We start from the raw sequence: 283,405 nt of genomic DNA on the forward strand, positions 1-283,405 counted from the left end.
GATTTCAACTAAAGAGAAACAAATATTAAACCATTTTGCCTAGACTTATTGTTCTTGATCTTTGGGAAATAATTGTCACACGTACTAGCCTTTCCCATATCTAGGATTACAGCAACCTCTAGGGGAACTAATTGTAACTAATTTTTTGTGCAGATCTATAAAAACATTCTGGTGATATTTAACTTGGTTCTTGTTTGTTTAATGGGGTTAGGCACATAAGTAAATCACACCCTGTGATATACAAAGTAGAGCCCTTTTTTATTCTTTCTCTTTTGAAAGGTAGGACATTACTAGACTGGGATGATTAAGGGCTCTTCTTAGTCAAAATAAATCTTTCAAAATATGTTAAAGATTTCATCAGAAGCACCTGGTAACTGTTTTGACTGCTCTTATTGATTCATAAAATAGTATAAATCCATTCAAATGTAAATGAATGGGCACTATCAACAATACTGTGAATATATGTATTCTTGTTAAACAGTTGTGTAATGGGGGTATTGGCATTAGTAACATCCACCTGCCTTTATGATCTGGAGTTAGCATTGTTGAGTTCAAAATATGAGGTATAGCTATTGCCTTACTTGTCTGAAGTAGATTATTTAAGAGTTAGACACTGGCATTGTCAGAAACTTCAAATTGTGTACATATACTTTAATTACAACCAATTTTGTATGTTCTGTTATTCCCTTCTCTTACCCCAGAAGTACATCTTAGCAATTAAGGGAGTCTGAGTCTGAAATTTTGGTATAGTAACTTGCATTTTGAACATAAAAGTTTTGTTGTTCTGTAGATGAGTTACCACGAGCACAGGTGAAAGTGCTCAATTGCTTTATGCCTATTTTCTTTCATTGTCAAATACTTCTGCAAGGTAACCAGCACCAGAAGAGCAAATCTACCTTACTGTGTATACGGTATCTAATGCCCTAGTTAAGGAGAGGTATATACTGCTGTAAGTACCCTGTTGGCAGACCCTCGCATGGTGTATGTGAAGTAACACTACATGGGGGGCACCGTTTTAAAGAGCTTGACTGCATAGGGGTGGGGATGGAGTGGGGGACACTTCAAAAGGGCATCCCCTCTCTGACAACAGGCAAAATCCTGTTCTGGTTTGTTCTAGTACTGGGCAGGGACCAAGCCAGCCCCGTGGCCGCCTTCCTCTCCACCTCTCCGGGGGGAGGGGGCGCGTGGTGGCGTTTCCTCCGGCACAAAGGGTTTTCACCGCCTGCAGCCACGCGGCTGCGTGGACCCGATGCCGGGGTGTAGCCCGGGCCTGCGGCGGTGCCGGGGGGGGGGGAGGGGAAGGGAGGGGCGGACTGGGAGCTTCCCCCTCCCCCCCCAGAAGGGGCAGCGCGGGCGAAAGGCTGGAGGGGCCTGTGGGCGAGGAAAGCGGCGCTGGGCCGCCCTTGCGCTGCCGCCGGGGGCCAGGCGGGGCGAGGAGACAGGAGCCGGGAGCGGGCAATGGAGCAGCCAGGCAGCGCCAGCGGCAGAGACACGCCAGCCCCAGGGGGGCCCAGCGTTCGCGCGCCGCAGTCGCGAGCCGGTTTCCGCAGCAACCGCGCTTCCGCGTTCCCATGGGGCTCAGCGGCGTCAGCCTTATTGGACATTCCAGGAGGCTGACGGGTCCCGAGCGGGGTCACAGCCAGGAGGTATGGGGAGGGGCGGGGCGGACGGCTACAGCGGGAGGCGAGGCGCCATTTTTAAACCCTCTTGGCGGCTGCCTGCAACTGCTCCCGGGTGAGTGGTGGGGCGGCTCGGGCCCTCGCGTGGCGGTGTCCTGGTTGCCCCGCGCTCGGCGGCTGGTTCGAGGCTCGCGGTTCCCGTTCTCTCCTCGGCCGGGCCCCGCCCCGCCCGCGCTTGGCGGCTGCTGCTTCTTCCCCCCGTGCCTGGCGCTGCACAGGGCCTGGCTCCCGGCCTGAACGGGCGGCGACTTGCCCGGGGCGAGCTCAGTGGCGGGGCACAGAAACAGGCTGCGCTGCGCTCTGGCCGTCGGGGCATGGGGGCCGGGGGGACGTCTCCTTCCACTGCCGGCGCCTCGCCCGCCGCGGGCTCCTGCTCCCACCGCTTGGGTCAGGGTGCGAGCCGCACGGGAAAGGCCCCGGGCCTGTGCATCAGTGCAGAGAGGCTGTGAAGGCGCTGATGACCAACGACTTAGCAACCGGCGAGAGAAAACCCTGTCAATTGTGACTTGCCTGCAGGAGTGTGCGTGGTCGGGAGCGACCCGCGGGTCTCCCTGGGTGTCGAGTCAGCTCATCGGTCTGGGAGGGGTGGATAAAAATCTCATGGATCTTTGTGAAAATGGCTTAGCTCCTGTAATGAGTCCGAGAGGTTACATACACACAACTTCGTTGGTTGCTGTAACAGGGACACTTATTTTTCTAGTGTAAAATAACCAGGAAGTTCTCTCGTGTATATCACCTTATCAGCACTGCTGTAATTATCTACTGCTTCTGTGGTGGCTTTAAATAGCCCATTACTGTCTGAGAACCATACTTCACACATTGTGAGGAAAGAAGTGGTGACTACTGAATTGAGATTGGTGTCTCTCTTGCAATATATGTAAGAGCTTTAGGAATATTTTCCAGAAGGGGTGAGGTAATATCTACCTTGTCTCTCTAATATCCTGGGAGGACAGGGCTACAACTACACTGCATGCAACAAAGTATTGATCTGTGTCAGAGTTCCAAAGTTAACTGCACTTCCAACCTACTTGTCCTCTCAAGACACCCCACTTAGGTCACAGGCCTCCAGCATTCATCTTTCTCTGAGTGAAATCCCATGATTCTCTTCCTGCACGTTATGGCCTTAGGTTGCAGACCTCTGCTAGTTTTGGTGATCACCTCATTAGGTCTGACTTCAATTGAACACCCTCAGTTCTGTTCTCTCAGGCCAATGACAGGGTTATCCAGTAACCAGCCAGCTTTCATAAAGTGAAGTACTATTTATTTAGAACAAAAGCTTTTCACATAAAATATATCTTAAAGTAATAAACAGCTTACAAAGACCTTTCTGCTAAGGTCTTTGAACCAGGTCAAACCAGGCCATGTGCTTTTTCCCTAGGAGGGTGAAACTTTAAAAAGACTTGTTACCTGGATTGTTTCAGTATTGGAGATTTGCATTAATTATTTCCCATTGTCTTTAATTCTTGTATGAAGCATTCTTTGTCATACCCATTTAGCCAGGAATACAGTCGCTAAGTAGCCCATACAGATACATATTGCATTTATAAAGTTAATACAATAGCATTTGAATATTCCACAATTCCACAGCATTATGTCTGTTCCATCTCAATATAATAGGTGTTGGATATTCAAATATTCCCTAGCATCTGTTATAAAAATATTTGTGTAGGTATTTCTACTGCATTCCTCACTGTGGTATGTAAGAAAGTTACAGATTTTAAAAGTAAATACAGAATATTGAAGAATCTTCTATTTATCTCTCCATTCACTGTTCCTTGTTGGGGTGTGTGTGTGTCCTTGTTTTTTTATGGGACGGGTAGGTCAAATCAATGGCTTTCATGGTGATTTTAATTTCTCCCAGTAGCGAGTTCCTCAGTCATTAGTATGTTGCCAAAAGAGCTGTGTTTCCTGCAGCAGAGAGAGTTATTCTTTTAGGCTGATGGTAGTATTAATTCATAGTAACATGATTGTCCTGACAGATCGTGGTAGGTGATCACAGGGAGGTGGTATTGGCTTTGCATTCTAGAACACTGAAATAAGTAGGTAAACAGCTTATTCTGTACATTATATGAAACTATTAAACTTTACACTTACAATAATAACTGAAGGAAGTTTTTTTTTTTAATGTCTGATACAATTAGCTGACACAAGGCAGAATATTACTTGTCCTGTTCTGCACTGGCCAAAAAATTATGTTCAGCCTTGTTATTTAACTTCATTGATCATAAGTGTGTTCAAATACGGTAACATTTTGTAGGTTAGACCAGGTTATAGTGATGGAAGCAGAGCCTTGAATGAGTTATGCACGTAATCCTAAACAATTGCCGGTGAACGTGGAAATCACCATTGTGTAACTTGGTTATGCCACTTAAATTAGAGCGATGCTTTAGAGTTTTCAAAATTTAAATTAGTATGATTACATAATTTTCTCTAAATGTAGGTTGATTTAGTTACCATTTACAACTGTTAGTAAGAAATTCTATTATTACATTTTTAAAAAAATGTTTTAAATTTTTTTTTTAAATGAATGGTGATATGGTGACTTAAAGGACTAATATCTCTGAATTTGCCAGGACTTAAAGTAAAGGTTGTAGTCCATATTAAAAAACAAAAAACAAACAAACAAAAAAACCCAGACACATTCTAACTCTATTTAAGTGAGTGAAACAATGAGGGACATAATTAAGGTGGTTGGAAGTTTAGCAGATAACATTCACATAGCATTTTATTCTCCTCTCTAACATTATTTTAAAGTTATTTAGCTTTTTAAAGGGGCAAACACACACACACACACCCTTGATCCGAAGAATTAACACCCATTCCTATGGGTGTACATATGCAGGATGTTGTGATAAAAGGTTTTACAGGCTTGAATTTGGGATGGCTATTTTGATCAATCACAGCATGCCATCATATACACTATATGCCTGATATTTTACAGAAAAAAATATTTAGAGATGTTTGAGTTTTAATTTGAACTATATAAATATTTCATATTCCTCTTTCTAAAGTTAGATGACCTTAGTTATAATTAAACTGTACAGTCCTCAGAGGGAGAGAGAATTATAACTAATTTTAGAACTCTCTTTAAAAAAAAATCCAAAACTCTGAATGTATTATCTAATCATGTTGTGGATTTAATGTATGATATATGGCTATAAGCAAGTGTCTTATTCCATTAGCTGGAAGTGATGCTGGCCTTATTAATGAATAATGCTCCTGTTCGTAGCCCTAACAAGGCAATTAAATATTTTCTGCTTATCCAAGAATGTATATTGCCTGTCCTGGAGCATGCACTAATGTAATTTGGTGAAAGAAATATCATGTTGGAGTGGAAAAGGAAGCAAACATTTGGCATATTTTTTGTTTTTAAAATGGTGATTTTGGATGTGGACAAATTGGAGGGAGTCCAGCGGAGGGCAACGAAAATGATCAGGGGGCTGGGGCACATGACTTATGAGGAGAGGCTGAAGGAACTGGGCTTTAGTCTGCAGAAGAGAAGTGTTGGGGGGGAGGGATTTGATAGCAGCCTTCAACTACCTCAAGGGGGGGTCCAAAGAAGATGGAGCTCGGCTGTTCTCAGTGGTGGCAGATGACAGAACCAGGAGCAGTGGTCTCAAATTGCAGTGGGGGAGGTCTAGGTTGGATATTAGGAAATACTTTTTCACTAGGAGGGTGGTGAAGCACTGGAATGGGTTACCTGGGAAGGTGGTAGAAGCTCCATTTTTAGAGGTTTTTAAGGCCTGACTTGACAAAGCCCTGGCTGGGATGATTTAGTTGGTGTTGGTCCTGCTTTGAGCAGGGGGTTGGACTAGATGACCTCCTGAGGTCTCTTCCAACCCTAAATCTTCTATGATTCTATGATTAGATGGAATATTAGAAGTCACTGACCATGGATTAATCAGCAGTGTTGATTAAATGGTCAGAGGTGCATGTTATATGCAATTTAGTACTTGGATGGCAACTATGTGTACTTATGCAAGTCAGTAACTTTAATGGGACAATGTAAAAGTGCTTTTAAAAACTGGTTTCAGAGTAGCAGCCGTGTTAGTCTGTATCCGCAAAAAGAACAGGAATACTTGTGGCACCTTAGAGATTAAGAAATTTATTTGAGCGGAAGCTTTTGTGGGCTACAGCCCACTTTATCAGATGCATAGAATGGAACATATAGTAAGAAGGTATATACATACAGAGAACGTGAAAAAGTGGAAATTGCCATACCAACTCTAAGAGGCTAATTAATTAAGATGAGCTATTATCAGCAAGATCAAAAAAAATTTGTAGTGGTAATCAAGATGGCCCATTTCAGACAGCTCACAAGAAGGTGTGAGGATACTTAACATGGGGAAATAGATTCAATTTGTGTAATGACCCAGACACTCCAAGTTTTTTTTTCTCCTGCTGATAACAGCTCATCTTAATTAGCCTCTTAGAGTTGGTATGGCAGCTTCCACCTTTTCATACTCTGTATGTATATATATCTTCTTTCTATATGTTCTATTTTATGCATCCGATGAAGTGAGCTGTAGCCCACGAAAGCTTATGCTCAAATAAATTTGTTAGTCTAAGGTGCCACAAGTACTCCTGTTCTTTTTTAAAAAACTGACAGCTTCAGACTTTTATGCAGGTTTTAAAATCTACCAGAAGATGTCACTGTAATCTAAAACAGGGTTATTTTGTTAAATAGGTACCACTTACTGTTTTGACATTTAAAAAACCTGTTTGTAAACTATGGTTCTCTTTCCTGTTCTCCAAATCGGATCTTCTCAATTTCCAGTTCTTCCTTATGAAGTGTCATTGCAGGTGAACACTTTAGGTGCTGTGCGCCTGGCTTCTCAAGCCATGCAGCATGAATAGCAAGAGCCATTAGAAGGACTCTGGTATTCTGGAACTGAGAGTATAAAACTTTCCATTTCCCAACTGTCCCTCAGTTTCTCTTTCTGATGGCTGGTGTGTTCACAGAACCTCCACCTTGTCTTCTTTGCATCCGTTTTAGGCTCAGTCTGCTTGTTTGTGTGTGGTTTTTCTGCTCAAGCAAGGTACTCCTCTTGCCCAAATCTTTTGGGAGAGTCAGATCTATTTTTTGGAACACAGAATCTCCCCAATTAAGAGTGTTTTGCTTATTTGCTTGTTCCTTATCTCTGAAAATTACTTTCTCAATTCTGAAGCCTTTACGGCTTGGGACTTGGAATTTAGTTTCATGACAGTACAGATCTGAGCCACGTTTTAGTGGTGGCCACCATAGTCCTTTTCAGATGGCAACTCCTGGCTTGAAAATTCCTGTGTGTGTTGCCTTGGCTTTCTTCATCTGGAAGAATCCTGGATTGTGCTTGTAGTCGCTGTGTGGTTCTTGTTCTTGCTCTTGAAAAGCGTGGGTTGAAAAGTAGATTGCTTATTCAGAAGGTTCTTCAGAATTTGTTTTACTGAAGGATTAGTGCTCAGAATTGGAAAAGCAGAGGCAGGGAGAACAGACACTGGAAGAATAGTCAGTCTTTTTTCTTCACTGGATGGCTCAATTCTAATTTCTTCTTCCTCTGGGCAAGTTTGGACAAGACAAGTCAAAAGAAAATCCAGTCAGTTCTGGCACTTTGCTTACATTAGCACTTCAACTGTTACCAACAGGAAGTTATATATATACAGTACTGCAACTATATTTGAAAACAAGTTAAAGTATTTGCTGCAATGATACCTAAAGTTTAGGGAATAGAATCGGAGTGGGGGGAAATAAAAATATTAAAAGATAGAATAGCAGATAAAATTGTCTTTGTTCAGACTCGCACATTGTCAACACTGGGATTTTACTCACCACTGTAGCTGTGCCAATAGCTAAAATCAGCGTGGTTAAGGAAGTTATGAAGCTTCGTAAAATGAAAGCATAAAAATAGTGTGTGAAGCCTTTTGAACCATGAATGAGTATAACTAATTAGTTGCACTTGTGTTTGTTACAGGTAATTTGGCCTCCTGGGATGCCATCAAAAGAAAAGGTGGAGGGAATCCTTCTGAAAGTGGTAGATTTGGACTGAATTCATTTTTACCTGGTTGTCAACTCAATAATATTAGCCAGGATGGATACTTTCACCAGTATACTTCCTCCAATAAGTGGAAATACTGATCTTGCTGGTTCACAAGCAGAAATACAAAAACTTTTAATCGATGAAAGAATGCGGTGTGAAAATCATAAAACAAATTATCAAACTCTAAAGGCAGAGCATACAAGGTACAGTACTTTAAATGTCTGTTTTCCTTATTTTGTTTGAGCTGTTAAAAGGTAAAATTAAATATTGGAAGAAAGGGGTTTTTTTGGTTGTTTTTTTTAAGCTAGTTACCTGTCTGACTTTAATTTGTAGGAGTAGCAGTACAAGTGTTTACTGGATTCAGTCATGAGTTCTGTAAATTGCTCCATTGAGGAAGGGCTTTGATTGTTAAAATACTCAGTGTCTAATAGAAATGTACATTACTACTCGAATTTATGCTTCAGGACAAGTTTGACAGTTTTCTAAAATAATACTTTGTTATTTACACAACAACAATTTAAAGGTCTCAACATATGCGAGGTGAGGGTTCTGAAATATTCAGTGTATCTGTAAATATGCAGTAATTTCAAGAATTTAGCACAGTAACCATGTCAAATGTATTTTGGGGGGAGGGCGGAAATGACACCTAGTAGATATTTTGTCAGATTTGATGTCTTTTTCTTCTGTACTTCTGTTATTACTGTGACTTCAGAATTTTCCGCATAAGAAAGATCTGTTTTTAGAGGATAAATGGGCATTCTTAGTATAAAATAAAAATACTTTATATTTTGCAGGTTACAGGATGAGTATACAAAATCACAAAATGAGCTCAAACGGTTGTTAGTTGAAAAGCAAACCATGCATGACAAATTTCAATTTCTTCTTGCTGAGCTCCGAGGGGAATTATTAGATAAAACTAGGGAACTAGAGGAACTGAAGATGCAGGTGAGAAAATGGTTCCCAGAACTTAATATGAATTTCAGTCCTTCTGTAGAAACATTTCTCTAATATGTCTTTATCAATGTATTGTGTGTTTTAGCTGTAGTTTTTCTTTCTATTTGTCAAATTGGATCTGTTACAGCCATGTCCTCAAATTACAAATCTTGACTGAGTTGCACTCCTCTTGTAATTTGACTGCAGGAGCACAAATGAAATGACAATTAAAACTTCTGGTACCATTTAGATCTTCTAAACTTATCATGCATTCCATGAATAGTAGTCTCTTGAAAAGGTGCCATTGATGGCACGCTCCTTCTTTACTATGTTCTAGTATTACTAATGTGAAGTTCTCTCCTTCAGGGATCAAAAATTAGTTAGACTGGTTATGAAGAAGGATGAAGAAAATTAAGGAGAAGCATATCTCTTCCCTGTGTCAACACTGCAGCTGGGATTCTGCTATCCCCACTGGGATTTCAGTCAGCTTACGCAATGCATTAGGCCCTCTTGCTCTGTGAGATGGTGACACAGAAAGAAAAGTGTCTTTCACCCTGTAAATGAAGATGTACTGAAGGGAGAAAATTAAGCTTCCATTTTCCTTCAGCCGCTTTTCTTCCTCTGCCATCTGTATTTTTATGAACTTACATCAGCAGTGCTTGTTTTCAGCCAAAGATCCCACTTGTGCAATTTGTTGACTGAGAACATATTTTCCCTATTGCTAACCTGTTTAGTCAGATCGGTGCCTCATAAAGAAAGCTTTTTCACCTGTGGCACTCAAGGTCTGAACAGGTTCTGGGAAGAAGCTTAAGATGCCACTATTCATCATTTTTCTTTTAACTATTCCAACCTTGCTTCAGCACATACATTGTACCTGGTACAGTGGGGTTAGCTAAAATTCAAATTGTGCAAATCACATGTTGACTATCAGTCTTTTCTACTTTGGAGGTCAATAAAATTTTCAGGAATCTATTTACAGTAACTATCATTTCCCCACAGCTTGGAAAGACTAGAGTTGACTTTCCAATGACTAGTCCATTTTGTGACCAGTGTTGATCTGAAGGTATTTCGGCAGTCAGCTGCAGGGGTTCATGTTAGCTATTCAGCTGCCAGTGAAATAACTTTCTAGCATTCTTTCTGAGCAAACCTTTATCTCCTGTATTGATCCTTCTTCTGCAAGTCAATATTTGCCTCAGGTTCTTCACTTCAGGAAGGGTGATACCAGCGCCAAAATGTAAGTGCGAGGGGTTTGTAGTGATCCTGTTTGTGTCCGATATACTCAAATGAGTTCTTCCATAGTTTCTTTTACAACCGCAATCTGCTTGTCAGGCTCTGAGGGTTTGTGTGATCCAACATGACACATGAATCACAAGAGCTTTCTAGGGTTCAGAGTAGCAGCCGTGTTAGTCTGTATCCACAAAAAGAAAAGGAGTACTTGTGGCACCTTAGAGATTAACAAATTTATTTGAGCATAAGCTTTTGTGAGCTACAGCTCACTTCGTAGGATGCATTCAGTGGGGAAACAAAAAACCCCATAAAAACAAATTCCTAGGAATTTAACAGAATTTGGTCAGGGAAAGGCAATACTGTCTGATTGAAAATTCTAAAGATCTTCTGTCTACCCACAGTTTAGTATACTCTGAATGAGGGAGAGAATTCTCTCAATGCTGCTTCCAGAGCTGGTCTTCAGTGTCTGAAGTGCTTCTGGGGCCCAGAATGGCAGAAGAAAAGTGGAATTTGTCAGAGGCTTTGTTCTTATGGGAGGCAATTGAGGGTATGTCTGCGCTGCAAAGTTGTAGACAAAACTTTTGTCTTTCATGAGTACTTAAAGCCCCCCCCCCCCCCCCCGCACGCGAAAGACAAAAGTTTTGCCGACACAAGTGGCAGTGTGAATGCAGCTTTGTCGGCACGAGCGCTCTCCTGCTGACAAAGCTAACTGTGCTCGCGGGGCTGGAAGTATTTTGTCAGCAAAAGTGCCAACAAAGAGCAATTACACACGCTGACTTTTAGAGGCAAGGCTGTGTGAACACAGTGTTCTCGCTAAAAGCTGCGTGGTGTAGACAAGCCCAGGAGAGTAGGTGCAGGGAGTTCCTTGGCCATCCAGCATCTTGCCATGTTGGATTTAAGCCATTATGTTCTACTTTTCTATAAGAATTCAAGGGGCATTTGTGCTTTTGTTTGTAGGAGTCACTTTTTTTTTTTTCATGTCAAGGTAGAGAGTTCTTAAAGGCAGGCTATTAGTTTAAAAACAAAACAAATCTCTTAGTGAATTGGCCTTTATCTGTTGAGACATTCTACTAAAATCAAAATGGAGATGTTCTAAACACTCTTCCCACCTCTTTTTCCAAAATTGTTTGTTTTAAGTAGTAATGCCACATATCTCTGGTTTTGCAGTTACCACTGAAATCCAGTCGAAATTCAGTGAAGGATGCAACCTGTTGCCAATCTGTTTTGATATATGCAAAAGCTAGACACAGAGGTTAAAAAAATTGTTGCAATTTAAGAAATACTGTATCTCAGAGCAGGACGATCGGTATGCTTTAAAAACAAACAAAACTCTTTTTGGGCCCTACTGTAAGAACTGTAACCAGAAATCTTACACTCTTCATCAAGAAAATGAGAATGCAGTAAGACCATGCCCACTGCACTTTTCTGAGGGCTTTTTCTTTTCTGCCCTCGTCTGTGCTTATCGATGATATCTACATTGTTTTCCTCAATCTGTTCATAATTTTTTAATCTAGTAACAAAAGGGAGCAAATCACTGAAAAAGCAGAATGAGAGTGGGAAGAAAACAAGTCCTTCACTGTTTGAGCATTAGACTTGAATTATAGCAATTAAGGAAGAAGGCAAAAAAAAAGGTAGTGAATGTACCTTATCTGAAGAACTTCAAAGATGATGCAGTGGCTGGATTTATTTCACATATATTTAATATTGTTAACCTTTGCAATGTTAAATTTTTTCCTCAGAAAGCACATCAATTATAGCTAGATTGATTAGCTTTTTATGAAAACAGGAAAAAATTAAAAATTTTATAAATGGCATATGTTCATAAAAACTTTTTAAAAATTGTATATGAAATGTTTCATTGCCCAACGTTTGTTTTCCAATATAAATTACTTAATATGACTGTGTGGTTATTCTACAGTACATTTGTTTTCTGTACATGTCAGGTACTAACTCCTCAAAAGCTGGAGTTGCTAAAAGCACAAATACAACATGAATTGGAAACCCCTATGAGAGAACGCTTTCGGAAACTAGATGAAGTAAGTAGTAAGACACATTTAACTTCACTTTGTCTAGATTGAGGGAGGGTTTGTTTGATATTTTGCTTGGTATTAAAATGACTTATGAAAAGATGACGGGGAAATTCAATGGATGACTCGTGAAATAAAAGTATTAAGTATCTACTTTTGTGCTTGAGTGAATCTGTGTTCTACTTCCTAATTTAGGAGGTAGAAAAATACAGAACAGAATATAACAAACTTCGTTATGAACATACCTTCCTCAAATCAGAATTTGAACACCAGAAGGAAGAACATGCACGTATTTTAGAAGAGAAAAAAATAAAGTATGACACTGAGGTAGGTAGAGAATATGTAATATAAGTTAAACTATAAAAGTGAAATATTTTAGGTATTTATAAAATTTTAATAAGGATTTTGTCATTTTAGTGTAACTTTAACTATTATAATTTTGTCTTTTTCGTACTCTTGTAATATGTTGGTTATCAGAGTACTGTCAGCTCAAATTTTTGTCATGGTCTGGTCCATAACAATTTACCTCAATTTGTTCAAGATATCCTGTAGAAATATCAGTTGTCCTATTGCAAATAATAGGCTTGTCTTTAAATGACAGCCAATAACAATGCTTGCAAACCTTTTTTATTAGCTTTGAGAGATTTAGATGGATCAATACATTATCTCCCAGTCCTAAATTAGTAGCTCAAATAGCCTAAATAAATGTAAATAAATATAGAATTTAGATTCTATATAGAATCCTAGAATATCAGGGTTGGAAGGGACCTCAGGAGGTCATCTAGTCCAACCCTCTGTTCAAAGCAGGACCAATCCCCAACTAAATCATCCCAGCCAGGGCTTTGTCAAGCCTGACCTTAAAAACCTCAAAGGAAGGAGATTCCACCACCTCCTTAGGTAACGCATTCCAGTGTTTCACACCCTCCTAGTGAAAAAGTTTTTCCTAATAGCCAACCTAAACCTCCCCCACTGCAACTTGAGACCATTACTCCTTGTTCTGTCATCTGCTACCACTGAGAACAGTCTAGATCCATCCTTTTTGGAACCCCCTTTCAGGTAGTTGAAAGCAGCTATCAAATCCCCCCCGTTCTTCTCTTCCGCAGACTAAACAATCCCAGTTCCCTCAGCCTCTCCTCGTAAGTCATGTGTTCCAGTCCCCTAATCATTTTTGTTGCCCTCCGCTGGACATTTTCCAATTTTTCCACATCCTTCTTGTAGTGTGGGGCCCAAAACTGGACACGCTACTCCAGATGAGGCCTCACCAATGTCAAATAGAGGGGAATGATCACGTCCCTCAATCTGCTGGCAATGCCCCTACTTATACATCCCAAAATGCCATTGGCCTTCTTGGCAACAGCGGCACACCGTTCACTCATATCCAGCTTCTCGTCCACTACAACCCCTAGGTCCTTTTCTGCAGAACTGCTGCCTAGCCATTCGGTCCCTAGTCTGTAGCGGTGCATGGGATTCTTCCGTTCTATTGTCCTTGTTGAACCTCATCAGATTTCTTTTGGCCCAATTCTCTAATTTGTCTAGGGCCCTCTGTATCCTATCCCTACCCTCCAGCGTATCTACCTCTCCTTCCAGTTTAGTGTCATCTGCAAACTTGCTGAGGGTGCAGTACATGCCATCCTCCAGATCATTTATGAAGATATTGAACAAACCCGGCCCCAGGACCAACCCTTGGGGCACTCCACTTGATACTGGCTGCCAACTGGACATGGAGCTATTGATCACTATCCGTTGAGCCCAACGATTTAACCAGCTTTCTATCCAGCTTTTGTCCATTCATCCAGCCCATACTACTTTAACTTGCCGGCAAGAATACTGTGGGAGATCGTATCAAAAGCTTTGCTAAAGTCTGATTATATTATGCTAAAGTCCAGTAATATCTGATTACTAACCCAAGAAAGGGGCAGCAGAAAATACTGAGGTGAGCAGGAAAACTTGTCCATTTTCAAACTTCTCAATATTCCTTTGTCTGCCATTTCTGAAAATTTTTCATGATCTCTCTACTATTGACCCTCTAAATGTTTCAAAATTTGTCCTCACCTATGATTTAGCTCTTGGGTAAACTATTCAATGATCTGTTTTGTTTGGGGCCAAGTTTTCAAGAAAGAGTCTAAATTGCAAATATACGCACAAGTATATAATTACCAGTTGCACTCCAGCATGTATCTCTAGCATATTATATTTAGGTGCTTACCTGAAAATTTAGCCAAAACTGATATTTATTCTGAGACGTCAATATGTAAATCAGCTATGGTGTGCACAATCAAGTCTTGAGACTCAAAGTAATTCAGGTCTTCTGTTTTATCAGCTCTTTAAGATTCAAGAATTGCTGGTTAGCTTTTGAAGCTCTCTAGTTTTAAACCTCCATGACTGTTAGAATTATAGGTGAAATTATTCCCATACTCTCCTGTTGCAGAGACTGCTTTGCTTTGCTTTGTTTTGTTTTCCATCATATAGCTAAAGCAGGATAACTTCACCCAACTTTCCAAAATCAGAAACTGAGGCTTGGTCTACACTACAGAGTTAGGTCGATGTAAGGCAGCTTACGTCGATCTAATTATGTCAGTGTACATGCTACAGCCTTGCTCCCTCCGATGTATGTGCCCTAGTACATAGACATCATAACTCCACCTCCACAAGAGGCGTAAGGTTTATGTCAGTGTAGTTAGGGTGACAGTGTCCATATAGACTCTGTGTTACTTACTTCTGCTGTTGGCTGTCATTCTTGTAAATTTCACGGATCCATGCTGGAGCTGTGAAATTGACAAGAAAGCTGCGGGGGGTGTGGGGGGCTCCTGCTGCCTGGGCTTCCTGCTCAGAGCCAGGCTGCACCCACCTCACACAGAGCCTGGCTGCCCCCTGGCGGCAGGGAGCAGAAAACGGAGAGACCGGGGGGCAGCAAGGCTTTCAGCCTGTTCCCCCCGCTCCCCACACTCTGCCCCTCTTCAGCGTGTCAGGTGAGGACGCACACCACTGACAGAAGGAGGTTAGTGTGACATGAACCACTGTAGTAATTGTTGCAGTGGTTCAAGTCGACTTACCTTTCTATTGTAGACATGCCCTCGGGGAAGTTGTCTCAACTGGCAGGCTCTTGAGGGAGGGACAGTCCTTCCTGCTGTTGACTGAGGGCATGTCTACATTGCAGTGAGACCCTGCAGGGCTCCTGGGGCTCAGGTTAAGGGGCTGTTTAATTGCGTTGTAGACGTTTGGGCTACAGCCTGAGCTCTGGGCTCCTTCCACCTCACAGGGTCCTATAGCCCTCGCTCCAGTCTGATCCTGAACACCTACACTGCAGTTAAACAGCCCCTTAGCCTGAGCCCTGCAAGCCCAAGTCAGCTGGCTCAGGCCAGCCCTGGGTTTTTAATTGCAGGCGCCAACAAGCCTACTTTTGTCCCCTGCACAGTCAGCAGGCTGAAATCAGATTGTTGTGGTTCTGTGGATCTTATTACTCGAAGAAAATAAATTAACATTTAAATGCAGATAGATTTCCCTGTTTAATGCAAATTGGTGACTTTTTCTTAATCATCAACTTGTGTATTATTTTGGTGACTGACAGCTAAATAATGTAACGGTTGTATATTTTTCTTATAACTATTAGATAGCAAGACTGGATAGAGATAAAGAAGAACTGCATAATCAGCTGCTTAGTGTTGATCCCACAAGAGACAATAAGCGAGTGGAGGTACTCCTAAGAGAAAAGGCTCAACTACATCAAAAATTAAAAGGTTTAGAAGCTGAGGTAGCAGAACTAAGAGCAGAGAGAGAAAATAGTGGCGTGCAGGCAGATAATGTCCAAAGAATACAAGTACGGCAGTTGGCAGAGATGCAGACTACAATGAGATCTCTGGAGGTAAGAAGTTTAACTGTCTCCCAGGGGAACACAGCAAATAAATTTGGAAGTTTTGGGACCAGTCGACTCTGGTTCCATGTACATGTTAAAGAATTAAAAATTTTGCATTTTCCGAACTTACTCTGTACTTCTGATTTTATTTTTAAGTCATCACTTCTCAAATTCTGTCATAGCATGGGCTACATCTTAACTGAAAAATTCTTACAGACCATGTCCATTCTCACCCACAGTTCTATTTGCAGTCACTTAAGATGCATGTGTGAATTTCAGTTGCTTAACTGGAATTTAATATTGGGATAGTGTGTGTTTTGATTGTCTTTAATACAATAAAAGTTTTGTCCTTTTAAAAAATGTTAATTATATGATCTACTTTTGTTAGCCCCACTCACTTCTGTTCATGTGTTTCCTTCTTGCTTACCTACCACGTGATACTCATGTCTCCTGAACATGTTGCCGCAACTTCCTACCTTCCTTTTCTTGTCCCCTTGCACATACTTCCCTACTGTAAGGTCCCATCTATCCTACTTCTCTTCTGTACATGCTTTTCAGGTTTCACTTCTCCACTGAACATTCCTCACTGGCTTGAGGGCTTCAGACCCATTAATGGTTCCTGTTTTTTTGTCTGTTGGCAGCTCCAGTCTGTGGTGGCTTTTCTTCCTACTGTGTAGCTGCAGCCCATAGTTAGACTGGCTTCCTTTCCATCTTACTTTTACAGGTGCCTAAGCTCTTCACTGCAATAGTTTGTTCAGCCATCCCAATTTTATAGGGACAGTCCTGATATTTGGGGCTTTCTTATATAAGCACCTATGACCCTTTGTCCCAATCTTTCACACTTGCTATCTGGTCACCCTACACTGCTGTGAGCTGTATTTCTGTAAAAGCAGTTAGAAACAAGGAAGAGCCAGCACTATATGCCTGCCATATTGCTGTGGATTACCATCAAGTGGTCTGAAGACCACAACTTGACAAACACTGCTGTTAGATTTTTTTTTTTTTAAACGGGCAAGGCATCTTAAAGACCTATCAAAATGCACTTCATAATGCTTAGATCTACTCTAATCTTAATTTAGTAATTTTTAAAATCTTATTGGAGAAAAATAAATTGATTGAAGTCAATGTCCTGGGTTAAGCATCTACCTGAAATTTTACTAAAGTGCTGTCTCCCAACACCGCAAAATGCAGAGTACTGAGACTGTTGTTTATCCTTTATGATGTTGACTTTACAGAGGTACACTCTAGGTGTTTTGTGCTGGGGTGTGTCTACAGAAGCCTTTTTGGAGCACTGCTTGCAGGCACACACATCCTGACAGCCTAACAGTTTACTGGATGAGGGTGTAAATATCTGACCTCTCTAACCAAGCCTCCGTTCCTCTTGCCTCCAGAAGGCTTTGGGGATGTGGGGGGTGCATGAGTCTGTGGGGGTATGTAGTTACAAGTGTTACTCTGAGTAAATTAGAGACAGAACATAGTGAACTGCAAACCTCTACTAAATATAAATTAAGGCTGTTTTAATCACTGGTATTTTTAGTAAAAGTCATGGACAGGTCATGGGTAATAAACAAAAATTCATGGCCTGTGACCTGTCCATGACTTTTACTATATACCCTTAACTAAAACTTGGGCTGCGGGCGCTCTGGGGGTGGTCCGGTGGTGTCGCAGATGCTGGGTGGGGGATGGCCCGGGACCCGTGCTGGTGCTGGGAAGAGGGGCTGGGCAGCAGCTCGTGGCCTGGGACCCCCACTGGTGCTGGGGCGCGGGGGAGGTTTGGCAGGGATGGCAGGCTACCTACCTGGCTCCGATCAGCATGTCGCTGCAACTCCTACAGGGAGGGGCTGCCAGGGGGGCACCACATGCTGCTTCCGCCACAAGTGTCAACTCTGCAGCTCCCATTAGCTGGGAACTGCAGCCAGTGGGAGCTGCGGGCGTGGCACCTGCGGGCATGGGCAGCACGCGGACCCCCTGGGCCTTCTGCCTAGGACAGGGGTGGGCAAACTTTTTGGCCTGAGGGCTGCATCTGGGTATGGAAATTGTATGGCGGACCATGAATGCCCGGTGGGGGAGAGGGACTCTGTGGGGTGTAGCATGGGAGGGCTCTATAAGGGATGTTACAGAGGTGGGGGAATGGGGTGCTCATCGGGTGGGGGGTGCTCTATAGGGGTGGTGCCTGGGACTCCTAGGGGCCCTGCCAGCCAACAGTGACACCACTGCTGCGGGAGGAGGCACCCTAGCTGGGATGGGTGCGGCCCCTGGGCAGTTTCTAGGCTCTCGAGGGTGGGGCTGTAGGAGACCGGGAGGGGATTGGTCTTGCTGCTGCGTGGTGGGGGCTGCTGTTTAGGGACGAGGTTCCAATCCTGGAAACAACGCAGTAAAGTTGTGCCTGTGCAGTGTGGTTCTGGGTGAAGCTGGTGCTCATCAAGGGAATTGTGAGTCGGGGGCTGGGGAGCACATGTGGCCTAGGAGCTGCAGGGACATATCGGTGGGAGCCAGAGAGCGCCCCCCCCCACCTCCAACCGTGCTCCAACTGTGAGCCCCCTCCCACACACCCAAACTGCTGCTGCTGGCCCTGAGCCATCATTGGCCGCTGCAGAAGTCACTAAATCCATGGTTTCTGTGACACATGTGCAGCCTTAATATAAATATGTAAGCCAGTAGTGTCCAAAAAGCCCTAATCAAGATTGGGACCCTATTGTTCTACACAATGTACAAATGCATATCAAGAGATAGTTGCTGCTCCAAAGAGCTTATAAATACTTTTTTTATTCAAGGCAGAAAAGCAGTCAGCTAAGCTCCAAATTGATCGCATTGAAAAAGAACTACAGATGAGTAATGAGCAGAATACTCTCTTAACCAGCAAACTGCACAAAGCCGAACGAGAAATCAGTGCCTTGGCCACTAAAGTAAGTGCTTTTGTGGTATCAGCAATATATTTTCACATCTGGTTTCAACCTGAAGAAAAGGTGGTTTCAGCTGACTTTTTAAAACCATATTTCACTTGGTTTTTAATGTAAAACTATTTTCTGCCCTTTGAGTCTATGGTACCTGTAATAAATGTTCTTTAATTACAGATGGCAAGATAGATAAGGAGATTTTATCCTTCTCATTCTCTGGATTTTTGTTTGTTTTTTTTTTTTAATGATGTGGTGCTTGAAGAGCCATATTTAGTACCACACTAGGTTTTTCCAACCCTTAATAAAATATGTCTGGTGCTATCAAATAAGGGTTGTGATTTCTTACTTTAATAAAAATTTATTAGACTATAGAGACAAATCTAAACAAAAGTGCTAGAGCTTGAAACTAAAAAAAAATTGGATCATCAATATTTGGTTTCTGGTTATTAAAATAATTCTAGCTAAGAACAAAAACAAAGTTACTTGTCTAATGAATCGTTCATTAGACTAGACTGAAGTAAAGAACTCTGTGTTTTGTATTTTCCTTTCCTTGTGGAACTGCTCTAAAAAGTGCCCATCTGGTGACTTTCCTCTAACAGTCAAAACAGAACTTAATTTTCCAGAAACATTATTTGACTTAATGTTAGCTTTACTTCTCATTTGTATATCAGAAAATATACTCAGAATTCTAGTCCCAGAGAAGAGAATGCTTGGACAGACATTATTTTAACAATCCTCAATGCTTCTTCCCAGTACATCTTGGAGAGAATTCCAATGAAAATAATAAACCAAAGTAAACCTTAATACCTTCAGTCTCTACTGAAGAGACTGTGGTTAGATTGCCTACACCATTTCTGAGACTGCCCACAGTTCCACAAGTTCTGGTCTCACATATACAATACTATGCAAAATACCTTCAACACAGTTTTGTTTTTGTTTTTTTAAATCAACAAACAAACTGAAACACTAATCTACTGCCTTTTGGAACATACCCCCCAAAATAATAGACACATCCATTCAAAATATTACCTTTAGCAGCTATTAGCACCATAATATGGCTCAAAAAGACACCTAACACAAGAAATGTGAAAGATGGAACAAATCACAGTCCAAATTTAACAATCCAAGAACTTGTTCAAGATGAGCTTAAGCACACCCAGTACTTGCAAAATAAATCAGGCAAAAAGACAATCTCAGCCCTGAACTACATTTTCCCCATGCACTAAGATTCTAACCTTCTGTAGGAAGAGGACAAAACACCAAACTACCCACATGCCTAATCATGTAATGTGACACACCTAGTTCTTATTTATCTAATTATTTGGTCTATCTAATTATTTATATTATATTAGCACCTGGGCATCAGGGCTCCATCAAGCTAGGCATTGTATGAACAAATAAGAAGAAAGCCCCTGTCCTGGAAAGTGAACGCCAGGTAACTTTAAAAAAGGAAAAAAATGAGCTAAAACACCAGCCTGGCTCTTCCCTACCTTTTGTGTCTTGTTTGCTCCCCATCAAAAGCTGTACAAGGGGTATGGAGCCTTGAGGTTGTGTGAATTGCTGTTCTCTATAAAACCGCAGGAGTGCTGAGGAATTTGACTAGATAGTAGTGTTATTGGAGGGTAGAAACTTCCACCTAAGCAGGTCTACTCCAAGAATGTGTGCAGTAGGTCCCTCCAGCACTGCGCTCCCCTCCCACTGTGTATCCAGACAAGCTTATTTCAGAACCCAGGTCCTTTAAGTGCACAAGTGATTTATGTATCTTCCTCAGGTTTGTGCCTCAGAAAGCTCCTTATATTAACTTCATATTTAAGCATCCAAATCCACAATGTAGTTACTTAATAAGCTACTGTGTCATTCTTAACCTTTTACAACTTGTAAGTGCCAGCAGGTTGTAAGTACATTTGTCACTGCAAATGGATTTTCATTGTAAGTGCTTTCCTCTAGATATTTAATTCTCACTGACCATGTAATTACTGTGCAGTAAGAGCCTAAACTATAGAAAGTTTCATGTAGGCAGTAATTGCCTTTAGTGATTTGATGTCCTATTTAAAACCACTGTTTTTATGGGGCAGTTTTTATGCATTACAGTTTCAGAAAAGATGCATCTGGTTTCAAATTATTTTAAAACTATGAACAATTGGATTTTTAAAAAAATTGTGTAGCAATCTATGATTCTAGATGCTGTAAATTGCTGTCAGAGAGAACTGAATAAGGACGTCTTCAGTGGAATTTTTATTTTTCCTGTCTTTTTGTGTCACTTCATGTTGTTAGAATCTCTGTAGCTTCATTTTGGCTAGAAATTGAGGAGGTTTAAGCCAGGAGGGAAAAACATGAAAGCTAGAGTGCTGGCAGATTGACATAAAATGGAGAAAGCATCAAGGTCCATAATACTGGATCAAAGTCTTAATGAGGCACTTCAAGTGAGCAGCCTTCTAAGCATAAGCTGCACAATTTTGGGACATCTGCTTGTAGGAGGTGTATGCTTGAAAGTCTCAAGATACCACATTTTGTTTAGAGATACAATCTGTCTCATTGGGTGTGCAAAATCACAGTAAATAAAGAGCACAAGCCTTTTCTAAAAAGTAAGCTCTCCAATCTGGTGCTTATAGCTGGCTGGTTCAACATGACTTACTACAACTCTAGTATATGACACTTTGGTAAATTGTTGAGTGTCTGCTCTGAGTACATCTTTCCTATGGAGACGTATAGTGCAGAAGTATATTATACATGGATATTAAGCATGTACAGTAACTCGTATTAAGTTACTTGTACAGTAATTTATCCAAGAATTTCCAGTGTCTTCAATTTGAAGGATTTATGGAAAGAAAGTGGCAATGGAGTATAATTTGTGGAGTCACAGTGTATTAATAGCCTTATTGTTGCTATGTGGATATGGGATATATAGCATCCTTAACCTGGACGCTTGGTAACTCTGAAGTGGCTGTATGAAAAACATTGTTTAAAGTAATTTCTTGTAAGGATGATGCCACCTGAAAAGCTTGGATCAAAATAATTGCTAGGGTATAATATTAGTGATTCGGTTTTATTTTCTAATTAACAGGTAGATGAACTTAAGCATTCACACAAATTAGAAGTAACTAATGTCAGACTGGAGGCAGCAAGAGCCAAGAGTGAGGTAGAAAGAGAGAGAAACAAGATTCAAAGTGAAATGGATGGTAATGTGCAATTAGTTTCTAATGGTTTCTGTTGTAACCTGCAGCTCCTACCACACTACAATAAAAATTAACTGCAGAAGAAACACATTATCTATTCTAGTGAAGATAGTCAATCTGAAAATGAATTTGCTGTCTAAAAACATTGCCGTATCCCCTAATCCACCAGGTGTAGAAGCTGTGTATGAATGACTCCCAGTTTATATAAATTAATGAACCCAGGAAACATTTTAGCATAATCTGTGCTAATTCACATATTTAGATAACTTGCCTTGTTAATTTTATTGACTATTGCCAAATTGTATAGTCAGTTTCTTTTTCTCTCTGTTATAATTAGTGCTTGAACTAAGGTTTTAATGTCTACAGAAGATTACCAACGGGACCTCCTGTATTCCATGAGTCTACAGCAATGGAATTTGCCACAGAGTTAGGCCAAGGATCTAGGCTTTCATTTGAAGAAAAACGATTGTTTCTAGCCTTCATGGTTTTGAAGAAAATCTTCCAAAAACGGTTGGAATGTAATCAGTGCATTTGTTGTCTGCCTGAATAGATTGACAGTCTGAAATAACAGCTTATAGGGGTGTGTAGCAGGGCGAGACTCACCAGTGCGGCGCCCCCTGCTGGCTGTCCAGGGAATTAGGTCTTCACCAGCACTGGAGCACCCCCGCACACCGGTGTCTCACCTGCCACTGGCCCCAGGTCTCTCTCAGACCCCGGTGCCTTTTTCCCTGGGGTTCTGCCCCAGCAGGACCCCCACTCTGGACCCCTAACCCTCTAGACCCACTGTGCCTTAGTGGCTACTGCCAGTCATCAGCTAGCCCCCATTCACTGGAGCAGACTGCAGTGTAATGGCCACTCATCATTGGCAAGGGGGTAGGACCTGCTGCCTTTGTCTATCCTCAGGCTGCCCTTCTGCAGCCCCAGTGCCTCTGTAGGCCTTCATCAAGGCCTACGGGTTTATCAGGCTGGAGCTCCCCAGCTCCCTTTGCCCTTCCCCAGCGCTGCTCTGTGCTGCTCAGACACCCTATTCCCAGGCAGCTAGCCCTTCCCACTCCAGGGCTAGAGTGGGACTCCTCAGCTTCTGGCCTATAGCCCTCTTATAAGGACCAGCTGGGCCCTAACTGAGCTGGCCACAGCTGTGGCTGCTTCCCCACAGCTTCCCCCAGCTGTTCTCACTCCATTTCCCAGTCGCAGCCCTCTGCAGGGCTGCTTTTAACCCCTTCTGCGGGAGTGTGACCACCCACCTCCCGGATTTCCAATATGACTATAGGGTGTGAATGCCAAAGTTTCCTGGGGGCAATTTAAATATCAACACAGTTAGCTGTTTCACAGCTGATCATTTTAGCGGAACATTCACTTTATCCAAAAATCCCAAAATATATCCCTCATTTTCCTGGATGAAAAAAAGAAGCTGTCAAAACCTCTAGCTTTCCCCCAAAAGTTCTAGAAATATAGTTGTTTGCTGTCAATACAAAAATGTGTAGTCCACTGAAAATGTCAGAACAAAAGAAAATTAATTTAATATTAAAATAAATAATGTACATACTTCATTATTTATTTTGATATTTCATTCCACAAACCCCTTCACTTTTAAACTTACCTGAAACTGTTGCAAAATTTTCAGTTTCTTCCTGGATTGCCTATAAATGCCCTAACAAATCAAGGGTCAGGTCCATCTTGCCATTGAGTACATGGGCCCTGAATATCACACAAGAGTTTCACTCTTCTTCTTACAGCCATAGTATTTAATTATTCAGAATCACACGGGGCAGTAACTTTTCCACTACTGTTGATGTTTCCACAAATCTGTTTTCCACTATTACTGGTCTCTGGTACATTAGAGTTTTAGGTTTTCAATATAGTCCGTATTCTTCCCAATTCCACTCCATCTTGTTTTAGTGAATTAAAACAGGGGATATGCTCTAACTAGATCATTAAAGTTCCATTAGTGATTTATTATTAGTTTCCCATCAACTTCAGCTTGTACTCTAGAAGCATATAATGCATTTGTTCATTTAACCCTTCCATATTCACAATGGAATGTTTTATCCAGGGGCATCTGTTTAGCTAATATGGCTGTTTGCTAAATCTAAATTGCAGACTCAGTTCTTAATCGAAGTCTGTGCTGCTTATTTTAGTATTTTTAGAAAAATGTTTAATCATGATTACATAAGAATTGGTCTCTAAATAATGTGTTTTCTATTTTAAAGTATTTTTAATTAACAGTAGTAAAAGTCTTGCACATTTTATCTCTTTAAAGTGGTTGAATATTATGTATGAGTGAACAGTGGATTCACAGTTCCATTTTATCAATGTTTGTAAAATGTTTTAAATACTTTAAATATTTCATCATGCTGATGTGTATATTGTATAAAACAGGATTGCATTCAGACAATGAAATTCTCAAGGCAGCAGTTGAACGCCACAAAGTGCTTTTAGTAGAAAAGGATCGTGAGCTCATTCGTAAAGTACAAGCTGCCAGAGAAGAAGGCTTTCAAAAACTTGCAGCATTACAGGAAGAAAAGTATGTTCACTTGTTTACTGCTCTGTTTTAAAAACGGTTAGGGGGCAGCATAGGGTGACCAGATGTCACGATTTTATAGGGACAGTCCTGATATTTGGAACTTTGTCATATATGGGCGTCCATTACTCCCCACTCCATCCCGATTTTTTGCACTTGCTGTCTGGTCACCCTAGGACAGCATGCTTTACTTGTTTAATGTTATATTCAACTGAACGTTTTTGCTGTCACTTTGTCCTTGTAATAGTTCTTGTGTAAATATTGAGCATTGTTTCAGGTTAGAACTTGAGAACAGATTAGGTGAGTTAGAGAAAATTAAAGTGGAACAAGATGCTTGGAGGCAATCTGAAAAGGATGAGTATGAAGAGAAATTGCGTGTTATGCACCTGGCAGAAGAGTCTAACAGAAGGGAGCTTCAGAATGTTAGGTAATGTATGTGTGGTTTTTTTTAAAAAAAACAACCTGGTTTAAAAATATACAAAGTATTTTAAAATAAAAAAATAGTAGCTTCATATAAAAAGGCAAATAAAGAATGTATAGTTTAAAAAACAAAACTCAGAGGAGTCATGGGTTACAGAATTTTAAGCAGAATATCTTTTCCCCCTCCCAATAAATGCTGTTTAAAGTCATTTTTAATTAGTTAAATGTTAAAAACTGATCTCTTGGTGGCTGCTGGTTCAGGCCCACAGCAGCAGAAACCACTCTTTCCCCAGAATTGAGGTTTTAGGAACATGTGGCAAATCAAGAGGCCTAATTTGATTGCTCCTACTCCGTAAGCCTCCAGTTCTGTACAAGTTTTAACTTAGCAGTTGTCAAAGTTCTCAGTGGAGTTCTACAACTGTTTATCACATCCACATATCCACATTTATAAACCCCAGTGTCAAATCAAGGATATATAAAATCAGGCAAATCATTGGAATCCATGACATTAGTGCAGTCTAATCATATAGTAGAAACATGACTTCTTATTTTATAATTGACGCAAGTGTATTGTTCAGAGTCATCAGCCTTTCAAAGGGTTAAACAGACTGATCTGTTTAACTACTAACAAGCTGAATAGTTATGTTTTAGAATAGTTACGTTTTAATTAGACAAAAATAATGATACCTATGTTAAATTTTAGGTTAAAACTTCAACAGCAAATTATTCAGTCTGAGGAGTTAGAAAAAGAGAAAAGTGAAAATGCTGATCTTAAACAGGTAAGAGTTTTTGTATCATACTGTGATATTTTACTGTGAATGGTCTTCATCCCTTTATTCATTTAAATCAAAGAAGTCTTATGTTCATAGTGAAACTTTTTTTTCAATGCTCTTTAAAACTCAAATGGCAAAATTGTATAGAGGGCCGGTATTTTCTGGGCCCTTATAAATGGATTTATCAGAGTCTTTTGCTTTAGGTACTTTTTACTCTTTATGTATTCTAAGGATTTCAGAACTCAGAATGTTGCTGGTCCTTTGGCCTAATAAATGCTGTTAACTGGAGAGCCAGGTTCTATACACTTATAAACTGTTTCTCGGTAATACTTTGTATTTACATTGCACCTTTCACCCAAGGTTCTTCAAGTGCTTTACAGACATTTTATACATGAATAAACTCAGGTGAAGTGGCTTGCCAAAATTGCACCGTGAATTGGTAACAGAGTTGAAAATACAATCTTAAGTCTCCTAACTCCTGATAGGCCATGTTGTCTCCTGTGTAACTAATGAACCTAACAGATCCTTAAAGAAAGGGAGACTGCAGTACATATCTCATGCTTCCCTAGAATGCAGTTATGGAGCTATGTCTTTGAAAAAGCTGGCTACTTATTTAGCCAGAGTGAATTTACCAATCACAGTTTCAGCTGATTGGGAAAATAGGTAGATGTCTACAGTGAAAAAGAGCAGTTAAGAGTGAAGACATTAGTAATTGTCTTAAAAAAGCCCACATCTCATACCAAAGACCGTTTGGGTGGAATTATCAAAAATGTTCAAGTGTTGGCCAAACTGTTACTGGTGAAATCTGGTAAAATTCTTATTTACTTCAATGGGAGCAGAGTCAGACCAACACTTAACACTCCTGAAAATCCCACCCATTAACTTCATGAGTGAGTGAGTGCTGTGCCCTGTTGGCAAATGCTCTCTTCCAGATAAGCATGGAGGGGAAATAAAGCTCAAGTTCGGTTACCCAGGGATCTTCTAAAAGACAATACGTAATATTTTTCACTGTTGCCACTATGAAACAGAGTTAAATTTAGAATTCTGGCACTTACCTGAGCTCCAATTAGCTACCAAATGTAAGTGTTGTCTAATACTCCAAAACTCCTGCAACTTACTCTGCTCTTCTAAAATTTCATAACAGCTTTGTAGTTATGGTGAAGAGGTGCACATATTATGTACTCTTGTCTTCAGGCACATGTAACTTTCCCCCAGAAAAAAAATCTGAAATTTCTGATACTTGTTTACAGTCAGGAGATGAATCTGCTTTTTGTTCGTTTTTTAGAATTTGAGGAAAATCCATTTAGTGATTTTTTGAGTTAAATGTGTGTTCACATTAAAGAAAACTGTTCATATGTTCTTTTGCACTTGCAGCTGGCATGCAGGGAGGCTATGCAGGGGAGTGCAGAGATCATACTCCCCTTCACAGTCATGTAAGGTTGGGCCCTTTGTTTTTTGGATAATTGACTGACTGACTTCTGTTAAATTTGTCTGTGATGCTTCAATATTTTATGAGTGTCAATGTCTCACTGCTGGGCACTGTAATTTCTGCAAGAGTGCTAGTAAGGGGTACTAAAGAGTAATGACTTTTGCTTTATGCTATCTCTCCCTCCTTGTAACCTCAGAAGAAACCTCTTGCCTTATCCACAGAAAATGTATTGTAAAAGTTCCAGAGAGCGGACAAAAAAGACATCCATATTACGAAGACATAATGGGACAAATGGCCAGATATCATGGCAACTACCTCCTTCTCCCTCCCATTATCCCAAACTACTTGTCACTTGTTCATATTTTTCCCCTAAATAAAAACTTATATATTTCTTTGGTAGCAAATTCATGATTTGGAACTCCAAGTGGCCTCACTTTCTCAGTGTGAAAATGACTTGCTCGATTATAATCAAAAGCTGAAGGAAATGGTGGAGAGATTAAAACAAGAATGTCGAAATGCAAGAAGTCAAGCAGAAAAAGCTCAGCTAGAAGCAGAGAAGTATGATTTGCTTTTTTTGTCTGTTTAATTCATTTTTTTCCTCCATGCTTGCATGTAATTCTTTAATAGTATTTCTCACCATTGCCATGACTCACCGATAATATAATGAAGCCCCTCTTTGTCCAGATCTTGACTGTATCTTGAGAAAAATAAGAATTCTTAGTGTGCTTTTAATTTCAACTTCCTGGTGTAAAAATGTATTTCTGTCTTGTGATAACTTTAACAATATGGATATGCGTCCATTTTCTTTTCACTTACCAGTTACAATTAACCCTTCTTGAAATAAGAAATATGTATGGGATTAAATTCTGGTCCCATTGATGTCGATGGCAAAACTCCCACTGACTTCAGTGGGACCAGGATTTCCCCTATGGCTTCTGTTGTAGCAATATTTGCAGTGGATAAAGGCAAAAATGTCTTGTTTCAATATTTGAAAGGGGTTTGGCACTGCTCTGGTCACTCTCCACTACACTCTAATGTGGTTCCCACAGGTAAAGGCACATAATTTATGGACTATCAAAAGGCTAATCCAAAGAAAAAGCCTGTACAGCCATCTATTTTATTGGAATCAGTTTACAAAATTAGCCATTTTATTTGAATTAAGTCAATAATGAAATTATAAATTTAAAAGTCCAAATTTGCTGAACTTTTTAAAGTTAGATACTAGAAACATATGGTTCAAGAAGAAAAGAGTGGGTGAAATAAAGTGTATATGTCAGGGATTCTAGATGCTGATATTTATTAAAAAGAATCCAGCGTTTGGTTTACTACATCACCACTCTTTAATGTTGTTCTCCTAGGATGTTAGAAGACAGATGTGTAGAGTGGTTGGAAGAAAAGCATAAATTTATTCACCGCATCACAGAAAGAGAAGAGAAGTATGACCAGGTGAAAGAGAAATTACACCGGGCTGCTGTTGCTCAAAAAAAGGCATGTTGACTCTTATTTACTTCAGTGCTTATGAAGAGGGAGAAAGCACAGCTTTCAATTTGGGCGTGCAGAATTATTTTTTTATATTGACATTTTATGGCAGCATCTATGTACGTAAGAATGGCCCTACTAGGTCAGACCAAAGGTCCATCTAGCCCAGTATCCTGTCTTCCGACAGTGGCCAGTGCCAGGTGCCCCAGAGAGAATGAACAGAACAGGCAATCATCAAGTGATCGATCTCTTGTCACTCATTCCCAGCTTCTGGCAAACAGAGGCTAGGGACATCATTCCTGCCCATCCTGGCTAATAGCCATTGATGGACCTATCGTCCATGAATTTATCTAGTTCTTTTTTGAATCCCGTTATGGACTTGGCCTTCACAACATCCTCTGGCAAGGAGTTCTGCAGGTTGACTGTGTGTTGTGTGAAGAAATACTTCCTTTTATTTGTTTTAAACCTTCTGCCTATTAATTTCATTTGGTGACCCCAAGTTTTTGTGTTATGAGAAGTAGTAAACAACATTTCCTTATCTACTTTCTCTACACCAGTCATGATTTTATAGACCTCAATCATATCTCCCCTTAGCAGTCTCTTTTCCAAGCTGAAAAGTCCAGGTCTTATTAATCTCTCATATGGAAGCCATTCCATACCCCTAATCATTTTTGTTGCCCTTTTCTGAACCTTTTCCAATTCCAATATATCTTTTTTGAGATGGGGCGACCACATCTGCACATAGTATTCAAGATGTGGACATGCCATGGATTTATATAGAGGCAACATGATAATAGGACAGAAAATATCTATCCCTTTCTTAATTAGTCCCAGCATTCTGTTCACTTTTTTGACTGCCACTGCACATTGAGTGGATATTTTCAGAGAACTATCCCCAATGACTCCAAGAGCTCTTTCTTAAGTGGTAACATCTAATTTAGACCCCATCATTTTATATGTATAGTTGGGATTATACTTTCCAATGTGCATTACTTTGCATTTATCAACATAGAATTTCATCTGCCATTTTATTGCCCAGTCACCCAGGTTTGAGAGATTCTTTTGTATCTCTTCGCAGTCTGCCTGGGTCTTAACTATCTTTAGTAATTTTGTATCATCTGCAAATTTTATCACCTCACTGTTTACCCCTTTTTCCAGATCATTTATGAATATGTTGAATAGGATTGGTCCGAGAACAAACCCCTGGGGGACACCACTATTTACCTCTCTCCATTCTGAACACTGACCATTTATACCTACCCTTTGTTTCGTATCTTTTAACCAGTTACCAATCCATGAGAACGCCTTCCCTCTTATTCCGTGGCAACTTACTTTGCATAAGAGCCTTTGGTGAGGGACCTTATCAAAGGTTTTCTGAAAATCTAAGTACACTATATCCATTGGATCCCCTTGGTCCACATGCTTGTTGACCCCCTCCAAGAATTCTAGTAGATTGGTGGGGCATGATTTCCCTTTACTAAAACCATGTTGAGTCTTCCTCAACAAATTACGTACATCTATATGTCTGATAACATTGTTCTTTATTATAGTTTCAACCAGTTTGCCAGGTACTGAAGTCAGGCTTACAGGCCTGTAATTGCCTTCAGAACTCTTGGGTGAATGCCATCTGGTCCTGGTGACTTACTGCTGTTTAATTTATCAATTTGTTCCAAAACCTCCTCTGTGGTTTTTTCCTGCCACAGGGATATTAAATTTAATTATATTATGGTTACTATTACCAAGCGGTCCAGCTATATTCACCTCTTGGACCAAATCCTGTGCTCCACTTAGGACTAAATCAAGAATCACCTCTCCTCTGGTGGGTTCCAGGATCAGCTGCTCCAAGAAGCAGTCATTTAAGGTGTTAAGAAACTTTATCTCTGCATCCTGTCCTGAGGTGACATGTACCCAGTCAATATGGGGATAATTGAAATCCCCCATTATTATTATTATTGAGTTTTTTATTTTAATAGCCTCTCTAATCTCCCTGAGCATTTCACAGTCCTATCACGCTCCTGGTCAGGTGTTCAGCAGTATATCCCTGTCGCTATATTCTTATTATTAGAGCATGGAATTTCTATCCATAGAGATTCTATGGTACAGTTTGATTCATTTACGATTTTTACTTCATTTGATTCTACGCCTTCTTTCATATATAATGCCACTCCCCCACCAGCACGACCTGTTCTGTCCTTCCGATATATTTTGTACCCTGGTATTACTATATCCCATTGATTATCCTCATTCCACCAAGTTTCTGTGATGCCTATTATATCAATATCCTTATTTAATACGAGGCACTCAAGTTCACCCATTTTATTATTTTGTAATTAATACGCATAAATTCATGTATTTGAGATTACAGTAGTTGTAATATGCTTTATAGGAGCCAACCATGTTGTTCAATTAAATACTTTTTTGTTATTGGTGAGCTTGGAGATGGACCAAGAATTAACCAATAGGATGCTGTGTTAGATACCAATAGGATGACATTTCCCTTTTTAGTAACATCTATATGGTACATTGTTCCTACCCAAGCAACTATCTGTTACACACCCACGGGTTGGTAATACTGTTAATGGAAATATTTAATTTTATATTTTTGTTTCCCCCTAAAATTGCATGTTATGGAACAGCTAGCACAAAAGGAGAAACTGGTTATTAATTTTTCCAAGTCCATACGTTTTAGACCTTAATAAAGCCCAGGATTAGTTAGTAATTTTATGCACCATAAATACATATACAGGGTGCCTGCCTCTACTTTATAAAACAGAAAATGGATGTTAGTAGTTTAACATTGATGTCACCATCAGCAAGTGATGTCAGGGAGGAAATAAAATTTGCAGTTTCTAAGGTATTGTTTATATTTATAAACAGTCAGTACATGATGAGCTTATCTAATTTGCCTGTCAATTTGTCATTGTCTAACAAGACTTAGTAGTTGTTTCAATTTCCCAACAGGTGGTTTAGAATTGTCTATAACCTGCCCATACAACTGGATACTTTGTGTGTTGCTGCTTTACCTTCCTTTTCGGCATGTTTCCTTTAGACACGGGGCATGTGGGGATTCCAAGCCTCTTTTTTGGTACATTACTTTTCTAAATCAAAGAGAGGATGGAAAGCAAATATATGCTTATGTTTTCTTTCCACCATTTTCAACAAAATTACATCTCTTCATAAGGAAATGCTAAAAATTATGGAATCTTGTGACTGAAATGCAAGTGCAAAGTAGATGTAACTTGATCAAAATGATCAAAACAGGTGACACAACTTCTAAGTGTTCAAAATGTGTGTGTTTGACAGAGAAAGGCTCTCAATGACAATAAACAAAAGAGGCTGCAGGAGAAAATAGAACTCTTGGAAGCAAAGAGAGAAGAACTAGAAACAGAAAACCAGGTGTTAAATAGGTAATAAAATATTAGATTTTCTTTGAATTGGTCCTTAGAATTATAAACCAGTTGTTTTGAGGTATTTCGTTTCTAGATTGATTGATGTAATAATTCTGTAAATGAATAACTATCTCCTAAATTATTTGATTTACCATTACAAAATATTTGAGATGTGTGCAATTTACAGCATAGTCACTGGGGCCCAGTCCAACTGCATCCTTGTGGGCAGACCTCTGCTCCTGCATGGAGACCCACTGAAGCCAGTGTGCTGTTGCAGAATCAGGGCTGTTAGAGCTATTTTATACTATGAGGCCACCATGCTCTTCAGAATTAACATACAAAATCCTCTTGTTAAACACCCCCAATTCAAATAAGTTATTTCCTTGTTGTGGCTTTAACAGTTTAAAACTTGACTGTAGTAGATTGTTAGAATATCAATGAAAAGTTGAATTAATACTGCAGGACAATTAATTACATTTTCCAGTATTCCAAATATATTTAAAGTACAGTGGTTTAAATGTGAGATATTTTCCTTTTGAATGGAATTACTGCACATGAAAGTGAAGAAGCTTAAGGTCAGCCTAAAATGGCAAGTGGAGTGTTCAAAAGGCTAGAAATAAGTTTTCTAAGGTGACTTTAAGGGCAAACTAAATTGCAACTGTGGTGACCAACAGGAAATATGGTTGTCTCAATTTGGTTTGTAGACATCCAAGTTATGTTTTTTAAAGTGTAATGAATTAAAATAAAGGTTTGTTGTAGATCCTTCCTGCAAGGACACACTGCTGATCTGGCTTTCACTTAAACAAACCCGTGGTGTATCACCTGCCTGACATGTCCATCCAACCAAGGTTGGAAATGAAACACTGATCTCCAACCTCCCTTTCCTTCAGTGCTGAATTTGTAAAAAAGGGTGCCGGGGCTCAAGCGATAAGGAGGGTGTCCCCTGCACAGCATGATCTCGTGCACCACTGACAGAAGAGGTGCTGGGACTGCACCTCAGCATGAAAAGAAGTGCTGCGGTTGAGCCCCAGCGCAAATTGAGCTCTGCTTTCCTTGTAAATTTCACTGAGCTGCAGCTACGCCCTGTACCACGCTTCACAGAGAGGAGATACACCATTAGCTATGTACATTCTTGAGCTGTAGATTATAGGGAGCAACTGCCTGAGTGGAACAAAAGGATGATTCTATCAAGCCAGTGGGCCACGAAGGCAAATTATCTGTTTCTTGTCCTGCTCAGTGACATTTATAAATAAACCGACGGGAGAGGCTGACTTTCATTCTGTAGTTCAATGCACTGATCAGTTAATAGATAATTAGGGTGTACGCGTCATTTTTCTTTTGCTAGTCAGACAGTGAGCAGAAGGCAGCAGGCTTGCATCAGAAGGTTCCATCGCAATCATATTTTGGACATTTGGGGAAAGAGGAGAAAAAGATAGCATGACTGCACCAGGAGGAGGGTTGTTAGACTGGGAAGAACAGTGCTGAGGGAAGGTTAAAACAGATAGCAAGGGGACAGTGTGTGAGACTAGCAGTACCCCAGACATGCAGGTAAGCGGACGTAAAGAAAAGGAAAAATAACCCAGAAGGATATAAGAGAACCAGACTAAAATCTGCATGGAAAGATACAACAGTTCCTGGTTCTTCTAATGCCTTTAAAGCATATGGAGGGTCTGACTCATCTTTGATTTAAATATTTTAAAAAGCAGTCTTAACTATAGTGCTTCTTGCTACTGTGAACCTTACATTAAAATCTGAATTTATTTCCCTGCTGTTGAGTAAATTCTAGTCTGTGAAACTGTAGTTTATATCATTTGAGGTGTAAAAGGGATCTCCCAAACATTTAAACACAAAGTGCTTCTGCTTGTTCTATATGGGCTATATGCATCCATCCTGAAGCAGCACTTTACTGGGAGTGTGTCCAGCAACATGTTGGAGAGAGAGAGACATGTTTCTGTGATCCGGTACTCTAAGCATTTTGAGCAATACAAAAATCTTATTTCATAGACAGAACGTTCCCTATGAAGAATACACTCGCCTTCAGAAAAGACTAAAGGATTTACAGCGCAGACACAATGAATTCCGGAGTTTAATTCTGGTTCCTAACATACCATCACTCAATCCAGTCAGTGGGATGTTGTCTACCTTAGTTCCTGGGCCTGAAATATCTTTTCCCCATCTGCAGGTGATGTATTAAATATTACTCAGATCCACATTTATTATTTCATATACCTTAGCAAAGGATGGAGTTTGTTGCTAACCTGGGACATAAACAGTGGTTAAAACTTCTGCATTAATAGTTTAGGCGATTTAAGCTAGTCACCAGACATACTGTTTAAAAGCATAAAGGAAGGAGTAATGAATGCTGTCATACTGTGGCCTAATATATAGAGAAGTGATTATATAAAATACATCTCACTGTACCCACTTCAGATGTGAATCCCTTGCTTCATTTTTGTTATGCAATTGCCATGTGGTGGTGGTGGTTTGTGGGTAACAGTTAGAGCTCTCTGGGCAGTCTGTTGTGTTGTATTGAGAACTGTTTTACTTTTTGTGAAAGTGCTCCTAGCCCTGGAGGAGTTATAGTGGTTACAAAATCAACATTTGTAACAGGAAATGAAAACACCAGTAGCACAGTTAGAATTCTGTTGCACCCTGCTAGCAACTGCTTCCCTTCTGATTCCTCAGATTTATAAAACATCTGCACTTGCCGCACCCCAGGCTCCAGCCTGTTGTTTGTCCTTTCTCTTATGTTTACACCCCCAGTCTTGAGCAATTCACTGGCTTCGTTATTTGGAAGAGTGGCATAGAAATAAGAGCCTCATCTGTGCACGGGAGCAAACTTAGGGCATGTCTATACGCTGCAAAGGAAACCCTATGGTGCCTGGGTCAGTTGACTCGGGCTCAGGGCTAAAAGCACAATGTAGACATTTGGGCTCAGGCTGAAGCCTGGGTTTGAGCCCCTCTCCCGTGGCTGGGTTTCAGAGCCTGGGCTCCAGGCTGAGCCCGAATGTCCACACTGCTATTTTTACTCTGCAGTGTGAGTCCTCCAAGCCTGAGTCAGTTGACCCAGGCTCTGAGACTTGGTGCCATGAGTTATTCTTTGCAGTGTAGATGTACCCACAGAAGGGAGATTCCAGTGGCACGTCCCTGCTTCCAGGATCAAAGAGGAGTTTGGTGAAGGTGGATACTCCCCTTCAAAAAACAGCACAAAGTGTAATAGGGAGAAGAGGCAGCTCCCTCTACCTCCCTGCGACCATGTAGTTTGCTCTTCCCCTGAGAGGTTGCTGTAGTGTTGGCTCCTGCCTCCCCACCTGTGTCCATTTGTTAGGCTCTGAAGTGCACTGCCCCGGGAGCACCTGTCATTCCCGTGCACATTCCTCACTGCTGTTGATATCATGAACGTCAGGGGCAATGCTTGAAAGCAAATAGAATAAAGACCTTTTAAAAAATCTTGTTTTCACATAAGGTAACTTTAAAAGCACTTTTATTTAAAACAAGTAAGTAAAGGGGACAGAGAAAAGGGGACAATGTCTCTGCAAATGTTACAAAATGTAATGTGGCTTTTTGTTGTTGTTTTTTTTTGCCGTGTCCCTAACTCCTAGGAGGAACAGCATCAAAGGGAGCTCTCCCTACTTCGTAAGCGGCTAGAAGATCTAGAAACCACACAGAGAAAACAGCTGCAAGAGCTCGGGCCACGTGGAGAGCGAGTTAGGCTGGGAGCGCACAGTGACTCTGGTAGAAGCAGGATGGTTGAAGAGGACGATATACAAATCGAGGACTCCAAATAAAACCTGCAAGTTTCAATTACCAACTGACTTCACTACTTTTTTCTTGTGTAGGTTTTTATTGAGTGCTTTGCCAAAAACATATTTGTATGTGCCTCATATTAGAAGAAAGGAAGAAATATCTGCGTCATTTTGTATTTTTGATGGAATGCACTGAGTTTAGTCAAACATCATAATTCAAGGGAAAAGAATGACTACACTTGGTCTATCTAAGCATATACAATGATCGTGTTGCACAAAAAACAATTCTTTAAAAAGAATGGTCAAGCTTTGGGTTTCATTTTAAGCCATTTAGGAAAAAAAAACTTGTCTGGAAAAATCCCTTGGAGTATCTGTTTCTTCAGGGATGTTCCCTGCCCCTCCACCCACCCACCCTCCCTTTCTGTGAAATTGTGCTGTGTTGCTAGCACATTTTTTCTTTAAAAACAAAAAAACCCCAAAACACATGATACAGGATCTGCAAAGAGATGGAGGAGGAGGAAAACAGATCACATTTTGGACAAAACCGGCACCATAACAATGTACCTTTTGTACTTTTTTATATTGCAATGACTTAAAACAAAGTTATGGGAGGACATAGCTAAGTAACAATCAAGGTTTTTATCAAATGCTGCATTATAGATGAAGTATGAATATTTGCCTTTTATATCTTTTAGAGACGTCTCAATTTGTATTTAATATATTGTGTGCTTTGTTTACTTAAACCTGATCACATCTATTTATTCAAGGTTTAATATATATATTTTAATTCTCTGCCTTTTTGTATTTGTTTTTCATTTAACAGAGCATTGGTTTGAAATGAGGAAACTTATAGGGACTGAGTCTTTTTCTCTGACCCGAAGAGAATTGAAATCTTTCTGGTAGTGCAGCAATGGTTCTCTTTCCTATTTCATGTGCCCACAGCCACTGCCTGGAAGTGAAGCTACAGCATGAACAAGCACATAATCTATTTCTTTAATAGTTAATACTATTCGTTAAAACATATCCCTTTATGTAAAGTACTACGATGGTATGCAAAAGAGTGGCTCAATCACAGGAGTTGACACCTTCCAGTTAGCATCTGTCCAAACTCCTCTCTTCTCCCTGCCCCCTGCATTTCAGATTCTTCTAGGAGTGCACACATTTGAACACTACCTCTTTTGGGGAAAAAAAATCTAGAATTTCACATATTTTCTAAAGAAAATTAATAAGCAATGACTGATCTGCTTGGCATATGAATACAGCTTAACATAGTGGAAGTACTCCTTTTCTTATAGTGGAAGTTGTTTCTAAAATCTTTAGAAGTGATCTGGAAGAATTTAATCCTTGTTTGCATTTCAGCTAGGTTTCCCAAATTTAATGCACATTACCATGCATGTATATTAGTGCACAGTGATAAATATTCAGATACAAAATGTAATGGGCAGAAATAAAAACTTACACTTTAACCTCTCTCCCCAGCTACATGCTATTCAGTAAGAAAAGACTTCCTTGTGGCAGCAACCATTGCATTGTCAGAGGGAATTTACACAGTCTGGGTGCCTCTGTGGAGCCTGGCTCCTGTATGGGAGAAGAGAGGGCCATAGCAGGAGTAAGGACAAACAGTCTCTCCCCAGGTTTAGGGGGCCCTTCCCCACAGATCCTGGCAATCTAGGGGTTTGGAAAGCCATACCCATGTTCCTGCACTGGCCCTTTATGCCCTCCTCTTGACAAGACTCGATGGAAACCCTGCAAGGTAAACCTTCAGTTTCTTAGAACACTGTCATCCTCCATCCCCTTCTGTGATCTCGCACTTCTGACAACGTGCCGTGGCTAGCTGAATGCATGTCTTAAATTGCCGTGCTAACACTAGCATTTAAATGGCCTTTCTGGGCATTGACCTCAAGCCTTAGGACACTGAAAACATAGTGCTGCTGCTCAGAACTGCATTGCTGAACTCAGGATAAATCGACTTGTCCTGCAGTCTTCCCAGTGCAAGCGTGGTAGCAGCTGCTGGGAACACACACAGGGGATTCCCCCACCTCCCACTTCCTATACATCTGCAGAAAGTCAGTAGGTCAGAGTTTCACACCAGTAACTTTCCACCGCACTCTCAGCTGATGCTGCATGGCACATGCCTTTTTTGTGTTTCCAAGCCTCCTCTTTTTTGCTTCCAGGAAGGAAGGAAGACTTGTCATTTAGGTGGTTGACAGAGCTCACTTTCGAGTCACTCCAGATAAGAGGTCTAACAGAGTTCCTAGGTGACATCCACTTTGATTGACTGGCTAATTCCTAAGTGCTAAACTTAGATGAACGGGAGGAGAGGGGTTAGAGAGACTTTTGCAAAACTGGAATAAGCATGGTAGCCCTGTTGGAATGATTAATAGTATGTTTCACACCAGTCACTTAACCCAGGTATCACTAGAAGCCAAGGTTGCTCTGACATAGTTACTTACTGTAATAACAGGAGCCATGTTTCAATCGGAACACTAGTCATTTAAAAAAAAAAAAGACACTAAAGTTGGTCAACTAAATTTCAAATACATTTTATTATTCTGAAAAACCTATACACACATCAAGCTGCATCTCTGCAATTACTTGAAACATCTATTTTGAACAGCATAAATTCTGTACAAGAGGGACTACTTTACATGTTAGTAGGATTTAACATTATATTATACTAACTGCAAAATAATGCTTTATAAGCTAGTGTTAGAAAAACAAATCCTGTTTACAAATAGTTAATTTGCCTGTAAACAAAGTTCAAGACAGGGTGGTTGTTTCCCTTATAGCCAATACTGTTACAATTACCAGTTATCTGTAATAGGGCTTGCTTTAATCCACAGACTTTCCAAAACAGGTATGTGATTTGACTGTCAATATTCTCTGGGTGATGAAATGTCAGTGGAGTGCAAATACTAAATGTGCATTCCATAATGGTTTACAATCTCACCCAAGGTTCTCAAACAATCTACAAACATTTGATTATACATTTAATTACGCTATAGGAGACCCACTTCACAGGTTGGTAAGCCCCGGTATAAATGATTTTACCAAAGATTGGAGTGAAGCTACTGTCAAGACTTAAATAAAATGCAGTAATCCTGTTCTCTGTAAGTGCATTACACTTGCTTCTCCGTTTTACCTACTAGCTGGTAAGATTATAGCAAACAAGCAGAGGCCCAAAAACAAAACAGGACTGACTTTAATGTCTCCTTCCCTCTAAACACATGCTGGTTATGTGTCTAAAGAGGGCTATTTCCAAATGGCAGGGAGCCTCAAGCAGCACTGTTTCTAAGCCTGCTAACAGAGGCGCTCTTGGAAGGCAGGCTCCACTAGAGGTTATGCTTGTACAAGATGATTGCATTTCCTGAACTTTAACTGACCTTTTACTCTTTCCTGCTAGGCACGCCTCTGCACTGCTCCACTCCTATAAGATTCACTTTAAGCGTGTTGGCTACAGCAGGACCACTAACAGTCCTAAAACAATTAAACAGAGCAGCTAAGGTGAATGAGTGGTGGTTGTACCCACAGGCACTGACTTTTGCCAGTTGGTTTCCCCCCACACTGCACCCCCCAAGGGGCAGTGGTGGTGGGGGGTGCAGAGAGTGGCAGGGCAGCCCTGCCCAACAGCTGATTGGCACCCAGCTCCTGAATAACTGATGGGGGCATGCGGCCAGCCCCATGGGTGGGAAGCACTCCCTAGTTTTTCTCTGTGTGTCCTTGAGCACCCACAGAGTCAGTGCCTATAGGTGTACCGGTGGGGGGGTATGCCACCCTGAAACTATTTTTGACTACTGGGCCACATTGAGCTTCATAAAACCCAATTTGTGAGATAATGTTTAAAGTGGACCTAGCCAAAAGCAAATAAGCCTTTTCTAGTTACAAAATAGTTCAGGATAAAGTGTTACTGAAACTGGTGTCCCTGCTTCTGCAAAAGAAAGTACTGTAAGTCCAGTTATACAAAACTGGCATGGTAAAAGGTAGAGAAAACACTAAAATTAAACATGTGACAGTCTGTACCCCTATGGTCTCTCCCCCCCCCGCCCTTTTACAAGTAACGGTGCCATCTATCTGGGTTTTACCCAGGCTGGTTTCTGTGTCTGGGTGCCATTTAGGGTTGCCAGATGCCTGGTTTTCCACCAGCAAGTTTGGTCGAAAAGGGGACCTGGCAGAGTCTGGTCAGATGTATTCACTCAACACCAAAAGTCTGGTTACTATGGGGTGGGGGGTGGCGCAGAGGCATTAATCCTGCAGGCACCTTGTCAGACTGCAGCAGCTCCTGTCCCAACCCCAGAGCAGAGGGAGCCCAGCTGTGTGTTGTGGAGGCATGGGCGGGGGGTGAAGCTTCCCTTGGGGGTGGCTAGCTCCCCATCCCACCTCTTCTGCCCGCGGCCCACCCACACGCCACCCCCTCCCTGTGTGCTTCTCGCCTCTCCTCCACCGCTGGCTGTGTGTGCACCCCCCCGGCAGCCAAATCCCAAGCAAATGACATTTGAAAAAAAATCCTCCACGGGGGGGGGGCTAAAGAACTGGATGCGAGGAGGAGAGAGGAGGAACCAGCAGGTGTCAGCAGGGCCCCCTGGCGAGGGGGTTGGAGTGCTGGAGACTGGAGCAGGCAGCCGCAGCAGCGAGTGCTGGGCTTTCATATGCTCCATGCAGCTTCCGGGATGGCTGAGGCAGCAGTACCTGCGACGTAGCTTCCCGGGTTCTTCAGTAATCTCTCTGGGGAGGCCAAGGGATCTGGGCAACTCAACCGCAGATACCGCCTCCTTAGCTGCCCCGGAATCTGCATGGCAGAGAAATAAGAAAAAACTTCCCGTGAAAGGAACACACAGGCCCACTCCCGGCAGGGAGGGGAAGAGGTGGGGGCCACCAGGCTTCCTGCAGCAGCTGCTGCACTAGGGAGGGCTGAGCATCCCCTGGCCTATTATACCCACTGCCTGTGTGGGGGGAAGGGAGCGGGAGTGGAGAAGGGACGAGGCCTTGGGAGGAAGAGGAAGGGCAGGGCCCGCGGGGTGGAGGGGAGGGGAGTAGTTCCTAGCAATGAGAAAGGTGGCAATGCTATTTTCCAAACTATGTTCATAAGAACGGCCATACCAGGTCAGCCCAGAGGTCCAGCCAGCCCAGTAAACTGTCTTCTGACAGTGGCCGGTGCCAGGTGCCCCAGAGGGAATGAACAGAACAGGTTATCAAGTGATCTGGCACTCATTTCCAGCTTCTAGCACGCATACTGTGTAAGGTAGCATTTGAAAACTCCTAATTTGCTGCTTATTACTGCCCGGGTAAAATGTGTGGCAATACTGCACATCCAGAGATAAGATTCCACAGTACATTAACCAGGCCATGTTCCAAGATGTTCTGAAGGGTAGTCATAAAAAAGTTCCCCAGAGACAAAAGGCTGGCCAGCAGCTCAGCCAGGTGTCAATGAGATCAAACGGATCAGCACCTGATTAAGTGGCCATGCTTCAGCAGAAGACATGGTGTGGGCAGAAAATCTAAATTCTGACACAGAAGCATCTTAAGGTTTCTGGCCCCACAAACTCTGTCTTGTGAACATCAGTGGGAGATTATTCTTGCGCAAGAGAAAGGGCTTGAAGGGGAGAGGGTAGACAGCCCAAATCATCTCTTCCTTACTCGCTACCCACAGCATCATCAATGCCTGAACAACAAAGGAAGCAGCATTGGACTGGGAGGGAGATCCTGACTGAAAGAGGTTCAGCCAGGAACTGCTGGAACATGGGGTGAGAGAGACCTTTGCTTTATATTCATTTAGCTTTAATTGTGTTTTACCTTTTATTTCCTTGTAACCAAGTCTGATAGATGTGGCTCATTATGTGTAGTCCACTAAAAATCTTCAAATTTGTTTTATTTAAACCTGAGAGAATAAGATTTGTGCAGATCATTTTCTATTAATAAATGACATACTTTATATGAGCTTATATAGTGCAGGAGGGTGCTGGGCAGTACAAGATGCACATTTCTGTGGGAAAGATTGGGACTGGGAGTTTGGAGGTGGTGCCCTGCAGTGTAATTCAGGGGTGGCTGGCTAGAGCACCTATCCTGTATAGCTGGGAGTGATTTACAGGAGCGAGGCAGTGAGTGCGCAGATCAGGAGAGGTAGTTCTCACAGCAAAGAAGTGTAAAAGGCACCCCAGATTGATGGGACATAGCTGTCCATTAGTCCAGATTGTACCCTGGGTATGTCACACAATATTTTTACAGTGGATACAGACCATGAAATATAAACATCATATAAAAGGTTAAATTACTGATGCTTACTAAATCAAAGTGTGACTTAAGGGCTCCCCTTTTGGGTAAAAGAGAGGGACGTGTGCATATGCCAGACAAAGTCTGGGAGAGGAGAGAGGGAAGGACGCAGAGCTGCAGCCAACCTCCCCCTTTCCCCAAGTTAACAGCTGGGCCCTTCTGCCCTCTGGGGGTGGTTAGCATGCCTTAGATTTGACCAGGCACAGTCGTGGCACTGTGCCTGACCAACCCCTAGCATTTCCTGCAGAGATAACAGCTCGTATTAACGCCTGCTGTGGGCCTTCTCCCTCTCAGTGAGGCAGAGGCACTAGTAGCACAACTCCTAACTAAGCTGTTCTGTCTGGGGTGCAATGCAGAGGCGCTAACTAAGCTGTACTGTCTGGGGTGCAATGCAGAGGCGCTAACTAAGCTGTACTGTCTGGGGTGCAATGCAGAGGCGCTAACTAAGCTGTTCTGTCTGGGGTGCAATGCAGAGGCGCTAACTAAGCTGTACTGTCTGGGGTGCAATGCAGAGGCGCTAACTAAGCTGTACTGTCTGGGGTGCAATGCAGAGGGGCTAACTAAGCTGTACTGTCTGGGGTGCAATGCAGAGGCGCTAACTAAGCTATACTGTCTGGGGTGCAATGCAGAGGGGCTAACTAAGCTATACTGTCTGGGGTGCAATGCAGAGGCGCTAACTAAGCTGTACTGTCTGGGGTGCAATGCAGAGGCGCTAACTAAGCTGTACTGTCTGGGGTGCAATGCAGAGGCGCTAACTAAGCTGTACTGTCTGGGGTGCAATGCAGAGGGGCTAACTAAGCTGTACTGTCTGGGGTGCAATGCAGAGGCGCTAACTAAGCTGTACTGTCTGGGGTGCAATGCAGAGGCGCTAACTAAGCTGTACTGTCTGGGGTGCAATGCAGAGGCGCTAACTAAGCTGTACTGTCTGGGGTGCAATGCAGAGGCGCTTGCTGTTCATGTGCATGACTGTTCCGAGCCCCAGTAGTTCGAAGCAGCTCGAGGACCATGCTTCCTCATTCAGGAAGATGCTGCACCATTCTTTCCCCCTTATCTACACCTCCTCCTGCAAGCGGTTAATGACTCAAACTCAGTGCAGGGCTTCCTAAGTAACTGTTTCCCTTTTGTGTTTTGCTGTGCAAGGAGATCTATCCTTTACCCTCACACCAAACAGAGTAGAAGGCTTTATGCTTAGAGAGCCCAGCTGTACAGCAGCTGCAACTGGGTCAGAGAATGTAGCTACAAAACCGTTCCAACGTACAGCATAGACAGGACCTTACTCGTGTGCCATAGGCTAAAGCCCTGCATGCTCCAAAAGGGCATTGTATTTGGGATTCCTGACTCAGTTATTACTATAATATACATGAGTCCTGAGCTAAATCTGGAGGCCTGTAGGAGTTTAAGGCAGTCGGGCAAGGATCTCTCTAGTAAAGCCCAGGTGTACTGTATGTATCAAAAAGTAGCACCATATACACAGCAGTAAAAACATCAGAAACTATGACTGACTTTTGCTTTTTTTGCCATTTCTTAGCATAACCCTAAACTTCCAACAGAACACTTCATTTGTGCTCTCAGGCGAACTACTAGCTTTATACATTGGAGAAACTAGTAGCCACAGTGAAAACTATCATATGGAGTCCCCTCATCCATTCTAATCTAAACTGCAACTAAGTAAACCTTTTATCACCCAAAAAGCCCCATTTGATTTAGTGAAATAATTGGAATGTTCTGATGCAGTGTATTTATATACCATCATCAAAACATAAATGTGCTCAGGAGTGTCTCGATATTCTCAAATCTTATTGAAAAATTATGTAAACTATGGACAATGTCCTTGGAACAGTTGATTGCACCAGCAACCTAATGCTCTGCACACGTTTGGGTTCTTTCCCAATACCAATGTCTAAAACAAGACTCAGTATACCTTGAGTTAAAAAAAATGACTCATCACATGTAGCCCTGGAGCTTCTCTGCAACCTTTTTGCTAATACTGAATTACCTGCTCATAAGTGCGACTCTTCTATTGTTTTCAAACAAAGCCAGCACATTCTTGTGTTTAAGCGGGAACAAGGGAGGGGGGTTGTACTTTAAGGCCACACTCTTCATCCACAGCCCATTGAGATGTCAGGGTGTGTGACCAATTAGCACTATTCTCTGTTAATAAGGTGGCAGTGACCTACAAAAAACATCCTTATGTGAAAGTTTCTCTAACTTACAGTGAGTACATTCATTTCTGCATGTTCGTTTAATTTTAAAATACGTGGGGCAGACTTTCAAATCAGAGGTCTCTGGGCACACAAATGCATGTATAATACTAAGCAGGCTCAATGCATGAGTACCAAGCTCACATGCACTTTTACTTGCCCATATTTGAAAGTCTAGTCCTGTATGCGTGCCTGTTGTTTATGCCCTACACTTAAAATAATACTTTAAATGGTCATAATGGAGAGCAATATCCAAATGTTAAAAAAAAAAATACACATAACCAGCCAAAACACTCGTTTGATACCAGCACCTCTAGTTTAAAAATTCACCAGATCATAGTCTTGGGCCCATGTGCGCTATTCACATCCACTTGCATTTTTTCTTTTCATCAAATAAGGCTTTTATATGCAGGAGATCTTTCTGGGCATCTTCTAGTCCCCATTCTCTGTCTAATTTACTTAGAATCTGTTGACAATTAGAAAAAAGATTTACTTTTTTTGCTACTTGTTTTAAACACACACTTTCTTCTCATCTGAAGATATCAGTGGTAAGATCTGTCTGAACTTGTGCCTATAACATGTTCTTCAAACATTAACACACTATTTCTGGCTTGCTTCACAAGTCATTACAATCACAGGATCTAGAACACTTCTGCTGAAAATAGCACCCCCAGTTTAAACCTTCCACCTTGCGTCCCCCCAACAAAAACCCCGCTTGGCTTATTTACTAAATGTAAGGTCAGCGCACTACCCTGGGGCAGAGAGACGGATTTAGAATTGCTCTTGTATATCACCCCCCCGCACTCCCATGTAAGCCGGCGGTATAAATTATACACTTTGGCCTTGGGCCAGAGGATGTGAAGCAGAGCAGCGCTGCACTTTGAACACCCTTTGCGGGCATTTAAATCCAGAGGGTTGGCAAAGGAAGGGCCAATAAGCTTGTAGTTGCTATTGGTCAAAAGCTACATGGGGGAGCAGGGGGCCCAGAATGGATGGGGTAGGTTTAGATACCACATACTAACAAAACATCATTACTAGGTTAGAGGGGATTGTAATGAAAGGCTCTGGAGGCAACAGTTTAAGTACTCTAAGAAAGACAGATGAGAGACACTTTAAAAACCACTACCAGAGTCGTTTAGCAAAGAGCTTACATGGCAAAGGACATGCTTTGATGCAGAATCCAGGTACGTTGAGTTGGAAACTGACCAGCAGACTAATAAATTTTGGGAAACCTGCTGGTGCTGTGCTGCATAGGAGAGTCTGGGCTGCTAGGAATGAGGCCCAAGCTGCTAGAAATTGGCTTGATGAGGATGAGACTCTTCCCCGCAGTAAATCTCAACTGCCCCCCACACCATATTCCTGCTCCTCTTCCCCACCCAGCCCTCCGGCTGTGTCCCACATCACTCTAGGACCAGGCTCTGATCAGCACCCTTACTTCACCCGGAGCAGGGGGAGCCCAGTCATAGCAGGGTACAGGGATTTTTCTGGCATGGACATCTGAGTGGTCACTTGCTGAAGAGGTGGCTGGGAGCTGAGAGCAGATGCACAGGGAGGTACCCCACTTGACAGTCACAGCTAGGATTGGGGAGGTCTAGCAAGATGGGAGGTTATTTTCATGAGGACAGGATGTGGACCAAAAATGGGGCTAGGCAAGAGGTCAGTGACGGCCAAGAGACTGAGCAGGAATTTGCTCTGCTGTAGTGTTAAATTTACCTATTGGTTTTCATAAAGTGATATCCATACCAATGACAATAAACTCTGCCCAGCTCCTCAATGGCATATAGGCTCTTAACTCCCATTGTTTTCAATGGAAGGTAGGTGACTAAATAACTTTGTGGCTCTGGGCCTCTGATTCTATGTTATCTAGCACACTGAATTCCAAACAGTTCCAGAATCTCCAGGGAAATGGGTTGGTTGTGACAGCTGTTTAACAGTCACTTAACAACATTTCCAAACACTTTGGGACAGGAAGCATAGAACACAGTATCCTTCTGCAACTGCAGGGAGAATTTAAATTCACTTTTATGAAAAGTGGTGGCAGGGAACAAGGTGTGTTTAGAATCTTAACTCTATGGCTGAGTTCAAAGATACTATAAATATATGACATTTATCCCCACGTGAGGTATTGGTTCTATACTGACTCAGACAATCTCTGAATTACCAGTAGCCACTCTCTCTGACATTTTCGTGGAGGTCTCCCAATCAAGCACTGACAAAACTAGACCGTGCTTAGCTTGAAAAGTCAAACATCAGTGCCTGATGTGGTTAGTTTACATTAACTGCATAAACAGGAATAACAGGAGGTCTTACTTCATCATAATATTTTGCTATGTATTTGTAGATTTCAGTCAAGGCCACTTCCTCATTAAATTCATTTTCATGTTTCTAAAAAAGAAGAGAGATCTGATGAGACAGTTTTGCTTTTTAAAAAGTAACAAAAAGTTAGTAAAGTGTCTGCTTATTAATGATACCTTAGATTCCTGAGTTAAAAATTCTTCTACCTCTGAGGGCAATAGAGGCAAATCCCTGATTGCTTTATAGTAAGCTTTCACCTCCTCCTTGTAGAGTGGAATATCCTTAGCATAGAGAAGTTTATTTGTTGGTGCGTCCTTAAAAAGAAAACATATTATGAAGACTAGTAAATTTTAACAGCACAAATTTGCCCAAACTTCTGCATCCACGGAGTGGATTTACTGTATTTTCTGTTAGCACGTGATGACCACTTCTGGTTGCAGGGTGGTCGCGTGCTAAGAGAGTCAAGCAAAATTGAATTTCATGACAGTCACTGTAGAACTATTTCTACTGGGCTCAGGAGTACTAATTACTATATTTTCCCCCGCTTGTGAGAGCTGAACCAACTCTCTTGAGACTGAAATTCTATTTATGTATAGAATGTGGGCAGCCGCTGTGTGAGTTTCCCTTACATTAACCTGCCAGTGGACCTAGCCCTGCCTTGCAGTGGGCTCCTCTCTAAGGATGAGAGGACAGTTTAATATTACTGAAAGAGCAGGGAGATTATGTGAATCTGGTGCTTAGAAGAATGAGTTAATACATGGGTGAGATTCAGGCAGAGGCAAATGGATTGTCACCTTGGCTTTAAGAGTCTAAAGCGATACTGACCTACAAGCCAGCCCAGCTATTCCAATTCTAATCTTCTGTGAGGAATGACCCTCAAAATATAAGAGATTTTTGATAAGAGCTAAAGCCCCTCTTTGAACCTAAGATTTCAGAAGCTACGAGCTAGTGCCCTCAGATTTCAGAAATAGTTTACTTATTTTAAATTATGGGGAGTAAACTATGTGTATGCTTATAATTAACTTTTTAAATATCCTGGCACTCCTATTAGTGTCTTAAAATAAAAATAAATAAATATGTTTATTTGACAAGTGACTGAAGAATATTTTAATCTAAAGCTTAGAAAAGTCGTGCAAAATCATGAAATAATATTTGTTGTCTTTTTAAGAACTAAAAAACTCTTAAATGCACAGATATTACGTATAGCAAGTTTCAGCTTGATTTTTTTTAAATGGCTAATATAAGCCATTGTATCAGCAATGGTTTCTAATGATGGTTAGACCAGGGAGCATAAATCTAACAATAGGAGGGTTTTAACATGCAGGCCACAGCGGTTTGGAGTTTTCCATCCAGTTATTAGTCAATTTAGCTTGAGTTTCAAGAACTCTAAAATCCTATTATCAAATAACTGGGTTTTTTTTTTTTAAATCTTGCTTTCTTCAATATCCACCTATTTAGGATGAGCAAACTGGTACAGATCAAACAGGAAATAACTCAATTTTTGTCTGAAACTTTTTTGAGGCTCAAAATTGTATAGTTAACATTTTAAAAAATCATTTTGTTTAACCCTGTATTTCTGGTTTAAGCCAGAAGGGGAAATAGCAGAAAAAATGTCTACTGAAGTTTTTTTGAGCAGGTCAACCAAAAAGTTCTGAAAATTTTGTAAGAAAGGCTCTACTTGTGAGATTTCCAAACTGATTTCTCCATCAAAGAAGTTTGGATATGTTCAGATAAGCAGCCAACATTGTGCAAAAGGAACTGCATCACATCTCCAATGTTTTTCAAGTTTACCTATTATTATTCTGGATAGCAGCTTATCAGCAGTCTTTGCTGCATGCCTCATTAATGTATGGCAGAAAAATCTGGAGTTCTGGTTTAATAATTTTAACATCTCTAAAAACGTTTGATTAATCACAGATGCAACTTTGACCAAATAATGTGGAACTTTTCCCCCTCTTCATCATACTCTTTTAGAATGGCAGGATGGAAAAGAACATAGAAAATGCATGAGGAAATTTAGACTAGATATGACAATTCCTAGTTAAATTCTCTCTTAGCTTCATCTCTGGATCATTCAATTTCTTATTTTCCTATGAGATAGAGTAACAAAGGATGAAATAGGAGTTTTATCACTGACTTTCACTTTAGCCAGGATTTCATCCAAAAAGCATTACATAATTAAAAGTAACCTTATTCAGTCTTGAAACAGCAAAAAAATATGAAGGCCAAGCATTACCTTTCCCAGCTGCTGTTCTGTTAGAGAAAAGGCATCCATGAAAGCTTGTGCAATTACTGACAAACAGCCATCTATATGTGGTGTCTTCTTAATATCAAAGACAAACTGAGGGTTCTTCAATATATTCACCCAGAAGCGAAGAGGAAGACTAATCAGAGAAAGGACAAGCACTTTAAATTCAGCAGCTCAAGTCAGATGACTTATTCAGTATTGGAATTCATTACACCATGCAGACAGGCACAATTCTGAGTTGCTCATTCATGCAGTAATGAACATTAGTGAATTCCACAAAGCTACCAGACCAGTCAAATCCATGCTCGAGCTTCAGCCAGCACCATTTAATGTTCAAATCACTCTGTGGATTTGTAAAGACTTCCTTTGGGTGAGAAAATCAGTGTAAATCAGAGAAAATCAAATTTCTAGACGCTATCATGCCGTATATCAGAATCTAACTGATATATTAGAGCTCCAGACAGATAACTTGGATCCAGGTAGCCACACCACAAAAGTTAGTGGGCAATGCTCAATTTTAAGTGATACATTTTTCACAAACAGAAACAAGGCAAGATTGTTTCCGAGTCTTGAGTACTTAGTCACAGCAGAACACCTACACACGTTATATAACAAGGTATGGTTACAAGTACCCTGTTCCAATTTCACATAAGTATTCTGAGAAAGCACACACACACACACACATATATACAAACAAACCTGTTGGTTTTCCATATATGGACCACATCAGGATCTGTAATTTTTTTACTTTCAGCCTGAGCATCCAAAAAGTCAAAAAAGTATTTGATGGCAACTGGGGCTTTATTGTTGGGTAAACTCCAAATGCTTTTAAAGAGGTTTTCAACAACTAAATGAATTGCAACCTGAAAAGCAAGAAAATGAGCAGTCCTGTTATTACAGGTGAAAAGCATAAACTTTCTCAAGATGGACGGGGAAGGGGAGTTGAAACACAATCCAAGTGAAACATACACAGAAATGAAGGCCAGGGGTTGATGTGTGCGCTTGCATGCATGCTCATGCACACTATATAGGGTATGAGTAAAATTGACTCAACAGGTGTGGACAGAATCACAAATAAAAAAGAAACTGGAGACCTATCACCATCAGCTGTCATAACAGCTCACCAGCTAAGCTACATTGTTTTGTCAACAGGGAGAATTGTGGTAAATGTAAAGATGAACTCTGTATGGGAGGAGGAACTGTCTTGAGCCATTTCCTGCTTCTTTAGATAACATCACGCAATCTTAACTAAAAGTATATTTTTTCTACCTTTTTCAAAGAAGATCAGGAATACAACAGGTGCTCACTTTATTCTTTTTTGGGAGGGGAGGATCATATCAAGATTTCTAGAGGACCTGATTAATGATGTCACATGAGAATGTAAGCCAAGCTGCTGTTCTTCCTCCCTGGTGCACAACTGAGAGAAGAGGTGTTGCTGAGTCTTAAGATTCAGCTTTGGGCGATAATCAGAGACCTTGAAAAGGTCCTCCATTAAAGAGAGGAATTGAGGATTAGCTATTTTTAATGCAAAACAAACAAAACAAAAAACAAAAGCCAGAGGTGGTAGAAGGGCAAGGCAGGTTAACAAAAAACACATGGACACTATTCATACAATATTATTAAGAAGGAGGAAATGGAAAAAAACCAAACAACATTATGAAAGCCAAAAGTATAACTGGTTTCAGAGTAACAGCCATGTTACTCTGTATTCGCAAAAAGAATACATCTCATGAAGTGAGCTGTAGCTCACGAAAGCTTATGCTCAAATGAATTGGTTAGTCTCTAAGGTGCCAAAAGTATAACTGGGTTAAAAAAAGAATTAGACAAGTTCAGAGGATGGGTCTATCAATGACTATAAGCCAAGATGGTCAGGGACACAATCCCATGGTCTGGTACCATGCTCAGAAGCTGGGACCAGAGCTTATCTAAACATGTCCAACACAATGACATTTCCTGTAGCCCATGGCACATATAGATAGGGTTTGAGTGTGATATTTTCAAAGCACTGTCTTATTCTAATGCTGACACTGGATGCAGTACACTATTATAAAGTAGGAGATGATTAATTTACTTAAAAGACTACTTCTGTTTTGTTGTTTCTCAGCCTCTAAACTGATCTTTTCCACAGCAGCCAGATTCTAGGTCAGTTTGCTAGCACTGGATGTTACTAGGCAGCTGGGGAATTGCAGAGGCAGGATTAATTTTTGTGGATCTTGGTCTTCATTCTCTTTGAAAAGCACCCTGGAACATTCTGGGAGCTTCCATGACAATAATCTTAGATTGCTAGATTTAAGGCCACGCGGGCCTTAAGGATCATCTAGTCTGACGACCTGAATAACACAGAATTTTATCCAGTAAGGGAATTGGTAATAATATTTTTAAACGATATGCTGTTGCTAAGAGCTTTTACATTTATATTCTTGGCTTCATTAGAAATAACTCACTCGAATTTAGTGAGGGTATTTTTTTTTTTTGGTAGTGATGGTGGAGATTGTTTCTAAAACTGTGCACTATATGAATTAGATCCCTAAATTATAAAAGTTATGACCTAAGTTTTCAACAGTAACATGTATTTTCAAAAATAATAGTGGGTGCTCAGCATTTTCTGAAAAGTAGGCCCTGTCAGGGTATCTCAAGTTGGGCACCCAAAGTCTCTAATCATTCTGGAACATAGTCTATCCATCCAAAAGGTGAAATCCTGGCTCTATGGACGTCAACAGTAAAGCTCACATTAACTCCAACAGGGCCAGGTTTCACCCAGAATGTTTATAAACACTAACCTCTCCTTTGCCTGTACAACAAGTAGGAAACCCCATCTCCCCCAGTAACTACAATCTTATCCTCAAAAGGCAAGGAGGTAACAATTGTGCTGAGACGGGAGAATTCATTACTAGATCCCTAACTTAGGGCTCCACTTTGCCAATCTGTAACATACAGTTATTTTTGTGAAAGATAAAAATCTGTAACTAGTAGTGATTTTACAGTTTAATGTTGTGTCATACACATACATCAGGTTTGCATAATTTCCACACCAATTTCTGCTAAGTCAAACATACCGCCCAACCTACCCCAAAATGAATCCTGAACTATTACCTTGGTAGACAGCAGCTTTGTCAGATACATTTCTTTCACTTCAAATTTTTGCTTTCCTTTGTGCATTGCTCCCTGTGGCTCTTCAGAGTCAGGTAAAATCTACAGGCAGTGGAGGATAGATGTCATCCTGATATAATCATTCAATGTTAAATAAATGAACAATTAAATGGCTGGTTTATTTAACTCACCAAATGACAGTGTTCGTTCGAGTATTCCACATCTAAGCCATAGGAGAAAGGAGAAAGAGTGTGAACTGGTGTCAGTTAAATGCACCGCAGCAATGGGCACCTTTATTTCGGACTAGACTGTGAGTTGGGCTATGTGCCCATGCAAGGGAGCAAGAACCTCACTGTACATTCCTAGGCAGGCTACCAGACCTTAGGTCAGAGTTCACAGGTCCTCTGTTTTACTTGCTCCCTCTACATAGGTGGGCAGGGTGGGGTTGAGGAAAAGGGCAGAGCCATGATTCCAATTGCCCCTCCATTCTCTGGCCAGCAAACTGAGCCGGAACAGGGTTATCATAATTTGTTGTTGGCAGCAGCTTGACCAGTGGTGCTTGACACCTAACGTGTATCTTGTAATTACTGGTGTGTTATTGAAACAGCTGAGTAAAAAGTTCTAGGTTTACAAAGTGAATAATGGAGCTGACTTGAAGTTCTGTCATTAACTGCTTATTACTATAGTTCATACAATTGTTCATAAGTTTCCTGTGCACAGTTTATATACTCATTAGCCAACAGCTGTGATGTTTATGCTTCTTTGCCTTGCCATCTTGCCTCTCAGTTTCTGCATCTTTACGCATTCTATTACTTTAGACTGTACGTTTTCTATGTCTTTCTTTTATTTTTTTTGACCTCTTCCTCCCAATGCTCTGTGGAGGTGTTGCCTGTCACAGGCTCAGAGCAAGATTTAAATAGTTGTCCCTGTTCTCAGTTACAGTTCAATGTCATGTTTTTGACATTGTTTCTATGAGATACAAACTACTATGAATGCAAATCTCTACAACTTTATTACAGTCTTCACATAAAAATAAAATAATTCTCAGTTTGTTTGTTACCTGGTGTGAAATTAGTTTTCTTTTTAAAGACTTTTATAGTTGTTCCATTTGAAATCTGAAAGCAAAAACAAGTATCTCTTACTAAAATATACGTGTCCATAATTAATGAAGCCTTAGGTTTCATGTCCTCATCCCTATGATGCATCTCAAATCATACAAAATGTGAGTTATGCCAGCATTATCCATTCTCAACATAGCACACATGATTCTCACTAAGCATTTAGGCCCAGGTCCTCAAAGGCGTTTTGGCATCTAACTCTCATTGATTTCATTACCTTTGAGGATCTGGGCTGTAAAGCCTTCTTTTCAGAGACGCTGAGCAGCTGCAACTGCCACAGACTTTACCTGAAGTTATAGAAATTCAGCACCTCTGAAAAAATCAGCAGCTTAAGGCTTTCCTTCTTCTCAGATTTTGCTGGTTTATTTATGCTCTGCATAGATCTCCTTAGGTTTCATTAATCATTCCCCGGCACTGTTTTGTGCTCTCCCTTCACATTCCTATTTCTATGGATTCCCTCCAGGACTGGTACAAGAATGATGTGTGACCCCCTAGCCTGGCCTCCCACCCAATCCCTTCCCATATGGGGATGGTGCTGTGGAGGCATATAATGCCTTCTATCACTTTTTTGCTAGGGAGGGTGAGATCTGCATTTTGAGGGGATGCAGCTGACCTGGCCTCAAGTTTCTAATAGTTATTTCCAGTCTTCAATTTCCAAAGCGATAAAGATCAAACTTCTGTACTGTAGATTTCTGCATTTCAGTTTTCTAGGCTTAAGGTACCTAGGCAGGTGGCTTGAGACTTCTAGGAAAATCCTCATCCTCCCTCCACGTATAAACTCCACTGTTAAGGTAGTAAAACTTCCCTTAAAAAGAAACTGGTGAGTCATACTGTTACTGTCAAAGAACGGATCTAAAGCTAATCCTGCATAGTGCTGAGTGTAGTCAGTTGTTGAATCCTGTGTTTTGCCAAGTGCTAGCACACGCTGCTCTATAATTACAAAAACAACTGGCCAATCCTACGAAGGGATCTCTGCCAAAATAATTTAAATGTCTTTTAAAACCTTGGCAGCCAGCCCACCGCTGGGAACCAGCATGAGCATTAAGATACTCTGTAGAAAGCTATGTCTTGTGCCAAAGAAATCTTGCCCTTACACTTGCTCCTGGGAGGCAGATACGGAATATTTTATACATATATTTATAAAGAAAAAGTTTAATTTGATAATGCAGTGTTTCACAGCTCATCCAGCGCTGCAGGAATGTTTCAGCATATGGTACTTTAAGACCACTCAAAAGATGGGCAGATTCGCTAGGGCTAGACTGGTTTCAGAGTAACAGCCGTGTTAGTCTGTCTTTGCAAAAAGAAAAGGAGTACTTGTGGCACCTTAGAGACTAACCAATTTATTTGAGCATGAGCTTTCGTGAGCTACAGCTCACTTCATCGGAGCTGTAGCTCACGAAAGCTCATGCTCAAATAAATTGGTTAGTCTCTAAGGTGCCACAAGTACTCCTTTTCTTAGGGCTAGACTGTGATTTGGACCATGCACCAACACAAGAGAGAGAGGGAGGGAGAGTCCCTCTTACATCTCTGTGTGGGCTACCTGGACCATGGATCTGGGTACATAGGACTAGACACCTGTTTCCTACTTCCCTGGAATGGAGGAGCATGGAATAAGCAAAGCCTTGGTTCTACCCCCTCACACTCTGGCCAGCACAGAAGACAGATTAATGCTGATGTACGCCAGCTACCAACCAGGGCGAGAGGAACAGGGAGGGAATTGTGGTTCCCTATAGAAAATGATGTCACGGGTGCAGTGCAGCTCTGCACCACCCCTACAATGGGTCATGTCTTTGTGACAAAAGCTAGCCCTTAGCATCTAATGGAATAAAAGTGTTTCTCTTCTATTGTCATTGTGACCACCATTGACCAATCCGCCATTTCTTCCTCCACAATATATAAACAATGAGGCCCTTCTTTTCTGTCGTGATGCTTCAATTGCTTGTTCGTGTCCTAATCGTTTCCACAGGCAGTTGAAATGCTATTAATTTCTGAGATGTACAGCTTCGGGGGGAGACGCTCATGTCTGTGCAGCATGGGGCATGAGCATTTCAGAACAGCTGAAGAGGCAGCGGTCTGCCTTTGCCTGTGCCTCTCCTCCGGCCCTCCAGGTCCCTTATCCTCCACAGAAAACTGGTTTTTGAATAAGAAATCACTAGATCTCATGTCCGATTCAAATTTCTTCAGCTTTGTGCCCCTAGAATTCACGGGTGACTCTGAAGCCTGGGAAATTTAAATTTTATGACTGGAGAACAGTGGTGTAAGCTGTTTCTTAGCTCTGTATTTGCTTGGGGAGCAAGCAAGTAACCTCTTGTCATGGTCTCTTTGTTAAGGCTCTTGTCTGCTTTTAGGAGAAAGTGCTGGGGATCCTGTAAAAAGCACACGAGTGCCTCCACTGAGTGTGTAGGCCCTGACGTGCCATCCAGGAGTAGTGTAGTGAAAGGAGCATACACTTCCTGGAGGTGAGCTTCTTTTTACTTTGTTTTTTCTAGTAAGAAAAAGCCAATAAAGCCCTAAGAAATTAAAAGCTAAAGCTCTATATTAACGCAATGTTAGGGTCGCTTGCTTTAAAATTTAAAAGAAAAAAAATTAGGCAATGCAAAAATTGAGAGCCTAAGTTTTCAAAAATGATCAGTATTTTTGGGTGCCTCTGATTTTGGACATTGAACCTCAGACACTTTAATTATTACTATTCACTGGACTGCACTACCAAATACAGCATACCTGAGCTATCTAACCCTGGGTGATACCCTAACAAACAAGCCTCTCCACAAGTAACATGAAATAGCATGTGACTCAACAGTATGAACATTCCATAAATATTGTATGGGATAAAAATTGTCTAGGTGTCCGCATAAGGTGCTCAGTGTACAGAGCTTTCCCCATCTTGGTGAATGTTTAGACTTCTAATCAATCAAGATATTTCTGGGCAGTTAGTACTTGGGGGTTGGGAGAAATAGGGTCCTAATTCGATTGCACTATTTTTGTTCCTACCTCATAGTGACCTATGGTGTTTAGCTTTGTTATCCCATCTTCCAGAATCACAGAGGAACCATCTATATCTAACAGTTCTTTTTGCTGTGCACCAGACTGAAGTTCTGTAAAACAATGATATTGAAAAAACAATTACACACTAAACCTGGTCCCATAAAGCAAAATACGGCATAGTTATTTTATTATTTTTGGACTAATGGTCCCAATCCGAGTTCTACTAACCACTGTCCACGTGCTAGTTTCCATGAGCATGACTTGCATGCCTGCCTGTAGAAACTCTTTGTACACGTAAGACTATCACCTTATCCTACTCAAGCCACAATCCAGACAGGTGCTTTCAACTAATCAAGCCCAAATGGATGCTTCATGAGTGTTTTATGGAATTGTTTCTAAAACTGGATGAACAAGATTAGTTTACTTTTGTGCAGTTTATATAGTCATGTCAGATAAAGATTCAGTGGTCTTAAGGGCAAGCAGTTTGCCATTTGCCTTTGTAACTATCCCACTCCTCATCCCCTTGGCAGTCTTATACAGTCATTTGAGTTCTCTTAGTCGCTGCCTGCTTAGGGTAATAAAGGAAAACAGTAATGTCCTGGGGAAAGAAAGAGCCTAGTTTTGAGTGCAGTTGGGAATATTTTTGTTATTGCGATATCCTGTGCACCAGAATTAATGCTGTTCTGCTGCACAAGTGTCCCTGTCATTGTTACTGTGTTTATACTAAGGGGAAAAGGGGTGTTTTTAACACACGTTAGCTAATGTTTGTTCAAATCTTAGTGCAGGTAAAGGCAGTTGTAGTTTTAACACATTAACTTCTAAGAATGAAACTTTGGGGGCAAGGGGGTTACAGCCTTACTAGCTGTATGAATTCCCCAGAATGTAATATGACAAAGCAGCATTAACTAACAGTAGCCAAAGTCAGTGATAGGATCTACCAAGTAGGAAACTTCACAGAAACAGCAGCAAACATAAGAGGATAATGGAAATAACACACAGTGCCACTCTCTTACCAAGACCAATTTCACTGAGCTGAAGACCATAAAGAGAGCCATTCTTGTTTAGAAATGCTTGAAAGATCTTCTCTTTGGTTTGCTCTATGGTATCACAATCCAGAACTTTAACTTGCATATCAAGACAGGTATCTGTACTCTCATTTTCTGGGATTTTTTCAAAGAAGACATTCAGTGCCTGCAAGAATACAAATGTTATTCAAATCTACAGAGAATGAGACGGGCTTCACAGTATCAAACACTGTATATCGAGCTAGACACACTACAGTAGGCTTTTCAGTTATCCACCTATTTAAACTATTTTTCCAATCAAAAAGTTTGTCTGGTGGAGTTAAACAATGCATCACATAGATCTAATTAATTCTTAGTGTTCGAAGGATCACTGCCATGCACCTGTATATTTTCAAATATGCATTTTTTCCCTTCTATATTTGTACAAACATATTTATTGAGTTACCGCTGAAGATCAGAAGAAAGTAGACATCCTAAAATATGCATTTGTTTTATATAAGTGGGATTCCTAGAAAATGAAGTTGCAAGTGGATAAAGGTTTGAGAAGGTCACTCATTTAGCAAGCAGCCATGATATGCATTGTTTTTTCTTAAAATTGTTAAAATACACGTAAGCACCAGCTGTTGTTATTGATGAGCACAGAAAATCACAAGAAACATTTCCTATGGAAATCTGCATCCATCAGAATCCAACCATTTCTCCACAGGGAGAGAAGTCACTGTGCAGGGAGGTGAGGGGGGTAAAAGAACGTGTGTGGCGTCAGATATACATGAAGTGGTCCACTGGCATATAGGTCTTGTATGAGGAGGTTGACATAGCTCATAATCAGATGTGGCTGGTAGCCACCTTGTTTACTAGACTATACACAGAGTGGGGTCAGCCAACTAGTAGGCCACATCCACGGACCACACAGATTTACTGCCTGAAATTTACTGCTAGCAACGGCCAATGAGAACAGGAGGGAGAGGGAGATGAGTATGGATGCATGACTAGGTTTTTATTTTGAGGCAGTGATAAAGCTTTGCTAATACTGCAATTTTCTTATAGCAGAGGTAACTTTGCTCTGTTCATCTCAGTGTGTGTGAATAAAGGGGTTCTGATCGAATCTGTTCTATATGTGACTGTAACAAATGTTGTTTTAAAAGTCAGCCACTGAATGCAAGCCACAGAGGAAAAACTAATGTAATAACTCTCTACATTTAAGCAGTTGAACACCTATGTTATAATAAACCCTAACTGAAACATGAGGATCGTGGGTGTGACTTACTAGAGGAAAGACTGTTAAAAGAGGAAGCAACCAAAAATGTCATTTTTTTCCTTTCTGCTCTCATGAGAAGTAAAGACGAGTTAGCCTCAGGTCATTGTGTGGGCCTGTTTTCTCTCTCAGATTTAGAAATATTAATAATTATAATAGATGAGTGGTGCTTTCTATTTTTTTTTTATCAGCCATGAGTGGAAAATACTACATTGTGGTGAGGAAAGAAAAGGAAAGAACGAAAGAGACATTAATTAACTTCCCTGTTTCTATAAAAACAGATGGAGTATTAAAAACAAGATTGCAAAACTGCAAACATCAGGATTTAATGAACAATACAATGTAATTTGAGTAACTGAGAATGACTTAATCAGGACATAGAGATGTTTAATTACCAGGGTAATGAGTCTACTGAAAGGACAAACTGAGTGGAAGGGGAGGAGATGTGGAAATAGTGAGGGCGGACATCGCGCCTGAAGAAAGAAATGAATACTGGCTGAGATTTGATGCAGAAAAACCAGTAAAAGGAAGTATAAGTGACTTACACTTGGGGTCTGATCCACAATTCTCTGATGCTGATGGAGGTCTCCCTGTCAACTTCAAAAGGCTTTGTATCATAACATCCAAAGAATAGAATAATAGAATAATTTGGACAAAACTGGCTTAATATTTTATCTAGGGCCTGATCCAAGGTCATTGAAGTCTATGGGAAAACTCCCTCTGACTTCAATAGCCTTTGGATCAAGCCTCTAGTTCAGTGGTTCTCAAACGTATTTGATCGGCACCCCCCCACCCTTTGTATCTGTAGTCGTTTGTGGGGCCCTCCTAGCCCCAAGTACATATTCTACCACCCAGCTCTGAAGGCAGCACTGCAGCGGCACAGAAGTAATGGTGGCAATGTGAAAAGGGATATTCGTCCATATCACTTTTCACAGCAGACTCAGTGCCCCGTTGGCACCCTTACTTCTGTGCTGGTCCCTGGGGCTGACAGCCGGAGCCCCGCCGCCTCCAGGTGAGGGATTGGGGGCTGTGTGGAAGGAGAGCCCAAGCTCAGGTGGCAGGGCTTTACCTCCGCCTACTGGGTGTGACGGCCCTTCTGCACGAGCCCCAGCCACCCAGAGCTCTTAAAACAAAAAGGCACACAGCTTGCCCCTCCCTTCACACATTCCCATGTGGCTCTAGTTCACTCCTCCACTAGTAGCCGGATTCCAAACAAAACACTTTCAAGGGTGCTTACTGAGTCTTAAATTGAAGGTTTAAAATGAAGCTGATTCCTCTTCAACTTCTTGCAAACATGTTTTATTGTTTAGGTGATTTTCCTATTATAGCATTTGCCCCACAATATAATAGAAACTTCCCCATTTCAATTTAAAACTCTCTTGCTTTTGGGCTAATAAGAAAAGTTCTGTTTCCTCTGTCGAGTCTCCTTTCCTGCACATATATTCCCACACAAATAGCTCCATGGAAGGTGCTGTGAAACCTCTTCATATGTTAACATGCCAGAAATTTGAGGCCTACCTCCATTTCGACACTACCCACCAAACAAACAACAACAATTTGCATTCTTTATAATACGCAATGAAATAAGGCAGCGAAGACACATAGCAGTGTGTGTCTTGATCTAAACTCACCCAGGACATTGCCCTTCCTCTAGGATTAGCTTGGTTAAGGCAGAATGTGAAATAAAAAGACCTGGCAATGGCATAGAGCCTTTAGGTTGCTAGGTCAAGTTCACCACAAGTTGGAGGGGACAAAAAGTTGCTTAATATTATGGCTGTTCAGTAGTCTATTGGAAAATGAGTTGATTGTCTCAGTGCAGGTCCTTGTGAACAAGTATCCACGTCACAAAATTCACTACAGCCGGCACCCTTCAGGTAGTTTCAACAGAGAGGCCTAAGACTGAATGGCAATTGAGACTGAACTAACTGACCCAAGAGTAATGTCTCTGTGATGGGGTGTACCAACCCTGCACTGGCCCTGCGAGAGTTAGCCACTCGCTTTGGCCCCAGGAGGCCACGCCCCCTCGCCCCTGCTGCGCATGTTCCCGGTGGAGGGAGTACATAAAAGAAAGCAGCTTGGGTCAGTCTGGGCTTACCAGAGCTGACGCAAGCTACAGGCTCCTGCGAGAGGCCCAGTCTGAGGAGGCCAAGCACATTGAGTCCGCCACAGGACCCCACTCGACCATGGAGGATGAGGGAGTTGGAAAGCTGCCACCCCTGGAGGAACTACAGGATCTGGGATCAAAGGTAGGAAGCGACCCAGGGAATGCATTTGTTGAGCCAGGGACCTAAGCCTGAAGCCAGGACTCCCGGTTCACAGGGCCCTGTGTCAGAACCCGGTGGAGTAAGGTAGGTCTGGGTCCCCCTATGCCTCATAGGCTCTAGCCGCTAGGCTTTGCTGCCCTGAGGACAAGGGCAGTTCCCTAATCTCTGACAGCTAGGCCTCGCTACCTGGACCAAGAGGAGCCACATTCACCAAAGGGGGGCATTCTCCCCTGTAAGGTGATTGCAGCTCTCTCCCCGTCCATCAGGGAGGGAGACCACGCCGCCTCGCTACAATGTTTCTGGAGCAACTCAGTTCAGGGGGAAATTAGCCGACAGTTAGTGGCTCTGGCCTGCAGTCAGGCTGAGCAGCAGTGAGTCTATGGGCTGGGAGGTCTCGGTCTGGGCTGGGGACCAGCACTCTAGCGGGGCAGGCAGCAAAACCGTCTGGCATCCTAGCTCAGGTGGGTGACAGACCAATGCAGATCTCTTGGCCTAAAGTTGGGGAGGCTGCCACCCCCTCAGGGGGCAAGGGTACAGGGACGCAGGCCCACCGACTCCACCGTGTCCCAGCCCAGGGCCCTAACCGTGGCCAAGTGGCCCGCCCCTGGGTCAGCGGGGAAATCCAGCCACAACAGGCTGGCCAGCTTGAAGTCAGTAACACAGCCAAACCCTATTTGGCTTCCCTGGGCTCTTTCCTACACTCCCATTCAGGGGGTACCTGGGTTCCAGGGTCATCATTTGTCTCGCTGGGGTAAATGGCTAGTTGCAGCCCCAACAGCTCCTTGGTGTTCCCAGTGTCTGGCAGCTCTGGCAGTCCCTCCGGGTCTCTGGCGCTGTAGCAGCCTCCATCAGGTCCAAGCTCCAGCAGTGGCGGGGAGATGTCCTGCTCCTCTGGCAGCTCTCCTCTAACTGAGCTGGAGGTCCTGCCTTTTATATTTCCAGTTCCTGTCCTGCCCCTCTGCTTCCAGTGGGGCAGTCACGGGTGTCCCAGCTCTGCCCACCAGGGGGCGGTCGAGGCCCTCTCCCTCAGGGAGGGAGACCACGCCTCCTTGCTACGTCCCACTATTCCTCCCCCGATGGCCTGAAACCCCGCTACAGTTTCCAACTCAGGGTCAAGGCACATTAGCAAAGATGTAGAGAAACATGCCCAGCTGCTCCCCACGTTCTTTGGATAAATGAAGGACTTGGGTCTGCAGCATAGTCAGTTGGAAGGCAAATCAGAAAATGCTTTGGAGAGCAAGCAGGCCATGCTTGTGTTTAACTCTCCCATTCCCTCTGATGGAGAATCCAGTACGCTACTGGTGATGGGTGGAGAATGTAATCATTGATTGTAATTATGTAAATGGAAACAGGGCATGTAATGTGGCAAACTGCCAATTAAATGTGTTTGCCACTTGGCATCTGCCCACTGTGGTTCCATCCCTGAAAAAGAAGATCCTTGTGGCTTTTAAAAGCTCTGCTTTTGTCATGGAGTAAAATGAAGCTTTTGACGCTTCAAGAATGATTGTGATGGCATCCTAAAACAGGTAACATCATGTGGCAAATCCAGCAAAGGAACTATCATCACCATAGGGAGAAATAAATAAAAATACTTAGCTCTTTACCTTGCTATCCAAATAGTAACTAATTAATGCTCAAAATATCTCTGTCGAGTAGGGAACATTACTGTCCCTATTTCACTGATAAAGAAAGAAGATACATCAGAATTATGTGATTTGCCTAAGGACAAATAGTAAATGCCAGAATTAGGATGAGAAATCAGGAATTCCTGGCTCTCAGTCTCATGTTCAGGCCAATATTTCATTTATTTCAATTTATAACAATAGATTCAAAACAGAATCTAGATGCATTTTCCAAAATTTTAAAAATAAAATAAATTGGAAGTAAAACTAGAAGGTACTCCACATCCCACAAACGAAAAATAATCAGCCACAGTAAAATCAAGCCCAATATAAACGTCAGATGCTATCATGCCTCTGCTTCCCCAGAAGCCCTGGCTAAGAGATGGGCCTTGCAGTGTGTCCTGAAAGTAATCACATTCAAGCTATTTCCAGTCAGAGTGGATGAGAGGGGAGAATAGGTCTGACATCTGAGTTTCCCCCTGTCACAGTTCAGGGCAACTACATCTGTGTTCCCCCTCTTTGGTCCCTCAAGGCCACCTGCTCTAGCTTCTCTGTTCCTCAGCCATCACCTCTCTTGGGTGGAGACACGTCTCTCTCTCCCTCCTGACTGACTGGGGTTTTTCCCCAGGCTGCCTAGTTCCCTGCCTATGCTGTGATACTCCCAGCAAACCAGACTGCTTAAACATGCTACCATCTGTGCTTTGCTTTCTCTTCAAAGGCTATGAACAGTGTAATTGCCAGGAGTTTTATGTTACCACCCAGATATTTAAAAGGAAGCACATTTATTCTTAAGGTAAAAGCATTACAGAGAAAACACATAAAAACAATAGAAGTTCCCATAAGAATGTTCAAAGCTGACCAGAGGTCACCCACCAGTCTTATGAGGCCCTAATAGGTCAAGTCCTTCCAACCCTTCCACAGGGATTGGGGTTCTGCCTTGGACAGAAGGTGCTGTCCATTTGCTAGATAACGAAGAAAGCCCTAAGTCAATTTAAACTCAAACTGTTTATCTAAAAGTCCTTTCTTTGCCTGTTGGCCTCTGAAGAATCCAGTTTGACCTGGTATATGTGGACCTCCCCAGGTGGTAGTACCTCTCTGGAGATGTTACAACCTGAGTGAATTTGCCTAATCACCCTCCACTACTGCTCCTTCCTGGAGGAGCTGTGGTCACCCTCTCCTGTGGGATTACATACAATCCCTGGCCCACAATGATACATAAACTTAATACAGTAAGATCTCCCAAAGATATTGCAGGAAATTGCCATATCTGTCAAACCCCTCACAGATAATGTCCTGTTAGCAGCAACTCCCTCTCTTTTACACCAAGAGTGTCCCTGCTCCAGTGCTCCACTGAGTGCAGCTGTAACGGTATCTAACAGAGAGAGAGGCAGCCTCTTAAGTATGCAGCATTGAAGCATTTATGGATTCCAGATCTAAACAATGCATAAAATGGGCATAATAATACTTCTCTACCTCACAGTGGTGTCAGGGAGATAAATTCACTGATGTGTGTGAGATGCTCAGATGATAAGCAACGTACACATGAATATACATAAAACTCCTCTAAAAACAAAGAATCAGAGTGATGTAATGGTACACGAGCCAATAAGAAAACCAACAATTATTTTGCCTGTCTCTACAGCTGAAATGTTAATGAATCAGATTTTCCCTAACAGCTCCATGCCTGGCAGGAGGAATCTAACCTTCATGAGCACCACATTTATCCACAAATTGTAACACTAAAAAAGAAATCATAGATGATAAAATTATGAAAAGGCTCTTAAGATTGCTAAGGGCACTGAAGGTCAGACATTAAACAGACACATGGATGGAAGTACAGAAATCTTGGAGAAACATTAATAGGTATTTTTCACTATTTCTGGTTTTGCATGGGAAACAAGGAAAAGTACAAGTTAACTTAAAGAAAGACTCAGGAGGAAATTACAGGCCATTTAAGGTAACCCAGTAATATCCGGAGTTGAGCTTTCATGCACTAGAAGTAAGTGCTTAGCAGTAGTAAATCATAACTCTGCACCAAAGGATTAACATGGGTTGCAAGAAAGGTTTAGTAACTATTTTAAGGAGACCGAGGCAAGTATTTGGAAGGGACCTACTTGACTGGAGATTGGCTTGGAAACTGGCTAAAGGACAGGGAAAATAAAGAGCATTTTTTTCTTGATAGCAACAAGGTAATAAAGAGGTTTGAATTCAACATTTAAAGACATTTTTCCAGACTTACAGTTGTTTCTGTAATGAAAGCAAACTGTGATTGCTCTAGTTAAGTGAGGCATTTGAGCTAATGAACAGTAGCAGATGGCAACTGTGCTGTGGTTTAAGACAGAGGTGTATGCAAAATAATGTTTCTTGCCTCAAAGAACAGAAAGATAACCTGGGGAAAGGAAAGTTACTACATATAGCACACAGTTTTTACCCCAGCTCTACATGGTATCTCAAATCTCTGTCTTGTCAGTGTTCTGTATGTAGTACTTTTCCATTTATTACGTTGAGTGAAAAACTGAGATAGAATATTGTTCATTAAAAGGGGACTGGCAAAATTATATCTGCGACTGAAATTGCCCACCAGTCTAGCATTCTACCCCTGTCTCTCAGACTACAAAATGCAATAGACATGGAGAAATTAGACTAGGCCATTTTACTGAAAATGTTCTGTCCATCTTTTCCTTTGTTCTTCTGTGCTAAGAGTCTTTTCATTTGCATCTTTAATAGGGTCTCCAAACTGCTAACGTTTCCTCTTAGCTATTTGATGTCTTTTACAAGATTGTAAGGTCACCTCTTGGGCTAGCATCTACAGCCTCTTGACATTTTTTACTAATATATGCCCTTTTATCTCTTCTGGCACGCCTTTTACTTCTCTGTCCAGAGCTCTGTATTCTTCTTGCCACTTGCATGTCTCTTCTTGTCTTAGCATTTAACAATTTTTGGGTTGCTGTACACTTCTCTTTTCCACTGCCGCCCAAGTAGCATTGCTAATCCATTCTTCCCTTTCAGAGTTCATTGTTGTTAGAATTTGCTTTGCACTTTCCAGATAGCACACACTGATGTTTTCCCACAGAGCATCAGTGTCTTGGTTCTCTTCAGTTAACTCCATTAAAACACTGAACCTGTTCTTCAGTTCAAGCTGAAAAGCACTTTTTGTGTTTCAGTCTTTTAATTGTGCACTGTTGATGCACAGTTGTCTTTTAATTTTCTTCAGCCTCTTTAAGTTGATCTTCAATTAAGTGATACAAAGGTTATAATCACTCCCCACGTCTGCTCCCCTGTATGCACCTAAGAGCTGCAAAACGTGTTTTAAATACAGAAATGATCTATCTCAGGGGTGGCCAACCTGAGCCTGAGAAGGAGCCTGAATTTACCAATGTACATTGCCAAAGAGCCACAGTAATATGTCAGCAGCCCCCCATTAGCTCCCCCTCCCCACACCTCCTGATCAGCTGTTTTGTGGCACGCAGGAGGCTCTGGGGGGGAGAAGCAAGGACACGGCAGGCTCAGGGGAGGGGGCAGGAAAGGGTGGAGTGGGGGCAGAGCCAGGGGCTGAGCAGTGAGCACCCTCCAGCACATTGGAAAGTTGGCGCCTGTAGCTCCATCCCTGGAGTTGGTGCCTGTACAAGGAGCCGCATATTAACTTCTGAGGAGCCGCATGTGGCTCTGGAGCCACAGGTTGGCCACCCCTGCTCTATCTGGTTCTTTGTAGTATCATCTGGGGAGTACTATGTTGAACTTCTTTAGGAGGAAAATATTGTTCTACCTATCATTGGGTAGTTTACACTGTACATTTCTACTTTGTACTGAAATCACCCACAGTCACTATGATATCATGTTTTGGGACCTTTGTTAACACATCCTGTAACAAATCATGAAAAGCATTTTTTTCCTCATCTGACTTTTCACTGGTTAGCGCATAGCACTGCATGACTGATAGTTTGAATAATTGAGTCTGAAAGCAAGCTCTAATAATACTTCCATTGACTGATTCCTACTCAGTCAGTGTCTGATCTGCTTCAACATCAAGATTGCTACAACAGCTTCATATCTATCATCCACATTCTCAAAGATGATGGTGTTATTTGTTTCTCTGAAGTGTAGTTTTGTCCATCTACGCTCACTGATTCCAAGGACAACAAGATGGTATCTACCCCTTTCTTTAATTACTTGGGCAGTTTTAGTAGCATCATATTCCACATTCCAAATATTCATATTCTCACATTCCAAAGTCCTATTTTCATTACTGATGTGGCCTTGAGCAAGGCACTTTTCATGACATGGGCTTCCTTATGGGTTTGACCAATCCCCATCATATTTTTCACATGAAGCTGATCTCTTGTTCGAGCCTCAAAGACCAAGCCCGAGCAAATTACTAGAAATGTGTGATGAAGACCTATTCCTAGAGCAGCCCATTGATTTAGGAGATATTACAATGGGAAAAAGTTAGACAAGCCATCCGTAAACTCAAAAATGGGAAAGCAGCAGAAGAGGATAATATTAGTGAAGAGTTACTTAAAGCAAGTGATGAAACAGCCCTCCAGACTTTCCTTGTGTTTCTGAATATGGAATGGAGAAAAGAACCCAGCCCAGTGAAGAGAGGCTTTGTAGTAAAATTGCCGAAGTAAGGTGACCTTACCACCTGCAGTACCTGGAGAGAAACCCCATTACTCTCAGTGCCTGGGCAAACCATGTGCAGCATCACCCTGGAATGTACCGAGAACCAAATAGACCTTCAACTTAGAGAGGAACAAGCATATTTTAGACCTGAGATCAGGTGCAGGCCATATTGTTGTTCTCAGACATATTACAGAGCAAAGTATGGAGTGGCAAGCACAGCTTGTTATTAATTTGATAAATTTCCAGAAGGCTTTTGATAGAGTACAGAGAGACTGTATTATGTCCCCAATATTGTTTGCACTGGTCATGGACTATGTTATGAAAGTAAGTGCACAAAGCAACTGAAGAATTTAATGGACAAATGATAAAGCACAATTGGATAACCACATATTTGCTGAGGACACTGTCCAGCTTCATTCAACCCATCACTTAATCAAAGAAAATACTCAGCTTTTGGCTGATATGGTCAAACAAGTTGGCTTGTTCGTCAACAAGAGGAAGACAAAATATATGGCTAAACTAACCACTAGAGTGGATGAAGAAACATTAGAAGTAAGTCATTTTAGCTATACAGATTCTGAGATGTACAATGATGGTGACACCATGCCAGTTGTCACACAATGAATATCAAAAGCAGCAGACAATTTTCATAAACTTGAAAAGATTTGGAAAAGTAGCATGATTAGCACTGACACAAAAGTATGAATTTTTAACACTGGCATCATGTTTGTCCTCCTTTAAGGAGCAGAGTCATGGAAATCTACAACAGAAATTGATAAGATCAACTCATTCCAAAGTAACTGTCTGAGGAAGATGTTAAGAATCCATTGGAAAGAGTTTCTTGCAATAGCAGAAATTCTAAATAGAGCAAACCAAACTAAAGCATCAAACACGGTAAGATGACAATGGACATATTTAGGACACACTTTAAGGATGCCACCAATGTGACTTCCATGGCAAGTGATAATATGCACATCCACCTGGAAAAAGAGAAAAAGGATGAGCTAGAGCAGGGATGGGCAAACTACAACCCATGGGCTGGATCTGGCCCACGGGATTGCCACCCCCATGGTGCCGCAGACCCTGCACCGCTGCTGGAATCGACTGGCACCATGTCCCTGAGGCACCTGGGGGGAGGGGGGAAGAGGGCAGAGAGCTCCGTGCGCTGCCCTCGCCTCCAGACACCCACCCCCCATAGCTCCCATTGGCCGGGAATGGGGAACCGCAGCCAATGGGAGCTTCGGGGGAGGTACCTGCAGGGGAGGGCAGTGCGCGGAGCAGCGTGGCACAGGGCCAGAGCAGGCGGGGAGCCTGTCTTAGCTCCACTCTTGGTCACTGCCACCCCGGAGCAGCTCCAGATAAGCAGCGCCAGGCCAGAGCCCGTACCTTCAAACCCCTCCTGCACCCCACACCATAACTCCCTGCCCTGAGCCCCCTGCCTGCACCCCAACTCCTGCCGCACACTGCACCCCTCCTAGATAATGGCCACATGGCAACAGCAGCAATTGCATACTTGAAAAACCAGGAAAGTATTAGATTAGCTTTCATTGAGAGCTCAGTACCTACATCTCTTAGGTGCTTTTTGAAATCTTACCCTAATATAGTGTTAAACTTCTTTCAATGTGTTTTAGCACTAGAAATAAGGAGGAGAACCAATGCCATGGGACTAGCCACTTTTCTGTGGACCACTAGCATTTGGTGTATGGATCACAGTTGGGAAACCTCTGATCTAGAAAGTTAATAGTTTTATAACATATAAAACCTATCTTTATCACAGAACATATATAGAACACACACAGAAAATAAATGTGCAGCACCAAATATTTGTTACAAATCGGTAAAAAAACCTAGAAAATCCAAGGATTCATAGTACACAGAAAACAGAACGTGTTTAATTAACTTTTTGCAATCATCTTTTTTTTAAAAAAAGAATATCTTGGTAATTCAGGTTGAAAATATCTTCAGTAGTAGCTGGATTGCAGCGATAAGTGCAAAATGGTAAGAATGTTGTATTTGTTTTGGTGAATGTAACAAATCTATGTATAGAGGAAAGTTCTGACACCAGCACCCTGGAATGTCATGATTTAGCTAAGTTTCATAGGGACCTTGTTTTTAATCAGGCAACTAATTAAAATCCACCACACTACAACTTTACTAATTTGCAGTTAATGACAGGAAAGCTCACAGCAAATTACTGAATTCTGAGGATTATTGAGTAAGCAAACACAATAAAATCTCAGGCATCCAGCATCACACAATTTCTTGTGTACAGTTGATAAACGTAGTCTAATTTTAAATATTTATTTCAATACCTCATCATGTACTTGCAAATGTTCTGTAGCATAATTTATAAATAAGAATAACTTGAAGTATCATGAGACTTTGATACCATGCTTGGCTGTTAGCTCACTGCTGTGAAGCAGAAGGTATCCAATTGGTGAAATGTGGGTTAATTCATGTCTACTGTGTTTTGAAACTGTGTTAATCATAATTTTATTTTCTGCCCATTTTTATCTATCTAGGTACTTATACCATCACCATCACTGGAATATCTAAGAGACTCAGTTTATCATCCTTCCACAAGAAGAATGTTGGGTGGTCTTTCAAAACATTTCAGTATTTGGAGGAAAAGCAGCTTGGCAAACATACCACTGGTTTGAATTCGGTGACTTGCCACAGAAGCCAGTCTTCATTTAGTGTATATAGGGCTTTGCAAGTGATTACGTCTACCGGCCCTTTGTTTATCCTCTGATTGAGGGCAGTCACAAGCTTATAGAATGGTTCTCCAACTGTCTCCTAAGAAATAAACACAAACAAGCAACAGCTTTAGTTCTTTTTTCTGCATTCCCATTGGAACTCTAGTGGGACACCAACAATTTGAAGCCAGTCAAACTAACTTCCTTTTTAGCCAAGTTGCTCAGCTGTCCTGAAATTAAAAATACTTTCTGTCCAGGTTTATCTGTTCTTTTGTAAATCCCCACCCAACTCCTGTTGCTCTTACTCAAATGGGAAGAGTCACCTGGGGCTCCTGACATGACAGTTCAGAGCCCCATGCTGGGCACAGGCAGGCAGCTAGTGGAGAAAGCCTGCCTTCCCTGCCTCTGTGGCCTGGCTTAGCTTGCCTCTGGAGCTCTCAGAGGGACCTGCCATCTTCTCTCAGGTGTCACTCACTCCCCAACCCTGTGTAGGGCACCCTACCATCCCAAGCTACCATTGTTCCTGAGCCCCACGAAGAGGGCTGGGATACGAAGAACAGGTTTCCTCTGACTGTCCCCTAGCTCTGTACTTGGGTCCCAGGAAAGTTGCCAGCTTCAAACTACCCTGCTGCTGTATTTTGCAGGCCCTAGGGCAAAGCATGTGAGCTCCCTGCAGAACAGGGCGTGGGAAAGATGTCATCATATTAGTGCCCACAAAACAGGAAGTACAACCTCAAACAACAAAATTGTCTGCACACAAAATGCAACTAAATGGACTAAATTAAACAGACTGTAAAAATGAGAGAGATCATTTTCCCCAACCTCTTACAGTTCTATTAATCATAGGTGTTATCTGTAACAACAATAGGCAAAAAATTCAAACAGAAGTGAGGTTTTCAAAATGACACCCTCTCTTTAAACTCTCTGAAAGCATAGCTCTATAATAGCTTCTGAAGAGAAGGATACACAATCTTCTGCCATGACAAGAAAATATCTGATGGGATTTGGATGATAATATGTGAAGCAAAGAAGAAAATGTCAGGGTTTCAAAATTACCTAAAGTCCAACCCAAGTACAGATTGTTAGCATCATTTATACAGTTGCTCTTTTCTTACCTCTGCATGATGACAGCTGTTTATATAAGTGATCAGGACAGTAATATGAGTATATTAGTAATATAGAAAGTTAGGTTTCATGCACAAACAGATCTCTCATGAGTTCTGCATGGAAGAAGTCAGCGTGTGCTATGTTGAAAATATTCCTCATTCTAGTGTCTGAGGTGGTGGAAAGATGTCAAACTTACCCGAAGAAAACCAGAAAGGCAAACAGACATCCAATTTGTCAGCAGTTTTTCTACGACAGATTCTGTGCGCCTTAGCATGAGCTTAGGTTGCGTATTGCTAGACTGCTCCATCAAGTCCCTGGTCAAAACTTCTAGAATATGGGTTAGGTAGACTAGTTTACTTTGTAGTGCAATAGTCAAGAAGGATGCAAACAAGCACCTGTTTACAAAAAATAAAAAAGTCATAGCTAAAAGGTCTGGAATTTGCTTTTCAAATCTATGACAACAGAAAGGTGATCCTAAGCCTTTTATAACAGCATACTGTGAAATTAGTTCAAATAAACATACACTGTTCAGTTACGCCTATATGCTGAACCTTCATTTTTTAGGTACCCCAAACACCCACTAAAGTCGCTATAAAATCTAAAGTACACAGGATCATCCCATCCAGCAATTTAAAAAATATATATATTTTGTGTATCCGAATTTAAAACTGAAGAAGACTAGCATCCGTTTCAATGAAAGCAAAGTTACAATTTATAAAGCAAGAACTGCTTGCTCTGAGGTGAGGTATGTTGCTAGTTCAGTGTCTATAGGCATCTATAAATCTTCTGATCTCTTTTTAATGGCTTGTTTCATGGTGAAGAACAAGGAAAAGACTTTGGAAAAGCTTAAATTTGCTTTGAATGTAGTGAAAACTATGTGTGTGTCATAATCCATGTTTTTTTTTTTTAATTCTATGGCTTGAAGATTATAAGGCATAATCATACTATACCTGTCTTTCACAGAGAAATTTTTCTGTTTTTCAAGGGTGTGAATGAGAGTAACAAGAAAATTCTTGTTACAAATTAAAGCATGCAACATGGTGAGGCTTTCATCCTTTCGTCTGGGGTCTCTGCTCTGGAACAGTTAAACAAAAATAAGGCAAACTGTAGTTGGGTATGACAGGTCCTTAATTCTTAGAAATGAGGGTAAGCAACACACAAGATGAAATCTTGGACCCACTGAAATCAATAGGAGTTTTGCCAATATGGCCAGGATTTCACCCATAACATATCTGTGTACACACACACACACACACACACACACACACACACACATTCTCTCTCTCTCTCTCTCCAAGTTGCCTGATACTTCCCATTATAAGATCCTGTTTTCATATCTACATATATGTTACTACATTATATACATAAAGCCATGTAACTTTTCCCCACATGGGAAGGAATGTAGAGAAAATTTAATCTGATCATTTGGAAGGTGCTTAGATTCTATGGTGATCCAATGAAGACAGAAAAGAATAACCACTAAATAAAAGTAAAATTACATTACACAGACTTACCCGTGACACATTAGTGTGCATGTCTTCAATGAAAATGGATGCAAAGCCGCCTGACTAAAATAAAAGACAGGTGATGTATTACTGTTAGAAATATCAAACGCTGAGCATCTACCCAAGGCAACAGACTTTCCTAAGTAAAAATGATTTGGGCTTCTAAATGCACCTGCAGTTTATGTATTCTGGGATTTCTGCAGAAGTTCTGGCATGTAACATAAAGGAAAACTGCAAAGAGAAACTGAGGATTGAGCTAGGCCAGATTTACTGGTATGCTGCTGAATGCCCTCACTCCCAGGCTCTGGAGGTCTGTCAGCCCAGTCATGTTCTAACATGCCATAGGGAAGACTGTTTATTATCATCACATGAAAATCTGCTGCTTTTCCAGGTATGCAAAGGACACCCCAGAATACATTACTCCCAGATGTCACTATATCAATAGTATGAATCTTCTGGATGTCAGGGATCCCTGGGCTTAGCCAAATTTAGAGTTTTTCTCTGCAGTTATTATTATTACTGCTGACACTTTTCATATGCTTGCTATCCATGGATCTCAAAGTTCATGAATTAAGTCTGCCACAACCCTGTGAGGCAAGTCAGTACTGTACATATATAAATAACAAAACAACAGCAGAAGTTAAAATACCAGAGTTAATAATAAAAATCAAAGCCATGGTGGCTAGATACGGGGTTAAGTAACAAAATGTGGGAAGCTAAAATGGTCATATATTTTTAAAATACATGAGATAAGTGTGGTGTACGTCAGTTGTCACCCTGACCACTTTGATAGCAAATGACACATTATAAACCCCATCCTGTTTGTTTCATAAAAGAGTTAAAATTTTTGATGAGGATTAAGCAGAAAGAACAGATGAACTAAAAATAATGATAATATTGTCATGTTAATATCCTTGGTTAAAAAAAGTAAACAAAAGGAAAAAATGCAGAGTTTATAACAACAAGAGCCCTATTATGATCTCCCAGTTGCAGTTTGGGTAACTGCACTGAAGTTATTCCTGATTTACTCTGGTGTAAATGAGATCAATATCAGATTTGGAAAGTTTTATTGTTATTCATATGTAATATTCACATTACAGTGTCAATTTTGGGAACCCATTGTACTAGGCACTATACAAACCATCTAGGGCCATCTTCTCCTTTGAGCCAGTTATACAACAAAATATTTTCTGTTTAAGTATTTGTTTTTGAAAAGTAGTTGTCCATATTGATGCTCTTAGATTATTATACTAAAAACTCATGGTTAGTTTTGGTTAGTTTCAGAATATAACTTTGAAAGATATTTGAGTCTGGTATTTTCTTCCCCAGTTTGGTATCATTCCAGCTATTCCAGGGAAATTATTTCCCCCATTGTTCTTATGCTATTAAATGTCATGATGCTGCAAGTAACACTGGACCCAGTTCAGACAACATATAAACACTTGCTTAAGCCAGTCCCTATGTAGGACAACATTAAAGCACAGGCAGTACCACAGACAGTGGGACCACTGTCACGCCTCTAAACATTTCTGGCAAGGTAATCTGTAGCTTGAACCAGAACGTCAACATCACTTTCGATTTTTCATTTCCTACTTTTAATTTAATTTACTGAAATTAATTCATGTGCAGGCTTGTGAGAGAGAACTTGTAAGGCCTCCTCCTCATCTTGCTGAGCCAATGAGGAAGTCCCATGATGTAAACATGTTAGCCGAACTGTTTAACTTAACTTAATTAAGTTTTGTACAGACAGGTGAGCGTGTGAGAGATAAAAACCACAGATAAAATGCAGGTTTAGGAATGGTAGTCTCATGAAGGGAGGCAGATCTAGTGAAGCAAGACTATGAGAGACTCTTACATGGCACACACAATCATTAAACACATATGAATTAAGGGGACACTAGGGTTAAATTAGTTAAAAAATTTAGACTTGGGGCATATGAAGTTTTACAGAACCTACAATCAACAGATCTAAACACGCCCCTCCAGTGTTTGCCCAGCACTGTTCTACTGGATTTGGAGCAGTATACAAAGTCTCCTGTGAAAATCACATGGTGATATTTACATGAGCTATTTGGTCCTTACTTGACAACTACCTTCATTACCGTGGAAGGATTACACCTAAAAGATTAGCAACCATTTACCTCTGGGAAGAAAGTTCTAAGAGCAAAATGTTTGTAGTCAAGGAAGGGAACAGTTCCAAAACTATCCACCACATCTAATTGATCCATCTGTAGTTCTGCAAATCCTGAAATAACAACCCCCTGGAATGTTAGTTTTGATAACGCAAAATTATCTTCACAATTACAGCTTTCAATACGACCCTGAAAAGATGTTCTTAAAAACAGTTCTAAGACTTGATGCATTATTTTTCTATCTGAATCTCTGTGGGATGGAAAACACTGATTGGATGCAGTTTTTTGTATTTCAAGTTTTGCTGAAGTGAATTGTTACATGCAATGCTATTAGTTTCTAGTATTAGCTACTACTGCACACCAACATTAATAAGAAACTCTGATATTCACATTCCAAACTATTCTATTTCTGATTAATGGAGTTTATGAAACAAAATATTTTAAAAATGTGAGACCTACCATCACGTATTTTTTTCCGAATTTCACATTCTAACAGTTCAATTTGTTGACTCAGTTTACGGGTTAACTGTTTGGATTTGTACCTAGTTACTATGATTGCAACTAAAAAAAAATTGAAAGAAAATTGTATTAGATACTGAATATAGAAATAAGCCAAACAAATCTGCTGTATATACCAATACTAACAATAAAATGAAAATGAGTGTAAGACAAACTAGGATCTCCAGTAATGTTCTTCTGAATTATATTATTATTATTATTTATTATTAATTTCCATTTTAGTAGCACGGAGGAGTCCTAGTCATAGACCAGGCCTCAGGAGTAAAGCCCTGTAGCTGCACCTGCTCTGTATTCCTGACACCTTAACAAACCAGCGAGGCTTCCTGACAGACCACTCTGCCTGACTAGCTGAGGAAGCCAGCAGCCGGTGTGATGGTGCACCCCATAAGGCTTTATGGAAATATGCTTATGAATGTATATATGACATAACTGGAATATGTTTTATGCTACATATGCCATGTAACATATCTATGTAAAGGTTATGATCTACTGAATAGATTCATCCTATTTGTATGCATGTGTCATTGTTGTATGCGAAGTTATGAATATTGGCTGTATACTTGTTTGATTTTAAATAACCTTAATAAGGCATTTGGTCAGCTTCTTTAGAAAGGAATTTGCAAGTTAAGTGCCCAGAGAAGAAGCACGTAACAGACAATGGATCTTGGAAGGCTCCAATCCACATAAGAAGTCTATGTGAGGACATTCAAGGTAGCATGTGAACCATGGCTGCTACCTGTACGTTCTGAGTCATGAATGGACATGTGACTTGCCCATGTGACTCCAAAACTTCATCTTGTTGCTGGAATTCTACACAGAGGGAGGGAGAGGTATCCACCCACAAGAGAAAGTTTATTTAAACGCCTGGGAGACCCCTCCATTTTGTCTTCAGCTGGCTCAAGAGATAGCCTCTCCACCCCCCAAAGGATACCTGAAAGAAACTGGAACAAAGGACAGTAACCTCAGGGGGTGTGAGTGATTGCTGGACCCAGACTAGAAGGAGACTAGTCTGTAAAAGGAAGCTTACTGGAACACCTCTGAGGGTGAGGTTTTATCTGTATTCAGTTTTCTTACTGTATTAGACATAGACTTGCGTGTTCTATTTTATTTTGCTTGGTAATTCACTTTGTTCTGTCTGTTAGTACTTGGAACCACTTAAATCCTACTTTCTGTACCTAATAAAATCACTTTTTACTTATTAATTAACCCAGCGTATCTATTAATACAGAGGTAGGCAACCTGCGGCACGCGAGCTGATTTTCAGTGGCACTCACACTGCCCGGGTCTAGGGGGGGAAGGTCTCTGCATTTTAATTTAATTTTAAATGAAACTTCTTAAACATTTTAAAATCCTTATTTACTTTACATACAACAATAGTTTAGTTATACATCATAGACTTATAGAAAGAGACCTTCTAAAAACGTTAAAATGTATTACTGGCACGCGAAACCTTAAATTAGAGTGAATAAATGAAGACTCGACACACCACTTCTGAAAGGTTGCTGACCCTGTATTAATATGTGGGGAGAGAAGGGCAAACAGCTGTGCATCTCTCTCTATCAGTGTTATAGAGGGAGAACAATTTATGAGTTTACCCTGTATAAGCTTTATACAGGGGAAAACAGATTTTTTGGGGGTTTGGACCCCATCGGGAGTTGGGCATCTGAGTGTTAAAGACAGGAACACTTTTTCAGCCGCTTTCAGTTAAGCTGGCAGTTTGTGGGACGTGGTTCAGAACTGGGTCTGTGTTTGTGGCCGGCAAGCGTGTCTGGCACAGCCAGGCAGGGCTCTGGAGTCCCAAGCTGGCAGGGAAAGCAGAGGCAGAAGTAATCTTGGCATAGTAGTTGGCAGCCCCAACGGGGTTTCTGTGATCCAACCAGTCACAGGCGGTTCTTAAACTCTGGAGCAGCAGTAGCTCACTGGGTGCTCAACACACACGCCCACTGATTCTCTGTCTCATCTTTTGCCACATCCTGCTCCTGCTCTCCTCCTCCACAGCTCCAGCCCAGACCTTGCTCTGTACCCAGCCTTGTTCCTGTCCTGTCCCAGCCTTGCTCCTGCCTCAGAACCAGCCCTTTAAATCACTGCCTGAGCCCCGCTGCCGGAGCACTGGGGTAGCAGCGGCGGGGCTCCGGCGGTGATTTAAAGGGCCAGAGGCTCCCAGCCACCGCTACCACAGTGGAGTCCCAGGCCCTTTAAATCTCCGCCCGAGCCCCGGGGCTCCCAGCCGCCTCCACTACCCAGGGGCTCCGGCAGCGGGGCTCTGGCTGCAATTTAAAGGGCCTGAGGCTCTGGCCACTGCCGACTGGGGAAGCCGGTCGGGTACGCCATATCAGCTCTTGCTGGTAAGCCATACTGGACCATACTGGCTTACTTTCACCTCTGCCTTCAGCACTGGTTCCTGATTCTAATCCTTTCTCAACCCTGGGCTCTGGCTTTCAGACTCCGACCACCAGGCCTGACTCCCCTTCCGAACCCTAGGCCTGACTCCCACTCCGACAACTAGGCTCGACTGCTTATGACACAGTCCGCTCACAATAGTATCCCATTGTGCAAGGCACTCTTTAATAACACACTCCTTTTATTTAGATCTCAGAATTATCAGGCTGACTTTCTTTTAACAAATAACACACTCAAATCTGCATGCTAAGCCATAGCATCTGACAGAAAGTGGAATAAAACTCTTCAAACATGACTGATTTTACAAGAAAGAGAAATATTTTAAGTTGGCATGTGTATTTCCAAACTGCTTAGTTAACACTTGTGAGAGAGGAGAGGCACTGACAAGGGTAGCAGTAAAGGCTAAGACATGCCTCTCACTACAAAATAAGATGGAGTAAAAATATGGAAGAATTAAAATAATGAAAAGAAGGGGTGAAAAATAAACCCCTCACCAAACTAACTACAATTAATTAAACTAATGAGTCATCTAAAATGGGATGATCACAACCATTGTTTGATGATAAGCAACTGTGCTGGGACACTCGCCCTTGGGGAGCTTTGTTTTGACAACTGGGAAGGCGCTAACTTGTGATGTAGGAATGTAGGCCCAGATCACCAGCGGTATATAGGCACCCGACTCCCACTGATGTCAATGTGAATTAGGCACCTGAAGATCTTTGAGGATCTGGGCTGTAGTTCCTAGATCTTGCATGACCACATGGTGCATTTCCTGGAAGAACTGACAACTGAAACAGCCTTGTTACATCTTGTAGTCTGTGATGATGAACTTTACCACCAGAGCAAAATAATCTACCTAACTGTTCCCAACTGGACCTGGGGAAAATATCAGACTTTCTGTGATCATCCTGGACAATCCCAGACACTTTTAAGGTATACCCAGTAATTATCTCTTTCAGCAAATCAAAAACTAATAATGCATAACAGTACTTACCAACAATTACACCCAGTAATAAGATAGGAAGCAAAGTCAGAACATACAAATACTTGTGCAATGATTTCTTTTGAATTTCCTGCGTAAAGTTTCCTAATCTGACCTAATGGAAAAATAGACAGCTGTATTAGTGGAATGCAACTACTCTAGTCCATGTTTGCAGAAGATCATGTTCAGAGGCTAAAGCAACTAGTCTCTTCAGCTGAAGTGATGAACCCTGACTAGGTAAATCATCGGGAAGGAAAAAGCAGTTTGGAAAAACATATATGAACCGATCCAAACATAACATTTACCATATCTTATGTTAAACCAAAAGAACAGAACTGTGCTGTGTGAAAAATGTAAAACTACTCACAACCAGCCAAATTCTGCCATCACTTATATTTCAGGCTAGACACACTGAAATTAATGTGGTGTAAGCAAAGGCAGATTTTGGCCTCAAACCAGCCAAGTATCTGCACTCACCAGAATCACTGCAAACAAAAATGTTGGCATTTTCAAGAGAGTAAAAACAAGTTTTCATAGTCAAAAACTGCTCTGTTCACTGCAGATATCTACCCTGATCAGCAGAAAGACAAATGTAAGGCTCAAGTCAACACCAAAGAAAAACAACATTTCTGGTAGAGGCCTTGCACCAAACCTAAGTCCCTTCCTTGCCCTCGCAGAGGCTCACACCTCTCTAGCCCAGCCCCTGGATTACCTCCCCATCCTCCATGGGGAATTACTTCAACCAATGGAGCTATAGTTCAACCAACCACACCCTGAAGGTGGTACAGATGGCACAGCTGCAAAGCATGCATCTTGCCCTCTTCTGCATTGGTTCTGCTCCAGGGAGGTTGAGAGGAGCAGAACTTAGTCCCTTGAACTCCTCATGAGACACTGTGATAAGCCACAGGTCTTGAAGTTTTCGTACAGTTTATCAGATACACATGGACAGATCTTGCAAGTTCACCTAAACCTGAGCTTGTGCAGCGTCACAACTTGGCTGCGAACTATTTTAGGTAAGATATATTATAATGCTATTTCACTCTTTAATTATAAAGGATATCTATGATCAGCTGATTAACATCTTTGGACCTATTTTATAAGCATAAAAACTAAACAATGTTAAATCACCGCAGAAAGAATTTTTACTCACCCAAACTTTCACAGTGGATAACTCAATCTTGCCTGGTTTTTCCCTTTTGACTTTGCACAGTATAGTACTACGATCTGGAGTTTTGGTAATATTTTGAACACTGAAGATTATAGTTTCCAAAAGTGTACCATTCATCATGTGAGTAAGAGTAACGCCAATCTCATTTTCAGAAATATCTAAGATGTCATTTTTTTTCTGAAGAGTACAAATTTGAAATGGGAAACTATTATTAAATGTGGTAAAACTTAAAACTATCGTATGTGAATTTTTGTTTGATTTTTTAAAAACTTACATATAATTTTAATTCCAGATGGGGGTCCATCTCAGTATGCAGTTGATAGTCAATAAATATAGGGTCAGGACAATATTGTAATTTAATACAAGGTATAAGGACATTTTCCACTTTTAGTGACACATTAACAATTTTACTCCCTTTTGAAAGGCTAACATCTGGTGTTAGGAAACTACATGGAGAAGTACTTCCAGGACATCCAGAGACCTAGGGAAAAACAGTAAAACTGTCAGTGCTGAAGTACTCCAAGGTACAGACAGTGAGAAACAGAGGCACTCAATAGCACTTTAAAATCCTGCTGACATCACATGGGAAACTGATAAACCTTCTATTTAAGAGCAATACGCTGTGTACTATATTTGAAGTAGTTTCCGTATTGGTCATTTTTGTTCTTTTAAGTACCAGTCATAGCACCAGCCATGCACTCTTCTAAGGCTGCGTCTATGTTGGTGATGGAGAGGGTTGCTGCAAGGCCTTTTGGGAAGTGAAGAAACAGGAAAATAGGAGGGAGAATCCTTAGAACTTTGAGGCCTTGGAGACCTATGCATGGGAAATAACTATTTTAGACCTTGATTCTGCAAATATTTAGGCACACACATAATTTAACTGATATGAGTAGTCCCATTTACTTCAATGGGACTACTCACATGAGTAAAGTTAAGCATGTGCTTAAGCTTTTGAAAGAGCTTAAGAACAAAAGTGAGTCCTTTAAAAACACGTACTTTGTTATTGCAAAGGAGTTCAAGACTTACAGTAAAATTTAATCTCTGGTCATCTGAAATAATGACACTGTCTGTCACATTAAAATTTCTCCCAAAGAGGGTTATTTTGCGACCGCCACTATAAAAAAAATTAAAAAATTGAAGGGTTAATGTTAGTTTTTCCCCACAAATAAATACATATCTTGTTTTTGCTGTTTACATTTCAAACTTTTTATTCAAGAAGGAACTACTAGTCACAGTGTATAACCTTTTGCCTTGGTAACAGTAGATAAAAACAAGTTGCAGGGCTAGGTAATTTGTATGACTGATTTTCCAGTTACACAAAATTAAGCTGAAAGTACTTTCAAAGATACAATATAGTTGCATTCCTCTTTCATGGTGCAAATCCTGTTTGCTCATGAGAGATCCAATGCAAGCCCCAAATGATCTAATAATCTATAGGCATATAATACTTCTCAGTTAGTCATACATTTTCTTCCATTCAAGTAGCAACAATGCATTTGCTTGTATTAACCAAAATTGTGCTCACTGAGGGCTAACACCAGAACATAAGCCAAAGATCTACCTTGAACAAGGAGCATCACATTGTTTTGCTGCTCCTGGAGCAACCTAGGACTATGCACAATTCCTGTTGTCTTTTAGTAGGAGATGAAGGTGTAGAGTACCTCACAGGAAGCATCTGGCACTTTGGCCTAAAGACAAGTCAGTGGAGGCATTTCATACATATTACTCAAGGAAGGGGAATTTTCATTTTTATGATCAGTTCACTTCTTTTTTTTTAAAGATATTTTTAATGTAAAGGAGAATCTCTGCAGCTAGTTTTCAGGAGATGAAGGGGAAATTCACAATGTATGGTCAAAATAAATCATGGGGGAAATCAAAATATGTTTGTGCTACCCTGGCACTCTCATTTTAGAACTCAGTTTAGTACCAAGGTTTATTTTTCATTTACCATTAAGAAGGGTTAAAAATAGTTTTGTACTTTACCACAAATGTATCTTTTTTTTTAATTACAGTGATCATCTTTGCATGTTAAATATTGCTTCAGTTCAATTCACTGCGCTAAATTCTTCCCTGCCCTCCACCCAAATGGGTTATAGCAGTGCTTAACTGGATTATTGGATCAGAACCTTATCTTGTGTAAATGAGTACAGCTTCACTGAAAACCAATATACAGTTTATAAACACCCAATTTATACCAGCCGAGGACCCGGCAGCCAGTTAAATTTACTAATATTAACATAGTATGACTAAGCTTTATTAAATCTATAAAAATAAAACAAAAAACAAAAACAAGAATTACCTGGCCCAAGTGATATTTGGCTCCATTTTAGTACATGATGGCTGAGAGACATAATATATTGTGATTGGTGGTGAACATTTACCGCCATTAGCCTTTATGCATACACTCTTGGCCTCTTTGCGTCGAGGTGGGAGAGAGAATCTCACGTGTGTGTCATTTAACACCTTGCTGACTTGTATGCTGGAAGAGAAAGAAAAACAGTGCAGATGTTTTTGCAGCATTTTAACTATGACAGAGACACTCAAGCTGTGACTCTGGAGTTACATGTGGCTGTTTATAGAGCCCCAAGTGAAGATCTTGTAGAATCCCTGGGTCTGATCAGAGCTCCCATGCAATGCAGTCCAAGTAGCACTGAACAAACTGACAGAAGCCCCCATCATCTCTCCATGTTACTGCAGGCAGGCCATAAACTGAAGAGGCGGAGAGAGGAGAAAAGCCTCTCCCAGAAAGAAGTTACTCACCTTGTGCAATAATGGTGGTTCTTTGAGATGTGTGTCCCTATGGGTGCTCCACTGTAGGTGTGTTTGCGTCCTTGCGCTGCTGGCTGGAGAACTTTGGTAGCTGTCCGTCCTGCCCGCACATGCGCTGCTCCTCACCTGCCACGAGGCTAGCCAGCATGCGCAGGCCAACCCTCCTCAGTTCCTTATCTACCACAGAGTCAATGACAAAAACTCCAAAGTAGAGGGGAGGAGGGTGGGTCATGGAGCACCCATAGGGACACACATCTCGAAGAACCATCATTCGTGCACCAGGTGAGTAACCTCTTCTTCTTCAAGTAATGTCCCTATGGGTGCTCCACTATAGGTGACTCCTGACCAGTGCCCGCCATTGGAGACAGGGACTTTGGAGTTGAGTCTGATATGGATGATAGCACATTAGCACCAAATTTGGCATCTGCAGCTGAATCCCCCAAGATGGCATAGTGTTCTGCAAAGATATATGCAGATGCCCAGGTCGCTGCTCTGCAGATTTCTGATACAGGGATACTCTTGGAAAAGGCAACCGATGAGGTGATCAGCCTTGTAGAAAGCATGCATATTACAGAGTGAGGTGTTACGTTGCGCAATTGGTAACAGTATAATACATCCCGATACGCACTTGCAGAGTCTCTAAGCTGAAATCGCTGTACCTTTTGATCTATCTGCAATGGAGAGGAAGAGTTTGGAAATAGAAGGCCAAAGCTCTCCTCACACCAAGCATATGAAGGATGGCTTTCCTATTATCCTGACGAGGTTTGGGATAAAAGGTTGGAAGCTGAATAAGCTGATTTATGTGGAATGTGGACGTCACCTTGGGAGTGAACTTTGGATGTGGTCTAAAGCGTGACTTTGCGGATGTGCCATTGGAGCTGCTGTTTCCCCTATCCTTCTTGAATAGGTGATGGCTATGAGGAACGCTGTCTTCATGGAAAGGTGAGTTAATGAGCAAGTGGCCATAGGCTCAAATGGCAGTCTACCTAGTATTTTAGCACTAGGTTGAGATCCCATTGAGGACTGGGAAGTGTAGGTTGTGAGAAGAGGTTCATTATGCCCTTAAGAAACCTCTTTGTAGTTGGATGGGAGAAGACTGAGTAATCTTCTACCTCTTGGTGGAAGGTTGCAATTGCTGCTAAATGGACCTTTAGTGTTGGAGAGTCACAATTTCTTGAGAGCCAACAGGTAGTCCAGGATTACTGGTAGGGTGCCTGTATAATGGGCGACGCCTTCAGGTTGGTACCATATCTGGAATCTTTTCTATTTTTGCAGATAGGTAAGACGAGTAGTTCCTTTCCTACTGTGTAACAGCACCTCCTATACCTCCTCAAAGCAAGATGTGTCCATGTGCTGGCACCACAAAGGAGCCATGCTTTGAGCTGGAAAACCCACAGATTGGGATGGAGAGGGCATCTCTCGTTCTGTGACAGGTGATAAGGAGTGACTGGAAGAGTCATCAGTGGATATAATGCCCCAGCTGTGACAGATAAGGGTACTATGTCTATCTGGGCCATGTGAGAGCAATCAGTATGATGTTTTCTTTTTCTCTTTTTACTTTCAACAGGACTTTCAGTAATAGAGGGAATGGGGAAAAAGGCATAAAGAAGGCCCCTGTCCCATGGAAGAAGAAGAGCATCTCCCATGGAGTGTAGTCCAATCCCTGCACTGGAACAATAATGTAGACATTTCTTGTTCTGGTAAGTAGTGAACAGGTCTTTGCTACTGTCCCCCACTGTCAGAATATGTCACCGACTATCTCCCATTCGTGGTCATGTGGGAATTTGCAGCTGAGACTGTCCGCCGTTGTATTGTGTACCTACTGGGAAGTAGGTAGGCTGCTGATATTAGGATATTGTGGGAGTTGCCTTTGTGCACAGGGAAAGAGACCTGGCGCCTCCCTGCCAGTTTATGAAATACATGCAGGCCATGTTGTATATCATGACCCTTGTGTGCATGTCTCTGATCAGCAGGAAGAAGTGAGTGTGTTGCTGCCTCTTCTGAGTTTGAGCGGGTTGATGTGAAGGCATGTCTCTGCTGGAGACCATTTGCCCTCTATCGTGCAACCATTGAGATGTGCGCCCCATCCTATGAGGGATGCATCAGTGGTCAGAAGTAGAGATGGGGAAGACTGAACAAATCAGATTCCCATACAGACATTTACTGGGTCCTTCCACCAGTCTAAGGATTATTTGACCCTGGTGAGCATCGATACAAGTTTGCTTATGTTGTCTCTCTTCGGCCTGTAAACCAAACTGAATCATGCTTAGAGGCATCTCATGCATAGTCTGACCCGAGCAATAACCGAAGTGCCTATGGCCACGTGCCCCAGGAGCTGTAGGTAACGTCTGGCTGAAATCTGGGGGCTGGATTGTACTGTCTCTATCAACGAGGACAGACGGTGGAATCTGTGATGTGAGAGCAGCGTCTTCACCTGAACAGAGTTGAGGATGGCTCCTATGAATTCTAACATCTATACATGTGTTAAGGTTGACTTTTGTTTGTTGCTCTACAGGCCCGGATTCAGAAACAGATCCAGAGTGCTTTGAGTGATTCATTGGGCTTCTGTGAAGGACCATGCCCTGAGAAAGCAGTCTTCCAGGTAAGGATAAATCAGGATGCCCTTAAAGTGTCAGTGGGCTGCCACTACCAAAAGGACCTTGGAGAATACCCTGGGGGTCGATGAGAGGCTAAATGGGAGTACTCTGTACTGGTAGTGGTCCTGGCCCAGCATGAATCTGAGGTAATGTCTGAGACTCAGTATGACAGAAATGTGGAAGTAGGCATCTTGAAAGTCAAGGGCTGAGAACCCATCTCCTTTATCTAATGCTGGAATAATCATTGATAGGGTAACCATCTTGAATTTCTGTGCTTTGATGTATTTGTTGAGCGCTCTGAGGTTCAGTATGGGTCTCCAAGCTCTCTTTTTCTTTGGTATCAGGAAGTAGCAAGAGTAGAAGCCTTTGCCTCTGAGATGTATGGGCACAGGTTCTATGGCTCCTACGTTGAGGAGATGGTTTACCTCTAGATGTAGTAGATTCTCAAGAGAAAGGTCCCTGAAGAGAGACAGGGAAGGGTGTTTGGAAAGGGAGTGGGAGGAGAAATGAATGGCATTTCCATTCTGGACAATCTCCAGTACCCATTTGTCAGAGGTTATCTGTTCCCATGTGCTGTGGAATGGGGAGAGATGGTCTCCAAAGGGATGGGCGAGGTTTTCCAGTTTGAGATGGCGAGGAGAGTGTTCTACGGGCACCTCGACCAACCCATCAAAACTGCCACTTCACAGTGGAGGGCTGAGATAAAGTCAGTTGGGGTCCCGATTACTTTCGCCTGGGGAACCTTGGTTTCTTCCTCTGTGGTCATAAGATCTTTGAGAGGAGTCCTGAAATGCATACTGCACTGATCAGGGCTTGAATGGTGGTGGAGGACTGTACTTTCTTTTATAGATGGGAGTATAGCTCCCAAGGGATCGATAATCCTTCAGCGTGTGGAGAGACATGTCAGTCTTCTCTGCGAATAACTTTTTTCCTCAAAAGGAAGATCCTCCACCGTGGTTTGAACTTTTCTAGGGAAGCTGGACAAATGAAGCCACAAAGCCCGTTTCATCACAACAGCCGTGGAAATTGATCATGCTGCTATGTCAGCCGCATCTAACACAGACTGGAGGGACATCTTAGCCAACTGTTGGCCCTTGTTAATTATGGTTTTGAATTGGTCCTTATGAGAATCAGGGAGTGTGTCAATAAAGGAACAGAGTTTTTTGTAGTTCTGATGGTCATATTGTGCTAGCAAGGCTTGGTAGTTTGCTACATGGAACTGGAGGGTGGCTGATGAGTATGCTTTCCTGCCAAACAGCTCTAAATGTTTCCAGTCCCAATCATAAGGAGTGGACTTAAACTGGTGCTGTCGGTGCTTAGCATTAACGGCATCCACAATGATGGAATTGGGAGGCGAGTGGGGAAAAAAGAAATTCTGTGTCCTTTGCCGGCACGTAATACTTTTTGTCCACCCTCTTGCCCATTGGTGGGACAGATGTTGGGGTCTGCCATAAGAATCTGGCAGGGTCTAGTATGGCCTCATTAAACAGGAGGGCCATTCTGGAGGAGGTGGAAGAATGTAAAATGTCCACCAGTTTGTGATGGGACTTTGTCACTTCTTCATGTAATGGTATTTGTAGGGCTTCTGCCACCCTCCTGTGATAAGTCCTGGAATAACTTGAAATCATCCGCCATCAATGGTGGTGGGGGTGAGGGGTGGATCACCATCTCATCTGGTGAGGATGATGAGAGATGGGCTTGGGAGTGACTTCTTCTTCCACCTCTGCCTCAATGTCTTCCCCTTGTCCTGGGGGTTCAGAAGCCCTCGAAGCCACAGCTGAAGAAGGGTGTTTCCTTGCTTGTTGGTATGCCACGCTGGAGTCATGGAAGGTTTGCTGCCTCTGAGCCTTTCAAGAGTCCCAATATGGCCATTGTGGTGGGTAGGGGCCTGGCGGTTGTTAGCATGGATGGCCAAACCAGGGAGACAGTGGATCAGGGGGGCGATACACCTGATGCCCATAGTGAAATTGGGCCCAGTATGGCAAGTGAGAAGAGCATTGGGAACCAGTCTCTTCCTTCTCACTTTCTAACTCCAGTGATAATGGTGGTGCATGGCAAGGATGGCGGTGAACCCGGAGCTCTAAGTGAGCAAGGTCCCTGGGCTCCAGTACTAAGTAAGGGTGAATCCAGTGCATTGGACACCGAAAGATCCGTCCACACACTGAAAATCAGGCGGTGCCGATGGTGTAGGTATTGGCAGTGGTTGTCAGTGCCGAGCGGCTTGCACTGATGGAGTCAGGGATGTGGATCTGGCCACAATGTCCATCGGTGCCACGTGCACTGGAGTCAGTACCAGTGCAGATGTCCATACTGACTGAGCCTTCCCTGGGGCAGATCTTCTGTGTCTTCCACACTTCTACAGTACCGGTGTTTCTTTGCTCATGTCCACTGGGTCCTTGGGCAGTCCAGCTTGTTCTGTTGGCTTGGTACCATGCATGCCCTGGGTACCAGTTTTAGCTAACTTCCGTGCCATCGGTACCGATTATATTGATGGAGCCGGGGATTGTTTTCAGCTCTATCTGGGCTCGCTACAGGGACTCACAAACCTTCTCTTAGTGGTCCTGTGAGTGGCTAATCTCTCTGGGCTCACTTCCCTATGACATAGAAAGCTGCAGTGAGAGTTCCCGCTGGGATTCTGGGGGTTGAAGGGCCGACTCCATGAGCAGGAGTTTAAGCCTTAAATCTCTCTTTCCTGGACCTGGGCTTCAGTTGTTGGCACAAGTCACACTTTTGTGGAATGTGCTTTCCCCCAGGCAGTGAACGCACTGTGAGTGTCCGACAGTTACTGGGATAGATTCCTTGCAACTGAGGCCCTTTTTGAAGCATGGAGAGCCGGCATACATTTGTCCTGGGGGGTTCCCCCCAACAGGGTTGGCAGGAACCAAACCCTTTTTTCTTCATTTTTCTTTCTTCTTATTTATTTTTTTTTTAGTCAAAGCCAAATAAAATGCAAACAAGGAAAGAAAGTAAAAAAGGTTTCAAGGGAAGCTAAAATTAGCAAATCTAAAGGGAGTTAACAATCTGTGAAAGGACTGCTTTAGCTATGTCTCTAGCCAAGGGTGGTTGAGAAGGAACTGAGGAGGGTCACCCACGCATGCTGGCTGGCCTCACGGCAGGCAAGGAGCAACACATGCGCAGGCAGGACGGACTGCTACCAAAGGTCCCTGATCAGCAGCGCAGGGACACAGACACACCTACAGTGAAGCACCCACCGGGATACTACTTGAAGAAGAAGGGGGAGGAGGAGACGGCAGATAGTCAGCTGAATAAAGTTGCTGTGTGCCACAAAATAATCCCAGTACCCAAACACTGCACTGTGGCTATATGCTGAAGTGCGTAATGCAATGTCAGGTTTCCATTGCACAATTAGCACGCATCTCTCTGGGCCTCTGAAGTGACTCTTCAAGATTGGGTATCACTAATCTAGGGTAATCTAGTCTATTCACTAAGGGTTACACTGTGCAATTCTTCTTCACATTGGTGAACAGGCACTTACACAAACAGTCCCACTGAGCACTGCACAGTCTATGCACTCCGTTGTCACTGAAGTCTCCAGTACCAGCAGAGTTCTGAAGCATGGCTGGGATTTGTTGGGGTGGGTCAAAACATGGCTGAGGCATTCCTATGCCCCAACTATTTTCTACCTGCTGCAAGGCCCAGAGGGGCAATGGCACCGGAGTGCAAGATAGGGAAGCCTTCAGAACATCCCTTACTAGTACCAAGGGCTGAACTAGGATCACTCTGGCAGCTCCAGGATCCAGAATGAGACTTGCTCCTCCCATCTACCCATACCATCCCTTCGGCTGTGCACTAATGCAGGGCTGTATTTCCTCCATTGTTTTCAGTGGGAGTTGAGAGTCACAGCACCTTACAGGATGTGTTCAGCACTTGGCTAATTAAGGGATCATTAACGTAAATAACGGGCCACCTTTTGTCCTTGACTGTAAGTCAATGAGAGTTGCATACCTGCCTGCGCATCTAAAGGCAAAATTTGGCTCTGGGGTATGTGTGTAATTTTCAATGTACTAAAAATATACACATAAATATTTGTATTATTTGGACTCACTTGTCTTGTTTGCAGCCACTGGTTCCAGTCAACACCATTGTAATGTTTGATGCTTCGCTAAAGTTTTCTCCTTTGACTACCACGTCCCTTTTACCTAACACTGATATCCATAAAGGTTCTATGGAAATACTGCGGATAGGCTATTGGAAACAAAATAAAATCTGGTTAAAAAACAAGCTATCAAAAAAAAAAGAACATTGAGCTATGCATTTAAAATATTTTTAAATGAATCAGAATTCATCTTTCTTTTTAATTGTTAACATATTTGAATCCGATCCTGAGAGGTGATGAAAACCACAACTCCTTTTCAAGTCTTCTAATTTTAGCAGTGTTAACGTTTGCATTTCTACTGAAATAAAACTACCAACAGGAAGCGCAATCTAACATATTGATAGATATGTATCGCAGAAATCCACTTTAAAATGCAGCTTTATATGTTACTGTTCAACAATTCAGAAAAAGCACAACCTGAAACAATACCTCTGATCACTGAAAGAGTTCAGAGAAACAAACTGTAACTCTAGCCAATGTCTTGAAAATGGTATGGCTGGCTAGAATTCTAGAATGAAAAGACAAGAAACAGGATAAAGCTGGATTCACTGGACACTTTTTAAAGCCATACACAGGTTTTTGAGTACTATATAGCCACAATTCAAGGAAAAGTAATTTACATGTGCATCTTCCTGTGTATAAAAATGACAATATGTGTGGTGATGTCCCAATAGCTAGCCAGTCATGTTTTAAAGAATCATAGAATCATAGACTTTAAGGTCAGAAGGGACCATTATGATCATCTAGTCTAACCTCCTGCACAACGCAGGCCACAGAATCTCACCCACTCACTCCTGTAACAAACATCTAACCCTATGTCTGAGCTATTGAAGTCCTCAAATCGTGGTTTAAAGACTTTGAGGTGCAGAGAATCCTCCAGCAAGTGACCCGTACCCCACGCTGCAGAGGAAGGCGAAAAACCCCCAGGGCCTCTGCCAATCTGCCCTGGAGGAAAATTCCTTCCCGACCCCAAATATGGCGATCAGCTAAACCCTGAGCATGTGGGCAAGACTCACCAGCCAGACACCCAGGAAAGAATTCTCTGTAGTAACTCAGATCCCACCCCATCTAACATCCCATTCCAGGCCATTGGGCATATCTACCGCTAATAGTTGAAGATCAATTAATTGCCAAAATTAGGCTATCCCATCATATCATCCCTTCCATAAACTTATCAAGCTTAGTCTTGAAGCCAGATATGTCTTTTGCCCCCACTGCTTCCCTTGGAAGGCTGTTCCAGAACTTCACTCCTCTGATGGTTAGAAACCTTCATCTAATTTCAAGTCTAAACTTCCTGACGGCCAGTTTATATCCATTTGTTCTTGTGTCCACATTGGTACTGAGCTTAAATAATTCTTCTCCCTCCGTGGTATTTATCTCTCTGATATATTTATAGAGAGCAATCATATCTCCCCTCAGCCTTCTTTTGGTTAGGCTAAACAAGCCAAGCTCTTTGAGTCTCCTTTCATAAGACAGGTTTTCCATTCCTCAGATCATCCTAACAGCCCTTCTCTGTACCTGTTCCAGTTTGAATTAATCTTTCTTAAACATAGGAGACCAGAACTGCACACAGTATTCCAGATGAGGTCTCACCAGTGCCTTGTTTAACGTTACTAACACCTCCTTATCTCTACTGGAAATACCTCACCTGATGCATCCCAAGACCACATTAGTTTTTTTCACAGCCATATCACATTGGCAGTTCTTGGTCACCCTGTGATCAACCAATACTCCGAGGTCCTTCTCCTCCTCTGTTACTTCCAAGTGATGTGTCCCCAGTTTATAACAAAAATTCTTGTTATTAATCCCTAAATGCATGACCTTGCACTTTTCACTATTAAATTTCATTCTATTAAAAAGAAACATGGCCAATTTTAATAGTCACACTTCTTTCTGGACTTTTTATTTTTACTTACTATTGTTACAAAAATAACATTTTCTCTAATTATTTCAGTTTGTTTATTTGGTGCATTTGACAGCAGAGTGTGTGTAGTTAGTTTAGCTGTTTCCACTGTATTATAATCAGTTAGTTTCCTCTGTGTGCATTATTCACCTAACAGGGGTGAGAAAAAAATATCTAAAAATATAGGAAAGTATGACTCTAAAACCACAAACTGGCTGGGGCCTTCAAGGGTAAATGATTTTTAACTATTTTTTAAAAGTTAGTTTTATTACAAGTTTAAAATGACCCATTAGGATTTCGAGTTTTGTGATTATCCAGATTTTTAATGAGTTTGTTTGTGGGCACACCCATTGACACACTCCCTTGCCCGATTTAGAGCTTGGTTCAGCATGGCTGCTGAAATATCGAAAGCTTCTACCACGTGTTCTCCAGCTCATTTTATGCACATATGTCTAGAAAACATGGCTAATTTATTCTATGAGAGCACACTGTGTTCATTATGATTTGCTGCTTCCCCTCTCTATTCTCAGAGCAGTGTCATTCACACCAGTGTTTCCTCTAATTTTTTATGTTCATGTGCGGAATGAATTTTGTTATGTGCACCGATATGAAGGCGATGTGTGACACATCGCCTTCATATTGGTGCACATAACAAAATTCATGTGGTGGGGGTGTCTCTCAAGAGTTTGCTGGATTCACCTCCCACTTCCTGGGTGCATTTCCTGACAATACTGCTTTTGAATTAACTCGGTATATGCATACAGTAAACATGTCAATAACACAGACAACACATAATGTTCACAAATCGCTACAGGCAACTCAAAATCCGTCACAGATGTTTATAAAAATTAACTGCCCAAAACCTCTGTTATGGGAGAGTTAAGGTTACCCATTGGTGCCTCATGCCCATCCAGAATATCAAGTTCAGCTCCACTAAAATCTCTGAAGATCAGGAAATGAAGAGTTAAGATAAATGCCGCCACTCCCCCTCCCCACAATGCAACCTTAACTGTGCCACCGTGGCACTGGCAATTGTTTAGTAGGGGTGATGCCATAATAAGTAGACACAAAGAACAGCTAAGAGAATGAGACACTGTTTTTGTGCTGTGGTTAGTTCCAGATTTGAATGGCAGCATTTACCTGCATGCATTCCAGCTGTGTTCACTTTGTCGTGTCTATCTGTGCTGAACAACTGTGGGATTATTTGGGGCAGGTTGGTATAGCCATTACTGTGTAGAAGAAGAGGTGTACATGTGCTGTCAGGTAGGCCTTATTTCAGCACTGAGTTCCACAGGTTGTGTCAAGAGCGGTGCACAGGGGTCTTCTTGTCACAGGGACTGTTAGAAGTCCAGTGGCATTCATGACTGTGCTCTCCAGGGCTAAGTGAAGGCAATGTCTCGAAGGGAATCCTGAAGGCCAGGGAAAAGGAGTGGGAACATTTAGCAAGTGTGGGCTGGTTTGTGTGGCACAGGCTCAATGTTTGGGTGTAAGTAGCTCCTGTCTGCTGTTATACCAATAAAATAAAAACCAGCAGGATCTTATTAAAGGGGAAAAGGCAAAATACCACATTTATTGTGAATACAGAAAGAATCATAGTAAGCAGTTAGTTATAGCTATAGCATTCCATTCAATCTCATATTTATTCACACATTCATTCATACACACACACACACAGAGGTTCTGCAAGGTTGTTATCATAGTTACCAGCCTTAGAGTTGCTCATGCCAAGCCACTGGCCAGGTGGCCTGGACATGAGGAGGGAGCAGGGCCTTGTCAGATGCTCATCTGATGCTCCTGGAAGTTGGTTTGCAGAATCAGACCCCAAAGTTCTCACTTTCTAGAGTCCATTTTTATAGGAATTTCTTCCTATGCCAGTCTATGGGAATTGCTTCATCATGCTGTTGCTGAATCAATCAGCAGATGGCACATTCCTGACAGCTCCGTGCTGCCAGATGTTATCCTGTTCTTTGGTTCTCCCATTCTTGAGGGTGTTGGGTGGATTCCAGTCTGCCCTCCGGGGGTCCTCTGGCTATTTCCACTTGACGCCTTCTTCAGCTGATGGACACTGGATTCTTAGGCTGGCACCTCCCTGATCATTCAGTTATTATCCACACCAAGCATCCATCCACATACATCCTCTATCTCTATTTTAATCACAATTGTTAACAAAGCGAGATGAATACAACAAAAGGGAGGGGAGTCTCTGGGTGCTGTTTCTGTTGTTACAGAGTATTGCTTTGAGTCTCTCTCTGTGTGAGTAGTTGTTGTTACAAAGAATTGCTTTGAGAACAGACTCTGTCTTAGAATGTACTAACACAATTAGCAGCTTGCAAGTTTCACACATAGAGGGAGAGAAACAGTACCAAAGACCAAGAGACCTCTTAACCAGTAATACCCTGGAATTCAAACCATGGGGAATCAAACTCATTTGTGACTTTAATACAGAACTTCTTTAATATGATCCAACATAATCCCCCTTTTGACACTAAGATTTATAATCATCAGTGTCTCTTTCTATGTAGCCTATTCAAGAGAAGGTACTGTGAGGCAATTTGAGTTTGTGATTTCAATTCATCCCACATACATGATCCTAGTGATGTATCTTTACTACAAGGTTCTGGGGCAACAGGCAGGTGAGGCACACCCACTTTTGAGGAGTCCATTCGGTACAACCTCTAGTATCCAATAGCTTTCCTCCCTCCCCAGCCCACTGGCTCGAGGTCCAGAGTAGCCAGAAGGATCCCATGTGTAATATGGGGAGTGGACTAACCTTCAATACCTTTGCCTCCATGGACTGTTGGTGTGCAATTCTGACAACAATTTCTCCCATTAACAAATCTGGTTTTACAATACTGGAAACGTATTGCATCCATTCATATTGATAAGTGTCAAACAATGATCTCTTTCTTTGTTTTAACAAATGCATCAAACCCTTAATATTTCCCAGTATGACCCAGAACATTTTGTGTTCCAAAGTAGCTAGGGCAAGTATCTGCATTTCAGTGCATCCCATAGCTATGGCTGTGTAGTTTCCTATTTCTAAATTTTTTCTTATGCATAAGCCATGTGGTAGTATTAAGCCATTGCCAAAGATTCCATCGGGCTTTTTAGGTTACCCCGACCAATTTGGACCAAGTCTACATTGGCATGTACTTGTTTTTGTATCAGGCTGGCCTGTAGCTTGGACAGAGAGCTTAATTTATTTTTAATTACCTGCAGGTCTGCAGTATTTTTTTTTTAAACACACAACAATGCTAGCAACAAGACAAGACAAAACATAGAACACAAAACACAATTTCTATTGTGACAGTATATTCATGGTATTGGGTTGCTCTTCAGCTGGCATCAGCTTTTCCTGATTTTCTGAAGGACAAAAGAACATGTTTCTACCCCTTTTTGGGGTGGCAGATTATTGCTTCAAATATTTCTTTTACAAATACCCTTGCTGATTGCAGGCAAAACAGAGGAATTACCCCCATATTTTCCTGTTTTTTTGTTCTATAGGCAGGCCATGTTTCAATGGCTTCTATCTTTTAAGGGTTATGGGGAAATTATCCCACTGTTTAGTTATTAAATCCATGAGGTGGGGTACCTCAGTTTTCCTTCTTATACAGCAGACCAAGTTTATAACGTTTTTCCTGCTGTGTTAAGCTTTAAGTTTATTTACAGGTAATAGCTGAGAAGCATCATTACCATATGATCTTAAAGGATTTTTCCAAAAATTATACACACTATACATTGTTACAGGGGTACTTATTAACATTAAATTTATGTAAATTCTCTTGTTATCCCATGCCTTTTTTTTAGATAATTTGTTTGCTGACCAGGTATGTCCTTTATCTGCAGCTCCTTTGTGCTGCTAGTTCTTTCCTTCCTTTATCATTTAGGTCATTTGCATTTTCACAGACGCTTCCTGCTTTTGGATTTAAAGCCATCAGCAGCTCAGAGACTCTATCTTAAAAGGGACACAATCAACTTTCACCAGAGTTTTGATCACTTTTTTAACTCCTCCTTCCAAAACACACAGCAATCTGAAAAAGAAAACCCAACCTATTGTGGCTCCCTTTGGAGCCCTAATAGCATTTTAATTAAGTCACATGGTATGTTTGCATTTCTTTTGCCCCTTCTACAATATACCCTGCACATGTTCTGGGGCAAATGCACATTCTGAAGTGAGCTATAGCTCACGAAAGCTTATGTTCAAATAAATTGGTTAGTCCCTAAGGTGCCACTAGTACTCCTTTTCTTTTTGCGAATACAGACTAACACGGCTGCTACTCTAAAACCGATTCCTTCCATAGTTTAACTTCTATAACATTATCCATATCAATTTTTACATAAGGTGTAACTATTTCTTTTTTTTTGCTTACAGAGTTTTCATGTACCTTTATCAAAGTGACAGTCTGATTACTCAGAGCCATTTTAAGACTCAGTGTTTCTAACATTGCTTCTTTTTGTTTTGCGCACCTCACCCCTGCTGTTGCTTCAGAGGAGCACTCTTTTTTAATTTCTTCTTATTTATTTATTTACTACAGCTCTCATCTGCTATTTTGTTACAAAACAAACAAACTCCAGAATTTTTTTTGTATTCTCCTGATTTTGACTGCCCTGCTGCAGCCGCAACTTAAAAACATTTTAAATTTTGTAAAGCATTGAGTTACCTCTTAAGAGTTAAATGCCAAATCCCAAAGCCAAACAACACTAATCACCTCTGTCTGGCAAAAAGGTCTTTCAGTTTTGCAACTTTGAATTAAAGAATCAAATGGATTTTTAGTGGCATTATTTAAAACAAAAACAAAACCAGTTGGTCCTTAGAACTTTATATATTTACACACACACAGATAGATACATACATATTTTCCATTCCTTAACATCCCTTCCACACTGCTCTGTCTTTTACATCTTACATTCCCTCTATACATTTGAGGCAGTTAAGTTCCAATAATGTCTCTTATGTTCTTTTAGCAAATTTGACTAAATTGTCCATAGTCAAATGATTTTAATCAGATAGTTTATTTTTGCCTGGCTAATTTACAGACATTCCTTTGGAAAAGGGCCCATTTTTCCTTCAGAATGGCTGCAAAGAAACCAAGAATGCTCTCTCTAACCCTTTTCCTTTTTAACATTTTCACAAAGTTTAGCTGCTTAATTCCCTCCAGCCTCTGCAGAGTTAACTTTTTCACTCTCTTTTCTCTTTGTAATTATGCCTGGGGGTGCCCTACATAGGACCTTCTCCCCCTTCACCTGCTGTAATGGCTACTACCTGTTTAGAGGCAAAGCCCAATTTTTGTCTCAGACTCTTAATTAGTGATTCACAACGACTATGTTTTGCAGGTGCTCTGCCCTGCTTCAAGGTTAATTTCTTTACCATACCTTGGAGCACATGATTCTCTTTCAATTTTCTCAGAGGCTTTAGCTTGGTCTGCCAGGAATCTTTCTCTCTTTTTGCATTCCTGGAGAGCCTTTCACTATTTTCAGCTGACTTTGGGTATTTGTAGCCAGCACCTTCCAATTGTCTGCTCCTTTTCTGTTTGTGCCTTTTCCTCTTTATATGAAGACAAGTGGAGGTAAGAATCCTTACATGCCTCCCACAACAACCAAATTGCTGCTGCATCTCTTTTGGCAGCACTAGAAGGTTTGTATATGAGGATATACTGAGCCAATCTATCCTCTAGGTCCGAAATAGTGCAGACATCAGCTAGGGCTTGTTTAGTCCAAGGACTGTGCCCAAATTTTTGAAGGATTTGTTTAAAAGGTGTAATTTCTTTAACAAAAGGTGAGGTTGGAGTTCCTTCTGACTCCATTCCTCCCTCTGATACTGGCTTACTCTGTTTTCTTTTAAACATCTTAACATGGATATTTCAATCTCTTTGTCACTCCTGGTATTACTTAGCAAGTGACACAGCCTAGATTCTGAAATCATAGCTTATCAAATTTCCTTGTCACACCTGGCACAGGTCAGCGAGTGACACAGCCTAGATTCTCTGAACCTGCTACTCCTTATTCCAGCAAGTAGCTTAGCCTGGCCCTTAGGCCTTCTTGCTGCCCCTGATACCTCAGTGAACAATAGGACTTAGTGACAGGTTTCAGAGTAACAGCCGTGTTAGTCTGTATTCGCAAAAAGAAAAGGAGTACTTGTGGCACCTTAGAGACTAACCAATTTATTTGAGCATGAGCTTTCGTGAGCTACAGCTCACTTCATCGGATGCATGCCGTGGAAACTGTAGCAGACTTTATATATACACAGAGAATATGAAAAAATACCTCCTCCCACCCCACTGTCCAGCTGGTAATAGCTTATCTAAAGTGATCATCAGGTGGGCCATTTCCAGCACAAATCCAGGTTTTCTCACCCTCCACCCCCCCACACAAATTCACTCTCCTGCTGGTGATAGCCCATCCAAAGTGACAACTCTTTACACAATGTGCATGATAATAAAGTTGGGCCATTTGGCCAGCAGGATAGTGAGTTTGTGTGTGTGGTTTTTGGGAGGGGGGCGAGAGAACCTGGATTTGTGCAGGAAATGGCCCAACTTTATTATCATGCACATTGTGTAAAGAGTTGTCACTTTGGATGGGCTATCACCAGCAGGAGAGTGAATTTGTGTGTGGGGGGGTGGAGGGTGAGAAAACCTGGATTTGTGCTGGAAATGGCCCACCTGATGATCACTTTAGATAAGCTATTACCAGCTGGACAGTGGGGTGGGAGGAGGTATTTTTTCATATTCTCTGTGTATATATAAAGTCTGCTACAGTTTCCATGGCATGCATCCGATGAAGTGAGCTGTAGCTCACGAAAGCTCATGCTCAAATAAATTGGTTAGTCTCTAAGGTGCCACAAGTACTCCTTTTCTTTTTGCGAATAGGACTTAGGTTTAGTAATCGTAGCTTAATCTATACACTTTCCCCTGCTACCTTCCCGGAGGCCAGCAGGTCTGGTTAACCTGTTCTTCCCTGCTACCTTCTCGGAGAGACTCAAAGCAATACTCTGTAACAACAGAAACAGCACCCAGAGACTTCCCGCCCTTTTGTTGTATTCATCTCGCTTTGTTAGCAATTGTGATTAAAATAGAGACAGAGGATGTATGTGGATGGATCCAACACTGCTACACCTAACATAAACCCAAGTTTTGCCTTAGCAAGGAGAAGGTATTAGACATTGCCCGACAATGCCCATGTGCTCTGTTCTCAGCGAGTTCTGCAGTGTCAGTAGGGGTAGAGCACTAGTACTGTATGCGTGTCATTGGTGTGTTGGAAGGTCACTCTAAAAGAGCAGGTGAGGTTGTGTTGAGGGGTGATATAGACTTCAATTCTGCATTTCCTGGTTTTCTGAAGTTTAAGTTCACATTACATTAATTCTTAATTTTATGATTCCAGAGATTTTAATGTAGCTGAACTCGATGTCCTGGAAGAACATGAGGCACCATGCGGCAATCTTAACGCAACATTTGTTTGTTTGTTTTTGGGGGGGAGAAAGGGGGAGGTGTTCGTTCTGTTTTAATAACAATTTATCAGCTTCTCCATTTACCACAGCCCAGTTCTTCCTCTCCACTGCCTCTGGCTCCTTGGCCACAAAATGCACTGGTTGTATACTACCGCCTTCACTGCCTCTACAAAGTCTCCTTGTCTCCCTTATCTCTGCCAGTCCAGCACAGCCAGGTCCTCCCTATGGAGGGCTAAGCACCAGTGAGTGTGTGTGTGAGGTGGGGGGTGGAGGGCAGCAAGTGTTGAAGAGCTGGGTAGAGGATGCAGGTACTAACACTGAGTCACCGGGGACATGTTTTGAAGGGGGGACAAGAATTGGGAGTGTAGATGTTGGGAAGTTTGGGGGGCAGGGCTGAAGACCACCCTACATCCCCCAAGACATGGCTCTGACCCCCTCCCCTTCTCTCCTACACTGCTCTGGCTTCCCCTTCTTCCCTAGAAGCAGCAGCACTGGTGGGGAAGGGTGAGCCTGGAGCCTCTTCCCCACTGCTAGAGGCATCGTGGAGGGAAGGAGTCCCTTGATCAAGGAGCACCGGAGGGAAGAGGTGCCTCTAAGCCCCTCCCCTGGCCTAGTAGAGCAGCCATGGGAGGAACTTTTGAGGGACGGGGATTGTTGTAGGGCAGTGGGGTGGGAGTGGGGGAGATCACCAATGGCTCCACTTCCCTTCTCCTCCAAGTATGTCACTGGAGTGGAAGGTACCCAACTTCCCTCCATTATGGCTCTGCTCTGTCAGTGCTTCTGAGCTCCCAGAGGGCAATGGCCCTTTTCAGGATGACTTCTTGTTCATCAAGTATATATAGAAAAATGACATTTCTCAAAACCCAGTTTTTCATCAAAGTTCTAGTCATTGGACTGGCTCTTTAACCACAGTATCCGGATAACTCCTTATATTAATAAAGGTTGTCATCTATGGGTGCATTGCCACTGTGTGGCTGAGCCAGAGCACAACCCTAAGGGGAGATGGTTAGCAAATGTACAGAACCCCCACCCTCCAAGGCTCTAATTCCCTGTATTCACTAGCTCTGCATAAAAAAATTATAAAAATCTGAAAATGTTATGAGCAGCTCATGTTAGGGAACTGTGTATCAGAAACCTCTGGACCCAATGACCTAGCAACTTGCTTTCCTCTGATCACACTCAGTCCCATTATTCAGAAAACAGCTGAAGAGCATGAGTCATGGTCACATTACCCCAGCTGCTTAATAGAGCCTTTCATCTTCCCTCTATTCAACAAATGCTAATTTCCTTGACAATACTTCTAAAGTAAAATCCAAGTCTGCATGGGGATTTTAGAGCACTTCAAAATATCAGCTCTTAAAGCATAAACTTTGGTCTCAGGGCAAAAGGCTTGAGCTGACCAGGAGTTCTAAACGTAACCCTCAACAGCTTTTGAAATATTGCTTCTATGAAGGGACAGAGAGTACTGTGCCCTAGCGGAGATAAATCTTGAGTGGCTCAGATCAGTGTGCAAAGGATTAGAGTCATAGCTTGAGTGCCAGGTGTGTGCAAGAAACATTATAAAAACCAGGTGATTTTGAAAACATATAATTTTTAGGAGGTCTGTAAATCAGGAATGCTTTGCTCAAATGACCCCAAGTTTGAACCAGTAACTCTATCCCACAGTCCAATGAAGCACAGTTTTCAAGACAATCCAAGTCAGCATGTGGATTTTTAAAGCACTTAGAATAGTCATCTTTTAAACAGTGACTTTAAACTTAAAATATAATGCAGGGCCTGATTCTCCATTACTCTATTCCTGCAATTTGTGCATGGCCAGAGGATAGTGGGGAACCCTGATGCTTTAAGCTATGGCACTTCCCATATTCAGGGTCTTTGGCACAGGCCTCTCTGACCTCTCAAGTTAGAGCAGCTTCAGGGATGCTTTAATTTACACCCTGAATACCTGGGAAGCAGAGAATAATTACAGAGCAGTAGATGCTGGCTATACCCACATCATGCCAACAACCAATGTCCTACACCTGGAAGTGGGAGCAGAGCTAGTGTAAAGTCCTTATGCCAGCTCTAAACTGGCTGGGGAGGTCCTCTTCACAGGGAACAGTCTCAGTGAGCCATTTATACCCCACTGAGATCCCTTTACGTTGCCAAAGCAGCATAGAAGGACATTCACAAAACTGAGTAACAAGCCCCATTAGAAAGTAGGATTTCTCTAAGTTTCATTTTACTGCTGACACATAAGAAAGGTGGGTGCAAGTTCAGCAGGGAAAAGGAGCTCACATTAAAGGCATGTAGGATACTTCATTTAAATTATTTCTTATTAAAAACTAGAAATCATCAAACAGAAAGATGCTTAACGTGTCATTGAAAAATAATGCTTTTCCTGGGCTAAATGGCATTGGCTTCCTCACTGAACACAGAATCAAATTAAAAGATTTAGTGCTGATATTCAGAGCTCTGAACAGTGCTGACCCAAGCTACTTGGGCGACTGCTTCTCTACATGACCCCGGTTGCCCACAACACCTGAGTTTCTCTGGAACAATGAAACTATGATCTCGTGAATGTGGAAGAGACAGATGTGTCAGCAGTCAGCCTCATGTCTAGATCAGTCACTTCTGCATCAGAACACCACAGCTAACTTCCCCACTTTGCACATGCAAAACTCATTTCTTCAACTCAGCTGAATGAGAGACTCCCAGCAACAACAGGGAGGAAAACAGGAAAGAAAGAGTGATATTTTTAAACTCTTTGTAAGGCGCTCAGCTACCACACTGATGAGTGCAGTATAAATACCTAGAGAGATACACAAAGAGAGGGAGCTTGCTGACTGAGCTGCAGGACTTGGAGATATTTAGCCACATCTTTAGCTGGTGTACGTCAGCACATGGCCAATGACTTTGATGGAGCTACACCAGTTTACACCAATTGGTGATCTTGCCCACTCTGATTTGAATGGCATAATGCCTCAACTGGTGCTGAGGGAAGTGTCCTGGGTAAAAGGCTTTTGCTGCATCTTGGAAGGTGTAGACAGCATTGACCCATAATAGGTCAGCTGGTTCATGGGCTGTAAAGAAGCACAGTCCCCTACCTCAGCCCACTAGATACAGACCTCAGAGCAGTACTGGCCATCCTGCCTCTACCCTTGCAGCCCAGCCAAATTATGGCTGTGCCCTGTGTGGATCGGCAATGGGTAGAGGGTTTCTTGTGGCCTTTCCCCCTTTCTAATGCTCCTATGCCGGTCCAACCACTGTTTGACCCTAAAGTTCTAAAGCCAAAGTAAAAATTCCAAACTTCAGGATAAAAGAAAAAGCAGGATTTCAGCTGCAGTTTAAAAACCCATTTAATGTTTCAATCGAGTCTAAACAATATCTGCCTTTCCATTGCTTTTTAATGCTTCAACAGCTTTGTCCATCACTGTGTCTCCAAGATAAGGCATGTGGGAGAAAGCCATCTTTCAACAATTCCAACCATTTACCAATTCCACATTAATGCACTTGGAAACGAGGCATAGAGGAGTTTGCTCTGTTCTCTCTGCAGTGCTAACACTCTATGCACACATCAACTCCAAAATATTAATGTTCAGAAGTGTACATACTACAGTCCCATTTTTCTGTTTGAAAAACAAAAGTGATCTTATTATTCCATACAAAAACTTCACCATCAAGCCTAGCAGCTGGATTGAGAGGTAACTCATCTTGATGTATAAGGAATTAGGTGGACATATCCGGAGAAGTAGAGAGAAGAATACTATATTCCCCCTTAGCATCTATTTATAGCAGCCATGCTATCTTGCAGAAAATGAGAAACCAAATAGGTAGCAACTTTCTGTGTACCTATTATCCATCAATCAACCCCTCTTCAATACCTATTTCTCTTCTGACACCTACAGTAAATCAGCAAACCACTGATGGCTAAGCTGAGTAGCACCAACTGATTCTGTTTATTTAATTTTATCAAACATTTAAGATGGTTTGGAACCATCAAGAAAGCGAGAATGGTCTTGTGGTTAAGGCACTTAGGGCACTGGAGATCTGAGTTCAGTTTCTGGTTCTGCCACAGAATCCTCCTGTGACTTTGCACAAGTCATTTAATCTCTTTGCCTCATTCTCCATTTGTAAAGTAGGGCTGGTAATACTTCCTACCCACCCTTTGTCTATGTACTTTGTACGGTGTTTGAGGGAAGTACTATATCTTTCTATGTATATGTACAACACCTAGCAGAATGGAGCCCGAATCCTGGTTTGTGCCACTAGGCACTATTTAATATAAATAAAAATAATGAAAAACAAGCCTGTGCAATAATTATATAACCAATTAATTCTCTTATAATTACCCTTGCCTTCCTTCCAACCTTCCCTCCTTTAATCTGAGCTTTTCCCCGATCAATTTGTGCATCATTTACATCTGTCTAAAAATGTTAGCTAACCTCTGACATCTGTGTAGTAGCGTTCGTTTGGGAAGCAGTAGTGGCTGGCACATTCCCTTGTTTGTCAATCAGATGACAATCATCCTGAAAAAGTCAAAACATTCTGTCACATCAAAATGAACAGGAAACATACATTTGCTCAAATATTAAAAAATGTACCACAGAAAATGTTAAGTTCTATATAGCCCAAAGAATTTTACCTGAACTTGCCCAGAACCATCAGGCTTGCAGGCAACAAAGGGAGAGATGTGCTTTATTTCACACAAGGCACAAACACCAGTGCTGATACATCTTGAGCAACTGGCAATACATAAAACAGATAGCTTGCATCAAATATAGGGATTAAGCAAACACGTTAAAAGAAATACATTTGTGAACATGAAATTTCAAGTTATGCAAAAAGTACAAACCTAGCAGAACAACACTGTAAATCTTTCAACGACATTAAAATGAGCAACACACTTATCCGTATTATAATCTCCAGTAGGTCCCGTGTTCTACTCACCAAGGAGAAAGAAGAGAGGCTCCCTTCCCTATCTCAGTGTTTATTACAGTCAGAAAAGGAAAAGTGTTGATTGGGGGTATAGGAACACAGGACACAGAACTGGAAGGGACCTCCTTGGATCATTAAATCAGGTCCCCTGCTATCGCAGGCAACCCTGTCATAAATATAATCTTGTTCATAATCTGCCCACATCCTGTGTGAGTAACTCCCACTGCTCTCAGTAAGAGTTTTCAGTGGAAAATAAGCCCAGAATATGGTGCTAAAGAATGGATGTGTAGATATAAATGCCCCTCAGGTTTCAATATTACTATTATTTCATTAGGTGTTACTTTCTGCTGTTAACATCACAACATATGACATCCCTGCTTTAATAGCAGCAAACACCTAAAGACAGAGGTGGGCAAACTACTGCCTACGGGCCACATCTGACCCGCGGGACCGTCCTGCCCAGCCCTTGAGCTCCCGGCCGCGGAAGCTAACCCCTCCCCAGCTGTCCCCCCTCCCCCGCAGCCTCAGCTCACCACACCGCCAACGTTGTGGCCTGCCGCTCCTGCGGGGCAGCGCGGCTGTGTAGCTGGGTCCGGCCAGGCCATGTGGCTGAGAGCTTCTGCTCCTCTGAGCGGCATGGTAAGGGGGCGGGAAGCAGGGGGGTTGGATAAGGAGCAGGAGGTCCCGGGGGGCAGTCAGGGGACAGGGAGCAGTTGGATGGGGCGGAGGTTTGAGGTGGGTCATGGGACGGGGAACAGGAGGGGTTGGATGGGGGAGGGTCCTGGGGGGTGGTTAGGGGCGGGGGTGTGGATAGGGGTCGGGGCAGTCAGGAAGCACGGGGGTTGGATAGGGGGTGGGGTCCCAGGAGGGGGCGGTCAGGGGACAAGGAGCAGGGTGGTGGTGGATGGATTGGGGGTTCTGAGGTGGACAGTCAGGGGGTGGGAAGTGAAAGGGGGCAGATAGGGGGCAGGAGCCAGGCTGTTTGGGGAGGCACAGCCTTCCCGACCCTTCCATCCATAGTTTTGCAACCCCAATGTGGCCCTCGGGCCAAAAAGTTTTCCCACCCCTGCCTTCAGATGAACTTCACACACTTTTCTGGGTCTTCTGTATCCATTCATCCAGGTTAGACCATGGGAGGGTACAGCATGGTCCTCAGCCCTTACACAGGTAAAATGTCCGCTGATTTCCAGGTTACAGCCTTTATTATTTCAGTGGGAGCTAGCATTGTTATAACAACTCTCCTATAGCTGCCAGGGGCTTATAAGAAATATCTCTTTTTATCATTTGTTTTTAAAACAGACACCACATGAAAGCAGCTTTATAAAGCCACAAAAAAGAAGAGAGGATATAGGCCAGGAAAAAGATTTCTCGACCTCTGCTGAAGTGCATCCCCCTTTTTAAATACTTTTAAAAAACAACATGTAAACACCTCAGATACACAGCCCTTAGTCATCATATTTAGAAAACAAACTTACGTTTTCAACTGAAATGTTTCTGACAAATTCCGAGAATCAGAGATGAGTGTCACTTCAACAGCTGAAATATCTGAAAAAAAGATTATCTGTATTAGATGTACGTTGGTTACCCTGCTATAAGAAATAACTAAATATTCATTGACTTAATCTTAGCAGCCAACGTACATCAAGTTGCATCCTGGTTGGTATGTTTGTCCTTTCTCTCTCTCTCCCCTCACATACACACTTTTGCTTTATAGAAAAACAACCACAACAACAACATTTTGTCTTTCTACAGCACCTTTCATCCAAAATTCTCAAAACACTTTACACGCTTTCATGATTTAAGCTTGGCATCACCCCTGTGAGGTAGGAAAGTAATATTATCTTCATGCTAACAGATGAGGAAACTCCCCCACAACGAAAGTAAGTGACTTCCCCAAGATTACACAGCATGTCTGTGGCAAAACCAGAATTTCCCAACTTCCAGGCTTGTGCTTTAACCACTAGAAGGTGCTTCTCTTCACAAACAATACTTCCTTCTCTTTCTGTCTCAAACCCTTCTAAAGACTGTGCTATCTACATAGTAGCAATTTTTATCCTGTTTAAATATTTTATGACTACATGAGTTGATTTGCTATTATTTCAGCCAGTAATTACTATACCATAATTCATTGGCAGCTATGGAATGAAAGAATATCTTCCTCTCAATAAGCTGAATATCACACTCAAAAGCATAGCCAGACATTTGCCACTTAAGCTATAATGTGTGCTTTGCAACAGTCCCTTATATTTTTGTGAGTGTGTGTGCGTGCCCGCATGCACATGCATGCAGAATCAATAACTGCCCGAGCTCAAGTTACACCTACCCACCTACGTGTGTTAGCTGGTCAGGGTCAACCCTGGGATGAACACTGACTTTGGGACTACTCATAGGCTTAAGTACTTTGCCACAATGGGGCCAGAACGCCAGATTTTTAAAGGTATTTTAGTTGTTTAAAGATGCAGATAGGCACCTAGCAGGATTTGAAAATTCACACTAAGGCATATTGGCATCTTCAGGCACTTAGAAACCTTTAAAAATCTGGTCCATAGCACATAAAGTTAACAACACGCCTAAGTCACTGCATGATCAGAGACTTAATTGGTTATAATTCACCATTTATTGATAAGTGCTTGAATGGGGGGAGGGGAGAGAGACTGAGCAAAGGAAAGATATTCTGCTGCTTCTGGTGGAGTTTATGCCGTCTTTAAATACTAAAAACAAATTACTTTTATCCCTGGCTGATCAACTTGTTAGTGGAAAAACAGCTGTTGATTTCAGTATGAGCTGGACTGAGCCCAAGAAGAATGCATCAGATTGCACTGAGCAGTAGCTGTTTTCAAAGCATTTTCCCTGGTGAGATGATCACAAGAGTCTCGCAAAGGCCCTTTCTCACAAGATGAAGGCAACTTAATATCAGATAGCATGTACTTTTCAACATACACCCACGGTTCTATTAGTAACTGATTTGTAGCAGTAGTCATAACTGTAGTAAAATGACAGTAGCACCTGGAAGCTCTAGTTGAGTTCAGGACCCCATTTCTGCTAGGCATTATACAAACACAAAGTAAGCAACAGACCCTCCCCGCATAAAAAACGAGGGGGGAAGTGACAAATTCTACAACTGTGCTTACGTGGCTCATGGGAATGGGTCAATAATAGGCATATAGAAGTTCCTAATGTAATTATGACACTACTTGCATTTTTAAAAGTCCATTATTATGTATTTACAACAGACAGCTTAATGCCCTGGAGTCATCCTCTATTTTCCCAGCTGTCACACAGTTATGACAAAAGCTTTTTCCTTTTGTTTTTAACAATCAATATTATAAAAAGATGTCGACACACACAGAAATACATTTAAGTAACCGTTAGGGCTGTGAAGCCTGTGACTCCAGTGGGAGTTTTGCCTGAGCAATGACCGTAGGATGAGATTTTAAGACCCCGACACTGCGAGGAACTCCCAGTGGGAACAAGACTCCATCTGTGCAGAGCAAAATCAAGAATGTTCATAAATTAAAGCTGATGTTTCATTTATCCCTTTACATGGGAGTATTAAAAGAGGATCAGATCTATGCATACTTTTATGTATCTTTTGGGCTACAATACCTAGGAAAAGAGAAAAGGTTAATGCTAAAGAGTTTTATCTTCTACTTTAAATTTCCTTAACCTACTGTTTTTTGTCAAACTCTCAGTACTATTTAAAGACGTTTTATTTTTGTGTTCACTAATATAATTGCATCTTTGCCTTTCATTTGTTTTAGAGCTTTCTTTTCTTCTTTGGCACCAGCAGTTTCCGTATGCATCCACACAGATCCATGAAGCAATGCATAGGGAAAAAAAATTATGTTACTAATTGAACAGAAACTGGTGTCATGGATTACCTTCTGAGCTACTTTGGGACGGAATCCTTGAATTCCAGAAAGTGAATTCCAAATTTATAATAATTCACAATCTGATTCTAATACTTACACTCATCCAGTCAGAAAACATACCACATGACCTAACTGTCCAATCAGAATGATTCAGATTTCTAATACTCACAACTAACTGCTCATGAACAAAGTCATGGACTAAGAATTACTGCAGAATGATGCAGTGAATAACTCTGAATAATGAATGAAATAAAGAATAGATTTGTTCACAGTCTGTTTACTGTCTTTTTGCAGGCAATTCACAAACATAAAGAGGCAAAATTTATCAAATAAATTATTCTTTACAATTATCACTCAGCCAATCACCATTGAATCTTAAGTTTTTCTGTTATCTACAGTTGATAAACAATGTATTGTAAAAACACTGTTCACTAATGTTAAACTATAATTCAGATATACATACCCATTTTTTTCTCTCATTTCACACTGGCACAACAGTATTAAAAGCCAAATTCTGGTCTCCCACGTGAGAACAGAATTTGATTCTTAACCACTAATTCACATTCGTTTTCAACATCTCTTGCCAGTAGTCTCCAAACAAAGCTATTTTCCAAGAAAAAGTTAAGCGACTGTATGAGAAGGTATTAAACACCATATTTGACAATATAAACAAAATCAACCCTGCCCCTCAGTTCAATTCAGATTGAGGTCAATAGGCATTTCACCATGTCATTGAGGATAGAATTGAGCCCAAAGTAGGTATAATATTATAATCATGAATGTATGTGTGACAGAGGCTATCTTAGACAACACAGCAGGGGCTGGACCAAGTACTTCCAGAGCTAAAAGGTTGAACTAGTACAGGTTGAGCTAAAGAGACAAAGCTTCCCAGATGGTGGTTGAAAGAACTCAAATTCTCTGCAGATTGGCTCAGAAGGGGACCTCTAACATGTTCAGTAGAGGGTTCATATAAACAAAACTTGAATGAACAAGCACACTCTAATATGTTCAAATCACTTGCCAAAATAAGAATCAAGTGTTTTTCAAATGAAAAACCTCAATACAAAGCATGATCTACATCAGTGGTCACCCTGGAGCCTCTGCCAGTTGATAGCCATCTCCGGCCGCTAAAAGCCGGTGGCGCAGCAGGGCTCAGGTAGGCAGCCTGCCTTCCCTGCCCCACGCCACTCCTGGAAGCGGCTGGCTGCTGGCACATCTCTGTGGTCCCGTGGGATATGTGTGTGTGTGTGTGTGTGTGTGTGTGTGAGGCGGCTCCGTGTGCTGCCCCCGCCCCCAGCACTGTCCCTGCCCTGCGGGGGCAGCGCTTACAGGCGCAGGCAGTGCATAGAGACCCGCTCCCATCCCCCCAGGAGCCGCAGAGATATGACAGCAGCCAGCTGCTTCTGGGAGCAGTGTGGGGCCAAGGCAGGCAGGCAGCCGACCGGGAGCTGTCTGTGGTAAGCACCTCCCGGCTGGAGCCTGCACCTCGCACCCCCTCCTGCACCCTAAACCCCTGCCTGAGCCCGGAGTCCTCTCCTGCACCCAAACTCCCTCCCAGAGCCCGCACCCCTCACCCCCTCCTGCACCCCAATCCCCTCCCCCAGCCTGGAGCCCCCTCCTGTACCCAAACTCCCTCCCAGAGCCCGCACCCCGGACTGCACCCCAACCCCCTGCTCCAGCCCAGAGCCCCCTCCTGCACCCCAATCCCCTGCCCCAGCCCGGAGCCCCCTCCTGCACCCAAACTCCCTCCCAGAGCACACACCCCTCACCCCATCCTGCACCCCAACACTCCGCCCCAGCCTGGACACCCCACAGTTAAGAATGTTACACTGATTTGTGACAATCCCTGAAGGATTTTGGATCTATAAACCACAAATGACACTAACAAAAAGTAAAACTCATGAAATGTCCAGTGGATTCTATGAGATTAGGTACAATGTGACCATATGACCCCTGCACCCAAACTCCCTCCCAGAGCTTGCACCCCTCACTCCTGCACCCCAACCCCCTGCCCCAGGTTCAGCCTGGAGCCCACTCCCACACTCTGAACCTCTTGGCCCCAGCCCAGAGCCTGCACCCCCTCCCGCACCCCAACCCCCTGCCCCAGCCTGGTGAAAGTGAGTGAGGGTAGGGGAGAGCAAGAGACGGAGGATGGGGGGGAATGGAGTGAGCAGGGCGGGGCCTCAGAGAAGGAGCAGGGCAGATCCTGGGTTGATCTTAAATTCAAAAAGTGATCTTGTACGTAAAAAGGTTGGAGACCACTGATCTACATCTTATGCTCACTGGGCATGTATTCACTGTTGGTTTTAATCAGTTATGAAGGATAATGAATAAGTATTTAATATGTGGATGCTAAATAAACATACCCCTATTGATTAGTGTTGCATTATTTAGATTGCAGGAGCAGTTCATGATTTGTGACTCTTCCATTTTACAAAGTACTTGGTTGGTTTTTGTATCTTTCACAATACAAACAAAATGTCTTTTGGAGAGCGCTGAAACATCTCCAACTGCAGTCACAACAATCTAAAAAAAAAAAAAAGTAAAAATACAATTGATTACTTGCAATATTTATTAAATTGCCTTCCTGTCTTCACACAAGTTCAAACTATATGAAGTGCAGAGAAAAACTACCATGTCAGAAGCAGACAGATTCACCAGAGGTCTGTCAAAGGGAATTCCAAGCAGGGAAGGATACAAAAGAGATGTTGATGAGAGCTACTGCACTGACTTGTTAAAATCAGAGGTGTGTGAGTAGGTAGAAAAATTACTTTTGAATATTTTGATAACTGTTTAATTGAATTTTGCTTTGACAGTGTTATGCTCCTTTATATTGCCTTTTCAAAAATACAGGAACTCCTCACTTAAAGTCATCCCAGTTAACGTTGTTACGTTGCTGATCAATTAGGGAACATGCTCGTTTAAAGTTGTGCAGTGCTCCCTTCTAACGTCCTTTGGCAGCTGCCTGCTTTCTCCACTGCTTGCAGGAACCGCAGCCTGGTGCAGCTAGCTGATGGGGGCTTGGAACTAGGGTGGATCGGCAGTCCCTCTACCAGCTCCCTGCTCCCCTAAGTTCCCTATGCAGCAGCTGCCCAGCAGGCTGTCAATTGCTGGCAGTTCAGCTGTCCCTCCCCCACTGCCATGTGCTGCTCCTGCCCTCTGCCTTGGAGCTGCTCTCCAGAGCCTCCTGCTTGCTGTGCGGGGTGGAGGGGAAGAGGGGGGCTAATATCAGGGTGTCTCCCTCCCCCCTGCTCCTGCACCCCGCTTACCCCATCTTCCATAGAGCAGGGGGGACACATGACATTCCCGGAGGCAGCAGCTGAGGTGGGTCTCAGCTTGCTGATCTAATTAACAAGGCAGTGTATTTAAGACAGGGATCAGCATACTTAAAGGAGAAATGCACATCTCTCTCTCTCTCTCACACACACAGACACACACAGACAGAGGGTGTGTGTCTCTGTCTGCTATGCTGTCTCCCCTCCCTTCATTCCTTCTGCCTTGTAGAGTGTGAGGCTACATTAACTACGAGTTAATCTTTGAGGGCTAGTTGATCATTTAGCAGTAAGGCATTCCCTGGGAAATACCCTACCCTCCGACTTCACCACCACAACCAAGCTTCACAATCGTCATTGCTGTGTACCAGTATTAAATTGTTTGTTTAAAACTTATACTGTGTGTGTGTGTGTATATATATATAATATAATCTTTTGTCTGGTGAAAAACATTTCCCTGGAACCTAACCCCCCATTTACATTAATTCTTATGCGGAAACTGGATTCACTTAACATCGTTTCGGTTAAAGTCGCATTTTTCAGGAACATAACTACAACGTTAAGTGAGGAGTTCCTGTATTTGTGTCAGTCTGTATAAATGTTCATGGAAAGTTAACTTTTGGGTCTATATCCAAAATTCATTTAATTACAACATAAAATCTGTTTTGTACTACATTGGTTGCAAGTAATTTATAAATGTTAGCTCAAGCAATCAAGAAACAAAATGAATATCATACAAATTGGGTGGCCAACCAGAGCTCAAAAAGTGAATACTCAAAGCAATCTGTGGTGAACAGATAATGAGCAAATCCATAAACCGAAATTTGTTTGGAAGAAACCTCCAAACAATCTCAGATAGTGAGCAATTTAGTACAAAATGCAGTCTGTTCATGGACAATTCTCCAAAGGACAAAGGGGCTGTGTTTGCCCAACATATTAATCAATATGAATTGTTTACCCCACTCAAGTCAAGAATAATTGATCAGGTGATAGTGGTGGTGCTGACTGCAGGTGGGACACTTGTAGTGTTGGCACGAGCAGTAAGAGCGACACTGGCATCGGAATAAGCTATAAACCGCTTTAGGCCTCATGGTGTTTAGCACAAACATATTTCAATCTTTTTCTTATTGCCAGAAATATGTCACAAAAATGGAGGGAATATACAAAAGAGAAGCAAAAACAGTCATGCTGCTGGAGTGACTGATGTATGAGGAAAGATTAACAGAGGTAAAGATGAATAGGCTGGCAAAGAAACAACTAAGCTGGGGGACATGATACCAGCCTACAATGATTTAAAGGATGTGATCAACGAGGAGATAGAAGAATTATTTAAGAGGGTACAGAGGATATATCAATATAAAGGGATGAAATTAAGACCACTGAGACTGAACACCAGAAAAAAAAAATCTCAAAGTGAGATCTACTACAGAAGGAACAAAAGCTGCATCGGTATGCTTATAGAAAACTAGACTCCATAGTACATTTTTTTTTTTGTGCTAACAGGGGGACCCTTTTTGAACTCCTATAGAATTTTAAAAATAATTCTGTAGTGCATAGAGCACTGGGCTGGGACTCAGGAGACTTAGGCTCTATTCCCACTTTGACCATTGGCCTGCTGGTGACCTTGGGCAAGTCACTTCACCTCCCAGTGCCTCTGTTTCCCTGCATGGGGATATCAATGCTTATCTCTTTTGTAAAGCATTCAGGTCTACTGACAAAAAGCACTGTGTAAGAGCTAGGTATTAATATTATTATATCAATATTCATAAAATTCTGTAGGTCATTTAGAGCAATTTCTATAGAATCTTAATGATTTCATCCCTATTAAGTTCTCTGTGGGCTTCCATCTGTACATATATTCCATTTCTCATTCCTAGGATCCTGTGATGTTTTTTCTCTATTCATTTTCATCTCAATCCTTTGCAAACACCAGTGTCATGGTCTCAAAGATTATATTTGTGTTTGTGTGCATATGCTGCCTTGTTGTCTGACTTATAAAACCTGGAACCCAGTTAGTGCATTTCATAGATACTCTCTGGACAACATAAGTGATAAAGTCACAATATAATTAAATCACTCCCTTGGTCAGCATAATGAAGTACTGAGTCAGCACAATAAAGCAAGGCCTGATGACCCACCTTGTGGCTGAGAAGCAAAGAGGTATAAGGGGAGCATCTATCATATCTATAAATTCACCCAGTTAGAGTCTCCACTATATTTGACAGTTTTTGAGATGGATAGGTGCTGGTTTATGGACTGTAGTGACCAAAAGAGGAAAGTTACTGTAAGTGATGCAATAGCACATTTAAAATGACAAACAAATACACATACAACTGTTTTTACATACCTTGTTTCTACCAATGAGAAGTATCTGGATTGTCGGGCATTTACCAGCTTCATGTGAAATGTTAACCCAGTCCCTTGAGTTATTTGAATGTGAACAATTTCCTTTTAAAGTGCACCTAAAAAAAACAACCACACATACACACACAAAATTTCACTAGTCAATACTTCTTTATACTAGCTTCAGTACCAGATGCAGTGCTTTAATTTGTTCAGTATTTTACTGAATTTTAACAGGAACCCAGCTGCTACCATAAAAAGCTATAGGAAAACAGTCAGACAAATCTTCTAGTCGTATTTAGTATTTCAAAATAAATACACAGCACAATCATTTATGCATTTAGGCCCTGATTCAGCAAAGTATTCTGAAGTTAATGGGACTTTATTTAGAAATGCACTTACACATCTGAGTTAAGACGGTCTTAGGGGGCCTGGAGTCTGGTCCTGGCTAAGAACATAAGAATGGCCATATGGGGTCAGGCCAAAGGTCCATCCAGCCCAGTATCCTGTCTACCAACAGTGGCCAATGGCAGGTGGTGCCCCAGAAGGAGTGAGCCTAACAGGTAATGATCAGTGATCTCTCTCCTGCCATCCATCTTCACCCTCTGACAAACAGAGGCTAGGGACACCACTCCTTACCCATCCTGGCTAATTTCCCACTGACACTAATGGGCTTTGGGATCAGATCCCTGTCTCTGACAAGGTATAGCAAAATATATTTTGCTAGTATTAAAGTATAAATTAAATCAGAGGTGGGAGGGGTAGGCACATGAAGTTCAATTAATATCAAATTGTTGTAGAAAATATACACTGTAAATCAGACTGCACAGAAGTATGTTTGGACAGAAGACCGTGGAGCAACCAGGAACTTTTGAATTGTTTTAATAAAGCATTCATTTCCAGGAGGCAAATAATAACAAAACTATTCAAAACTGGTTTGTTTGAACCATGTGGAATGAAAAATATTAAGCCTCAATCCCGAAAACACGTACGTGTATGATTAATTTTACTTACATGGAACTACTCAAGAACCTACAATTAAGCATGTTTGGGGCTTTAATTAATAAAATTCCTGAAGTAACAGATCCTGACAGGGGATTCAATGGGATTTTTCAGGGTTCACTACATGAAAGCATGTTTAGACAAACACTGAATTATCCTAAAAGGAAAAATAAATAAAAGACTGAAGAACCCCCCCCCCACACACACACACACAAGATGCCTAAAAATCAAGATGTTGACAGCATGAACAGAGTCAAGCAAGTGGCCACTTTCTGTGTGCTCTAACTCAGGAAACTGAATTCCTGTTGTACCAGAAACTGCTGAGGCCCTCTTAGACAATGCTAAGATTCTAACCTTACTGCAAGAAATTAACAAGGTGGTTGACAAGGTTTCACTTGAACTAAATGGGACAAATTCAGCTCTCATATACACTCTTGCAACCACACTGACTTCAGTGGGATCACATAGGTGCACATGAAAACCCCCACTTTTTGAAATGCCCTTTCCTAGTTGCCTAACTTGACAAACACACTCAGCAGCTCACTCAGCAAAGTTCTATTTTCGGAGAATCGCAGTATATTTAATAGTTCACACGAAATATTACAGAATGCATAGAGGCAGTCAAGAAATCAAACAGTACTTACAAATGCAAACCATGCACCCCAGAATTCAGAGAGTGTCAGAAAAACACCCAGCCATATTTATAAAGGTACAGCAAGCACCACACAAATTCTAGTGGCAGGGAAAGCCTCAGGCACAGCAGTATTTATTATTCTGCAGCAGGCACAAGGGAATAGATGCCAGCAGGCAAAAACCAAAACAATACATACTTTAAACTATAGAAGAGAGACACTCTCTCAAGACAGCAAGAGAGAACACTAATGTGGCTAACCATAAAAGGGAATCTTTAAAGACTCCCACAAATGCATAGCTCTACACTGGGCTCCTGTAATAGCCCTGGTGTCAGGTTGTTCAAACTCAGCAGACAGCCACTCCACCTTGCCCCTCCGTCCTGGTGGCAGTTTTTCTCGCTTTGCCTCACATATATAATGCCTATACAACATGCAGCTATAACCACTGGGATGTTTTCCTCGCTGAGATCTAATCTAGTGAATAAAACAACAGTAACCCTTCAATCTACCAAAGAACATTCCACCATCATTCTGCACCTACTGAGTCTGTAGTTAAATCTTTCCTTGGGGATGTCAAGGTGGCCGGTGTACGGCTTCATGAAGCAGGGAAACAAGTTGTAGGCTAGGTCCCCCAGAATCACTACTGGCATTTCCACATCACCAAAGGTAATCCGCTGGTCAGGATAGAATATCCCTGAATTCAGCTCTCTCAGACGTTCTGTGTTCTTAAAGATGAGAGCATCATGCACCTTCCCTTACCAGCCTGCATTGATTTCAGTGAAGCAGCCCTGGTGATCCACTAGCACTTGCATTAGCATAGAAAAATAGCCCTTTCTGTTGGTGTACTTACTAGTAAGGTAGGCTGGTGCCAAAATAGGGATATAATTTCCATTTATCACCTCGCCACAGTTCAGGAATTCTATGGTTTCAGATCCATCCACTATTTCTTGCACATTGCCAAGAATCATAGTCCTGCATAGCCTCACACACTTGCACAACAATGGCCTCCACTGTGGATTTTCCAACTCCAAAACGATTTCTCACTGAACAGTAGCAATCTGATATTGCAAGTTTCCAGAGAATGATCACCACACTCTTCTCTACTCTTGGTGCACCTCTCATTCTGGTGTCCCTGCACTGGAGGGCTGGAGCGAGCTCGGCACAGAGATCCAGGAACGTAGCCTTTTGCATCTTAAAGTTCTGTAGTCACTGCTCATCATCCCATACCTGCATTACGATGCAATCCCACTAGTCAGTGCTTGTCTCTTGGGCCCAGAAGTGGTGCTCCACCGTCTGCAGCTGCTCATGAACACCAACAACAACCTGGAATTTTTCTTTTGCTACGTCCATCAACAAACTCTCCTCAGACACATCATCATCTTCCTCATCTTGGTTGTTGCAGTACTTCCTGAAGGTCAGCATTCTGTATTTGCAACAGTCATGAGACTAGTGCTGAGCGCTGAGGGCTCCCTGCTTGTGTCAGAGACAGCAGAGACTAAAAGTACCACACAAGTTTGTGGCATTTTAAAATAAATGTTATAAAAATTATGGGACATGGAAGGTACTATGGAACGGAGAAACTTGCATGCTGGGAACTTGACACCTAGCTTCCCAAAATGCCTGGCGAATCATTACTATCCCACAAAACACTGAGAAAATGTCCCAAAAGGCAGTGACTCAGGTGGGGGTGCATGGCCCACTGGGATACCTACCCCTGGTGCACCACACTACATAAACACAAGCACTCCTGGTGAGTACACACAGCACCAACACAAGCAGCCAAATATACTCAGAAACTTTGGCAACTGTACATTGACATAACTTGCAATGACAGAAGTTTTTAGTGGAGACATGGCCTTAGCCCATAATGTATAAATAATAAATTGGGATCTAACAAATCCACATTATTTTGGATCCACTGGGTACTTAGAAGTGGCTACTGGTATCTGGCAGACAGCAGCTATCAGCATTCAGATTCAGAAAATTACTAGGGAGGGAAAGAGCTATGTACTAGGAGTAAGCAGGTGAGGGTATCTGGAGCTCAGTCATGATGGAGGCAGAGAGCTGGGACTGGATCAGTGGCACTGTACATGAGGGAGCTGGGAGGACACAAAGAAATTGATGAGAATGACTGGGAATCTTGAAGATGGGAGCAAGTTTAGAAGGACAGAATCTGGCAATGGCTGAGAGCAGGTGGCAGATTTGACAGAGTTGAGGTGGCATGGTCCAGTTTAAGTATTTGTAATTAATTTCAGAATGAGATTTGCAAAATGCATGGATTTGAGTACAGACAGATGCAGAATTGAGAATTTGTCACATCTTTACCAGCAAGCAAAATATTTATTCTGTTAAAGATCCCTTTTCACAATGTGCATCACTTCATTCATAGATCATGATGAGCAGTGTATCTAGATGTACAGATTCATTACTGTATGAGAAAGTCAATAAAGGACCTTCACCTAGTTTACCACTGTGTTAACCAAAATGCCTTTTTGGTTTACTGTACTTCATCTCTTTATTGTCTTGCTGCAATATGATGGTTTCATGGTGCAAAATCACAGCCCTTTCTGAAGAAATGTGACCTGATTTCAAAAGTTCTGATCAACTCATTTCCCACTGAAGTCAAGGGGAGCTGCAAATGAGCAGTATATTTGAAAATTAAGCTGCTCTTCAATAAGAAAAATAACACAGATGTGCTGTATTCTTTTCCTATGTGAAATGCATAAAAAACATTAGCACCTCCAATTGGATTCATTCCAACATACTTCAGTTAAGCACAGATTTACATGTGGAAATTAAATACAGATCCAGATGAAACACTCTATTCTGTTATTAAAAGTTTTGACAGACTGAAGGGAAAAGAAGGGGAATGTATGCACTAGCCCTTATCTGATGAAAAAGTAGAAAAAAAAATTTTTGTTTCATGTATACGGGTGTGACAAGATGTACACATTTTCATATCAGAACAGCACCATTTCAATCAATACTGATGATTTTATCACTTTAACATCAGGAGATGATAAGTTTTATTCAAATAAAGGAAAAGTGTATCTAAGACAAACATTTATCATTAAGTAAAGAGCAGATAAGGATAAATTATTGTACACAGAACAAGTTGTGCACTGCCCTTTTATCTGCTGACAACACCAAGTGTACTTCCAGCACATGATAAAGATGTACTACAGAGTATATTGTTTTTAGTGTATACGTAGAAACTTAAATAAAAACATTTGTTAAAAACATCTCCACCTCTTTTTCTAAAAATTCACTTTTCATCCTCAATTTGCAAAAAACAAATCCATTAATATTGAAAAATCGTGTGGGTGTTAAGTAGCTCTCATCTGTAAACGTCTCATATAGAAAATCTGAAACCTGAAAAGCTCAATAAGGGTAATATAAATAACAAAATAACATAAAAACATAGGAACAGTTATGCTGGGTTAGACCAATGGCCCATCTAGCCCACTACCCTGTCTTCTGAGAGTGGCCCATCTCAGATGCTGCATGGGCAATGAACAGAACAGGGCAAATACTGAGTGATCCATTCCCTGTTGTCCAGTCACAACTTCTGGCAATCAAAGATTAAAGGACACCGAGAGCCTGGGGTTGCATCCCTGACCATCTTGGCTAATAGCCATTGACGTATCTATCCTCCATACTGATGGACCTATCCTCCATTAACAACATAGTTTTGGTGGAACGTCTGTTCTGGGCCAGCAGAAGACAACTTGGACAAAACAAATTAAAAGATACTAGATTACTTTCCATCAATATCCGCCTAGGCCTACACAGAAAAGTGGGTCTTCAACAGCAGTCTGTTAACATCAACGTAAAACAAACCAGATGGGATTAAAATGTACAGCAGTCTGCCAAACCTGCCCATGCAGCTTCAAACAGAGCAACAAAACTAATGGCAAAAATGGGAGATGCTTAGAAAGTTGTTCCCTACTGACCTAGAAGAAAATCTTCCTAATATTTTGCATAGAGAATCAGGCAAGAATTCGAATACAATGAACCCTAATTGCTGAAGGAGATTCAGGACTTTATTTATATTTTCACATACAAAATATGCCTAGCATTAAAAAGAGGGTCTCTGGATACCTGTTCACGATTTAATACAACAAAATTTTTTTAAAACAGAAGAATTCACTCTTCTCACCAGTCCTACATAAATTTCATAGGGAGACCCTAAATATCCAGAGGTTAACACAGCCCTTGGAAGGCGTGGAGCCCCTTCTCATGTGACAGTAAACGTCATATATTTATAGCAAGAGGGATTCATAAAAATTCCCATATATCTGAAGACACACTTCGGGCTTGTCTACTCTTGAAACACTGCTGTGGCACAGCGGCGTTGCTGCAGCTGAGCCACTGTAGCATTTCAGTGCAGACATTACCTACGCCAATGGAAGGGGTTCTCCTGTTGGTGTAGGATGGTAATCCACCTCCCCAAGAGGTGGTATCTAGGTTGACAGAAGAATTTTTCTGTCACCCTAGCACTGACTACACGGGGGAGGGTAAGGCTGGTTTGGCTATGTCTCTTGGGGTCTGAATTTTTCACACCCCTAAGAGACATAGCTATACCAATATACATTCCTAGGGTAGATCAGGCCTAAGTATATTCTGAATACAGCCCTGAATTATTAGAAATTAACATTTAATTATATGTTTTTGTCTAAAAGTCTAAACTACCAGACAATACCTTTTGCTTAAAGAACACCATCCACAGTGTGGATCCTTTGCAGATAAACATTCTTTACAGGAACCATATTTATTGCAGTTTGCAACCTGTATTCTTCTCACCTAAAAATACAGAAAGCAATAACTTATGCTGAACAGTACTAGCTCTGCTCAAAAAGGGCAAAAGGGGTAGGGGATCCAAAGGTATTTTAATGTTTATACTAATCAGCAAACTAACATCAGTACAAAGTTTGCCCTGAGTTTATTTCATGAACCTCATAAAATGAATGTTTATTCTTTGCCTTTAAACAAATCTACAGCAAGAAAGTGATATACTTAAAAAAATATCCACTGGATATCTATGGAGTTTCCTCATTAGATAACTCGTAAAGTAAAGTACATTTTAGTCTGGAAAACTAGCTATTAGGTTCTAACTTCTGAAAAATCCCATGCTACCATAAGTGGATACAGGAGAAATACTGGAGTAGCACAGCGAATTATGTATAATAGAAAGGGATATGTTTATGATGAATCTTCTAGTTTAGCAGAGAATGGATTTGTGCCTCTTCAAAATCAAATTCTTAAATGGTGCAATGAATGTGCATCTAAAAATGCATGTGCAAAAAATGCATCTGTGCATGTAAGTAGATATTTGCATGTATGCATTGGGTAAACTGGTACAAATGCATGGAATTATGAAACATGCATACAAAATTCCATTTCAGTGTGCAAAAACAGGTTATTGTGGATACATGTATATTTGAAAATTTGTCTCTAATATTCCAATTAACCATTCTCAAAATGAAATAATTGAAATGAAAACTATGAACATTATTTATAAATACTAAACATTTTCCTGATTCAAAAGATTTGCTTATAAATTGTATTGCAGACATTAAGATTGTTTGTTTTGTTTATTGTGGTTTTGCTCAGACCCTCGATCAACTCTTATTCCAAATATATACAATGGAACCCAATTTATTTGAAGGTCTGTGAAATAATTCGGGGTTCAGATCATTAGGGGAATTTACTAATAAATTTAAAAGTCTGTACTCAGGATCAGAAGTCTCCTTTTATAAAAGATCTTGCTAAGCCCCAAGCAAGGTTTTGGAGAGGTATTTATTCTTAAATGTTTCTCCATAGTAATTTGCTCTTCCAACAAGACTAAAGAACATCAAGCTCTTTCTTCTAAAGATCTATACCTATTTTTAGAACAGTAAACTTTTGCACTTTGAGATTCTCCACCCTTGAAAGTCAAGGGGTGTCTATAACAATTTGTAATTGTTCTGCTAGATTTTAGGGTAAAAATATGATTTTCACTGGCACTGAAGAGACTTTATCTTAAGGGAAGGCATAAAGGTCATGGGTGAAATCCTGCCCCACCAAAATGAATGGCAGTTTTGCCATTGACTTCAATAAGGCCAGGATTTCAAACCCATATCTTGAGTTAACATAATTCAGTAGTATAGACTGCAAAGCCTGCTACCAAACTCCGCACATTATAGAGAACTAGCCTGCTGGCTCAAAGCTTTGTTCCCACAGAGTTAATGAGACCTGTTCATCAGCAGGTCTTCTATGCAGCTTGAGTTCAATCCTGACTGGTTCCAAACACTTTAGTCTCGATCCAGCAAAACACTTAATCACATGCTTAACTTTAATCATATGAGTACTCCCTCAATGGGAGCACATAAAAGTCAGCCTATTATGAGCTCTGCAGGTCTAAAGCCAAACTTTGGGGGATGCAGACAAGCTTTGGTTAACTGCAGTTTGGATAATTAATAAGGTTTGATTGTAATTCAGATGAAAAGTTCTACTTACACAATGACAGAAAACTTATTAAAGTCTTCAAGATAGCAGTTAATCATTTAATCATTTTATCTAGTATTGTACCAACCTCGTTAGCAAATGACAGATATATGTAGTCACTATCCACTGGGTCAAGTACAAGTTTGGGGAAAACAGAAGATTCTTCTTCAATTTCATACAAAATTTCAGGGCAGTTCGGTTCCATGTTGTTGTTAAGAATAACCTAAAAACATGAGATGTAAAATTATCCACTAAACCCCCTGATTAACAAGAAGACAGTTAATATTTTAATCATAAATCCTTTCCATGCTCCGACAGTGGCTACATCATTAGACCACTTAGAAGACTTATTGTGACCTGATTTCTTTAGAAATGTGTCTGGTTCTCATAATGCAGAAAGTTGGAGGACAAGAACATCAGATCATATCTTCTGTAGCACAGAAACTAGATATATTTTGTACTGAATTTGGATCTTGGAGTAGGGTAGGTAATGTAATTTTTATCAGTATTAAGTCACTAACTGACATCAACATCAAACGAGGAGGAAAAGATATACACATACTATATGAAGTGTGTAACAATTTCTATCGGTAGAGTGGAGGGTGAAGGGGTCCACAATACGATCTAAGGTCTAAGATGTAGACCAGTGGTTCCCAAACTTTTCACATTGGGCCACTCCTTACCCCTGCCCATGCTCAGGAGACATGGTCGGGAAACTGGGGCTGAGTCGTGGCTCCCGGGGGAAGGAGGGCGCAGATAGGGATAAAGGAGCCAAGGCTGGGGCCAGAGTTGCAGCTGGGCTGGGAGCCAGGGCCGGGAGCAGAGCCGTGGTCAGGCAGCAGTTGGGGCTGGCAGCACGGGCTGCATGCGGAGTTGTGGCCAGGCCAGGGACTGAGGCTGAGGGCAGAACCAGGGGGAGAGTCTTAGCCAGCATCCGGGACTGCAGCTGGGAGTGGGGCCAGAGCAGAGCTGGGGGCAGAGCACGGCTGGGTGGTCCTGCCGCCCCCCCCCCCCCCCCGAATGTTCCATCACACCGCTGTAGTGGGGTGCACCCCAGTTTGGGGACAACTAACGTAGACAGATCTTATGCCTTTTTCTTCTCTCAGAAGATGGAGAGTGGCCCCTACCCTGCTTCATGGCAGAGGTTCAGCCCCCTAAATCCATGGGTACTCCCACAGGCAAAGAATATCTGGGTAGAGGCTCCATGTTTCTACACTGCCACCCAAATCCCAATACTCCCTGCAGCCCCTTGACAGTACAGCTCTTGTGTGAGTAATGCTGTAAGGGACTTGGCTCCTTGTACCTCTGCTTCCCAGGACCACCCATCAAGGGGGAGTTTCCACAGCATGAAAAGGAACCTACAAAAGTTATTGCTGACTCCGTCTCCAGTCACAGGAGTTGCTTTGCCCTGGAGCTTTTGGGGTTGATGAGAGGATGCTTGTGAGTTGCTATTCCTCTTCCATATCTCACCCAACCCAAATCCACAGGTTTCTATGCCTCTCCTCTCCCAAAAGTAAAAGGAGTAGGGGATCCAAAGATATTTTAATGTTTATACTAATCAGCAAACTAACATCAGTACAAAATTTGCCCTGAGTTTATTTCTTATTTCCACAAACAAGGCTAAGCAATGGAGACGTGTTCATGGTCTCCACTGAACTATAGAAACATGAAAGCATTCAGTTTTATTTAATTATCAAAAATTGGTTTCCAGCTCCCTGGAAACAAACAGGAGAAAGTTTTTCATGGTGTATTCTACTCTACTCCAGCTGTCTGCTTACTAAAAACAGAAAGAGTCATCCTTTGCAGTGTAGACAGGAAATGCACTGTTACAGAACGCTGGAAAAAAAAAATCTCAAATAAAAGAGAGTTGCCTCCCAGGTTTGACAGTGAGATAGGAAACATTTCATTTCTAAGTTTTTGATTCAGAACGGGCAAAGGTCAACTACTCAGCAGCCTTAGTAAAATGAGTCTGGTCTTGGTTCCTAATGGACAGATAACCACAAGACACAGAAAAGTTGTTTTTTAAAAACAGCTAGAGAAATGTAATAATAGTTGGTCTCCACTGGTAAACACAGACTAACTAAATGTGGTACAAACAATAAATTAAGGACTATAGATATTATTTAATTAGTGAACTATATTTGTGGATTTTAAGCAGGACATTTAATCTCATCTGGATGTTATTTTGTTCTCTGTGTTCCTCTGTCACCAAGAGACTGTAAACCAATAATTGCACATTTGAATGTTTAAAAAGTGAAAGTAACAATACTGCAGTTCTTTAAAATGCAAACAAAACAGAATATAGAGATATCCAGGTGATGATGTTAGTTTACAATATAATGTATACAATGGAACACAGGAAACATTTACTCATTAAAACACATTGATTAGGAAAAATATCCCACATTCCACTAACCTTCAGTAACTGTCCATCTCTTGTTCCCAAAAACAAAACTGTCTTGTTCAAAACTACAGTAGCATAAACAGCTGATAAATCAGAGTGAATCAAGGTGGGTGACTTTTTGACTGGTGATAACAGTTTTTGCTGAAAATCAGACAAGAGCAGAACATGTGACAAAATTATTCAACAATACTGTAAAATACAACTAAAAAAAAAAAAGAAGAATTCCTGGGAAGCCGCTCAGTGCCCTCCCCTTATGGACCACAATTTTTGGAGGTATTTCTATTTTCAACAGGGTTATACTCAACACAATATACTCTTGGAAATGTACAGAGAGATGTGACAGTCCTTTTGTCAATCTGTTTAGCTATGCAAATATAAGTACTAAATAATTACTAACATAAATGGGGAGGGAAAGAAAGAATCAAAGCAGATACAGCCATTTGTTCCTTGATTCACTGTGGATATCTATCCAGATACGAAGCCTGTTATTGGTACTACTTCTCTGGCCAATTGTCTACATGTACACCCCCACTGTACCATATTGCAAAGCCGCTCTGCTGTTATAAAGTCTATAATGTCCAGATCTACTATAAATTACTGGCTCCCACTCCATGTAATCCTCAGTGTACCTTCATCTGGGTCCATGGAACCCTGCTTCAGACCTGAAATATTTTCAGAAGCCTCTTTTAATAAATGCAGTTACCCAGGATACAGCAGGTATAGATTCAAACAAATAGGTGGTGTTGTTTTTTCTCTTGCCAAAAAATGAAGTGCTTCACCCTTCCTTTTTTGGTTTCCTGCTTTGCAGTAAAGGAAGCTGAATCTTATAGAACATATTGCTAGACCATAAGAACTAGAAAGTGCCATACAATTTGTGACATTGTAGGCATTAAATACAGTTTATTCCCTTGCTTTCCCCTCCATCATAACTCTGTTACACATAAAATTAAAGTTTCCGTATTTAATTTAGATCAAGTAACAGTCTTCATGATAAAAATATAATAACTAAATGCTATAAGAAAAATTAAAAAACTCTGCGAAGATGTAACTATGACATATTATTATAGACATATTTTAATAACAAATTAATTTATTAACAGGCTGGGCCAAAATACTGGTGTAAGATTTACACTACAGAGACAAAAAAGTGTTTGACCCACTATGTCTAAACAAAATGTATCTGTGGGAATTTCAATTCCAAGCATCACCCACAATTCTTTGTTGAAGCTGAGTTGTAAAACTATATTAATTTATGGAAATACCTGGGCAACTGCAGCATAAGAAAACATAGGGCAATATCACTTTAGAAAATTATTTTTATATCATGCAAAAAAATGGACAATTTATTATTAATCGTATTATATAGGACCCTCCAAAGACCCCAACCAAGATGAGGGCTCCATTGTGCTACATGCTTTAGAAACACATAGTCAGAGACATGCCCTGTCCGAAACGGCTTACAATCTAAAACCGCAAACCTGGACATTGTTCCTCACAGGCAGATCCCTACACCTGTAAGGAGCTTCATCAAAGTCAGGAACCTAACTAGCTCCCTTGGAAGATCTGGTCATAGACACAGGATGGGAGACAGGAAGCATTATCCTCCCCATGTTACAACTGGGGATTTTAGAAAAATGACACGACTTCCCACGTTCCCACAGAGTGAACCTGTGACAGAGCACGCCAAATCCAGTGACAAGGCCATCATTCAACAGAAAGAGAATATGTTTCTGCAATGTAAATCCACTCTCAATTAAAATATTTTCCTATAACTTAAATTAGTTACTTTCAATTAGTTTGTAGAAAGCGCATTTGAAAAAAAAAACTTGATTAACTTTGATTATTTAAAAAATATATATCTTTTTTCAAGGGGTTGCAAAACACAGAGGGATTGTGATGCAGGACCCTGCTTAAAGCACTCTCATGGCGGCGTGTTAATGTTGCTGCCCCTTTTGCGCCCCCCCATCGGTGGCCTTGCTGGGTCCCTGGTGGCAGGGCCGCCGATGAGGGGGTGCAAAACGGGCAGTGACATTAACACGCTGCTGCTGATGGGGGCGGGGGAGCGGGGAAAAGAAGTAGCTTCCCCAAGCCCTTTAAATCGCCATTGGAGCCCCAGGCGGCATGGGCCAGGCAGCGCAGATGGGCTGGCTGGGGGACGCTGACCCCGAGCCCCGCCCCTTCCAGGGGCAGGGGAACGGGGGGCAGAGCTGGCCCTGTATCAGTAAGAGCTTAATTTTACTTTCACTCCTGGCAGGAGTGAAAGGAAGACAAGCTACTCAAGGCGTCTTGCAGAAGCTGCACAGTTAGACCCTGGAAGGAAGGAGGAGCCACCTAGACATTGAAACAGTATGGTGACTGAGTTTTATTTTAACTTATATACTAGTAGATGAGCAGTGCCATTCTTTAGCATCCTCTCTTTCTGACTGAAGAAGCAACCCTAACAAGTCTGAGAAAACATCACCCCAATTCTCCTCGCTAGATGGAGGGGTGCTATAACGTTAAGCTTAGATGGCTGGTGAAAGGGGGAACTGGTTTGGTGGGCCATCAGAACAAAAAAATTGCCTTAACTCTTTTACAACCTATTTCCTATCTGTCCCCTCCCTTTGGGGAGCAGCTGCTGTTCCTTTCATCCTTCTCATCCTTTTTTCACACGCATTTAGTTTTTTAACCAACCCTTTCACTTATTCCACTGGGACTAAATGGGTTATGGCAGTGCAGGGTCTTCCCAGGCTTTTCCTTTCTTAAGAAAACCAATCTTGATTCAGCCCTAAAAATGTATTTACAGTTGGAGCTTCCTCTATGCTTCATTAGTCATACTTCTCCTCCCTTCCATGTTTCTGTGTTCCAGAACACTTCTGTGACATAGGGCCAGAAAGGGTTACACAACTAGTAGGCTAACTGATCCAGATTCAACATATTAGGAGACAATGATTGTGTTTGAGGTTGACAGTGTAACCAAATGGTTCCTGTCTATCGCTGTATTCTGTTAATTCAGAGATCAAAAGGAGATGTTAATATTTAGGTAAACTGTGAATGTTGTAATATCATTGACTTTATTTCGCTTTGAAGTTTGTGGAATCTACCTGTAAATGGCGGGAGCTGGGCAATTGCCTTTTATTAATCCATTCAGCTAATCACCGGTGGTTCTTAGGACATAGGATGTACCTTCAAAGCCACTATTGTTCACCCAAGGACTGCACGCTGTCAAGAGGCTGCTAGATAACTATAAAAAGAACTCTAGGGCCCTGATCCTATCATCTCACATCTGCTTAAACTTCATCAGGGGAAGTTTGAATTGCGAGACTGAGGTCCCCAGCTCCAAACTGGGTCACCCTGACATTGGACTATAACTTATAGAACTAATTCTGAAATAACTTTTTACAACTCTGAAGCTCACCATCTCTACTATGAACTGACCGTAGAACTTTACTCATATCTGTATGTATAATGATCTTTTAACCCGTACTCACTCTCATTCCTTTTTTAATAAATTTTAGCTGAGTTAATAAGAATTGGCTGTAAGTGTGTATTTGGGTAAGATCTGAAATATTCATTGACCTGATAGCACTTTTTATATATGACAAACAAGGTTTTCAGTAATCCTCATCATATTTGACTTGGCTGTCTGGCGGGGAGCTCAAGGCTGGGTTGCTTTAAGGGAACTGTATTTCTGGCTTCTGGGTAACCAGTAAGGTATTGTAGAAGCTTTTCTGTTGCTGGATCGGTGAATCTAAGTATTAGAATAACCATCAGTTTTGGGGATTGTCTGCCCCATTCTTTGCAGTTTGCCCTAATTGAGCAATCTCAGTGTGGCCCCCCTAGGGCCCCGGTCACAACTTCTAAGATCCATAAGAACACAAGAAATGTACCAAGAAAAGACCATCCTGTCCAACATGGTTGCTCTTTCCAGTTCTCAAATCCCACTCTTCTGCTTTATTCTACACTCCTCAATCTCCTTCAATTTCACAAATAAACCCAGATGTCTCCTGGATTAATTTAGACTGTGTTACAACCACCTCATCTTGTAATGTATCCTGTTTATGACCCTTTGCATGAAATTACTTATACATGTTCTATAATTTACATCTAGATTTCTTCCACCTTGAGCACAGCTGTGACTGCTAAATTCATGCTTCTATGTTCTGTCTTGATTTTATTTAAATGTTTTAGAGTGCAAGCTCCTTGGGGAAAGGACTGTGTTTTCCTGTTTGTACAGCTCCGAACTTACTGCAGCTGCTCACTAAGTAAAGATACAAAGCCAGATCCTTAGCTGGTGTAAATGGACACAGCTCTACTAACTTCACTTGAACTGCACCTATTTACACCAACTGAGGATCTGGCCCATCACTCTTCATTCCTTTCTGGCCCTGCCATGTGTAGAAAAATAGGCCCTATTTTATTTTTGCCATATATCAAGCAGGTAGTAAGTAGACTCTCTCCTTTAGTATATTCATTCCCTTGCAATAATTAGTTAGCAACCGCTTTCCACCTAGGACAGTCACAGATAAATCTCAGAATAGAGTTTCTTGCCTAAGCTAAATTGATTCTGATAATTCATCTAGAATATTCATAGCTGAGACTCTAAAATATCTCTAAAGCATTGCTACCATGCAGATTCCCTCAAAATAACATGAAATGCAGCAATCTGATCAGGACACAGAGCACATGAGAAATGTGTAGCAAATATTTGTGCAATGGCCTAACTTTGTTTTTTTATTGAGTATAGATTTTGGAACTGTGTTCTCCCCTGCTAACTTAACCATCCTCTGATCTACACATGATTCCAAGGAAGCTAATCTCTTCTTCAACGGCTCCCTACCCGTCTCTCAAAAGTTTCAAGCAAAAATACTTGGTCAAGCCAGATGACGCAAGGCAACTCTTAGCTGGGAACTGATTATTGGAGAATTTACAAGATTCCTGTGGCTTAATTCCCCATACTGAACAAAGACATTTTTAGAACTCATTCCTGTTGGACACAAAGATTTAATCAGTAATTACCTATGACAACCTCAAGTGACATATACTGGCTATGGAAGCCTATACTCTTGTCACAGCAAACGTAACACTAATGGTCTAGCAATGTACTTTGGATGACTAGACTACTGCAAAATTAATTACACTAAACAGTATTTTGAAAGCCTTAAATCTTTTCTTAAAAGAGTTTGACTCCTTGAGGGCCAGTTATAACAAAATTTAAATACTTAGTGTCTGTAAATTAATGGACCAAATTCTCTGCTGGGGTAATTGGGTCCAGCTCTATTGACTTCCATACTTTGACTTCAACAGAGCTGTGCCAATTTACACCAGCTAAGAATCTGGCCCAAGGTTTTTAATCATGCTTGATGAATAATGGACCACACACTACACAATCTACCTACTCATTTCTTATGAACATATGGGCAAAAGTACCAACATCATATTGTTACAACTCTTTAGTGATATGACATAACAGAGAGCAGACCAGCAAAAAGCTCTTTTCTTTCAGTAGCCATTTAGATCTTAATATTTCATAACAGAAGCATCTTAATGTAGCAAATGCTCCTCTTCACCATGTGGACACATGCCGAACTCAGAATTTTAGAATTTTCCCTATAATGCTCCTGAGTCTTTTTGTTTTGCAACTGCTGACCTCAGTTACAGGTTCTTAAATGTGAGGAGATAACATTCTAAACCACTCTCTCTATTTACAGAGTCATGTATGCTAATGTATGATGCACAAAATCCTAATCTCTCGGCAGGGTGTGATATTCCAGTAGTTCCCACAGGGCAGGCCCAAAGCCCATTGAAAGGAAAGACTCCCATTGACTTCAAAGGTCATTGGAACAGGTATTCCTCATGTATTTTAGCCATGGAGCTTCCATTTCAGAATTGCAGGCATCCAAAAAATGGTCACTGGTACACAGCCAAATTTCTGAAAACAAAGTCAGATTGAATTTGGTGATTTCTCATTGGGAAAAGCAGTCATTAATTTGAGCAAAAAATGTGCTCATCTGCACGTAATTTCTATTGCAGTGTCCATTACGACATATATTTCAGCTGTATTTATAATTTGATATACCCAAAATTAAGGCAAGAGAAATTTGGATCAGAAAAAAGCAAGGAGAACAAAAAAATTACAAAACTATACAATTTTGTTTGAGGTATGGTATTGTCCCCTCGCTCACCTCAATGCTAATTTTGGGTCATGAGTTGCTGGGAGTGCCACATCATATAGCTAGGTTTCAGAGTAACAGCCGTGTTAGTCTGTATTCGCAAAAAGAAAAGGAGTACTTGTGGCACCTTAGAGACTAACCAATTTATTTGAGCATAAGCTTTCGTGAGCTACAGCTCACTTCATCGGATGCATACTGTGGAAAGTACAGAAGATCTTTTTATACACACAAACCATGAAAAAATGGGTGTTTACCACTACAAAAGGTTTTCTCTCCCCCCACCCCACTCTCCTGCTGGTAATAGCTTATCTAAAGTGATCACTCTCCTTACAATGTGTATGATAATCAAGTTGGGCCATTTCCAGCACAAATCCAGGTTTTCTTCCCCCCCCCCCCCCCACAAACCCACTCTCCTGTTGGCATAGCTATAAATTGTGTATATATTGTATATTGCTAAAAATGTAGCAACCTAGGACAAAATGCCATGTGCAAACCCCACTGTATGAAATCATAGCATAATTGGTCCAGTCTCATAAGCAAAAATGCAACACATGGCCTAGTGAGCACTGGAGTTATATATTTTGAAATAAAGTTGGTGGAGACAGATTTTAAACATACTTGTTTGGAATGCTACACTTAAATCCATTGCTAAAACAAAAGCATAAGTTCTGTTTGATCACAGTAGCAATATTGTGTCAAATCATACCCACCCACCCAGTTTCAATGCAGTAAAGTATTAAAATTTATGCTTAATTTTAAACATGAGTAGTTCCTTTCAAGTCAACAGGATTATTGGTGTGCTTAAAGTTAAGCACATGCTTAAGTGTTTTGCTAAATCAGGGCCAGAGTGCTCAATACCTTTCAGGATCAAGTTTATAGAGGAATCTCCAAACCATTGTCCCATGAAATGCAGGAATACAGATGATCCAGTATGCATATACCCTTAGCAATACAGACCCTTTGCATGTCACTCAGAACCACAATGCAGAGGCAACATTCATGAAGTGCAAGCAGCAGTGTGTGAATGTGGACAAATAGGAGATTCCCACACAAATCAGTCAAAAAAACAGTGCTGTTACAAAGTTGTGGCATGTCACCGTATGCTCTTACTGAGGGGCTGCATTCCCAAGATCAAAATGTAGCATCCTGAACCTTGCTGAGAGCCAACGTGATGGGTCTATGTACACTAGCCTGGACCATACCACACATCACTGATTTAGAACATGGTCAAGAGGACCAGGATTTGCAATATTTTTTTAAAAGGGTATTTTTTTAAGGGTTGCTGGCAAAAGGCAGGGTTATGTTCAGAGGAGTCCACCAGCCACAAGAGTTGCTCAGAGCTCCAATTCAAGGCAGTGGTAATAATACGACATATTCATGTTGCCATGACTGTAGCCAGATAACAACCCTATCTTTAAAAGAGCTGGAATGTAAAGCATACACATCGCCAGCTACCTGCTGCATGGGTACACATTTTTTATGATGAACAGTTGATGTTCTGGGATACATGGTGCCCAAAAGCCCTATCGATTTCTACAGGTTTTTTTTTTTTAAGTTTTGCATATTGAATGACAAGTTGTGCATTATTTTTCTGAAGATTTTGAACCCATGCACACTTTTGATTCGAAAGGGCATCACATTATGCAAGTGAACCACCTTGCACTTTTTTGAGGGAAGAGGACAGAAGAATGCAAGTAGAAATATCTGGAAGATGAAGCATGCATGCATGAAGTGAGCACACGTGTTGTGTTTACCTATCCTATCCTTTTGTGCTTGTAAAATGACTTTTTAAAATGGAATTGCATTTGTTTCTGTGTCTTTCCTGCAAATATGTATAATGAACAATGAATTATCATTAGGGCTGTTGATTAATCGCAGTTAATTCACACGATTAAGTAAAAAAAATTAATCACAATTTAAAAAATTAATCGCGATTAATTGCAGTTTTAACTGCACTGTTAAACAATAGAATACCAATTGAATTTTATTAAATATTTTTGGATATTTTCCTACATTTTTAAATATATTGATTTCAATTACAACATAGAGTCCAAAGTGTACAGTGCTCACTTTATATTATTTTTTATTACAAATATTTGCACTGTAAAAATGATAAACCAAAGAAATAGTATTTTTCAATTCACCTCATACAAGTACTGTAGTGCAATCTCTTTGTCATGAAAGTGCAATTTACAAATGTAGATTTTTTTTTGTTACGTAACTGCACTCAAAAACAAAACAATGTAAAACTTCAGAGCCTACAAGTCCACTCAGTCCTACTTTTTGTTCAGTCAATCGCTAAGACAAACAAGTTTGTTTACATTTACAGGAGATAATGTTGCCCTCTTCTTATTAACAATGTCACCAGAAGGTAAGAACAGGTATTTGCATGGCACTTTTGTAGTCAGCATTGCAAGGTATTTACTTGCCAGATATGCTAAACATTCGTATGGCCCTTCATGCTTCAGCCATCATTCCAGAGGCCATGTTTCCAGAGGACATGCTGATGACGCTCGTTAAAAAAATAATGCTTTAATTAAATTTGTGACTGAACTCCTTGGGGGAGAATTGTATGTCCCCTGCTCTGTTTTACCCACATTCTGCCATATATTTCATTTTATAGCAGTCTTGGATAATGACCCAGCACACGTTGTTCATTTTAAGAATACTTTCACTGCAGATTTCACAAAACACAAAGAAGGTACCAACGTAAGATTTCTAAAGCTAGCTACAGCACTCAACCCAAGGTTTAAGAATCTGAAGTGCCTTCCAAAATCTGAGAGGGATGAGGTGTAGAGCATGCTTTCAGACGTCTTAAAAGAGCAACACTCCAATGCAGAAACTACAGAACCCAAACCACCAAGAAAGAAAATCAACCTTGTGCTGGTGGCATCTGACTCAGATAATGAAGATGAACATGTGTCGATCAGTACTGCTTTGGATTCTTATTGAGCAGAACCCATCATCAGCATGGACACATGTCCCCTGAAATGGTAGTTGAAGCATGAAAGGACATATGAATCTTTAGCACATCTGGCACGTAAATATCTTGCGATTCTGGCTACAACAGTGCCATGAGAATGCCTGTTCTCACTGTCAGGTGACATTGTAAACAAGGACCGGGCAGTATTATCTCCTGCAAATGTAAACAAACTTGTTTGTCTGAGTGATTGGCTTAACAAGAAGTAGGACTGAGTGGACTTGCAGGCTCTAAAATTTTACATTGTTTTATTTTTGAATGCAGATTTTTTCTACATAATTCTACATTTGTAAGTTCAACTTTCATGATAAAGAGATTGCACTACAGTACTTGTGTTAGGTGAATTGAAAAATACTATTTTTGTTGTTTTTTTACAGTGCAAATACTTGTAATCAAAAATAAATATAAAGTGAGCACTGTACACTGTATTCTGTGTTGTAATTTAAATCAATATATTTGAAAACATAGAAAACATCCAAAAATATTTAAATAAATGGTATTCTATTATTGTTTAACAGTGCGATTAATCACAATTAATGTTTTTAATCACACAATTAATCATGTTTTTTTTTTATCGCTTGACAGCCCTAATTATAATAAAGGGAATATCATGCCTCCTTTGGGTTGGCTTCATTAGACAATTAGCTCATGGTATAACACAACACTCAGAAGTCATTATCTAACACAATGTTAAACATGTCTACTGCCTACTTTGTGTTTTGTGAAATCTGCAGTGAAAGTATTCTTAAAATGAACAACGTGTGCTGGGTCATTATCCAAGGCTGCTATAAAATGAAATATATGGCAGAATGTGGGTAAAACAGAGCAGGGGACATACAATTCTCCCCCAAGGAGTTCAGTCACAAATTTAATGTCATGTTAAACATTATCTACTGCCAATGTAGGCAGGAACCAATGAAGTTTAACATTGTGTCAGCTGGTCATGATTAACTCTAGAGGTCCAGTTAGTGACATGTTAAACATAGCGATCCCTGTCTATACTGACAGCAAAGCTGTGTTTAGCATCATGTTAATTAACCCAACTCCTCATGGTCATATTCTAACACAACCTAATTTTCCAGTAAAGATAAGCCTTTTGAAAGATTGGAGTTATTGCTGTAATAATGGGACTATGCTTGTAGTCTAAGACAGAACTATTTTTAAAATAATGAATGTTGGTCTTTCATATTTAGATACTTAGATACCATGGTGATGACAGCCATATAAATAGATTGTATTTGCACTCCTTAGACCCATTTCCTTAAAAGTTACAAAAAAACAATTCACTAGAATTTCTGATATATGAGCTGTGCAAAATATTTATTTTGGGTTTTTTGTGTGGATTGCTATTGGAAGTTTATTATTCACTTTTGCCATGGATGACAGTCTGATAAAACACCTTACACTGCCAGTAAAGAAATCATGTAAGAACTGACAATGAAAGAACCAGCATCCAAAATCCAATTTCTAAATAACCATTGTTTGGGAAGGAGAGACTTTTTATTACCTCCTTTCATTCAATTTACCATCAGTAACCACAGCAATCAAAGTGAGTTACTGACACCTAAAAACAGAGGGTCAAATCCTGGCTCCATAGAAATCAATGGGAGTTTTGCCACTGATTTCAATATAGCCAGGATTTCACACACCTAATCTTATGATTCCATGTGGAAAGGGACAGATATTTAATCTTATTTGTTGTGACTAGCTAGTTTTAATATATTTTACATTTATATTGCAGCTTTTATTTGGAAAGATCTCAAGAGTGCTTCCCTAACTGTGGTTAGGGAAGCAACCTCTTCTCATGAAATTTCCAAAATACTCCATCCATTACTGGACAAGGCTGTCCCAATCTAGAAGGGGCAGTGGGTTAAACTGCAGAATGCTTGGGTGTTGGAGGATCTGCCAGAGACCAGGGCTCTCTTTACAGATCACGTTCTTGTCTTTTTTGTTGTTGTTTGTTTTGCCTGTTCTCACTTTCAGGTGACATTGTAAATAAGAAGCAGGCAGCAGTATCTCCCCTCAATGTAAACAAACTTTTTTGTCTTAGCGATTGGCAGAACAAGAAGTAGGACTGAGTGGGCTTGTAGGCTCGAAAGTTTTACACTATTTTGTTTTTGAGTGCAGTCATGTAACCAAAAAAAAAAATCTGCATTTGTAAGTTACACTTTCAAGATAAAGCGATTGCACTTCAGTACTTGTACGAGATGAACTGGAAAATACTATTTCTTTTGTCATTTTACAGTGCATATATTTGTAATCAAAAATAATAATACAAAGTGAGCACTGTACACTTTGTATTCTGTGTTGTAATTGAAATCAATATTGAAAATGTAGAAAAACATCCAAAATATTGAATACATTTCAATTAGTATTCTATTGTTATAAGTATGATTAATCAATTAATTTTGTTGAGTTAAGTGTGTGGGTTAACTGTGATTGAAAGCCCTAATATTTAGTATTCATTATTATTATTTACACAGCCCCAGAGATGTGCATGGTGCACTACGGGGTGGAGGGGAGAAAGCATGTCTAGATGGCAACAGGAGGTAGGAGGCTGAGTGTAGGGGATTTGAAGCAAGGTCTGCTAAATTGCAATCCTGGCTCTACCCCTCATTTGAGAGGTAACCATGAACATGTCTGCCTTCCCACATCTGCAGAGGGGAATGATAGTATCTACCTCAAGGATCAGCGAGTTCACACAAGGTTTTTAAAATATAAAGCTCTCTCTAAGCCTTGTGGGGAGCCAGGTCCCTGGGTGCTGGCTCCGGATCAGAATTCCCCTGAAACTCAAGGGCTCTCGGGGGGGGGGGGGGGATTTTGACGGGGGCCAGCTGATCTATTTCTCCGAGGGCAACAAGCTTCACCGAAGCGAAGGGGAGACTCACACAGTGGCGATTTTCATTGATTTTCTGTAACGGGCCGCAACTGGCGGCTGGCTCCTTCCTCTGCCCGGCCAGCCGCTCCATGTCCTGCATGGCGAAGATGCAGAGCGCGGTGGAGTCCCAGCGCCGCTCGCCCGGCCCGGCGCTGAAGACCCCGGCCCACCAGCCCGCCTGCTCCAGGAGGCTGGAGGAGAGGAGGGTGCTGCGGGCGCCGCAGTCCAGGCGCAGCTCGCCGAAGAGGCTGAGGACGGCGGGGTCCTTCTGGGACTTCAGCACGGCCACGCTGGGATGCGCCGCCGGGGGTAAGGGGTAGTAGGGGAAGAAGAGGTGCGCGCCCCACAGGAAGGCGTCCACGAAGTGCAGCGGGTTCGCGCCGGCGCGCTTCAGCGTCCCAAACTCCCCCCGGATCAGGCCCAGGTCCGGCAGGCTGCGCACGGTGAGCACCGTGTCGGCGTCGGAGGCCGAGGGGGCGCACGTCAGGTTGGTGTCGGGCAGCGAGTAGGTGGCGGCCAGCGCCAGCAAGCGGCCTTGCTTGGGCTGCGGCGCGAAGAGCACCCCGGTGGTGGAGCCCTGCGGCAGGCAGCTCACCACCTCGCTCTGGTTGGACAGCGCCGTCAGGTTACCCAGCAGCCGCACCTGGCAGCTGCCGCCGTGCAGCGTCCAGCCGGTGAGCAGGCGGCCGCGCTCCGGGTCCGGCAGCAGCAGCTTGCTGTGGGTGCCCGCCGGCTGCGCGCAGCCCTGCGCCCCCGCGGGCGCCAGCTGCAGCTGCCCGGAGGGCGGCCGGCCCAGGGCCGGGTGCAGCTTGTACAGGCAGCTGCCGCCCGCCAGCAGGAGGCTGTCCCCGCTCGCCGCGATGTTGTCGATGCGCACGGGCAGGGCGAAGCGCGGCTGGCACACGACGGCCCCGGCCCCAGCCAGGGCGATCAGCAGCGCCCAGGGCAGCGGGGGCGCGGCGGGGCCGGGGCGCCGGGGGTCCTTCCTCCTGCAGGGCGCCATGGGCGCGGCCCGCTCCTCGAAAGGCTCCGCGGCTGCTCTAGTTGCCCGGCGCCGGCGGCTGCCCCATGCTGTGCTGCGGGGCGGGAGAGGCGCTGTGTCGTTCAGCCCCGGCTTCCTCCGTCTGGCTGCGGTGGTGGGAAGTTCCTCTCCGGGAGGCTGGGCTGGGCTCCTGGGTGGGGGTTTGGGCCTCAGACTTGCTCTTGCACAAGCTTCCTTCCCCAGTCACCCCACGCCCTGCGCCCTCCAGGATGCAGCGGGCGGGGGCCGCAGGCACCTGCCCAGCTTTGCTGCTGGGTGCACTGCAAAACCAAGGCTGGGCTCCTGCTGTGAGTGAAACATCCCACAGCCTCTCAGCCTAGATGGGAGCAAAGCACCCCTGTGCACCAGGCAGCCTTTGGCAGGCTTCTTGGGCATGCCATGAGGAGGACCGGCTCTAGGTACCAGCAAAGCAAGCATGTGCGTGGGGTGGCACAAGTCCAGGGGTGGCATTCCAGCCGTCCTTTTTTTTATTTTATTTTATTTTTTGCTTGTGCAGTTGTGCTCTCAGAGCTGGAGGCGGCAAATTGTTTGCTTGGGGTGGCAAAAAACCTAAGAGCCGGCCCTGGCCTTGAGAGCATGGCTGGGGCCCACTTGGACTAGGGTGACCGGATAGTAAGTGTGGAAAATCGGGAGTTTTGCGCGGGGAGGTGGAGGGGGACGGGGCTATAGTCAGGGCTGTCCCTACCCATACGCAAAGTACGCAGCTGTGTAGGGCACCACAGTTCCTGGTGCCCTGCACAGCTGTGTGCTGCTCCAGCCCCTGCCCTGCCTTTTCCCCATGGCCCCATCCCCTGCTCCGCCCCAGCCCCATCCCCTGCTCCACCCCAGCCCCACCTCCACTCCCCTGAGGACTGCAGCAAGGCTGGGCTTGCACTCACAGGTGGCGGGAAGTGCAGCGACGTGGCCCCTGCCATGCCGCCAGTGAGTGCTGTGGGGCGGTTCCCTTCTGCCCCCCAAGCCAGCCCCGCCGCCCCCACACACACCTCGCAGGGGGGCTGCGTAGGGCCCCAGAATAGCTAGGGATGGCCCTGGGTATAGTTGCATATATAAGAGAAAGCCACTAATATCAGGATGGTCTTGACAATATCGGGACATCTGGCCACCCTAATTTGGACTGCCAGGCTGACCCAGGTTTTAAACCTCTTGGGGGGTGAGGAATAACATTGGAACAAGGGGCCCCACACACAGCTGATTTTCCAGCATAGATGGGACTGTCGCCACAGCCAGCAGAGAGTGTGACTTTCTCTGACCATCTCATCTTTATTATAGAGACCCATTGGGGTTCTCACAACACATTTTTAGTGGCCTCAGAGTGCAGCCACCAACTCTTGCTGGCAGCGGCTTTGGCAATTTTTCCTAAAATGTTTAATTAACTTTAGGAAAAATAAATCAATATACACTATACATGTCCAGTGTAATTTATTTATATCTGGATTTTATTTGTGCAGACTCAATGATAAAAATAATGTATAGTTGTCTCTGTTCTTTACTGGACCTACACAGAATAGAAACAAATAATGTGTTTTGCATGTTCTTGTCCCTTTTTGTTGTTTCTTTTGCTTTTTTGGTTGGTTGTTCTTTTTAGACTTGCTAGCTAGTAAGTCTGCTGCTGTGAAAAGTGATACTTGTGTATTAATATCACTTTTCACAGCCTCCCAGCTAGTTGCTAAGTCTGCTGTGAAAAGTGATATTAACATACAAATATAACTTTTCACAGCAGACTTACTCAGCCACGGCAAACCTGGGGACAAGTTAAGCCCTGGATGGGAAAGTGAATAGGGAGGCAGCAGAGGCCAGGAGCCATGGAGGGAATGAATAAGGGGGCTAGGGGAGGGGCTGGATGGGGGTTGAGGGAGGCAGTGGGACCCAGGGGCAATGGGATGGGTGAGTGAAGGGCCAGAGGGTGCAGTGGAGGCCAGCACCCACCACTGCACAGCCAGGGCCTAACCCAAAGCCCTTTGGCTGGGGCCTGAGGCCCAGCGGCTGGTGAAGGCGGTGGGGGCCAAGGGCAATGGGGAAGGGGTGGTGAGCCTGGGGCCCAGCAATCAGGGGACAGAGCATGCCTGCCACTGCACAGATGAAGCCTGGGGTTGGAGAAGGCAGCAGCTGGGGATGGGCAATGGGGGAGAGGGGCAGGGTGATGAGACTGGAACCACAGGATGGGGCCCATGGCCAGAGCCCAAAGCTCTGCAACTGGAGTCTGCCACCCACCATCCCTGAAGCCCAACCCCACCACCCCTGGGAAGGTGGGAAATTTACTGGCTTGCCTGCTTCTCCAGTGTTTGTGTCTTCAGAAGGAGGCAGGGCCCAAGCTCTGCTGGAGGCCCAAGGGGAGGGGCTGCTGCTTTGCCCCTGCGCTCCAATCGCTGCACAGGAGGCTGTGCCTGCAAGAAAAGCCCCCGACTGCATGAGGCCATGGTGGCCGCATTTGAGAAATGCTGCCCTGGTTGGCTTCTGAGACCTAGATAGTGACTTCTTCCTTCTAAGTAAAGCCAGGCTAATTTGGGATTCTTGCTGACATTTATCTCAGTACAGGATGGCCTGTCACACAATATCATGAAATGAAAACGGGGACAATTTTATACAAGCTTGTCCGTCCTCCTGGGAGCGGCAAAATCCACTTACTTTGCTAATTTCAAGGAAGCATAAAACTGAGATCCTTCCCACCCGTAGTCATGATAGATCAGTATTTTCATAACAGTCGGGTAAATTAATTCCAGACTCCTGGGTGAACCTTATCTAAATTCCCCTTGTTGATGTGGAATTACATTGAATAGTGTGTTTTTTCGCTGCCTTTCTTAAGCTGTTGCGTCACGTTGCTGCATGTAGCTAAACAGTTGCTGCAAAAGGTTGCCGTGATTTTTATTTAGTCTGTCAGTAACAATGGTGAAGGATGTTGTGAGGCGTTTGGGTTTGTCCATCTTTGGGTGGGCGTTGTCTAATTTAGTGCCTCCTTCGGCAAGGTGCTGAGCACACTGAACTCCCACTACCGTCACGGACAGTCAGCACCTCGCAGGACTGGGCCTTTAGCCTGGATGCTCTCTGAATCCTACTAGACCATTTCCAGTAAGGACTCAACAAAAGCAGAACCGTATAGTGCATGCTCAGCAAATGGCAGATATTCTGCTTTTGCTGAGTCCTAAGTTAAAATAAAATATTGTTTCTTTTTTTGAATAATTATATCAACTTCTCCTGCCCTAATGGGGCAGAGTTTAATGTTGCTGGAGCAGTGTAAAGTGGCCTGAATGTAAATAAGAATCCGGCCCCAAATTTGCAAATAGAAGGTATAATGCAGATGTTAGCAGTTTGAATACATACACTGCAGAAGTACATGTCCTTCCCCAAAATGTAGACTGCACCCTGCAGCAGTCATTGCTTAAGGCAATTTATTTTGCCCTGGATCTGAAGAAACATTTATCACTGGCACGTTTCCAGTTGCAGCAGTCAGAGTCCATGACATATCCTGTTCCCACATCCAGAACCACCAGCCTTTTATACTACTCCACAGGCAGTGACTTAAAGGGTGTGTACAGGGCCTTGCACAATGCAGAGGAGCACATGGAACAGAATTGCTACACTGGAGCTTTATATATATATATATATATATATACCAGAGATGGTAAGTAAAGCAGGCTACTTCTGGTGTGACACGCTTTCTGAAGATGTGCTTTCCTGTACAGGACTGGGTTCTTGGTCAACATGTAAATGAAATAACGTTCAAACCGATCACACTGAAATAGATTGTCCAAGCACAGGAGTCCACTTACTTGGCAGGACAACGCAAGCTGAACACATTACACTTGTGCCCAATCTGCTACATTGACTTCCAATTTGTTTCTTAGTGCAATACAAGATGTTAAAATATAAAGTTCTATATGGTTTAGGTATTGGCTTTTGTGACTTCCTGAGACACATGGTCAATTGGAGACTTCTGACAGACCCTAGTTTCAATGTTTAGGGCCCTGGCAACAGGCTATATTCAGCAAAAACTCCACATCTTTGGAAGTTGCTCTCCTTATGAAGTCACTAAAGCCCAAGGTTTCTGGCTTTCAGGGCACAGCATATACAGGAGAGCATGAAGAGAATCTAAACTAATTCTCCCCCAAGATGTACAATGGAATTCATTGGTTGAGTGTTTAGAGCAAATTATTAAGAACTAGCATATTCTGATGACAATTTGTGAAGAAAATTGTAACAAAATAGATGGAACGATCACAGCCAAATTAGACAAATTGGTCTAAAGAGAAATGTAGAAGGTGTGCTGAATATACTGAAACCTACTTCCATAGCCTTGGACAAACTGCAGAAGATTGCTGCTGTATTGCTGATGCTGTTGAAATTTGGAAAGAACTTCAAGAGACATTTATTCACACAGTGCAAAGGCAACCTGTGGAATTCTTTGTCAGAGGATATTGTGAAGGCCAAGACTATAACAGGGTTCAAAAAAGAACTAGATAAGTTCATGCGGGATAGGTCCATCAATGGTTATTAAGCAGGATAGGCAGGGATGGTGTCTCTAGCCTCTCTTTTCCAGAAGCTAGGAATGGACAACAGGCAGGGCCGAATTTAACGCAGGGGCTTTACTGGGCTGCAGCCAAGGGCCTTGGGCTAAGGGGACCCCACAGGCTGGATGTGACCAACTGCTTCTTTTCATCCGGCTCGCGGCAAGTCTCCGCGCCGCAGGCCGGACACTGGTCCCTGAGCCTCGGTGCCCCCACCCCCCTGGGGCTGCAGCTGCAAGTACCGGCTCGCCGATGTGCCCCTGTAGTCCCTAGACGAGGGGGGTTCAGGGACTCTCTGCACGCTGCTCCCGCCCCAGCACCGGCTCCACAACTCACATTGGCTGAGTACCACAGCCAATGGGAGCTGCGGGGGCAGCGCCTATGGAGCAAGCCACCTCGGAGAGCAGAGCAGCGCAGAGCCAGGGCAGGCAGGGATCCTACCTTGGCCCTGCTGCGCTGCTCACCAGGAGCTGCCCGAGGTAAGCGCCTCCCTGCCGGAGCCTGCACCCGAACCCCCTACCCCAGCCCGGAGCCCCCTCCTGCACCCAAACTCCTACCCAGAGCCCACTGCACCCCAGCTGGAGTTGCACCCCCTCCCTGCCCCAGCCCTGAGCCCACTCCCCCACTCCAAACCCCCAGAGGCCCCACAAAATCTAATAGCCTCGGGCCCACAGGAGAGTTAATCCGGCCCTGGGAACAGGGGATGGCTCACTTGATGATTACCTGTTCTGTTCATTCCCTCTGGGGTACCCCAACCCCTTGTTCTATCCCTGGTCAGGAGACAGGATACTATACTAGATGGACCTTTGGTCTGACCCGGTATGGCTCTTCTTATGACATTGAAGAAACAAATATCCTACAGCAAAGTTAATGTTCAGGCAGTAAAGAAACAGGTGGATCAAGCACTCAATCAATCTCATTTTCTTGCCAATATTCTCAACCCAAGTACCAAGATAGATGCCTAACTACTGAAGAAGATGCTGCTGCTATGACATGGGCATCCAATAATCACCCATCAGTCAGGCCAATCATAATATCAGGGCTGGAGATGAACCATTCAAGCAGGACCTGTTTGCTGATGATATTTTAGAGAAAGTCACACAGTTGGACAGGTGGTAATCACTAGCTAAGCAGCTGCAGCCAGAGTTTGTTGAAGTGCTAAACCAGTTTTGGACAGCAGTAGCCCCTTCAGCACGCACAGAAAGAATATTTTCTTCATTTAGACTAAAAAATTCGTAATTGAGGAATCTATTGGGAGTTGAAAAAGCAGGAAAATTTATCTTTCTCTTCCAGTCTATGAATAAAAACAAGGAAGGAAGGGATGAGAGCTACTAGTTTTAAAAGTTTGAAGGACAGTCCAGGTAACTTAGAAGACTGTTGTTTCATTTTCAAGAGATTTAGGTGAATACAAACTCTAACTCCCACTACTTTTACTTAGACATATTTGAACATTTTCCCAGGCTGACCTGAAATAATTAGTTTAATTCACTGATTACAGTTAATCTCTCTGTTCCTTTAATAAATCATTTAGTTGTAAATGTGAAACATGTTTTGATAAGATAAGTTTATGTATCCAAAACATGTAAGGTTGTTTTGTTTAATAAACAAATTTAACATGCGGTTTTGTGCATTTATAAAGCACGAAGGGCCAAATCCTGAGCTCTTTACTCAGAGGAAAATTCTCAGTGAAGTCAATGAACCAACTTTACCTGTAATTACCACCTTGAGCAGTTTCAGTTACTTCAATGGGATTACATGAGAGCAGAATCTGACCCAATGTGAGTTTTGCCTAAATAAGAACTGCATCAGGACATCAGGACTTGGCCCTATGTGGATGAGTTAAAACAAGGTTTGACCCCTTTTTACATAATTTCTTTACCCTGAGACAGAACACAGCCTCTGTTCACATATTACTCCCTATTCTCTCTCTCCGCTGACTCAACTGCCATCTTCTCTCTGTCCTTCTCTCTCATTTGCATGACAAATTTGGGACTCTATGTAGAGATCTGGCAAAAGGGAAGCCACTGTAGTTAGATAACATTAAGAAAAAATAAAATTATTTTGAATTTAGCTTAAACTTAGTACTCTTCCTACACTGAAACAACTTTTTGGGATTTATGGACACTTACTTTAACATGGGATGATAATTTATTCTGCCCCATTGCTGGCTAAACAGCCTGTGCTGTGGTACAGTGGTAACAGGTAGGGTTAGGGTCACTATGCATTTTATTTGCAGTGCCATACCTGAAAACAGGGCAATAACTGCTTTCCACCTAATATATTTCAACAAGCCAATTTTCTACTACATCTACACATGGATTTACTGCAACAGGAAAACCAAGAGGCTGTACTGAAAGACTCCTTCTTTACAGAGTCAGTGCACCTGAATACTTTGAATATTCACATGGATTCTGCAATGTTGGATTTTAATTCTACTGTGGTGTTTTGTTTGGTTGTTGTTGTTGTTTTTTTGGTGGTTGATCTAAGAATTATTGGGCCTTCTGCATCCTTTTCTGGGTTGTCTTGCCTTCCTACGATGAGGAGATTTCAGACTAGGCTGCTCTGTGGCCTACAAGAGGAAATTCAAGTGAGTGCCACAAGAAGCTGAACTGTTACACCGCAAATGATACAACAACTTGAAAAAATCCAGTACCCTGAAGTGAAGGGAATCCTATGACAAAGTCAAATATTTTTGTACAGCAGAATCCTGATAGCTAACAACCCTTTTGTGCATTGTTTAAACAAAAATAATAATAATGGATTTTCAGTTTGCCTCTATTCTAAATAATACAAACTATTTTAGATGACTGACCAAAGAAATCATGAACATGCACCCAAAGCATGATGTTTTCAATCACATAATTTTTTTTGCGCCAAAAGTGACTTGTTATTGAAAGCTTTTTTGTTACAGTGGCCAGGAGAAAGAGAAGCAACTCAGAATTGCATATAAAAAGTAACAGATTGCTGTTCCACATATCTACAATGGGTTCATATTCTGTCACAAACTGTGACACCTCGGAAGAATGGTTTGTAGCAAAAACAAGTACGTGAGACAGGAAACTCAGGGTCTGTTCCCTCTTTGTCACCAACTTCTTAAGGTTTTAAGGTCAGGCTTGACAAAGCCCTGGCTGGGATGATTTAATTGGGGATTGGTCCTGCTTTGAGCAGGGGGTTGGACTAGATGACCTCCTGAGGTCCCTTCCAACCCTGATATTCTATGATTCTATGTGTCTCCATCCACCCATGAAGGAGTGTACTCGCCCCATCAGCCAAGAAGTTGAATTAGGCCAAGTGGGACCAATCAGTCAATTAAGCTGCAAATAGGGGAGATTTAGGCTGTGTGTGGGGCACGAGTTAGAAGGGAGATCACCTACAAGGGAACAAGCAGGAATTTTATAAAGCCAGGAGGCTGGCAACAGGGAGTCTGCACTCTCTCCCCCTGAGATAAGGGAGAAGGAAGGAGGAATAGGAACCTGTGAGGAAGGGTTTACACAGTAGGCCTAAGAGAGAGGGTGCTGACTAAGAAGACTGGTGAGGGCATAGGTGTTGGAACTAGGAGTCCTGGGTGTGTGGCAGCACCCCCTGGCTTGAAGTAGTTACCATCATATACAAGGTTTACAATTTGGTGCAATGGCTCTCAGCACCCCCACTATATAAATTGTTCCAGCACCCCTGGGTGAAGGAGAAGCTTAAAGTAGTAGTCCAGAGAAGTAGTCCAGAGAAGAGAGCAGTAAGATTGGTGAAGACCCAGAATTTTAATTTCACTGTGGGGACCTAGACTGGACCCCAGAGTAGAGTGTGGGCCTGGGTTCCCCTGTACCATCCACTACAGAATGGTATTGCTGGGACAGTGAATGGGAGGACTGCCTGTATCACTGCAGGAGTGACATAGTCAAGGTAGCAGGCATGAGGGCTGCCTGATGCTGCTTGTGCAGAGAGACTTTGAAAGACCCCCTCCTCCCTCCCCTGCAAAAAAGGGGAAATCAAAGTGTAACGTGGCCGGAGGGCTGAGTCTCAAAACAGCCGTACTTTGACTCTGTGAGCAGGAGGAAAACTGCAACAGTGGAAGGCTAGAAAGGGGGCATTGTACAGGGAGGAACTAATTGCCAGAAGGGGGTGCCACCCAGTGGTGGATAGAATACCTTGTCATACTACCTCATTTGTAAATGGAGACTGGCAATATTCCCTTGCCTTGCAGGGATGCTGTAGCTGTTATCTCAAAGGGGAGCCAAGATAATTGTGTAATGGGTGTAGGTAACAGAATATAAACAAACTCCTTTTTCTCAGAAGAGCAGACCCACCCTCTGTCGTATCTGTCACTGGTGGACTGGTGAAGTTCTCCTTCCCTCTTCCCTATGTGGTGCACAAATAATAAAGACTGACCAGAAATAAGGGTTAAACAACAGGTAAGTGTATTAAGGCATAAATTTCAGATAAGGGAAAGGATAAATGTAATGAGCAATAACTATATAAACAACAGGTTTCAGAGTAATAGCCGTGTTAGTCTGTATTCGCAAAAAGAACAGGAGTACTTGTGGCACCTTAGAGACTAACCAATTTATTTGAGCATGAGCTTTCGTGAGCTACAGCATGAAGTGAGCTGTAGCTCATGAAAGCTTATGCTCAAATAAATTTGTTAGTCTCTAAGGTGCCACAAGTACTCCTTTTCTTTTTATATAAACAGCACAAACCCAGTGACACAGCAGCTCTTCCTATGAGCATAAAGCTCAGGCCCAAAAATACAGAACCCACCCTGGCAATTGAAACTGTAACCCCAACTAAGAAACCCCTAATTATTATGTCTCACTATATTCCCAGCACTTCCGGGGTGGCGGTGAAGTCCAGGACCTCCACTCCATGGGTAATTAGAACCTGTAGAGGAGGAGCACTGGAGAGTCCCTTGATGACAGTTGGGATGGAAGAAACGGACCGAAAACCCTCTGGTTGTTGACATTCCCAGGAACAGGAGCAGGTAAGTTGGAATGCGTCGTCTTCTTTCTTCTCACCTCAGGAGTGAATGGTATTCTTCGATGGTGCACTGGTGCCATGAAGACCCGAGCCGCACACGCACAATCACTCAGGTGGACTGCACGCACAGGTGCCAACTTTTGTTGGTGCTGGTGGATGCTCGTGCCCCCCCAGCCCTGCCCCGACTCCACCCCCTCCCTGCCCCTATTGGATCTGTCCCCAAATCCCTGCCTCTTCCCCAAGCACGCCATGTTCCCCCTCCTCCCCCCACCCTCCCAGGCTTGCCGCGCGAAACAGCTATTTTGCAGCGCAAGTGCTGGGAGGGAGGGTGGAGAAGCAGGACCCAATGGCATGCTCAGGGGAGGAGGTGGAGCGGAGGCGGAGGCGAGCTGGGGTGGGGGGGTAGGGTGGGGAGCTGCCGGTGGGTGCAGAGCACCCACGAATTTTTCCCCGGGGGTGCTCCAGCCACGGAGCCCCCATGGAGTCGGCGCCTATGATTACACCACCAGTTTGTGATTACAGTCCTTTTATACAGTTTGTGGCGGGAAAACATGGTATGATCCTGGGAAAGGCAGGAAACAGTCTGAGGTGGTAGAACCTTGGGGATAGCCCAGTGGTGGGAAAAAACAGTTCAATCCAGTTACACGCAGGCTAAGATGACTGTGCATAGAGGGGGGTCACAAGATGGAGTCACAAGATGACAGTTTAGATTCCATCTTGGATTGCTGCAATATCCTTAAAAACTGATTATTGGGTCTAATACATACATGTAACCTAATAATCCATGAACAATATAACATTTCATACCCAACATAGCGATTGTAAAGAATTTTGAAAACCTCAGATGCAAGGCACCATATAAGTCCAAAATATTATTACAAGAACAGTACCAGAATATTTCCAATATTGATTTTATAACATGTCATAAGGAAAAATAATGAAAAACCCTAACTTACCCTTAAAAATCAGTTTAATCTAACCTAGATCTGTCAACAGTTTAATCTAACCTAGATCTGCTCTAATTGTAACTGTATGGTGTCACTAAAGGGCAGAGTTAAGGGTATTTCAGTGCTTTACATACACATTTTCCATACCTTAAACATGTTTGGATTTCTTTTAAATTTATCTCTCAATTTCTTGGGTTTGCAATTATTTTTAGAAAAGTTGCAACATTTTTGTAATGTCTTTTATCCTTAAATTGATATGTACTTTCAACCTTTACTTAAGCATACAGGTGAATCCTGCACTTAATTTGCAATTGATTTACTAGATTGTTTTTCCAGGATACACACACACACAGAGCAGACAGTACTGCAGAGATCCTAGGCAGTGGTGCTGCATAGAGACTGCCAAAGCTGGCTACACCAGTGCTCAGAACAGCTCAGGATCAGGAGGGTGCAAAGGTGTCTTTAAGATACCTTGGTTCCTCCAACACCTTGGGCAGTGCCTGTCTGTGTTGCACTTCCAAGCGGCACAACACACAATATCACCCATTGCTTCATTTTCCAATTTTGATTATCTGTGAGAGCTCAGAGGCAGACTCAGTAGAATGAGCTAGATGATGGGGGAGATCATGGCTTTGTGGGTGTGGAAGGGGGGGATGATCGGATATAAACAGGAATATATGAGGAGTATGAGATGGATGACTGGGGATTACAGAGGGAAGGGGGAAAAGAGGGTTCAGTGGGGGTTGTCAGGATGGGTGAGCAGGAATGGGGATGTGGGGGTCAAGGGGATTCAGTAACAATGTCTAATTAGGGGAGGTCAAAGAATGTATGGAACAAAGTTATGTGCACAGGAGGCCTGTGGTGGGGAGACTAGGGCTATGAACCAGGCAGGTGATAAGTGGGGATGTGCAGGGAATGGGTGGTATCCATATCTTCCTATTAGGGTGACCAGATGTCCCGATTTTATAGGGACAGTCCCGATTTTTGGGTCTTTTTCTTATATAGGCTCCTATTAACCCCCCACTCCCGACCCGATTTTTCACATTTGCTGTCTGGTCACCCTGCTTCCTATTGATGTTCGTATAGAGTGGTGGCCAAGTGATCCGCCAGTAAGAACTGTTGACAAAGGCATATAGTTCCCTTCACAGTGCCGGTTCATTACAACCAATAGAATTGTTGCATGCAAATTAGCTGTAAAGGAAGGATGATGATTGGTTGAGTTACTTCTGATAGCACATTGGCTCCCCTTAAGAGTGACCTGAGCTGTTAATCTGGCTTTGGCTGTGCACTCATAATAATTCAATACAATCTTTAATAACATAAAAGCAGAAAAGAGTCCTGTGGCACCTTATAGACTAACAGACGTATTGGAGCATAAGCTTTTGTGGGTGAATATTTTGTGTATTCAACCACAAAAGCTTATGCTCCAATACGTCTATTAGTCTATAAGGTGCCACAGGACTCTTTGCCGCTTTTACAGATCCGGACTAACACGGCTACCCCTCTGATATTTAATAACATAGCTTAACAAACTAATTTTTCAAATGTACCTTCTGCACAAGATATCAGTAAGTTTTAACTACATGGAAAGTTTGAAGAGGCTGTGTTGTGCCGTTATTAAAGGAAATCAAAGTCAAAGAAAGATCTAAAAATAAGTTCTGAATTTCTTACGAGCTCATTATACATTATTTTAACTCAGGCTAACAGATTGACTTGTAACTTCTCCGAATGTTCATTCGGTATTAAAAAAGTAAGAGCTATGAGTTGGGGTATGATTACTCCTGGGAGAATTCTGCGCCAAAAAATTTAAAATGCTGCAAAGTTCTGCATATTTTATTTGTTAAAATAGCACAATATAATCACATTACTTTCAGTTATTTTGGTAATTTATTTAAGCTACAATACAGAAAAAAGTCACTAACTTTTCAGCATTTCCTAAATACATGGAAGTTAAGTTACAAATACTTGGTAACGAATACTTTGCATTCCAGTTATAATCCTGGCTGGGGGAAATGCTTGGTTCTGACTGTCATGACATTTTATTGACTGCTTGATAAAAGTTTTATTTGCCCTCAAAGTCTTTATTTTTTTAAATGGGTAAGTAAAATAGATCCTAAGCTGTAATCTAACCCCACTGTGGCACAGGAAAAAAGTGAGAAAGCACATAGCTCTTCCTAGCTGAGGATTCTCTTACTGTCATTTACAATAAGGCTCCTTTATACCACTTGGGCAATGTAAAGGAGCCTTAAAACTTTTACACTGTTTTATGCTGGGGGAATTCACTAAGAATGGGAACAATTTCCTAACAACAATAGGAACAACTAGGCAGGCAGGCTGCTATATTTTCTGCTCTGCATGAGGGGACAGAGCCTGCCTCATGCCTACCTCTAAACAACCCGAAGCCCTACCCCTCTATGACAGGTGTGCCACAATAGCGAGTCAGCATGAGGGACAGAGTCTTGCTCACTCACATGCACACCCAAGCAACCTTGCCCCCCCAGAGATGATTGACATCTCCCCATGCACACATGCCCAACACTCCACTGCCCCACACTGATGCATGTCTCCGCTGGCTGCTTCAGGCACTCGAACAGACATGCCCAGGCTGCTGGGGAAGGGGTGAGTGTCCCCTGCTGATTTCTTTGCTTCCCTATTTTTCTTCAGAGAAGCAAAGAAATCTGTGGGTGACCTGAATTCTGTGCACACACAGTGGTACAGAAGTCCCACAGGAGTAAATGATATACTGCAATGTTCATCTATAACAAATGATGAACTTCTGCTTTAAAATTCAGAACTTAACTCAACTTTTTACTATGGAATTGTTACCAGCAGCTGCAGAATGGAGTTGCATAATAAGTGCCTCTAGAATAAGAATAGGCCAGGGTATGGAAGAAGCAAAATCCCTGTTAAGAAAACTCTTTTCTATGGTCTCCCAGAATGATTTCACTGTTCCACCATCTTGTGATGCTTACAAATATCAATTTTTTGACAATTCCAGCATTCGATTGTCATTGTTAGACCAGCCACAGCCAGTTTCAGAAATTGACACAACAGTTGGCAGTTAAGTCAGATTCCAGATATCCTTTGTGTTAGCAGACACATATGTTAACTTTAAGTGAAAGTTGCTATTACTGTACACCAAGGAATGACCCATAATTACTAAGTATGGAAAATGAAAGTACAAAGGAGTTACAGGAAACTAGATAAAATTTTAAATACTGAGTGCATACAATCCCTTAAGTAAATGCACATATGTAAAATATGATGTTGCATATTCCCAAAATAACGTTAGTCTGTCATATCTTTACCCAGTCTCTATTTTTAAATCTGAAACCTTTTTACCTTCATCTACCATCAAACCATCATTCATCTATCAAACATGGCTCACAAACCTTACCACAGACCATCCTCCGGTTAATGCTCTCATTATTTTATTAGCTAGAGATACCCACAGCTTGCCATTTTACTCTTCATAGGCAGATCAGAGACTTAGCTCTCCCAAATCCCAACTATCCACCATAGTTAAGAGACTACAGTATATCACAGTTTATTCTCCAAAACAGTCTAACAACTCCATCCAACATATATTGAGGAAAAAAACCCAATTTACTCCATCTAGCTTCTCTACATGGCTTGGAAATCCTAAGACTAGTGGATGGGTGGTGGGGAGCAGTAAATGTGATATATATTGATTTTAGTAAGGCTTTTGATACTCTCTCACATGATCTTCTCATAAATAAGCAGAGAAATATAGCCTAGACAAGCCTACTCTAACATGGGTGCACAACTGGCTGGAAAACTGTACTCAAAGTAGTTATCAATGGTTCACAATTAAGCTGGAAGGGCATATCGAGTGGGGTCCCGCAGGGATTGGTACTGCATCCGGTTCTGTTCAATATCTTCATAAATGATGTGGATAATGGCATAGAGAGTACTCTTATAAAGTGTGCAGACAATATAAATCTTGGTGCTGTTGCAAGAGCTTTGGAAGACAGGATTAGAATTCAATTTGATTTTGACAAACTGGAGAAATGGTCTGAAATAAATAGGACGAAATTCAATAAGGACAAATACAAAGTACTACACTTAGGAAGGAATACTTTCCTATTTTGTATTTGTGCAACTGATGACTAGGAAGGAGTACTGCAAAAAAGGATCTGGGGGTTGTAGTGGATCACAAACTAAATTAGTCAACAAAGTAATACTGTGCCAAAAAAAAAAAAAAAGCGGTGAACATCATTCTGGGATGTATTAGCAAGAGTGTGGTGAGCAAGACCCACTCTAATAATTCTTCCACTCTACTCAGCACTGATAAGGCCTCAACTGGAGTACTGTGTTCAGTTCTGGGCACCACACTTTGGGAAAGATGTGGACCAGTTGGAGACAGTCCAAAGAAGAGCAACAAAAATGATTACAGGTCTAGAAAACATGACCTACAAGGAAAGACTGAAAAAAATGAGTTTGTTTAGTTTGGAGAAGAGAAGACTGAGGGGGGCATAACAATCTATAACAATATTTTACATACTTGAAAAGAGGAGGGTGATAAATTGTTCTCCTTAACCATTGAGGTCAGGACAAGAAGTAATGGGCTTAAATTGCAGCAAGAGAGATTTAGACTAGACATTAGGAAAAATATCCCAACTGTAAGGTGGATAAGCACTGGAACAAATTATCTAGGGAGATTGTGGAATGTCCATCATTGGTGGTTTTTAAGAATAGGTTAGACAAACATCTGTCAGGGATGGTCTAGAGAATACTTAGTCCTGCCTCAGTGCAGGGGACTAGATGACCTATCAAAATCCCTTCCAGTCCTACATTTCTATGATCTCTATGATTATATCTTCCCTTTTCACCTTCCACTGTGAGTCAGAGACCTCACCTCACACACGTGCACTGTCATCCAATCCTTTCCAAATGTCTAGGCCTCGGTTTCAACAAATCACACTAGTAAAATATTTATTTACCTTAGAGAGAAGGGAATCAACATGTCTATAGAATGTGTATTATATGCTCATTTGTAATCAATCACTTTAAAAACTTCATAAGTTGTGATTCTTATGTTAGCTGGATGGTGAGTGGCTACACAGGGGTAGAGTTAACGTTGAGTTTTGAATATGCAATGTGATATTTTTGCAAAGGTATACTTATTTAAGTCTGTACAACTGAACACGTGTTTGAATATACATCTACCTTCTCTTAAGTGTTGATTTCCATACTTTTTAATACTATTGGATAGATAACTTAAAATGTGTAGGGGAGAAAACTCTCTCATTCTCCAAAGACTCTGCAGCGAAGTTAAATACTTTCTTTTTAGCAATAATTCTGCTTAGGCTGTTGTAAATTGGTGGAATAACTTAGCAGAAAAAAAGCTTATAGTCAGCAGGCTCTTGTCCTCTTCCTCAATGTTTCATGTTTACAGCAAGGCAGTGAAACAAGTTCTCATAATGAGACTCCCAGTCCTGGGGTTCAGTCCAGACCTGTGGCCCCCAGTTGTGGAACACAACCTTCTCAAAGGCATTCTCTCTCCAATCAGTCGCCCAAACAACCTTTCATATAGCCCTTTCATAAGCAGGGCGGGGAAGGCTTACCAAGGCTGACATCTCATTGACAGGTTCCAGACAATGCCCCAAGAGTGTAGATCTATTCCATTTCCCCTTTTTTTGTTTTTGCTTGTAGAGACTCACAGTGGAAACAGGATGTTAGGATCTGACGAAGCAGCATCAAGCTACCAGCTGTTAGGGCCCAGATCCTCAAAAGTACTTCGGCATTTGTCCACTCAGCATTGCAAGAGCTGACCCCTAGGCAGCGTGCTGACTAATGGAATCCTCAGCTCTGAATTAGGCTCCCAGGTCCCCATACAAACCACCAGGAGAGTTAGGTTCCTAAGGAAGGGATCTCCTGAATCCAGCAAGCTGAGTGGAGAGCTGCTGAAGCTAGTCAAGAGTGACATACCAAGGAGATAGGTGAGGAGAGATTGAGGGAGAAGAGAGGAGTTTAGGTGCCTAAATAGCTGACCTGGTGCACTTGGGTGATAGTTACCTCCTTCTGCTTGGGATCCACAGCCATGAACCTGCTTCTGGAGTGAGGTATCAAAGCCAGGTCAGCTGCTTAGGTAGCCTATACCCTAGACATGAAACCATGTTTCTCTCTCTTTCTGTCTTCTACTTATGCTCAATTCTTCTCACACTCACCGTACACTTCCCAGTGCCTTAGCTGTCTGTTGTAGCAGTGCTGCCTGCCTTGGCCCTCCATCTCTGTCACATACACTCGCAAGTGCGCACACACACACTCTCTCTCTCTGGCCCTCCTGTTGCGAAGTCTGACAGGTCTAAGGTGTGCTCAGAGCATACCTACAGGATTGGGCCCCACTGGTGAAATAGGTGTTCCCCTGCCTAGTTTGAGAATCCTGCTTCAGGGCCTTTGGCTTGAGCTAGGATTTGAGAGGCTCATTAGCTGTAAGGCTCCCCCTGCCACCTTTGCCCCCTGATTAATCACTGAGACTGGGAGACAACAGAGACTGTGCAAGGAAGGATAACTTCTCCTCACCTCCCTCACGGGCTTATGATGAAAATGGCTCAGTAGACCGTGACCCTTGTCTCTAGAGAGAGAAGGGTTACATGGAGGGACACAGTGAGCCTCTGAGGCTAGCAAAATCCGCCAGGAAACACGGGACCCATGAAGGTAAGGACAGAGCTTTGTCACATTCCCCACTCTCAACCACAGAGTCCGAGTGTAGAAAATAAACTTTTATTAAAAGGAGGGAAATAACTCTGTGTTAATTTGGGAAAACACCGCAAACAGGGTTCATAAACATAAACCATGAGCAAAACACCCACCCCCAAGTAAGTTGGGCAGTGTCCTTTTCCCATCAGGGTCTTAAGTCCAGCAACCCAAAAGTCCCTTCATGTGCCTGACCCTTCTCTGCACCCCACTCACAGTTCCTATCTTTGGTCAGTGCAGACCCAGAGTTCAGAGGTGCATCTCCAGAGTTCACCTCCCACCCTGGGTAGAGGGGGTGGTAAAAAGGCATCTTACTTGTTCCGCTGCTTGGTCATTCACTCGCTGCCCCTCTTTGTGGGGCTCTGCTCTGGCCCTCTGCCAGCTGCCCTGATGGCCACCTGCTTGCCGCTCCCGCCGCACCTTTCCACCAGCTGCCCTGATGGCTGCTTGTTTGCCAGCCAACTGTCGGTCACCTTTTGCTGCCAACTGCCTCTCTGCTGTGACCTCTGCACATCAGTCTCTTAGTGATTTTTAGCTCTTAGCAGGCAGGGCAAAAACTCAGTCCTAGCACAAAATGATTTCAGCTCTGCTTGAGCATTTCAAATAAGAAAAGGTGCTCTTTATGAAGCCTATTTACTTATTTCTTTGAACCGAGGCGAGGGGGTAGGAGGAGGGGAGAAAGAACAGGTTAACCAGTCCAGGAAGAACCCTTGGGGGAAGGGTCCACACCTCCTGGCTAGAACACCTGTCTCTATCCCTCTTACTGCCACAGGCCTCTGGCATTTGAACCCTTGGCTTAATGAGGTTCTTTCAGCTGAGGGTGACCCCCCTCATTTGGGACAGGTTAAGCACTGTTTTGCTCCCCTTTATTCTCAATAATGCCAACATTGGTACCAGCATTTCACTACCCCTGCATTCGGTACTAAGGTGATTTGTAACCCAACACCAGCTAAAATTGATCACTTTGAGCAACACACCTCTCTTATCTGCTGAATATCTAAGCAGAGTAGGTGTGTTCATGTAAATACAGTTTGCTCATGAGGTCTCTCCCCCTCCCAGCTAGCTGTCAGAGAAGATTTCAGCAGACCCTGCTTACAGTAATGAGCAGTTCTCTAAAGTCACTGTCAATGAAGATGAGTCATTAATTTCTCTTTCCATCTGCTTTAATCAAAGGCTATTTAATTCACCAAGAGAAATTTCAGTTGTATTTTTAGAAGTTATGAAAATACAGTTTCTGTCAAATGCTTCTCTGTTCATTCACTGTGTTAATACTCATAATACAGAAGCCACTGGCTGAAATTATTATTAATTATTGTCATTTTAATTCTTGTTATTTAATGCAGTGAAGTCATCATTTCCTTGTACTTTATTTAACACTGATGTGTCTGAAGGAGGCAGCAGCAGTAGCAATATGAAACTTATTAATCTTTTCTTTCCCTTTAAATTATTTTTCCCTTGCTAAATTCATTCTGAAAATGACCTGAATGAGGATAGCACTGCCACTGCTAATTTATAGACCAGGAGCCGTGTTTGGAAGAGCTGATCAGCAGTGTCAAAGGTAGTCCCCCTGGTAAGTAATTCAGCTTAATGCCAGCTGGAACAGTGGCTCCCAGACTCTTTACCGAATGCCCTCTTGGATCTCTGCCCTGCCCTTCCTTTCCTGCCTCTGTTCCTTTTTTCTTCTTGTCTTTTTTCCTTTTTGTGTTTTTTAATTTGTTTCTTTATTTCAAACAAATATTTGTTAGCTCTTTCCTCTCATGGGAATTGTCTCTATCACCAAATGTTACTGTGTTCATATAAGCCCATGGTGGCCTCCCATTCTCCCGCTCACCAGAAGGCTTGCATTCTGCGTAGCTCAAGAACTGGGAGATAGCTGATGACTCTCCAGTGCATAGCTGCTTGTGCCCTCCTGGCTGAGCTGAGTGCCATGGGGGCTGTGACTGGCAGAGATATTTGGCCAGTGGGAGGCTGTCCATGTCAACTTCTTCCATCACATTAGGGATTGTTTGAGAAAACAGCCCATGTTCATGGAATACCTGCTCCTTTACCTGTATGTAGGTGGATGGCAGATGAAGAGGGGAGTAGTAAGGGATCTGGGATCAAGCAGCTTTGCCACATTACAGATGCCACTGAGCCAATTTCTTTTCTTTTCAATGTTGATAAATGCAAAGTAATGCACATTGGAAAACATAATCCCAACTATGCATATAAAATGATGGGGTCTAAATTAGCTGTTATCACACAAAAAAGAGCTTTTGGAGTCACTCTGGATAGTTCTCTGAAAACATCCACTCAATGTGCAACGGCAGTCAAAAAAGCAAACTAAAAAAGGGATAGATAATAACACAGAAAATGTTATTGCTGCCATATAAATCCATGGTTTACCCACATCTTGAACACTGCATGCAGATTTGTTTGCCCCATCTCAAAAAAGATATATTGGACTTGGAAAAGGTTCAGAAAAGGGCAACAAAAATTATTAGGGGTATGGAACGGCTGCCGTATGAGGAGAGATTAATAAGACTGGGACTTTTCATCTTTGAAAAGAGATGACTAAGGGGGGATATGATAGAGGTCTATAAAATCATGACTGGTGTGGAGAAAGTCAATAAGGAAGTGTTATTTACTCCTTCTCATAACACAAGAACTAGGGGCCACCAAATGAAATTAATAGGCAGCAGGTTTAAAACAACCAGAAGGAAGGTTTTTCCTCACACAATGCACAGTCAACCTGTGGAACTCCTTGCCAGAGGATGTTGTGAAGGCCAAGACTATAACAGGGTTCAAAAAAGAGCTAGATAAATTAATGGAGGATAGGTCCATCAATGGCTATTAGCCAGGATGGGCAGGGATAGTGTCCCTAGCTTCCATTTGCCAGAAGCTGGGAATGGGTGATAGGGAATGGATCACTTGATGATTGCCTGTTCTGTTCTTTCCTTCTGGGGCACCTGGCATTGGCCACTGTCAGAAGACAGGATACTGGGCTAGATGGACCTTTGGTCTGACCGAGTATGACCATTCTTACATTTTTATAGGCCTTGTTAGCAGAAATCCAGAAAACTAACATCTTTCCATGACACAATATATGCCCCCACTGTGCTAGTTTTCTGAGTGTGCATTGCTGCTCTGTTTCTGTACACACACAGAATATATGTGTTATTGTTTTATTAAAGATAATGTTAAAAGCAAAGAAACAGCATTACTGCACAACAGCTACAGTAAATTTAAGGTCTGGATTGTGGCCAGTTCTTAGACAGCTGTGCAAGTGGAGGGAGAAAGCAAAACCTTTTCAAATTATACTTCCAGATAGGAGCTGCAAGAAATATAGTCCTTGCCAGGACTGCTGTGGGCTAGTTCAGCTAGTCAGCTTGAATGGCTCCCTCCTCCAGGAGCACCAGGTAAGCAAGTTCCTTTTACTGGCCAGCTGCTCTGAGAAATGTCTTGCTAAGGCACAACGTTTCCAGGACCTTGCCCTTGGGTGATGCCGCTCTGCATCCATCCAACAGGGGCCACTGCTTACAGTGAACAATTGAGTTTAAAAAAAAATGGATTCCAAGAGGTGTTCAATGATAGTTGGGACTACATATATCTATAAGATTAATGTTCTTAGTAAACACTATCCTAAAGAAAATAATTGAGTCCAAAGGGAGGTAAAGGCAAAAGAATGATGAAATATATATTGAGAGAGAGAGAGAAAGAACCACCACACTAGCAAAAGCATCTGGGGAATACCTGTGCAACACATTCAAGATGGATGCTATCATTCCAAGCTCACGGCAATACAATTTTTATAGTACCCTATGCCATCCTTTTCTTTTTCCTAACCATTCCACCCTCTCCCTGTCTGTCCCTCATGCATCCTCCCATCTCTCTCCAGATCTGTTTTTTCTGTTTCTCTTTCACACCTCTTCTGGGCCACCTCCATTTTACAGGACTCAGAGCTGTCACTATCAGGCCAGGAGTTGCTTGTTTCTCTCCTCCCACTGTGGAGGAGGAAGGTGTCTGACAGTGAGAGGTGAAGAGGTTACTTTGCTTGAGGAATCCAAACAAATATGAGAAAAACAGGACAAAATTTCAGAGATGGAGTGTTTTTTAAGTGGTTCTTCTGCAAAAGCTAGGAAATACTTCACTATCAAATATTAAAAATGTAGTTGTTCTCTGAAATGTTATTGTGCGAAATTAGGAGACTAAATTAAATCATTATGGTGAAATGGGTATTTTAGTCCTGCTTTAAGTATAAATCTCAATGCAATACTAACTATGGCGCTGCCAGGGATGCCCAGTAAATTGGTCAGATTTGGTGGCTAAGTAAGTAGTCAGCAGCTGGATACCTGATTTTTCTATTTTTATAAAGGTATATTCTGAGATAGAGGATGTTGACTTTACAAAACTAGGAACACCCAGGAGCTTTACATTTGCCACAAGCAAGTAGCGTCATTAGGTCTAAGCATTGGTGGAAAGGCCTGTTGTGTTTTTACCTTTAGGCACTGTAAGGAATGCAGAAGTTCCTTCTAGGTCCACTTGAAATAACCTGGAGGCTAAAAATCCCAACCACAACAAGGAAGAAACAAAATGTTATAGTTCACCGCAAAGCTCAGCCAATGCACTTTTGCATCTACCTAATTTCAAACCCATCCACTTGCACAAAACCAACATTCTATAAAAGGACATTCTGGGCTTTTAACACTGGGTGGACAGTGATTAAGTTGCCAGAGCTAGTTTTTAATGCCTGTATAAGAACGTAAGAATGGCCATACTGGGTGAAACCAATGGTCCATCTAGCCCAGTATCCTATCTTCCGACAGTGGTCAGTGCCAGACATTTTAGGGAGAATGAACAGAACGGCAATTATTGAATGATCCATCTCCAGTCACCCAGTCCCAACTCTGGCAATCAGAGGTTTAGGGATACCCAGAGCATGGGGTTGCATCCCTGACCATCCTGGCTTATAGCCACTGATGTACCTATCCTATGTGAACTTATCTAATTCTCTTTTTTAACCCAGTTCTATTTTTGGCCTTCACAACATCCCCTGGCAACAAGTTACACAGGTTGATTGTGTATTTTATGATGAAGTACTTCCTTATAGTTGTTTTAAGCCTGCTGACTATTTATTTAATTGAGTGCTCCCTGGGTTTTGTGATATGTGAAGGGGCAGGGGTGCCGGAACAAGGGAGGCCAGGGCCCCATCGCTTTTAAAAGTGGGAGGGCTATTCCTTCCCACTTTTTACCAGCCATAAGGGCGAGTGATGTGGGGAATGGGTGGCACAGAGGCAGGGCCTTGGGGAGTAGAGGACTCAGTTTGGAAACTGGTGCCACCCCACTTATAGGGAGCTTCCACCACTTCTGTGAAGGGATAAATAATATTTCCTAATTCACTTTCTTCCCATCATTCATGATTTTAAAGTCGTCTATTATATCCTCTCTTAGTCCATAGGTGCTGGACCTAGGCATGCTGTCGCACCCCCTGGCTTGAAGTAGTTTCCATTATACACAGGGTTTACAGTTTGATTCAATGGCTCTCAGCACCCCCACTATACAAATTGTTCCAGCACCCCTGCCTTAGTCATCATTTTTCTACACTGAACAGTCCCGGTCTTTCATCTCTCCTCATGTGGAAGCTGTTCCATACTCCTTGTTATTTTTGTTGTCCTTGTAATTTTTCAAATTCTAATATCTCTTTTTGAGATAGACAATCAGAACTGCACAGTGCTCAAGGTGGTGTACCATAGATTTATATAGTGGCATTATGATATTTTCTGTTTTGTTATCTATCCCTTTCCTAATGGTTCTTAACATTCTGTTAGTAAAAAACAAACAAACAAAAACCTCTGGCTATACATTAAGCAGATGTTTTCAGAGAACTAACCACTCAAGAAAGGTCTTGAGTCATTGTGGAAATAGCTAATTTAGACCCCATCATTTTGTCTAAATTAATAGCTGGGATTAGGTCTTCCAACGTGCATTACTTTGCATTTATCAACACTGAATTTCATCTGCCATTTTGTTGCCTCGTCACCCAGTTTTGTGAGATACCTTTAACGCATCAGTCAACTTTGAGTAATTTTGTATTGTCTCCAAACTTTGCCACCTCATTGTTTATCCCTTTTCCAGGTCACTTATGAATATGTTGAATAACATTGGTCCCAGTAAAAAGAAAAGGAGGACTTGTGGCACCTTAGAGACTAACCAATTTATTAGAGCATAAGCTTTCGTGAGCTACAGCTCACTTCCTCAGATGCATATCGTGGAAACTGCAGCAGGCTTTATATATACACAGAGAATATGAAACAATACCTATTCCCACCCCACTGTCCTGCTGGTAATAGCTTATCTAAAGTGATTTCCAGCACAAATCCAGGTTTTCTCACCCTCCACCCCCCCACACAAATTCACTCTCCTGCTGGTGATAGCCCATCCAAAGTGACAACTCTTTACACAATGTGCATGACAATCAAGCTGGGCTATTTCCTGCATAAATCCAGGTTCTCACATCCCCCCCACCCCCATACACACACAAACTCACTCTCCTGCTGGTAATAGCTCATCCAAACTGACCACTCTTCAAGTTAAAATCCAAGTTAAACCAGAACATCTGGGGGGGGGGTAGGAAAAAACAAGAGGAAACAGGCTACCTTGCATAATGACTTAGCCACTCCAAGTCTCTATTTAAGCCTAAATTAATAGTATCCAATTTGCAAATGAATTCCAATTCAGCAGTTTCTCGCTGGAGTCTGGATTTGAAGTTTTTTTGTTTTAAGATAGCGACCTTCATGTCTGTGATTGCGTGACCAGAGAGATTGAAGTGTTCTCCGACTGGTTTATGAATGTTATAATTCTTGACATCTGATTTGTGTCCATTTATTCTTTTACGTAGAGACTGTCCAGTTTGACCAATGTACATGGCAGAGGGGCATTGCTGGCACATGATGGCATATATCACATTGGTGGATGTGCAGGTGAACGAGCCTCTGATAGTGTGGCTGATGTTATTAGGCCCTGTGATGGTGTCCCAGTACAAACCCCTGGGGGACCCTGCTATTTATCTCTCTCTATTCTGAGAACTGACCACATATTCCTACCCTTTGTTTCCTATCTTTAACCAGTTACTGATCCATGAGAGGTCTTTCCCTTCTATCCCTTGACAGCCGACTTTGCTTAAAAGCCTTTGGTGAGGGACCTTGTCAGAGGCTTTCTGAAAGTCTAAGTACACTAGATCCATTGGATCACCCTGGTCCACATGTTTGTTGACCCCCTCACAAAATTCTAATAGATTGGTGAGACATGAGTTCCCTTTACAAAAGCCATGTTGACTCTTCCCCAATATATCAGACGCATAGATGAATGTGATAATTCTGTTCTTTTAAAAATCAGTGTCCCATTAGGTATCCATCAGTTATCTAGTACAGAGGCTGATTTAAGTGATAGGTTAGTAGTGCTGCAATTTCATATTTAACGTCCGTCAGAACTCTTGGATAAATACCATCTGGTCCTGGTGACTTAATTTATGAATTTTTTCCAAAACCTCCTCTATTGACACCTCAATCTGGGACAGTTCCTTAGATTTGTCACCAAAAAAGAATGGAAATCTGCCTCACATCCTCTGTAGTGAAGATCGCTGCAAAGAATTCATTTAGCTTCTCTGCAGTGGCTTTGTCTTCCTTGAGTGCTCCTTTAGCACCTCCATGGTCCAGTGGCCCCACTGCTTGGCAGGCTTCCTGCTTCTGATGTACTTATTTTTTGTTTTTGCTGTTTAGTTCTTGTGTCTAGCTAGTTGCCCTTCATTCTTTTTTGGCCTGCCTACTTTTGCACTTGACTTGCCAGAGTTGATGTTCTTTTCTATTTTCCTCAGTAGGATTTGATTTCCAATTTTTAAGGTGTCGGTCTCTGACGGTCTCTTTTATTCTGTTTAGCTGTGGTGGCATTTTTGGTCCTCTGACTTTCTTTTTTTTATTTGGGATATATATATATATATATAGTTTGAGCTATTATGATTTTTTTGTAAAGTTTCCCTGCAGCTTGCGGGCATTTAACTCTTGTGACAGTTTCTGTTAACTTCCGTTTAACTAGCCTCCTCATTTTTGTGTAGTTCCTCTTTTTTAAGTTAAATGCCACTCTGATGGATTTCCTTGGTATTTTCCTCCCCAACAAGAATGTTAAATTTAATTACATAGCAGTCCAGCTATAGTAACCTCTTGGACCAGATTCTGTATGCCACTTAATACTAAATCAAGAATTGCCTCTCCACTTCTGGGTTCCAGAACTAGCTGCTCCAAGAAGTGGTCATTAATAATGCCTAGATATTTTTCTCTCTGCATCCTGTCCTGTAGTGACATGTTCCCAGCCAACATGAGGGTAGTTGAAACCCCCCATTCTTATTGGGTGTTCTGTTTTTTGTAGGCTCTCATCTCCTTGAGCATTTCACAATCATCATACTAGTCAGTAGTATATTGCTATATTCTTATTCATAGGCGCCGACTTCCCCACTACCCGGGGGTGCTTGACCTCTCCCTCTGCCCCTTCCCCCAAGCCCAGCTCCCACCCCACTTCTTCCTGCCCCTGCACGCACTCCACCCCTTCCCCAAGCCCTCGTCTCTGCCCTGCCTCTTCCTGCCCTGCTCTGCCCCCACCCTGCCTCATCACATCCCCTCCCCCAAGCACCCCCCATCCCCGCTCCTCGCCCTCCATCCCCGAGCCGATCTGCGTGTTGCGAAACATCTCTTTGCAGTGGGCGGGAGGTGCTGGGAGGGAGGGGGAGGAGTGATCAGCGGGGCCGCTGGCAGGGGAGAGGCGCTGCGGGGGGCAGGGGGAGAATGGAGAGCTTGGCTGCCAGTGCGTGCTAAGCACCTGCTAATTTTTCTCCGTCAGTGCTCCAGGGCTGGAGCACCCATGGAGTTGGCGCCTATGTTCTTATTGTTCAAGCATGGCGTTTCTATCAATAGAAATTCTGTGGTACTGTTTGATTCATTTAAGATTTTTACTATGACTCTGCTTTCTTTCACTTGTAGTGCCATTCACCAACCAGTGCAATCTACTCTCTCATTCCTGTATATTTTGTATCCTGTTATTACCATATCCCATTGATTATCATCATTCCATTAAGGTTCTGTGATGCCTTTTATATCAATACCATTTTATACCAGGCACTCAAGTCCTTAGTATTTAGACTTCTTGCATATGTATACAAGCACTTATAAAATTTGTCAATATATAGTTGTCTGCCTTCATATGATGTAATTGAATGAGACTCTTTTTTGCTTTCTCTTCAGTTCCTACCTCTACTTTATCAACATTTTATCTCTCTTCTTATCTAGGATATAGAGTGAGTATCCCCTTTAATAAATCCTCCCTTAAGGGATGTGACTGTCTGAACCATGTGCTCCTCCACACCTGTCTGCTTTCTCCCAGGCCCTTAGTTTGAAAACTCCTCTTTGACCTTTTTACATGCCAGAAATCTGGTTCCATTTTAGTTTAGGTGGATCCCATCTTTCCTGCATAGGCTCCTCCTTTCCCAAAATGTCCCCAGTTCCTAATAAACCTAAATCCCTCCTCCCAATACCATCTCCTCCAGGCATTGAGACCCTGTCATTCGGGCCCTGCGCATGGAACTGGAAGCATTTCAAAGAATGCTACCATGGAGGTCTTAGACTCAACTTCTTACCTAACAGCCTAAATTTTGCTTCCAGGACCTCTCCCCTACCTTTCCCTATGCCACTGATACCTGCATGTACCCACAGCCACTAGCTCCTCCCCACTATTGCACATACGTCTGTCTAGAGCCATAGGTGCTGGAACTAGGGGTGCAGGGGATGCTGCAGGATCCCTGGCTTGAAGTGGTTTCCGTTATATACAGGATTTACAGTTTGCTTCAATGGCTCACAGCACCCCCACTATAAAAATTGTTCCAGCACCCCGTCTAGAGCTCTCAGGAGGTCTGCAACCTTTGGAGCCAGCAGTCAATTCATCGTGTGGTTTTCCTAGTCATCACAAACCCAACTATCTATTTCCAGTAGTCAAGTCCCCCATTACTATTATTTCTCTTCTTAATAACAGGGGTCACCTGCCCTGGAGAAGTATCTTCAGTGCAAAAGGCTCCCAGGATAACACCTGGAAGGAGGATCCCAACCACGGGATCATTTCCCTACATTTCAGCTTGATGTTCTCCTTTCTTGAGACTATCCTGCTCCTCCTCAACAGCACAGAGGCTGTCAGACTCTGGGTGGGACTGTTCTACTGTGTCCCGGAAAGGCTCCTTTGTGTACCTCTGTTTCCCTTAGCTCCTCCGGTTCGGCCACTCTGGTCTCAAGAGCCCATAGTCGGTCTCTGAAGGGCCATGAGCTGCTTGTGTCTAATGTACACACATGCCACCTTCCCACAAGACTGGTCATCATACATGTTGCAGTCAGTGCAATAAATTGGATAGCCTCCACTCCGCTGCTGGACTTCTGCCTGAATTATTTTTACTCTTGCTGTGTGTGAGTGTTTGTGTGTTTGAGACCTTCCCTTTGAGCCTCATCAACAGCTCTGAAGAGACATGACCCACTCTTTGGAGCTCTCCCCATTCTGTCTGTGGCCGGGAGGTGATAGTGTCTTTAGTGTGGTGAGCCCTTGTGTGTGAGCTCACTCTACCACGAAGCCTGCCTCAGCTTCCCACTTCTAAAAACATCTAAAGAACTTACTCCTCTCCCCACATTAAAGCTGTTCAAATAACTAATTTGTCAGTGTGCTGGCAGTTCCAAAAAAACCCATCAAATCAGTTCAGGTCACACTAAGGGCTTGTCTACACATAGAGGGCTGCAGTAGTTAGTGAAGTTCGTGAAGTGTAGCAGATAGTGAAGATGCTACCCGGGGTGGCGGGTGAAGCTTCCCCTGCCCCGCTTCTTCTGGCCAAGATCCCACCCCCACTCGCTGCTCTAAGCCCCCCTGTGGCCCCAGCCAGGGCGGAAGGGTGGGGCTGAGAGCTCGTTCAGGGCCATGGTGCGGGGGACTGAGACCTTGGCCCCAGCCAGGGTCAAGCTCTTGGTCCCAGCAAGGACCATGGCACAAACTCTCCCCGATGCCGCTCCTTCCACCCACGGCCCCTTCCCTGTGGTCCTGCCCCCCTCTGTCTCTTCCCCCATGGCCTTGCCCCCCACATGCTCCTTCTTCCCTGTCACAGTCCTGAGTCTAGAAGCCACAGTGGGGAGCGAGAGCTCCTCCAGCCCTGGGGCTGTGAAGCAGGGGAAAGATTTTTCTAGGGCCCCTGGATACAGGCCCCAGGGGCCTACAGTAATCTGCCATTGCCCCACCCCCCCCAGCAGTGTGAGGTTTGGGGAGGCTCAGCCTTCCCTAGCCTCCATTACATGCCACCCATGAACTACTGGTACCAACGGGAGAGCTGCTCCCATTGATGTAGGACTCCACCTCCCCAAAATGCAGTAGCTATGTCGATGAGAGAAGCCCTTATGTTGACGTAGTGCTGTCTACACCTGGAGTTTGGTCAGTATAACAGGGTTGCTCAGGGTATGGATTTTCTAGCGACTTATCTATACCAACATAAGTCTGTAGTGCAGACCAAGCCTAAATGTATCCCTTAGCTTTCCAGCTCTCAAAGGGTTTTTATTTTTAAATAAAATTGAAGGAATTTTTTTAAAGAAATCATGGAACCATTTTGATTATTTTTTTTTTCAGAATTATTTTGGGGGAAGGGGTTTTGACCAGAACAATTCAGCAAATTTGACTTGCTTGCTAAATGTTGCAGTCACCACACATCTGCATGTCTTTGCTGAAAGATCTTTGGTTAAAAAGTTGCACCCAGCTCTACCACTTGTCTGTCTGTACACCCACACCAGTTTTTTCAGAGTTACCACTGAAGGCTGAATATTTGTAACCCTTCCCTCCTCTCCTTGTTTTCCTCAGGTGAAATTTTTTAAGGGTGGCTTTTATTCTAATGGTGTCTGAATATTTTTTATTGCACTATTATCCAGCACACAGTGCTTTGTTGTGGGATTTATAAATTAAACTAAGGAAAACATGAAAGATGCTTGGGTTCGTGTTATGGTGCTAAAAACAGCTGGATAGTCATTGGGCTTGGGCTCGGGCTCTGAAGCCTGGAGTATGCTGGGGGGCAGCGCGGGCGGTCAGAGCCCAAGCAGCAACTTCTACACTGCTGTTTTTAATGCCATACCATGATCCTGAGTCCGTAGACCTGGGCTTTAAAACTTAGTGCAGACATACCCATAATGTCATAGTAAGTCCTTCTCTATTGTCAGGTGTCTCTGTAAGCTATTCCATACAGGTGGGGTCCATGAGGGTACAGCTTGCCAGGTCGGGGCATGGTGAAAATCCCACTGAATGGGAGTTTTGCCATTGACTTGAGTGGGGCTAGGATTTTAGCCATGGTGCATAGCTTTTAGAAACCAGTTTTTTAAAAAAGCAGTATAAACCTCCTGTTTGCAACGCTTCACTGGATTTCTCTTAAGGGCCATAGATTAAGGTGGTATCTATATCTTAGATTTGACAGCTTCTCTTTGACGGTTTTTATTTTCGAGAATGTATTTATGTACATAGGCAAGCAGTGTGAAACATCGTCATAGCACAGACCATATCTTAGTACAGAGATTATCTTGTGGACATTTTCCTTCCATTCACAGTTCTGGATCGCCTCTCCTACTGCTAGTAATCATGTAACTTCCCTGTGGTGACTACAGCAATTGGTCCCATGGAAAAGTAATATTAAGAAAGTGTTTTGTGTAGAATTAGATGATTAAGTCAATAAGAAGCTGATTTTTAAAGATATTTAGGCATTGCTGCACTCAGTGTTGCAACACCTCAGTGATGCAGGAGCCTAAATTTCATTTTCAAAAGGAGTCTAAATGCCCCTGGTCAATGGGATTTAGACTCTTACGCACTTAAATCCCCTTTGAAAATGAAATTTAGGCTCATAACTCAGGGGGTGCTGTGAGAGTGAGCTGGGCAAAGCTTCACCTGCTTTAAAAATTTGAGCCTTAGTCTTTTGGGGGAAAGTATTCATAGCAGTTTCCTCTTGCTCCTCATTTCATTCTAACCCACCACCTGCAACCTGGTCTGTGTTCTCTCAACCGGAAACAAGGAAGAGAGCCAGCATCTTGTAACCAACAAAAGATTTGTGGACCTCAGATTGGAAACATCTGGTCTACAGAAACAATTTGATAGTTCAGCTGTGTAGCCACTGGATGTCACTACTGATTCAGTTGATGAAAGCTGATTACTTGAAAGAATCTGAGTTCATAACCTTGACAGCATATTGGTCTACCTATGTTGGAAAAGTAAAGTTTTTTGGGGGGGCTGCTTCATGTAGACATTTACAAAAAATGCTTCTTTTCTACAAGTATTAAGATTTATCTTCACTACACACAAGATATTTCTTCAAAAGAGAGTAATCTTGTATTAAAGTCCACAAGTCAAAGGTGACTAAGGGAGGGGTGGTTTTCTGTTTTTTTTTTAAAGAAAGGATAAAAATTATTCCCAAGTCTCTGATAAACATTGAGAAGTAAAAAGGGTACTTTGTGTAAATTTATGAGATTAAGCTTTTTTAGGGTTAGACATAGGCTTGGAAGGATTAAATTTTTAATCCTCACCATACACAAACTGATGAAAAATATTTCCATTGATAAGTGTACAGATAGCATTTTTATTACTTTGCCTGCTTGAGAACTACTTAGTGTGATTTAAGGATATTTACTTTGTATATTTTGATATGTGCTACTGACTCTTGTTTTAAAGGTTGTAAAGCTTTGTACTCTGCAGCGGAGGGGTGTGTGTGAATTTAAGTGTCAACTCCCACTTGAGATGTTTTGAGGCTAGGCTAACCATTTTCCTTGAGGTTTTATTCTCTGCAATACATAATTGGGCACAGCTGTTAGCAAGGCAGTGGACAGATCATGGGGCTAAGTGGCACAAACTCAAAGCCCAGCTCCGCTTGTGACTCATGGTTTTCAGCAAGTCTTTAAATATCTCTGTATCAAGCTCTTCACAGCCCTTTCTAGCACTGTCCAGAATTGGTAGCTGCTCATAGTGCCCCATGCCTTGTTATGTGATATTGATGATGTACCTGCTGCAGGAGCTGCAAGTATAACTTCTGTGATGCTCCTAGCTCCTGCTAAACCAGGAGCATGAGAAAGTCTCAGAGATTCCTCCACATGGAAGCAATTTGTGATTATACTGGAGCACAGAGAGCCTGACAAATATACCTTGCAATTGTTCTTGATTGCAAGGGACAGTAAATTGCTTATTTTAAAGCAAAGTTTATCTCAGCCTCACACCAACTTGCTTTTGGTTCGCTGTTTTTTATATTACAAGTTGAGTGTCCGGACCATAATACATTAACATAATTTAAAGGAATTGCACTTTTTTTCTCCACCTATACATGTGCACATGAAGCATGTAGTTTTACTTCCATATATGCTGTGAGATCCTGTATGCAAGATGCCCTTTATATACAGGCAACGGAGAGAGCAGAGTTGATGTTCCTATGCCCTCCTCAATTCCCTGGCTAGGGTGCAATTAAAATCACATCCAGAGTGGAAAGAGCACTCTACTCCCTCTATTGGCGAAGTGGGGAAAGTGCTTGCCACAGAGAGATGCTACCTAAAATTCTTCTAGAGACACTTGGGTAGTCATTATAACTATACATGAATTTGGATTTGTGCGGTAGTGGGCTCCCAGAGAGTCAAAAGAGCTTTTACTTTGTGGCAAAAAGATCATTTCTAAGCAGCAATGCTCTGCTCATGGATCCTAATTACCTTTGGACTGGGGAGGGGAGGCAAGTAAAAGTTCTATAGCCTTTAGGAGGGTTGTGAACTAGCTGTCTGATGAATAAGAAGGCTCTGTTCTGTGAATGCAGAATCATGCTGTGTTTCTTGAAATGAAACAACCAAGCTAGTACTGCTGTGCCCCATAAGCCCATAGTTTTTTACAGCATTTCAAAATTACATTCCTTTAAATGTTGCAAAGACACTAATTTTGCAAGAATATTTAGATATGCCATGTTGGAAATCTTATAAACAGAGGGTATGTCTATTCTGCAATCATGTGGTGTGACTGCAGCTGAAGTAGACATACCCAAGCAAGTTTTCATTGACCTAGCTTAGGTCTCAGGGCAGTGAACCCCTGGCAGCGCAGGCTTCAGCAGGGACTGTACAAGCCCACCCAGAATCCTGAGTAGGGGTAGGTTAGGCTGATGTGCCACAACTTCACTGCTCCAGGAACTGAGCTAGCAAGATTAAAGCTAAACTCAGATAGTTCAACTCAAGCGGCAGTCACGTTCCGAGTGCTATGCACTCATACCCCGAGTTGTTGTGAAATTATCCAAAGGGGGGAAAAATTCTTAATTGTATTTTAATGGGTTAAAAGTGATGCTTTCCCCCTCTCCCCTGCCCATAACTTGCAGACTTCCAAAATAATTCACTTTTAGGAGGAGAAACTTGAGCCCAACATGGTATAAACAGGCGTTTAGGCTGGAATTACCATCAGTCTAATTGCCATGCTTGCACTGTAATAGCTGTATATCCAGGTTAAGACTGTCTTCATGATACAGTTGAAGATGAATGGCCTACCATTTCATTCATGCAAAGACTAACCTTGACATATAAACTAAGATATTTACAATGGGTGCAAATAAAAACTTTCCATTAGAGCTAGAAGGTCACAATCCATTAGACAGCACCACACTTTAACCTAATATGATCCATTCTAATCCCTGAGATCTACAGCTCATGTTAACTAATGCATTCTGCCAAAGCACTGGGATCATGTCCTACGTATTGAAGTAATTCTTTCCAGAAGAATTTCAATTTGTAAATAACTAAGGAATAACACTACTCCTTCTGTTAGTAGCGGCATTGGGCCATTTGCCAGCCTGTAAGCAGCGCAAGCATTTTGGTGTTTAGTGCTCCCATCTGTTTAGAAAGCCTGAGGGTGACTAGTTATCAGAAGCAGTATGTGGGCTTTCTTATTACATGTCTGAGATGACACATTTTGTCACAACACAAGCCAGTAGGGGTGGGATGATTCCCTAACCCTGACTCCTGAAACCAGTTCTAAGTACTTGGCTTTTGCCCAGTCTTGATCTAAGTGTACATATTTACACATAAAATAACTCCGCATTTTATGCCTCCCCTCAAAAACCAAGTATTCAACATTTACAAAATAATTAATCCTAAACACGTATGTACAATACACCAATTCAGTAAACACACAATTATATTACACTATTGGCTTTGAATAATTTTTTTTTAAGAGGCAGCTGGCCATTCAGGGTCTGAGGTTATTTTTTCAAAACGTTGCATTTTCCCCTCTACTAAATAGGAGTACATGAATTCCCTTCCCATGAGGATTTATAGGGAAGTGGGGGGAGGTTCGGCTGCAGGTGACCTTGCTGCCAGAAGTGGCTTCTTGGAGCCCTTTGCCCCAGTTCCAGCCCATCCTTTGAGCAGCCTTTTTATTGGGCTAGGGTGCTGCATGCAGACAGATCCCCCTGCATCCTCCTCCTCCCAATAATCTTTACAATGGTGTGTGGATGGTGCAAATGACCAATCCTTGAGAAGTCTGGCCATTTGTGCTGAGGGCAGTTAACTGCAGATAGATTGGGTACCACTGCCCTTCATGTGCGCTTGGCCAGTAGCTTTACCCTTTCCCAACCTTTGCACTCTTTTTAGTTGGATGAGGGAGGAAGGCCCAGGTGGGTCTTCTTTCTTAGAAGACTTGCAGTTCCTCACTCAGAGGGTTTGGGTGCATAACTATCTGGTCCCTAGCATCTCTAGTCCTACCAGGAGAACAGCAGTAATATTGCCATAGGTCCCATCCTGTGGAGTACTGAGGACCCTCCTCTCCCATTGAAAGTGCTCAGCATATTGCAGGATTGGACCCATACTGAGGAAGCATCTGCTTTCCACATTTAGCCTAGATATATTGTAACATTTGTGAAGGAAAAACATTTTACTTGCCTGGTGGAGTTCACACAGTCTACAGCAGGATGTTCTGGGGCTCCATCCAGAAGTCAAGGATGGTCTGTGCAGATTCCTGCAGGTTGGCAGAGTCACTTCCCCCCATTCTGGCCCCCTTCCTTATTGCTGAAAGTGGACCTTACTGTCTGGGTGAGGTATTGTGTTAGTATGAGCTTGTCACAGTCTATCCAGATCTCTTCTCTCTGAGGGTACCTGTCAATTCCAAAATGTGGTAATTAGTTTGGTAACAATTTACCACCACAATTGATCAGATGGCTGAGGAAGAGGGAAGCATCTCCCAAACACAGGTAGTTCTTACATATTCATTATCTGTACCTTAAAAAAAAAAAGAGGGAAATATTATTTTTAGTTATCATTTGTATTGTTTTTGGTCCAGGAGTAGAGCTCCTGGGCACTGAACCCCATTGTGCTTAGCGCTGTACAGATTTTCAGCCTCCTCTTAGTTATGATTAATCTTATTCTTTCCAAATTATGCAACCGCCTCACTGACAAACCTGAAGGTTCCCCTGCTTGGCTCAGGGAGGACTTGAAGCTTCTTGTCTCTCAAATACACTATAAGATGTGGAGTGCTTTCTCTCCCCTCTGTCTTGTTCAGGTCCTTGCACAGAGCAGTATGGTGGAACACACAGTGAACATACAACGTGTGGGGATCAATGCTGCAAGGTGCTGAGTGCCTTTGGCTCCTGCTGGATTTGATGCCTTGCTGATTCAAGCCCATAATACACATGGGCTCTTTTACAAATAAATATTCGTGATTCATCATGATGAATAAGTGATTCATCTTTTTTCCTCCCGATTAAACCAATAACATGGACATTTTTAACATTAGGGTTGCACTTGTCATCCAGGAACTTCTCACAATTGCTTTTGCCTTATTTGGCTTAGTTTTTTAACCCAGTTTCAATACTGTTATGCAAATAGTTCATATGTTCAAATAGTCTTTTAGCTGCTGTCAGACTAGTTAACAAGAGTAAGGGAAAAGAATGAACCTGGATCTGCTTTATCAAATATGTAGGACTTCTGATTTTTTATTTTAACCAATGCACACCAATAACACCCCTGACACAAATAAAACAAAAATTAAAAATTGCTGTTTATCCAATAAACAGAAAACCAGAAATGGTTACTTTTATCTAAGAGCTTCCCTACACAGAGCACCAATGCAGACTACAAGGTGTAATTGCTAAAGTGCACTAATGTTGTGCATTAGTTCGTCTGCGTAGGCCCTGCTGATGCACACTAATGGTTCCCTAGTGCACTTTAATGTAGTGCAGTTTCAAACAGTATTACATTAAAGTGCACTAAGGAACATTACCCAGATTATTCATTACGGTATACATTCTTGTAATAAGTAATGTATTTTAATGTAGACACTAGTCATTAGTTATATACAAAGAGAAAGCCCCAACCCTCCCCCCAGTTTTGGGACATCTTGATAAACATTAAATTGCTAAAAATGCCCCCCTCCTCTGCCAATGAAAATAACCTCCACAAGACAGAAGCCCTACAAGTATTCCACCTAAGAAGAAAGGGGAGGGGTGGAGAAAGGACTAAGAGGGCAGTAAAATCTACATATAGGGCCTGATCCTTGGCTGGTGTAAATCAGTTGCTCCACTGACTGCAATGGGGTTATGCTAATTTCCACCATCTGAAGATCCGGCTCATGGAGTAGATAATGGCTAATACTGAAACAGCTCTATTGGCTTAGGGCCAGATTGTGTCCAACCTGTACACAGATGCATGGAGCGGCCTCTTCTTCTTCCTCCTCCCATTCATCTGTGCAGGGGCCCTGGCCCTTTCTGTTGTCCCAACAGATGTGAGACGCTTAAAAGCAGCCAGGGAGAGGTGGGGTGAAAACAAGGTTTCAGCTCCTCAGTGGGCAGCACATTCTGCACCTGGGCCGTGGGTATAGTTGCTGCACCCGCCTGCACTACCTGAGAGACACCCACAAAGGACTCAGTCAGAATTTCTTCCGAGGACAGCAGCTGCCATATGGCCTGCTCCATGCCCTCGCAGCACACTTAGGGCGCAAAAGGCACAATCAAGCGCCCAGCTAGCGTTTACAGTATGTGCTTTGGCTTTTTCCCAAGGCTTGAAATAGACAGTGGAAAAGCAATAAGGTTGGCATGCTCTATAATTTAGATAACTAGGCTATAACACAGGCAATGTCTATTCCTGAAGAGCAAACAGCACCATCATGATGAAATAGTATTTCTAGCAATGGAAAGGAGAAATGAGGTTGCAATAATGCTCAATCATCTTTTTTTTCCCCCTTTTCAAATCAAGTGCCACAATTTTCCCTCTGCACCCCATTTTAGCTAATGTAAAAACTATGCCTGGCTAGCCATGAAAGCACTTACGGAGAAACATGTCTTTGCAACAATATTGATTGTTGATGCTACCACTGTGCATTTTGTAGATAAGGCAGAATTACTGAGGCACAACTTAATGAAGTGATATAGTGGAAGGTTTTTCCTTTAGCAGCTGAGAAAACAATCTGTATTGACTGGAAACATTTGTTTTATTACTACAGCTGTATTGATCACTGCTTTCGCTTCCTGGGATTAAGTTAACATTTCTCAGTATTTACAACTTCGCAATGTTTCCTCTTCTCCCTCTGTGAGCAATAGGCACACGAACCATGAATCCAAGGTGTATATTAAAGACCCCATATTCTTTGCAGCAAGGTGCTTGCATCTGGTGGCACTCTGACGGAAAATTCTATACCATCTTCAAGTACAAAAATTCAGGTTTATTTAAATATGCAAATGAATTCAATCACTATAGTAGCCCCACTCTTACCTGAATATTCAATTCACTGTATGTGTCCACACAGATTCTATTTCCAATGTGCCATTCATTGGTCATTATGTTTCAATTCCAAAGTCAATAACCCACTAAGGTGCATGGAGCAGATCATGCCTCTCAACTATTGTCTCATGCTGTCTACAAACTCAGGCATCAGCTTACACTCAGTTCTCACTTTCAAGGTTCTCTAAAACAGTGAGGGTTAGTCACATAATTTTCTTTTTAAATGAAAGCAGAGCTGTTGTGCATAATACTGTGGCAAAGTGTGACTTTCACAGCTATGGAACTAGAGACTACACTGGTTCCTGTGTATAGGAGCATTGGTGTGTATTGCTATGGGCCTGGCAAAGTGTGTGTGCCACAAGGAGTATTTAAAGGATGCATCAGCAGGACTATAATAAAGTCCTAGTTTAAAACACAAGCATAACAGTCCTCTAGGCCATCGTTTCTCAAATGCGGCCACCATGGCCGCATGCAGCCACCAGGACTTTTCATGTGGCCACAGCTTCCTGGGTGTTGATGGGGGGAAGGGAGCAAAGCAGTGGCCCCTCCCAGGCCTGCCAGTAGGGGTTGGGAGGAGCAGGCAGGTGGTGGTGCTTGGGCTTCAGACCTGGGATGGTGGATGGCAGGCTCCAGCCATGTGGTGGCGGGCTACATCCCCTGGCCATGGGCTTTGAGCCCTGTTCCCAGGCTCCCCCCTCCCCCCGGCCATGTGCCCTGACCTCCAGCTGCAGGGTTTTGGACTCCACCCATGGGCCCACGCAATCCAGCCACGGCCCCCAGCCATGTGGCAGTGACTGCTGGCCCCAAGCTCACCACCCCCACACATGGCCCCTGGTCCCCACTACATCCTCCAGCCCCAGACTCACAGGGCTGTGCAGCTGCAGGACTCCAGTCCCCGGACTCTCCCCCCTGCCGCCCCCATCACCCCTGGCCCCGAGCTCCCTGCCCAACCTCCCTGCCCACCTTCCCATCCAGGGCTTAATTTGTCCCCCAGCTTGCCAGGGCTGAGTAAGTCTGTTGTGCAAAATGATATTTGTATGTTTGTTAATATCACTTTTCACTACCTCCCTGCCAGCTAGGAAGTCTTCTGCTGTGAAAAGTGATATTAACAAAATACAAATATCACTTTTCACACAGACTTACTAGCTAGCAAGTCTTAAAAAAATAAGCAACCAAAAAAACCCCAAAAGAAACAACAACAAAAAGGGAAAAGAACATGCAAAACACATTATTTGTTTCTCTCTGTTTAGGTCCAGTAAAGAACAGAGAAAACTGTACATTATTTTTATTATTGAGTCTGTGAAAAAACCTCCATAAATTACAATGACATGTATAGATGAATATTTATTTGTTTTTCCTAAACTTAATTGAGTATTTTAGGAAAAATTGTCAGAGCAGCCACCAGCAATAGTTGGTGGCCGCACTCTAAGACCACCAAAAATTTCTTGTGAGAACTCCTGCTCTAGGCTGACAGAGCTTTGTATATTCAAGGTGCCAGGATGCCCAATTTTCTCTATAAGATGTTTAACTGCTTTTATGTTTTAGACTGAAGGAATTCACCATACAGAGGCAATGCTAATTATACCCGTTTTAGAATAGGTCTTTAACTTCAGATTGATAGTGTCCCTCAAATAACTTGTCGTTTAATGCAGTTTTAAAACTGCATTAAACAATTTCCGGTTCTGCTCTGACACCTCATCACTTTATGGTTCTGCAATCATATTTCCTATCTTTTTAAAAGTTGTTTCTCTCTCCCCTGTTGCTGTGTAAAAGTTCTACACAAACAGGTTGTAAGGCTAACTAGCTGACTACACAGGGAAACTGACAATATACATAGTTCCATCAAATGTACAAAATACACACGAACACCAATCTTTCAATTCTAGTCATTTTAGGTCTTACTTGTAACTATAATAGGTAAACAATGTTCAGAGAGAAGTGTGACTTTAAATGAAACCATGAGGAAAATGCCAATTTAACTTCCCTTCCCTCCCCCACTGTAGTACACATGCAATCTGTCATACACCTAGCCACACTGCTCTTTAGCAAAAATCACATGCACAAGGAAATCATTTGCGTAAAAAAACCCCAACCCCCAAGATTAGGAAACTCATGGTTTGAGTTACAATTTCCAGTCTCTCCAGCAATGCAGAACTGGCAGTTGCAATTAGTCAGTGTGGGGAAATGTAGAGCAAGATTCACACCCCCCAACTTCCCAAACTGATTTGTCAGGAGCCTACATTTCAAAAATTTCACTTACACTTAGGAAAGGTGTACAAACATACTCAAGCAGTCAACGGTATCTTGGTTCTAATCCATTGCCTTGCCTCTGAGAATCTGGATTGCTTGCTGTTTACCATTACTCTATGCTTATGGCCACAGTTAAAGTCCCATCCTCCCCACACAGGAATAACTAATATTGTGAATAAACTTGCAAAGTTTCCAAGCAAGGTGGGGCTTAAATCAGAGGTGCCAAATCCACCACAGATCTTTCAAGATCTACTTGTATCTTAGGGCAGTGGCCCTCAACCTTTCCAGACTACTGTACCTCGTTCAGGAGTCTGATTTGTCTTGCGTAGCTCCAAGTTTCACCTCACTTAAAAACTACATGCTTATAAAATCAGACCTAAAAACACAAAAAAGTGTCACAGCACACTATTAATGAAAAATTGCTGACTTTCTCATTTTTACCATATAATTATAAAATAAATTGTTTGGAATATAGATATTGTTCTTACATTTCAGTGTATGGTATATAGAGCAGTATAAACAAGTCACTGTCCATATGAAATTATAATTTGTACTGCCTTTGCTAGCGCTTTTTATGTAGCCTGTTGTAAAACTAGACAAATATCTAGATAAGTTGATGTACCCCTGGTTGAGAACCACTGTCTTAGGGGACCGATGGGAGGCAACAGGCATTTGTGGGGTAGCCTCTTGCCTCTGCATTGTGCTCAGCATACTGCAGCATGTCTCCTACTGAAAACCTAAAACTTTCCACAAATAAAACAGCCCAATTGTACTCCCACGTCTTCAAGTGTCAGTATACCCAATTATTCCTCCTCAAACCCCTCTTAACCCTTCCTTTATCACTTCTATACATGCTTCCTATATGGTACAGGATGGATTTGTGTAACTTTTACTTTAAAAAGATCAGAAGTGGAGAAATCAGGGTTCAACTTGGGAAGTGTTAGCAGGTCTCACAGCTGTGTGTGCAAGCACTAGGAGCCAATCTAGTCATATGAGTCACGTGGTGTAGTTTTTAGTAATCTTTGTTGAAGTCACTGGAGTTGCTCTAGATTTACACTGTGGTAAACAACAGTTTGGCTCAAAGCTTCAGTTTCTATTAGATACTGACACCATATCTATTTGTACGTGCTGGTACAAGATTAATCCAGTTTGTGATACATCTATGTGAAAGTTGCTACACAAAGACCTTGTTCATTATAGATATATTGTATAATCCCCATGGTAGATTTTCAGTAACACTTCTGGCAGTGTTGTGCTGAAAATCTATATGCCTGCCTCATTCCACACCTGAGGGCTGATGATACTCAATACACAGATTTGTCTGTAATGTCTCTTTGCTCACTTAGCCATAGCTAGCCCAAATAGCTACTGTGATTCAACATGTGTGGGTGGGAAAGTTATGTACCAGCCCTGAATTTAAACACAATTTGTCTCATTGTCCCCTGCAGAGGAAGGATTAGTGTTTGTGTGTATGCATTCCCCTCCCTCCCCACTACCATGGCTCACCAGGTCTACTGGCATAAAAATAGGGCTTTTACTTAACTCTGAGTTCAGTCGCTCTTGATGCTCGCTTTTCAACTGAGGCCGATAATCTTCCATTTGTAACCATCTCCACAGCAAGTAAGTGATGTTATGTTGTCACATGTGGAGGTTTATTGCTAGGGCTGTACAAAGCTTAGTGGTTTTCCCCTGGATTCCAATCTGTGTGGGTTTGCTCACAAAGAATTTCACCTTGAGTCTTACGTTCCAGTGAACCCCTGAATTCAAGACTATGCACTTCTGGGCAAGGATCATCTACTACTGTGCTTGTACAATGGTTAGCATAATGGGTCCCCATTCTTGGCTGGTCCTCAGGCACTGCTGGATTAAACCATGATTAATAATGCAAAAGTCATTTGGAACCACATCCTTTCACTTTTTGTTAACCTTAAGACCCTTAGTATTGGCCTGACTTGTGTGTGAAATTAAACTCATCACACATGAACTTCAAAGGTCTGCAGACCTTTACATGAACCTGGGCACAGATCTGAGTTTATAACAAAACTCAGCAGCAGATTAACAAAGAACCAACAATTCTGCTTTGTAGGCATATTTTGCTGGTTTAATAATAATAATAATAATAATTAATTAATAATTAATAAAAAAGTAAAGAGTGCACCTGCTCCCACCATAATTGAGATAATTACAGACAGATTTGTTTCTAAGGAGAAGGCAAATCCCATCCTCAGGGTAACTCCATTAGCCTCAGGACAGTCTCACAAGGGATTATTTAAGATCAGAATGCTTTTAAGTTTTCCATGATATGACAGCTGCTCTTAAACAGTAGGCCACATAAAATGTGCTCCTCCCGAAAGACTTTAGAGACCTGCCTATTTTATCAGTAATTTTCATTTTTCACCAGCTGGCAACTCTTTTAGAGAAACAAAGTGATATGCCACAATGGAGTTGGGGAAATAATTTTAACCAATCACTTTTGGATAAATTTTGCTTCTTTTTTCATGAATTGTTCTGTGGGTTTTGCAATATTCTGGAATTTTTTTTAAAGTATTTGCAAAATAATTCTTGGTCTGTAGCTTGTCCATGAATAGCTTATTGTAAGTAACTGGTTTTCAAAACTAAAACTATTCTGGTTAGCTTTGATTGGACAAATAAATCACGTGGCATTGTTCCTGTTCCCCATCTGGATCAGAGTAACTCTTGAACTCAGGTTTCCAGTGCAATTTTTCGTGTTCACAAAAATCAAAATTCACTTTCAATGAATATTTTTCACCATTGATTCAAATTTCACTGGTTCTGCAAAAATTCCCTCCAGTACTCATTTCAAAAATATTTTTGAAAATTGAACACAAATGCAGTGCAAACGTAATCTAAGCAAATTAATTAAAGCAACTCAAAGAAGAAACTGCAGGGCATTTTTTGGCAGCTTTACTTACTGGTAGTAGCAGCTTTAAGAAAATCTCATCTCATTAGAATATAAATATACCAAAAACCACCCAACCAAAAAAAGACTTGAACTTCAAGTCACACTAAAAGTGAAAGAACTTTGCTTTAAAAAGAACAGAAAGATTCACAGCTGCTAACCAACAGTCTTTTTTATCTAAAGAATATTTACTACCTATTTCCAGTTCAGCCTCGGGCTCCAGCCTGAACCCAAACGACTACACAGCAATTCTTCAGCCCTGGATCCTGAGCCTCATAAGCCTGAGTCAACCCTGACGTGGGCCAGTAGTGGGTGTTTTATCCCCATGTGGACACACCCCAAGTGCCGGTTGTCAGCCAGAGCAAGTGCCCACAATGAACAGTGCCACAGCAGCACTGATACTGCTGCCCAAAGCTAAGTGTAATGTGTACAGCAAAAAACAAATGGTGCCCAAAAACATCCCTGTGGAGGCAACATTAGAGAATCGCTCTTCCCTTACCCCATGGGTTGGCCTCTCTCTCAAGAGAGTGTGACAGAACTACATTTCAGCTGGGATATTCTTTCTGCAAAGTCTCTCTGCAATGACTTTTCTCCTCTTTGGAACTTTTCTTTGTTAATTTCAAGCCCTCCTGTTTCTTTTCCCCCCTTCTCTCTCCATTCCTTTCTTATTTACTTTGCCAGGAACCCACTCCTGCAAGGTGCTGTGGACCCTCAGCTCCTCACAGGGAAGGCCTTGCAGCATGGAGCTTCTCTTTTATCCACCATGGGCTGGCTCCACTCTCTTGCAATGATAAAGCACAGGGGGAAAGAACACAGGCAGCAAGAGTGGAACCAAGAAAGATAAAGCCAGCCCTGATATCAAAGCATGCCCTCACATCCTGGAGCTAAGTCAGGTGCAGGAAAGAGCAAGTCAAGGTGTGAAATGCCAACTTCTCCCTATACATACCTGAACTATGAAGCTGAAATTGGAGATCCACATATTGGATTTATGAGAATCTGTAATCCAACACCGACTCTTGGAAGTCAAGTATGTGGTGGGACAGTCAGTTTATCAGTAGGACATATACCAGTACCCTGATAGCTGCAACAAAACCCCACATTAGGCTTGCAGTTCTCCTAAATTTTACTCAATATTTTTTATTTTAAATCTCAGCTCTTCTGGTCCTAAGGAAGCTTCTTATTGGATACACTATGGGCAATCTTTCTTCTATTTCCGGGGTAGCTATAAATTTTGTTCCTTTTGCTGTTGCAATTTTTATCCTGTGTTCATCTGAGGAATAGAGAATGAGCAGAAAACAGCTTTATAGAGAACAATCATATAACTGCTCTATTATAGGGCAATTATTTTTGATAAATATTACTTTGATTCCAGGTTTCGTTGAGTAATTCCAAGAATTCCAACTCATAGCATATAAATACCCTGGAAGCACTCGTTTCGAACACAACCAACAACCACAGAGGGCATGTATAGCATCTGCACTCTAAGGGCACATTTTCACTGGCAGCGCTGCCCCAGCAGCACTTGAACGTGGCTGTGTAGTCGTGGCACAATGCTGGGCGAGAGCTCTCCCAGCACTATTAAAAAAACCACCTCCACGAGAGGTGTGGCTCCTAGCGCTGGGAGAGCGGCTCCCAGTGCTGGGGCACTGTCCATACTGGTACTTTACAACGCTGAAACTTGAAGCGCTCATGGAGGTGTTTTTTCACACCCCTGAGTGAGGAAGTTGCAGGGCCATAAGGTGCCAAGCTAGACAAGCCCTAGTGCAGCCCACATTTGCAAGCGATAATTGCCGTCTGTACGGAGTTGCATGTTGCAGTGCACGTGATGCCAAGGGCTGATGGGTTCTCATGGTACCAAAAACACGGCTTATACTATGGCGACCATATTGTCAAAGTCAAAAACTGTGACACCTTTGTGGCAAGTTTTTGTTGGGTGTGGAAAAATTCAAAAGTACACTTTGTTTTTGTTTTTTTAAATGCGTGCTGTTGTCACTGCTGCCAGTGCCTAACTCAGCAGCAACATGTGCCTATTTCCCGGCGTAGAGAATTTTGTCCTGTAATTTAGAATTTTGAATTTATCAAGAAACACTACACAAGCGTCATTACCATTCACTGTGAGCAAACCAGCCGTTTTGATAGCCTCTATACTCATTCAACCTCTCTTTTCATTCCAAATACTGTTTGTCACGACAAACAGCAGACTGCTAGTTCCTGGGAAAAACAAAGTGGGTGAGGTAATATCTTTTATTGGATCAACTTCACCCACCTGGTCTCATTTCCTGGGACCAACACATGCTACAGACACCACCACTGCAAGCTAGGTTCTGGGAAACCGTGCAAATTGTGCTGATATAGCATTATGACTTGGACAAACATTCTGTAGCTATAAAAAAAATTGATTAAATGAAAAAACTCAGATACTTCACGTCACTTCAGCTGAGACTGAAAGCTGGATAGGCTTTCTAGGAATTGGAATAAGGGTTTGACACACAGGAGTTCTGAGAAGAAACTGGGACTGAATTTTCAAAAGTGACTAGTAATTTTGGATACCTCAGTTTTAGGGTCCTCAGCTTCAGACAACTTAAAGGGGCCTCGTTTTTAGAAAGTGCTGGGAAACTGCCCTCTGAAAAATCTCCCAAACTGAGGCATCTAAAATCATGAGCTTTTTACAAAATTTAGTCCCTGGACCTTGCTCCTATCACATAATCTAGGTCTGCATGGGTGGCAGCTGTTCCAGGCCTCGATTCAGTAGGATGCTTAAGAATGTGCAGAACTTTAAGCAAGTCCCATAATTCAATGAGGTTCCACCTGTCCCGTGTCACTTATAGAACTGAGGTATAACACATCAAGTTGTGTGATTAGTGATGTAAGTTTCCAACCTGATTTTGCCGTTGCACACCACTGCACTTCAAGAGTAATTCTGTCAAAATCAATGGATTTACAGTGGTGCAAGTGAGATGCATCAGGCATTGTGTTTTATTTAAAGTTCCAGATTTACAGATTGTACACTATGCAAGACTCAAAGAGAAGAAAGTTAGTATGGCGCACAAGGGGAAAACTTCCCAAGACTATTGTTTCTAAAAATTAAAAATACAGCTAAGAAGGAGAAGACTGAAGAGATCAAGAAAGGGAAAAGTGACATTGGTTGAGCAATACAATATTCACAAAAAGAAAAGGAGTACTTGTGGCACCTTAGAGACTAACCAATTTATTTGAGCATAAGCTTATGCTCAAATAAATTGGTTAGTCTCTAAGGTGCCACAAGTACTCCTTTTCTTTTTGTGAATACAGACTAACACAGCTGCTACTCTGAAACCTGACAATATTTACAAAATATTTCTAAAAGCGACTGTACATTTCATACCCAAAACATTTTAAACACTTGCATTTTTCTCCATCGATTTTTGGGAACAATTGAAATACATTGAATTTACGCCCTGAGCCAGCAAAGCACTTAAGCATGTGCAATCCCTTTAATGTCACTGGGACTGCTCATGTGCTTAAAAGTTAAGCACATGGTCAAGTGTTTTGCTGGATCAGGGTCCTGGTGAATTTGAATTTTTTGTTTTTAAGCAAGCTTGCTTGTTAAGGACTTTTAAAAAATCTTAAACTCACTCATCTGAAGTCATTGCATAAAACCATTTAGTGCTACACAACCCTTTCCTTCTTTTCCATTGAAAAGATGGCAGACTCAAATTGGAAAGTAAAGTAAATGCTGTATCAGAAACATCAGGCATAGAAGCTGCCTGGGGAGCTGGCAGCTGGGGAGTAAAGGGATTAGGAAAAAAAAAAGAAACCTTTAAAATATTACAAATATATGAAAGCTGAAAACCATTAAGTCACAACATGGAACACTGGGATGGTCAGTTAAGGGTGAACACTTCCTTTTCGACAGTTTGCTGTGATATAAAACACTATTGCATTAGTCTAGAAAGCGGAAGCTAGGACAACATTCATAAAATGTAGCTGTTACTATGTCATCTGTGACATGTCTAATTCTCAAATCTCTGTAATGAGCGGATGGGTCAATCAAGTCAGAAATAATCGTGGCTTGTAAAGTAATACCACTTGATGCCATACATCCAGCCTTAGCCATTGGAGTTATCATCAGCTGTCCTCCTCCCCACTGCCTTTGTTTTATTGACTTATTTTATGATTCATAAGCATCCTTATTTAATATACAGAATAAAAGATCTGATAAACATCTCCCCCCAGATTTGCCTTTTTTCTTTTTATTTGCCATTTTGCAGAATCAAGGAAGATGGGGGGAAAATAGCTGGCTCGCATGACAAATGTGATGAAAAACAGCAATAAATAATAAAAGACATAGTACCACTTAATTCTCAGTTCTGTATTATAAATTTAAAATATTGCTCTATAATTTGAGCCATTGCCTGCAAACCAGACTCATGGCCCTCATGACTGGTGAAAGCCAGCCACGTAACATGGTACCTACTGCTAATGGAAATCAAGTGCCAATCTAACTGAAAAGCATAATAGCCCATCAAATCATCAAAAAGCTAACACAAGGTAGAGCGCATTGTCAAGTCCCATCCCATCTCCAGTCTCACATTCCAAAGGGTTGGGGGAGGGAAAAAATCAAGAGAGCACTGACATGACATCTGGCAACAATTCAGCTTTAGATCAAATCACAGCACAGAGGCAGCCCTGCAGGCACTAAGCTCTGATCTTCCCCATGGTACTGGATAGAGGCCACCTCTCACGCCATGTCCACACTACAAAATTATGTCAACCTAAGTCATGTTGGCCTACAGCCACTGTGGTTGTTAAATCGCTTGTGTGCGCACACACACTTGGCTCCTTGTGTTGGCAGTGTATGTCCTCATCAGGAACACTTGTACCGATGCAGAATGCAATGCATCGTGGGTAGGTATCCCTGTGTGCAACTCGCCACTTTCCAATGCAGGGTGTTTTGGGAAGTTCTTGCAATGCCTGATGGGGCTGAAACAAGTTGCACAGGGTGACTGGGAGCATGGGGGTCAACGTCCCATAATAGTGTTCTCCATAAAGTTTATCTGCAGCCCATAATATTTTGTACCTTATTTTCAAAATACGAAACTGCACGCATCCCTCCTTGCTGTCTGCGATCTCGGACAGAAGCACGGAGCTTGCACAGCTCAGCATTATTGTCATGAGCATTGCGAGCACAGGGCACACGATCCTGGCATATATGCAGAGCTGCAAGAGATGCTATGGGGAACGTGACTATTCTTTGGAGCACAGATTACTGTGGGACATAAAAAAAAAACCAGAACAATTCAAGGTTGTTCTTGGTGTTCATGGAGCAGCTGGAGCTGGTGGAGTACTGGTTCTGAGCCCCAAAAACAAGCACTAACTGATGGGATCGCATTATCACACAGGTTTGGGATGATGAACGGTGGCTGCAGAAGTTTTGAATGCACAAGGCCACATTGTGGGACCTGTGTGCTGAACTCACCCCAGCCTTCCAGTGCAGGACACCAAAATGAAAGCTGCAGTGAGAGATGAGGCAAGTGGCGATTGCACTGTGGAAACTTGTGGCATCAGATTGCTATCGATCAGTTGGGAATCATTTTGGAGTTGGAAAATCCATCACAGGGGCCGTTGTATCCAAGTGTGCAGAGCCATTAATCGCCTCCTGCTCTGCAGGACAGTGACTGTGGGGAACGTGCAGGGCATAGTGGATGGTTTTGCAGTTTGGGAACCCCACTCCTGCAGTGGGGTGACAGATGGCACAAATCCCTAGTTTGGCACAAACCCCTAGACAACCTTGTCACAGAGTATGTCAACAGAAAGGTTTCCCTTTCTCTGCTAATGCAAGTGTTGGTAGATCACTGCATATGCTTTACTGGCCTCAATGTGGGCTGATCAGGGGAGGTGCATGACACGTGTATCTTTAAGAACACAGGGCTATTCAGAAAGCCAAAAACACAGATACTTTTTACTGACTGGCAAACTACTACCAGCAATATTGAAATGCCAGTAGTGATCCTGGAGGACCCAGCCTACCTCTTGCTCCCGTGACTCATGAAGCCGTACACCAGCCACCTTGACAGCACCAAGGAGCATGTGAACTACAGACTCACCAAGTGGAGAATGACAGATGAATGTGCCTTTGGTTGTTTGAAGTGTCACTGGCACTGTTTGCTTATAATATTGGACCTCACTTAGAACTACTGGGATATTTTTCTATCTGCCTGCTGTTTCCCACCTAATATCTGTGAAGCAAAGGGGAAGAAGTTTCTCCTGGGGTGGAGATGGAGTGGCTGTCTGGTGAATTTGAACAGCCAGCTACCTGGACTATAAGAAGAGCTCAGTGCAGAGCTATGCGGCTCAGGGAGGCTTTGAAAAATCATTTTAATAGTGAAGTAGAGTGGTGCACGTTGCTGTAGGTATGCTCTGCCTGGCCTCACTTGTTTGGCCTGGAATTAGTCTTTTAGGGATTGTTGTGTTTGTCAATGCACCTGTTAATATTGTTTGTGAATGTAGTAACAGGAAATAGGGTGTGGTCAGACCTGCTCAGTACCAGCCAGCGTATGTTGTGAAACAGAATTTTATTCAGTAACTTGAATCAGCCAGTTAAAAACTTAAATTAAGGGACCAGATCTTAAGGAGAAAGAACAGTCATTTCCATTTCAGGTACACATACACAGTGACATTCACAGCTCACTGTATGAAGCTGTCATTTTCTTTAATATACCCCTGGGTGGAGTGGTAGGAGTGGTGGCCAACCCCTGATGCCACAAGAACATAACGGCCATAGTGGATCAGACCAAAGGTCCATCTAGCCCAGTATCCTGTCTTCTGACAGTGGCCAATGCCAGGTGCCCCAGAGGGAATGAACAGATCAGGTAATCATCAAGTGATCCATCCCCTGTCGCCAATTTCCAGCTTCTGGCAAACAGAGACTAGGGACACGATCCCTGCCCATCCTGGCTAATAGCCATTGATGGACCTATCCTCCATGAATTTATCCAGTTCTTTTTTGAACCCTGTTATAATCTTGGCCTTCACAACATCCTCTGGCAAGGAGTTCCACAGATTGACTGTGCGTTGTGTGAAAAAAACCTTCATTTTGGTTGTTTTAAACCTCCTGCTTATTAATTTCATTTGGTGGCCCCTGTGTTATGAGGAGTAAATAACACTTCCTTATTTACTTTCTCCACACCAGTTATGATTTCATATCCTCCCTTAGTTGTCTCTTTTCTAAGCTAAAAAGTCCCAGTCTTATTAATCTCTCCTCATATGGAATCTGTTCCATACCCCTAATAATTTTTGTTGCCCTTTTCTGGACATTCTAATTTCAATATATCTTTTTTTGAGATGGGGTGACCACATCTGCACACAGTATTCAAGATGTGGATGTACCATGGATTTATATAGAGGAATTATGATGTTTTGTGTTTTATCTATCCCTTTCTTAATGATTCTCAACATTCTGTTAGCTTTTTTGATTGCCGCTGCACATTGAGTGGATGTTTTCAGAGAACTATCCACAATGACTCCAAGATCTCTTTCTTGAGTTGGAACAACTAATTTAGACCCCCATCATTTGCATTTATCAACATTGAATTTCATCTGCCATTTTGTTGCCCAGTTACCCAGTTTTAAGAGATCATTTTGTAGCTCTTTGCAGTCTGTCTGGGAGCTAACTATCTTGAGTAGTTTTGTATCATCTGCAAACTTTGCCACCTCACTGTTTACCCCTTTTTCCAGATCATTTATGAATGTGTTGAATAGGACTGGTCCCAGTACAGACCCCTGGGAGATACCACTATTTACCTCTCTCCATTCTGAAAACGGACTATTTATCCCTACCCTTTGTTTCTTATCTTTTAACCAGTTACCGATCCATGAGAGAACCTTCCTTCTTATCCCATGACAGCTTACTTTACTTAAGAGCCATTGGTGAGGGACCTTGTCAAAGGCTTTCTGAAAATCTAAGTACACTATATCCACTGGCTTGTTCACATGCTTGTTGACCCCCTCAAAGAATTCTAGTAGAATGGTGAGGCATGATTTCCCCTTACAAAAACCATGTTGACTCTTCCCCAACAAATTATGTATGTGTCTGACAATTTTGTTCTTTACTATAGTTACAACCAGTTTGCCCAGTACTGAGGTCAGGCTCACTGGCCTGTAATTTCCAGGATCACCTCTGGAACTATTTATTATTGCAGTAGTATCATAAACATGTCCTGGCTCACTGCACAGCTGGATCCCTGGGTCACCTGTCCCCCATACTCCTCATTTTTACAGCCGGGCCTATGACTCTGGCTTCTCAGAAGTATCCACAGTGCTATTGAGGGTGGTGGTGGTGGGATCTCCACCTAAGATGGCAGCCTTTTGTAAGAGCAGCAGGTCTAAATCTTGGCACCAGATCTATTGTTAATCTCCCTGGCCGCCTGTTATGCCTGCTGCATCTCCTTAGCTTTCACATGGCACTGCTGCTGGTCCCTGTTGTAGTCATCCTCCTCCTACATCCCAAGCAATCTGCTCATAGGCGTTGTCATTTCCACGCCTGGAACGGACCTGTGCCTGCACAGCCTCTTCTCCCCACAAGCCCAGAAGATTCAGCACCTGCTGTGTGCTCCAGGCAGGAGCGCATCCGCAGCGTGTAGCCGGCATGGTCAGCTGGGCAGTTAAACACAATAATGGGAAGCTGCTAGGTGTGCTTGCCACACTGAGCTTTAATGGGGCAGGGTGGTTTCCTGCCTACCTGACCCCTGGGCAGCAGGGCCAGTGCAAGGATGTTTTGCGCCCTAGGCGAAACTTCCACCTTGCACCCCCCTCCGCCCTGAGGCACCCCCCCTGCAGTGAGCTCCCCGCCGCCCCCCCTCCGCCCTGAAGCGCCCCCTCTCCGCCCTGAGGCGCCCCCCCCATGGCAGCTCCCCACCTCCCCCTCTCCGCCCTGAGGCACCCCCCCACGGCAGCTCCCTGTCGCCCCCCCTCCGCCCTGAGGCGCCCCCCCACGGCAGCTCCCTGCCGCCCTGAGGTGCCCCCCCCGTGGCGGCTCCCCTCTGCCCTGAGGTGCCCCCCCTGCAGCAGCTCCCTGCCGCTCCCTCCCGCCTCAGGGAGCCATGCAGCAACTCCCGTCGGCCCAGGGAGCCGTGCGGCAACTCTCCTCCCCAGCTCACCTCTGCTCCACCTCCTCCCCGAACATGCTGCCGCCGTTGCTTCTCCCGCCTCCCAGGCTTGCGGCGCCAATCAGTTGTTTGGCACGCAAGCCTGGGAGGGAGAGAAGCAGAGCGGGGCGGCGCGCTCAGAGGAGGAGGCGGAGCAGAGGTGAGCTGGGGTGGGGAGCGGTTCCCCTGTGCGCCACCCCCATTACTTGCTGCAGGCGGCCCTCCCTGCGCCCCTCTGCCCCAGCTCACCTCTGCTACACCGCCTCCGCCAGAGAGTGCTTTTGGCTGCCCCCAACTACTTGGCGCCCTAGGCGGCCGCCTAGTTTGCCTAGTGGTTGTACCAGCCCTGCTGGGCAGCAGATTGGTGAGTCATGATTTCCCTTTACAAAAACCATGTTGACACTTCCAGCAAATTATGTTCATCTGTGTCTGACAATTTTGTTCTTTTCTACAGTTTCAACCAGTTTACCCAGTACTGAAGTCAGACTTACCGGCCTGTAATTGCTGGGATCACCTCTGGAGCCCTTTTTAAAAATTGGTGTCACATTAGCTATCCTCCAGTCATCTGGCACAGAAGCGGATTTAAATGATAGGTTACAGACGACAGTAGTTCTGCAATTTCACGTGAGTTCCTTCAGAACTCTTGGGTGAATACCGTCTGGTTCTGGGGGCTTATTACTATTTAGTTTATCGATTTGTTTCAAAACCTCCTCTAATGACACCGCAATCTGGGACAGTTCCTCAGATTTGTCACCTAAAAAGAATGGCTCAGGTTTGACAATCTCCCTTACATCCTCAGCTGTAAAGACCAATGCAAAACAAGGTACTTTCTCCACAATGGCCTTATCATCCCTGAGTGCTTCTTTACCATTCGATCGTCCAGTGGTCCCACTGGTTGCTCAGCCGGCTTCCTGCTTCTGATGTACCTATAAAAAAATGTTTGATATTACTTTGAGTTTTTGATTAGCTGTTCTTCAAAATTCTTTTTTGGCCTTCCTAATTATATTTTTAAACTTCATTTCCAGAGTTTATGCTCCTTTTGATTTTCCTCACTAGGATTTAACTTCTACTTTTTAAAGGATACCTTTTTGTCTCTCCCTGCTTCTTCTACTTTGTTATTTAGCCACAGTGGCACTTTTTTTGTTCTCTTACTATGTTTTTTAATTTGGGGTATACATTTAAGTTGAGCCTCTATTATGGGGGTCTTAAAAAAGTTTCCATGAAACTTTCAGGGATTTCACTTTTGGCCCTGTACCTTTTAATTTCTGTTTAACTAACTTCCTTATTTTTGTGTAGACCTCTGTTCTGAAATTAAATGCTACAGTGTTGGGCTGTTTTGGCATTTTTCCTGCCTCAGGGATGTTAAATTTTATTATATTATTGTCACTATTGCCAAGTGGTCCAGCTATATTCACCTCTTGGACAAAATCCTGTGCTCCATTTAGGACAAAATCAAGAATTGCCTCTTCTCTTGTGGTTCCAGGACTAGCTGATCCAAGAAGCAGTCATTTAAGGAGTCGAGAAACTTTCTCTGCATCCCGTCCTGAGGTGACATGTACCTAGTCAATATGGGGATAGTTGATATCCCCCATTATTACTGAGTTTATTTTTGTAGCCTCTCTAATCTCCCTGAGCATTTCAGAGTCACTGTCACCATCCCGGTTTGGTGGTTGGTAATAGATCCCTACTGCTATATTCTTATTTTTCGAGCATGGAATTACTATCCATAGAGATTCTATGGTACAGTTTGGTTCATTTAAGATTTTTACTTCATTTGATTCTATGCTTTCCTACCACATATAGTGCCACTCCCCACCTCCCAGCACGACCTGTTCTGCCCTTCTGATATATTTTGCACCCTGGTATTACTGTGTTCCATTGATTATCTTCATTCCACTGAGTTTCTGTGATGCCTATTATATCAATACCCCCATTTAATACGAGGCACTCTAGTTCGCCCATCTTATTAATTAGACTTCTAGCATTTGTATATAAGCACTTTAAAACCTTGTTACTTTTTAGCTGTCTGCCATTACATGATGTAATTGAATGGGACTCTTTCATTTGACAGTTTCTCATCAGATGCTACCCATATTTTATCATCTTCCATCCTCTCCTCCTTACTAGGACATAGAGAATCTCCATTAATAGATCCTCTGAAAGGTGTAACAGAATTGAATTAAGCCCCGTGAATCTTCAGCATGGTATATGCTCATGTTCTTCTGTCTACTTGCCCCAGTTTAGAACCATGAACAATTAACACTTGTCTGCCTGCTTTGATTGCAAAATGTTAGCAACCACCCACACAACCATAGACTGCAATTACTGAGCTATATAAAATATATTATTGCAGTGCAGACAGCCATGAACATGCAGGTATTGGTATACAGGAGAGCAGAAATTAGAGCTTTTAAAAATAGACTAGAAAACAAAACAGATTTTCCTCACCCACTGGTTTGTAATGGAGCACAGCAGATGAAAAGCGGTAATGGTATTAGAAAACCACAATAAAAACAAAATAATCTTATTATAAAATATGAGTTACCACAAAAGCCATAGCGGGTTTCACAGTGAAGAACGTTTTCCTGTTGCAGAGTTGGTCTGAGGAAGAGGACCTCTAGTTTTCTAGAGGCCTTTGTTCTACAGAGACTTTTTTTATTCTATTCTTGGATTTAGCTATTCTTGAAGCAGCTATTCAAAAGTCTGTGAGTAATTACAAGGAGTATTGTTTTACATATGCAGAACTCTAGTACTACTCACATTTCTCTCAGAGAATATTCCTTTATAATTTAGATCTAGACCAAATCATTCATCCACTTGAGAAGTCTGTTACAATGTTTATGAGAAATTGTTCCATTTCTAAGTCAAATTTGATCTTCAAGAGAGGCAACTTAAACACGATTTGAAGCCTATGGCAGGTGAGTCTAATTGTTAGTTACTTTAGAAAGGAAAAGAAGCCATGAAAGCCAGACTAGCATTGCAGGAGTGCAGAAGGCAGGCATATAATTGAGAAAGGATTATATAAAACTCCCTTACACTTCTCCATTATATAGTTAGAATGCCTTTAAATACAGAGTTTTCTCTTGCTCAGTTATCACAGTGGGCTAGGACTTGTGGAGTAGAAATTACATGATCCATTAGCCTAAGTGAATCACAAAGCTGTAATGTGATTGAGGTGCTTGTAGGATTTCATTATTAGTGAGTGGACAAGATTAAAGCTTTCATCAACTCAGAAGGTAAATATGGTACTGGTCTGCAGACTTGTAAGTCAATAGGGGATATTTACAGCATACAGCATGCTATGTATGTATATGCACACTAATATGTATCTCACACTCATACAAACCACATCTATGGAGGAAATATCCTTCTGATCAGTTGCAAGACCATGTGATAAATTAATTTATCAAGCATATGTGACCATTTCACTATTTCAGAAAAGATGTGGACAAATTGGAGAAAATCCAGAGAAGAGCAACAAAAATTATTAAAGATCTAGAAAACATGACTCATGAGGAAAGATTGAAAAATTTGAAGACTGAGAGGGGACATGTTAAAAGTTTTCAAATACATAAAAGGTTGTTACAAGAAGTAGGGAGAAAAATTGTTCTCCTTAACCCCTGAGGATAGGACAAGCAGCAATGGGCTTAAATTGCAGCAAGGGCAATTTAGGTTGGACATTAGGAAAAGCTTCCTAACTGTCAGGATAGTTAAGCACTGGAATTAATTACCTAGGGAGATTTAAAAATCTCCAATGATGGAGATTCCACAGAACAGGTTAGATAAAGATCTGTCACGGATGGTCTAGATAATACTTAGTCCTGCCTTGAGTGCAGGAGACTGGACTAGAAGACCTCTCAATGTCCCTTCTAGTCCTACAATTCTAGGATCCTCTGTCCACTCAATGATCTCCATTGGGCTTATTGTAACATTCCATTTCCAAGCCCCTGAAAAGTTTCCTCACAAAAACAAAAACAAAAAAAACCCCACACAAGATGTGCACAATTTGTCCTTCCTCAAAACCCCCTTTTTCATACATCATAAAAAACTAATAGTTCTAAGGTATGTTATCTCATGCATCTTGCAGGGTTAGAAATTAGAGCATTATTCCTGGGGAAAGGTTCTCATTGGGGCTTGGCACACTGCTAGACTGGAATGTCCAGAGATAACAATTTAGAATTGTGACATTTTAAGAAGGTAGAGAAATGCAATTGTAAGTGGGTTTTACAGTTTCTTCTGAGCCCTGCATGGTTAGGCTCAAGGTGCTCGATCCTGAACCCATTGTGGCCAACTGGGGCTTTGTCACCAACTTCAATAGATACAGGATTAGGTCCATAGTAACTAAGGGCCAGATTTTCAAAGATTGTGCCTAAAGATTAAGATAGGTGCCTTTGAATGTCCCACGAGGTGCCTAAGAAGGTAGGTATCTATCATTAGGCATTCAAATCCTTTTGAAAATATGGCCCTACTGGATTTAGCTTTTCAGTCAGTGAAATACAAGGTAGAGCCCCATTTTAAATGCTCAAAACATCTCAAACAGACCAAGATTTTTTTTAAATGGGTGCCTAAAGTTAGGTTCCTAAATCCATATTTAGGCAACTAAATAAGTGGTCTTATTGCCAGAAATGCTGAGTATCTAAGCAAGCTTTTATTGTAGTCAATAGAGGATTCTAAGAAACTAGGCCAATTGTTTAGTTGCCTAAATATGGATTTAGGAGCCTAACTTTAGGCACTCATCTAGAAAAATCTTGACCACAATATATATATTTACATTTTTTAAAAAAATTAACTTTAAAATATACAGATATTACAGTGTATGTTTGTTCCATAGTGTATACACACACCATTTCGTAAGTAAATTATACAATAAATAAATTAACAGGTCAAAGGTGAAGTAAGTGAGTATGACTTTCAAGCCTTTCATGTTTGCATGGAGGGTGGTAGCACTGTTGCACTGAAGAGGTGAACAGGAATAAAGTTAGTAGCCCACATTCAAGGGAGATAAGTGTGTAGACTGGCGATTCCAGGTGTCTTTAATTGCTTTTACATCAACACAGACTCAAGTGGGAAAGGAAGAAAAGTCAGACAAAAAGGAGAACTGGATGCATTGCAAAATGAGACGATATGCAGGTAGGGTGACCAGATAGCAAGTGTTAAAAATTGGGACGGGGTGGGGGTGGGGGGTAATAGGAGCCCATATTAAAAAAAAGCACCAAATATCAGGACTGTCCCTATAAAATCGGGACATCTGGTCACCCTATATGCAGGAAGGACAACATGAGATTACTTTACATAAGAAGGCCAACAGTTCCATACAGGGTGTCTTTGTATCCTCCGTCTCTTGTACAATTTATTAAAATGTGGTTTGCATTAGTAAAAAACTGCACACTTACTGTACATTTCCAGATAGAAAAATGCTCTTATGAGGTATGATAACCTCCAGTTAGCAGCTCATGTGCTAGTTCCTGAGATAAAAGGCTTGCCACAGTTATGGGACCACATTCATAATTTCCCTACAGCCTACACCAACAGCAGTGACATAAGGGGCCTCTGAAACATCCCTGCAGCACGGGTGGCATGCTGGGGGAGCATGGAGGTGGGCTAGAGAAAGGAGAGAATGGATCCTGTCCCTCGGTGATTCCCTGCTAGCCCAACAGGAGCTATGGCAGCCAGGAGCACAACTTAAGGGAGCCCCGTAGGCTGCCTCAGCTTGTGCTGGGGACTGAATCAACCCCTGCAGTTTTGGAATCTGGAGACACAAGGGTCCAGTTCCCCAAAGATAGTTCGGCTCCTAACTTAACTGATTACAAAGTGAGGAGCCTAACTCAGTTAAGCTAGGAGCTGAACTATCTTTGAGGATTTGGGCCCTCGGGCCTCACGATTCCAAAACTGCAGGGATTGATTCATCCTAACTGTCTTTCAGGATGTGGACCACACTTCCACCTCTCTGCTGCTGCACCAGCTTTGGAACAGATGCACAATGAAACTGACCCAAAGCATCCAATAGCTGCTTTGACTGAGTGCTGGAGATGTCAGAGAGGAAGATTACTAGCAGGTCTTTACTGGGCCATATTATTTACTGGCCTGCTGGTCAGCAAATTGCCCCCCCCCCACCACCACCCTGCCCCAGTTTCCATGGGTAAGTCTAAAAGATCCAAGTTTTACCAGAAGACGGAAGACTATCAAGGAAACGGATGTGTTAAAAGGCATGCAATTTCATGAGTGTTTGGATATCAAAGAGTTATCTTGGGGAAAATATTTGAGAGACTAGTTAGTTATATTCCATGGGGTAACCAAGCTGTGTACTTATTGTACAAAAAGGGACCTTGCTTTGCTGTTGCTAAAGTCACACACACTTTTGCCTGCACTGTGTGTCCTTCCTTGCAACTGGAGCTCTCTAATAGCAGCTCACGCAAAGGCTGGTGCTTTTGTACCTTGGAAGGGGATATGAACCCTAAATTTAAACTCAAAAGCCTATTTTAGCCTCTGGAAACTGTTCAGTTCAAAAATGTAATATAGAAATCCTGAGTCTGTATCTACGGTGACTCAACTGGATGATTTTTACCTGTGCCTTAATGAAAACAACACTATGTGTCTTAAATGTTAAGAAAATGTGTCCTCTAAATGTCATTTCAAGGGCATACTCATATTAAGGAAGTAGCAACCTGGTAGGATTAAGAACTCTCCAGAAACAACAACTTCCTCTGATTTCCATCAGGAGCAACTAAAATATATAAGGGAAGCATTGAGTGTTACACTGAAAATAAGACCAATCAGCTTAATGGGAGAGACTTAAGGAGATCGACACTTACCAGGTCTTGTCTCTCAGCCAAGGCTATCCAGAAACTGCTCTTTCTTAGATCTTATCCTATCAGCTGGGTAACAAGGAGCTATTTATCCACATGAAGTACCTTAAGTACCCCGTGACACTGAGCCAGAAAGGGTTAAGCAACCAGCAGATTAAAGTGATCCCAGATCAACCTTTAAAACCGTATTAGAGAAGTACTGAAATAGTAAACAGGGCCATTTCTTGTACTGTAGGTGGTTATCAAAGTCATTAAGTAGACTAAATTCTTTTAAATGCAAACCTCTATTGCCAGGTAACTTAGGGTGACCAGATGTCCTGATATTGCGGCTTTAGCTGCTCCGGCGGGGTTTTTTTTTGGCGCTTCGGCAACTCCGGCCATTTTTTTTTTTTTTTTGCTTCCCCCGTGTGTCCTGATATTTTGTCCTTTTCATCTGGTCACCCTAAGGTAACTAGAAGTAAATACTAATTGCATTTGCCTGTATCTACCTGTATCTTGTTAGATGTTAACAATGTGATCTAATCAGCTTGTAGATCAGGGCTGGGCGAGCTTTTTGGCCTCAAGGCTGCATTTGGGTATGGAAATTGTACGGCGGGCCATGAATGCCTGGTGGAGGAGTGGGGACTCTATGGAGTGTAGCATGGGAGGGCTCTATAAGAGATGTTACCAAGGTGGGGGAGGAAGGACTCGTCGAGGGGGGGGCACTCCACAGAGGCGGTACTGGGGACTTCTAGGGGCCGTGCCAGCAGTGACACCAAGATGGCCGTACCAGACAGCACCACGGGCAGAGGCACCCTAGCTGGGATGGGTGCGGCCCCTGGGCAGTTTTGAGGTTCTCGAGGGTGGGGCTGTCGGAGACTGGGAGGGGATTGGGCATGATGCCGTGTAGGAGGGGCTGCCACATAGGGGCGGGCTTCAGATCCTGGAAACAGTGTGGTAAGGTCGTGTCTGCACAGTGTGGCTCTGCGTGAAGATGTTGCTCATCAAAGGAATTGTGAGTCGGGGGATGGGGAGTGCCGGGCAGGCAGAGTGGGAAAAGCTCCCCAGCAGGAGCACCAAGCAGGTCGAGCAGGGCAAGCCCCCGACCCCGCTCCCTGACGGGAACACGAGGGCCAGATAAAAACATCTGATGGGCCAGAAGCGGACCATGGGCCATAGTTTGCCCATCCATGTTGTAGATGCTAAACTTCTGTTCCTGTTTGTTACTATATTCTATTGATTCAGAGATCAAAAGGGAATATTAGGAATTAGATGAAAATGTGTGGTGTAATAATATCATTGTCTTTACTACAAACTTCAAAGAGAAATAAACTACCTGTGAATCTTTGAATGGTTAATTGTCTTATGCTAATACATGCAAATAATTACCTGTGTATACATAGGAAATAGGAGGTTTGCTTCAAAGCAACAATGTATATTACTTATTCTTCATCCAAGGAAAGTTTGCTGTGTTATCTTCTGTCAAGGGGCTGTTGTAGCCTGCCAGAGATCTATAAAAGAACTTTGGGACCCAATCCTGTTTGTCTCAGATATGTTTGAATTTCATCAGGGAAAGTTTAAATCACAAGACTGAGGTCTCAAGCTCCATTCTGGATTACTCTTCTATTTCACATGGAAGAATTTAAACAAACTCTGCACATGGACTTCCTATTGGTTGATAACTTATGGAATTGATGCTGGGAGAACTTTTTACAAATCACCTGCTCACCATGGTGCCACTGCAGCGTGGTAAGTATAGACAAACCCTGAGGCTAGTGGAGGATCAGGCATATCAGAATTCTGCTCTGCCATGGCCCCTCCCTCCCAAATATGCATGCCCTACCCATGGAATGCCTCTGACGGCCTCCTTCACCTTGAGAATGGGGACAGCTGGTATAGGCGGTATCATAGCACTTCTCCCAGCTGTGCCCCAGCAGAGAATTTCCCCGAATGGGGGAATTCTCCATTGGCCATCTCTGGATGCTTTAAAACTGCTTTGCATCACTTATACAGTACAACATTGTTTTACTGGACTGCAGAATCTGGCAGAGTGCATGTAAAAATAGCCACCTTTCAGCATCTTAATAATGAAAATGTAACCCTTCTGCTAGTTGGAGCCAGCTACAACAAGGGCCGGGTTCAGTATCTAAGGGGTTCCTTTTCAATAATACAACACAAAACCTGATCAAGCGCCACCCAGTGACCTGGGACAATTACACATCATCCCCTGGGCACCTCTAAGAGGCAATACTTCCCCTCTTGCAAGCACAGAGTCTTAGGCCTTGTCTACACTACGAAATTAGGTCGAATTTATAGAAGTCGGTTTTGTAGAAAGCGTTTTTATACAGTCGATTGTGTGTGTCCCCATACAAATGCTCTAAGTGATTATAGTCGGTGGAGTGTGTCCACAGTACCGAGGTAACCGTCGACTTCCAGAGCATTGCACTGTGGGTAGCTATCCCACAGTTCCCACAGTCTCCGCTGCCCATTTGAAGTCTGGGTAGAAATCCCAGTGCCTGATGGGGCTAAAACATTGTTGCGGGTGGTTCTGGGTACATATCGTCAGGCCCCCCTTCCCTCCCTCCCTCCATGAAAGCAACGGCAGACAATTGTTTTTGTGCCTTTTTTCTTGAGTTACCCATGCAGACGCCATACCACGGCAAGCATGGAGCCCGCTCAGCTAACTGTCACCATATGTCTCCTGGGTGCTGGCAGACATGGTATTACATTGCTACACAGCAGCAGTTTATTGCCTTTTGGCAGCAGACAGTGCAGTATGACTGGTAGCCATCGTCAATGTAGTCCAGGGTGCTCTTTTAACTGACCTCGATGAGGTCGGGGCGCCTGGGCAAACATGGGAGTGACTCAGCCAGGTCATTACCTTTTTAAGTTTCATCTCATGGCGATTCAATCCTACCGGCAGTGCACTCTTTTAATCTGCAGCCAGCAGAAGACGATGGCTAGCAGTCATACTGCACTGTCTTCTGCCGAGCACCCAGGAGATGACGATGGCTAGCGGTCGTACTGCACAGTCTGCTGCCAGCAAGATGTATAAAGACAGATGAAGTGGATCAAAACAAGAAATAGACCAGATTCGTTTTGTATTCCTTTTCTCCTCCCTCCCTCCAAGAAATCAACGGCCTGCTAAACCCAGTTTTGAGTTCTATCTTTGAGGTTTTGAGTTCTATCCTTAAGGGGGCCATTCTGTTTCTCGCAAAGCCACCCCCCTTGCTGATTTTAATTCCCTGTACGCCAACCCTGTAAGCCATGTTGTCAGTTGCCCCTCCCTCTGCCAGAGCAACGGCAAACAATCGTTTCGCGCCCTTTTCCCTGGATTGCCCAAGCAGGAGCAGACACCATAGCTCAGCAAGCATGGAGCCCGTTCAGCTCACCGCAGCAGTTATGACCATTGTAAACACCTTGTGCATTATCGTGCAGTGTATGCAGAACCAGCACCTGAAAAACCAGGCGAGGAGGCGATGGCAGCGCGGTGATGAGGACATGAACACACTTTTCTCTAAAACCGCGTTCCCCCGCAATTTGGAGATCATGGTGTTAATGGGGCAGGTTCAAGCCGTGGAATGCCAATTCTGGGCCCCGGAAACAAGCACAGACTGGTGGGACCACATAGTGTTGCAGGTCTGGGACGAATCCCAGTGGCTGTGAAACTTTCGCATGCGTAAGGGCACTTTCATGGAACTTTGTGACTTGCTTTCCTCTGCCCTGAAGCGCAAGAATACCAAGATGAGAGCAGCCCTCACAGTTCACAAGCGAGTGGCAATAGCCCTGTGGAAGCTTGCAATGCCAGACAGCTACCGATCAGTCAATAATCAATTTGGAGTGGGCAAATCGACTGTGGGGGTTGCTGTGATGCAAGTAGCCAACGCAATCATTGAGCTGCTGCTATCAAAGGTAGTGACTCTGGGAAATGTGCAGGTCATAGTAGGTGGCTTTGTTGCAATGGGATTCCCTAACTGTGGTGGGGCTATAGACGGAACGCATATCCCTATCTTGGGACTGGACCCCAAGGCAGCCGATACATAAACCGCAAGGGGTACTTTTCAATGGTGCTGCAAGCACTGGTGGATCACAAGGGATGTTTCACCAACATCACCGTGGGATGGCTGGGACAGGTTCATGACTCTCGTGTCTTCAGGAGCTCTGGTCTGTTTAAATGACTTCAGGAAGGGATTTACTTCCCAGACCAGAAAATAACTGTTGGAGATGTTGAAATGCCTATAGTTATTCTTGGGGACCCAGCCTACCCCTTAATGCCCTGGCTCATGAAGCCGTACACAGGCACCCTGGACAGTAGTAAGAAGCTGTTCAACTATAGGCTGAGTAAGTGCAGAATGGTGGTAGAGTGTGCATTTGGACGTTTAAAGGGTCGCTGGTGCAGTTTACTGACTCGCTCAGACCTCAGCAAAACCAATATTCCCATTGTTATTGCTGCTTGTGGTTTGCTCCACAATCTCTGTGAGAGTAAGCGGGAGAAGTTTATGGCGGGGTGGGAGGTTGAGGCAAATTGCCTGGACACTGAATACGTGCAGCCAGACACCGGGGCAGTTAGAAGAGCACAGCAGGAAGCAGTGCACATCAGAGATGCTTTGAAAACCAGTTTCATGACTGGCCAGGGTACTGTGTGACACTTCTGTTTGATTCTCCTTGATGAAAACCCACCCCCTTGGTTGACTCTAATTCCCTGTAAGCCACCTGCCCTCCCGCCTTCCATCACAGCTTGCTTGCAAAGGAAATAAAGTCACTATCCTTTTAAAAACATGTATTCTTTATTAATTGATTATAAAAATAGAGAGATAACTCACAAGGGAGCCCGGGTGGGGTGTGGGAGGAGGGTAGGGTGGAAGGAAAAGGCCACTTTAAAACTTGTTGAATGCCAGCCTTCTGTTGCTTGGGCTGTCCACTGGGATGGAGTGGCTGGGTGCCCGGAGGCGCCCTTCCCCCCCCCACGTTCTTGGGCATCCGGGTGAAGAGGCTATGGAACTTGGGGAGGATGGAGGGCAGTTAAGCAGGGGCTGCAGCGGCAGTCTGTGATCCTGCTGCTGTTCATGAACTTCCACCAGATGCCAGAGCATGTCTGTTTGATCCCGCAGTAGCCCCAGCATTTCCTCATGCCTCCTCTGATCTTCCTGCCGCCACCTCTCCTCACGTTCATCGGCCATCATCCTGTACTCTGCTATTGTGTCCCTCCACACAGCTCTGTCAGTGCCGGATGACTGCATGAGCTCAGAGAACATTTCTTCGCGCATGTGTTTTTTTCGCTGCCATATCTGAGATAGCCTTTGGGACGGAGGAGGGAGGCTTGAAATATTTGCAGCTGCTGGAGGAAAAAGGAATGAAGTATTTAAAAAGATACATTTTACAGAACAATGGCTATACTCTTTCACAGTGAACAACGCTATTCACATTACATAGCACATGTGATTTTGGTACAAGGTCTCATTTTGCATCTTATATTGAGTGCCTGCGTCTTTGGTGTTAGAGATCACACATGCAGGGCTGGGCAACAGAATTCGGCTTGCAGGAGGCCATGGTAAGCCATAGTCTTTCGGCTTCTGCAACCTTCATAACATCAGCCCCCTCTTTTCCCATACCAAGCAAAGCCTGTTGAGTTGGCCATTTAGTGCTGCAGTTTTCCTGTTAACGTGCAGCAGCAGAAACCAAACTAACCCCCTCCCCGCATCCAATTCTCTGGGATGATCGCTTTTCCCCTCCCCCGCACCGCCTGGCTGGTATCAGGGAAGATCCCTGCTAGCCAAATGCGAACAGCTCAGCACCAATGGCCCCCCCTCCCACCGCATGGCTAATTGCGGGGAGGATTTCTTTTCAGCCACAGGCAAGCAGCCCAGTAGGAACGGGCACCACTGAATGTCCCCTTAATCAAATCCCCCTATTTCAACCAGGTTACCATGAACGATATCACTCTCCTGAAGATAACACAGAGAGATAAAGAACGGATGTTGCTTGAATGCCAGCAAAGACCAGGACCATACGCTGCCAGGCTTTGTCATGCAATGATACCAGATTACTTGCTACTAGCATGGCATGGTAAAGTGTCCTACCATGGAGGACGGAATAAGGCTGCTCTCCCCAGAAACCTTCTGCAAAGGCTTTTAGAGTAACCTCCAGGAGAGCTTCATGGAGATGTCCCTGGAGGATTTCCACTCCATCCCCAGACACGTTAACAGACTTTTCCAGTAGCAGTACTGGCCACGAATGCATCCCAAGTCCTCAGGCTACTTCATCATTAAAAAAACACTTGCTTTTATACCATGTATTATATTTAAAAAGGTACACTCACCAGAGGTCCCTTCTCTGGCTTTGTTGGGTTGGGAGGGTATTTGAGTCAGGGTGATAAAAAGATCTTGGCTGTCGGGGAGAACGGTGTGCTCTCCCCAAGCTCGTCCTCCTCCTCCTCATCTTCCCCATCTGCCAAATCCTCAGCCATGGCGGAGAGTACCCCATCATCGGAGTCCACGGACAGGGGTGGTGTAGTGGTGGCGGCCCCCTCTAGAATTGCATGCAGCTCAGCGTAGAAGCGGCATGTCTGGGGCTCTGTCCTGGAGTGTCCGTTTGATTCTTTGGTTTTCTGGTACACTTGACTGAGCTCCTTAAGTTTCACGTGGCACTGTGTTGCATCCGTGATGTAGCCTTTGTCCCTCATGGCCTCTGAGATTTTTTGAAATGTTTTGGCATTTTGTCTTTTGGAACGTAGTTCTGATATCACGGATTCCTCTCCCCATACAGCGATCAGATCCAGTACCTCCCATTCGGTCCATGCTGGAGCTTTTTTTCGATTCTGGGACTGCATGGTCACCTGTGCTGATGAGCTTGCCTGGCCAAACAGCAAATGAGATTCAAAAGTTCCCGGGGCTTTTCCTGTACACCTGGCCAGTGCATCCGAGTTCAGAGTGCTGTCCTGAGTAGTCACAATGGTGCACTGTGAGATAGCTCCCAGAGGCCAATACCTTCGAATTGCGTCCACACTAACCCTAATTCAAAACGGCGATGTCGATTTCAGCGCTAATCCCCTCATTGGGGAGGAGTACAGAAATCGGTTTTAAGAGTCCTTTATGTTGAAAAAACAGCTTCATTGGGTGGACGGGTGCAGGGTTAATTCGGATTTAACGCTGCTAAATCTGACATAAACTCATAGTGTAGACCAAGCCTTAGGGTAGCAAAAACTTTTAATAAAAGGAGGGAAGTAACTCAGCCTTAATTTGGGAAAATACCGCAACTAGGGCTCATAAACACAAACCATGAGCAAAAGACCCACCCCCAGTAAGTTGGGCAGTGTCCTTTTCTCCTCAGGGTCTTAAGTCCAGCAATCCAAAAGTCTCTTTAATGTGCCTGTCCCTTCTCTGTGCCCCACTCACAGTTGCTGTCCTTGGCCAGTGCAGCCCCAGAGTTCAGAGGTTCATCCGCAGAGTTCACTTCCCACCCTGTGTGGAAGGCAGGGGGGCTAAGGAGGCACCTTACATGCTGCACTGCTTAGGCACTCACTCATCACCCCAACAGCTGATTGCCACACCTCTGCGAGGCTCTGTTCTGGCCCTCTCCATCAGGTTCTCTGCTGGCTGCTTGCCACGCCTCTGTCTGCCAGCTGCCCACTCACCAAGATGTCATCAGAGCCCCCCCACACACACTTAACGCAGCTCTCAGTGAGTTCAGCTGTTAGTGTGGGAGCCTCACTTCTTGTGCACACTGGACAGTCTCTTGCAATAGAGACACTGCCCAAAAGTAGGTGTGATACTTAGACCTAAGTATCAGTGATTTCAGCTCTGCAGTATGTAGCAAGACTCTCAGCTGAGTTTAAATTAGGTTCATTACACCATGGAGAGAGAAGAGGTCAAATGGTGTCTAGAGCCCTTAAACAGGGCCCACACCACCAGGTACAAGTACCTGTCCCCACCCTCTCTCAACTCACTGGGCTTTGGAACCCATGTTCCCTGCCTAGCGAGTGCTGTTCAGTTGAGGATGAGTCCTTCCATTGGGGTATGCCACGTACAGTTCTGCTGCCCTAGGTTCACACAACAAGGATAGCAACGCTTTATTACTCTGGCCCCAATAACAAGGAGACTGGGGATCCAACACCAGCCACAAGTGATCATTTGGGCAAGCAGTCCCATCATGTTGAGCACCAAGGCAGGGTGGGTGTGTCCATGCAAATGAGATCAGCTTCTGAAGTCTTTTTCCACAGCTCACCACTAGATGTCAGGGGAGAGCTTATCCAGACTCTGCTTACATACAGAACTCATTCAAGTGCTTAGTTCTGATATGGGGATGACAGCAGAGAAGCAAACCTACCCACAAGGAATATTTGCAGAACACCCTGTGTGCCATGTGCCACTGAGGCTTTTAATTTTTCTGCTATGTAGTTAAATATTTCAGAATTGTTCACTGTTTTTATCCTGCCATTTCAAACTACTGTTTTCTCCTCCTGCATTTCTTTGCCTGAAGCCAAATTAGCAATCTTATCAACAATATTGATTTTGGTAATGCCCCAGAATACAGCATGTCCAGCCTAATCTGAGGGGTGAAGTGGTCTTCTGAATAATCCTCCTGTTTGACTCACTAAACAAAGTAACCTAGGTTAGCGTGTTGTTAAGACTTTAAAGCCCAGATCCTCAGAAGTATTTGGGCTCCTCTCTAGGCACCACTGACATTCTTTGAACCACAACTCAGCTGCCACCCAACTCCTCATGACACATATGTTTCTACTGGATGGCAATCAAAGATGCCTAAGCACTGATGTCACCCCACCGTTAAATTAAATAGTCATTGGGCCAGAATGCGAGACTGGCTGCATAGCACCCTGGTGAGAGTACTTTCCTAGGATGCGGAAGACAGCTTCAAGTCTCTGCTCCAACAATATTTCTACAAATTAGAACAGCTTCAATAAGGGAGATTGAGGGAAAAAAATCCATCTTAGACAAGACTGATGGCTTGGACACTCAGCTGGGTCATGAGACCTGAGTTCAAATCCCTACTCTACATCAGGCAGAGCAGGGACTCGGACCTGGGTCTCCCACATCGCAGGCGAGTGCTTTACCCATCAGGCTATTCTGAACTCTCTCCTGCGCTCTGGTTTTCCATGGAAAAAATGGCAAAAGGTCTCAGTTTCATCCCGGTGGGTTTCAGGTGCTAGGACATGGAACACTGTCACAGGCCAGCTGTCACATTGTCTGGAGCTGCTATCTCAGGGCAGACCAGCCAAAACAGGGCAGACACCCCACACCGGTGGTGGGTTCGATAATTAGATTTCACTAAGCCAGTGACAAATGTGCACTCCTGGATCACTGTACCAGTCCCACCATGGGGTCAGACAATCCCTTTAGACTCTCCAGTCTATCTTGCCACACAGGCAAGCTGGATTTAGTCATAAATGGTCACTTAAAAAAAAGAAAAACAACCGCCACAAAACAGTCAGGTTGTTTCCAGACCCAAGAAACCATGCACTTACCCCAAGTCAGTTTGTATTAGATCTCACACCAAAGACAGCACCTGTAGCCAAATGAGTTGAAATCTAAAGAGTGACAGTTGTATCAATCTATCAATTCAAAGTGTCTTTCAGGGCAGTCCCAGGAATAACCCCTGGGAATCACTGGCTTCAGCTTGGTGTGTCTGGCTTGGGCACCTAATTCCAGGAGAAGGTTCACAGCAGAATCCTGAGCAGAAGGAGGCACCTATCTCTGGTGCATTAGTCAGGCACCTAAGCCCCTTTTCTCTGAATTTCACTCCTGGCTAACTTAAGCAGCTCCCTGCTTAGGCTTCTCAGAAGTTAGCAAGCTTTCCTTAAGCACTGTCTAGTGATCCTGGCCACCTAACTCAGGGCTGAGGATTCCATGAGGTGGAAGGCCATCTAGTGGCTAGGTGTTGCAATGCTGAGCAAAGCAATGCAATGTCTAAGTATGTTTGAGGATCTGGGCAAAAGAGTTTTCTTTTTCCAGTCCAAGTCAGAAAGCCGTACCTTGACATGATACATTCAGAATCCTAGCGAACATAGTGTTGGTAGGCAGGCCACTCATCCCATATTAAACCAGACAGTCCTGCTTTTCTGCGGTGTGTCCCCTTTCCACTACTCAGACAAAACCGGAGGTGCCTTTTTCCTGGTATTGGATGGGGGAATGCCATTTTAAAAGCATGCCACCCCACCCCCATGTGCTGTGACCTCACACACACTATGTCCAAGGACACAACGGCAGGGGTGGACGGGGTGTACTCTTAAAAATGGCACCCATGTGCGGCGTGACCTCACGTGCACAGGAACAAACATGAGCATGCAGTTTCTGTGCTCATAATTTCCAAGCCTTCCCAGCTAGTCCAGTGCCCCAAGGAGCTCTGTCTCTGCTCACTGTCATGGTCATACTCACAACTGCTTCTCCTTGTGTCTGCTTGCTTTTCTGTGGCTTTCTGCCTCTGATACACACAGCTGCAACCAAGCAATGTCCCAGCCCCTGTGTTTGCAATCAGCCCCCAGAGAAACCCTTCAGTCCACATGGCTTAGCTTCTGCTCAGGCCCTGCCATGTTGGGCAATGCCTTGGCAGTGACCTTCATAGTTTTAGCTATCATTATACAAAAGGGGCATTTAATTGCTCCTTCATTTAGCCTGAACTAAAGGTGCTTAATACACCCATTGACTTTACCCAGGTCTGTGACTGATAGCAACCATTAACACCTTTCTGCATAACAATACCTTAAGGCAATAGAAAAATTGCTTGATAGTAGAAGAGTAGCCTAACCAGATTCTGGCCCCAGTTGTACCTTCATTTAAAAAAAAAATGGTGGCAGCACTCAGGTTTATTTCTCTAAGTAATCGGTGGATTATAAATAGAAAATACTATTAAATTACCCAGGTACTGTACTATTATGTTGCACATAGTTTTACATTGAAAGCTTTAAAAATAGCAAAGGCTGAAACACTCTTGGAGAGAGAGGAGGGATTGAAACCGAAGTATGACAGAATAACCTCCTGATCTGCCTTCCAAATTTCTCAAGTAACATACAAAATAATGACTGTTAATATAAAATGTGTATTGTCAATCTCCCTAGGATCCCTTTGTACACGTGCCTCCTGACACAGACAGCGTGACATTTGTAAAGCTAAGTAACAACCAAACACAAAAAACAGAAGAGCATAAGCTCTAATTACCCTTTTCCTGCCTCCTGAGAATCCTGTAAACCGGGGGGCTGTCAAGAGTGATCTTTGCCATACTACTGTGCCTCTTATATATAAAGCCTGATTCTCCATTCTGCTAAACCCCTTTTCCCACAGCATAATCCCAATGAAATCAATAGCATTGCACCAGCATAAAACTGGTGTAATGAAGAGGAGAATCAGGTCCCTAATATTCTTCTCTGAAGGTCCTCACACCAAGATATGACACGGCAACATCTGTCTCCTGCTCTGTCTACACAGACTCAGAGCCCTTCCATTGTTAGAAGCAAATACTGCACTGCGGGATTTGCTCTTCCCACCACTTTACCAATCCATACACTGTATTACAGTGGTCCCCAAACATTTGAGGGTCACACCTCACCTTACCTCTGGTCCCCCGAGCTAGGGCCGGGAGCAGGGTTGCAGCTCCCAGGGTGGGGGGCGGGGCAGGAGGCGAGACATGGACAGTGTTAAGGGGGCCAAGGCTCAGGTTGCAGCTGGGCATGGGGCTGGGAATAAGGCCGCGGCTGGGGGCAGGGCCAGAACCAGGGCCAGTTGTGGAGCCACAGCCAGGCCGAGGGCAGGGCCAGGTGTGAGACTGGGGGCACGGCAGGAGCGGGGCGGGGTGGGGCAGGGCAGGGCACCCTCCCCACCCGCCGTGGGGGCTGGCCGAGGCCCTGTCGCACCCTCCCCTTCTTCAGCACCACCCTAGGGGGCACACCCCACAGTTTGTGGACTTCTGCCATGTTACTTAGAGTTTCAGTTTGTCCTTAGCTCTCCATCAAGAAGAGAGAAGCACACATGTTCCCCCTAAGCCGCCTTGGTTCTGGCTCTGCCAACCTGCCTTTATTCCCAGCACTTCCCTCCTGTGCCTTCTTCTAGCCTCTAGTGTTAATGGGATAATTAGCTCTTTGGTCCTCCTCCTGCCCATTCAAATATGCTAATTAAGCACAGTCATGTCCACCCCAGGGAAATTACTTGGTGTTTAAGGAATCCGAGTGGCTCAGGGGTTGGGTCCCAGCACTCTGTCACACAAGGCAAGATTGTTTTACACCAGACTATCCTCAGGTGCCAAAATATAAATTTAAGAGTCTAATTTAAGTCTCACAGGTTTGAAAATGTTGGCCCCCTAGGTTGTAGATGCTCTAGGACGCAATCTGACTATAAGTTTGGTGTTGCTTTCTCTGGAACAGTACAAAGCTCAGCAGAGAGATTTAACATTGGGAACAATGTTTATTGGCAGAGTGGAACAAAAATAGATACAATGTGGGTTACTGTCTGCTTTCTCTGTGGACGCTGCTGCATGCTGCCCTCTCCCTGAGGAGCCAGAGAAAACCCCTCCATGACCATATTAACAGGCAGCCACAATGATTAGAGGTGGAAATGGAAGCAAAAGGGGGTGGAGAAGGGGAGCAGCGCACTCTAGACAGCAGTATTATCATAGCCTCTATGCCATCCAGTCCCTGGTGAGGAGTGGGTATGATAGGAGCGAAGGGGACAGCGTTTTGCAACATGGCTCCCTCAGGTGCCATGTTGTCATCTGCAATTAGCATGGCGGGTCCTAGATCCACACAACGGCCCTCTGCTGTCTTTGCAGCTCCTGACAACTGCAACACTTGCAGCCTGTGCTCCTGCCACACCTTTCCCCTTTGAAGAGAGGATTCAGAAAACAGTCTGTTGGATACGATTGTCAGCCAAAACATTCCTCTCCCATGGGCTTTTACCCCGGTGCTGACATCTTGCCCCATATGAACTGCCAGTCTCCCGGGCCATGGTTTTAAACAACACGGTGCTTGCTCTGGTAAATGAGACTCTCACTGCACCCTTGGTTAATAAGAATTGACATCTGCATAAAATAATCCAATTCATAGTGCCACTGATCCCTTAGCATGTGATACAAATGTGTGCTGCTATAAATAATTAGATCTTTAAAATGATCGCAGGGCAGTGGTTATAACTGCTACATTTTGTTAAGCCTGCTGCTCTACCGGCTTCTGGTTTACCTCTTATGACTCGGATCATGTTTGGATTTATACTGGAATTAATTCAGGACATTAGGCTCAGCTTTGCTTTCAATCTCTTGTTTATCCATTCATAATAGCAGATGAGACAGTTGGTAAAATTCCAATAAACATATCGAGTTCATTTCAAATAAAGCGTATTATTGTTTTGACCCTTGGGTTGTACTACTAATAAAAAGGACACCAGGGAAAAAGACAACCTAACAATCCAGGATTTGTGTGTCTCCTGTCGGCTGGTGTCATGTTCTGGCAGGGTTTCTGTGAGACAGTAATGCATGGTACAAGCTGGTATGTCACTGGAAGTCAGAGCCAGTTGACGGGCTGTAGCAGAAATTTATATCATAGTACCTCACAGAGAGGAACCAATATATTGCTTTTTAAGTGATAATGGATTGAATGCCCCCCTGAACTCGCATTTTAGGGGCAATCAGAACTTATTAATAAAGTCACTATGCAAGAACCTTACTTAATCTGTGTAGGTGACTTTTAAAGGCTAGTTCACTAAGCCACTCTGCTTACTCTTTTTATTTTGACAGGGCTCAAGGATTTAAAATCTTAACTATAGTTCATAGGGACCATCCCCTGGAAGAGGCTCCTAAAATGATACAATGAGAATCTATTAGATGACATGGAGTTTTTTAAGTCTGGTTTCTAATTCTTGGTGTATGTGTATATCTGGAAGGTTTACAACAGAATGTGATTGTCCATTTAACACTCCTGTGCTTCACTGACCAGACAACAAGCCGATGACAGAGGATCTGGTTCTTTTATGCAATTTGATCCTGTGTGCCACTCAGGCAGTGACAGTGAAACTCTCTATCTGATAATTCCCCCACCAGGGAGAGAGAGCTCCAATGCCAACTACCCTACCTCCACCCTGGCAGAGGGGATACTTCGGGAGCAGGAGGGAGCATGTAAAAAATGGAGCAGAGCACAGCTCCAGGACCGCAGCCAGATGTTGTAAGTTAGAGCAGCCCTTAGGGGCGCTCCAGCACAGCACCCATTGTGCTAGGTGCTGTACAAACACATACTAGGAGATTGTCCATTCTCTGAAGAGCTTACAGCCTAAGTCCCTGATCCTGCAAATACATATGCACATGCTTAACTGTGTACACATGAACAGTCCTATTGACCGCATTGAAAAAGAGATTGCGGGATTGAGGCATAATTTAAAATTAGACACTGCAAGACAGAATGAAGGATGTAGGATGAGGATAAAGTGTTAGAAACACAGATACTTGCACAGTTGGATGATTTCAAGTCAAAGATATTTTTTATTCATTCCCTATTTCTATTCCCTGTTGTCTTCATCCTGGCTGGTCTTCCAGTGTCAAGGTTACACTGTTGTCATTTCATCGCTGTGCTGGACAGTACTCACCACAGCTGTTAGGTTCTCTACTAGCTCGCCCCACACTTCCCTTCAGCTCTTCATTTTGCTTCTTGTGTTTTAGTTGCTCTTTTCCCCAGCATCATTCTTTTCATTCCTTCCGATATTTTTGTCTCACTTTCTCCACATCCTGTCATTAAGTGATTTCTTGAAGCCGCACGGAGTGCCTCTGTTATTTTCTTTCCCTCTGTAAACACTCCAATTTGTCCATTGTCTCTGCTAAGATAACTCCACAACTATCTGATGTTTACAATAACTAAAATAAAACATGGCTAATGGACAGCATTTGTGTATGCCACTGTCTGTGTTGAGGGAGGTAGCATGGGTGAAAGAATAAGGCATTAGACTGGGAAGCGGGACACAAGTTCTATGCTCCCTGAGTGACCTTAGGTAACCTCCTCTTGCTCTAGTTTGACCATCTGTAAGCTGGGCAAATATGAAGTGCTTTGAGATCTACTGATGAAAAGCGCTATGTAAGAGCCAGGTATTATTTATTATTCTTCGAGATCTTCGGAAGAAAGGCACTATATATATATATATATATATTATATAAATAAAAAAGTGTAAAGGCCCACCCACCCCCAGAACTTAATAGATATAGTCCAGTGTGGCACTCTGGGTGAGCCCTGCCTTAATGTCTTCCCCACTGGGACAGCAACAGGTTCCTTTTAACAGCCTGAGGCAAGCAGAAGCCAACACACACTCACAAATGGCATGTCCCCTTTCAATGAGGTTTCAGAACAGGAGCAAATACAATACACAGTTCATAAGGGACTCACCTCAGGGCCCTGGTTCAGCTCCCACACCTAAATTTTACAAGCAAAGTCTCTAGTTAGACCCATCTCCTAGCAACTGAGAGGAAGCCACCACCCACTATAGCCTGCATGGTTTCTTTGCCCTCTCTCCTCCTCAGCTTCCTGTTTATATAGCCCAGTCCTAGGGCAGGGCAGGGCCTTCTTGATTACACCCCAGGCTGTCCCAGCATGTCCCTTAAGGGGTAGCACACCCCTTCACATTAAGATTATTACCCCTCAGGCAAGTTAGGACCATATCATTCCATTGATTTTCATGGAGAACTCAGTGAAGTCAAAGGTACAATATTGTACTAAGACTGTGAGAGGCATTGCTAATTATATGATTTATAAAGGGATGCTGTCAGGTTAAACATCAACCAGGACTGAACAGCTGTTCCTTTTTTGGGGTGAAAAAGCCCATACATTATTTTTCTACATTTGATACCCACCTCAATGAATTATTCTTGCACTTTTTCCTGCCACCAAAAACCTCTCCCTACTGCAGTAGTAGATTTTTAGATTACTATTACCCTGCTACTTCCTGGAGAAAGTGTGGCTGTCCACTCACTATTTAAACCAGCTTTTAACTACCTCATTGAAATTTAACAGTTGTTTTGGCCTTAAATGAAAATTAAAGCCATGGCACTGCAGTGACCACTATACAAATTGTTCCAGCAGCATGGAGCTCTAGCCTCTCCAAATCAGAAAAAGAGGGCAAGAATACTGCCTAAATTGCCACCCCTAATCTCAGTGTCTTTCTGCTAATAAAATTGATTTGTCTGCTAATAAGATCTGCAGTGAAATAGATAACACAGAACTTCTGGACCTGAGTCTCCTCTCTCTTTCACTAATGTTCAACGGGGATAACTCCAGTGAATTCCAATGAGTCACACCAGTGTCAAACTGATGTGTAAGGGAAATCGGCAGCAGGCCCACTTTTTAGTCTGTCTGTCTGGCAGCAGACTCAAGAAGGCAGCACTGCATCCGTTCATATTCTGGCTTCTTAGCAACCATAAGGACTAGAATCAGGTGTTTTGTTTTTTAATGAAAGTTTAAATTTTGCAGAAATTGATGGGACCATCACAGACATGCTAGTATGGCATATATCTGCTCAATCTTTCTCTTGTATAGCAGTAGTTACAAGCCTGCCAGGAGCTCACAAGGATGTACTCAAGGAAGATTAAAAGGGGGGCACTTTGAATGGTCAGCTGACTGAAGAGCTTAAAAAAATAACAGTAATTAATCGTGGTACCACAGATGTTGTAAAAAGAAATCAAGCCAGGGTGTTATTAGTGCACTCAGAATCTCCTTTGTTAAAAAGTGTGAGTGTATTTTGTATCATCTTTCTCTAAGAATATGCCTAAATAGAGGTTGTGGTTTTTTTTAAAGGATCCTGGAGCTAAATTTCAAATCAGCCCACTGTTTGAATGTTTGGAGCTCAGCTATCTTTCTGGGAAGGCTGCCAAAAGATATAAAATTAAGTAGAAATTCTAAGTTTGAAGTTATTTTGTCAAATTAGTTTAATCTGGAATAAAGCCAAGAAAAACAGTTGCTGAAGAGACGGGAAATCACACTTCAAAAGTAGCGTGAGAAGCTGGGAAATAATTATTCAAAACCTGTGTGAATTAGTATGAACATCTGGCAGGTGAATGAATACCTTCTGAAGAAGGCATTATTAACAGTCAAAACAGCTTTAGCTAAACAAGCCATTCCAGAAGGCATCATTTCTAAAGTGCCCATTATTGGAGCTGGCCTGTCGTTTGTTGACACCCTAGAAAATTAAGAAATACATTGGCCTCCCTCAGATAAGAGACTTTTGGGTCTGAGTCTAACCTCGCTTATACTGGTCAAACAGAAGTAACTTCACTGAAGTCAATTTATACCTGTTTCAACAAGTATGACAATTGAAGGGCCTGATCTAATGCCCACTGAAAACAATAAGAATATTTACCTCAGTGAGTGTTAGATCAGGCCCTAAATATGGAAGAAATCAGTTACAATTGTTTAGAAGGTATCTAAACATATGCTTCAGGTGTCTTTGATATTCTGTGACCCACTGTTCATAATAGAAAGATTTCAAGTACAGCTGAAGGCTACTTTTTCATCAAATCAATGTGAGAAAAGTTGGGAGAGAGTACAAAGATTTATTCTCTCCCTCTTGTGCTACATGGACAAGCTAGCTACACTCACAGTCTTCAGGTACCTTGAATACAAGGACTGCTCCAGGTTACAACTGCAGGGGGTGCTAACTACCTCAACTAGGGGACAGGGTGTACTTTGGGCATCAGTCAGCAGAGCTGAGCAAGTGTGAGAACCATATGCAGCCCTCTTTGAAAGTGGAGTGGAGCTTCTGGTCCAGAATGTGCTCTCAATGCTCCAGGAGGAATTCTGAGTCAGCCAGAGTTCCTAGTGCACAACCTTCCTTAAACTGTCATTGGTTTAAAGCCATAATCTACACTGCAGTAGTAACATTCTATTTGCAGCTGTATCTGCACATGAGTGCAAGATGAATTAAAGTTCTCCGCTCATTTTGCCATCCAAATGGTATGAAAGTTCATAAAGTGAACTTCAGACTCAGATGTATATGAGCAAGTATGCATTTAAACTAGAATTTCTGTTTTCTTAGTGTCTTCGGGAGAGTGTTTGTTGAGTAAGATACAGACAAACGCTGGACTTTCAGTTAACTTGTCCAGTCATCATAAATTAGAGCTGAAACAAACTAGCAGATCATCTAGTCCATCCATCTGCAAACGTAAGACACATATTCCAAGGATCAAGGCCATGGGGTGATTTTTAGTTGTTTGGTGACTAAAAGGTGGTGTAAGTTACATGGTAGGTGGGTCAGGACAGGAGAGGGTGTATGTAGGGAAGTGGTGTCACTTGCACTACTGTGAGTTAGCAATAATTTATACTCGTGTATGAGAGAGAAATCGAGAGAGAGAGAGTGGCAGAGTGGAATACGAAAGGTCATTAAAAAGGGGGATAAGATTAAAGTATGAGTGTGTATCCATATACACACTTTTCAGAGTTTGCAAGTCTCTCAGAAAAGGAGGGAAATGATTTGTACTAGTTTACAAATTAAGGATTTGTCATACAATAAGCATCATTTATAAAGCATTTGAACTGGAAAAAGAGAGAAATGACAGTTGAAGCCAGAATGAGAATGTGACGGTGAAGCTTCTCTTTCTTGTTCTATGAGTAGGGTTTGCTATAATGAAACCCTGGTGGATTTTCAGCCCAACAGAAGGCAATTATTCCATAAAAGAAAGCAGGATCTAAAATATAAAAAGTAGCACCTGGAAGAGTTCAAAATACTAAACAAGGAGGAAAGGCAACTTCACTGGAAGTCTCCTTTGGTGCCACTGAGTCTGTTTGTCTGTCCTCCTCAGCTCTCCGGTAATACTGTGAAAAACCCAGTGGTTACCAAAGACCATAACATAAAGAAAAAGAGCAACAAAGTCCACTTGGCCGTCTGTAGACACATGAGGCCAAATCCAGCCCTAGTGTGTGCATAATGATGGTTGCTTGAATCATAGCTGAAGTTGACTCCTGGTAGGCGAAGGGGAACATCAGAAGAATGTCCCCCAGATAGAAATAGAGCAGATAAAATCTTTGATGACAGTTTTCCAGAAATCACTAGGGAGAGAGGCACACACTCTCATTTAAAATAAAAAAGAGTATCCCAATTTGTAGTCCTTCTTATGGGTCTAATTATGTATAATAATCCATTAATGCACTTCAAAGATCTGGTTTCTGGCTAAGCAGGGATTGATTCTTAAGATCTTAATAGAGTGTTGTATCTTGTGTTTCCTCTGTTGATGTCAATATTGTTTGGTCAGATGACAAAAAATGCTCCATCTGTTTAACGATCTTATTTTTGGAGTTTCCATTTCCCAGATTAGTAGTGATTCAGACTCATTCCTAAGTCTCCTTTAGTCACATGATCTTCCTTTTAAACCACCAGACCCACACTGCCACCTGCAGTTTAGAGTAACATAAAATCTTGGTAACCAAAACTGCCGTTTGCTGGTTTGCTAATTTTCATCCCCACTTCCCTTGCTGAAACAGGGAAGATATAGCAGCATCCTTGGACCGCCAGGATGTGGGCCCAGAATTGGGAACATGGAATACGAGGGTGTGAGGATCTACCATTTGCAAGGTGAGAGCATTAGCACACACTTCAAGTCTGTTTCCCTCTATGCTGATCAGTCGTTAGCTACCTGTTTCCTAAATCTGGCAGAGGGAGCCAAGCAGCAGTCAGTGAGCTCAGCACACAGAACTCAATGGAGCTGCCACGCGTAACTGCCTCTGCAGATGAGACACACTGAGAAAGGGGTCACCAATGAGACCCTTTTTAGTTAAGATATGAAGCAAGAACCAGTGAGTCCTTCCATTGCCACTGCATGGCAGAGAGGGAAGCATGGGGAAGAGGGGAAATTAAGAAGTAGTATAAACATTCCAAGTACTAAAATGAAATGATTAAAAGACAGACATTACAACACAGTCCATGTCACATAGAAACCATATTCAAAGGATCTTGTAATACTGTTGTTAGGCAAAAGATTTTTTTTTGTTAAGAAACAGGCAGGCACAGACAATACTGAAGGGGGTTTATTTACGGTACTGGGAAGACTGACAAGCAGCTTCAAAGATATGGTGCCATAGTGGCCAGTTATATACATTTTTTATTAATTTATTTGCATTTATTTGTACATACAGACACAGACATTGTTACAAGTTGTCAAGGTTCCTCCCCCACTCTGAACTCTAGGGTACAGATGTGGGGACCTGCATGAAAAACCTCCTAAGCTTATCTTTACCAGCTTAGGTCAAAACTTCCCCAAGGTACAAAATATTACACCCGTTATCCTTGGACTGGCCACTACCACCACCAAACTAATACTGGTTACTGGGGAAGAGCTGTTTGGACGCGTCCTTCCCCCCAAAATACTTCCCAAAACCCTGCACCCCACTTCCTGGACAAGGTTTGGTAAAAAGCCTCACCAATTTGCCTAGGTGACTACAGACCCAGACCCTTGGATCTTAAGAACAATCCTCCCAACACTTGCACCCCCCCTTTCCTGGGAAATGTTGGATAAAAAGCCTCACCAATTTGCATAGGTGACCACAGACCCAAACCCTTGGGTCTGAGAACAATGAAAAAGCATTCAGTTTTTTTACAAGAAGACTTTTAATAAAAAATAGAAGTAAATAGAAATAAAGAAATCCCCCCTGTAAAATCAGGATGGTAGATATCTTACAGGGTAATTAGATTCAAAAACATAGAGAACCCCTCTAGGCAAAACCTTAAGTTACAAAAAAGATACACAGACAGAAATAGTTATTCTATTCAGCACAATTCTTTTCTCAGCCATTTAAAGAAATCATAATCTAACACATACCTAGCTAGATTACTTACTAAAAGTTCTAAGACTCCATTCCTGTTCTGTCCCTGGCAAAGACGACTACAGACAGACCCAGACCCTTTGTTTCTCTCCTTCCTCCCAGCTTTTGAAAGTATCTTGTCTCCTCATTGGTCATTTTGGTCAGGTGCCAGCGAGGTTACCTTTAGCTTCTTAACCCTTTACAGGTGAGAGGAGCTTTCCCCTGGCCAGGAGGGATTTCAAAGGGGTTTACCCTTCCCTTTATATTTATGACACAAGTTAAGAGAGAACTCTGAACAAAGATAAAAATAAGAACAGTATGTACATATAGAGGTCATCCTAATTGCATTAAACATCTATGGCTACCTTGCGAGGGAAGGAGGTGGGAGGAGGGGGGGCTAGGGATGAGTGCTTACAGATATCCAGTGGGTTGTGAAGGGAGGGTTAGCATTGTTCTAAGAACTGAGTTACTGGGCGGGCATTGACCAAATAAGCTTATTAATTGTTTACAGTTGTTAGTTTCCTTGCTACTGAATGCTTATTGAAACATTCCGGCTTGTTCTGCAGTTTTTGTTTTAGCTGTTAGCTAAATTTTAATTTTTTTTTTTACAATTCCCTCCTTTTGACAAATTGAACTTTTAAGTGAGATAAAGTCAATACTTTAAATACTTTAATATACATGATTTGTTTTAGGGTTGCCCAAGGGAGGTGGGAGAGGGAAGGAGAGGGAAATTGGGGGAAGAGGGTAAAGGTAGAAAACATAGTAAGATTTTTAAGCATGTGTTTAAAGTACCCACACATGACAAGAGAGGTTAGTAACACAAATATAGAAGCGGCAGCTGTTATTTGGACAATTGTTCACCAGGAGATGGGCCTGTAAGATGCATTATAAACAGGATTTTTTAGTTGGGTGATGGTTTGATTGGAGAGCTGGACTTGAATGCGACCTTTGGTGACATGGTTATGAACGGTGGTAAATGCAGACGCAGAAGCCAGGACCACTTTGAGAAGTAGCTTTTTGGCCAGTTGAACTGGTGTATTGTCCAGATATAGGTTATTATACCACCGAGGAGCCATTGTTATTCCAGTGAACACACGGCAGGGGAGGTGGATGTTTCCTAGGGTAAATGAGTCAGTAATTTGCAGGCACATGGAAGCGTTTGCCTGGCACTGTAATGGTTCCTACATGTAATAAGATGCAGGGGTGATGAAACACTACTGAGTAGCGGATACTTGTACAACAACTTCACCATTTGCAAGAGGAAGGACATTTACAACAACAGAAGAGGACAAGGTCAAAGAGCGAAGGGTCGAACAGGAGCATACAACGTAATTGTCTGGTTTTGTGCCACAGTTTGAGGTTGTCATTAGTGTAGCATTGTCAGGGGATGATGTCAGGTATTCAGACAGTCCTACTTCATACACCATATTATTTGTTACATATTTAACAGACTTGAAACGAAAAGAAGAAGGAAACACACGAGTGGGAATGATAGAAGGATACACAAGAGGGAAATTGAAGGTGAAGGGTGAGTCTGGAGAAAGTAGAGAGGCTACTATTAGTTGTGTAGAGATGCCTGCAATGTGGGCAAGGGTGGAGGAGGAAAGGGTATGGGACGGGGAAAAACCCAGGTATATATTTAACATGGGTTTTTTTGCAATGTTAAACAGATTACAAGCCAGTGTATTACAAGCAGAACCTTTAGCTTGTGACATGGCTATATTAATTGCAGTCAGAGTATAAAATAATCCAGGGTTAGTATGTTTAAGGGCTTGGGTGGTTGGCCTTTGACGCAAGCATTGTATGACCTTGCATTTTGAAACTGGGGGTCCTACATGTGTGTGCCCACATGCCCCGAAGCTAAATACCCAGTTACAGTCCAGATCAGGTGAAATGCAGGGAGGGAGCCGAAGTCTGCTCCCGGGCTGTGGTAGTCGGATTGAGACCTTGGAGCCTGGATGTTTTGGGAGGCGAGCTGTAACCACAATAGGTCCCAGGTGGTCCGGTCTGGGGATAAGCCAAGTGTATGGTTTCTTTACCCATTTGCCGCTGTTTCCTGTAGGGAGTTGCACATACTGGCCAGCTTTGAAACAGGATTTTGTGTAACATGTACCAAGGGCAGGTCCCAGGGGGCTGCATCAGGTATGTTTGCCAGGAGGATTAACATGGTGAGTCACATTTGTTACCTAAAAGGATATAATATAAACAAAATGAATTTATTTATACATTTTAATTTTGATTTTATGGACCCATGTTGGAATTTTTTGCACTTTTACAGAGGTATTTGTATGGGTTAATACCATATGCAGGTTGGAGTATTTTGACTGAAGTACCCCGGAGTTGTATGTTTTACCATGACCTGTTTTGGGGGTTTTTTGCTATGTTTGCTCAAGAGGGGGTTTTTGGAGGGTCGTGGGCTTAAGAGGGTGCACTTTCACAAGGAACCAGTATGCCTTGCTGAAGTAAAGAGTGAATAATGTTACCTACTGCATTTGCAGCCTCAGGTTTGAGAGGGTACTGCTTGGTAGGTGGAGCGAGTTGGCTGGTAACCTGGATGGGTGGGCAGAGATGAACAGGCACTGAACTGCAAGGCAGCTTATTTTTTGCCCAGACAGAGGGAAATCGTGAAGATAAGTCTTGAAAAGGGTTAAACGTATTTTAAGTAAGAGCCACAGATCTGGCAGTTGCAACTGAAGAGAGGGATGTATTATTGTGGAGGGGAATGGTATGAGTACGCATAAGTTTATTAGTAACTGTACTTTGAGCGAGGTTAAGAGTTGCTGCAAGGTTGCAGAGGACGTCCATGCCCAAAATAGTCCCCTTTGCATTTGGAGCTACATTAAAAAAGAGACTGAGTTCAGAAGAGTAGATTAGATTTTACAAGAACAGGATAGCTTTTATAAACCGTGAGTTGTGCACCTTTGACCCCTGAAATAGGAATATACTGTTTAGTAGTGGGGAGGGGAGGTCAGTAATGGAAACAGATGCTTCCGTGTCCATGAGAATTGTGCATGGCTGGCCCCTTATCCATGCTTGTAAGTGTGGCCTTGAGGGATTTATATTTGCATTAGCAGTACTGACAGGCAAGGGGGGGCTGCTGGATTTTAGTGGGTTATGGAATTTAAAAGCCTGACCGTTTTCTTTTTGCTTAGGTGTGAGTAAGGGTTGGCAGCTGGTTGAGATACCGTTTGAGGCCAGTTGCCCAGGGCTCCTCGGCTTGGGCATTCAGCTGCCCAATGTCCGGTTTCCCCACATACAAAACACTGTGAGGTCGGGGGGAGGGTGGGGACAGGACCAGGACCAGATTGAAAGGGCAGTGAGGTACTGCAGGGATTTAACTGGCCATGATTTTGTTTCTGACTAGGCTTTTGGGTTTTGCGCCTGCAGTTTTTTTGGGGTATGCCCAAGACACTCACAATTATAGCAGGCTACATTATTTTTTGCTGTTACCATAGCAATGCGAGCAGCTTTGTTTCTTATTTTTTTGGCTTGTTTGGCTTTGCATTTAGAGGCCCACATACAGATGGATTTATAGTTAGAGTTTAGGTTCACTTCCAAATCAAGGGCTGTTTGCAGGTGGGAGTTAAATCCTTTCTTTAACATTTTTAAAAATGCCTGATCCATTTTTTTGGGGTCTGCAATACTTGCATTGCTGGAATACATTTCCCACTTTTTTTTTACAATATTGAGAGGCAGGCTTGTCCTTGCCTTGTACGCAGCCCACTATCAGCCCCCAATTACCGGCTCCGTTCCCCCAGGCTTCTTGGACGGCTTTCTTAAACTCAGTGCAGGGGAGGGTCATATCATTTTTAGATTTAAATTTAACAGAGGCCCAGTCGCCGTTTTGGTGTCCTTTTGTAGGGATTTTGGCCCATGATAGATTGGGGCAGTTAGCTTTTGTTAAGATATAAAGATCCCTGGGATGTAACGTATAGGTGGTAACCATTTGGCTTTTTTTTTTTTTTTTTTTTTTAGAATATAAAATTTGGGTTTTTGGGCTTTAGGTTAGGGAGATCTTTTAATAAGCCCCTCATTTCCTTTGTGCTGAGAGGAGCGTACATATAAGTATTATGAGCCACTTTGTTTTCACCTGTTCCTGCCCACCGAGTGGTCACTTTGTTTTCACCTGTTCCTGCCCACCGAGTGGTCACTTGGAGAGGGGCCAAGGGAGCACTGGCACTTAATTTTGGGTTAAAAGGGGGGGAAAGAGGAGGAGGTGGCCAATTATTTTGATTTTCCCCCATGTGTGCCAGGTTCCAGTTTTGAATTTGTTTCTTAAGGTGTTTTTAATTAATTTTATTTTGGTTTTTATTAGTTTTGCTGCTTGAGTTAGGGTTAGTAAAATTACCCTTTTGTTGCATGCTAGCAGCAATATGACATGCAGAGAAGTTTTTTTTTTTAGTTTTGTTTTTAGAGCCTTGTTTTTTGCTTTAAGCTTATTTAGCTTGCGGCTGCAATTTGCTTTATGATTGAGCTTTGATGTAGGAGCTTTTTGGAGTGTTTTTAACTTTTGTAATTTTTTTTTATATTTGTAATACATTATTATGATTTTTTCCCTCATTTTTTTTGTTTGATTAGATTACTACAACATGCTATTTATTGTACTTAGACCCTTATTTTATTTATTTTTTGCTATTATTTTTTGAACCTTTTTATGTTTTCCTTTTATAAAATTAATGAGTTTCCCTCCAGTGGAGGGCATTACTGAAGTTCCCTGGGGCCAGTCAATGAGTCTTCCTTCTGTAGAGGGTATTATTGGGGCACCCTGGGGCATGCTAACAAGCCCTGCCCCCCGCCCTGTGAAGGGTATTGTTGATGCATTTGGGGGCAATTCATAAACCATTGTATCCCAGCTTTCTGAAACCCACTTAAGTGGGGCTGCAGGGAAGACTGACTGAGCACACCCTTGCACTCAGTTTACTGCAGCACACACTCTGGTGCTCAGTACTTGGCAGGGCAGCCTTCGCCTCCAGCAATCCCTGCACCCCAACAATCTTGACCACAAACACAGTCCCGTTCAGTCCTTTTGCCTGTGCGTCCTATATGTGGTTCGTATTAAAAAACGGGTGATGTGGAGGGGTGCCTCGCGGAGTCCCAAACCAAGGTGTGCACTAGAGGTGGTAAGTAAAAAGGTACTCGCCTCTATCCCTGGTTGTGAGAAACTCTCTGAGGAGTCCCAATCACACCCTGCTCGCTGCACCAAAACTGTTAGGCAAAAGATTCTTTTCTTCAAGAATAAGGCAGGCACAGACAATACTGAAGGGGGTTTATTTACGGTACTGGGAAGACTGACAAGCAGCTTCAAAGATATGGTGCCATAGTGGCCAGTTATATACATTTTTTATTAATTTATTTGCATTTATTTGTACATACAGACACAGACATTGTTACAAGTCAAGAGGGAACTCTGAACAAAGATAAAAATAACAACAGTACGTACATATAGAGGTCATCCTAATTGCATTAAACATCTATGGCTACCTTGCGGGGGAAGGAGGCAGGAGGAGGTGGGGCTAGGGATGAGTGCTTACAGATATCCAGTGGGTTGTGAAGGGAGGGTTAGCATTGTTCTAAGAACTGAGTTACTGGGCAGGCATTGACCATATAAGCTTATTAATTGTTTACAGTTGTCAGTGTCCTTGCTACTCAATGCTTACTCCTGCTTGTTCTGCGGTTTTTGTTTTAGCTGTTAGCTAAATTTTAAGGTTTTTTTGACACTGTTAATTGCAGTAAAATAATCTGAGAGTATCACTATAAAGATAAAGAAGCATGAGCAAGGCCTTTATTATGTTTAGTTGTGTGTTTAACTGGTTGGGATTTGGATTTAGCTAATCCCAGTTCTCATCCACTGTTTCCCCAGGGCTCTTGAGACTGGGAATGAAGTGGAAGGGAAAATGGGGGCATTGCTGAGTAATTAGCCATCTCCTGTTATGCTCCCAATCCCAGCCGTGTTCTACTCTGAACATAGTCCATGTGAAAAGCCACAAAGATGGAAACATCATGGCCCAACTAAGATTCTAGGGTGGAACCACCTATGAATGGGTGATTGTCATCTGTTCATCTGAATAATGTTAGAACAGAACACCCAGTTTGTTAATTCCACTGTCAAATAGAATTGGGCCAATTCACCCTCTTCCTTCAGTGAGCACAAAGTCATGGCAGGGAGTTTGGCGGTGAGGAGAGGAAAACTCCATACTTCCCCTCATGAAGATTTCCCCAGATCATTCCAGTAGGGAGCAGGGGTGTTTGTTTCCTCAGAGAAGAAGCAGGGTCCCATGGAGCTTCTGGGACCTGCTGGAATCCCTGGGATATCTGTATCTATATGAGCTCTGGAGTCCTCTGCCCCATCTTCCAGCTCCTTGGCCGCTCTTAGGAACCCCTTTGCCTGTGGATGCACCTTCCTAAAAGAGGGGTTCTTCAGTTCAGAGGTCTATGTCTACAATAACTACCATGTCTACAATAACTTTTCAGTATGTTCTCTACAGGATTTGTTGGGGATGTTGCAAATTCCTCATTCCTTTCCCCAGGCACTGGTGCTGGACCCTGCAAAGGATCTCTGGGGATAAGGGAGAACTAAAGAAACAATGTTGTGGAAGCAGCTTAAACCTTTGCCCATTCTGCAGAGGCAAAGGGAGATCCATGCATAGTAGGTACCTTAGGTGTAAGACCTTAGGTGGCACAGTCTGGGCCTTTGACAGGAGAACTGGAGAAGCATGGAGCCTTGTCACAGGACTTTTGGCTTTGCCGACAAAAAATTATTTGGAGAAACAATTGCTTTGTCTGGGGCAAAGACTACCAGGGCTACTGCATTGCTACTGCATTATATCATCTAATGGATGATATGCCTCACTGATGCAGGAAGAATAGAAAAGGTCTCATTTGGTGAGTTAATCTTGTTAAATGTAACCGCAGAGGCCTGGTCAGTTACACACATCTGTTAGGAAGTTTATAATAAAGAGATGATCACGTGCTTCTTTCTTTCCAGCTGTCACCGGAATGTACAGAAGGCCATTTATGTATTGTGAATCGTGAGTGACACATGACCATATATGTTCTGGTGAGAATATATTGCACAGTTTTGGAGACTGATCAGGAAGATGTGCTGTGTGCATGGACACATAAACCCTTATGGTATCAGATTATACTTTAAGCAGTTGTTAAAATTGTCAAGAGGGTTTTTCAGGTGTCTTTTTAAAATGGTGTTAAGAGGTGCTTGGCTGCTTAGATGTTATTCTTCTAAAGGAGACTTACAATCTTAGTTCTGCTCTCTTGTGATCTTTAAAGATCCCATGGCATTTTTCACAAGAGGTAGGTTGTTAATATTAGTGTCCTGTTTAAATGTCAGTGTAGATAATTATATTTCACCTCCCTACATTCCCCCGCAGCCTTGTAGATTCAGGCATTATTAATGCTTTATATAGCATTCTAAATTTACACTGTGTGGCACTGTAAGTGGAGGGTAGGGGAGTTACACTGGATGAAAATGTCATGAAGGGAAAATCAGGTGCTGGCTACCGTACTGTTGAAGTAATTCAGGATATTTGCAGTAACAAGCAAATGTATGTTATATGACAGCTAGTAAAATGTTGACAAGCGTAGAGAAATTAAATGCATCTACCACAATAAGCATTTTGATAGTAGTAAGTGAACCTGCAAATATATTTATTTTAACAAAAAGTTACCCAACTTTTGTAAGGTTCTTCCTATGCCATTATAATGGATCTGGGAGAATATTTGGGCTGGATTCTGATCAGCTGCAGGAGTGTAAACCCAGAGTAATTCCACAGATGTCAGTGTAGTAACTCAGGTTTCAGAGTAACAGCCGTGTTAGTCTGTATTCGCAAAAAGAAAAGGAGTACTTGTGGCACCTTAGAGACTAACCAATTTATTTCAGTTTATGTGATGTAAATGATAGCAGAAATTGTCTCATAACACTACTGTGAAAGGAAGAGCTTGTCAGAGCCTGTCTCAACATCAAATTCTCCTTAGAGCATATCCTAAAGTGACAACACTCTTCAAATACAAACTCCATGGAAATCAATGGGCTTTTGTATACAAGTTATGTAACATTAATTGCATAAAAGGTGATAAAATTGGAAAAAATGTAATGGAAAGAATTCTTTCAAAATCCAGGAACAAAAATAAATAGCAGAAAGAAATCACTTCAGAGAGCTTATCTTAAATACTAGGATTCATTTTTAATGACAGTAATGGAAAATGCCTAGAAGCATTCCTAGAAGCATAAATAACAGCAATAATTCAATTATAGTTGTGACCTTAAAAAGCTTCGCAGATTAGAAACTTTCCACAAGGTCTAGAGAGAACTTCTGTCTGTGAAATGGGAAATTCCACTAGAATTAGTAGAATCTTTCAAACCAGGAGAACTTTAAATTCACCCATTGTATTTGCTATTGTTAATAATTATACAGTGCCAAAAGTGGGCACTTTACAGATCTCAGAGCAGGGACCATGTCTTCTTGTGGTATGCTTACAAGTCTGGTATAAACAAATAACCCAGTGACTAAAGACATCAAACCAGGACAGGGAATAGTAGGGTGACAAGACAAGTGAGACTATGATGCTCTTGGGAGAGTAGTGTTAGATTCTGTCTACAGCTTTTGTTTGTCCAGTCATGGTCAGGCAGAGGAGTGTTAACCAACAATGCCAGTAATGAAATCAATGGTTGAAAGTGAGACAAAAGTAATGAGTTTTGAGGAGTACGAGTCCACTAGACACACAGGACATAGGAAGATTTGCTAGCTGTAATTGTTTCTTAGCAAACTATTATTATTTATATTACAGTAATACCAAAAGGCCTCAACCAAGATCAGGGCCCCATGGTGCTGGGCACTGAACAAACATAGTTTAAAAGACAGACCCTGCCCCAACGATCTTACAGTCTAAGCAGACAAGACAGGATGAGAGAAAGGAAGTATTATCATCCTTATTTTACAGACAGGGAACTGAGGGACAAAGAGATTATTTGTAACCTGCTCAGGATGTCACATCCTGGGGTGAAATCCAGATCAGTGAGAGGTTGTGTCACTGTATGCCCTGAGTGTCTGTGTTAAGCAGCTCTAGTTCAGCAACTCTGATTCCAGCAGCCAGCTTGTCACACCCCAAGGCCCCCTTCCTCAGGGAGTCCCCCCTGGGAAGGCAGATCAGCATTGTATATTGCTAACGCTGTCGTTCGCATCACAAAGCATTTTGGGGAGGGTCAAAGGGGTATAAGTGGGGAGTGGAAGTTTCCTTTGCGGGTACGAGAGGCTGAGGGGGTGGAGAGAAAGAAAAAAGCAAACAACAGGTTAATTCAACACTGCAGCTAGCAAGCTCAGTCTGAAGATAAGAAGATGACTTCAGCCCAAGGCCAGCTGCTACCTGCCAAGACAAAAAAGGGGGAAGTCCAACCCCCCCCCCCCCCGACCAGCTGTATGAAAGGAAAGTTGTTGAACAATATGCAGGGGCTGGGAAAAGGAGCAAGATGGTGACAGCCAACCAGGAACAAACAAAACTGTCTCACAGCCCTGAAACCAGGTGTTTTGGAAAAGCTGAAGACACCTTGAAAAGCTGGTTTGAACTGGCACAAAGGGCACCAAAAGCGGAGGTCCCCGGATGGAGCACACACCCCTTCCCCCCAGGGAGCCAGGACTTAAAACCCTCCTGTCAAGTTTCCTTCTCCTCTCTGAACTCTAGGGTACATATGTGGGGACCTGCATGAAAGACCCCCTAAGCTTATTTTTACCAGCTTAGGTTAAAACTTCCCCAAGGTACAAACTGTTTTACCTTTTGACCCTGGACCTTATGCTGCCACCACCAAAGTGTCTAACAAAAATAACAGGGGAAGTGCGCACTTGGAAACGTCTCCCCCCAAAAATATCCCCCCAAGCACTACACCCCCTTTCCTGGGGAAGGCTTGATAAAAATCCTCACCAATTTGCATAGGTGAACACAGACCCAAACCCTTGGATCTTAAGAACAATGAAAAAGCAATCAGGTTCTTAAAAGAAGAATTTTAATTGAAGAAAAAAAGTAAAAGAATCACCTCTGTAAAATCAGGACAGTAAATACCTTACAGGGTAATCAGATTCAAAACATAGAGAATCCCTCTAGGCAAAACCTTAAGTTACAAAAAGACACAAAAACAGGAATATACATTCCATCCAGCACAACTTATTTTATCAGTCATTTAAACAAAACAGAATCTAACGCATATCTAACTAGATTGCTTACTAACTCTTTACAGGAGTTCTGACCTGCATTCCTGCTCTGGTCCTGGCAAAAGCATCACACAGACAGACAGACCCTTCCCCCCCCCCCCGCCTCCTCCAGCTTTGAAAGTATCTTGTCACCTCATTGGTCATTTTGGTCAGGTGCCATCGAGGTTATCTTAGCTTCTTAACCCTTAACAGGTTAAAGGGTTTTTCCTCTGGCCAGGAAGGATTTAAAGGTGGTTAGCCTTCCCTTTATATTTATGACACCTCCTGACAGCTGGAGCAATTTGGAGAGCACAGCAAATCCTTGGACGGCCTCAGACCAGGATAGCCCTCCCATCCACCTTCCCTCTCCCCTTCTTCTGACATTACACTCAGACTTGGCCAGTCTGGGTCATGCATATGTGAGAATGAAAGTGGGTTAGGGCTTGGGGCATTAACGCTTTCTTTCTTCCCCTGAGTGATGTGGGAGCATTACCAGCACTCTCTGCTGTAATTTTATTATTTTATCAATAAAAGCTTTAAAATTTAGACACTTGGTGTGCCTTGTCATCTCCTGCCCAAAAAAGATCCTGTGGCCCCAGCCTGATCAACTGTGGCCCAGGCAGATTGGTAACAAAAATCTGTCACAAGCTTGTTACATCCCAGCCACACTCCGGTATCCACCAGCCTTTGTCACTACCAGCCAAGTAACTCCAACACACTCCCAGTCCCGAATTTTCCAAAAACCATGTGATCTGCAATGTCCAGCCCTTTCCTGGACCATTCAGAGGAATAATAATGTTTGTTTGTTCCTATAAAAAGTCAATACCCAGCAGCTTGCCACGTTTACTGGAGTTAACAATCACGTCAAGTCAAATACTGCGTTGGGTTGGTTTAGATTAAAGTAAAACAAGCTTATTAACAACAGGACATAGGTAATGTGATGCCAAGTAAAAGAAATAAAGATAGAGATGGTTACAAGGAAATAAATGTGAAAAACACACGTCTAAACATCTAGAACATAATCTAGCAAGGTACAAGCTTTGTTATGATGATCTCTCTGTCCGATCACACTTTGTCCAGCATGGCTGTCTGTGTCTCAGGATCATCCACAGAATTATAGGGTGCTGGCTCCCTTTATCTTCCTAGATGAAAGGTAACTTGGCAATTTTTGCCCCTCTCTTTTATAGTCCAGTGTACCTTTGAAGTGGATTCTTCTGCAGGTTATCCACCAAAGGAAAGTTCATTCAAGCTGTGAGGAAGAAGACATGGATTCTGGGGAAGGAAGTTCTCTGCTGGTTTCTTCCCCCACTGGTGTTTGCTAAAATGCAAATTAATCTGTTCCTGCTACCTCCCATGCAAATGAATGGGCACTTGCCATGAGATTGCCAGTCGATTCTGATGACATTTGTCTGGCTTGTCCTTTGTCTGAGAGAAACCTGTTTACCCACTTCTCAAACTCGTCTGATAAACTCATTTCTGTTCCGCATTTCCTCCATGTTCATATGGTCCCTTGGGCATTTACTATACATGCACCTCACAAAAATATTAATGAGCAGTGTGTTATTAGTTTTCCAGTGATACCTTACATGACTCACATTAGATACAGTTTATGACATTAATGAATTGGGATACACTGAACTGGTCAGGCCGGCTGAAACTCACTACCAGATACCAGTGAGTCTCTTACCCTGGGATGCTGTTAGCATGACAGAAGATCACACAGGAGGACAGTGGGGTGGGAATAGGTATTGTTTCATATTCTCTGTGTATATATAAAGCCTGCTGCAGTTTCCACGATATGCATCTGAAGAAGTGAGCTGTAGCTCACGAAAGCTTATGCTCTAATAAATTGGTTAGTCTCTAAGGTGCCACAAGTCCTCCTTTTCTTTTTGCGAATACAGACTAACACGGCTGTTACTCTGAAACAGGAGGGCTGTGGCAGAGATGGGTATGGAACCCAGATCTCAATTGTCAGGCCAGAGGCTTGACCCCAATACCACTCTTCTCTGCAAATTAAACCAGAAGCAGTATTCTGGCGGTTAATCATACTTGCTGCCTTTACAGCTTTGCTTATTTTCCTAATTTGTATGTCTGAATTGTATCAGGTATGTAACAGAATGGGTAGGGTTGGTAATAGACACAAATGGGTCATATTAATTTAAGTTGAGGGTATTTCAATGAAATCCTTGTAAGTAGCATCACTATCGAAGAGAAACTATTCTTGTTAATTCCCAAGGATTAGAAAGTAAACCGGTCTTCTCAAATAATCTCTCATGTGGTTTCTTCAGTGTCTAGGAAACTCCCCTCTTGCTTCACTGGAAAAATGCCATGACTGCAAATCTAGCACCTTTCTTAATGGAGACATGGATGATTTAATATCAGCCTTTCTCCCTGACACACAGTCCATCTGTATTGCTGCTCATAAAGTGCTGTGAACAGCTACAAGGGGTGTTTCTCTGAATTCCCCAGCAGCAGCATGGACACAGGAGGGGAAATCCAGAAAGTGGAATATTTGATGTAACAGTGCACATAACATGCCCACGTATAATTTTTTCTTACCCGTGTCATTTAACTATGTCTGCACTAAAACTGCATTGAAATTTTCCATGCAACACCACCATCCAGCCCTATGGAATGGGAACAATCAAAAGCCTTTGGCACAACCCCCTTTACAAATTTATACCACTTAAAATATCTTGTCTTGCCCTCCCCCACGAAAAATATAAAAGTACCAACTCAGTCCCCATCACAAAACCTAATTATTTATTCCCTGTGACATCAGTATTGTGTGACAGGACCCTTCCTCATAGAATCCCAGTGATGAGAATGGGCCTTATCCAGCCCCATCACCACAAAGATATAGGTACTCTCTTCAGCAGGGATTTGTTTGTCCCATCCGGTATGATCTTAGGCTGACTGTGCTAGAGGCCTTTTTTCTTCCAGCATTCCAGAGAAAGAAATTTTCCACACTTATCAACAGAATACTTTAGCAATTTTAAAATTAATAATTCCACCAGGCTTCCTGTAGCAGGCAGTAGACATACATTTCTCTTTTAAAGCAAACTCACACCTGTTTGTCTAAGATCCCACCTTGCCACCCTAAGTATCAACTTATTTTACTTTGCTAAATTTACTTTCAAGTAAATGCAAAACACAGTTAATTTGCTTTTCTTTTCAAGCACTACAGATACACACAGCTGAATATTTTGGACCTTCCTATCGGAGATGAAAAAGAAATTAAAACCTTATTACTGTATAACTTGAAAAGCCTAGTAATTTTCTCCATCTTCTTCTTCCAGAAACAACATTCATCTGCAGCTGTTATTTAACAAGACTGGTGTCATTTACAAGCATTTGTAATACATCTTCTTCAAATAAATATAACTGAAATGTAATTATGAGTAGGAAGCATGCCTGATCTCTCTCCCCAACCCTTATACACACACACACACACACACACACACACACACACACAGAGAAATCTAGAAAAAAGTATTTGTAGAATCTATTTTCTTTACATTAAATAGTTTATTTTGCACCTGTCTGAAGCTTTTACAAACTAAATGGCATTTCTATAAATTATTATGGGAGCCTGAAGAGCAGTAATACACAGAACAGTGACAAAATTAATACATTTGACATTAAAGGTGAATTTGAAAAAATGTTATGTACTGATATTTGTGTGTGCTAAGTTTTGAAATTGAAGAGGGAAGGTATGATTTAAAGTTTTCACATACAGTATTGAAGCTATTCCAAGGTACGTTTTCAGTTACACTACTGCAAATCCAGAATAACTAGATTAAAGAGAGTTATTCCAAATTTACTATCAAGGAAACTCAGATTGGAATTTATTCTAGAATATAACCACTAAAAACTATGTCTGAAATCCATGGGCCAGATCCTGAACTGACCTGTCTGTTTCCCTGCGAATTTGACCCAATTTTTCCACACACCTCTCCCCCTTACTGGAAGTGCCACTCTAGGGGAGTCTCTCTCTGTCCCTAGGGTGATCATCTGGGTTGCCCTTGTAGGGGTCTGCTCACAGAAATCACACTTTGTAAGGGGAGGATACCCCCACAGCTCCATCTCAGCCAACAAGTCTTTATATCATGGGCAGTCTGGGGAATTGCTCCCCCAATTCTCCCTCTTTGTATCTGGTGGTGGATTGAGGTTACTCCCTTTATCCCCTGATCACGTGTGACCTCGAGTTCTCCCAACCCTCCAAACCATGCTTGGGGGGGTATGTCTACAGAGCAAAGAAAAACCCATAGCTGGCCCATTCCAGCCAACTCAGGCTCGCAGGGCTGGGGCTGTGGTGCTGTTTCATTGCTCTGTAGACTTCCGGGCTCGGGCTGGAGCCCTTGCTTTGGGATGCTCCCATCCTGCAGTCCTGGAGCCGCAGGTTTTTCTTTGCTGTATAGGCTTACCCTGGATTTCTTCTCATTGGGGTTGTGTTGCTGGGGACTCCATAGGTCCCTCATCCTCTACTAATGAGTTCATGCTCTTTCCCCTGTATCTCTTTCCTTAATTTCTATCTCCTCACTTTCAGTTTCCTGGGGCAGTCTCCTTTCCTCCCTTTCCTTCTGACTTGGGCTTTGTTGTCTAGGGACTTCTCCTGTGGGCTTATTTTTTTCTCTCCTCTGGGGTTTTCTTTCCCCCCAATCTGGGATTCCTTACCCCACCTTGTTTCCATCGTAGGAAGGGATTCCAGTCAGTGCCCAACACAACACGATAGGGCAGCCCCTCCACTAACCCAATCTGTTTCCAACAAAACCTCCCCAGGCCTCTAGGGACACCTGGGCCATAGGGCAGCATCTTTTATCTCCATGGACACATTCTATGTGCATAGATGGTCCTGGAATCATCCAGTGAGGCTTCACCAGCTCCCTCCAGACCAGACCAGCAAGCTGAGGCCATATCCACAAGGTCCCTCCGGAGTTTCCTCCCTCCCATCACTGAAATAGTGGACAGTTTTTGTCCCTGTTTTTTCCCATCTAGTCCTGATGCAGCTGCAAAACTCAGCAAAACTGCAGTCCATGTACAGGCAATCCCTTTCTGTGTCTACCTGTCGCCCACGTCAATAGCATGTAATGGGTCGAGCCCCAACCAGAGCTCCTTCCTTCTTCCTCTCTATGCTTCTTCCTGCTGTGGGTTCTCCAGTCTCCCTCCCAAGCTCTAGACATCTCTACAGTTGTCCCTCTTTCCTGGGAAAGTCTGCCTGGTTGATGCTGCCTGACGCACACTGGTATGTTCACAGGGAGACCATGAAGGAACTGTTCTAGCACCAGAGCATCCATTATTTCCCCCACTGTTTGGGTTTTCAGTCACAGCCAGTGGGCGGCCCAGTCCATCAACCTTTGGGTGAGTGCCCAGGGCTGTAAACTCCAGATCGGAACGTTTGGTGGTACTTCTCAGTGGACAGACCCACCCAAGTCAGGATAGCTGCCCTCACCACCTCCTAAGTCCTGGCCTGCTCCTCACTCAGTGCCATATAGGTCACTTGGGATTCCCCCGACAGATAGGGAGCCAGCCTCAGGGCCCAGGTTGTTCTATCCCAACCTGCACCTATAGCTACCCTTTAAAAAATGCCCCAGAATGCACCAGCGTCATCTGCAGGGCCCATCTTACACAGTGCCAGGCCCTCTGTCCGGTTGCCATCCCCCACCACGGGACCCACTACCTTCTGTAGGAGCTGCTGCTGTATGTTGGCTTGGTCTCTTATGAAATCCCACAGGCTTTTCTGCTGCTCTGCCTGCCAGATACGCAAAGTCTGCCTCTCCACGTGAGGGGATTGTTGGAAACTTTGCAGGGTCTTCCGCATTTCTTCTTGCTGTTTTACCAGCCATTGCAGGGACTCCTCCATCTCCAGGTTGCTGAACCCTTGCACTGGCTAAGATCCTGGACAAGCCCCATGCATGGCAGAGCCCACTCACTCCTGCCTCTGCTCTGGTGTAATTAATTAGACGGCAGTGACCAGAGTGCTGGCTTAGCTGCTGTTGCCCAGCACTCTGTCAAAATCTCTTATAATCACAAAGTTTAAGGCCAGAAGAGACCACCATATCATCTAGTTTGACCTCCTGTATATATCACAGGCCACCATGACCACTAAGCACTCACACACTAAATCCAACAACTGAAAGTATACCAAAGTATTACAGTCCACAGGCAACTACACTATTAAGTGCAACAAGGAGAGAATAGGAGGGATCGAAGTACATCAATACCCCAGGATCCCATAATGACAGGGGACTGATATATCCAGATAATCCTGGTAAGTGACCTGCAGAGGAAGGTGAACCTCTCACCCCTCCACGGTCACTGCCAGTCTGACTGAGAGGAAAATTCCTTCCCAACCCCACATATGGAGATCAGTTAGACCCTGAGCATGTGAGCAAGAACCAGCCAGCTGAGCACCTAAGAAAGAGAATTCTCAGTGCCACCTCAGAGTACTGGCCCGCTCTGTCCAGTGTTCATCTGGAGAAGGTGACCAGCCCTCTGTGGAGAAAGAAGTGGTTCGGGACTATTTAGAAAAGCTGGACGAGCACAAGTCCATGGGGCTGGATGCGTTGCATCCGAGAGTGCTAAAGGAGTTGGTGGATGTGATTGCAGAGCCATTAGCCATTATCTTTGAAAACTCATGGCAATCAGAGGAGGGCCCAGATGACTGGAAAAAGGCTAATGTAGTGCCCATCTTTTAAAAAGGGAAGAAGGAGGATCCTGGGAACTACAGGTCAGACAGCTCACCTCAGTCCCTGGAAAAATCATGGAGCATGTCCTCAAGGAATTAGTTCTGAAGCACTTAGAGGAGAGGAAAGTGATCAGGAACAGTCAGCATGGATTCACCAAGGGCAAGTCATGCCTGACTAATCTAATTGCCTTCTATGATGAGATAACTGGCTCTGTGGATGAAGGGAAAGCAGAGGACGTGTTGTTCCTTGACTTTAGCAAAGCTTTTGATACGGTCTCCCACAGTATTCTTGCCAGCAAGTCAAAGAAGTATGGGCTGGATGAATGCACTATAAGGTGGGTAGAAAGTTGGCTAGATTGTCGGGCTCAACGGGTAGTGATCAATGGCTCCATGTCTAGTTAGCAGCCGGTAACAAGTGGAGTGCCCCAGGGGTCGGTCCTGGGGCCGGTTTTGTTCAATATCTTCATAAATGATCTGGAGGATGGTGTGGATTGTACCCTCAGCAAGTTTGCAGATGACACTAAACTGGGAGGAGTGGTAGATATGCTGGAGGGCAGGGATAGGATACAGAGGGACCTAGACAAATTGGAGGATTGGGCCAAAAGAAATCTGATGAGGTTCAACAAGGACAAGTGCAGAGTCCTGCACTTAGGACGCAAGAATCCCATGCACCGCTACAGACTAGGGACCGAATGGCTCGGCTGCAGTTCTGCAGAAAAGGACCTAGGGGTTACAGTGGACAAGAAGCTGGATATGGGTCAACAGTGTGCTCTTGTTGCCAAGAAGCCGAATGGCATTTTGGGATGTATAAGTAGGGGCATTGCCAGCAGATCGAGGGACGTGATCATTCCCCTCTATTCGACATAGGTGAGGCCTCATCTGGAGTACTGTGTCCAGTTTTGGGCCCCACACTACAAGAAGGATGTGGAAAAATTGGAGAGTCCAGCAGAGAGCAACAAAAATGATTAGGGGACTGGAACACATGACTTATGAGGAGAGGCTGAGAGAACTGGGGATGTTTAGTCTTCAGAAGAGAAGAATGAGGGGGGATTTGATAGCTGCTTTCAACTACCTGAAAGGGGGTTCCAAAGAGGATAGCTCTAGACTGTTCTCAGTGGTAGCAGATGACAGAACAAGGAGTAATGGTCTCAAGTTGCAGTGGGGAGATTTAGGTTGGATATTAGGAAAAACTTTTTCATGAGGAGGGTGGTGAAATCTGGAATGCGTTACCTAGGGAGGTGGTAGAATTTCCTTCCTTAGAAGTTTTTAAGGTCAGGCTTGACAAAGCCCTGGCTGGGATGATTTAGTTGGGGATTGGTCCTGCTTTGAGCAGGGGATTGGACTAGATGACCTCCTGAGGTCCCTTCCAACGGTGATATTCTATGATTCTATGATCTCCAGCTGTGTCCATCAATGATGCTTCAGAGGAAAGAGACTAACCCCCCTGCACCACCACCACCCCGTCTCTGAATACATTGGTGGGAACCCTTCCTGACCTCTGCAGGTGGCCATCTGAAGCCCTGAAGTATGAACTTTTGGGAACATAAGACATAAATCAGACATAAGCCCCAGGGCTGTTGAGCCCTGCCTGCTACCACCAGAAGCAATCCCATAACTCAGTTGCACTCATACATTAGTCCAGCTCTTCCTTAAAGCTAATTAAGTTGTTTGCCCCCACAACTCCTATTGGGAGGCTGTTCCAATTAGAAATCTTCTAATTTCCAACTTGAATTTGTTCATGGCTAGCTCATACCCATTTGTTCTTGTACCAATGTTGTCCTTTAGCTTAAATAGCTCTTCTCCCTTCCCCATGGTTGCTCTCTATACATGCATCAGGGGGAAATCATATCTGATGGTTTCTGTGTCTATTTGAAATGAATTAATTATCTTTTACCCAGCAAAGCAATCTCCCCAGGCTATAATTACACTCATCATGCAAACCGAGATCTGCCATGCTTGCAGTCTCAGCAAAGAGGTAGCAGACTGAGCAGGCATGGAGACTGCCTAGTCTTGGAGGCTGCCCCTAGTGGTCCCTTCCAAGACAGGTTTGAGGGATACTGATGGGCTTGTTGAGACATCTGCACTGCTATTCTTTAGAATATACAGTGCCTGTTTTGTGGATAAAGCTGAGGATAGAGCTGACTTCTGCTTCCCATGCGGAGATCCTTTTTCTGTGTTACAAAATTTGGCTCTTTTCACTCTGCAATGGATCACACCTGGTTTTTGTTTGTTTCCCCTTGAGGAAATGGAATGAGCAATCACTTTAGCCCAACTCCACCCCTGAATGCATAGCAAGAAGGGCTCCATGCATAACCATGACCGTTCTTCTATGATTCAGCTTAGTTCAAAAGTGGGTCAACAAGTGAGGATGAAAGAAACTGCAGAAATGGACCAAAGAACAGTCCCATCACTAGCAAAGGAAGTGAAGGCTAAATGTTTGTTGGACAATGTTTCTGTACAAGGGCAGGTCACAAGCTGAGCTCTTTCAAGTGAGCTCCAACTTTCTATGATTTCCTGTTTTCTTGGATCTGTGTCTATCCATGGTCTATGAGCAGAATTCTAGTTGATGTTGATAGGATTCTTACACCTGGAATTCCCAGGTGCAGTCAGTTTGCTTTCTTAAGCTCACCTGTTTTTTTGAGTTTGTGTCTGTCCCTGTTTCATTATCAACAGCCAAATTATCAGCATGGGAGAGGATATCAGAACTGCGTTTCCTCTCTGGTGGGGCAGTGTTGTAATTATTGGGCCTAAAAGGTGTACTCCTATTGTGAGCTCGAATGTAAAAAGTATGTGAAAGTTCATAAGATGTTACAATAATCATGAGAAATCAATCACGTTGTTTGCGTTGTTGAGTGTTGTTATAAGTACAAAAGAACCAAACAAAGGAAGCTGGGTTAGTCAAAGCAAAAAGGGCACGTTGACATAATCCAAGGACTGTTGAAATTATGCTTTGGTAAAAACAGAAGGATGTGGAACTGGACATTACTAGACCCAAAGTGGTGCGACAGGTATTAGGCCTAATTGGTGGCTAAAACAATGAGGGAGATAAACTATGATGCTCACTTCCCCTCCTTTTTGAATCCCTTAAAAAGAAACTTTGAAAGAAAGACATGATCAGTTGGGTTCAGTTCTCCCTCCTGTCTTCCTGCCCAACTTGCAGTCCATCTCATCCCAGCACTGCCAGGACTACAGCTTATTCTGGTTCATCTTGACTCATCTATAGGACTTTCTTCCTGAGAGGAAGGCTGGGTGGCCTTAATATTGTTCAAGGAATTTTGTTTTCACCTGTCAGTGCTTAAAGTCATCACATTATCAGGACATCCAATCCTCAGTCCATCACTGGGGATATCTAATTGCTGGCACCCTATCCCCCTTTCTTTCCTTCTATTCTATCTCTTGACTTTTCATCAAATGCTGACATCAGCTATCAAATGCTGACATCAGCTATGCTACCGTCATCCAATCCTGCCTTGTCTAAGAAGAAAAGATCCAATCAGATGATGTCCCCGACCAGCTCATTTCTCACATGGGCTCCCGTTACCGGTACATTTGTTCATTTGTACATGCTCCCGTATCACTCTGGAGGACTTATTTTATATGTCATCTGTTCAATGGTCTTTTGGTAGTGTTGTTTGTAATTTTAAATTTACTGAAAAAGTCGCGTGCAACAGGCATATAAATATACACTAAACATTTTTGCATAAATTAGGAGTGATTTTTGTGATATATCCAGAGTGATTGGAAAATGTCCAACACAACTTTGGGGGTAAATCCTTAGGTCATTTTAAGAAAAAACGTTTCTGTGAACACACGTCCTAAAATTCTTCCTAAGGGAGCTACAGTACCTTCAAGGAGGTGATGAAAAGTTAATTTCTGATTAATATCTCAAAAACACTTTAATATAAAGTAATGAAATTATGTCTGTGTCTTAGCATTAGTATGTGCTACCATAGTACATTATCCAAAATTATTTAAATCATAGGCGTCCTGCACTGGCGGTTGGTCATTTTTATTTCATATTTCAAGAAAGGCTTGTCGTCGACTGCCCATGGCTACAAGCGGTAATATTATGTTCCAAAATAAGTTAATATTTTTGGTTATTATTTATTATGTTTAAAATTTATGGTTCCAAAGTTGAAAAATAAGTAAAATTGTTTGTATCATTCTAAGCATCTAAGCAGATTAAAATTTTTAAACAGTTTTCTTGGAAACGGTTAATTATACAAAATAAATTAAGAGTACCATTTTAGTGCATGTTTTAGCATTAAATCACATTCCAGGGTCGTATCTGTAAAATAGTCGAAGATTTAAAAAAAAAAAAAAAATTCGCCCAGTCCCCCCAGTTCAAGATGGCTGTAGTTTAAATAATTTTATTTGAATGATGTTGTATGATAGAACGTTGGAAATAAGCTTTAACGGGAGAGCGGATTCAAATCGCAAGCACAGTCCTTTTAGTAAAGAGAGCAAATTTTCAGAAATAAGTTTTTCCTTCATCAGGCTGAAAACATTATACAAGATAGATTTAGTAATCTATTACTAAAATTTGCTCTCTTTACTAAAAGGACTGTGCTTGCAATTTGAATCCGCTTTCCCATTAAAGTTTATTTTCAACTTTGTAATGTGTAGCCTCATACACATTTTCATAAGAAAAAATAACTTGCAATTTATAAATAAAAATTTATATTATGTATATTAAAAATACTTCTTACTTCATTAAAACTGCAAGAAACATGTTAAAATATTAAAATATACTTTAATAATAATTTTGTGTAAAAAGAAAATGCAGTCATTTTTCTCCAGAAAATCCAAATAAATTCGAAGTACCTTAAGTGGGTTAAGATATCACAAGCAGGTACATTATAAAAAAATAATGCTTCTGTTCATTGCTTTTCAAAGATCATAACAAGAAACATTTGGATGCGGTAGCAGCAAAAGAAGATTTGGCCATGGCTTCAGCAAAAGAATCAAATCTGCCCCCCATGATTGATAGCTGATTTACGGAAAAGGATCTCAACGACTTTTTTACTTTTGAATTTGAAAAGCCCAAATTGCTTTGGGAAAAGCAAAGAAGAAATCGGCAACGTGCAAAAGGACGTGGGTGGCAAGCTCAAACCATGTAGCTTCAAGACAAGTGAAGCAAGTGCCGTGAAAAGTTTCAGCCTTTGGCAGCATGTAAAATGTAACCATCCTGAAAACTATGCAGCTCTGGTTACAAAATAGGGCCAGGAAGATGAGGCAAACCAGAAAGCTGACGCGGCTAAACGACATTCATCTGGCTCTTTGAAAACTCCTGGAGAAAAGATTTTTTGTGGAGTTTCATCTGAAAAGAAACCCAAAATTGAGCAAACAAAACTTGATTCATATTTGAAGTCCTCAAAGGTTACAGTCACCATGGATGCCAATACTTTCCATGAAGGCCTGATAGAAATGGTTTACTTGAGTTCAACACCACGCACAACCTTCAGGCTAAAGAACAAAGGATTCCAAAAAATTGTAGGTGAAATGGGTCGGCAGCTTGGCGTTTCGATGGGGCACAATGCGGTTCGTCATTTAGTTGTCAGCACAGCTGAGTCTGGTCATGAAGAGCTCAAGAAAGCTTTTGAGCAAAAATTGTGCTACCTGAAAATGGATGCGGCAACCTGTGGAAACAGAAATTTCCTTGCAATCAATGCTCAGTACTATGAAGAAGGAAAAGATAAAGCTGTGGTAAAAACCTTGGACATAATTGACACTGAAGGGTGTCACAATTCTTCTTAAGTCAAAAGTCAAGTAAAAGCTATTTTAGAAAAATTTGGGATCAGTGAAATGCAAGTGTTGAGCATCTGTGTTGACAATGCAGCAAACATGACGTGCCGTCAAAAATTTCAATGAGGACAATGAAACCATTTCTACCTCTGAGAACAGCAATGTGGACAGAACTGAAGCTATTTTGCCTGATGAAGGAACTAAAGGAATAGATGAAATCGAACTCAACATGGATGCTGCTGCGCAATGGGTTAATGACCCTAGCCTCATACTTCCAACATGGCTTCATGAGGACGACTCAAAAGTCCAGCTGATGAGGTGTGGTATTCACACTCTTCATTTGGCAATCTGGGATGGACTGAACAAAGAACATGGGAAGAAATTTCTGGCAAAAATTCAACAAGTCGTTGTCAAACTATGAACCTGAAGTATTTGAAGTGTTCTGCTTGATCTACATGGGGTAACTCAATCATTGGATACTGTGACTCGCTGGGGTTCAACATTTGCAATGATTGATTGGCTTCTCGTTTTTCAATCTTACTGTGAACAAGTGGCTGCTACTGGAACAAGAGAACTCAAGTTAACAAAAACTGAATGGGACAGAGTGAAGAACCTGCGAGACCTCTTGGCAAAGCCAAACCAAACAACCATGAATCTTCAAGCTTTGATGTAACCCTGGGAGTTTTAATGAAGGAATGGCGAAAACTGTCAAAATTCTTGTAAGAAAATGGTGGACAAATTGCAGAAGGAATTCTATCCTCCATGAAGAAACACGAAGAGAAGCTTTTTGACAATATTCGTTTCCTTGCTGGAGTTTATGTTGACCCATGGTATCGGATTCTTCTTACCTCAAGGGAAATACCAAAGGCAAAGGAAGGGCTCCCTGATATTGCTCAATGACTTGAAAAACAAAATCTATTGTTACATTTGAACTCTGTGAAAGAGGTTGAAGAAAAAGAAACAACAAAAGGAGTCATCAATAATCAAATTTGCAGTTTTGGAAAGTTCACATCCTTCAGAAATAGCAGGCTGTTCTCAAACTTCCATCTCCACTCTGAACTTGTTTGAGTATCCAACTCTGAGACATCTTCAACCATCACAGGGAAATGGAGATAATTCAAGCACCAATTCTTCAGAAGATGACTTCCCTTCGAAAAGGAATTGTATAAACAAGAAAGATGCCAGCGAATTTCTGCAATTCATAATTGTAATGAAGCATTATTCGAGAGAAACTTTCGGGAAGATTTTGAGGCGATGGAGTCTATTGGTAGGCTAAAAGTTAAGTCTGTTTTTGAGGCCATTCACAGCTACCCACACCTCATTCAGGCTGCCTGTAGAATTGCTTCGAGCATGCCAACAACTCAAGCTAGTGTAGAGCGACTGTTTTCAGCTTTAAAGTTAATGTTAAATGATTTGTGGCAGGCTATGAAAGATGACTTGATTGCTGCAATAATTTTTTACAGAATGAATTATGAATTATTCTAGTTTGTATCTTTGTTGATGACATTTAAATTGTTTTAAAAGTCTGAAAAAAATAATGTTTTTTCAAAATTACAGTATGCACTTTTTTATTTAGTTCAAATTAATTTGAGTCAGAGCGTAGAGTGGAGTCAGAGAGGAGCTGGAGAGGAGCAATTCAAAAATTTGATTGCTACAAATCCCTGGTTTCAGGAGTAGATAGAGCGAGCCGTTGGACCTCTCAGTGAGGCAATAGTACCTCATCTACCTTGTCTGTCTATCTTTCATTGGACCAGCTTCTGCTGGTGAGAGAGACAAGCTTTCCAGAGTACACAGAGCTCTTGTTCAGTTCTGTCCCAGCATGCAGCCATGCACAGTTGTGTCTGCCACTGATAAGAGCCTGGGATCCAAGTGGTGATGGCCTACACCCAGCAGGGCCTAGAGACCGTAGGAAGAGAGACATAGATTGAACCATCTGGAGAGAGGCTTGTGAAGACTTCCTGCTTGCTCTCTACTTGTTGTCTTGTTTGAAAGGAGCAGCCTGTTGCCTTTTCCTCACATGTCTGTGTACGTCTTTTCTCAGTGTTGTACGTCTTGTCTCACCAACAAAAGGGCAATTGAAGATTTGGTTGTGCTCTAATTACTGCTCTGAGTACCTGGCTGCAGGACTACAATAAAGCTGTGTGATTGGTAATTCAAAAATAAATAAGTGGAAGTTCAAACAGTATTGATAGATATGAGAAGCTGTAGCGGAGCGATGACTCACCAGCATGGCGCCTCCTGCTGGTTGTCTTGGGAATTAGCTCTTTCCAGCCTTCAGAGCACCCTCTGCAGGCCAGTGTCTTGCCTGCCACTGGCCCCATGTCCCTCCAGACCCTGCTGCCCTTTTCCTCGGGGTTCTGCCCCACAGTACCCCCACACTCTGGGTCTCCCCTCCCAGGAGAACCCCCAACCCTCTATCCCCACCTTTCCTCAGTGGCTACTGCCAGTCACCATCTAGCCTCCACTCACTGGGGCAGACTGCGGTCTGTAAACCACTCATCATCAGCAAGGGGGCTTGGAACCGCTGCCTCTGCCTATTCCCAGGCTACCCCTTTGTAGTCCCAGCACCTTTCCTGACCTTTAGCAAGGCCTGCAGTCTGGGAGTTTTCCAGGCTGGAGCTCCGCAGCTCCTCTGACCCTTCCCCAGCACTGTTCCACTCCAAGTACCATTTTCTCCCAGACAGCTAATCCCTCTCTCTCAAAAGCTAGAGAGAAAGTCTCCCTCTGAGCTCCTAGCTCATAGCCCTTTTATCGGGCCAGCTGTGGCCTGATTGGGGCATGGCCCCAGCTGTGGCTGCCTTCCCAATCAGCCAAGCCTTTTCTCTCAGCCCCAGCTCTCTCCAACGGCTGGCTTTAACCCTGTCAGGGCTGGACCAGGGTGATTGCCCTGCTACAGAAGCCTATTGATGAGAACTTTAGCTCTGATGTCTACACTGCAATTAAAAACCCACGGCTGGCCCATGCCAGCTGACTCGGGCCAACAGGCTTGGGCTAAGGGGCTGTTTAATTGCAGTGCAGATATTCCAGCTCAAGCTGCAGCCCAAGCTCTGGGACCTTCCCACCTTGCGGTCCTAGAGCCTGGACTCCAGCCTGAGCCCAAATAGCTACACCACAGTTAAACAGCCTCGTAAGCCCAGGCCTGCGAGCCTGAGTCAGCTGGCAAGGGTCAGCCCCAGGTTTTCACTTGCAGTGTAGACTTACCCTGAGAGAGTGGGAGCTGGACGTTCTGGTTGCCAATATTGCAAAATGTGAAAATCTCCTGAGATGGAGACCCAATAAAACAGACGTCTGTTCTGCACATTAGGGCTTCTATGACGCTATATACATACATATGCTGTACAAGGCAAACATATGCCAAGCATTGTTAACAATATAATGTTACAAAGTAAATCATTCTGTCGCTTAAGCTATTCCTCCAAAATGTGAAAGCCCTTGGCAACATTTGCAGAAGAACTGAGAGTTACCATACACTTCTCAATTGTTCTGATCTCAATGCAAGAGCTTTTCTGTGTTGAAAATGGGTCCTCATCTTTCTCACGCTGGAAACACAGCGGAAAAATATAAAGACCATATGGCGTAACAAACGTGACCACCGGGCTGAGGAGGACAAGATTGCAGCATGGGTAGACAATACTGCTGGATGCTTAATCTTCCACCTGCTGTGGCCCTTAACTGTGGCCACCGCAGATCTTGGAAGGGGAACAAATAGATGAAAGAATAGGAAAACCTTGTGGGCCAGATTGTGGCTTGGAAGCCACAGGGTAGAGTGAGGCTGTACGGCAGGGAGAGCCCCGAATTGGAATGTTGGCTGAGTCTGCCTGGGAGAACACACTTTTGTGGAAGCACTGCTGCATTTGCAAGGTGTTGCCTGTCGACCGGGTGAGCCCCATTGGCCAGCATGCAGAGACGGGGCAGGGTCATTGCCATTTGGATAGCCCATACCTGTGAGTGCGTGTGACAGAAGGGGACAGTGCTTGTGCTCCCCAACAGGACTGTCTTGGAGAGGGGAGCGCACAAATCCTCAGCTGTGACATGTCTATGGAGCTATAACAACTTACACGAGATGAAGAGCTGAGTTACTCTAGTCGTATACCAATGTAACTCCATGGAAATCAGTGGAGTTACACTGACATACAACTGGAAAGGCAAATCAGGCCTGGGGGGGTGTTTACAAGGTTGTTTATGATATTATATTTTCACTCTGAGTTCAAGCTTTGTTAGCCACAAAATGTTATATGCAGAAACACACACAATGTGTCCAAGTCTCAAGTGTTTTTCTCACTGAGAGCATTTCTACTGCTGTCTTTTGATTTCATATATGGCTTTTAAGACACCTTTGTTTTACTGCAAGTGTGACTCCACACAGGTTTCTTGGCTATTTGAAACAAAACACACTTAAAAATTGGAGTGGATGCCAGTGTCATTTTTAAACTCTTATAAAAACTCAAAAAAAAATCAATCAATCAATCAATCAATCAATCAATCAGCAATGCAAAATGAATAATGAGTAAGTAAACTGCAAGGAGACTACCATTAGTTCTACAATTTAAGCTTTTCATGTGGTGAATCATGTTATGATCAAGACAAAGAAGCTTGAAAATTAGAGGCTGTTATAAAAAAGAAAAGAAAAGCAAAGAAAGAAACCCTCACTAATCTATGGTATTAAAAATAATGTAATTTTCTGAAGCACTTCCTTAAAGGAGGAACAATGACTTGTCTGCAGGCAGGGAGAGAATAACAACTTGGCTCCACTTAGTATGGAAATATCAGATGGCTTATTGTCAGCAGCAGCTAGGCACAGAAGCCTGGAGAATGTCAGAACCTGTCATACATGAAAGCAAAAAAACAGTCATCTGAATCAGCCAACAAAGGTTGTAAGCAGATGCTGGCTGGATGTGTGGAGTGGTAGGGCCAGCATGAAGGGTAGGAGGGGTGGGGAGGAGAGGAAGAGGGGAGGGGAGCCCACTGCTAGACTAAAGAAAATAATATGCTAGATTTCATTTATAAAGAATTTGCAATCTGGCAATTGTGGTTTTCTGTGGGGAAGATTATGATGAAGATTAGAATTCCAATCTGGGGTGTAACTAAAATGAAAGAATTAGCTTTCTCCTTTAAGCAACAGGAAAATGTTGAACTGGATGGCTCAGTCAACTGCTAACAGAGAACACTTCACCTCTAGGCCACTGGTTCAAATAATAATGACACATGGCACGTCTGTAGCATCCTTCATCCAAGGACCTCAAAATGCTCTAAAGCACAGGTGGGCAAACTTTTTGGCCCGAGAGCCACATCTGGGAATAGAAATTGTATGGCGAGCCATGAATGCTCACAAAATTGGGGTTAGGGTGCGGGAGGGGGTGAGGGCTCTGGCTGGGGGTGTGAGCTCTGGGGTGGGGACAGAAATGAGGAGTTCACGGTGTGGGAGGGGGCTCCGGGCTGGGGGGAGCGGGCTCTGGGGTGGGGCTGGGGATGAGAGGTTAGGGGTGCAGGAAGGTGCTCTGGGCTAGGATTGAGGGGTTTGGAGGATGGGAGGGGGACTAGGGCTGGGGCGGGGGGTTGGGGCATGGAGAAAGGCTCAGGGGTGCAGGATCCAAGTGGCGCTTATCTCAAGCAGCTCCTGGAAGCAGCAACATATCCCTTCTCCTGCTCCTAAGCAGAGGCGCGGCCAGGTGCCTCTGCATCCTGCCCCGTCTGCAGGCACCACCCCTGCAGCTCCCGTTGGAGTGCTGGAGGGGGCCATTGGAGTGTGTAGGAGCCAGAGTGGGGCCATGCTGTGGCTTCTGGGAGCCACGTGGTGTGGCCCCCCTACCCTGCGCCCTGGCTGGAGCGCCGGAACAGGGCAAGCCCCAGAACCCGCTCTCCATTGGGAGCTTGTGGGCTGGCTTAAAATGGCTCCAGCCCGCAGGCCATAGTTTGCCCATCCCGCTCTAAAGCATTAATTGATTGAGCCTTGCAACAATCATGTTTAGGAGGGAATGAGTGATAAGAATCACTTCCTCCCCCACAGAAATGCAACCAGCTCTGGAGAGGAACACAGCAGCTGTTTAACAGTGCACAGCAATATGCACAACAGTTGACAGGAAGTGACTACTGTTTACATCTTTCCTGACCTGGAATTTGGTCAGGACATTGGTGCAAAGTACTATGGAATCTTTGAATTACAAGAAATGATCTGGACCTCAACTGTACATCTCATCCATAAGATGGCATCCCTAACAGCCCTGCATCCCCTAATGCAAAGACAATGCCCTAGTTCAGTAATAATAATAACTAGGATTTACATAGTTTGGATTTAACTTTACATGTTTTTCAAAGCAGAGTACAAACTTCAACTAGTTTAGATGCAAGAGTTCCTTCCACTACGCACTTCCTGCAATATTTGGATAGGTGACCTCCATGCAACACCAAATACTGCCCTAGAATGATTCCACATACCCTGTGAGAACTGGCATGGCTGCTGGTCAGCAGTGAAATCCGACCCTGTTAGTAGTGACCAAAAGTCCTTATCACTGAATGGCCATTCCATGCCCCATGTGAAGTGAGTTGGTGTCTCAACATAGTTTTAGTGGACAAATGATTACATCACAAAACTGGCAAAATTGGCATTGTTGGCAGCAACCTCAGAAGTGGGACCAAGGACTGAGCCTGCTTCCATTTAAAATCAATGATGGCTTTGTCATTGACTTTAGTGGAAGCTAGGTTGAAACCTGAATAGATCTGGAAACTCAGTTTCCCTCTCACCCCTTGAAAGTGGCCCCTCCAGAAAAGGCTTGAGGTACATGAGTGATGCAGTATCAGGAAGGCTGCCCATGCTGTACTTCTTCTGTGCATAAATAAAGGACTTTCCCTAGGTCTGTTAACCTCCATCCAGACTTTCACAAGCACACAAAAAAAATTCACTTTCCAAGGAAAATGGACAATGTCTTGGCCTAGCCCCACCACCAGAACAGAAGCTACTTCAAAGATGAAGTTGCTAGTCAGTTTCACCAACACCACCCTTAGCACATAGAGAATGGAGATGCATGGCTGGAAAACCTCCTGGGGCAGGAGATTTCAAATCCCCTTGTGCTCAAATTGGGGTCTCAATTCCATTTCAACTATTTAATTTTTGTTTACCTGCCTTAAAGCTAAATCCAAGGGGCCAGATACCAACCTGTAGTGGACAGCCTGCAACATACTGTAACCTGCAAGGGAGAAAGAGGGAGATGGGGAAACAGATGAAAGACAGTAGTAAAGGGCTATTCAGTGTCCTAGATGGGAAGAACTGAGCTGATGGATGCTTTCCACTTCTCTGTGGAGAGGTATCCATATTACAAAAAACATAACCAAAAGATGTACCAACTGGAACCTTAGTTATACATCTCAGTAGACACCATTATAGTCCATCTAGATTAAGGTTGAAGGACTGGTGGGGCAGGTAGGGGAAACCTGTACTCCTGCTGTTCCTTTTTTAGATAAAACACTTCAGACTCAAGTGCTGTAAATGTGGCATTTTAAAAGAGTGCCAAGTTAACTTTAAAACAATGTGAAAGAGGTGCAGGCATTCACAGTAGGATGAGAAAGGGAGACCTCATTGAGAAATCAAAGATAAATGAAATGCATTCAAAATTGCAATGACCATTTTCTTGGTGATTTATGATCTAAAGAAGTAAAGCCTCTGTCAAGTGTATCAAGTGACCCGATAGCAGACAATCCAGTAGTGCAAAGGTGCTGTTACAAATAGGTTTCTTTATTGAGCTCTGACAGCCAACGGCTATTTGTCACTCATTGTAGTGTTCGTTTAACAGAATTTTACCCCCAAACAAGAAAACAGTGTACACATTTAATGTGAACATAGCATGGCAAATCATGAATGATGGGATCTGATGGTATGAAATGAATAATCCTTCAAGACGCCTGGTGTGCTGGCCTGTTTGCTGCATTAGTCAGATGCACAATGTAGCTCATAGAACCACTGCCAGAAAATCTCACCACACCCAGAAAGCTCTGAAAAAAAAGCCTATTTTAGTTAGTACTTTAAAATAAAATGCCTGCAAGCTAACTGGACCTTACAGAGAAAGAAAAAAAAAAACAATTTAGCCTCTTCTTCCTCACAAAGCCTAAATCATTGAAAGGGCTTTTAATTTTTGAAAACCTCAGCCAGTATGTGAGCTACTGGGTGGGTGTGCTCATGCTGGAGTGCATGTGTGACTTCAGAATGAAGTTCTGTGCAAAGGCGCCACACAAGGCTTATATGCCCACTCCCGTCCCACTCTTCGGGTTTAAGTGCTGTGTAGGCCTCCCAGGGGCTTTCTGCACATGGGTGAATTTCACCTTTGGTGCTTGTAAAAAGTGCCAGAGAGATCGCCTTGGAGACTGAAATCCTCCCTTTATCCACAGAAGAGTTACAGCACACATAGAGACAATGCAAGCTGCCTCCCAATGCCCTGCCACATTACCTCAGCTCTTCTAAAGAGGGCCCATCTTTAGAGAATGAGAAAGTAGTTCTGTCTCTGTGTGCATTCAGTGCTTGGTTTCTTTGCTGAGCCTTCCACCAAGTACTCTGATTAATGGCAGATGCGAGGGCAGTTCTGAGATGTGGATACTTATCTGCTGGGGTCTGAGACTATCTGCCAGAGTGGGGATGTGAGCCGTCACGCCCAGTAGTTGGAGCAGGTGTCAGGCCTAGTGGCTGGGGCAGGAGTTGGTAATCAGGGGCAGAGCAGGAGTCGGAAGTCAGGAATTGGAGCCGAGAGTCAGAGCCAGGTTACCTGGAGTGGGGCAAGGCCGGGGTGGGGCAGGGCCCAGTCTGGGACAGAAGCTGGGCTGGGAACAAGCAGGCACAGGAGCTATTGCAGCTGTGGGCAAATGCTTTGCGCAGCCTACGGTTGCCAGTTATGGTTGGACATATTCCAGGAGGTTTCATCACATGACATAATCTTTAATTCTTGGAGACTCCAGGACAAGCCTGGAGGGTTGGCAACCCTAACGTAGCCACTGCACTGCTGCTGCACTTAAGAGCTGGTCTTCTGACTCTTCTCACTAGTCAGGTGGTATAGCCACACAGTCAGCCTACTCTAGGCCAGCTGCGCTTGTTAGGTGGCCCAAAGACTGGCTCTGCTGTAGGCCCCAAAGGTGATCCCGGCAATTACAAGCCAGTAAGCCCCACTTCAGTACCAGGCAAACTGCTTGAAACTATAGTAAAGAACAAAATTGTCAAAAACATAGATGAACATAATTTGTTGGGGAAGTGTCAACATGGTTTTTGTAAAGGGAAATCATGCCTCACCAATCTACTAGAATTCTTTGAGGGGGTCAACAAGCATGTGGACAAGGGGGATCCAGTGGATATAGTGTACTTAGATTTTCAGAAAGCTTTTGACCAGGCTCTTAAACAAAGTAAGCTGTCATGAGATAAGAGGGACGGTCCTCTCATGGATTGGCAGCTGGTTAAAAGATAGGAAAAGGGTAGGAATAAATGGTCAGTTTTCAGAATGGAGAGAGGTAAATAGTGGTGTCCCCCAGGGGTCTGCACTGGGACCAGTCCTATTCAACATATTCATAAATGATCTGGAAAAAGGGGTAAACAGTGAGGTGGCAAAATTTGCAGATGATACAAAACAGCTAAGTCTCAAGCAGACTGCGAAAAGCTACAAAAGGATCTCACAAAACTGGGTGACTGGGCAACAAAATGGCAGATGAAATTCTATGTTGATAAATGCAAAGTAATGCACATTGGAAAACATAATTTCAACTATACATATAAAATGATGGGGTCTAAATTAGCTGTTCCCACTCAAGAAAGAGATCTTGGAGTCATTGTGGAAAATTCTCTGAAAACATCCACTCAATGTGCAGCGGCAGTCAAAAAAGCGAACGGAATGTTGGGAATCATTAAGAAAGGGATAGAAAATAAGACAGAAAATATCATATTGCCTCTATATAAATCCATAATAATCCCACATCTTGAATACTGCATGCAGATGTGGTCGCCCCATCTCAGAAAAGATATCTTGTAATTGGAAAAGGTTCAGAAAAAGGCAACAAAAATGATTAGGGGATGGAACAGCTTCTGTATGAGGAGAGATTAATAAGACTGGGACTTTGCAGCTTGGAAAAGAGACGACTATGGGGCGATATGATAGAGATCTATAAATTCATGACCGGTGTGGAGAAAGTAAATAAGGAAGTGTTATTTACTTCTTCTCATAACACAAGAACTAGGGATCTCCAAATGAAATTAATAGGCAGCAGCTTTAAACAAAAGGAAGTATTTTTCACACAGTGCACAGACAACCTGTGGAACTCCTTGCCAGAGGATGTTGTGGCAAAGACTATAACAGGGTTCAAAAAAGAGCTAGATATGTTCATGGAGGATAGCTCTATCAATGGCTATTAGCCAGGATGGGCAGGGACAGTGTCCTTAGCCCAGAGATGGGCAAACTTTTTGGCCCAAGCACCACATCTGGGGATGGAAATTGTATGGCGGGCCATGAATGCTTACAAAATTGGGGGTTGGAGTGTGGGAGGGGGTGAGGGATCTGGCTGGGGGTGCGGGCTTTCAGGTGGGGCCAGAAATGAGGAGTTCAGGATGCAGGAGGGGGCTCCGGGCTGGGGCAGGGGGTTGGAGTGTGTGTGGGGGGGGGTGAGGTCTTTCAGCTGGGGGTTCAGGCTCTGGGATGGGGCTGGGGAGGGTGCTCCAGGCTGGGACAGAGGGGTTTGGCGGGTGGGAGGGGGATCAGGGCTGGGGCAGGGGGTTGGGATGCAGGAGGGGGGCAGGGGTGCAGGCTTCCGGAGGCGCTTACCTCAAGCAGCTCATGGAAGCAGTGACATTTCCCTCCTCTGGCTCCTACATGGAGGCGCAACCAGGTGGGTCTGCGCGCTGCCCCATCCACAGGCACCGCCCCTGCAGCTCCCTTTGGCCACAGTTCCCAGCCATGGCACACATGGAGTGGGGCAAGCCCTGGATCCCACTCCCCAGCTGGAGCTCGAGGGCCGGATTAAAATGTCTGAAGGGCCGGATGTGGCTCCCAGGCCGTAGTTTGCCTACACCTGCCCTAGCCTCTGTTTACCAGAAGCTGGGAATGGGTGACAAGGAATGGATCATTTGATGATTACCTGTTCTGTTCATTCCCTCTGGGGTACGTGGCATTTGCCACTGTCAGAAGACAGGATACTGGGCTACATGAACCTTTGGTCTGACCCAGTATGGCCATCCTTATGTTCTTATGAGATCAGGTGTAACTGAGGGAAAATCACACACACACACACACACCCAGAGCAACCTAAATTTGACCAACCTAAGTGCCAATGTGGACTGCGCTATGTTGGGAGGAGAGCATCTCCTGCCAACATAGCTAGCCCCACTCTCAGGGGCTCGAGTAGTTAAGCTGAGGGGAGAGCTCTCTCCCGTCAGCTGAAAGCAGCCACATTAGAGCCACATTCCAGCGGCAAAACTGCATCAATGCAGCTGCGTTGCTTTAAAGTCTCTAGTATAGCCCTGCCCTTAGACAGACGTGGATGTCTCTCTTCTGAAAGCCAGACGTGACTGCCATGTTCTGAAGTGCAAATGAATACTCAGCACCATGGGCTAATAGTAATGTCTCCTGACATGTACCCACTGTCACATCTTACTCATAGTTGTTGTCCTACAACCAACCACAACCTGTCAGATTCTGTAGCTAGGAAAGTGCTGTCTGATCTGGCTTAACTAGAATGTGACTGTCTAGCAAACACCTGAATGCCACGTCCAGTACAACAGTGTATGTTTGAACTATGCAGCAGCCACTGTTGCACTGAGTGAAACCCAGCACACAAGAAAATAACTTCCTGTTATTGACTAAATTCTAATAAGAAATTGATCACAGATGCAAGCAGCTAGCCAGAAATAGGTTATTGCCATTTGGGCCTGCACTGTACTTGGAAGTTGATGCTAATGACAGGCTAAAGAACATCCCAGGTATAGCAGTATGCCAGGCTGCAGTCGTATTTATTGGCAACACAGTAGACTCACTTACTTACAGTTTAAAGATTGAAAAGCAAGGAAATGAGTAACAGTGAGTGGAAGCAAGCAGCAAGAAATTATTCCTTTCCCTTTCTACTGTTTATATTTAGTGCTTAAGAACCTTATGTAAGAGAGTCAATAACAAAAATACTCACCCCCTCTACAACACTCATGGCCTGAGTTCCTGAAGCCCTGAAACAGCAACTGAGCTGTTGATGTTATCTCAGCATCTAAATATAGCCCGTGATCCAGTTCAGGCTTTCTGCAGATCCCTACTGGAAGGAAGCCATTTTTCTTGAGTGTATTTCCAAGAAAACAGTTGACAGGCTTGGCACAGCGATTCTTGGAAATGTTCAATAGGTCATCTTCTGGAAGGGAATGCTGACTGATGGAATCAAACAGACTTTTTTCTTAGCTCCACACACCACTCACTATTCTTATCAGGGCTCGTTCCCCAGGTGCAGCAACCTTATACAAAATACTATCTGCAGTAAATTGGCCTGATTAAGCCTTCTTCGAGTCTCATTTCCTTTCTGGCAGCAGAGCCACAACTGTTCTGCTGTTGCCAGGGTGCTTGCTGCTAAATGAAGACAGACAGCCTAAGACTAGAAATTATAGCACCACCTGTTGCTCACACCGGTGCAGTGGAAATCCCACTAAAACACAATGGGGAATTCTGAGAACACTGATTCTGGAAAAAGCTTTATTCCTTGCATGTGTTAACTCTGATCTAAAGCACACAACAGAGGCCGTTTTTTACCTTTTGCACAATTGTCCTGTTCTCCAGCGTTCATTCACCAATTCCAATGCCAGAAAGGACCATTGTGATGATCTTGTCTGACATCCTGTAAAACACAGGCCATAGAACTTCACTGAAAAATGAAGCTCATAGTGGAGTCCTGGGGGTTAGAAAGTTGCCCCTGATTGAGGTCAGAACATGTAGGGATAAAGTGAGACATGCTAAAAGTCAAGTAGAGTTGGACCTTGCAAAGGGAATTAAAACCAATAGTAAAAGGTTCTATAGCCATATAAATAAGAAGAAAACAAAGAAAGAAGAAGTGGGACCGCCAAACACTGAGGATGGAGTGGAGGTCCAGGATAATCTAGGCATGGCCCAATATCTAAATAAATACTTTGCCTCAATCTTTAATAAGGCTAAAGAGGATCTTAGGGATAATGGTAGCATGACAAATGGGAAGGAGGCTATGGAGGTAGATATTACCATATCTGAGGTAGAAGCGAAACTCAAACAGTTTAATGGGACTAAATTAGGGGGCCCAGATAATCTTCATCCAAGAATACTAAAGGAATTGGCACCTGAAATTGCAAGCCCATTAGCAAGAATTTTTAATAAATCTGTAAACTCAGGGGTTGTACCGTATGATTGGAGAATTGCTAACATAGTTCTTATTTTTAAGAAGGGGAAAAAAAGTGATCCGGGTAACTATAGGCCTGTTAGTTTGACATCTGTAGTATGCAAGTTCTTGAAAAAAATTTTGAAGGAGAAAGTAGTTAAGGACATTGAAGTCAGTGGTAAATGGGACAAAATACAACATGGTTTTACAAAAGGTAAATTGTGCCAAACCAACCTGATCTCCTTCTTTGAGAAAGTAACAGATTTTTTAGACAAAAGAAACGCAGTGGATCTAATTTTCCTAGATTTCAGTAAGGTGTTTGATACCGTGCCACATGGGGAATTATTAGTTAAATTGGAAAAGATGGGGATCAATATGAAAATTGAAAAGTGGATAAGGAATTGGTTAAAGGGGAGACTACAGCGGGTCCTACTGAAAGGTGAACTGTCAGGCTGGAGGGAGGTTACCAGTGGAGTTCCTCAAGGATCAGTTTTGGGACCAATCTTATTTAATCTTTTTATTATTGACCTCGGCACAAAAAGTGGGAGTGTGCTAATAAAGTTTGTGGATGATACAAAGCTGGGAGGTATTGCCAATTTGGAGAAGGACCGGGATATCATACAGGAGGATCTGGATGACCTTGAAAACTGGAGTATTAGTAATAAGATGAAATTTAATAGTGAGAAGTGTAAGGTTATGCATTTAGGGATTAATAACAAGAATTTTAGGTATAAGCTGGGGACGCATCAATTAGAAGTAACAGAGGAGGAGAAGGACCTTGGAGTATTGGTTGACCATAGGATGACTATGAGCCGCCAATGTGATATGGCTGTGAAAAAAGCTAATGCGGTCTTGGGATGCATCAGGAGAGGTATTTCCAGTAGGGATAAGGAGGTTTTAGTACCGTTATACAAGGCACCGGTGAGACCTCACCTGGAATACTGTGTGCAGTTCTGGTCTCCCATGTTTAAGAAGGATGAATTCAAACTGGAACAGGTACAGAGAAGGGCTACTAGGATGATCCGAGGAATGGAAAACTTGTCTTATGAAAGAAGACTCAATGAGCTTGGCTTGTTTAGCCTAACTAAAAGAAGGTTGAGGGGAGATATGATTGCTCTCTATAAATATATCAGAGGTATAAATACCAGAGAGGGAGAGGAATTATTTAAGCTCAGTACCAAAGTGGACACAAGAACAAATGCATATAAACTGGCCACCAGGAAGTTTAGACTTGAAATTAGACGAAGGTTTCTAACCATCAGAGGAGTGAAGTTTTGGAATAGCCTTCCAGGGAAGCAGTGGGGGCAAAAGATCTATCTGGCTTTAAGATTAAACTTGATAAGTTTATGGAGGAGATAGTATGATGGGATAACATGATTTTGGCAATTAAATATTCATGGTAAATAGGCCTAATGGCCTGTGATGGGATGTTAGATGGGGTGGGATCTGAGTTACTTGTAGAAAATTCTTTCCTGGGTATCTGGCTGGTGAATCTTGCCCATATGCTCAGGGTTTAGCTGATCGCCATATTTGGGGTTGTGAAGGAATTTTCCTCCAGGGCAGATTGGAAGAGGACCTGGAGGTTTTTCTCCTTCTTCTGTAGCATGGGGCACAGGTCACTTGCTGGAGGATTCTCTGCTCCTTGAAGTCTTTAAACCACAATTTGAGGACTTCAATAGCTCAGATATAGGTGAGAGGTTTTTCACAGGAGTGGGTGGGTGAAATTCTGTGGCCTGCGTTGTGCAGGAGGTCAGACTAGATGATCATAATTGTCCCTTCTGACCTTAGTATGTATGTAAGAATGCTGACTAGAGATACTTAAAAGTTCGCCATTTCTTCTAGTTTCTTCTGTAGCTATAATGTTTGTACTCCATGTTGTTTGCAATAAGCCTGACAATATTTATCTTCTTACCAATTCTGTGCTAGATCCTGGCATTTCACGCTAGATGAGAAAGCTGGCTTAGACAACTTCCACAGCCTCCATCCTTGCTCACACACATGCAGGCGGCAGGGCAGGATCTCTACCTACCATTCAGATATAGTGCTAGGGAGGGGATATCTGCCATGCAGGCCCCCAAACAAAGGACCAAGGGGATGTGGTGTGGTATGCTAGCTAGGGGACACATCCCAGCAGCATTTATTTATCTGTCTCAGCGCCAGTTGTTGGAAGGTGTCAATTATTGCATTATCTCAGCACTAGCCAGGGACACATACTGCTCTTTTTTAGAAGAGCAACAAAGTGCATCGACTATGAGATGTCCAAGGCCTGCTATGTGGAATTCTGCCCTGGCCAGCAGCATTCTGGCAGCACAGGATATCCTGGAGAATGTTCCCGCTTCCTCTATTTGCACTAGCCAGGGGAGGGCTAGGGCCTTCAGCATATGGCAGATATTGAATTTATTTTCTCCCCATATCCAAAGAGCATTAAGTGACTATTTGGGTTTAACTTTGACCTACATAGCACCTTATCATGTTAAAGGATCTTTGCTTGTGTATCAGCACAGCTTGAGGAGGCATCCGATGATGCCGCAGAGTCAGAAGCAGCCGCAATCATAGAATATCAGGGTTGGAAGAGACCTCAGGAGGTCATCGAGTCCAACCCCCTGCTCAAAGCAGGACCAATCCCCAACTAAATCATCCCAGCCAGGGCTTTGTTAAGCCTGACCTTAAAAACTTCTAAGGAAGGAGATTCCACCACTTCCCTAGGTAACGCATTCCAGTGTTTTACCACCCTCCTAGTGAAAATGTTTTTCCTAATATCCAACCTAAACCTCCCCCACTGCAACTTGAGACCATTATTCCTCGTTCTGTCATCTGCTACCACTGAGAACAGTCTAGATCCATCCTCTTTGGAACCCCCTTTCAGGTAGTTGAAAGCACCTATCAAATCCCCCCTCCCCCATTCTTCTCTTCTGCAGACTAAACAATCCCAGTTCCCTCAGCCTCTCCTCATAAGTCATGTGTTCCAGTCCCCTAATCATTTTTGTTGCCCTCCACTGGACATTTTCCAATTTTTCCACATCCTTCTTGTAGTGTGGGGCCCGAAACTGGACACACTACTCCAGGTGAGGCATCACCAATGTCAAATAGAGGGGAACGATCACGTCCCTCAATCTGCTGGCAATGCCCCTACTTATACATCCCAAAATGCCACTGGACTTCTTGGCAACAACGGCACACTGTTGACTCATATCCAGCTTCTCGTCCATTGTAACCCCTAGGTCCTTTTCTGCAGAACTGCTGCTTAGCCATTTGGTCCCTAGTCTGTAGCAGTGCATGGGATTCTTCCATCCTAAGTGCAGGACTCTGCACTTGTCCTTGTTGAACCTCATCAGATTTCTTTTGGCCCAATCCTCTAATTTGTCTAGGGCCCTCTGTATCCTATCCCTATCCTCCAGCGTATCTACCTCTCCTCCCAGTTTAGTGTCATCTGCAAACTTGCTGAGGGTGCAATCCACACCATCCTCCAGATCATTAATGAAGACATTGAACAAAACCGGCCCGAGGACCGACCTTTGGGGCACTTCACTTGATACCGGCTGCCAACTAGACATGGAGCAACTGATCACTACCCATTGAGCCCGACAATCTAGCCAGCTTTCTATCTACCTTATTGTCCATTCATCCAGCCCATCCTTCTTTAACTTGCTGGCAAGAATACTGTGGGAGACCGTATCAAAAGCTTTGCTGAAGTCAAGGAACAACACATCCACTGCTTTCCCCTCATCCACAGAGCCAGTTATCTCCTCATAGAAGGCAATTAGATTAGTCAGGCATGATTTGCCCTTGGTGAATCCATGCTGACTGTTCCTGATCACTTTCCTCTCCTCTAAATGCTTCAGAATTGATTCCTTGAGGACCTGCTCTATGATTTTTCCAGGGACTGAGGTGAGGCTGACTGGCCTGTAGTTCCCTAGGATCCTCCTTCTTCCCTTTTTTAAAGATGGGCACTGCATTAGCCTGTTTCCAGTCTTGCGGGACCTCCCCCGATCGCCATGAGTTTTCAAATATAATGGCCAATGGCTCTGCAATCACATCCGCCAACTCCTTTAGAACTCTCAGATGCAGCTCATCTGGACCCATGGACTTGTGCTCGTCCAGTTTTTCTAAATAGTCCCGAACCACTTCTTTCTCCACAAAGGGCTGGTCACCTCCTCCCAATACTGTGCTGCCCAGTGCAGCAGTCTGGGAGCTGACCTTGTTCGTGAAGACAGAGGCAAAAAAAGCATTGAGTACATTAGGTTTTTCCATATCCTCTGTCACTAGGTTGCCTCCCTCATTCAGTAAGGGGCCCACACTTTCCTTGACTTTCTTCTTGTTGCTAACTGTGACAGGGTTGGGCCAGATGGCTACAGGAGAGTAATTTTTTTTTTGAAGCAAAAGATGTTTTTATTTGCATAACACACTTACAAAGTAAAAACAGGAGCATATGCAATGTGTAACACAGCAACCAATCACAATTGTTTTCTCATTAGCTTCAGGGGAGGGAAGTGTTCAAGCTTGCCTGGGCCCAGAGCGGGGGGCTTCCTCGACTCTCGTGGTCTTCCACCCTTCTGAGTTACCTGGCACCATGCCCGAGTGTCACCAACAATTCCCTCCTCTGAAAGCACCCAACAAGAGGGGCAGGCTGTGGGGTGGGCAATCCGGGGGCACGTGCACCCACGTGTGAAAGGACCCCTTTAGGGTGGTGGTGTCCGCAGCAGCAATGGCTGGGGCTGGGGTCCCTTACTCTCTCCCCCAATCAAAGGGTCAGACAAAGGGACCTGGACAGGGACACTGAGCAGAGAACCTCAGACAGTGCCCACCGCCCTTCAAAAGCATCAAGGGAGTCGGTGGACGCCGCCCAGAGGAACTCCGCCCAGATATGTGAACGGACCGAGGATCGGAAAACGGCCCCACAGTCACAGAAACTCCATCGGTCAACCTCATCTCTCTGGTTTTATAGATGGCCGTTTTAGATGATGGCCGTTTTATAGATGGCCAGGAGGAGGTTAAATAGGAGATCCCGCGACTTTGTGAGGCCACGGATGGGGAGTGCATAAATAAAAAGGTGAGGGGGAAAAATGCAACCAAAAACGTAATAGGAGATTTGTGAGGAGTTGGAACAGGGGCTGCAGCCTGGCGCACTCCAAATATATATGCACCAGGGTTTCCCTCACACCACAAAAGGAACAAGTATCTGGGATGGGGGTGAACCACGCCAAGTACGTGCCTGTGCTCAAGGCTCCGTGAAGGAGCCACCAACTGATGTCCCTGACGGGCCTCGGGACCAAGGTGGAATATACGCTGGCCCACCAGGGCTGGTCACCCTCCGGTGGCAGAAGGTCTCACCGCTTTGTGTTGGGGCGGGACACTAGGGTGAGGGCGTGAAGGGTGTGGAGCGCAAGCGTGTAAAGATGTTTCCTTGGCGTGGTTTGGAAGCGTACCAGCTGCAGTTCATGCAGCCAGCTCGCAGTGAAGGGGCGGGGGGGGGGGGTCGATTGGATCTGCAGGGCAGGGGTCCAATTAAAAAGTCTGGCGGGCCTGGGGTAGAGGGTGGGCGGGGCGTGCCCTCGAGCAGGACCCGGTCAAGGTAAGTTCGAGCAGCGGGCGGCAAAGCGGCCTTCACCTCCTGAAGTACATGCCAGGGAGTACGAGGTCTGGAGAGCCCCATGCGCCGGGCGAGTGTCAGGGGATCCAGCCAGTCTCCCCAGTCGTAGTCCAGGAGGTCTCCGACTCTTGTGACTTCTGTCAGGATCAAGCTCTGGTGCACCGAGCGGGACTCCGGCACCTGCACACGGAGCTGGGGGTTGTGTAGCAAGGGCTCCGCGAGGAGATCTGCCCCCTCGGTGGCCGCCATGGACCTGGTCGTTAAAAACAGTTTCCAAGTCCGGAGGAGGTCCTGGTAGAAGACCGGCAGCCCAGAGAGGTCTCGCGGAAGACCTCCTGGATGGAGATAAAAGAGCTGCTGGTCATATCGGAGCCCTCAGATGCAGCGCAGGATGGCATGCGCCAGTGTGCTCAACGCTTAACTGCCTGCACCATAGAGGAGCCTCTGTAGGGCCTGGAGGCGGAAGACACAGACCTGAGTGTGTAGACACTTCAGGCCCTGTCCTCCTTCCTTCAGGGGTAGATGAAGAACCCCTAACGTGGCCCAGTGTGTTCCTGACCAAAAGAACCACAGAATCGATGTCCGGAGGTTGGTCAGGAAACCCAGGGCCGGGATCAGGGTGTTGAGCCGGTACCAGAGCACGGACAGGACTAGTTGATTAAGCACCAGCACGCTCCTTCGGAGCGAGAGACATCGGAGTAGTCCCGTCCATTTCCAGAGCCGCTCTATCACCCCGCCCTCTAAATTTTCCCAGTTCTCCAGCAGAGAGGGATGTGTGGCAGAAAGGTAAACGCCAAGGTACAGCAGCGGACCCACGCTCCACCGGATTGTCTGAAGTGCGGGTGGGAGGGAGCTCGCCTGCCGCCAGTTTCCTACTGCCAAGCCAGAGCTCTTGACCCAGTTGACCTGGGCGGAGGAGGCTGCCCAATAGATGGTCTGGCAAGCCTCCACCCGCGCGCGCCAAGTCACCGGGGTCCTGGATCACAAGGAGCACGTCATCAGCATACGCCGACAGGACCAGTCGCAGCTCCGGCTCCTGCAGCACCAACCCTGTCAACCTCCTTCAGAGGAGACAGAGGAAGGGCTCGATCGCCAGAGCGTACAGCTGGCCTGAGAGGGGACACCCCTGCCGTACTCCTCGCCCGAAGCTGACCGGTTCAGTCAGGGTCCAGTTGAGCTTAACCAGACACTCTGCGGAAGCATACAGCACCTGGAGAAAACCCACAAACTGGGGTCCGAAGCCAAACGCCTGCAGAGTGCTCAGGAGGTACCCGTGGTCCACCCTATCGAACGCCTTCTCCTGATCTAGGGACAGGAGGGCGAACAACAGATCGTCTCTACGCCCGAGTTCCAAAAGGTCCCAAACCAGAAATAGGTTATCAAAGATACTGCGGTCCGGGACGGTGTAGGTCTGGTCTGGGTGGATCACGTCCACCAGCACAGACCCTAGCCGCAGCGAGATTGCTTTTGCTACGATTTTGTAGTCTGTGCTGAGGAGCGAGACAGGATGCCAATTTCGTAAATCGCGGAGGTCCCCCTTCTTCGGCAATAAAGCGAGCACAGCTCACCTGCACGAGAGAGGGAGGACCCTGCTCTGCAGAGACTCGGCCCAGACGGTGACTAGGTCTGGGCCGAGGACGTCCCAAAACACGCGGTAGAACGCCACAGTCAGCCCGTCCATGCCTGGAATCTTATTGGTGGGCATATGACGGAGGGCTTCTGAGAACTCGGCCAGAGTGAGAGACAACTCTAGCCGGTCTCGGTTGCTTGCTTTGACCTTAGGGAGCTCCTCCCAAAGCACTCTGCAAGCACTATGGTCAGTCGGATTCGGGGAGAAAAGACTTGCGTAGAAGGCTCGGGCCCTCCCGCACATCTCCGCTGGTTCCATGAGGGGGATGCTGTCTTCTGCCAGGAGGCAGGTGACATGTTTCTTGGCCCCCCTCATTTTCTCCAGGGCATAGAAGAAGTGGGAGCCGCGATCCATCTCCCGAAGGAGGCAGATGCGGATTGAACAAAGGCGCCCCGGGCCCAATGGTCCTCGAGGGCCTGGAGCTCCTCCCGCTTCTCCCGGCACACTCCTCAGAGGAGCGGATCTTTGGGGCTGGTGGCCAGACGCCTCTCCAGCTCTAAGACCTCCCATTCCAACTGCTCTATCGCCGCATTTCTCTGTCGGCTGGTGCCCCGGGTGTAGTTGCGGCAGAAAAACCGGGCGCGCACCCTCCCCAGGTCCCACCATCGCCGCGCCGAGGGAAAGGCACACCGCTGCCCTCACCAGGCCAGCCAGAATTCCCAGAAGGAAGTCACGAAGCCCTCATCCTCCAACAGGCTGTTGTTAAAATGCCAATAGGCCGGCCCCGGCCTCTCCGCACAGAGGGAGGCTGTCACGGTGGCTAGGTGATGGTCAGAAAATGGGGCAAGCCGAATGTTGGAGGAGTGGGCTCATGAGAGATGGAAGCGTGATAGATAAATGCGGACACACCAGGAGTGGCTCGACCGATGGGCTTCCACCCGGACAAAGGAGAACATGGAAGTGTCATCCAGGTGGTGGTCATGCCAGATGTCCACTAGGGAGCGATGTTCAACTATCTCCCGGAGGGTGTCCGCGGCGGCCAGGCACTGCTCAGGCCCCGAGCGGTCTCGCTCCTCGAGGGTGGTATTAAAATCCCCTCCCAGGACCAGGCACTCGTGAGAATCTAAGGTGCCAAGGAAGGCGGATGCCTGCTGATAGAATTGCAGCTGCTCCAGGCCCGATGTCGGGGCATAGACGTTAACAAGGTTAACCATGAGCCCCTCTATATGGACGTGGAGATGCAGCAGGTGACCCTGCACGGCCTCGGCGACCCCTAGCACCTCAGGCTGTAGGTCGGGGGAGAACAGGGTCGCCTCTCCAGCCTGCCGAATCGTGGAATGGCTAAAGTAGACCCTGTCCCCCCACTCCAGCCGCCAACTATCTTTGGCGGTCGGATCCGTATGGGTCTCCTGCAGGAAAATCACAGAGTACCCTCCCTCCCGAAGGAAGGAGAGCACCTGGAACCTGCGGAGAGCCATCCTACAACCCCGGGTGTTCAACGTTGCGATGGTGAGAGGTGTCATGGGGAGGGCCGGGGGGATCCTCACTGGCAGGGATGCTCGTATCCCCCAGTGGGCCGCGCAACAGTCCTTGACCCATCCTGTAGGTGAGTAATTGGTCATGGAAGATGCGGACCCACCAGTAGGCCGCAACGTCCTGCTTCCCCATCCCTTTACCTTCCCCCATGAGGGCCCTTGTGGCCCGGAGGATTTGAAAAAAATCCTCCCATCACTGGAGAGCAAGCTGTACCTTGTTGCAGGAGCCACGGACATCCTCTAAAAACTTGCACAGCACTCCTCACAGCTCACGGGGGAGTGCGGTTACGGTTTCCCGGTTGTTCCCCGGCAAGGCCCTTTGTGCAGCCCCATGGCCCACTAAAACGGGCAAGCAGGGTGCAGACCCCCGACGGGGTGTCTGATGGGCTGGAGCTTCTAGGCCCGCCTCAAGCCCTGGGGCAATAGGGAGCAGTGGAGGGAAAATAGCAGCCCCTAATGGGTCAGGGCAGGAGAATGCAAAGGGAGCTCCCTGGGGGTCATCAGTTGGAAAAGGGAAGGAGACAGCCCTGGGGGCAGAGATAACATCGCAGGAGGTAGACTGGATAGGGATAGGGGTAGGGGCAGGGGCAGGGGCAGGGGCAGAGGCGAGGTTCTGGGTTTCGGGAGGCAAGCAGCTGGATGGTGGCGCCTCCCGATCAGGCTCGAGGGTTAAGGGGGTGGGGAGGGAGCTCTCAGTGATACTGGGCACAGGCTGTATGGTGAATTTAGCGGCTACAGCATCAGGAGGTGGATTATCTTCTGTTGGACCCCCGCCTGGGAAGGAAATCGATTGCTCCGCACCAATGGGGGGTGCCCGTGGCGGCTCGTGTCCTGGTTGCATGGCGCCGGCTGTCACCTGAGGAGGCTCGGTGGTCATCAGTGGGGTGCCATCAGTGCCCGGGTCGATAGAGGAGTCCAGGGGCTCCTCGGAGGTGGGAGCAGAAGTAGCAGTTAGGGGGAGGAAGCATGGGGAATAGAGGGGTGGAGTGAGGTCGCCCAAATCGAGGTTTGCTGGCAAAAGGTCGTCCTCCCCCTGGGCAACCGGGGTCAGATCTAGGGCCTCGATCTCCTTGAACATGGAGGAGAGGACACTTTCCGTCACCCTGGGGTTCTCCCCGCTGGCACCCGCCACGACGGTTGCCTCGGGGTTCATGGGGGCTTCGGACAGTGTCAGGACAGAAGGGGCTTCCTCAAGGGTCTCAGAGGGGAGGGTCTCCCGTGGAGGGGAGACACTACCTTCCAGTGCTACCACGTCTTTCCCGGCTGACACCGGTGGATGGGACACACTCGTGGGCAAAGCGGAAGGCTCGGCATCGGTGCCCCCCTTCCTGGTCTTCCGGGGGGCCTCTGCCTCGGGTAGAGGAGGCGGAGTTCGAGCCTTCAGATTGCCTCGCTTCCCCTGGACTAGGGCCCAGACCTCCATGGCATCATCTGGGGGCTGGTTAGCAGGGGTCATATGAGGGGGTAAAGGCGATGGATCAGTGGCTTGGGGGGGACGGTGGGGCGGCATAAGGGAGGGAGGATTCTCCCTGGGGCAGGCTCTCTCTCATGCCTGGTGGTATCTCTGCCACACCCTCCTCCATAGGCCCCGCCAGATTGTCAGCAGCGAGGGCGGGGCTCTCCCACTCATCTGGCTGTTGTAGGGGAGGTGCCCCTTGGGTCTGAGCTGGAGAAGTGGTGGTCTGAAGAGGAGCGGGGGCGGGTTCGGGTATCGGGCGGCCAGGGACGTAGGCAATGACGGGGCTGATGTTCTGCCAGGTCTCAGGGATCCCAGTTGCCCCTCCTTGCCGGGCTAAGGGGCAGTCCCTCCGGACATGCCCTGACGCCTGGCAGAGGTAGCATCGGGCTTCCCCCGTGGAGAAATACACCCGGCAAAGGGCCACCTGGTGGGGGACTAGGAAGGACCCCTCGAGCGCCTCTCCATCACGCGCCGCTGATGGCAGTAGAAGCTGCACTTGCCGGCGGAAGGAAAAGATGTGACGTAGGGTGGGGTGCTTGCAGCCCAACGGGAGAGGGCTGATGACAGAAACAGGTTTTCCCAGGGTGGAGAGGGCGGGTAACAGGGCAGCATTGGGGAGAAAAGGAGGGACAGAGGTCAGGACCAGGCGGACACCCAGGTCTTCTAGCGGCTCTAGGGGGACAAACACCCCCCCACCGCCAGGCCCCTCTCCACCGCTTCCTGGGTGGCAGCCTCCAATGCTAAGAAGAAGACGACCTTCCCGTACATTTTGGAGGCTGCCACAATGGCCCAGGGCCCCACCACCCTCGCCAATGCCCGCACGTAGGTCTCCACGTGGGGCGAGGCAGGCACCAGGAGGCATCGGACTCTGTGCTTCCTTGTCATGGTGAAAAAGGGGCCCCAGCCGCTATTGATGGTGGCGGAGGTGGTGGGCTGGAGAGATGACGAGGCGTCAGGCAGGGGGGCTGCCGCTGCCCAGGCATACATCCTGGGGGCTGAGGGAGGGACATCCGCAGAGCTGGTTAAGGGGGCAGCGGGGGAGGACCGCAGCAGGGGGGGTGGCCTCTGCCATGGAGGGCCTGGTGGTTTTAGCGGGGCCCTTCCCCTTCTTCTTGCCCTGGCCTTTCCTGCTGGCTGGGGGGGCTTCCCTAGAGTCTGGGGAGGCGATGGGCATGGCAGCGGTGGAGGTCACCCCAGTGCCCTCCATTGCCGATACCCCAGTGGGGGCGGTGGCAGGTGATTGACAGGAGTTGGGGTCAGGTAGAAAGGGACAAGCTGTGGGACAATTCGTGGAGGGGGGCACATGAACCACCGTACGCTTGTCCAGAGAGTCCTGTTTGGTTGGCTGGTGCTTCTGGCCCACGCAGTGGAATCAGGGCGAGCAGCTGAGTCCAGAGGCAGATATTAGACAGCCAGCAAAGATGGTGGAGGAGGCAGTTGTGAAGATGGTAGCGTGGGGGTTGGGAGGACACAGATGGATCGGGGGGCAGCTCCATGCCACACCCCCTGTGTTCCTACAAACACATGTTGGATCATATTAAAGAAGTTCTGTATTAAAATCACAAATGAGTTTGATTCCCCATAGTTTAAATTCCAGGGTATTACTAATTAAGAGGTCTCTTGGTTTTTGGTACTGTTTCTCTCCCTCTATGTGTGAAACTTGCAAGCTGCAAATTGTGTTAGTACATTCTAAGACAGAGTCTGTTCTCAAAGCAATTCACAGAGAGAGAGACTCAAAGCAATACTCTAACAACAGAAACAGCACCCAGAGACTCCCCGCCCTTTTGTTGTATTAACAATTGTGATTAAAATAGAGATAGAGGATTATGTGGATGGATGCTTGGTGTGGATAATAACTGAATGATCAGGGAGGTGCCAGCCTAAGAATCCAGTGTCCATCGGCTGAAGAAGGCATCAAGTGGAAATAACCAGAGGACCCCCCGGAGGGCAGACTGGAATCCACCCACCAGCCTCAAGAATGGGAGAACCAAAGAACAAGATAACATCTTGGAGCTGTCAGGAATGTGCCATCTGCTGATTGATTCAGCAACAGCATGATGAAGCAATTCCCATAGACTGGCATAGGAAGAAATTCCTATAAAAATAGACTCTAAAAAGTGAGAACTCTGGGGTCTGATTCTGCAAACCAACTTCCAGGAGCATCAGATGAGCATCTGACAAGGCCCTGCTCCCTCCTCATGTCCAGGCCACCTGGCCAGTGGCTTGGCATGAGCAACTCTAAGGCTGGTAACTATGATAACAACCTTGCAGAACCTGTGTGTGTGTGTTTGTATGAATGAATGTGTGAATAAATATGAGATTGAATGGAATGTTATAGCTATAACTAACTGCTTACTATGATTCTTTCTGTATTCACAATAAACGTGGTATTTTGCCTTTTTCCCTTTAATAAGATCCTGCTGGTTTTTATTTTATTGGTATAACACACAGTTAAGACACAGTCAAGGCCTCCCCCCACACGAGAGCACAATTCGAAAGTTACTCAGTCTTAGGCCCCCTCCATGGTGATTTGTAGATTCCCTGGGCAGTGTTCCTCTGGTGGACGGCTTTTTCTCTGTCTGTTCCGGATCGCAGCTGCAAACATTCCAGGGATGCCGGAGCGGATGATAAGAAATTCTCTCAGCCGGAGACAGGTCCGCAGACAAACAGCAAGCGGCTGGGTCTGGGGGCTGGGTCCCTCCACTCCCCCCCTCTGGGGAGCGGGCCGGCAGGCCCCCTCTCTCTTGGCGGGGGGGTTTCAGCTGGAGTGGCAGCAGCGTCCGAGGGCGGGCGGGGGGGGCTAACAGCCGCCCAGCAGCCGGCCAGCACTCTAGCAACAGCAGCAGAGAAAGAAAAAAAACAACAAAAAGAAAAGAAACGGGGGAGAGCGTCTGGCCTGGTCGGGGGGAAGCCGAAAGCAGGGGCAAAAAGCAAGGAAAGCCCAGGCCGGAGGGCGGCAGTAGGAGAGCAGGCTAAGTAGGTCCCTTTTCCCTGGGTAAGGTAACAGGGAAGATTCCAGAACAATCGGGAACCTTCTGGAGACAATTAAGACAGGCTGATTAGAACACCTGCAGCCAATCAAGAAGCTGCTAGAATCAATTAAGGCAGGCTAATCAGGGCACCTGGGTTTTAAAAAGGAGCTCACTTCAGTTTGTGTGTGTGTGTGAGGAGCTGTGAGCAAGAGGCACTAGGAGCTGAGAGTGAGAATGCAGACTGTTGGAGGTCTGAGGTGTACAAACGTTATCAGACACCAGGAGGAAGGTCCTACGGTGAGGATAAAGAAGGTGTTGGGAGGAGGCCATGGGGAAGTAGCCCAGGGAGTTGTAGCTGTCGCACAGCTGTTCCAGGAGGCACTCTAGACAGCTGCATTCCACAGGGCCCTGGGCTGGAACCCGGAGTAGAGGGCAGGCCTGCGTTCCCCCCAAATCCTCTCAACTGGTCAGACACAGGAGGAGTCGGCCGGGACTGTGGGTTCAGAAAAACGGCCAAGCTGAGGGCTGCCGTGAAGCTCCAAGGTGAGCAAATCCGCCAATAAGCACAAGACCCACCAAGGTAGAGCAGGAATTTTGTCACATAACATACCTGAAGAAACCCTTCTTGTTACTATTTACATCTCTTGCTAGCTGCACCTCCAGGTGTGATTTGGCCTTCCTGATTTCACTCCTGCATGCCCAAGCAATATTTTTATACTCATCCCTGGTCATTTGTCCAATCTTCCACTTCTTGTAAGCTTCTTTTTTGGGTTTAAGATCAGCAAGGATTTCACTGTTAAGCCAAGCTGGTCACCTGCCATATTTACTATTCTTTCTACACGTCGGGATGGTTTGTCCCTGTAACCTCAATAAGGATTCTTTAAAATACAGCCAGCTCTCCTGGACTCCTTTCCCCCTCATGTTATTCTCCATGGGGATCCTGCCCATCAGTTCCTGAGGTTGTCAAAATCTGCTTTTCTGAAGTTTAGGGTCTGTATTCTGCTGCTCTCCTTTCTTCCCTGTGTCAGGATCCTGAACAAGACCATCTCATTGTCACTGCCTCCCAGGTTCCCATCCACTTTTGCTTCCCCTACTAATTCTTCCTGGTTTGTGAGCAGCAGGTCAAGAAGAGCTCTGCCCCTAGTTTGTTCCTCCAGCACTTGCACCAGGAAATTGTCCCCTACACTTTCCAAAAACTTCCTGGATTGTCTGTGCACTGCTGTATTGCTCTCCCAGCAGATATCAGGGTGATTCAAGTCTCCCATGAGAACCAGGGCCTGTGGTCTAGTAACTTCCATGAGTTGCCAGAAGAAAGCCTCGTCCACCTCATCCTCCTGGTCCGGTGGTTTAGCAGACTCCCACCACGACGTCACTCTTGTTGCTAACGCTTCTAAACTTAATCCAGAGACACTCAGATTTTTCTGCAGTTTCACACCGGAGCTCTGAGCAGTCATACTGCTCTCTTACATACAATCAGCTTCCCTACCTTTTCTGCCCTGCCTGTCCTTCCTGAACAGTTTATATCCATCCATGACAGTTCTCCAGTCATGTGAGTTATCCCACCAAGTCTCTGTTATTCCAATCACATCATAATTCCTTGACTGTGCCAGGACTTCCAGTTCTCCCTGCTTGTTTCCCAGGCTTCTTGCATTTGTGTATAGGCACTTGAGATAACTTGCTGTTTGTCCTGCTTTCTTAGTATGAGTCAGGAGCCCTCCCCTTTTCCGTTCTCCTGCTCATGCTTCCTCCCCGTATCCCATGTCCCCACTTACCTCAGGGCTTTGGTCTCCTTCCCCCCGTGAACCTAGTTTAAAGCCCTCCTCACTAGGTTAGCCAGCCTGCTTCCAAAGATGCTCTTCCCTCTCTTTGTTAGGTGGACCCCATCTCTGCCTAGCACTCCTCCTTCTTGAAACACCATCCCATGGTCAAAGAATCCAAAGCCTTCTCTCCGACACCACCTGCGTAGCCATTCGTTGACTTCCACAATATGACGGTCTCTACCCAGGCCTTTTCCTTCCACGGGGAGGATGGACAAGAACACCACTTGCGCCTCATACTCCTTTATCCTTCTTCCCAGAGCCACATAGTCTGCAGTGATCCACTCAGTGTCATTCTTGGCAGGATCATTGGTGCCCACATGGAGAAGCAGGAAGGGGTAGCGATCTGAGGGCTTGATGAGTCTTGGCAGTCTCTCCGTCACATCATGAATCCTAGCTCCTGGCAAGCAGCAGACTTCTCAGTTTTCCCGGTTGGGGTGGCAGATAGATGACTCAGTCCCCCTGAGGAGAGAGTCCCTGACCACCACCACCCGCCTCCTCCTCTTTGGAGCGGTTGTTGTGGAACCCCCATCCCTAGGATAGTGCATCTCATGCCTTCCAATCGGCAGAGTCTCCTTCTGTTCCCTTCCCTCAGATGTATCATCTAGTCCACTCTCCGCATTAGTACCTGTGGAGAGAACATGAAAATGGTTGCTTACCTGTATCTGCGCTGCTGGTACATGGACGCTCCCCTTTCTTCTTCTGGAGGTCACATGCTGCCAATTTTCTTCACCGTCCTCCTGTCCCCGCTGCGCAGCCTGCTCTGAAGCTTCAGAACACTGTGCCCGTAGAAGCATATCCTGACTTCTGTCCAGGAAATCTTCAGTTTCTCTTATGCAACACAGGGTCGATACTTGTTTTTCCAGACCTTGAACCTTCTCTTCCAATATGGAGACCAGCTTGCACTTTGTACAAAGTCACTTCTGTCCTGTGGAAGAAAGACAAACATGGCACATCCAGTGCAGGTAACAGCTGAACGCTCCCCATCCATATTACCTTCCTTCTATGAGCTTCCTCAGGAGTTGTAGTAACTACTCAGAGAAGCCAGCAAGATGTAAGCCTCAGTGGGCTCTCCCTGGGCAAACTCCCTCTGTTAGCCTCTCTGCTGTTTGCTGCTCAGCTGGTTCTCAGCTGACTGGCTTTTTATAACAGTTAGGCCCACTCAAGGCTCACCTGGAACAAAGCACTCCCAATTCACACTTTTCAAACAAACAACCAATCAAGCACACGGTCAAACTGTACCCACAACAGACACTCAGATACTCACCAACACAGCCTCCCCAATGCAGCCCTTAGCATACCTCGTCTCAAACAGATCCCAGGCAAACTCCCTCTGTTAGCCTCTCTGCTGTTCACCACTCAGCAGGTTCGCAATATAATAATGCTTTCTGTTTCCGGTCCCACAAAAATCAGTGCCTAGTGTTATTTTCTTTTTCATATACATTCCCGACAATACAGTGTGATGACAGCAGTTAAGAAACAATCAAAACACTTTAGGTAGATTACAATTCAGAGTACTCCCCATCTCTCTCCATTTACACCCAAGCCGCTTTTAAAGTAGGTAACATTTTCATTCTATGCTACATAGGAGTTTCCCTTTCAAAATGTCTTGCCATTCTGCAGCTCATGAATGCAACTGTTCACTGAGCCTAACTTTCAAAATGATTCTCCTAGGACTGTGTTTCCCCCCCTCTTCAGTTCAACACACAAATAATATGCTTTCTGTGTTGCAAGGAATCTAATTGCCTCAATCTCTGTAAAAGCATCAAAATGCTCATTTAAATCTATTTTTGGGTATTGGATATAACTTTGGAAAATAAATTTGTTTTTAATAAAGAGCTACAAAGTTTGATATTCACTTTCCCCTGTTCTTTGGCCTTCTAAAGCACTTTTCATCTTCAGAATTCAGAGCCCATTACGAAGGAAGGGTAGTATTATTACTCCCATTTTACAGACGGGGAGACTAAGACCTGGAGAGCGTAAGTGATTTGACCAAAAAGTCCTGGTGAGGCAGTGGCAGAGCCTCCTGCCTCTTAGTAGGGAGCTCTGTTCACAGAACCACAAAGCTCAAGGATGGTCAGCCCATTAGAAACATAGAAGCCAGCCCTGAAGTTTGAATCAGGATATGAATTTTCCCAGAGTTTGCAGATGTATGACACGGGGGATTTTGCTATGGACTACTAGCTTGGGGGATCTCTTTTTTAAAACAAGTTTCCAGTCTATTTTAAAAACACAAACAAACTTCTATTCACTATGTTTTCCCAACCTGCCAGCTTCTAGAATTTGCCAGGCTGCACTGATACGTGGCTCATGCCCAGCCACTATCAGTATGCAATGCTGTTGATATAGCTGGGAGTGACACACTTCATGACCATGGTGGACTAGTAATCATTTCAAAAAGGTAGCACTGGGAGTGGGATTGAAACACTCTGCTGCACACAATGGCCCACAACTTCTCTTCAACAAAATAGTCTTTATGCTTTTCTTAAAAAACAAAGCAAGCAAGAAAAAAACCCACCTTTGTTCAAAATGACTCTTGTGAGGTACTTAATGTTGACACACAGAAATGTTGTGCCAGAACCTTTAGTTCAGCATCTGTTCATTCAGAGACGCTCCTTTTGTGTTCATGTATTTCTCTTCAACTATTTATAATACACTCACCTTGAATTGCATTAGCCCTTGACAAACTCTGCTAATGCAACTTTCTCTGAGAGCTGAGGAGCCCACATGAGTGAAGGAATGAGGGATTAAATTTCTGTGCTCCACCTCCAATTCTCCCGTTTGTTATTCCAGCACATGGACCCTGTAAAATGACTCACCTGTTTGACAGCTTTGCAGTGTGCAAACAAAACTTGATGATTAAAGAATGGAATGTTAACCTGGCCTTTGAGAACCCACTCAAACAAACCTTTATTTGAATCTGTGACGGCTATTTGCTGGCTTAGCACATAAAATTTAGTAGTGGGAACTGACTTCCTTTCCTGAATTTATAGCCCGTACAACTCAGCTTCTAATGTTCAACTAACTGCTAGTGCTGTTTTATCTTCTACCTTAATAGTGTGGGGGGGTTTAAGTCTATTCAGAAATGCCTGTTTTGCTTACATTAGTATCTCCTTATGATCCGGATAGTTTAGGGCTAACAGTCTTGAGTGCCTCCCAAAGTTTTACAAAACAAGCAGGGATTCCCAGATGTGCAGTGAAGTTTTCAAAACATGCCATGACTTTTTAGGAATAGACATAATTAATAATAAACAGCTGCCTGATGTTTCCTGCATGGCTGCTTCTCTATTGTGTATTATGAATTTTTAATAGCAGGGAGGCATGAGAAATATTCATCAGGCAATGCAAGGCGACACCCAATTCAAGTTTTTTAAAATTCTGTAACAAAGTGAAAGAGGGCCCATCATGCAAAGCAAAATGGGGCATTCATGAGCTAAATAACAAAATAAAGAGCAGATATTCACATGCTATGCACAACTCCATCTGTAGGTCCATTCTGTACGGGTAGGAAACAAGGTTTACTACCTGTTGGTATGAGTAGCTTTGCAGGAGGCTTGTGGGTTTATTGTCCTATTCTAAAAAACCCTACCTTTTTATAGTAGAGCGCTATTTTCTGTCGATCCACAGTTATGTCTGTAACTGGATTTTAGTGGTGTATTTTGTTCCAGACTCTCTAAGGATTTGGTGTGTGTGCATTGTTTATGGAAGATGAGTAGTTCCTTTTCCAGGGAAGCTGGTCTACCAAGGTGAATATTCTCCTTACTGGGGTGTATGCCGTCATTATTCTGTGACAGCACTGTGTCAAGGCCTCCCATAGGACTGTAGGCAATTTCTCCTTAATGCCACTCTGCATTGATGGGATAGCAGCGTGGGCATCTGCTTACATATTTTATGAATCTTTAATGATAGATTTACAGAGGTGTTGAGCACTCTCAACTCCTAGTGGAGCTGCAGTTACTCAATGCCTCTGACAATGAGACCCTTTAATCTCTTAGGGTATGCCTACGCTGCAGTTAAAAACCCGCGGCTCGCCTGTGCCAGCTGACTCAGTCTCGCAGGGCTCAGGCTAAGGGGCTGTTTAACTGTGGTGTAGATGTTTGAGATTGGGCTGGAGGCCAGACTCTAGGAGCCTGCAAGGTGGGAGCATCCCAGACATGGGCAGGGGGTATAATAGGCCAGGGGAGACTCAGCTTCCCCTGGTGCTGCTGTGGCCACCAGACCCCTGGTTGCGGGGAAGTTTTTGATTTATTATGCCCTGTAGCTTCTTCTGGAGAAAAGAGACACATGCTTCTCCAGGTGGCTTGGGGGCTGGGGAGGGGAGGTGTGGCTGTAGCTGGCCCGGGACTCTGGGCAGGGGAGCTCAGGACTTTGGCTGGCTGGGGGCTCCTCTGGGCAGGTGGGGGGGGGTGGGCTCAGGTCTCTTCTGGGTGGGGGTTCCAACCACAGGAGGGGAGAGGGGCTGTGGCCAGCTCGGGGATCCTCCAGCTGGGGGTGGGGGGGTTTGGGGCTCCAGCTGAGGGGGGAGTGCGGAAGGGGTGGAGCCGGGGCTAGCCTCCCCAAAGGGAGGGCTCCACCCGCCGCCCATGGTTCCAGAGTTCAGGCTGAACTTCTATACCACCATAAACAGCCCCTTAGCTCAAGCCCCACTAGCCCCAGTCAGCTGGCATGGGCCAGCCATGGGTGACTAATTGCATTGTAGACATATTCTTAGAGACAAATTCTTCCAGGGGCACATCTCTACCCCTCACCTCAGCAATCCAGGGAGGCATAAGGCCACAATTTGTGGCATCAAGACATTTCACTAGTGCTTCCTAGAACATCTATTCTGAAACCAGTCTTACGTTAACCACTTAAGTTTCTTTTTAGGAGGTGAGAAATTCCCCAGAAACCAAATAACTCCATCCTGTAAAACAGCTGTGGGCTTTAGGGTTACAAAGCACTTTCCAAGCCAGCTGTTCATCAGGCACAATACCAAAATCTACTCCCTACAAAGCCCATTCCATGTGGTCACTGGAATCATTCTGAAGCAGCTATTGTCATTCTCTATATATTCCTTTAGAGCAAATAAATGTTTCTTATATGTATATGTATTCTCTCATCATTAATTATTCTTGTGATTGGTTACTATATTCCTTGGTTTCAGAGTAGCAGCCGTGTTAGTCTGTATCCACAAAAAGAACAGGAGTATGTGTGGTACCTTAGAGACTAACAAATTTATTTGAGCATAATCTTTCGTGGGCTACATATTTATTCACAGAGGTTGAAGTGTTCTGCTACCGGTTTTTGAATGTTATGATTCCTGATGTCAGATTTGTGTCCATTTATTCTTTTGCGTAGAGATTGTCCAGTTTGGCCAATGTACATGGCAGAGGGGCATTGCTGGCACATGATGGCATATATCACATTGGTAGATGTGCAGGTGAATGAGCCCCTGATGGCGTGTCTAATGTGATTAGGTCCTATGATGGTGTCCCCTGAATAGATATGTGGACAGAGTTGGCATTGGGCTTTGTTGCAAGGATAGGTTCCTGGGTTAGTGTTTTTGTTGTATTTTTTGTTTTTCCTGACATCAGGAATCATAACATTCAAAAACCAGTAGGAGAACATTTCAACCTCTCTGGCCACTCAGTAAAAGATTTAAGGGTGGCTTCAAAAACAGACTCCAACAAGAAACTGCTGAGCTTGAATTAATATGCAAACTAGATATCATTAACTTGGGTTTGAATAGAGACTGGGAGTGCCTGGGTCATTACACACATTGAATCTATTTCCCTAAATTAAGTATGCTCACACCTTCTTGTCAACTCTCTAAATGGGCCATCTTGATTATCACTACAAAAGTTTTTTTTCTCCTGCTAATAGCAACTCATCTTAATTAAGTAGTCTCTTACAGTTTGTATGGCAACTTCCACCTTCTATGTACGTATATCTCTATCTTACTATTTGTTCCATTCTATGCATCCAATGAAGTGGGCTGTAGCCCACAAAAGATTATGCTCAAATAAATTTGTTACTCTCTAAGGTGCCACAAATCCTCCTGTTCTATTTTCCTTGGGGCTCCGCTACTGGTTTATCAACTATTAGGAGTATATTTTTGTGTGACAAAACTCCAGTTCCTTTCCTCTTCATATTGTAGGAATCTAAGAAGGGTCTGACCTATCCTGTCAGTTGTACATTTAAGAATTTTCAGTTTCACCTCGGTAAGTTTCCTAGAAAAGGGTAATTCCTATTTCTTTCAGGCATGCTTTTATCTCATCACCACCTACTTCATTCTTGAGATGAGCAACTCTTACGTCAGGTGACAATTTTTCTCTCTCTTTGGAGTTGCTGGGTTTTCCTTTAACCACAACATGGTATCCCCACAGTCTTGGTGTTATTGCTACTCTCGGGTGATGCCTTTGGTTTGTTTTCCTCCTCCTTCCACTACCGTTATGTCTCCAGCTCGACTCATTCTAGTTAAAGAGACAGGGCTCCCCTCCTTCCCTGAATTGCTCCTTCTGATCAGCTGCATCTGTGTCTTATTTTTATGCAAACAGACTCACTCCAGGATACTCTGTTGCAGAGGAGGCCTCCTAAAACATCAGCATTTGCCAACAGGTGTAAGGGGAAATTATGGCCTTTCCTGTTGTACCACTGTTTAACAAATGCTGACTTTTTAATGGTAATCACTGTCATTTGGCAAAGCTGAATTTACCATCGCATCCAGGACTCAAACCCAAAAGGCCAAAATTATCACTGCTGGAACTTTAATAGGGCTACACAGGGGATGAGTTTAACTCAGACACCTGTAGGTGTGCATGTCATCACCTTACGCATAAAGAGTTGCTAGGTTCAGCGAAGCTCCCATTCCCCTTCTACTCAATCCCCGAGGTGCCTGGTTGTTAACACAGAATTAAACCAGCCTTGTTTATATAAAGAGATACTCAAGAGGTTTTAAAAAACCAGGCTTTTGTTGACTTTTCATTTAGTTGCTCAGGGAACTAGCTATGATGATTGACAATTACTTCAGAGGATATTTTACATTAGCTCCTGACTCAGTGTGACAGTCAAACATAGAGTCTGACAAACCATAAAACCAAGAAAAGGTATATTTAAAACAAAGGGAAAAAAATTTGGCACCAGTTGATACAAAGTCCTAAATGAATATCACTCTAGTCCATTTTCAAAATAAAGATAAAACCAGACACAATGGTGTCTAAATTTAAAATGAATCAATATCCCAGACAGAATTTCATTGCTATTTTGGTTTTATGTATTTTGACTATTGCTTTCCTCTATTTTTGGTTTGTTTTGTATAGATGGCACCAATTCTCTTTTTTAGGAAGCTTGCATGACCCAAATAACTTGTAGCAAGCAAGAAAAATAGTGTGTATCACAAAAAAAGCCTCTATTATAGTGCTACACAAAATACAAAGCATATATTGGTATGCGTATTTAACAGCAGAAGATTAAGCTGCCATCCTACTAGCAGCACATGGGCTTATCCCAACAGCAAATCCCAAACATTCATTAAGTTAATGCTCTGGGATTTGCCATGCTAGTCCACTCCTTTGTATAGGAAGTTTGCATATAAACAATAGTCCAGTCACTTCATAAATTGCAACCTGATGTGGATTTGCAAACTTTGCTAAATCAGTACCAGCAACAGACAGGCAGAGCACTTAATTATTTCAGATCATTTCCCATGCAGTTCAGAGCACACACCAAAGCTACTGGGAGTTCTCCGCTAGAACGGACAGCAGAACATAGCCCTATGGAATTCTACAAAATTACAGCAGTCAACTTGATTTACACTGCCAGCTCCCTATGTGGCTTGGTTGTTTGGTTGATGTTTTCTCAGAAATCTTTATTATATCAAGAAGAGGTGGATGCACAGAACGTACACTGATTCTTGGAACTCACTAGGAAGGGATGCTTCATGGGAAACTGAACAAAAAGAGTTTGCCTAAGTATTTTAGAAAAGAATAACTGACCCTTTGCCTTCAAGCTATTAAAGCAACTGCACAGTAAGATCTTCATTTGGACTCTCCACATATTCATTTCTTTCATTATTTAAATAGGCTAGTAGAAATATATCTACAAAAACTAATAATCCCATAAAAGACTACATCTGCGGTCTGTCTGCTCATGTAAATAAAAGTTACATACTTTTACAGCTCCCTTTTAAGATCTATAACAAAATATGCATTGTCTTTTTACAGGACCATTTGGTCTCTGCTGGGCTTCCTGGAGGAGCTATGGCAGTGTCATTCAGTTTTAGGCCACCCAGATAAATGCAGTGAACATCTTTTTCCCAAACAACCCTGCAGGGGACACCCAAGAACATTCTTTGTCACTTCCTTAGCAAATTTACACACCTCCAGAAGTACATTAGACTGGGCACATTGTCTATAAAATAAGAGGTAGGAGGCATTTTGTGGGGAAAGCAAGTAAACAATCTTTCATAGTTTGAATGTGCTGAATCTGAAAAAAAAAGTTCCCAAGCTGAATTAATATTATAAATAAAAGAATATATACTTGAACTCACTTAAAAGCCTAAGAGATAAAGTCTTAATAAAGTCTTTGTAAAGATAATGGTCACAAGCAAATGAAGTCTAAAAGTCTAAACTTTATCTAGCTAGGGTTGTTTCAAGATGGCCTTTCTCACCAACATTTCCAGTAAGATGGTGGCTGACCCCCTTTCTTGGTCAAGATCTCTTCCCAAGGCCTAAAGGTCCTGGTTCCTTTGTCTGACTGAATGAAAGAGAGAACATGGGGTTCTCTGCCTCTTTCTTTTATAGGCCATTGAATCTGAAATGGATTATATCCCCCAAAGTAAAGTTCATACAAGCTGTGAGGAAGGCAACATGGAGTCTTGTGAGGAAGGAAGCTCAATGCTCTTTCTTCTCTGACTGGTGTTTGCTGAAATGCAAATTGTTCTGTTTCTTGCCATCTCCTTCCCTACTGTCTTGATAGTTCTGCTCACTACTTATATGTAAATTGAAGTAAATACACATTCCTTTTTTTAGGATAGGCCTGTTTAACAACTTTTGCTTAAGCAAGGATGTCTGGTTATGAACAAGTAAAAAATCATACAGGGAGAATTCATAACTTTACATATAATGTTACTACATACATTTCACCATGATATTGTTGACCAGAGAGTTATTAGTTCTCCATTGATCACAAGGCATATTTTGTACAAAAATTATTACAAATAGAGTGTAGAGGGTGTCAATACAAGGTGCTTTGAGTCAAAGCTTGATCAACAGTCAAGACTGCTTGTTTCTGTTGAAGATAATATGTGACTTGTGCAAGTCTTTTCATGATAGTATTCAGTGTATCAACTTCATGACCTGGGGACTGACTACAGGTGGGTAGCCACCCGTAGTTAATGAAGAGTTATTGGTACTGTGGTTTGCATTAAAACTTGCCCAGACAGATTTTGGGTTTTCAAGTTAACATTTAAGGAAAAATGCCATACCCTGTGCTTGTGCTTTCAAAGCTAACGATCATCTGCAGGCCAGTTACACCATTCTGTCAGGACAGCTTCCCTGAATTTTGGTTCCGCTGCGCCTTCTGTGACATGAGCAGGAAAGATGGCGTTCACTGCATCTGGAACATTCCAAGTGGCACGATTGGTTGATTCAGTGTCCTGCAGTATCAGATCAGATGCAGGGCCTCTCTGCCAGGCTGCATACTCTGTGGCATGAAATGTGTTTTGCCCATCCAGGGTACACTCATTTGTATCAATGTGATCAATCTGTATCCAAATCAAAGCCTCATGAGTAGCATACCACCAAAACCAACACATAATTTACATTTAAATTATAAATATGTATTGATTTAAAAACAGTATAGTTGATACTAGCAGTGAGGTCATTTTGATACAAGTAAAGTAATGGTATTACAATTCATCCTTTATATTTTAGCTTCTAAAATCAGGGCTGGGATCCCATACTGAATTTAAAAAAGCCCTCTAGGTACTTGTAAAATTGGATTAAAACAGCTTGCACTAGCTAACACAAGGGGACAGAGCATCATAATTTATTACTGGATGGTTTCTAATAAGGCAGAAAATAATAGTACAGTTTATCATGAGTAAGGATATGATTCTGTCACAGAGATCACGGATTCCGGGACCTCTGTGACTTCTTCCAGCACAGGCCTGGAGTAGCTGTCAGCCCTGGGGCCACCGGAGCAGCTGCCAGAGGACAGCCCCTGACAGGGTATTTTTAGTAAAAGTCAGGGACAGGTCATGACCTGTCCCTGACTTTTACTAAAAATAAACCATGACAGAATCTTAACTTTAATCATGAGACCAAATTTTTTTGCATCATATGCAAGATCCACATTTGCTTGGTATAAAAATCATAGAAACGTATGGCTGGAAGGGGCCTTGAGAGTTCATCTAATCCACTCCCATGCGCTGAGGGAGGAGCAAGTATACCTAAACCATCCCTGACAGGTGTTTGTCTATATACAGGGCCAAAGCTAGAAGCACCACACTCTTACATTACTAACTGTGAATGAGGCAGAGACACTGGGGCAAAGGTACATTTGCGTTACTTGGATTTTGTTCTTCTATGTAGGTCAGTGGTAGAATGGTCACTAAATTGTATAACACCGTGTTCCGGTCAGAGTGATTTTAGGGGTGTGTTTTGCATATGGGAACTAAAGATCAATCTTACATAAAAGAGAAAAGGAGGAGGAAGGAGGTCTAAGATCACAGAACAAAATATAGCAACAGGAATGCCACCTCCCCAATCTACACTCTGACAGCAAAATTGTGATTAGCCCTAATGTGACCAGGCAGGGGACCAGATGGGAGTAAGATTCCCTCGCATGGCCATATTAGCATGGACTTAGATTTAGGAGCAGGGGGAGCACAAGGGCTGCCTGTCGGATGCTCCCCACAGTAGCAAGCGGAAAGTGAATGGATGGGAAGAAGTGTGAGAGGTTGGCGCTATGCCTGCCATGCACCCAGCCAGCAGTGCTGGTTGGCTATGCTGTGGGGAGTAAGGGAGTAATGCTGCACCCTGGAAAAGGGGTGTCGCAAATGACTCTCCCTCCAGAGCAACAAGGGAGCCCTGGGGGATTTGTGCCAGCGAAGGGTGTGTCTAAGACCCAATACTTCCCGAGGCCTCGTCTGGGGCAGTGCGAGTTATGCACTGTCCCTTATTCAGGGCAGTCCCTAAAGGCCCACTCCAGCCCTTAAAATAAATCTCTCTCTAAAACACTGTGGGCAAGCGTTTCACTTCTGTACAGGAGCAACAATAATGACTGTTAGAATTCTATCTATGCCCCCAGAAGAGGTGCGATGGATTCTGTACAGCTGCGTTAGAACTGACATCCAGGAAAACAGCACAAAACAGATAGAAAAATTAAATTAAGTGCTAAAAACCCAAAACAAAGGGGTATCATTACAAAGCGCACCAGTGCTTTTTAGAACAGAAGACACCGTTTGGGAGGTGGGAAGGGTCTTCAGTAGATTTTAAGCAGCAGGAAGGAAGCGCTAGATTCCAGCAGCAAGTGCCACCTTAGATTCCATTACAGCGAAGAACTGGTCACCTGCCAACCTATGGCACTGTGATGAGATCCTTAAAAGATGCGTGGTGCGTAAGTCTAGTTACTCACAGAAGGAGATTAGGAAGGACAATCACTTTTGTTTTACTAACAGAATTTCGCACACGCCAGGCACACTGAATTATGCCATGTTAACCAGAAAGAATAAAATTCCCAGTGAAGAGGGCAACATCATAAAGTAAATATTTACTGCTGCGCAATATAACTACCTCATTGCGGTACACAGATGAAACACAGGAAATACCATGGTAAAGACAATACCACAGTACAACGTCTGTTTAGTTTGCAATGGTGGTCACTCTGCAAAGGAAAAGACAAAAACCTCCAATTTGCATGACTAGCTTAATTTAATTCATATGAACAATTCAAAGATAATTATGCAAAGGGGTGAGAATTCAGGTAGATATATTTATTTAGAATACCATTTAAATGATATTTTAAAACCTAATACTGAACCTTTAGGTGCCCAAACAGCTCAGAGAATTTTTTTTTAAACCTGAAAGGACCATTACAATCATCTAGTCTGCCCTCCTGCATAAACTGGGATATATTAACTTACAGTCACATAATGATGACCACCCAGCCCCATAAGAATAATCACATGCAGGAAACAAATTAATTCAGTCAGGAAATAACTCAATACATGAGAAAAGCCCCCAAATCACCTGTGACCACGGTTCCCTCTAAGCTGTGTGCGTGTACACAGATCCTGAACCCCATGCACATGACAAAACACCACACGCACAAAAATTTGCACAGAAGCACAACAATTTGAACAGAAGAAATTTTTTGCGCACACGGCCTGTCAAAAATTAGAGGGAACATTGCCTGTGACTAAACAAAGATGTAATTAGCCAGAAATTCACTTTTCTAAGAGTATATTTGCAGAATGTCCCTTTATCCTGACACTTTATACTCTTATAGGCCTCGGCTGGGAAATCCTTATGACCGATGGTAAACATGAGTAGTCCCAATGAGTGTAATAGATCTACTCCCGTAAGCAGATGTTCACTGACATGAGTAAAGACAGCACAAGCCAGCCCTGAGCACATTCACCACTATGGCAGCGTAATGACAAAACAGGGTTTATTACAGCCCAGTCTGCATGTCAAGTACTTCAAAAAGGGCTATCATACAGCCCGAAAGTGATTGTAACTACAGCTATTCAGCTCCTGAATACAACCCATTCCTAATATATAGCAATGAGTAAAGTAAACAACAAGGCAATAATCCAGTCCAGACTTTCTTTGTGTGGATGAATTTCCTGCTGGTCTAAAAGGGGCCTGGCTGATTGCTGTGAGGCTGGTGTCCCCTGTTTATCCATAAAATAAGTACAGCAGGGCAGTGGCAATATATATTACCCAGACTGCCCTGCCAGTGGGCTCCAAATCTGAAACAGAGGGGCACCACCTTTATGGCAAACGGGTGGATCAGGGTTCCTGCCCATTCAATCCCTTGTCTTCTCTGGTGGGTGTGCCAGCAAGGGTGGTGACTACAGTGCTAGTTGCAGGGGTGGGGAGGTGTTATGTTGTGGATACTCAACCACTGAGACCAGGACTGAAAGTCTAAAACTAATTTCACATAGGCCACCAATAAGTCAGCAGTGTGTGTCAGCTTTGACCTGGGTTGAGTGTGAACCATTGACCTCCACATGAGAAGTCCATAAACTCATAACCAATCCCCTGAGCTTTGAGGTCTAGTTCCCCCTAGGAGCTATTCGGAGTCAGAATTTAGGATAATATTAACAATATTAAAAAGAGACTAATACCCTTTGTGAACTAACTATTATTTTGTGTTGAATGGCTCTACTCTTCTGCTCTTTTTCTCTAATCAAGCCTTACTTAGAACTCACTGGTACAAAGCGGTCCTTGGGGCAGCGAAAGTAGGACCCTTAATCTAAAATACTAACTATACACATAGAAAACCCTTGCCTTTTATTACCAATTATCCATAAAAACTGCTTTTCAAAGTGAACTAGTAAAAATACCATGCTTCAGGGGGTCCCGATGAAAACATACCAGTGACTGAACCCAAAGTCCATTGAAGTCAATTTGAGGGTTTTTTTCTATTGACTTCAGTGGGCTTTGGATCATGCTCCAATATTAGAAACGGGCTCTTTGCCACCAATAGGTGTTAAATGTATTCACTGACACACCAGTAACACCCTACATTTCCTGTTCATTACCCATTCAGGGACTGCTGAACTGCAGTATTGTGATCTTTCAAATTTTCGCAAGAGGCAGAGCTTTGAAGAGGAATTTATGAAGAATTTTGTCTCTAACTCCACTGCCAGGTTTACATGGAGTTCTAGCTATACCATGTAAATCTCTCCTTGTCCAGGAAGCCATTTTGCAACATTCTGCAAATATTCCTGTTTCACAGGAACTCTGCTAGAGATTAATTCAGGTTAAAAAGACTCAACAGCCAGATATATTTTCTATGACTTTTACCAACTGACAGAAAGACATCTTGGAAGAGCAAGAATTTTCCATGTAGTGAAATCTGGACAGTGTGTTTGAACATTCATGCTAAATGATGATCTTCGAGGAACTGCCTTTTGAGTGCTGTTTTATGCAATGTATTAAGAATATTCTCCTCTTATTGAAAATATGGAAACTTATAAATAGATTAACATTCAAATATTGTTTTTGTTTCCATTAGATAACAATATTGGCAACTCATCTGTATTCAGAATCTCATTCGTATTTCTTTTTATATTCTTTGGAAAAAGATGTTTGTTTATTTTTCTAGCCTTTTGCAAAATGTTTCATCCCATGGATCAATGGGTTGTCATAACAAATGACTCAGGATGGAAAATTCCCCTGGTTTATCTAGGGGCAGGCAGCTCAAAAACTGAGGATTTCTATTTTAATGTACATCTCCAAATGTTGTTCAAAATAGTCTGAAGTCTCATAGGTATCATTCTGACCTGGGCAGATTATTTTTCATGGCATTCAAGATCTTTTTAATTAAGGTGAGAATTAATTTTGTTGGTACCCATTTATAATCTGCCAGAAATCTGACTGCCTCCACTCAGCAGAGAACAAAATAACTTTTCTGAAACCTGGTTACGGCCTAAGGAAGATCCCTCCGTAGACAAGGCAGAGAAACAATCACCACCAAGGACTAGAACAAAAATGGATTCATCTCTGTGGTAATGCCAGCAAGGACCATCTTTTTGTTATAAGTTTGTGCAGCGCCTGGCACAATGGGGTCCTGGCCCATGACTGGAGCTCCGGAAGTGCTAGTGCAATGCAAATAACTAGTGCAATGCAATGCTAGTGCAAAGCAATAATAAATCATAATACAAAAGGTAGGGTGGCTGATAGGGATTTAACTGGAAAGGATTTCTCTAATCATATTAAGGAAGCCAGACTAAGAGAAAACAGTTGTTGCTCTGTGCTTAAGTTATGTCCATGAGCCCAAATGCTGTCTATCTGCCCCGCAGGATGTTTCTACTAAAAAGCGGTTAACAGTGAAATAATTCAGGTTATTTAAACTGATACTGCACTCTGAGAGCCATTCTTTCAGATTGCAGTATACTGGTAATATCTGGAGGGCTCTCTCTTCCACTGTCAGGGCAGAAACAATTTAAAAAATACCTTGAAAGTTCAGATTCTGCAGAAACTGCTGGAGATGCTACATCAGGGAGATGCTAGCATGGCATACTACTAAGTACTGGCTCAGTGCAAACCCATGCTCAGAACTCAGAGGGTATATCTTCACTGCAAGTTAGCCTGCGCTCTTATCCAGGTGTTACCCTACCACAAAAATCTCTCACCTGAGTTAAGTGGTGCTTTCAACCCAGGCCACGTGGCCTGGGTTGGAGGTATGGTTTAGAGCTCAGGTTCCACTTTCTCGGAGCAGCTAACCTGTCCCCTTTGCAGCGAGGACACAGGCTAAAATCACTTGATTGCTGATAGTCCTCCAGTGCCTTCCCAGAAATCCCCCCTGTGCTCAGAAGGATAGACAACTTCTCCCACAACTCACTGGGAAAGCATCATAGAATCATAGAATATCAGGGTTGGAAGGGACCCCAGAAGGTCATCTAGTCCAACCCCCTGCTCAAAGCAGGACCAATTCCCAGTTAAATCATCCCAGCCAGGGCTTTGTCAAGCCTGACCTTAAAAACCTCTAAGGAAGGAGATTCTACCACCTCCCTAGGTAACGCATTCCAGTGTTTCACCACCCTCTTAGTGAAAAAGTTTCATGGAGAGGCTTGGTTTAGTGCATCACAAAGAACCATGGGAAACGTCTCCAGAAGACTTAGTGATACACATGGGTGAGTGCAGTACCAGTGAGGACATCATAACCTGAGTAGGTCTTTGTAGTGTGGCTGCTGGCACCCAGGTTAGGCTAAGTCAGGTGCTCAGACCTGAGTGCCAACCATCCAGGCTCATTCTGCAGAGAAGACAGACCCACAGACCCATTCAAGAACAAGGATTTAAACCTGCTAAAAACCAGCTGAGGGGGCTAGCTGGTGGCGTAGATAAATGCAATAAAGGAAAATTGGGTTTAACTTGACTTAATGTAGAATCATAAATGACCATCATTTTGGTGGTCTCAGCTCACTCATTTTAAGAGATTTGCCAAAATAAAATGTTCATATGGTTTGGCACAATAGCCATTCCTTCATTCAGGAAGAGGTGTTAGAACAGCAGTAATGTCACCCTGCAGCGAAGTAAGGCTTGAGGTGTGGCTGGTAGAGAGATGGGGGAAATTGCATATCTGTTACCTCATTAATCTAGACAACACTGCCAGTCACTGACTTGTTTATAAACACCAACATTTACCCACAAATAATTCTCCAAAGAGAATCCAACCCTTTGCAGATGGCATGATCTGGGCCTACCACAGTGGGATCCCGGAGTGGTGCTATTAGGTGTTACAATAATTCATAACAATAACAACACAAACTTTCCATATTAGAAAGGCAGTTTGTTTCCAAATTTTCTTTTGAAGCCAGATGTAGCATAGCAGGAGATTTTGTACCAAATAGGTATAGAACATTGGTCTGGAAAGGCAAATGCTAAATACAAGTAAATTAATGTAGCGTACATCTAGCATTGGTCAATATTTTAATTAAGAAAAACAAATTTCCATACTGAATTTTACAGGACCAATTAGTAATGTGCTTTTCAGTCATTTCCTGTGATGGTCACTTCTGGAAAAGCACACAAACTTTATAAATACGCCAGTCTGCTACAGAGATTGCAACAGCTACTGACTGATTTGACTTTGTAATATCGATTTTCAAAAAACCAAGTGGTTAAAAGTTAGGCTTCTAAACAAGTGATATGATTTCTAAATGTATTGTACACCAAGCAACTCCCATTGACTTCAGTGGGAGTGCTGGGTGCTCAGTACTTTTAAATATTAGGCCACTAATTTAGGAACTTAAATATAGCCCTAAAGCCTGAATTTTATGCTACTGCTTTTTAAAATCGCACACTCCTTACACACAGAGCAGCAAGAGCATCAGAGAAAATATTGTTGATAAGTTTTCTGTGAAGGCCTTAAAAACAAACCACCAACAAAATCAGCCTGGTTTAATTATCATTATAACTTCAGTGTCTGACTCAGTGGATATATTCAAGTGATGAATCTTTGCAGTAAGACGCATTATACCAGACTTAATATCCTTCAGATAGCAGAGGAAGGGTGTACAATGGTCTTGTGTAACACTTGTTATGTGTCCATGTTTTATGAAATGTGACCCTACTCATATATCTAGTTAACAGCCAAAGCATTAAATACTTTAGCAACGGTTACTAGCACTGTATCGCATATTGTTTAGATAGGTTTTGTAGTAGATTGAAAAGGTTTTGTACTTGATAGAAAAGAATAAAATACATTTTAAAGACCTCTTAACTGTCAAAGAGAGCAATGAGACAACCTTGCTCTAAATTTTAAGAGTACAATTGTTTTAATATAAAACAATGCCCACGAAAGAAAGATTCTTAAAGACTAATGAAAGGGAGTTTTCCATTCAAAGGGATACTACTGTCAAGTCAAATGTGGTCCTAAATGTAGGCTATTTAAAAACAAGCTTTTACAAGACCTAAATCAATAGAGACATTTCTATGAATTTAAAAAGAATGACAATGGACATTTTTTTAAAACAACAACAAAATTTCCCTGCAGTATATGCCACCCCATCATTGTAGCATTAAGTCAGGGCATGGGAAAGCTGAAGACAAAACTGATTAGAAAGTCATGATAAGCCAAAGAGAACCTGACATTCATTTTCAATTGTCAAGCGTGAGGACAAAAACCAAACA

General features: G+C 43.3%; 2 protein-coding genes and 2 long non-coding RNA genes across 10 annotated transcripts; 2 read left to right on the top strand and 2 right to left on the bottom strand.

Annotated features, from left to right (window-relative positions):
* The first annotated feature begins 1,598 nt into the window (after positions 1 to 1,598).
* On the top strand, positions 1,599 to 36,355 carry CEP83 (centrosomal protein 83). Of its 7 annotated transcripts, none has more exons than XM_073327531.1 (16): positions 1,599 to 1,646; positions 7,628 to 7,896; positions 8,488 to 8,638; positions 11,797 to 11,889; positions 12,076 to 12,207; positions 15,491 to 15,742; positions 18,508 to 18,639; positions 21,695 to 21,809; positions 24,186 to 24,330; positions 24,605 to 24,754; positions 25,451 to 25,526; positions 27,350 to 27,507; positions 28,308 to 28,437; positions 31,732 to 31,835; positions 33,822 to 33,999; positions 35,420 to 36,355. In XM_073327531.1, exons 2-16 carry the CDS (start codon positions 7,745 to 7,747, stop codon positions 35,603 to 35,605), a joined length of 2,154 nt encoding a protein of 717 aa, XP_073183632.1. In that variant the 5' UTR covers positions 1,599 to 1,646; positions 7,628 to 7,744; the 3' UTR covers positions 35,606 to 36,355. The 7 variants fall into 7 exon arrangements, 6 of the variants coding, with proteins under 6 accessions (XP_073183632.1, XP_073183631.1, XP_073183633.1 ...); XM_073327530.1 differs by lacking the exon at positions 1,599 to 1,646 and adding an exon at positions 1,648 to 1,734; XM_073327532.1 differs by lacking the exon at positions 1,599 to 1,646 and adding an exon at positions 1,648 to 1,734 and having other exon boundaries at positions 28,308 to 28,395.
* Positions 36,356 to 41,925: 5,570 nt separating this feature from the next.
* On the bottom strand, positions 41,926 to 135,937 carry PLXNC1 (plexin C1). Its single transcript, XM_073327529.1, has 31 exons — positions 134,841 to 135,937; positions 122,833 to 122,961; positions 120,505 to 120,639; positions 118,633 to 118,733; positions 112,301 to 112,415; positions 109,048 to 109,207; positions 104,285 to 104,354; positions 102,517 to 102,616; positions 102,317 to 102,400; positions 88,495 to 88,634; positions 81,362 to 81,541; positions 80,089 to 80,176; positions 79,337 to 79,543; positions 79,045 to 79,239; positions 77,907 to 78,009; positions 74,453 to 74,554; positions 74,003 to 74,106; positions 71,871 to 71,924; positions 71,307 to 71,431; positions 70,553 to 70,751; positions 69,203 to 69,349; positions 56,781 to 56,958; positions 55,774 to 55,877; positions 52,725 to 52,779; positions 51,856 to 51,887; positions 51,668 to 51,766; positions 49,274 to 49,437; positions 48,563 to 48,710; positions 46,503 to 46,640; positions 46,342 to 46,416; positions 41,926 to 44,497 (listed from the first exon to the last, which is right to left on the bottom strand). Exons 1-31 carry the CDS (start codon positions 135,831 to 135,833, stop codon positions 44,393 to 44,395), a joined length of 4,629 nt encoding a protein of 1,542 aa, XP_073183630.1. The 5' UTR covers positions 135,834 to 135,937; the 3' UTR covers positions 41,926 to 44,392.
* Positions 135,938 to 145,047: 9,110 nt separating this feature from the next.
* LOC140905028 (uncharacterized) lies at positions 145,048 to 163,442 on the top strand. Its single transcript, XR_012156715.1, has 4 exons — positions 145,048 to 145,346; positions 154,504 to 154,579; positions 162,279 to 162,331; positions 163,063 to 163,442. It is a non-coding gene; the product is annotated as an uncharacterized LOC140905028 (long non-coding RNA).
* A 6,415-nt stretch (positions 163,443 to 169,857) lies between these two features.
* LOC140905027 (uncharacterized) lies at positions 169,858 to 249,558 on the bottom strand. The gene is made up of 3 exons (XR_012156714.2): positions 249,417 to 249,558; positions 187,969 to 188,026; positions 169,858 to 170,186 (listed from the first exon to the last, which is right to left on the bottom strand). It is a non-coding gene; the product is annotated as an uncharacterized LOC140905027 (long non-coding RNA).
* Positions 249,559 to 283,405: the final 33,847 nt, after the last annotated feature.

The sequence above is a fragment of the Lepidochelys kempii genome, chromosome 1 (genome assembly GCF_965140285.1).
Source record: "Lepidochelys kempii isolate rLepKem1 chromosome 1, rLepKem1.hap1, whole genome shotgun sequence".
Taxonomy (NCBI): domain Eukaryota; kingdom Metazoa; phylum Chordata; order Testudines; family Cheloniidae; genus Lepidochelys; species Lepidochelys kempii.

Coding starts and splice junctions, on each gene's coding strand:
- CEP83 (XM_073327531.1), top strand. CDS start 7,745: ATGGATACTTTCACCAGTATACTTCCTCCAATAAGTGGAAATACTGAT. Junction 12,208..15,490: donor AAATAAAGTATGACACTGAG/GTAGGTAGAGAA, acceptor TATAACTATTAG/ATAGCAAGACTGGATAGAGA. Junction 27,508..28,307: donor GCTCAGCTAGAAGCAGAGAA/GTATGATTTGCT, acceptor TTGTTCTCCTAG/GATGTTAGAAGACAGATGTG.
- PLXNC1 (XM_073327529.1), bottom strand. CDS start 135,833: ATGGCGCCCTGCAGGAGGAAGGACCCCCGGCGCCCCGGCCCCGCCGCG. Junction 78,010..79,044: donor TATCCACTGTGAAAGTTTGG/GTGAGTAAAAAT, acceptor TTTTTCCATTAG/GTCAGATTAGGAAACTTTAC. Junction 70,752..71,306: donor AATTTCTCTGTGAAAGACAG/GTATAGTATGAT, acceptor TTTTGTAAACAG/GTGCTTGTTTGCATCCTTCT.